The sequence below is a fragment of the Uloborus diversus genome, chromosome 9 (assembly GCF_026930045.1).
Source record: "Uloborus diversus isolate 005 chromosome 9, Udiv.v.3.1, whole genome shotgun sequence".
NCBI classification, from domain to species: domain Eukaryota; kingdom Metazoa; phylum Arthropoda; class Arachnida; order Araneae; family Uloboridae; genus Uloborus; species Uloborus diversus.
The window spans coordinates 145,557,538-145,845,895 of NC_072739.1; the positions used below are offsets into that span (position 1 = coordinate 145,557,538).

Consider the following 288,358-nt stretch of genomic DNA (forward strand, 5'->3'; position numbering starts at 1 on the left):
TACATTCACATACAAAAGTTTTTACTTCATCCAAAATGTGTGATGTCACACATTTCTTCTTGGTAGCCCTTTCCTCTTCCCTGTCGGTCACAATTTCCAGAACACCTCCTATCTTAAAGCGTGACATCCATTTATGAACGACCCTTAAGTTTTGTCACTTCAGGCGTGATAAAATTTAAAGGAATCATGCTACAGTTGCTAAGATCCTATGCAGTTCAATTGTTTTCATTCATTATTTTGTCTTTTCAGGTATTCCCTACCAACTTAGCCGTTCACCATGTTTGTATTCAGTTCTCAGTTCCGTCAAAAGATGATGGTGGTAGTCAGCAAATTAATCAGGACGAAAGATCCCGACCTGGCTGACCCCGTTGACCCTAAAGCAGCTAAAGCAACACAACTAAAGGTAAGAATTTTTCTTTCCTGTTTAGTTTTGATAACGAATACTACAGGGTATCCGAGAAAGATCCGTACAACTTCAAAAAATTATTGAAAAAGAAACAATAGGGTTACAGCGAAACTAATTAGTACATTAGATAGAATAACTCAAAAAGTGTTTTCTGCAGGATGTTTCTGACCATATATGGCGCTACATGTCACGCAAAGGAATATTAAAGCATTTTAGGTATTTCAATAGCGGATCGCGTGAAGAAAGCTCAATGTGTTGCGTGGTTTATCGAAACAAAATCCAATAAGCAAACACACTGGAACAAAATATCCAAAGAGCTGTAGCTACTGTTGATGTTAGGATGCTGAAACTGTAGTGGATGGTATTGGATTATCGTCTTGATATTGTTCGTGCTACGAAAGGGTCTGTCTCATAACTTCAGTTATAGGAAAAAAACTTTTTGAGTTATTCTATCTAATGTACTAATTAGTTTCGCTGTAACCCTGTTTCTTTTTCAATAAATTTTTTAAGTTGTACGAATCTTTCACGGCTACCCTGTATTTTCAATTCTCATCTATTGTCCCGGGTTTGGATTTAATGTAATTGTTTTTGCATGATTTCTCAATAGTCACTCTGCTTCATACACTTCTACCATTGCGTCTTAAATGTTATATTTTGCTTTAACTTTTTTGATCCCATCGTTATCTCAACCACCAAATTTTTCTTACGGCCTTTACCTTAACCTGATTTGCCCATACCTAATCCCTGCTAGATCCTATATCTCGTCAAAGGTTTGGGTTGTAAAGTAGGCAAGCGGACCGGGTCACAGCGGGGCGAACTTATAGTAATTTTGGACAATTGGGCGGAAAATTAAACCATTTAGTACTGCGTTTTTACTGTTGTATTGATAAACTTAGAACATATTTCCACTACATTTACTAGTTTTTAGCCTACTTTCTTAGTAAAAGTCAGAGAAAGAAGAAAAAAGCATGAAAGAAGGCTTAATGCGTCTTAAAAATATTACAAAAAACAAAAAAAAAAGATCAAAAAGAAAAAAAATAAATAAATAAATAACTATCGAAAAATTAAAATTGGAAAGTAGGGCATTGATATGGGGGAAATTGTCTGTCGGTCTGTCTGTCTGCCCCCCTCCCCCCCTCCTAATAACTTTTAAGTGAATAGTCCGATCCGAACATTTTTTTTTCCGAAAGATCTCGGTGAGGACACCTCATTCCTACATTTCACTTTTTGATTTGAACTATTTTATGTTCAATTTTGAACAGTACAAAAAAAAACTTAACATTAGCGCCTACGGGGAAATTCAAGGCAATTCTGAACTGTGAGCAGAATTTGCTTCAAACAAACTTTGTAGGAAAAAGCTTTTGATGAAAAACTTGTATATAAAATTTCTCTTTGATTTGAAAAATTTTCCGTTCGATTTTGAACAGTTCAAATCCTTTAACATTAGCGCCTACGGGGAAACTGAAAGTCAATGTAGATTCTGTACTTGAAGGCGGATTTTCCTAAACAAATTTTGTTGGAAATAGCTCTTGACGACAAACTCCAGACTCCGATTCCGAGAATTTAGGGGCACCTGACTCCAACTCCGACCCCTGTGCCCGACAATTAGTCGGCCCCAAAATTCAGCCATTATTATTAATCGGTGTACACATTCCATTTCACGGATTATCTGGCGAAACCCCCTAGGAATTTCTGAACATCAAAGTATCTCAATTAAAAATTTTTACGAAGATCTGACGTAAACTGGATCTGTATGAGGAACATACACTCACACATACACACACATACATCCATTTATATGCACAGATATAAATAACTGTTTGATTTGAGTCAAAGTCACTTTTGCTTATTGTTATCTTTTCTGAAATGAAATTATACATCGCTTTCAGTATATCTATTTCGCATCTACAAAAAAGAAGGAACTGTACTTTTTATACAAGCTATCTCTAAAAACATCATAACTAAAAGTAACATTTGAGATTTTTTAAATATTCAAAGAAAAATTATCATTAATGATCATACTAAGAATTTTGCTGCCACTTACGGCTTAAGCTATGTTTTTTCTTATAAAATGGGTTCGTAAATTTGTAAAATGCACTTTTTTCGATGAAAACTTAAAAACGCATGCCCTTTATCCAGTAGCTTTTCCGTAAAAATATTAGGAGATAAAAAACCATGAAAACGCATATCACTGATGGATACATTAATAATGCTCCACCGTAATTACGTTATCATCGAATAATAAATTGAGGTGGTAAAAGCGTTGATTAAAACGCGGATATTAAACACAGAAAAAATCGATGCGAACGATACTCCGTGTACATTATTGTTAATTTTTAACGTGAATGAACAGTTATGGCAAAGGTCATTAATGCTAAATATGTTCTAGAATGATACGAAGACAAGCATGTTCAGCTAAAATGCTATGACAGCTTCGTTCCAAAACTTCCCAAGATGTCAGCCATTTTTACTTCCTTTTACAAAAAAGGAAGTATTGTATTATTCGCGAAAAAATTTTCACTCAAAAATCTGCCTTAATTTCCATTTTGCTCGCCCCAGAATGAATGTTGAGTTTATTTTTCAACTCGACCAAACGTGGATACATGCCTAGGAACGTACAGGCACCCGAAATATCCATTTTGACGATCCCCGAGTTAATTACAACGAGTTTTCTCGTGACGTCTGTATGTACGTATGTATGTGCGTATGTGTGTATGTATGTCGCATAACTCAAGAAAGGAATGTCCTAGAAAGGTGAAATTTGGTACTTAGACTCCTAGTGGGGTCTAGTTGTGCACCTCCCTTTTTGGTTGCATTTGGATGCTCCAAAGGGGTTTTTTTGCCCCTTTTTGGGAAGAAATCATTGTTAATTTCGATGTAAACTCAAGTGGTGTTATAATTTGGCGGACACTCGGCAATATATCGCCAATCTTTTGGTCGCCAAGTTTTGCCGCCAACTTGGCGACAAATTTGGCGATTTTTATTTATTTATTTATTTATTTATTTATAATCTGGTTTCAATTTGGTCACTTTTGGTGATATTTAAAGAGAAAACTATTGAATTACATTAAAACTGACAATAATGAGAAAATGGCATTAAAGTGGAGTAAAAGGAAGTCATGTGATGCACACATCAGCTCGTTTCATACATTGTAAAGCAATATTAGCATCAGAATGAGTTAGAAAATACATATTATTCTATTTTTTGCAAGCTCATTTTTACTTCATTCTCTATCTGAAATATATAAAACAAAATATAGGGTTCACTCTATTTTCAATTTTATTGCATTTAACGTTTAAAAGAATGCTGAATTTAATATGACTTTTTTTTTTCAAAAATGTTGATACGTATGGGAATATTTTTTTTTTATTTTTTTTATTTTATTTTTTTGCAACTCGAGTACACTCAGGTCTTGTAAGAGGGATAAAAGAGCGCGCGTTACATCCTTTGCAGGCGCCAGAAAAAAAGTTTTTCCTCTCTCCTGTAAATTTGCGATTATGTGACTTACATCCTTCTGGCTCTGAGGTATAGATTTGTAATTCCATTAAACTCCTAGGTACATATGCCTAGGGCCCAAAATTCATACTTTGCCTAAAAAAAGGTCTGACATTATACACATTATACCTAGACATTCTGTAAAATGCCGACGCTTCATATTTTGCCGACAACATATTTAAGACAAAAGCTGTGTGATGCTTAAAAATACTGAATCTGTTAGGTTAATAACTAAAGGCAGAAGGTTCTTCTGCCTTTATATAGAAGTTTAGTTAGGACCCCATTTGGAGTATGGTGTTCAGTTTTGGTCGCCTTATTTGAGGTAAGATATTTGTGTATTGGAAAGGGTTCAAAGAAGGGTAACTAGACTAGCAAGGGGACTTTCAGACTTAGATTATGATGTTAGACTTAATAAGCTTAATATGTATAGCCTGGAGCAAAGGAGGATCCGAGGGGACATGATTCAGTTGTTTAAGGGGGTCCGGGACACATTTTTAAAATTTTTTTACTATATACTTTAGAGTTTCGGATTTTTTTACACTGATTCACCATCTAATTAATAAGCAAAATTACAACATAAATATGAAAAAAGAAATTTTCATTTAAGTTTAATTTGTTTTTTTGTTTTTTTAAAAATGGGGTTGCTTTAAATTGCTATAACTCAAAATATTGTTGGTCAATTTTCAATTTTTTTTTCAAAAAAGTATGCAGAAATATCTAAGCTTTAATTTTTATTCGGCGATTTTAAAAATATTGATTCAATAAAAATATTAGAAAAAAAATTTCGAAAAATTCGAAGATACTTTTTTTTTTAAATCATATTTTTTGCAGTAAACGTTTTTTAAAAAATCGCCGAATAAAAATTAAAGTAAACTGTTTGAAAAAGACATGCTCCAAATTTCATTACTTTATCTTCATTGGTTCCTGACTTATAAGAGTTTGAATGCAAGAAATCGAGAAAAATTGCATCATGGAGAAAAACGCGTTTAAAGTTTTAAAGTTAAATACACATTAGTTAGGTGCGGGCAACAAAACGAATTGTATCTTTTGTTATAATAAAGATAGAAACACGATTCAAACGTCCTTTTAAGTAGAAAAATCGGAGTAATTTTCTTTAATCACAGAAAAAAATTGCAAAATTTGACGATTTTTGTATCCCGGACCCCCTTAAATTTATTAAAATAAATGATGTTAATGGATTAAATTTTTGCACCGAAAGCACGACGAGGGGGCATTGTTTTAAACTATTCAAGTCTCAGGCTAACCTGGAAATAAGGAAAAACTACTATTTTAGTAGGGTTGTGGGCACTTGGAACAGCTTACCGGAAGAGGTGGTAATGAGCAAGGGGGTGGATAGCTTTAAGAGGGCCATTGATCTTCATAGGGGATTAATACATCGACTAGGACCAGCCTAGCTGGGCCAAGAGCCTGTTGCTGGTCGTCACATTTGTAATTGTAACTGATTGTCAAAAACCTGTGAAAAAATATCTTAAAACATTTTCAAAAATATAGAAATATTTATTTTCAAACTATCTTGGCTCTGTTGAAATTATGAAGATGGAAAAATTTCGTTTTCCCTTCACAAAACTTAAACATACAAAATGACTTGAATACGGACAGAAATTCTGAGTGATTTTTTCTCTTAATATTGAATTGATCTCTTGCATACATATATACTGAAATAAAATGACACTGAAATATAATTTTTAATGTATAAAGTATACTACTAAATATAATAAAGTATTCAAATTTTACTAAGAGCAATATTTGAGCGAATTTGTACAAGATCTTTTTGAGATCTAAATCGATACAATATTATTACTTTGATCTTCAATTAAATTTGCTTCACAAAACTATATCACACAAATGTGTTTCGGCCATCTCCTATACAATTTAACAATTAAGCAGCATAATAAAAAATAGAAATAAAAAGTACGTCGATGAAAATTAAAACAGCAACTTGTCCAAACTTTTGCCCAGAACAATGCTAACAATCTTAGGTCAATTCCTGAAGATGCCTTAATTCAATCAGATCACTCATCTTTTCAATACAGAAAGTTTTATTTAAAACTTCCCCGCACAGCTTTGCCCGTAATAGAAAAATTAAAAGCTCTTTTGGTTCGCCTGTACATTTACAAATAATGTACGGTGAATTTTCTCGCCAATTGGCTTGTACCCATGTTACGGTTCCACGTTATGATAATTTAATAATTTACTGGTCCATCTTACGATAATTTTGTTCTTAAAATTCGAATAGAAAAAGAACCACATCAAATTTTTGAAAAGTCGCTTCGAGGTGCACACCCCCATGCTACAAACTAACTTTGTGCCAAATTTCATGAAAATCGGCCGAACGGTCTAGGCGCTATGCGCGTCACAGAGATCCTGACAGACAGAGAGAGATCCGGACAGAGACTTTCAACTTTATTATTAGTAAAGAAAAAAATTCATATATTCTCTCTATCTTTATATTATTCAAAAATTTGACTATCTTTGAGGTCCTATGAATATTTATGGATTTCTATTTCGGGCCAAGATTTCAAATTGCATAAAATCCCAGCTCTTCAGGGAGGTTATTTGCGTTTGGAAACTTTCCAAGCCATGCTTTTACGACTTGGAAAATTTAGCGAAATTGATGGATGGCTTCCTCAAACATGAGCAGTCGGCGAATATTGGAACTGAAAGGGCGCTTAAATGACAGCGTTTATAGATTGGTTTAATGTATCAGAATAACATTTATTCGAATGGTCTAAAAAATGTAGTTATTTCAGGACTACTGTTAACATACCCTGCAGTGACGTAGCTTGAAAATATTTTACTCGCCTTTCTACGATAAAGATACTCTGCCGTGGGCGGGTAAACGGCAGTATCTGCAGAAATGAATTTTCGAGATTATTTGAAAAAACGCGTTTTCGCTTCAATAATAACAATAGAGGAATGTTGGAATTAGACGGGTTTTGTTTTAAAGCTGTTTTTCAGCAGAAACCAAATAAGCAAGATTGTACAATAAAGCTAACGTACAATTAATGACAAAAATGCAAAAAATAAATAAATGAGAAAAGAAAAATGTGCAGTTACTGCCCTTTTTACTTCCTTTTACAAAAAAAGAAGTATTGTATTCGCGAAAAAAATTTCACTCAAAAATCAGCCTTAATTTCCATTTTTCTCTCTTCCGAATAAATGTTGAGTTTTTTTTTTTTTTTTTTTTTGACCCGACCACACGAGGATATATGACTAGGAACCTACACCCACCCGAAATATCCATTTTGACGACCCCCGAGTTATTTACAACGAATTTCCTCGTGACGTCCGTATGTACGTACGTATGTGCGTATGTGTGTATGTATCTCGCATAACTCAAAAAAGGTATGTCCTAGAAAGTTGAAATTTGGTACCTAGATTCCTAGTGGGGCCTAGTTGTGCACCTTCCCTTTTGGTTGCATTCGGATGTTCCTAAGGGGGTCTTTTGCCCTTTTTTTGGGGGAAATCATCGTTAATTTTGTTGTAAACTCACGTGGTGTTATAATTTGTCGGACACTTGGCGATGTATCGCCAGTCTTTTGGTAGCCGAATTTTGTCGCCAACTTGATGACAAATTTAGCTTTTTTTTCTTAAATTTAGTTTAATTTGGCGACTGTTGGTGATATTTAGAGAGCAAACTATTGAATCACATTAAAATTGCCAATAATGGGGAAATGACATTAAATTGGAGTAAAAGGAAGTCATGCGATGCATACATCAGCTCGTTTGCCTACTAATGTCAGCATTTTGGTAAGGGTGCGTTGTAATGCTTCCAGATGAAAAGGAGATTGTACTGCCGTAGAAAGGTAATGTGCAGTACATGCTTTTTTTTTTTTTTTTGCAGTTTTGCCATATATTGTACTCGAGATTTATTGTACAAGCTTGCTCATTTGGTTTCCGATGAAAATAAAACCACGCAAAAAAACGTCAAATTAACATTTCCCTATTGCTAGTATGGAAATAAAAACGCGTTTCTTCAAATATCTCAAAAACTCATTTCTGCAGATACTGCGCTTTATCTTCCCAAGGCAGCCATACCATTAAGATTTCTTTAAACTCTAAAAATTATCCAACTGGAGCATTGTATCAATACTTTGTCGAATTATTCTGGACATTTTAACTCTGACTCTTCTATACTATCTACGTATAACTGAATGGTATGTCATTGATAAGAATCTACAAGTCATGATACATAGGGGAGGGTGGCCCAAAGCGGGCAGGTTTTCGAAGAATGCTCGAAAGTTGTAGTTTTTGCAACAATTTTTGTCGCAACAATTTCAGTTTTATTTCCTACCAGGGTTCTTGAACTTCTAAACAAAAAGGGATTTTTGTATTATTTCAAACCTAATATTTATTTATTATAAAACTTTAGAAACATCTGAAAAATCCGCTTTGCCCTACCAGGGAGCCCAAAGCGGGTAAGTTTAACTAGTTGTGATTTGGTACATTTGCCAATCAAATATGAAGTTATAAATGATTCAAATAATTTGCTAGCTACCTGCCGTTATTAAAAATATGTATAAAACAGTTGTATTTATCCAATTTAAAGTCAGCACATTTGTTTATAAAACATAAATAAATAACTGATTAAAGTAATAGACAAATTAATTGCCATCCTAAAAAATAACTTTTTAAAGCTATACTTATCTTATTGAAATAGAAGGTCTAAGTCAGCACACAAGTCAAGAAATTATATATAAATATATGATTACATCCTATACCCGCTTTGCCAGAAGGCGCGTTTTTTGTTTCAATACTCATAACCTTAAATTTAAAACAGAAGCAAACGAAATGACTCTCCTAGTTTGTATTTAGATAGTGTCAGAGTAACGTAATATTATTGACAGTAAAAAAAATAAGCTGGTCTTCGCCTAATTACAAGTTACAAAATTTCATTTATTTTTAGAAATGAATCTTTTTTTTTTTTTTTTACTTTAAGCTTGGTTGCGCCATGCCGCTTCACTGCTGCTTCGCTGGGACTGATTAAAACTCGGGGGTGTTTATGTAAACACGACCTACATATGCATCACCGCTTACACATCATGGAGGGGCCATGATGTGTAAGCGGACCTACCCGCTTGGGAAAACCTACCCGCTTTGGGCTATCCTACCCTATGTATGTATTTTAAATCTACATATAATATTCTCTAGTTTGGAAGAAAATACGGGTGTCCGAAAAGTCACACACAAGTTGACACATTGACACATTTAAAAAAATCATGGAAAAGCAACTAAGTGTCTTACGAATATGCGGTTTTCAACGCAAGACTTAACAGGTTCAACAATTTATGAAATCGAAAAAAAAAAAAAAAAAAAGAAAGAAAGAAAATTAATTTGAATTCTGAAATTTTGAATTCAAATTATGTTTTTCGCAATCACGAACTGAGACAGGACCCTACTCATTGGAGTTATTGTTTCTAGAAACGGCTCCTGCCCCCCCCCCCCCCAAGCCTGCCGCTCCTCCTGGGCGGTTACGTGTGCATAGTTGTGTGTGTGCGTAGACCTGTGTGTATGCACGTAGGCGTGTGTGAGTGTATGTGTGTGAAGTCGTGTGTGTGTATGTGTGTGAACGTGCGTGTGTGTAGGACATGGGCGCATTCCAACATGGAGAAGCGGGTAGCTCAAAACCGGAGCAGCTTCGCCGCGCCGCGCCGCCAGCAGAGGACGGTGGGCGGTGGTGCTGCAGAGGTTTGTGCTTCAAGTTGAAAAAGGCACGGACACCAAAAACGGTCAAATGAGAACAATAAGCAATCGTGATTGCTCAAAAAAATAAATAAATAAATAAATAAATAAAATGAAAAAGTGCAATTATAAGTATTCGTTGTATCGTAAAAAAAAAAAAAAAAAAAAAAAAAAAAAAACGCAGTGTGGAGTGTTTAATAATTGTATTACACAAAAAGTATTACTTTTTCAGTACCAGGGTTCAATGTGCGCACCATATGATTCTCGAATCACATTTAAACTTAATCAAGTTTCTCTTAAATCCAAACAGTTCACACATTGAACTTAAGTAATGAAAGGTATTGCTTTCTGTTTAATAAAATTATTATACATCGCACATAACATTTGTTTTTCTTACTATGACGATACAGCGATTACCGAAAATTGAACTTTTTTCTTCTTTTATTATTATTGTTATTATTATTATTATTATTCACGATGTTATAAAAAGTTCTTGAACCTATGAAGTGTTATGGCGCAAACCGCATATTCTACGACAATTTGAATGAATTTTATATGAATTTCGAAAATGTGTCGAGAACGCCATGTATAAAAATAGCAAAAGCGTGGATCTGTTAGTAAACGAAATGGTGCAAAAACATTCTGAACGAGTTTAATTCATAACTTTAACTTTTGATAACGCTTCCTATTTTATTCTTCGGGCGGAAGGAAGCCAAGAGTGTCAAATGAGTGCTAATTAGCACGAAACTGCAGTCCTCGGTTGGAATTGACCGAGCTGGCGGTGTATTTCATGTGTTTCTGCCTTAGCCCTGGCTGTAGGGCGGCAACTTACTGAATATAATAAAATCATTCTTCTATAAAAGCAATATTCAGCTTCAATCTCTCAGGCCACCTTTGCTATGGATATCTTCTTTTATTCAGAGATTTGTTTTTGCAGGCTACAGAGCATGAAGTAGCAACAAGGCCGTCCAAAGGGGGGGGGGGCGAGCGTTGAGTGTCCCAAGTTAAAGGAGGATCTCTAAGTTTTTGTTTGTTTGTTTCATTTTTTAAAGACAATACACTTTTCTTTTAATGTTTTATTTTTCAATGGATATATCTACACATCTATACCTTCTCCTTAAGTGATGTACTAAGTCTCTTTCTAAAAATAGAATACTTACAGGAAATACACCGCCAGCTCAGTCAGTTCCAGCCGAGGACTGCAGTTTCGTGCTTATTAGCACTCATCAGCCCGGCATACGATTGACTGAGCTGGAGGTAGAAAACCTCTTAAGGAACCTTCTACCTTCCACCTTTTCCACCTCAGTCACTCCTATGCCGGCTGATGAGTGCTAATAAGCAAGGAACTGCAGTCCTCGGCAGGAATTGACTGAGCTGGCGGTGTATTTCATGTATTTCTGCCTTAGCCCTGGCTATAGGGCGGCAACTTACTGAATAGAACACTTAGTTAGAACGGAAAACATATAATTCTCTATGTAACGACTCTCATCGACGTAGGTTGTGGCTTGTTACTTATTATGGCAAGAAGACCTCTCAAGAAACTGATACTCAATTCATGATATCTTAAAGAAAGAATGCTTTCTAGTATCAGAAAATACTCCCCCCCCCCTAAATACGCAAGAAAGCATATGATCAAAATACCACTAAAGCAATGACAGCTCTATCTAAAAGAGACATTTTAAATGCAAGAAACTGGCCGCGTTCACAGCACACTTTTCGACCCGGTAAATCCCCGCTCTGACTACGCAAAAAAAAAATTTTTTGAAAAAAAATAGTACCGACTTCAAAATTGCTCTAAAAAGTGAAAAATAATTTTATTCTTTAAACACCATCGATAATACTTTTAAACATAATTTTTGAAGTTGGCGCAAAAACAAAAAGTAAAATAAAGGGAAACCATGTTTCGTTCAGATTTTTTTCAGAAAATCATCCAAAGTTAGGAACGAAAAATTTATATCGTTACTCAAATATGCTGTTACCAATGCATAATGTATGTGGTAGTGAAGAAACTAGGCCTGGTTAAATTTATAGTTGTAGTTGAGTTATGTCTGAATGATCTTATCTATCGTTTTTGCGCCAACTTCAAAAATTATGTTTAAAGGTATTATCGATGGTGTTTAAAGAATAAAATTATTTTTCACTTTTTAGAGCAATTTTGAAGTCGGTTCTATTTTTTCTTTTTTTCAAAATTTTTTTATTTTATTCTTTTTAGTGTAAATGTAGATATTTCAGTAAAAATAAGAAGTTACCTAGTAAGAAGTTCGGCTCTATATCACTGTATTGCTTCAGAGAAGCCTTTATTCAAAATTATCATTACAATTACTCTTAATGTTACTGTTATATGGCCCCAAACTTTTATGACCATGGGTTTCATATCATTTTAATCATTTAATAGGAAAATTGCATAAAATTTACTGTTTTTTGCCCATAACTTTTTTTTCTAAAGAACAAATATGGTCAAACAAAGTAACGGGACCTAAGTTGAGCCATCCCCTATCCGTTAAAAAAGGAATCATCAAAATCGGTTCACTAGGTGAGACACGCTGTGAGTGGACAAAAAAAAAAAAAAAAAAAAAAAAAAAAACATACATACGGTATGAACTGATAACCGCCTCCTTTTTGAAGTCGGTGAAAAAACCGATTGAAAAATTCCCCGTTTCCACGTAAAAAGAGGTTCTCTCATTATACCAGAGAAAGCGGTTCTTACCCAGCATCCTTAGTGCCTAGTAGGCGAACTTGTTTCGCGTAAATCGTTATAGGTAAAAACACCACTTTCACTCCAGAAGCAAGCAGGTATAGAAAGATTCCACATATACCCCGCAAATAACCGGAATGCGGTGAAAAGCAGGTTTTTTCCGGGGTCGAAAGTGTCCATGGAAACGGCCCAGTACCAGATGATCAAGGAACATTAAACTGGAAAAGAAATAGATTAATGCCGTTGAAATTTGCTAACACTTTCAATAATGTTAATTAAATTTCAAATCCGAAGATTACTATTTTTAATGTTCTTGCGGTTTCCCCCAGTTTCACCGACATTTTAAGTTTCTCCTTCTTTAAACGTATCTAAAGATACGATTGAAACTGAAAAACATGGGGACGAGGAATTTCGTGCAGGCCAAACCGGGGGTGGGGTGGGGGGGGGGGGGGCAGTGACTGTTCTTGCACCGTTTTCGTACGGTGGTAGATTTTTTATGATTCTAATATGTTCACAAATGTCAATGAAATATCAATTTCGAGGTTCACGGTTTTGAATGAGCTTACCAAAATTCTGTACGGTAAAAGCTTTTTTCTTGTTCTAACAATTTCACAAATGTCAATAATCACAATTTGAAGGTTAGATTTTAATGATCTTGCAACAATTTTGTACGGTAAAAGTTTTTTTTTTTAGTTACGACACTCTTCAAACGTCAATTAAACCACAATTTTGAATCTTGCGTTTTTTAATGAGCGTGCATCAATTTTGTAAGGCGAAAGTTTTTGTCTCGTTCTAACATATCACAAAGGTCAACTAAATCAGTTTTGAGGTTTACAACAATTTCGTTCGATGAAAGCTATTTTTTTTTATAGTTCTAACACTTTTGCAAATGTCAATTAAATCACAATTCGGAAAGTAAGGTTTTAATGATCTTGTACCATTTTACTGAAATGAAAGCCTTAACAATTATATCACTTTCACAAATGTTAATCACATTTAAACTTCAAGATTTAGTTTTAAATGATGTAGCACCCTTCCAGCACAATTAAAGCTGTTTTACAGTTGTGTGTAAGTTGAGCATGGAATACAGTCAAAACACAGATTTCGAATACCTTCAGAGATAACTTGAAATGTGATCATAGAGTGTGACTTACCTTTACCAAAGTAACATTTTCTTCCTCTTGTTCTTTTCAGAAAGTACTGACTACAGTAGACTTGACATCCCTCGGCGTAGGTAGCTGTGTAGGTACCGGAATGTACTTAGTCGCCGGCATGGTTGCGCACAACAAAGCAGGACCCGCAGTTGTCATTTCTTTCATAGTGGCAGCAGTGGCTTCCCTCTTCTCAGGTAAGTTAACCGCTCAGATTCTCAGTAATGTTATCGATTCTCGAATGCACACATATTACAAAGGCTGATAAATCTTTTGAATTATTTCCTATATGCGCTCGAGGATGTACACTTATCAGTCAGAGGAGTTCAGAACTTAAATTTTTAAGAGGGCAAAAATTCTGAATTTGACGAATAGAACTCTAAATTTTGCCCAATAATGATAATTGTTCCTAATAAAACTCTAAATTTTGACGAATAATGATAATTTTACCTAATAGAATTCCAAATATCGCCGAAGGAAGATAATTTTGCCGAATAGAACTCCAAATTTTGCTGTATGATGATAATTTCGCGGAATCGCCAGACATAATTTGCCGAATAAGGAATTTTTTGGAAGGTTAGTTACCCCCGATCCCCATGACCTTCCTTGTGTGTGTGTGTGTATGTGTGCAACTATTGAATATATTTTCAAGACTCCCCCCTCCCCTCTTTTTTTTTTTTTTTTTTTTTTTTTGCTCGGTTTCTTGAGCAGTTGACAGAAAATTAAGAAAAATACTTTACTGTTACGGTACGACGGGGAAATAACACGGGTCAGATGAAGCCTATCTTTCAGTTTCTATTTTCAATTTGAAATCTAATATGCTTCAAAAATAAATTACGTACATGTGTGGTAGTTTTAAAAGAGAATCATCCCCCCCCCCCGCCCACCTCTCTGCGTATGATAAGTTCGTTTATTTTTGTAAAAATAAAAATTCAAAAGTTTTTTTTTTTTTTTTTGATACCTTTTTTTGAAGTACCTTCCATCTACGCAATTTCAAAAAAAAAAAAGAAAAAGAAACGAAGGAACGACGAGAATATTTTGACTTTTTTCCACTGGTTAGACGTGTTCATTAAGTGGGTCGCTGCTATTCTTTTCAGTTAGACTCATTCCCTCTATCTCACTTTTCCTTTCGATTTCGCATGTCACTAAAATGTTTTTCATCTAATATTCAAAATGCAAATTTTTTTTAACGATGCTATGAATTTTAGGAAACGAACTTGTGCTTGTGTTCATTTACTAAATTTTAAAAAATTGAAATGATAGGTGATAGTGAATGTAATATCTGAAAAATGGTTCAAAATTTATGTTAAACTATAATGTTTAGAAAAATGGAGTAATAAACTTATACTGCAGTGAAATCTTGGTGTGCCTACCGTCCCAAGGACGATGGCGTACCCCTCAATTTTCTAAGGAGTAAAATAACGAGATCCCCAATATTGAGATCAAAAACTATCTCAAAACCAATCCTTTTAAAACTCTAGTGCAGCAGTCGGCGCCATAAACCTCCCTCCCTCCCCCCTCCGCTATCGTGGACACCCATGGATATTCTTAAAGCGAAAAAAGAACGTTTCAACAAATTAAACGTCTATTTTTCATGACCTGTTTGCATTCTTTGGTTGAAGAAACTTTGTCTTGTCCAGAGCAAGTCTATCTCAATTATTAGTTTGTATTATTTGTAGAATGTAAAGCTGTGATAAGGGTCTTACCTATCGTAAATTTTTGGGAGAACGGAAATTCTCAAATTTTTAAATAATAAAATAGGGGTATGCTGCACATTTAAGCTTTCTAATAAAAAGATACATTTAGGCATTTAAAAAATATTGCAAATGTCTGAAAATTTTCCGAACTGTCAGGCAAAATATGCCGAATAAGGAATTTTTGGGAGGACACAGAGACCTCCATCGGTTCGCCCCTGGCTGTGATTATCATGGTGCTTGATATATATAAATTTTCAATAATTTCTTGAAACCGATTCATTCTTCAGTTTGATTCATCGCGCTACACAAACAATCCAATCCGGCAGTGGAAGCAAACGGTTCAGCAGCTACATCATGACCCGCTCTCTCTCTACAACAGCCGGATCGATATACGCTCGTTAATGTAGCAGAGGCAAAGCCGTACTGCGTGCTACTACAGGCCGGACAGTTCCTGGCGTGATGCCAGAAAGATTCAGCGTGGTCGGTCGCCACTTTGTTGCTTATTGATAAGAATTAGTGGTTCGCAATTTTATTTCAATTTCTTTTAGTGCTTGTCAGTTGGTTGGAAATATTTTTATGATTAAGATATCTAAAGACTGAGTTTGTATGCAAAGTTAAATAAACGAATTAATTGAGTAAGAATATCAGTTGCTCATTTTATTCCGAATAAACTTCATTGATTGAATTTTTTAAGAATGAAATCTTTAAATATAGACTAGAGAGCGATGAGAAGCTTGTAAGAGGATAGTAAATGCAGAGATGCTCACCAGAGGGAGTTCATGGCGCAAACTGCGGCATTGAAATTTTTAGGGAATTTAGAAATTTAGAGAATCTCTTTCTTCTTTCTCGTGGTGAGAGGTGGTCTCGTTATGTAGGGGTGCATCAACGTTCTAGGGGGGGGGGACCCTTAGTGAATGAGATGTTTCATATACGTGTGTGATTAAACTTCTAATAGCCTATGATAATTGTATCAACAAAATACACAAACTACCTAGAGCCTGGTTTACATAAATGGGGTACTTGAATTATTTTTAAACAGTGTACAATACTTAAAATACACCACCAGCTCAGTTATTCCAAATTTTAAGTATAGTAGGTGTATTTTAAGTATTTCTGCCTTAACTTATTACTAAAAGTGTGCAATAGTTTCGCTTCCTTTTTTGCGTAACAATGGTATAAGTGAAAATACAAACACTGGCTTCGAGTCTTGAAACTTTGTGAGAATACTGTAACTTAAAATCCAAAATAAAAAGGCTTTAACAGAAAAGTTTCAAAAATTAAACTTTGTGATAACGCTTTTTCAACAGTTTAGAATGATAAATAACTAGTTAAACAACAGTATAAAGCATTGTTGAGTAACTGAAAATTTAAAAATAATGAGACGGACAACAAATAATAAATTCTGTGTACAACAGTAAAGAATGTTTAAGTAATTTAAAAAAAAAGTGAAATTCTATCTTTTACTTACGCGTGAACTGCAAGAAAGAAATCTCACGAAAATAAGAGTATATTATGGTATAAAGTTTAACTTTTTAATGTATGTAGTAGTAGTGGTAGGAGTAGTTGAAAAACATCTTTTTAAATTAATTTAACCATCTCTGAAACTTGATTCATCTACTTGCTAAAGTGAGTAAAATAAGATAACTAAGACGAAAGGGCTGAAGAAGCCTTTTCTGTTCCCTACCCACGGAACATTATTCAGTATTCATTCCAGGGTTCGCCTTATCGTGCACTACAGGGTGATTATAGTTAAAGTTCCACTTTCAAAACGCTGTAAAAATAAAACCACTGATCAGAATGACGTCAAACTTCAACGGAATATTATCGAAGAAGGGGGGAACTTGATGGCAGAAGAAAAAAAAAATAGTTGGAATTTTTAGCAATAGATGGCATTGTAAGCATAATTTAATAGTGATCGACTACAAATGACAAATAAACCATAAAATATTACCTAAGGTGTAATCTATACGTTAAAACACCGTACTACTCAGCGTGCACGAGGTTACAGGTGTGATACTGTTAGTTAAGTAAGCCCATCCAACACGGCAAGGTCATATCACATCGGATGCGAAAAATCGTTTTTAATTGTCCTGAGGCCGAAAATCGCAAAAAAAGCATGAGTAAAAATCAAATCGGTCTTTAATTTTCGTGAGACTGGCACAAAAGATGTTCGATATGATGTACCCCGTTTTCTGTAACAAGTTGAAATCGAGAAACAGAATGTTCCACGACTGATTGAAGTGTTTCCGGGGTCACGTTTAGAGTGTTGCGCAATGCATGCCTTCAGCTCAGCAAAGTTTGCAATCGGAGCACTGAACACAGTAGCTCTCAGATAGCCCCATATCCAGAAGTCACACGGGTTAAGATCAGGTGATCGGGACGGCCAGGTCTTTCATTGAGACAGTCATAGTGAACTTTTCAGATGAGAAATAAGGAAAAAAACGTGTATTTGGCGTTTTTATATCAACTTCAAAGAGTCGTGCGCAGCACAGGTGTTTTGATTTTCATATTCTGATACTTGCAGCGCCAACTATTGCTAAAAATTCTAACAATTTATTTTTTTTCTGCCGTACGTTTTCCCCCTTCTTCGATAACATTCCGTTGAAATTTGAGGTCATTCTGACCAGTGGTTTTATTTTTACAGCGTTTTGAAAGTGGAACTTTAATTATAATCACCCAGTATTTGTGGTTAAACCAGTTGAAGGGGACCCTGAAAACAGCTATGATTTTTTGATCCATACCAGAAACCGAGCAGCACCCAAGGGACGTGTGTGGTTCTATTCATCCACGAACCTAATTTTTGGGAGGGCAGAAGTTCTGAATTTGCCGAATGGAACTCCAAATTTGGCCGAATGAGGATAATTTTACCGAATCGTCAGACAAAATTTGCCGAATAAGAAAGTTTTTGGAAGGTCACACTGACGCCTTAGGATTATCATACGGCTTTCACCGTATGGCACTGAGGCAAAAGTGCCGAGGAAAGTCCAATGCTGGTCGTTAACTCAGTTAAGAATTCATCTTTTCCCCTCGGTCTTCATGATCCAGATTAGATCCCCGAGCAACCCCTATTTCAGCAGCCCCTGAGGTATTGATTTGGAATGGGAATTTCGAGGACTTTGTGACCACGGCGGGATTTCATGTGAGCAAGTTAGTATTAGCGAACATGAGGCTGGTGAAGCATGAGAAATGTCACGTGAAACAGATGCAATCCTGAATTGACCACGGTTTACTAGATTCGAAAGTAGTTATATTCTATTGAAGCTGGTCATGAAAAAACCTCAGTTCTTGTATTTCTTCGGTGCACTCTAGTCTGGAGACTTTTGTTGCTTGAGCCTTAGACCAAGGACAGAGTTTAGGGTCTCATGTTAGATGCAGAACATATCACGACGAAGTTACAGAAACACTTCTGCGTGTCACAATGGTCACGGTCACAAAGTGACGATACTCAGAGGAGTTACGCTGTGATCAGGGCATGATGATCTCTGCGTTCAGCTGATTTGAGGCCGGGGACATTTTTCGGTAGGGATGCACCAAATAGCTAGTGTATGCAATCCATACACCAACATTGTAGGAAGATTGATAATATATTACTCATGCTTATACAGACGTGTCGTCTGCCCTGTTGTGCAATGTGCAATGAGAAGTGCTATCACGTGTACCTGGCGCGTATTTATGCTGACATACCATTTTGAGCGTTATAGCTAAATAAGCCTCATTTAACGCTAGTGCAGTTTTGTTCAAGGCGATGGTGGAAGTTTTTTGCTTTTTATTTATATTTATATCATTTTTATACACAAGATTTTTTTTATGAATCGATGATACTGAATAACTTTGCAACAGATTTTTCCCTCGTATTTCGTACTGTTTTTGAGGTAAGCATGCTAACTCAAAATTTCGCCGTCAGATGGCACTGTAATCGTCTTCATTGTTTAGCGCATGGTAATTTTACATACCCAGACTAAACTTTTATGACTCTAGTTATTACTGTTTAGAAAATTTTGGGGTAACAACGAACATCAGCGGGCACACTGGATGTTGCGCATATATTTTATGTCCATTATGTAAATAAACGCAGATTTGTAAGGGATAGTTTTTTTTCTTTTTACTTTAATGTCATTCTTCGTTCATATTGTTTTAAATTAAGCTGTAAAAATAAATTAAAACTATGCCGTATTCCATTTTATCAATCATTATTCCAATTTCAAAAAGATAATTGTTTGACAAAAAAAAAAAAAAAACCCTTTAAGTAATTTAGTGGAGATACCTATTACTTTGTTTTTTCCGAATTAAATGTAGTTCCCGATTAATTTATAGAACTTGAAGAACAAAATAAATTGTATTTTTCTTTGGAGATCTCATTTCGAGGATTAGAATTTGAGCAACGAGGTTTAATTAAAACTTGTGTGCAGAATATATTTCTCTTTGAAGACAGTTTTCCATTTTATTTTCTAAAATAGAACTTTGGTTACTTTCTGAGAAGAATAGATGTAATTTATAAACTAAGAAATATATATGTTTTAAAAATAAAACGCAAAAGCTTAGGTTTATTTTGTTACTCAAAGCTCAAACGGTATGAACATTGTAATCTGTTTTTTATGTTTCGTTATAGAAATAAGCTGACTTATTACAACTGAACATCTTGATTTTACCCAGGTACATAAGAATAATTTGGTTATCAGAATGGAAAGAATTAAGATTTTGCTCCGACTACAAATAGCGTTTTATCGTCATTATTTAATTTTAAAATTTAACATTGTAGATCATATATCGCCCACCGCTTCAACTCTTTTTTAAAAACGTGATACGTATTATTTTATTAAAATATGAATTTAATGTGTGTGTGTGTTCCCCCCCCCCTTTTTTGCTTCAATACTACAGGTGGACGCCGGTTAATTGAATCAACCGTTTTAATGAATCAAATCGACAAAAAAAAAAAAAAAAAAAATCCAGCTTTATTGAATTAGCTGCTTTATTGAATCAGCGGCTTTATGGAATCACTAGTGGTACTCGCACGGCTTTGCCCGTAATGGAAAAATTAAAAGGTCTTTTGGTTCGCCTGTATATTTACAAATAATGTATGGTGAATTTTCTCGCTAATTGGCTTGTGCCCATGTTACGGTTCCACTTTATGATAATTTCGTATCTCGCCAATAGGCTTGTGCCGAAGTTACGGTTCCACGTTATGATAATTTCGTAATTTACTCGTCCATCTTATGCAAAGAATCTTATCCAAAGAAAACTGCATAGAACAACGTGATTCATATGAGCCGCGGCTGCTGTAGCATGAAGTTAGCTTACTGGTGTGTAGTGGCGCATAAACAATGGTAGATATGGATATATCGTTAAAATTTCCTAATTTAGAAGAAAAGTTGCAACGTTTAATTGTACATTGTTAATTTAGACTAAAAAAAAACTTACCAGAAATTACAACATATCATAAACTTAAAAAATAAATTGTAAAGGCAAAACTGAGGAAACTCTTTAGCAGACCGTGGCTGGAAGCGGTAATTTCATTAGTAGACACTTTTTTGAAATAATGGCCACTTTTTTTTTTTTTTTTGACAAAATGCTGAACGATGTATATTTTTTAATTTAATGAAGTGTAGAAAATCCGATAAATATTAACTCTGAAGTAGGCAGGTAAACGAGAGCATCTGCAGAAATAAATTGTGCAGATATTTGAAGAAACGAGCGTTGGATTCAATATACATAATAGAGCAATAATGGGATTAGACGTTTTTCCCTCTTTTGTTTTGAACGGAAACCAAATTAGCAAGCTTGTACAGTATAGTTAACGTATAACAGATAACAAAAATACAAAAAAAAAAGCTCTTTGATTTTAAACATTTTTTTCTTCGATTTTGAACAGTACAAAAACAACTTAGCATCAGTGCCAACGGGAAAATTTAAGCAAATAAAAACCCTGAACATAAAGGTAGATTTGCTATTAGAAACATCTGATGAAGAACATGTATAGGAAACATATTTTTGACTTTAACAATCTTTCGTTCAGTTTTGAACAGTTCAAAATAACTTAACATAAGCACCTACGGGGAAATTTAAGCTAAATACAAATCCCAAACTTAAAGGTGGATTTGCTTCAAACAAACTGAATTGGAAAAGGCTCCTGATGAAGAACATATAAAGAAGATATCTTTTTGGTTGGAACAATTTTTATCAGGGCTGTGGAGTCGGAGCCGAAGAGCCGGAGTCGGACTGCTTTTTTGGGTAAAGGTGTTGGAGTTGTTCGAAAACATGCTGACTCCGACTCCGACTCCGAGTTTTTTTATTTCTTTAATTTTCACTGACTCTCCATGCATTTTTTTTAAAAAAACTGACTAACTATTAATTTGATTACATGCTACTGATAAGAGAATGCTTGTCATTGTGGCCACCCGCTAGTTTGATTGTTTACCGAGCTTTCTGTAACAGAACCTACGCCGTCACCTAGTTTTCTTATTTTTTAACTTTATTTAAATGATAGCAACTGTCAACAAACAGTTTTGTTGCCTAACATTTCCTAAGTAATCACTTTCAAATAAAAATAATAATATATTTTTTACCTCGATCTTAGTTATAAAATAATAGAAGGAATGTATGAATCGCTTGAGCAAGTCGGGAAACTTCTGAGGGTGCTTGGTAAATTCATATAAGTGTTGGCTTGGCCCGAAAGCGCAAATCCAAAAGATCCGGTAAAATATAAAGGTTTCTATTTTAATCTAAAGACTTTATTTAAGAAAGCTTGGTTATCACTAAACAGTTCAAAATAAAATCAGTACATGATTTCTTAGTTACAACACTCAATAATTGTAGTTAATCCTAAAATCTTCTTATTAAGGTTAATTCTAAAGCTGCCAATAAAACTAAAATTAAAAATTGAGACAAGAAATGTAGCTATTGTAAAAGCTATTCGTACAAAGCTGTACACCACCGCATTATTTTGGGTAAAATTTGCTCCAGACGTACATGTACCCGACCTTTCCCCGCAATATAATGCAATATTTTCGTTGAAATTTTTAAGATGAAATTTAAGATTTAGGGAGATATTATTGCGAAAATTTTTCAGAATTAAAGCATTTCAATTTTTATAAACTCTGAGATTAAGTTCAGGTGGTACCTACCAGATGGGTGTCACCCGCCTCCTGTCAAGAAAAGTTTTTTGACTAAGCAAAAAAAAAAATCCCTAAGTTACAACTTTCAAAAATTGAAAGCACAGGATTTGATCAACATCTGTTAGTTAAACATTAAAAGGGAGCAAATTAATCCTATTCATTTTTTAATGAGATTTTTAAGTAATCTTACTTTAGAAATCGCAACTATTGGATAATTTGATTTTCCAATTGAATTTCTACTGTTGTATACATCTTAAGGTTACAATAAAATACAACGCGAAAACTTCATAAAAAGGAATTAATAGTTCAATCTCTGTTTAGGGGTTCCCCCCCCCCTTCACGTGAGGAAGGGGGATTTGAAAAAATAAATAAATAAATAAATAAATAATAAAAAAGCCGGAGTCGGAGTTGGAGTCGGACGTTTCAAAATCCAGGAGTCGGAGTCAGCAATTTTTGTTCCGACTCCGCAGCCCTGATTTTTATGATTCAATAGAAAGAGCTGCGCAGATGGTTTTTTTTAAATCAAGTGGACATTTTATTATTATTTACTTGTTTTCTAAAGTATATTTAATTACGTTTTTTTATATTTTGGCAACGGGAGAAAAATGAAATCCGATTTATACACTTTAATTTTAGCCGGAAGAAAGAGATAAACAGACGATTTTTTATTTACTTATTTATTTTGATGAAATGTATTATTTATTTTGATGAGCTTTTTATTATTAATTCGTTTTTCTATTTAAAAACTATTAATATATCTTTTAAGAAAATAAATATAACTGATGTATTATTGAAAAGGTGCTATTATATTATTTGTTCTTTTATTTAATTTTTATTCATCTATCTCGTCAGATGAGCTAGGCATATTTTGTTTATAGATATCGACGTAAAATGTTAAGAGGGCATGTTTGACAAAATTTGCTGTCTTAGCTAATTAAGAGAATATTGATTAAATACTAGAAAGTTGATGTTGGTATACGGGAAAGAAGCCTCGCTTAGTTCTGCACGGAACTTCTTGCTTCATTTATCACTCCTTCTCAACCTAATTTGGCCTTTTATAAAATTATATTGTTTTAGTACAGAAATTAATTGAAACTAATACTGCTTAAAATCTTTACATCTTCCAGTATAGATTTTTTGGGATTTGCCACCACTGTGGACTGTTCCAAACGATTAGTAGATCTGATCTCATTCACAGTTTTATCATTCTTATTGAACGATTGATTCTTTCAATAGGAACGCAAGGAAGCGTTCATGACTCAACAATTCTCGCAAGTCGATTCACGTTTGCTGAAGCATATACCGAAGTAATCCGATTTTGTTTTCTTTCGGCTTACCATTGGTTATCTATGTGTAAGAGGATTACACTGATGTTAGAAAGAGAACATAAGGATAAAAAGTAAACGATGTTATCCTTAATGCGAAGCAAATAGTCATATTCCTGAAATATACTTTATTGTTTCGATGATTTTTTTAAAAATTTATTGAATAGAGCAGATTTTTGTAATATTTTTCGTTGATTTCTTTAGGGATTATGTTAAATTCTAAGAATTATTTTTTATGAAAATTCTCTGCCGTCCAGTACTGCAACATGTTTAGTTACTTTTTGTCTTATAGATGATATTCTCGCACTTATTAAAAGATTTTTTGAGCAATCACGAGTGCTTATTGCTTTTATTTGACTGTTTTGGCATCCTATCATTTTATTTTCCCACCGCCACCCTCCGCGCCATCACCGTCGACCGGCTCCTCACGATGCTGCTCCTATAGCGAAAGCTGTCTCCAGGTTGCATCCATGTCCTACACACACGTGCATACATACACACGCCTACACACACACGCATACATACACACACACACACAAACACGTACACACACATACACACACACGCATACGTACAGACACCTACACATACACACACAAAAAACATATACACACACATAAACACAACTACCCACTCATTCATGCCTGTTCACACATACACATATCCCCCCCCCGCACACACATTCATACACACAACTACCCACTCACTTATGCCAGCACATAGGCACAAACACACATGCCTACACACACATACCCCTACACACAAACACACATATCCCTCACACACAAACACATACGCCTACATACACACACTCGTGATTGCGAAAAACATAATTTGAATTGAAGATGTCAAAATTCAAATTAATTTTCCTTTTTTTAACTTCCAAGATTTCGTTCAAGGTTTTAGTCAGTGATCAAGAGAGAATCTGGATCGATCACTGGGATGTCAGATTGCATCACTTCTTTTTTGCCATCAAGGCAAGAACTAGACCTTTCCATTGTGTGAAATGGCAACAAGTCTAACTTAAAATAGTTTTGGAGCTTTTAATTTTTTACCATAAAATTCATGGATATGTTTTACAGCTGTTTGGATTTCTTCTGCTACGCTTGCGCAGTTGTGTCAGTTGTTACTTGTATTTGGCCAAATTATCATTTGGCGAAGTTTGGAGTTTTATTCGGCAAAATTTAGCGTTCCATTCGGCAAAATTTAGAGTTCCATTCGGCAAAATTTGGAGTTCCATTCTGCAAAATCACCATTATTCGGTGAAATTTGGAGTTCCGTTCGGCAAAACTTGGAGTTAAATTCGGCAAAATTATCCCCATTCGGCGAAATTTGGATTTTCATTCAGCAAAATTATCATCATTCGGCACAATTTTGATTTCCATTTGGCAAAATTATCAACATTCGGCAAATTTGGAGTTTTATTTGGCACTAGTGGTACCAGCACGGCTTTGCCCGTAATAGAAAAATTAAAAGGTCTTTCGGTTCGCCTGTAGATTTACAAATAATGTATGGTGAATTTTCTCACCAATTGGCTTGTACCCATGTTACGGTTCTACACGTTATGATAATTTCTTATCTCGCCAGTTGACTTGTGCCCATTTTACGGTTCCACGTTATGATAATTTCGTAATTTACTCGTCCATCTTATGATAATTTTGTTCTTAAAATTGAAATAGAAAAAGAACCACATCGAATTTTCGAAAAAATCGCTTCGAGGTCACATTCCCATGCTACAAACTAACTTTGTGCCAAATTTCATGAAAATTGGCCGAACGGTCTAGGCGCTATGCGCGTCACAGAGATTCAGACATGCTACAGACATCCAGACAGAGAGACTTTCAGCTTTATTATTAGTAAAGATAAAGAAAATCACCATTATTCCACAAAATTTAGAGTTCAGTTCGGCAAAACCGTTTTCATTCGGCGAAATTTGGAGTTCTGTTCCGCAAAATTTTACATCATTTGGCGAAATTTGGATTTTTTCATTGGGCAAAATCACCATTATGCGGCCAAATTTGGAGTACAATTCGGCAAAATCATCCTCATTCGGCGGAATTTGGAGTCCCGTTCGGAAAAACTTGGAGTTCCATTCGGCAAAAATTATCATTATTTGGCGAAATTTGGAGTTCCATTCGGCAAAATTTAGAGTTCCATTTGGCGAAATTGAGAATTTCCGTCCTCCCAAAAATTTGACTTCAGGGCACCCCAGATATTGTCACTTGACAACTCACTTGTCCTGTAAATTCGTACTTCATTTCCATTAAATCTATTCCAAATACCAAATCAGCAACAAAACGCTCAGAAGATGTTATTGATAAATTCTAACACTCTGTTGCAGTGCTGAGAAGCAAAGAAAACGCCAATTTCATATGCCAAGAAATAAATGGCTGGAAAGGCAATGACAATTCGAATCTGTTTATACTTTTATGCGGAGGAAAAGTTCAAACGTGCGCCATTTATGAGTTAGAAAATCCGGAAAGAATTTTCCAGCACGCAAAAAACTCGTTAGCAAAGCTTTTAATATCCGAATGGAATAGGGCGAACGCTTAGGAGATTCGAGTTGGATTCAATTATGTCCCAGTTTTCGCTCCTAGAACTTGCTTTCCTGAGGGGAGGTAACGAAAGGCTGACTTTATTAGATATCAAACCAAACACATGCCAGAGGATATTTGCGAGCACAAAAATGATGCGAAGTTGATGGGTGTTTACGGTGATAGTTAAGCCTAACTTTTCTTTAAAAATGTTGAATTTATGTGGTTTTATTTAGGGTTGGTTGGGGTAAGTGGGACCCCTTTTGAGAATAGTTCGTTTTTCAAACCTTATATAAAAGTATTGAAACAAAAAAAAAACTTATTGGATTATTTGGATTATTTTTTCTTGGACATTATTAATGAACAGAAGTTCCTCCTTTTTTACTAAAATAATGCTTTAAATATTCTTAACGATTATATTTTTTAAAAAAATCAGATGGGTGTGCCACTTACCCCATAGTAAGGGGTAAGTGCGTCAACCCCCATTTATTTAAATTATTTAAATTTAAATGAAGCATACCTAAAAAAAGGTTAAGGGGTCTTACATGATAAAGTATGTAAAGTCTTTTAAATTTGTGTCACGGAAAGTTGTAAAACGGAAAACAAAAACTTCATCTGTGAAATATATTGAACGCTTATAGGGATATATTTTACTCTTACATCATAAAGATGTGTTTAATGAACGTAATACAGTTGATCACGTTCAGTTTGAGTACATTTGCGAAACTTGTAATTTGGAAAAGAAATTGGAAACGCTATATGATTGCGTCAATATCATTTTTGTAGTTGTAACAAAATTCGTTGAGGAAAACTTCTGGATTAATCTCATTTTTCCTAATTTAACCGCTGTGAGATTATTAAGCAAAATCAACTTTTTCATGGGACATGATTAAAAATTGAAAACTGGCTTGACATTCTCATGAAACGTAGAAAACAATGTAAGATCAGGTGGGGTAAATGGAAGCATGGGGTAGATAGAAGGAAACTCGATTACTACACTTGTGGTAATTTTTGAAACAAAACTGTTCGTTAGCGAAGACTAAGGAACATATAGAAGACATTCTGGGATTTTCGCGTATTTCCAACAAACCAAAAAATTGTGTAGGCGTCATCGTTATTAGAAGATGACAATGTATTAAAAAAGTTGTTTTTTAAAGTTTAGTGATTTTACATTTTTATCTCCAGCTAGTCTACAGATGCGAAGTAACTAGTTTCGACTAGATTTTCATGTAATGTGGATGGTTATTGAAACATTTTGTCATGAATTTCACTTTCGTAGCTGTTTTTGATATGAGTAGTTTCGATGTTTCAGTCTACCCCACCTTTTGAAACAATTAATGTTGATGTAAATTTCCCTTTTGAGTGTATTTTACATGAATTCAGCTCATAATTTAATTTTTTCCGAATTTTCTTTTCAAGTGATTTCAAATTACATTTGGAGAATTCAACTGGTTGCGTGTGACCTACGGGCCAAAGATTGAGTATTGTTGGTGTAAACTTCTTAAGGTTCTAAACTGATTGTGCATTTTGCGTTTGCGATTCAAATTTACCAAAATCTTTCAACTTCCATTTCAAAAAAGTTATCCGGAAAATGAGTAACGAAATGTAACATAGAAACCAGTAAGGTGCGTTAATTTCAAACATTTATACCTACTTCTGATTCAAATTTATCGATAGCTTCCAAACTTCATTACCGGTTAATGTCTGAAAATTATCTATAAAAAAAATAATCAATACGTCAAACTATATTCATGCAGTTTCTACAACACAGCGTAAAAAACCTTCTCTAGGTTAAAGTTTAGCTATTATGAAGTACAAAGCAAACGCAGCTTTGAAAATGTTCTGAAGGTAAATTGTTTTAAGACAACTGAATTCAAACGGGGAAAAGCTTGAAAGAGCTGATTTAGCTTTTTGAATGTCAAAGGAGGTAGGTAGTTTCAGTTTACCGCTCGCGTTTGATTTTAACTCGTTAATTTTATTTCAACACTAAAGAGACTCTTAAGATACTAACTTATTACTTAGCACACTTTTTCTTTGTGAATTACCCTTTTTGCGTTTGCTTTGAAATTGATTCTTATACAAACTTTTTCCTTATCTTTCTTATTCATGTGTGAATAGATAAGAGCAGAATCATAAAGAGCGTTACTTAATGTTTTGAGAAATTTTTCCAAAAGGAGAAATTTAAATTTCTTAAATAAATTGAAATTAATATTCTTTGTTTGCTAAAGAAGCTCTTAATGAGCAATTGAAATTTCATGATAGTTTCTGGCATAAACGAAGAAAAACTTTGAAAATTTCTTTCATTGTATCAACTAAGAAATAGCAATACGGTTAACTATTAAGTATTTTCTTCTAGAAATTTTTTAAAATCTTCAGAACAAATACAGGCTGTAGGGTTCGTCACGCAAAAGCTGTCAAGTTAGTTTTTACGCATGATTTTTGTTAGTTGAAGGGAAAACTTTCATTTATTTTTAAATGTTAAATGCGGTTCTAAAACTAGAATCATCTGGTAAAAAAATATTTCCAACGGTGCAAAATGTTCAGTATCAGTGGATCTATCAGCTACCAAGTGGGTTTTGGGTTTAAGATTCCAAAACTAGACACTGTGGTGAAATGTAATAAGGAATTTGTTTTAGAGTGTTGCAACTGTCATTTGATCTCGAGTTATAATGAAAAAAATATTATTCTGATTTACCTACCTTTTTATTGAAAGCGTTTTGCACTTATGATAACGACTGCACTTGCAAATGCAATTTACGTCACCGAAACTAAGGTAAGTTTGTTGAGGACCTAACAAAAAAAGAATACTTTAGGAGGAATGAAATATAGTGCATCTAAAAGCTTTTGATTTGTCAGTTTATAGAACGTTTATGCTAAATGTACTCGACTTTATCTTCAGTTCTCAAAACTAGATATTATGATTAGTATGGCGTTGATTGTCTGAAGGAGTCGTCCATAAATGATGACATATTTTGAAGATGGAAGGTGGAATTATGAAATTGTGACAGTTTAAGACTATAAAGGAGGAATGTAAGAGGATAAAAAGAACTGTGATAACACACATTTTTATAACAATATGCTTGTGTAATATGACGTGATCTGTGACAAGGAGACGGGGAGGGGGTGGGGGTAAGATGAAATCTATCACTTTCTGAAAAAGGGGAGGGGGAGAGAGGCCAAATATGACGAAAAAAATTGACATTTTTTATGGAAAGCTTCTAATGAAGGTTTTTTTTTTTTTTTTTTTTTTTTTTTTTTGTAGTTGAAATTTTTAGTTTTTCTCCAAGATTCCTTCCTTCTGTTGTAGCGAAAATATTTTTTTCTTATTATAAAATATACGGCAGTACTCATAAATTCAATTAAACATATCTTCAAAACTAAGATAAATACGTTGAGAAACCACGCGTCGTAGGCGTATTATATAAAGAAAATATCGTTGAAAATATTGTAGAAACTTTATGGTACATGTTGTCGAAATGTTGCCTTCTTAAAAGCAGAAGAGGAAATGTTTGTTTTTCACAACTATCAAAGTTTAACCTCTGTCGCTCTTAAATTTCACTCTTGCGTGCACAATATTAATTTTCTCTCTTTTTCTTTAGGAGTATGTTACGCCGAGTTTGGCGTGAGGGTGCCTCACACGACGGGTTCTGCGTACATGTACAGTTATGTGACCGTTGGCGAGTTTATTGCTTTTGTGATCGGCTGGAATATGGTGCTCGAATATCTAATAGGCACCGCAGCGGGAGCCTGCGCCATCAGCGCATGCGTCGACGCCATGGCAGGAGGTGCTATTGGCTCTGCTATCAGGAGTGGCCTAGGGACATTTATTGGTAAGTATCAATGAGAAGAATGTTGGAAAATGCACTGTTAGATCTACAAAAGAGATGATTTTCTTTCAGTTAAAGACAGAAAACCTGTCTGTTAAAACCTGTTCAGTTAAAGCTGTTAAAACCTGTGCGTGTGCGTCTGCAGTTCTATCTCCTGCGGATCTACGGGGTGTCAAAGTCAACCAGGTTAATATTGGCACCGTAGCATGGTAGGACCGTCAGGAAAAGTTTCGCCCTGTTTCATCCCTCTGAAGATTTCGTGACCGAAGATATGAATTGATTAAAATAATCAATTGTCACCCACCGCAGATGGCAAACGGAAATTGGGCTACGAAGCGGGGACTGCCCCCCTCCCCTCGTCTTAAAATTAGATGAAAAAGCTGGAGATGCAAGAATTAACAGAAAGGGAATAAGCAAAATCATGAATTCTACCTTACCACTGATTAAGGTCAAGAAAAAAAGCTCTTAAGTTCTCAAAGCAGCATTCAGTATCACTTTGGAGTTTCTTATGGTACAGAATGTAAGATTAGAAACTTACTTAACTGAATGTTATGACTTCTCGGGCAAAAGAATAAAGCATAAGTAGTACTCCATTATAAGCAAATTGAATAAAATCGATCATATGAACTTCCATCGCCCCTCTTGGCGGCAGGACTTTTCACTCCCCTCTACCCCCGTCAGCATTTGACTTAACCAGATGAAAAACCTCGTGGCAGAGCAACTGCCTCTTTTCGAGACCAAATAGCGACACGGTGAACATTCCTTGTTGACAATCAATGTTAAACTCGATAGACCAGCCCGAGTATATTCGGGGTTGCCGCCAACCGGGTTAAAACACAGCATCATATACATTTTAGCAGAGAGCAGTCAAGCAAAAAACAATTGTCCCAAATACACTAATTAAATATAACAGGCCATTAAATAGGTTCCATTAATATAAAAAATATTAAAATGGCAAACGGAGTTGCGAGATAAATAAATTTTGTTTTTAAAAATTCCGTTAAAATGGTAAATGATGTGCAAACAAATGAAACAAACTAACGTAAGTGGTATTTTTCGGTTTTCGCCTAGAAAGAAAGTAATCAAGTCACAATTTAAACAAAATTGCAGTTTTTAATTTCTGAAAATAAGGTGTTAAATTTGAGGAAAGAGAATTATATAATAAGGTCTTTACGTGAACTGCATTTTCGTCAATTCAGAGAATTTTTTGCAAATTGTAGAATGATATTGAGAAAGCTTCTAGGACAGAGACCTTGCTTCAAAGTGAAACCTGTCTGTTACGAAAATGATGGGTCCTAAAAAAATTGCAATTAGACACATTTCGATTTTGATAGTTTGAACATGCAGACATGTACTCTTAGGTAGTTCAAAAAAACTTTTTTTCAGCTTAGAGTCCAGGACACCCCCTATTTTTTTGGACTTAGTAATAATTTTATGCTGTAAAAGTTTTAGCTTCTTACTCAAATTTTAAGACGGCGCCCAATGACCCCTTAATTCAACATTAGTCTTAATATAGAATGTGCCACAAATTTAGTAGCATTTAATTTTCCAAGCTGTTTTTTTTTTTTTTTTTTGTAAATAATTATTTTATTGCAATGTATATGCATATTCCTAGTGTATATTATGATTTGTAGCAGTTTTTTCAGTTCAATGTATTTTTTAACCCCCCTCCCCATACTAATAAAGTTTGGGAGAGGGGGTTGAGTACATTACTATCCACAAATTCTTCCAGTACATTACTATCCACAAATCTAAAAATATTGAGGGATGTCCTGTTATCTAAGAGGAACATTTTTTACATGTATTTTTAAACCATCCTAATGTACACTTGGGTGGATCGAAGAAATTTATTTTTTTATTTCGAAGTCGTGATAGCGCGGAAAAGTTGCGAATTATAAAGACAAACAAAGGGGAAAAAAATATGGAAATCGATTGACATCTTCCGATTGTGCATGGGGCCTAAATTTGACAAAGCATGAAAAAAACATCATTTTTGAAATTAAAAAAAAAATGTTAGCTAGACGTTTTCTTAATGTAATAGTTTGTAACGTCTTTAAACAGAGCCTCAAAACATTGTGTTTAAATTTGCTTTCGATCAGCTAATATCTTCCGGTCGCGCTTAAGCCGCAAAATTTTCCAAAATAATGAAAAAGTTATTTTTATGGGTTTTCGGTGTTTGATGAATAATCAGAATTTAAGTAAAATAGACGAAGTATTTTTTCAGTCGAACTGAAAATAAGATAGAAAAAAAAAGCTGTCAGGTTCAATCAATGTTCAGTCGCGCAAAGCCTTAGAAACTCTCGTGCGCAGAAGTCACACAGCAATCCAGACAAAGTCACACGCCTGAATGGGGCGCTCCCCTCCATGCCATCCCACCCTTCCTTAAACTATGTCAACTGTCTCCCTACATTGTTTTTTTCAGTCTGCATCTCTCAGTAGTGATCGCAGTGCACTATTATTTAGTGCACTACTGTTTACTTTCTGCAACTCTTGTAGGTTTCTGTCATGATATATGCCCGTGTGATGGGGAGTTTGTCTCCTCCATTTCAATGAGTTGGCATTCCGCCACAAGTTAATGCTTTTGGATGGCAAGACAACGGTGCCCAGTACCTCTAAAGGGCCAATTGGTCTTGGTGAAAAGGTGTAAAGAAAATGTTAAGGCAACTATCTAAAAACTAAATTAACTTTATTTGGATTCTACATACGAAAGGGCTTCCAAATTGCCCTTGCTATTCGAACTGCCACGAGACGGCCAACATCAACAAAAATCAAGCTATCGAATGCCACGAATCCACGATCCATGAACAGAAAGACATCTAACTAAATTGAGCCAACAGGTGGGAAATTTGCATATCGAAAAGCGCCCTCTTGCGCACAGGTATACTCGAGGATTTTTATGGAGATTTTCCACAGCTCCCCACCATGAACTCTAAGAGTTCATCAAAAGAACCTATAAAAAGAACTATAACAAAGGCAAATACATAAGGAAATTCTTCTCCTCAGTAAACAATAACGGATGCAATAACTATAGGTTGCTAAATATAAAGGATTAATATACCATAAACCATATGGTTACAAAATTATATGAAATATAATTTCTATTTTTGAATTTTATGTTCAAACATATTTACAATTTTAAACTTAAGTTAACAAAATTAATTTTGCTATGAACAAGAGATTTTTTTTCCAAAATTAATGAAATATTTAAGCAAATTATTTTAAGAAGTTAATTAAAGTCCAACAACACAAATACTTCAAAATTTTGAAGGAAAAAAGAGTTTAAAACAAATTATTTTCAATAAACTTTTCGACTGATTAATCATAAAAAGGATACGTGAAACCAGTTCATTCACAAAGTTCAAGGGGATATATCAGCTGCACAGGTTTTCTGAAAAGTCCCTTTTTGGTTTTGACGACACAAGCTCTGATATATCCATCTCTACCTTTAAAAGTTTCTTGAACGATTCCCAAGTCCCATAGTAGTTTAGATTTTGAAGTTCCTTCGACGAGCACTACATCATTCATCTTTACTTCTTTGTGAATGTTAGGCGATTTGAAATGGTGAACTGTTTTCAAATTAAGTAGATATAGTTCTTTCCATTTAACCCAAAAATGTTTCAAAAGTGTCGTTTGATACTGCTTTCTTTTTAACAAGGACTCTCTTGTTGACACTCGATTAACTAACTCAGCAAAATTAAATGGATAGTCGTGATTTTTCCTTCCATATTGCAAAAAGTCAAGAGGAGTTAATGGCTTGGGCTCAGAAAAATTATCAGTAACGTATGTTAAAGGTCTCGAATTAACGACGTATTCGATTTCAGTCAAAACAGTTGAAAGTTCTTCAAACGTGAGAAGAGCTTTTCCGAGAACTTTTCTGAGTGGATCTTTCACTGATTTTACGAGACGTTCGTAAAATCCGCCCCACCAGGGCGCCCTTTCTACGATAAACTTCCAATTAATGCCACGTGAAGATATAAAATCTTTAAATTCCGAATCTTGTAGAATGTTATAGAAGTACATTAGATCTTTATTTGCGGCTTTGAATGATTTTGCGTTATCCGAATAAACAACGCTGCAATTACCTCGCCTGGAAATGAATCTTCTAAAGGCTAGTAAGAAATGCTTTGTAGACATGGAGGACACTAATTCTAAGTGAATTCCTCTAGTTACAGCACAGGTGAAAATTGCAAAATAAGCCTTTTTAACTTCCTTATCACATTTGTAAAGTATAGCTCCTGCAAAATCAAGGCCACAAATTTCGAAAGGTGGATTTTCTACAATTCTGTCTTTCGGAAGTTGCGCTGTTATTTCGTTTGCTGGTTTGGATTTGTATTTTCTACAAATGAAGCATCTTCTAAGTACTTTCTTCACGAGTTGTCTCCCCTTCGCTATCCAAAATTTTCTTCTAAGCATTACTAGAGTAGCTGTTACTCCGATATGAAAGTTCTTAGTATGCTCATGTAAGATTAATAATTCCGAAAATTTAGAGTTTTTCGGTAGAATGATGGGTTGTTTCTCGTCTAGAGAAAATTCTGATTCATCTAATCTCCCTTTTATTCGCAAAATATTCCTGGGATCTAAGAAAGGTACTAGAGAACGAATTTTTGAACTATCGCTAACTTTTTGAGATCTTTCTAAATCGACTATTTCTAACCAATAAGCTTCCTTCTGGGTTTCTTTAATCCAGTATTCTTCAGACAATTTAAGCTCATCTGTTTCGAGAGCACCTTTATTTTTCGACGTATTTCTTGCGTTGTGTATAAATCGAAATACGAAGGCAGTTACTCGCAATAGTTTGAGATAACTGCTAAATTTATCAATGTTTATGAGCTTTTCGCGATTTTCGAGGATTACTTCATTTTGCGAAACTTCTCTAAATTTACTCTTTAGTTCTAGGTCATGATTGCTGACGTTTTGGGCCTCTATTTTTGGCCAAAACTGCTCGGTTTGGCTATGCCAGGGTGGTCCGTGCCACCAAAGTTGACTATCTTTCAATTCCCGAACAGATATTCCTCTGCTTACAATATCGCTTGGATTGTCCCTCCCAGGACAAAAATTCCATTTCGGTGGTTCAGTCAGTCTTTGAATCTCCTCTATCCTATTTTTGACGAAAGGTTTGTAACAGGACGGTTCCCCTCTAATCCAATGGTAAACTATAGAGGAATCCGTATGAAAAAAGCAGGATTTCTCAAATTTTAAAGCTTTAGAGACTTTAGCACACAACCTGGCAGAAAGCAGTGCTCCCATCAAATCCAACCTCGGCAAAGAAAGAGTCTTTAACGGGGCAACCCTGCTCCTGGAAGTGATAAAACTAGTCGTTATAGTCCCGTCAGTCTTAATGACTCGAAAATATATTACAGTTCCGTAGGCCCTTTTAGATGCATCCGAAAAGGAGTGCAGTTGCACATCAACTGCGTAGGAGTTCGTGAAATGATAAAAGCGAGGGATTTCTACTAAACTTAAGTCCTTCAGTCAATGGTGTCCATTGACTGAAAGGTTTTTTGATAACTTGGGGCATTTCCTGGTCCCAAAGAAGACCCATTTCCCAGACGCGTTGAATGAGAACCTTCAAACGAATTACGTAAGGAGCTACAAATCCTATAGGATCAAAAATTCGACCAGCAACTTGCAACAGGAATCTTTTTGTATCAATTCCTTTCGATACAAGGGATATCAGATTTTCTACGTTAAAATAAAATAAATCCCTGTCAGCGTCCCAGGAAATGCCTAATACTTTATAGTTTATCATGTTTTGACCAATTGGGTTTGATGACGTTTCAGTAGAAAACCCGTTCTTCTCCCAAAGTTTTTGCAATTCAGCAGAATTAGTAGCCCACTTGTGCAAGGGCATATTTGCTTCTATAAAGATCTGGACGCATTCTAAACTAGTTGCGTATGCCGATGCAACAGTATTTTGACCTCCTATGATGTCATCGACGTAACAAAATTTGTTTAACAGTTCGTGAGTTTGCGGAAAAATAGGAGAATACTTCTTCAAATGGTGTTTAATAGTAGCACATAAGAGAAAGGGGGAACTATTTATTCCGAAGAGAACACGATTGAACTTTAGAACTTCTAAAGAGTCTGAAAAGGAATATGGATTTCCAGTCCAAAAGAACTTTGTTACATTTTTATCCGACTCGTCAATTGCTACATTCAAAAATGCCTGTTTAATATCAACTGTGAACGCAATTGGATGCTTTCGAAATGATAACAAAAGTTCAAACAAATTAGGTCCAATATGCAAACTATCATTTAATGAAAACTTGCCCTTTTTATGCGATGATGCATCGAAAACAACTCGGAGCTTACTCGACAACCTATCATCTCGAATTACTGCCCTGTGGGGCAAATAAAATTCTGGGCTATCTGCTACACTTGATTCAGAACCACGCTCACAATGTTTTGCTTTATGTAATTATTTACAACCCTCCTATACTCGGAATACAAAGAATGATCATTTTGAAACCTGTAGCACAATTTTGAAAATCTTTCATATGCCACTTCGTAATTTTTTTCAAGCGATTCTTTAAAATTATCCTTCCAAGGGTCTTTAACCACATATCTACCATCTTGGAAGCGAATACTATCTTCGAATTCTCGTAAAATTTTGTTATCATTACAACTTACATCATCGTTAGCTGGTTCAATTCCAAGATTTTCTAGTTGCCAAAATGTCTCTAATTGTTTTGAAATGTTTTCCTCAACCATTACTTTCATGGCGAAAGAATCACCTGAATTTCTATTTGAAGAGCCTGATATTCCAATTAAACACCACCCATAGAGCGACTCAGCAGCTACAAGTTTTCGATTAATACGTTTAATTCTACCTGTCATGACGTCATAATAGTTATCAGCACCGATTAAAACTGAAACACTAGCGTCCTTATTCGAAGTATCAGCTAATTTCAAACCTTTCAAATGCTTGCTATAAATGGAAATATCTATTGTAGGCGGCGGAATATGTGCCGCGGATATTTTTTCTATTTCTAACGTCTCGATTTCCAAATACAAATTCGGATCTTCTTTATTTTCCAATCTTATTTTAACTACATTAAACGTTTTTTCAATAGGAGACTTATCTCCGAAGGAATAAACTGTAAGATTTTCTTTTCGAATGATGGGAAGTTTCAACAATCTTGAAAATTTCCTATCTACAAAACTTCTTTGAGCCGCTGTGTCGGCTAACAAACGACAATTTCTATATTGATTATTATAAAGAGCAACGACCGATGCGGTTTGCAATAAAACCCTTTGCGATTTGTTTTCAGTTTGACAAGAAGAAACGTTAGTAACATTATCATCAGATTCTTCTTGGGGCGGGGTGAAAGTTGTTTTATCCGAATTCTGATAAAACCGATAACAAAGTGTTTTGGGGTGCGATTTTAAACCACAAAACGAACAACCTTTTTCTTTCTTAAGCTTTGGACAAGAAGAAATTGAGTGTCTATTCGAAAAGCAAAAAAAGCAAAGTCTATTTCTTTTCAAATAATCCCGTTTCATTTCTATGCTTACAGAGTCACACGAAACTGAACCATGCAAGTTCGAACCACAAAACACACATTTTGAACTAGCAACTGTATGATTGACTAAGAGTTCAGCCGCTGAAGAATTGAAACTTTTCTGTTTTCGAAAAGTATCTCTGGTAAAAGATTTTGACCCTGAAGCGCCTCGATTGCGTTCTTGGAGCGGATGGGTCGAATTTTGTTTTTCTTTTATGGGAGAATGAAAAGATTGAGCTCTTTCGCGACTTTGTATTTCTTCACCTAAGAACTCGAGAAGAGCTTTCAAATCCCAATTATCACTTTTATTCTTTCTACTAAATTCAAGAGTTAATTCAGAGGGCAATACTTTCAAAATTATCGGTGTTAAGAGATTACCGTACGATTCTGAATTTATTCCCAAGCTTTCTAAATTCCTGATTTCAGTTTCAGCTTTATCGTATAATTTTCTCAAACTGTTCGTATTACTTGTATTTTTTATGGGAGTCATGTTCAAAAGCGATCCTAAATGCGCATTAATGAGCAAATTCTTTTGTCCGAATCTAGATTTTAAAAGTTCCAAGGCTGCATCATAATTACTTTCTGTTAATGCGAATCCGGAAATTGCTTTAGCTGCAGCACCACCTACTAAATTCTTAAGGTAAATAAGCTTCTCAATTTTAGATAAGCCGCTATTTTTATCTATTGCATTTTCAAACTGACTAATGAATTCAAGCCAATACCTATGGTCACCGTAGAATTTATTAACAGTTAGCTTTGGCAATTTAATCGACGATCTAGTTTCTTGATGTACTAGACCACTAAGTTCCAATGTTGAATTTGATAAATTAGCGGGATTAATAGTAGGAGGTACAGCCGGAGGTGTTAGAGCTGCTATTCTTTGAGTAATTTGACATTTATAGAAAATTAAATTTTCCATGAAATCTTCACATTGTTCAACTTCTTTTTCGATATCTTTTGCTTCGATAACATTAAGAAGCTCATTATCAGCCACTTTAAGACAGTCAATTTTATCAATTAATTGATTATATAATACTTCTAAATTACGCACATTAGTTTCATTTACTAAAGTGACGTCTAAACTTTTAACGAACTTAGTGGCACTGCATTTAAGCGCTTTACGCTTATTTTTTATCTTTTCAGCATCCATACTAATTGTCATACAAATTGAAAACAAATAACTCACCCAAATTTCTTCAGTTACTATGTCCAATGGTACGAAACAACAACGATGTCAATATAACATATCACTACTCGACGAATTCTAACTATCAAATGGTTATGCGTACCTTCCCGGCCGATGCACCATAAAGAAAATGTTAAGGCAACTATCTAAAAACTAAATTAACTTTATTTGGATTCTACATACGAAAGGGCTTCCAAATTGCCCTTGCTATTCGAACTGCCACGAGACGGCCAACATCAACAAAAATCAAGCTATCGAATGCCACGAATCCACGATCCATGAACAGAAAGACATCTAACTAAATTGAGCCAACAGGTGGGAAATTTGCATATCGAAAAGCGCCCTCTTGCGCACAGGTATACTCGAGGATTTTTATGGAGATTTTCCACAAGGTGAAAAGGCTGTCTGGAACATTACTTTCGAGCAATTCCCAGTGCACAGGAAGAGTATTAACACTGGATAAAACTCGTCACGGTAGTCTCAGGAAAAGTTTGTGGAGCTGAATCTCGAGACGAATTTATAAGAACCACCCTAATGTCCAGATCATCCACGCCTAACTTCACCAGCAAATAGGTCTTCAAAGTCGGGGATTGTGTCACCGTCAATGTGTGATTCGATGTCGTTGTCGTCACTGATTTATGCCAACAATGGGAAGGAAGATAATTCACAGTGCATCCAGTTGACCATTTCTGAGTATTATTGCACATTAAAGTTGACTTTTGGTAGCGAGAATGTTCTAACTGTTTTTCTTCTTGCCTTCAGAATTTTTCGAACTCCGAACATTAATGTATTTATTGTCATATTGTTGCTAAACAGTAAGTTTTCTGGGTGAGGGAAAAAAAACCATTAAGTTCGATCGCAGGGTTGACGACATAAAGCAAAGGCTTTGGCAAGCACCTGATATATTGTATTGCTTGGTTAACAAGTTTTGGGCCGTCTTAAGATGGTTTGATAGAAAACCACATTGGCATGTATGATTTCAACATAAACTATACTAATTCTCGGAAGTTCTGATAAGAGGCTTTCTTCACTTACATGCACAATCTGAGAGTTCTATTTGCTTTTGTCAACTACCTCGAATGTGATAAAAGCCCAGTATTTTGTACATTCAAATCTTCTTTACAGGTTCCTGATACGATTGCCTTTGAAACATCAAATGAATGTTGCTGATCTTTTCTGAACGCGTTTTGGTCAACCTCTGGGACGAGGCAATCAATACTCTGAAAGTCGACTACCGGAAGATTCTGGGCAGTCATCTAACTTTTCCTTAGTTGACCCTTTAGAGGTACTAGACCCCGTTGTCTTGCCATCCAAGAGCTGAAACATGTGGTGGAATGGCAACCCATTGAAATGGAAAAGACAAACTGCTCATTGCATAGTCATATTTCATGACAGAAAACAAGAGCTGCAGAACTAAAACAGCTAGATCAAACTAAATAATAATGCACTGAGATCACTACTGAGAGATGCAGACTGAACAAACAATGTAGGGAGACAAGCTGGCGTGGTTCTAGGAAGGCGGGGATGGCTGGAGGGGAGCGTCCCGACGTTTGTGCTTAACTAATTAGTTAATTATTATATCAGCATGTAATGAGTTCTGGATCAACGAATATGTGAACTTATTCAATATTCGTCATAACGAATTCGTAATATACAGTAAAACAAATATGATGATAAAGATTGAGAAGCTACAATAAGTATCAAAAAGATTACAAAGTTTAAAAAAAAAAAACCCTAACAACTTAAATCAACTGTTTTTAACGGTTTAGTAATGAAATGCTTTATTTTTTTTTAATCTAATGTCATAAACACCACGCACTTTTACTATATCATTTGCAAGTTAGTTGTACCTTTATTCTTTCGTTCAACGCGTTAACTATTTCTAATGGTTTACATTTTTGTACAATATCAAAATAAAGTGCTTTACAAATGTTTAGTTAAAGAATAATTAAAAGGTTTCCCAAGAAAAGCTTTCGTTTGGTAATTGAATTTTATTCCTAAATTACGTTCTTCGAGTAATTCCCGTTTTCTAGTTGTTGCAATTAATTTCATTGTTCAATAACAATGTTTTTCTTTTAAATTTGTAAGAACTAACAACCTCTTTCTTTTGCTGGTGCTTTTAAAGGGATGGCTTACAAATGTTAAAAGAATGCAAATGTTTTATCCAATTTTCATCAATTGTTTTTTCTTTTAAATAATAGTTTGGATGCGCTTTTCATATTGCATGAAGCATTTCTACACATTTCTTTCAAATTTAATTAATAATTCTGCTAAGAGAAAAGAAATCGTACGAATGTTTTCAAGTTTTGCTTTTCTTAGAATATTTCATTAATCATTCCGGTAAAACTTCTGAAGCTTAAAAATCAAAACAAGATGTTTTTTTTTTGTCGAAATTATATTACTTTATTTGTAAAACATCAGTGTAGTATTTGTTAGTTATCGTCATTTAGGCTTTTTTTTTTTTTGATGACTATGTTAGTTTTAATTTTATTGCTATTTTCCCAATTCATTTGACATTTTATGAAATTCTATTTATATCACCTAAATTTTAATGTATGAAATTAATATAAAAAGACAAAACAGAAAACATATACAGTGGTTCCCAAACGTGTTCGTACACCTACGACTTTCAATGAAATATGTACTTATCCATTGGTTAGAATTAATATTTCGGCATAGGTATTTAATCATAAGATCTAAGATCAATTTTTAACAAAACTACATGAAATTTTTTTTAAAATATTAAAACTTAACTTTTTTAAAATCAAAAACCAAAAAGTGCCGGAAATTTTATCTTACAAAAGTCTTCGTACACTTTAAAAAATGTCTATATATTATTGAATAATCTAACTTTTTATTAAGTTATTATTTAGTAGAATATTGCAGTATCAACAACACCTTTTAAACGTCTGGAAATAGATTTCATTGTTTTTTCTTTCTTTTTTTGCGTAATTTCTGAGCAAATGTTCAACCACACTTCGAGTCTTACTGTTTCTAGCTCCATTTTCGTTTCAAAGCCGTATTTTCGTAATCTAGCCTCCAGATATCTCTAAGTAAGTTACATTAAGTTCAAATTTGAAGATTGGGGGGCTATTTTCTAAACTTTAGAACAATTTTCAAGGCACTAGACGCAAACGTTGAAAACCTTGTGCTTCTTATCGTTATCTTGATAAAAAACAAAGTTGTTTCCGATAACCAAATTTTTGGGTAAGAGTGTAAAATTGGTTTTTAAAATATTTAAATAAACAGCATGATTCATTATTTCATCAAAAAATTCCAAACTACCAAGTCCTGATGCTGATATGCACCCTTACACAAGAACAGCTTCACCGTTCTGATTAACTGATCCAACTAAGTTCTTAAGATTAAGTTCCTAATTTTTTTAATATTTACAATTATACAACAATTTAACCAAAAATGTTGAATCCATTTTTATCTGTAAGTAAGACGTCATTCCAAAACGTTTTGAGCTTATTTATCATTGATTTTGCGACGAAAAGCGTAACCTTTCTGTTTTTCGGACGAACAAGAAAATTTCTTCAGGACAACGTTCCATTTAATCCAGCTAATCAGAGAACTTGGCGACCACTTTTAAGTGAAAATTAAATGTAAAATGTTTCATTTAACTCTGTAGAAACTTTTACAGCGGCCCTCAAATGTGTATTTTTCATAAATTTTTTAACTTTAAATCTTTAATCACGCAATGTCAACTTTGCCGGTTTATCTTTTCTTACCTTGCTTTCGGTCCGATTCTTTTCTTTAAAGCATTTTCTCAAGTCCTTTACTACAGAATAGAATAAATTAACTATTTTAGAGACATTTCAAACTAATTTACCGGTACTGTGAGGAAAAAATTTAAATCTCGAATGCTGTTTGTTGTTTTTTACCAATACCAGTTATTTTAAAGTAATCAGCACAATATTTCGGAATAAATAAACAAAAAATTAAAGCCAAATGACTTTTAAGGGTCAGCACAATGCAAAAATAATAAAAGAACTACATATGATAATTTTAATCATGAATTCATTCGAAAATATTTGAGTGTACGATGACTTCTGTGGCGTGTTATTTCTCTGTCTCTTCGTTTTTTGACCCATTTCAAAAAGAAGATCCGTCAATATTTTGAAAAAGAACTACTGGGTTGTATTTAGAATGACATAGGAATGATGTGGAAAAATATTGGACTTCATATTCGAATTCAGTTTCGCGTTATTTTTGGTTTGCCAAAAAATTTCAAAGTGTACGAACACTTTTAGGAGCCGCTGTAGGTGCATATTTTTATAAACTATGAACATTGGACATTTGAGAATAAAAGGATTTCCAATTGAATCGGAGTTCAAAATCTAGTGTTAGATACATTAAAGCAGGATGTGTAAATTAGCGAAAATAACGTTATTTTAATTACTGCTCCAAATTACACTTTTTTTGAGCAATCACGATTGCTTATTGCTTTTATTTGACTGTTTTGATGTGCTATCATTTTATTTTTCCGCCAGCACCCTCTTCAGCATCACCGTCGACCGACTCCTCACGATGCTGCTCCTCTAGCGAAAGCCGTCTCCAGGTTGCGTCAATATCCTACACACGCACGCATACATACACAACTACACACACATATATACACACAAACACATACACACACATATATCTTCACACACATGCACAAACACATACACACACGCATAAATACAGACACCTACACATACACACATGCCTACACACATACACATCCCCTACACACAGACACAAACACACATGCCTACACACACATACACATCCCCTACACACAAACACACATACCCCCCCACACAAACACACACGCCTACATACACACACACACTCGTGATTGCGAAAAACATAATTTAAATTCAAGATGTCAAAATTCAAATTAATTTTCCTTTTTTTTATTTTTTTTTTTTAATTTTTTTTTACGGACGTGAGTTGTATCATCTAATCTAGAAGATCACCAGCAATAATAACATGACGGTTTAAATTTCTTCTCTAGGTCCACTACATTCCATTTGTAGAAACAAGAAACGTAACGAGTTGTGTCCTATCGCAAGTCGTGATTGCGAAAAACGTAATTTGAAATTCCAGACGACAAAATTCCAATGATGATTTTTTTTTATTTTTTTTTTTTGCATTTCAGGCCACACGCCCGACTTCTTAGCAGCGTTAATCACCTTCTTCATGACGCTACTGATGGTTGCAGGGGTCAAGAAATCGCTACTGTTTACTAACATTCTGAATGCTATTAACCTGTCCGTCTGGGTGTTCATCATGGCGGCAGGTTTGTTTTACGTCGACACAGACAACTGGAGCCAGCATAAAGGGTTTCTCCCCATGGGATGGTCCGGGGTGAGTACAACTTATTCAATTTATATTTTTAGATATTATTTCTTCACCTCACATTCAGACTGAAGTCCAAAAATTGCGATTTTTCCGTTTACAGTAAACTCCCGATTACCGATGGTCGGATTAACCGCGGTTCGGATTAGCCGCGTGTCTTTTCACAATTTTTTTTAACGGTTATTAAATGTTTTTTAAACTTATGATTGTGTTATTGTTCATTTTTAGCTTTTACATATGTACAGGTAGTTATCAAAATAATGGAAACACTCTGTGACAAGTGTGTTGGGAATCACTACTCTGCCGTATATGTTCTGTTACTAAAGGTGCTTTCCGACTGCAATCACTCACACTGGTGAATCCAGATAGTGATTGAGTTGTGTGGTCACTTTTGCTACTGTTGTTCGCTTTTTAGACACTACAATCCGCTTCAATACCCGTCGGTTTCTTTCACTAAGCTTCTCTTTCCGTCCATTATTTTGCTTTGCCAAGCTTGTCTTACCGCGTTTTGTGTATGCTGTCATGACTTTAGATACTGTACCTCTAAAAACGCCAAAAATTTGAGATGTTTCAGTTACACTTGCTCCAGTTAGACGCGCTCCAACCATTTGGCCTCTTTTAAATTGTGAGTGGTCCGACATTTTACGTACGTGCTTGAAAAAAATCAAAAGCTTCCAGAATTTCAGTTAAGTTACCATATACAACCAGAATATGTACATTGCTATTTATAAAAATAAAAAAAAAAGTTTTGTTTTTCATTACTTACGAAGCACATTCAAAAATGTCCCTTTTATTCACAGGTGTTTCCATTATTTTGATAACTACCTGCATATTTTTTATGTTCAATGTTTTTAGATATAATTTAAATGTATGTATGAGTGTTATTAATCATATTTTTTATCCATTGTATAACAGCAGTATCATTTTTTACCATTTATTCGGATTATCCGCAGTTTTCGATTATCCGTGGTTACCGTGCCTCCTTATTCGGCGGATAATGATGGTCTTACTGTATTAATGCGTTCTATGTAGAAGCCCATTCCGCATCGAGCCATGCGAACGTAATTCTTTTAAAAACAACCTTTTCAATTTTTTACCAGGGTTAAAAGAACGAGCGTCTCATCCTTTGCATGCGCCAGAAAAAAGTTTTTCCTCTCTCCGTAAAATTACCATATTTTGACTTACGTCCTTCCTGCTCTGAAGTACAGATTTAAGAGCGCTGATTATTCAAACTCCAACTACCAAAGTGTTCAATTATCAACAAATAAAGAGAAAAAAATCTGAGGTAGACACCACGCTACCTCTTTTTGCGTCTGTTAAAAGTTAGATGTGGGCCGCGGCGGCCTGATCGTCGACTTTTGATCGGAGAGTCCCCGGTTCGATCCCAGCCGGTCGAAGATCCACCGTCTTCATTAGGGTGACTGGGGGGAAGTTAAATATGCTCGTGATCACAAAGTCCTCCAAGTGAAACGATACCTCTGGGGATGCTAAGCCAGGTGTTATACGACTGCTGTTTTGGTTCTAAACTATCGAACTGTCCATAGATGGTGCTGCCATCTTCCATATTGTATGAGCCAAATCGGACTTAACTTAAAGAGGTACTCGATTAAGCGGAAGCCGTATCTCTCTGCCTTAAATCGAGGAGCCTCGCTGCTCGGGCTCGGGTTCCCGAGTGGCATAAGTATTAGAAGCAATAACAAAAATTAGATGTTTTAATTAGCCCAAAAGTATGTGTGATTGTACTCACGTACGCGCTTTAGGATCAGTACTTCTTAAATGAATAGTATTGTTACGGATCCGGTTCGACTTCCAACTTTCTTGAAATGACGACACAGTTCTTGAGAAAAACACAGGAGATTTATTTACACTATGTACAGGAAAGATCGTTAACAACTGCTAAATTAATCATCAGCAATTAAGCAAATATCAATCGACACCATAAATTCAACGGTTACACACGCATTTATATCCAAATACGAAAAACAACACAGCAAAATGCCTCGCAATAAACAGAGCTAATATACTCTCAGTACAACTTCTCAATCGAGACTCACTTTTTATGCCGCAGAGGCTATTTATAATTCCTTGAAAAGTTTCCACAATGTTCCATTGAGAAGTTTCGATAACATTATACAAATATCTCGTACTTTCTTTTTATTCATTAACAAATTTTATCAATGAAAAAATAGGGGGACCGTATACTTCAGTCGAATGTCAGGGGGTTGTATATTCATTACAAAAAACTGTTTACAGGTTATGTTACTACAATAATTTTAGATGAAAGATAATGGAATAAACGCCCAAATTTAGCTAGATTACGACAAATTAATCACAAAAATAATTACTATTTGCAGAATTTGTAACAGTATTTTTCTACACACATGAACGTATGATGAAAATAGAGAATTGTGTACTCTTTCGTTTTATTTCACTTGGCTCATTTTAAATTTTGGCGATCATTTTTCATATTGTTCACTGCCGTCGTGTTTGACAACGTTGCATAGAAACTACTACTTCAGCGATATTACATTTTATTTCGCCTTTTTAATCAACTTTCAAACAAAACAGGCCTTTAAAGATGTTACAAGACTAAAAGTTCCATTCAAATCAGAAATGAGCCCTCCAAATCAATAAAGAAACGCATTAAAGTGTGAAATAATCCTCCAAGTAACGAAAAAAGAGTTAAATAACGTAAAAAGTTCGAATCAAATACTCCGCCAACTAAATAAAAAATAATAAAATTAAAATGCTAAACCAACCACTGAAGGCATACATGGAATGTTGAAGAGGAAAAATTAAGTATTAACAGAATCTGACAAAATCCCGGGCGACTAAATTAACACCTTGGCAACTAGTTTTTTTTATTTTTTATTTTTTTACTTTTTGAAAACAGGAAACTTAGAAACCACGTCGAACTGAACTTGCGAAAAACTCTCAATAATTTGTCTGGTGCCTAAACTTTTTCCTAGTTCCTAGAAAGGTTTTGTCGGTTCTGAGTATTAACTAAGTAAGTTAAGTCTTGACTAACTAACCTTAAACGACAAGAACAGGGTGGCGACAGATCAGGGAAATCAGGGAGATCAGGGAAAAGTCAGGGAACTTTATTAATCAGGGAAAAGTCAGGGAAATATCAGGGAATTTTGAAAAAATAACAAAAAATCAGGGAAAATTGATTTTATGAAGAAAAAAATTTTTTTTTTGCTTTACAAAATTAAGTACTCTAATTCCCTACGCATTTTCCGCCAATTAACTGTTCAAAAAAAAGTAAAATTAATGAGGTGAGATTATACACTGCTGCATATTTGTGCATCTGTTTTCCTCAACGTCAAAGTATTGAATCTTACTTATTAACCACAGGATGAACGTCCTAAGATTGCTTTTATGTCTGTTAGGTTGTTTATTTTATACCTAGGGACTTGAAATTTCCTTTTACGCTTTCAATGCTACGTAAAATAAACAACCATACAGGCAAAGAGAAAGCCTTCATTAATGCCTTAGCTCCTTTGCCTTTATTCCATTGTCTCGAAGTAATTAGCGTACTGTAATCACGATTTCAAGAAGAAATCTTTGGTTTTTGAATTAATACTATGAAAGCTTAAAAGTTATTACTTCTTCGCGTTTTTAATTTAATTGCTAAAATTGAACTTTCAATAAAAAAAACTTTATTTTTTGCCGTTATACTATTTGATGTCACCGCATATTATAAAGGTTTTCTTTTCTTCAGACTGAAGTGATTCTTTAATTTTACAACCAAGTTGTATTCTTCTTTTATATATATTTGAAATTAACTAATTGTTTTTTTTTTCTTTTTTTCCTGCATTTCAAAGTTGTTGTTACAAAAGCAATCCAAGATTTTTTTTTTTGTTACACACTGAAATCATTTGAAATAGAGTTAACATGTGTACTTAAATAAATATCTTAATTTTTTTACTGTTAAAATGCTGTATTCATTCATTAAAACCTTGATTAGAGAAAAACTCCCTATGAATAGATGTCGAATGGTTTCATCTGTTTTGCATAAATATGTCAATTAGTTATATAAGAATAACTACATTACTTCTATTCTTTCACTATTACTTGTTATTTTTGCAACAATTATTATACTCTTTGAAAACTTAGAACTAAAAAGTAATTGAAATTATTTTGAACTATCATAAATACACATGTTTCTAAGAGTAATTTTAATAGTTTCTTAAAATTCTTATGCTAAGTGATTTTTGAAAGTAAAGTAGTTTTTTTTCTATAATCTTTCCATTGTAGAAAAATTTAATATACTGCTTTGTAGATCCCCCCCCCCAAAAAAAAATTGACTTGATATGTTTTTTTAACCATTTTATTAAAAAAGTAGCATCTTTTTAAAATATATTTTTAGTTCAACAACTTTACACAACTTAAAACGTTTAAAATACTGCATTTTATGCAAACATACAATGGATTTCAAGTAGAGCAAAGAAAGAAAACCATTATCATTGGTAACGTAAATCAGGGAAATTTGGTGAACTTAATCAGGGAAATCAGGGAAAAGTCAGGGAACTTTTTTCACAGTTCCTGTCGCCACCCTGAAGAAATAATTAAATATACCCACAAATTCAAATGACAGTTGCCATAATTAATTAGGCGCCAAAAGGGTGTGGCATAAAAGGATGCATTGAAACAGCAGAACATCTCGTTGGTTTAGCTTGGCGGCAAAGCAGCTTGAAAAATAAAGAAGTGGAATCTTGGACAAAGTGAAATAGTTAGAACAACTTACCCTTTCCAAAATGAACACACTGCAAATTTGTTTTAAAAGTTATTGTACGCAAAGAAAGAACAATGTAAAAATTTCCATTGAAACACTATTTTTCATTTTCAACAGTAAATTTGTATCTTAAAAATAATTTTTTTTAAAGAAAATAGAACATTTTCACTTTGCTCCTTGTGAGGGGACTTTTTTTTTCTTTTGACTAGAATCAATTGCATGTTTAAGGGGACTTGGTACCTTGAAGCCTTAAAAGAAAATAGATTTTCATTTTTATCTAATCAAAATCTTCAAATTAAGAGCTTTTAAGCGACACTGATTTTGTGTTTTTATGCAAATTAAAAGTAACTCTATTTAAATATTAATTAGGCAGAAATGTACTAAAATGTACGTAGAATTTTACTTTCAAACGCAATTTTCTCAAAACATCAATTTTAAAAACTCACTTTCCTTTATCCAGAAAACTAATTTACATTACTTTGAAATTTTCACCACATTTTATTTATATGTTCAAAATTATACGGAAGGGTAGCTTTAGGTTTCACTTTTTCCTAAGCAGCTGCTTTTAGGGTCAAAAACAATTCTTTTTTTTTTTTTTTTTTTTGTTCACTTAAAAAGTTAATTTTGGTTAAAATCCAATCAATTATGAAATTCTTAGAATTGCAAAAAAAAATTCACTTTAGTATACTCTTGGCTATTCTTGAAGACATTGCGAAAGTTATAAGTTCCCATAAAAGAACTTCTTGAGAAAAGGGTACATGAAGTTTTGCCATTTAACATAACGCGTATACAGGGTACCGAATCCATTGAACTGTTACATATTATTTATAATAACAGAGTAATTATTACAACAATGGCGTTGTTTCCTTCAGTCAAATGTACTCTTTCAGTCACTGAAATTGATAGAATAAGCAAAAAAAAAAAAAATTCATGCGTTGCCAGGTTATGATTATGTAAATATTTGAAAATATGTTTCAGTTGAATATGTTTTACCTCTATGCCAATTTTCAAGACACTATATAATTTTTAAATATTACTTTGCAAATATAAAGTCAAATAGCGGGACAGAACAATGAACCAATACTGGTGACAACAAATTACCATTTTTTATGCTAACAAGAAATAGTTTTTGTCAAAATTTGATGCACGACTCTACGACTCTGTGATAGGATCTATGACTCTGTGATAATGAGACAAATATCTATTTAAAAAAAAATCATTGGAATAAATTGCTCGTAGGACAAATAATACATTCAAAACTACACTCGAAATTAACTTTCACAAAAGGAAAAGTGAGTGATTACGGGAACGGAAAAAATAAAACATGGTGCGCAAAAGCGCACGAAAATGCGGTTCATCTCATTATCTAGTAATGACAATGTCATTTTGCAATGTTTCCGCTAATTTTATTTAATGATATTATATTAGATCGTGCTTTTGTGAAGCTAATTTTTTACACCAATATTTTGGTTCTGTATCATGGAAAAAAATTTACGTTTAAAATATAAGTAGATATTTATTAATAAGTTAAATTGAACATTCTTTAATTGAAACTATTTATTATTTTCAATTAATATTAAAAATACCGGTATTTTACCTTAGTAAATACCGGTATTACGAAATTGCAAAATTGCTCGAAATACCGGTATTTGGTGTACCAGTATACCAGTATTGCAATTACTATTATCAATATAATACTCGTTACTGTAATTTTTAAATAAATTTCATAAATATATGCTTAGTAAAACCATGGTGTTGAAGAAATATTCTTTGAGTTTTTTTAAGAAGATTATATGTTAAGCATTTAACGTTTCATTTAAATAGAAGAGCTGTTTATGTAGTTTTAGTAAAAGCGGATATTTTGATGATTACAACTTTAGTTTTAAGTTGAACGGCTGATTTATAACAATAACCTTGTATGGAAGCCTGTTCCTTGCAAGGCCGTTTGGAAGTGCTTAACAAAATTCAAATTTAATAAGTTGTGATTATGTTTAGAATAAAACGAGCTGATGTGTGCATCACATGACTTCCTTTTACTCCAATTTAATATCATTTCCCCGTTATTGCCAGTTTTAATGTAATTCAATTGTTTACTCTCTAAATATCACCAACAGTGGCCAAATTAAAACAGAATTTAAAATTAAAAAAAATCGCCAAATTTTTCGCCAAGTTGGCGACAAAACTTGGCGACCAAAAGACTGGCGATATATTGCCAAGTGTCCGACAAATTATAACACCACTTGAGTTTACATCGAAATTAATAATGATTTCCCCCCAAAAAGTGGCAAAAGGCCCCTTTAGAAACACTCGAATGCAACATCAGAAACACTCAAATGCCAAAAGAGGAGGTGCACAACTAGGTCCCACTAGGAGTCTACGTACCAAATTTCAACTATCTAGGACATACCGTTTTTGAGTTATACGAGATACATACACACATACGCACATACGCATATGCATACGTACTACGGACGTCACGAGAAAAATCGTTGTAATTAACTCGGGGGTCGTCCAAATGGATATTTTGGGTGTCTGTAGGTTCCTAGGCATATATCCACGTGTGGTCGGGTCGATAAAAAACTCAATATTCATTCGGGGGTGAGAAAAATGGAAATTAAGGCCGATTTTTGAGTGAAATTTTTTTTTGCGAATACAATACTTGCTATTTTGTAAAAGGAAGTAAAAAAGTAATTTATTTGATGCCCAATAAAGCAAAGTGTTTATTAATGATTTTTTTCTTTCATTTATGTAGTAATTGAACACTTAAAAACTGTTTATTCGTTACTGTGGCCTTCCATGGTTCACCTACTATACTTTTAAGATTTCGGAAACAACTCCGTTTTCCAAATTTACCTTTTGAAAGAAAATTATCGCATAAAAATCAATTTTATTGCAGGTAAAACTGTTGCCATTATTGGCTTAGTCTATTACAATAAATTTATTCGCCAAACAGTCATGGGTGAAATAATTTCCAACAACGCGACTATAATCAATTCGTCGACGATTGGCGAAGATGAAAATAAACGGCACACTAATTTCAGAAGAGTAATTGATGGGAAAGTAATTACGAAATCATCAGAATATTTGGAACAAAATGAATGACTTTAGCGCAGTTGAGGCAATATTCAGAACACGCAAATATTTCCTGTTGTTTCGAAATAATTGATATTAAGTGCTAAGTAATTTGCAAACATATATAAGTGTCTGTGGACAGTAATTTATTTTTAAGCGTTCATGTTTTGTTTGTCGAAGGCGGAAGAAAACATAGGAATAGGATTTTGTCAAACATTATTAAAAGTACAGAAACTAGCTTAGCAAGTGAATTAATTTTAAAAATTCACAGTTTAAAGATTTGTAGTTACCGATCCAATGTCCAGAGAGAAAAATAATTAAATACATATTTTGCTCTGAAAATTAAAAGGTAATAATTTTTTAGGAAACTGCAGATACGTGTTTTTGGGGTTATAAGGAACCCATTTTTCAATCAAAAAGATGTGAGCTTTAGGAGGAAAAGAGATCCGGCAAAAGCAATGGAGGTAGAACTGCAAACCGTTTAAATAGCAAATATAGCCAATTGACCGAACAACCAATGAGAAAACAATAAACCACTGAGAAAACGATAGTCTATAAGGACATACAATGAGCGACAAATTTAAGCAATAAAGCAATTCAACCCTAACTACTACCTAGCAGAAACTTGCTTCTCAGATATGACTGATATCGAAAATAAGTATGGAAATTGATTTCAAAACACTGACTTAATGCTGAGCACTGCATCAACTAAACCAAATAAATTAATAATAGGCAATTTAGTGAACGAAAATTAAAGGCATAAAAACATAAGTATGCAACAATATTAAATTATTATCTGCTTGAAAGGTAAAATTTCTCGACAAAGAGATTATTTTCCTTCGCTTGCATCACTTTATTTTCAACACACTTGGGTAGCCTTATAATTTTTTTATTATTTTTGGCTCGATACACACCAAAGATTGCGAAGCACTGGTCTAATGAACATTGATTATCATGAAACCTAGTGTTTCCTCATAAATCTGTTTAAACCTTTAGGCAAACATTGGAAGCAGTAATAAGTGGTTCAATTTAGTGTGGAAAACGTAAATTACGAGACAGCTTCTTTTCTATGTGCAGGAAAAAGGGAAAGGATTTTATTAATTTTGTAAGGTAGCAAAATGATGTAAAATTTTTATCTGTTGCTCATGTGATGCTTTCGAAAGATTATGAACACCATAATTCTAATACGATCAATAGTTATAAAACATATTGTACTCGGTTAAAGGGTTACAGTACCTCAAAAATGATGATACGATCAAAAAAAATTTTTTTTATCGCTTATTTCAAAACTAAAATCTATTCTGAACTCAGGGGAAAAGTTTCATTGCTTTAGTTCAAATATTTAAAAAGTTATATGCGTGGTTTTAGGTCATGCTCGCTGTGTGTTCTCATGCAAAAGAAAAACTTTAAACTGCTTTTCTCGATGATGGTTTTTTTGTGTTTTTATGTCATTAGAATCCCTAAGGATTTTTTTCTATTAAAGATACAGCTTTAAAGTAATATTTTTTGCAATTGGGATAACATATTTGACAAAACTGTGCATTGGATAAGCATTTTATAAACTACTCAAATGTTTAGAGCATGTTAAACCTTTACGAAATAAATTTAAAAAAAAAAAAAAACTTTGATTTTTTACATAATTAATCACAGAAAATTTTCTAACAAACTCATAAGCAAATTAATGCACAGATTTTTAGGGATGATTATACTGATCGTTTAGCAAAAAACCTTTTTTTTAATTAGTGCAATAATTAAAAAAACCTTAAAAATTTTAAAAAATTGAATTTTTTTTCAATTTTTAAAAAAAGTAGGCAATATTTTTAAATTTTGAAAATAAATTATTGATTAAGAAATAAGTATGCATGTTATGGTTTCAAAGAAATATAAAATTTACTTAAATTTAAAAAAAAATGTTTGAAAAGTTCTGTGACCCCTTAACTTTCTTATAACTTAGTTAAAAAAAACCTCATTAATGGTTATTGCATCATACTAAACATCTTTTAGAAGAATAGAAAAATAAGGAACATGGAAGGTTGGCCTGTTTTTTACATTTTTAAAGTCGAAATTTGAAGCTTAAGGCGATAAGGGGCTTTCAGATGAGTAAAAATTGGTCAAACAAACGTTTTTTCATTCATTATATTTCTAAAAATTAGACCTTTAGCTGAACCGTTTAAAAAGAAAAAGAACTGAATCGGTGGAAAACTGGCGAAGTTATGACACTTTTTGTAGGAGTCACGCCCCCTTTTTTTTACTAAAAAATGCATATAAAATGCATGAGTAAAAAAAAAAGCATATAATATTTAAATTTTTAATACTAATACCATTTTAAATGAATCATAAGACCTTATTTGTGGTGAATTTGTATTTAAAACTAATTTGTTTATTCAATAATGAAATTGGCAATAAAACAGAAAATGTTGATTTCCTCAAAACCTAATTTTCGACATAATTACAAAATTCAAACTGCTCCTTGCAAACAAATTATTATTTCAATTTGCTGAAAATTTTATGTCAAGTATTTAAGTGGTTTGTTAACATTTTGTTGTGAAAGATTTTTCTGTTTGATTAGTTTTGTGGAGTATATTTGCTATATTTTATTGAAATATGAGCATATTTTATCGAAAACGTCTAGTTTTCGGCTTTTCTCCTCATTATTTATCTTTAAGACAAAATTTTGAAAAAGTAATTCCAACGTCCTAATTTCGGTTGTTTTACGTATCATATTTTGCTAGTATTTTATAAATTTGATGAATTTTCGTTTGCAAGGAGTAATATAACAAAAGCGTTATAAATTCCTTGTCAACTTAAAACTCCCAATTCTCTGAACTAATATCTGGAAACTGGTCGGTGTAGTTTCATTTTTCAATACCACCAAACACCCCGATAGAAGCTTCCACAACTAATTTATCTAATATGGGAGATTTTTTCGCATGATCAAGGAGGCCATTCAGTACTAGAATTGATGAAAAGTTGGCTCTGAACTTTGAAAAAAAAATAATAATAGTTTAAAAAACTAAAAAAACACGCTTTTGTAGCAAAATGAACTAAAAAGTGAAAAATAATCTTTGGATGATAGTAGTTGACCAATCACTTAATTTTAATGTAATACAAAAAAGCGTGGGGTGCTGTCTATTCACATTTTTTCTTGGGCAACAAATGGAAGAAATTCAAGACAACTGATAAGAAGCCCCCCACGCTTTTTTGTATTACATTAAAATTAAGTGATTGGTCAACTACTATCATCCAAAAATTATTTTTCACTTTTTAGTTCATTTTGCTACAAAAGCGTGTTTTTTTAGTTTTTTAAACTATTATTTTATTTTTCTGTTTTTTAGTCTTAAATAATAGTTTTTTAAACTATTATTTTATTTTTCTGTTTTTTAGTCTTAAATAATAGTTTTTTAAACTATTATTTTATTTTTCTGTTTTTTAGTCTTATGTTGGACAATTATAAGGCGGCGAAATTATTTATAAAACGAGTGCGAGGTAATATCTTAAAGTTAAGACAAGGACACCCCGATGGGAAGCTACTGTGAGTCATCGATGTATGTTTGCGGAAATCATATTTATATTACTTTGAAAATTTGAGATGCATTTGAATAAAAGTTTGTTCAACAATGGTCTGATCAGCAATGAATTTCCAATTGAAGGTTCACCTAAATTTTGTACTGAAATTAGTTAAAAATAATTATATTTCATGTTCTAATTACCTTGGAACATTGGAACAAATTTTGTCTGATGCAGAAAAATTAAAGGTTTTTGTAGATATTTTTAAATATTTTTTGCGAGCATTTTTTAGTGTATTTTTTAAAATTATTCCTTTTTTACATTGTTGGATTTATGCCAAAATATTGATTAAAATTGGAGGAAACTAACAATTAAAAGAGTTAATTAATTAATTTGATTATAGAATATTGCATTGTCATCGGGTCTAAGTTCGCGTGCCAAATTTCAAAAGAATCCGATCGCAGGAAGTGGGCGAAATTTGAGCAGTAAAATTCCGTTACAAGATACATACATACATACATACATACATACATACATACATACATACATACAGGTGAAGCTAATAAAAGCGTGTTAAAAAAAAGCGCACAAAAAGAGTAGTAACGTCTATATTATTTACATGTGACCCCAAAAAGAGTAAATGATGGTTACAACTTCCTTTTACAAAAAAGGAAGTATTGTGTTTGCAAAAACAATTTCACTCAAAAATCGACCTTAATTTCCATTTTGCTCACCCCCGAATGAATGTTGAGTTTTTTTTTTCGACACGACCACACGTGGATAAGTGCCTAAGAACGTATAGACAAGCGAAGTATCCATTTTGACGATTCCCGAGTTAGTTACAACGAGTTTTCTCGTGACGTCTGTATGTACGTATGTATGATGTGCGTATTTGCGGATGTGTGTATGTGCGTATGTATGTCGCATAACTCAAGAACGGTATGTCCTATAAAGTTGAAATTTGGTACTTAGACTCCTAGTGGTGTCTAGTTGTGCACCTCCCTTTTTGGTTGCATTCTGATGCTTCAAAGGGGGGTCTTTTGCCCCTTTTTGGGGGGAAATCATTGTTAATTTCGATGTAAACTTAAGTGGTGTTACATATTGGCGGACACTACGATATATCGCCAGATTTTTGGTCGCCAAGTTTTGTCGCCAACTTGGCGACAAATTTGGCGATTTTTTTTCCTTTTTTTTAATCTGGTTTTAATTTGGCCACTGTTGGTAATATTTAGAGAGTAAACATTTGAATGACAATAAAATTACCAATAATGGGAAAATGACATTAAATTGGAGTAAAAGGAAGTCATGTGATGCACACATCAGCTCGTTATTTGAAAATATGAATGCCTAATTTTATTTTGAAGTAAAATGTACAGTCAATTCAAGATAACTCGAAGTCCGATAGCTCGAATATTACTATAACTCGAAGTTTTTAACAACAATCAACCCCTTTGTCTTTAATTCCGTGCTAATTATTCTCAATATCTCGAAGTTAACTTTCTTTAACTCGATGTTTTTTTTAAGACGACTTAAAAATTTTTTTTCCAAAGACCAAAAAAAAAAAAAAGAAAGAAAGAAAGAAATGACTATGAGAGAAAACTAATTCACCTTCACTTGCAATTCCTGCACAACAGACCTTTAAAGCAAGAAGAGCATCTGTTGAGCCAACGTGCGATAAAGGAGTTACACGTACAGAAATGAGTTAGCTTGTTTTCAATTGTTGTACTGTAATGTTTATACGTTGACATGTTGCTGGACAATGAACTTGCTTTTAAACTGTCAAGTTGTCGAGTCAACTGATTATGCTTTTATTCAAAGGCTGATCTGAGTTAAGATGCATTCGCCTTCATTCTTTAGTTCAATTATTTGCTGATAAGTTCCTGAGAGACAGAATGACTTTTCTTTACTATTAAAGATGTCTAACCAAGTACTCTGTCAATGATATTAAAAGAAAAAGAAACTTCTAAAGCGGTGGAATCCATGAAACCGAATTTGAAACGAATGAAGATGTGCACCTTTCCTGAAGTAGAATCAGCTCTATTCAAGCGGTTCCAGCAGTATCGAAATCAAAACCATGCTTTTGATATTTTTTCTCTCAATCTTTTGAAACGAATGAAGATGTGCACCTTTCCTGAAGTAGAATCAGCTCTATTCAAGTGGTTCCAGCAGTACCGAAATCAAAACCATGCTTTTGGTTTTTTTTCTCTCAATGTTTTTGATTAAACTGTGCATATTGTGCTTAAAAAGTTTCTTAAGTTCTGTAATTTTGTCTGTTATATGTACATATTAACTAAAATATTCGATGGTTTTTAACATTAAAAGTCAAAAACCGAAGCTAGCGGTAAGTAGAACTTCCTATAAGTCGAAGTTTTTCGTCGGTCCCTTTAGACACGAGTTATCGCGAATTGACTGTATATAATAAACTGACTTTATCCAGTCACTCTTGAACTTAAAAAAGAAATAAAGTAATCCTTTTTTTTTAACTTTTTTTTCCATTATTTTTTCTAAACGAACTGTTAGGTATTTGGAGGAAGATACTTAGATCATTGACGATCATCGACGCAATTTTCAAAAACAAAAGTATTTTATTTTGAATTTTAATCTGGCACTCAGAATTAAAAAACACTGTCACTTAAAAAAAATCATCGCCCTTCCCCCCTATAGCCCTTCAAGAATTAATAATCCCTTTGAGGAGCCAAATCGCCCTTTTTTGGGGCAATAGCATCTCATGTTGGGAGCCACTATCCTACATATATTTCATTCTGTGTTCGTTACTGTGAGAGTCATTTCAAAAGATATTTTTCTATAAACTGCATTTCCGCGTTAATCAAATAAACATGAGTATAAAAACTATAAAATTGACTATGTTTTGGAACAATTGCATTGATTGAAACTGTCATTAATAAAATGCTTATAACATAAAATATGTTTCCGCAGGTTCTATCTGGAGCTGCTACATGCTTCTATGCTTTTATCGGCTTTGACATCATTGCGACGACGGGAGAAGAGGCGAAAAACCCTAAATGGTCCATTCCTATGGCGGTCATAGTTAGTCTTATTATTGTGCTCACTGCATATATCACATCCAGTATGATGGTGAGTATCAAAAGATTTCATACAAAATCACTATTTTATCCTTACTAGGAAACTATATGATAATGTGGCAATGAAACAAATTCTAAATCCGCAGCAATAGAAAAAGCAAAGTACAACATGCTGTTTGGATGAGTAAATTATTTGTCCTCGGCTCCCCGTTATCAAAATATAACGTCTCAAAGTCTGTCGAAATTTTAAGAAAAGTCGCCAAGTTTAATGAGTTTCGGTGAGAAAAGGAAGATATCTTTCACACGCATTGCAAATCGATGTCCTGCCATCACGTACAGACTGTGAAGTCGCGTGATACCATCCGTTTCTCGCCAATTCTTTGAATCGAGTAACTTTTCTTGAAATTTTGGCAGACTTAAACACCTCGTGTCTCGATTACGGGGCAAATAATTTAATGCGACGGAGGCATATAATTTATGCGACAAAAATGGTTATTATGCTCTTTCGATTTTTTCATTTATACAATTCTAGAGTGTCTCTGGTTAGAGCAGGAATCCAATAGTGATAGCATACGGCTGCTTTCCAGGCGACCACGTGACATTCCGTTGCGATAGGGAATATAATGGAGTTAGAATGCGATTTATCTACTTTTTTGTAAGAACAGTTTTGTACAATTTGAATCGACATAGTTAAATTAGTAGTAATCTAGAAACGCCAAAGATCCATCGCGGATATAAATAGTTTATCCTTGGAGCAGGCATCCAATAGAGATAGCACAGCATGGTTGCTTTCCCAGGTGTCAACCTGAATCAAGTTTTTCTTTGATGGTCTTGTGATATTCCATCGCGCCACAGACTTTAATGGAGTTAGAATGCTATTTTATCTATTTTTTGGCGATAAAAGTTTTGCATATTTTGAGTTGACACATTGACGTAGGCAATAATCAAAGATCGGCTAAGAATTATCACCCGTACCACTATTTTATACTAAGGGTAGGAATCCAATAGAGATAGCACAGGGTTGCTTTCCAGGCGCCAACATCAAACAGGTTTTTCTTTGACGGTCACGTGACTTTCCATCGCGCCACGGACTTTAATGGAGTTAGAATGCCACTTATCTATTAAATTTTTGGCAAGAAATGTTTTGCATAACTGGAATTTACATAGTTGAACCGAGAGAGAGTAAAGATTATCAACAATAATTATCATGTCAAGGATAATGCGAAGTCTCGTCACGTGACACTGAAAAAGTGACGCATCTTCGTAGAATTGTGCCTTGGTTAGGTAAACAGTAGTATCTGCAGAAATGAGTTTCCGAGATATTTTAAGAAACGCGTTTTGGATTCAATATTAACAGTCAGGAAATGTTAGAATTTTACGTTTTTTCTTTTAAGCTTAAACCAAATAAGCAAGCTTGTACAATAACGCTAACGTACAATAGATAACAAAAATGCAAAAAAAAAAAAAAAAGTGAAAAATGAAAAAAATTGCAGTTATTGCCCTTCAACTTTCCACAGCAGAGCTCTTCTTGACACTTCTGATTTAACTCTTCCTACTAAAAACTTGCTTTGAAATTTTATCACAAGTGGGTGTTTTCTGACCTGTCTCTTCGTTGCTCATTTTATCGTTGTCACAGATATTGTTTTCAACGACTACATCTTTATTTTACGGAAATTTTAGAGTTAATAAAATACAATATGCAACAAATCAACTGTTGAAGTTTGTTCTCGTTTTCAAACTTCCTAATGATTTTTCTTTTCTACATAAAATTACTTTTGTTTTTCAACTTTTAACCTATCAAAATAACGAAGTAATAAAGAGGGAAGACTAGTGGTAATTAACAGAGACCGAATGATATGAAAATGGAAAAATGCATATTATCCATATTTTGTTTTCTTGGACGTCAGTGCATATGAATGCGATAAAGAAGCTAATTTTCAATATAAATGCATATTAAATTATTTTTCTTCTCTTGTTTTTGATTTTGTTCATCACAAAGAATGAAAAATTCGGGAGATCCACGGAAAACTATTTCGTGGAAAAGGAATTTGAGTAAGGGGGTGTTTTCAAATAAACCTGAATTATAGTATTTGTTTACGTCACGTTTATTGAGTTTCAGCAGCTTAGATTTTTGTGTTAGAAAAACAAAAAAGAAGTTTTTTCGAACAGTTACCTGAAATTTTCCGTATAAATATGTATAAAGCAGTGAAAGAGTTCGGGTTCTGATCAGAAAAAATAATCGACTACAAATAGGAATGTAATTTAATAGTGAAGAAAGAAAATTTTTCATCTTTGGAAATGAAGTATATGAAAAAAAAATATATCTTATTAGAGAAACATTTTAAGGAGGAATTGTGATTGATTGCAATAAAAGTAATTAGTGTGCGTCCATTTTCTATATAAAATTGAATTGATATATATTTATCCCGCTTAACAAAGTGAAAAAATAAAAAGACTTCAATTTTTATTCAGATGTATCTCAGAGCCTGACTAACGAAAGTCACCTCCTCGCTACTTTACAGAAGAGAGGGGAAATGTTTGCATGGTGCATACAAAGTATGAGATTTGCACTTTTAACACTGGTAAAATATTTTCACTCAAAAATTGGCCTTAATTTCCATTTTTCTCACCCCCGAATGAATGTTGAGTTTTTTTTTTTCGACCCGATCACACGTGGATATATGCCTAGGAACGCAGAGACATCCAAAATATCCGTTTTGACGACCCCCGAGCTAATTGCAACGAATTCTTTCGTGACATCCATATGTACGTATGTATGTGCGTATGTGTGTATGTATCTAGCATAACTCGAAAACGGTACGTCCTAGAAAGTTGAAATTTAATACGTAGACTCCTAGTGGGGTCTAGTTGTGCACCTTCCTTTTTGGTTGCATTCGGGTGTTTCCAAAGGGGTCTTTTGCCCCTTTTTGGGGGGAAGTCGTTGTTAATTTCGATGTAAACTCAAGTTGTGTTATAATTTGTCGGACACTTGGCGATATATCGCCAGTCTTTTGGTCGCCAAGTTTTGTCACCAACTGTTTTGTCGCCAAAACTTGGCGACAAATTTGGCCTTTTTCTTAAATTTGGTTTCAATTCGGCTACTGTTGGTGACATTTAGAGAGTAAACAACTGAATCACATTAAAATTTCCAATAATGGGGAAATGACATTAAATTAGAGTAAAATTACGTTCATATGGCTCAATGCGGAATAGGATTGTGCACCCAATGCACTAATAAACGGAAAATCGCAATTTTTGGACTTACGCTAGTCTGGCTCTGAGACACAGAATTTAAATCTACATAAATAAAAATTAAAAAAAAAAAACTTCATTTATTTTTCTTTTTTTGGTGCATATTTTCATGCATATTTTATTAATTGTTTGGTGCATATGATCAGGACACTACTAACTAAAGACACCAAACTTCTTTTTTTTTACATTAAAATAGGCGGCTCTTCTTGTTCTATACATAGCTCTTATTGCATTCGCAAATCTCAATTTAGCAACATTAATTCTTTCCCTTGCATGGCAAAAGTAATAAAACGATTAAAAAAACATCATGTATCATAAAAATTATCGATCACTTTAGTCTTCTTAAACGTGTCAGTAAAAATGAGACCTGCTGGCTTTGTACTTAGCCGTTAGAAGGAATATTTTTCCCAATAGAAAAACGCTTGAAGACGTATCGCGTGCGACGATTTTGGTTAACTGCAGCAACAATATTGATTATGACAATTCTCTACTAGCGCTCGGTTGAAAATTTTCATTAGTGCTGGTTAATTATCGATTTGGAAAGGTTTTATCTTTTTATCGACGATTGGATCTTTGTAAGAAGATTATTAATGACATTGTCGTCAGTATTTTATTTCATGCAATGAAAGAGCTCAGGATGGCAATGTATTTAAATAAATACTGCGGGATTAATTAAAAGATTTTTTTAAACATAACTGTAATTTGAACTGCAACGGAAATCATTATTCAAGTTGTTTGGTTTGGACAATATTATTTTTTCCTTGGGTATATTTTTCTCAGCTTTTGTACTTGACGAAACATTTACCTTTACATTATATTGTAGAAAAATTGATGAAATTCAAGCTGAGAATGAAGTTGAAGATAAAATATATTCAAAGTGCTATTTCTCATTAAATTTTCATTTATACACTCTTCTGCGTCAAAATAAAGCCATGTGCCCAACCGGGGAACTATAACACATAGCACACCAGAGGATAAGTGGCAGGGCCCCAGGTATTTCAAGCAACGATTTTATATTTCCGTGGCATTTATACAGGGTCTGTATAATAAGTGATGAGAATCATTTTTTCCTGATACGACTATACAGGGGTTGGACGAAAATATGGAAACACCTTGTGAAATGCTTGCGTAAACGTAATCGATGGTTCTAGGTGAGCCTGTAGGTTGCGCTACTGTATTTCCTCACTAACACCATCATTACTCTGTCCTCAATACGTTATACGAAGGTGAACCCAAAAATAACCAGATTTTTGTTCTAAAATATTTATATATTAGTTTATTCACAAAATTTCTTTAGTCTCTTCAAAGTGTTCACCCTTAGATGCAATACACTTGTTAACTCTTTTTTCCACTGTTAGATGCTCCTTTGGAACTCTTTAACTTTGACCATGTCCAGTGCCCGTTGCGAAGCTGTTTTTACAGTCTACATCATCAAAACGCTTAACTTTCAGAGTTTTTTTCATCCTCGGGAACAGAAACAGATCACAGGGGGCTAGGTCTGGCGAATACGGGAGTCAAGCAACGACTGGCCACCCCTGAGAGGCCAAGTAGCGATTAGTAGTAAAAGCTGTGTGTACGGGAGCGTTATCATGATGAAGGAACCATTCTTCTGATCGCTCGCGCAAGTTCCTACTCATTCTTGTTTCTTCTAAAGTTTCGTCAATCGGAAGACGACGACTCCCATTGATTTTTTGGCGGATTTTTTCAAAGTTTTCATCATTTCTAGACGTTGAATGGCGCTCAGAGCAAGCATGATCTTCAACATTCATGCTACCACGTTTAAAGCGCCCAAACCACTCGAAAACTTCTGAACGGCTCATAGCATCGTTCTTGAAAGCTTGTTTGGGCATTTGGTAAGCTATTCCGTTGCCGACTTTTCAAGCAAGAAGCAAAATTTCAAGCTTACAGTTTGTTCTTTTAAAACTGCCGTAATGAGTTCTCAGGCGGAAAGCAACAACACCTGAGAAAACCAACACTACGATCAGACGTTATCAATTAAACTGACGCCAATTGCACAGCTGGTTTGTGAAGGTCTCTACTTGAACCGTCTAGCTGGAAAACACTCTACTACATCTGGGATTGGCATCGCACCATTAGTCCGGTTTCTTTTGGGTCCCACCTAGTAAGTGTCAGTCGTTGTCAGAATAGTGCTTTGTGTTGTTTCGAGTGCAATATGTCAGAACTAAGTGAATACGAACGCGGACGAATTGTTGCAGCTCTAATAGGTGCTTCCGTAACCAAGGTAGTCGAAGTGTTTGGTGTCTCAAGAGACACGGTATCGAAGATTTGTACTGCATGCAGGAAAAGCGGAAAAATATCATCTGCTAAATCACAACGTGGACGAAAATGTGTGTTGAGCGAGCGTGACAGACGGTCATTGAAGATGATTGTGACGAAAAATAAGAGGACGACATCTGCAAAAACCACTTCTGAAGTTAATGTCGGTTTCACAAACCCTGCTAGCGTTAAAACAATAAGAAGAGAGCTCCATAAGTAGGGAATTGCAGGGCGAGCAGCAATCCCAAAAATCAACTCATCAGTCATGCAAATGCCTGTAAAAAGAAAATATGTTGCTGAAGCCATAAAATCTGGAAGATGGCGCAATGGAAGACTCATTTGGTCGAATGAGTCTTGTTTCACGCTATTCTCAACTTCTGGCCAAGTTTACGTCTGGCGAACGTCGTCACAAGCCTACGATTCAAACTGCTTGCTGAAACACGGTGGAGGTTCGGTCATGGTTTGGGCACCCATATCGTGGTATTCTACGGGCCCCATGATTGCCTTGCAAGGTCGCATTACTGGTAAAGATTATGTAACCATTTTGACCGATCAAGTCCATATCATGCTACAATGTTTGTTCCCCAATAGTAATGCTGTGTGCCAAGACGATAGAGCCCCTTCTCACACCGCTGGCATCGTCCAAGACTGGTTTTGTGAGCATGAGGAGGGTTTGTTGTATCTCCCCTGACCACCACAGTCAGCAGCTCTCAATATTATTGAGCCCTTGTAGTTTACTTTGGTGAGAAAACTGCGATCGCTACCCCCCTCCATCATCTCTAACTGAAATTGCCGCTATTTTGCAGGAAGAATGGTATTGGATTCTCTGAACCATACAGGACCTATATTTATCGATATCTAACAGAATTCAAGCTGTTTTAAATGCCAACTGTTGTCCTACACGGTATTAGGCGTGATATTATGGTTTTTTATAGGGGTTTCCATGTTTTTGTCCAACCCCTGTACTTTCCAGGCGTGCACAATTTTTTTAGGTCGGTGGTGAGGGTTACTGGGGATACTCACTCCCCAGTCGCCTGCGAATCTCTGTTCAGGCAGCATCGTCGTTATAGTTTACCCCTGTTACTACCGTCGGTTTCAGTTCCTAAATGAAGAGAACAATTGAGCAACGTTACGCGATTAAATTTTTTGTGGGACGTGATAAGTCGGCCTTAGAGACTTTAGAGAAGTGTAAGAAAATGTTTGGAGATAATTGTCTGTTAAAGGTGCAGGTTTTTCGGTGGCACAAGTGTTTTAAAGATGGCCCGCAGAGCGTGGAGGATGAATCTCGAGTAAGGCGTCCGTGATCCAGCAGAACGGAGGCAAATATGGAATGTGCGTGTTTTGCTAAATTCGGACCTCCAGTTAAGTGTGAGAATGATTGAAGACGAAGTTGGACTTGATAAAATAACAGTTCACTGCATCATCACTGAAAATTTGGCAATGCTGGTAACACCTGCTTCATCATTCAAGATTTCCTGGTCAAGAATGGTATTCCTACGCTTCCACAGCACACCTACAGCTCCCATTTAATCCCAGCAGGCTTCTTTTTATTCCCGAAGATGAAAACATCACTAAAAAGACATTACCATGGTACTCTGGATGCCGTGAAAGTGCATAGTACAAGATTTTTAAAGGACATTTTGGAAGCACACTGCAAAGCAGCCTTCGAAGCTTGGAAAACTCGCTGGGATAAGGGTGCGCAGGCCAATGATCCTATTTTGCAGAAGTTTAGGTCTAAGTATTAATATCTGCAGTACATTTTTAGAACACAGCTGAAGTCTCATTACTTTTTATACAGACCCTGTATGCTAGATGTTTTAAATGAGTCAAGTAAAAAAGAACTGGTCTCAATGATTTGGAAGTAAAATTCTGGAAGTTTTTTAGTGTTCAACATTGAACCTTCTCAACAATTACCGAGTGGGTGAAATTATTATAAAACTTGCTCCTCGTACTCATCGTTTTCCCTGGGTTACATGTCTCAACAGACTTGGAGGACTGCTGATATTTAAAAAAAATAATTAAAAAAAAATTAATTTGAATTTTGACATCTTGAATTCAAATTATTTCTTTCGCAATCACGAGTGTGTGTGTGTGCATGTAGGCGTGTGTATATATGTGTGTGGGTACGCGTGTGTATATGTGTGTGTGGGTACGCGTGCGTATGTGTGCGTGTGTGTAGGCGTGTGTTTATGTCTGTGTGCAGGCATGAGTGTGTGTATGTGTGTGTATGTATGTATGTGCATGTGTGTGTGTATGTGTGTGTATGTTTGTGTGTGTAGGCGTGTGTGTTTGTGTCTGTGTGCAGGCATAAGTGTGTGTATCTGTGTGTTTATGTGTTTATGTATGTGTATGTGTGTGTGCGTGTGTGTAGGTGTGTGTATGTATGCGTGTGTGTATGTATGTGTGTATAGTTATGTATGTGTATGTGTCTGTAGGTGTGTGTGTATGTGTTCGTGTGTGTGTAGGATATGGACGCAACCTGGAGTCGGATTTCGCTAGAGGAGCAGCATCGTGAGGCCGGTCGACGCAGGTATTGCAGTGGCAGGCGGGGGGAAAATAAAATCAAAGGACATCAAAACAATCAAATGAAAACAATAAGCAATTTATAATTGCTCAAAAAAAAGACGCTTTTGACTGTAAGTTCCACTATTGATAAAGATCTTTAGGGATCAAATTTAAGAAAGACAGTGTAGTCGGAATTCGAGATATAGAGGTTTTCGGGAAAATTTATTCGTGATAGATGTGAGAAAAAACACGGAGTTTATGCTGCAAATGCGCGGAAACTGAAAAATTACGACATAGAGAGGTTTTGGGTTCGAAATAAATAGGTTCGACATTTTCATTTTTGTCACTTATAACCATTTTTTTTTTCAAGGGTTTTTCTTAAAATCATAATGTTGCTCAGATATAACTTTTATTCAAATGGAAAAAAAAAGAAAAAATAGGACGTAAACTACTTCAAAATCACTGAGTTAGTTGTGAAAGCTCGTCGGCAAACTGATGGACGCTTTCAATATAGAAAGCAAAATGTTATGTCAAAATCAAGAAGAACGTTATAAGTCCAAGTTTTTCAATACTAATTTATAAAATTCTTTAGCTCATAAAAACTAATATTCGAAACGTGTGTAATTTTAAAATTGTTTTATATGATTTTAGTACTTGAATAGTTCATGAATATGTGTTGAGGATTTTTGATTAGTTAATATTAATCACAAGTTTTATTTTCCTTGAACAGTTAACATTGATCATTCCTTATGATGAAATCGACAAAGATTCTGCTCTGATAGAGATGTTCGCCCAGAGAGGAGCTTACAAGTGTAAATATATTGTAGCTATTGGTGCTCTTGCTGGTCTGACCGTCAGTATGTTTGGATCCATGTTCCCTATGCCTCGCATTGTTTATGCCATGGCCAAAGACGGTCTTATTTTCAAGTAAGTGTTTCGTTTCTGGTCTCAATGCAACGTTTGCTAAAAGTGTTCAGTGCCAACTTAATATTCTCAAAAAAAAAAAAAAAAAGTACAAGAGACAAGATGTATTGAAAACAATTATTTTCTTAATCACTGGATGTTATGCGATTTTGTTTTTACTTTGAATTGGATAAATTAATTTTATGAAAAAGATTTTTCTTAATCTTACATGATAGCAAAGCACAAGAGATGTAATTACGGGAAGTAAAATACCTAAATTTGAAAATGTCAAACAGAATCTCCGATAAATATCGTTGATGTACCCAATGGTATTAATATTACGTTACAGTACACTTCAGGATACCCCATACCTACCATTACACGTGCTGTAGCACTTTGGGTGGGGTCCTGAAGACCATTCTGACTTTTAATGACCAGGAGTTAAGTCACCCCTGACTCAACATCTCCAGAGGTGTAGATTCGGAATGGAAACTTCTAGGACTTCGTCAACTCGACATATTTAACAAGCCTCAGTCAGCAGTCACCATCAGCGACCACGGAAGATTCTACGGTCGACTGGCATCGAATTTGGAGCCTTCAGTCTCTTGTCTAACGCCTTAGCGATTAGGCTGCCTTCCAATGGTGTTGTGATTTACGGGGAAAGATGGTTGTCCAATGTTCAATGAGCTGTTGTGCGACGTTTTTGAGCCGTGCGGGTCAGGCAACTGAATCGCATCGCTGCGACCTTGTAAACCTTATAGGGCGAACTAGGTTTGACCTACCCTTATGAAGTTTCCTAAAATTGTTGCCATTAATGAAGATTAAAAGTTGTAAATAAAACGAGAAAGTAAGAATTTCTACCTCTTTCACGCGAACTAATTAGAGTTGCCAGGGATTGAAAGGTTCTTAAAAATGAGTAATTTACGCTCATCGAGTTTCCGAAAATCGTTATCTTTATTTTTACTAATAATAAAGCTGAAAATCTCTCTGTCTGTCAGGATCTCTGTCCGGATCTCTGTGACGCGCATAGCGCCTAGACCGTTCTGCCGATTTTCATGAAATTTGGCACAAAATTAGTTTGTAGCATGGGAGTGTACACCTCAAAGCTATTTTTCGAAAATTCGATGTGGTTCTTTTTCTATTCCAATTTTAAGAACAAAATTATCATAAGATGGACGAGTAAATTACGAAATTATCATAACGTGGAACCGTAACATGGGCACAAGCCAATTGGCGAGATACGAAATTATCATAACGTGGAACCGTAACATGTGTACAAGCCAATTGGCAAGAAAATTTACCATACATTATTTGTAAATATACAGGCGAACCAAAAGACCTTTTAATTTTTCTATTACGGGCGAAGCCGTGCGGGTACCACTAGTCATAAATAAAGAGTAAAATGTGGAAATAAAACGCTTAAGTAAGGTTGCCTACCTTTTACGGCTCGCTAACCAGGGTTGTCTGGGGATAAAAGGTTTTAATGAGGGAGATAATTTACCCCTCTTCAAGTTTCCGGAAATTGTTGTCATAAATGAAGAGTAAAAGTTGTAAATAAAACGCTAAAGTAATGTTGCTTTCCTTTTTCCGGTCCCTAAGCAAGGTTGCCAGGGGCTAAAAGGTGCCCAAAAATTAGTATTTTATCCACATCGGGTTTCCAAAAATTGTTGTCATAAATGAAGAGTAAAAGCTGTAAAGAAACGTTAAAGTAAGGTTGCCAACCTTTTTCTGGTCAATAACCAGGGTAATCAGGGGCTAAAAGGTGCCCTTTACCGTCTTCGAGTTTTCACATAAGTTATATGAAAAATGTAGGTAAAAATATTACAAAACTGATGGCCTAGGGTTGCCTAAGCAAAAGTGCTCCAGTCATAAGGTTGCCGCTATTCTAAGTTTCAATATTGAACTTCGACTATTATGCATTACGAGACGTGTACAAATGTTACAGCGTGATAATTACCTATTAGACCATCTGCTTTATCGATATTTATACTTGGATATTCAAATGAAGAAATAAACAGACAATTTTATAGACTTGTACTAGACAAGCAAACTGATCACATATTTTGTTTAGGGAAGTCTGACATGATGTAACAGTAACAGTTCAAATTATGTGTGTAAATCAATTTGATATTTTAAAAATGCGTTGTGCGTCTTTGCCGATGCATTTACTGTTTTTGAACATGCATCTGTATCAGAAAAGCGTTTCGGATACAAAATCTATATCAATTATTTATTGCAGATCTCTGGATCAAGTCTGGGATTTCACTGGAACCCCTGCCAAAGCAACATGTATTTTAGGAGCTGCCACAGCTTTAGTTTCATTACTTATGAGTTTGGATGTTCTTGTAGAAATGATGTCCATAGGTAATGTAACATGCAATTTTGTTAAGCAGGTGCTAAGTTATTAAAACAATCGATTATGGTTTGGACAAATTGCACATTTTGACCTGCCGATTTCAGATGAGTTTTACTGTTCTTTATTTATTGACTGGAAAATCGCCCGTCGGGGGTGAATTGACGGGTGAAAATTGCTGCTAAATTTGAACGAAGCAATTGCCTGTTTGGTGATGTTTTGGTAGTTGAAATTCTAACCCTGACTCTAGTGGATTAACCCTAAATTCCAGTAGATAGCGTTCATTATTGACCACATTTTCATTTCTTCTTTCCCCTGAAATGACAGTCTTACCAATAAAACAGTTAAGTTTCCGGATCCGGTTCAGCCTTGTCACTATAAAATCTTTCCCTGCATTTTAAACATTACCAAAATATATTATCAAATCATCATGCCGTGGCGCGAGTCTCATTATTGATGACGTCAAGAGCGTTACTCGATCCGTGCTGGGCCCACTAGACGGTGTTGATGCTTTCGGAACTTGACAATTTAGTACTTTTCTGTGTTAAAACCGATGCAACTGTGATCTGCTCTTGAAATTGAACAGAATCCTGTGCATCCACCAATCAACGGCAAGTTTCAAAGTTGGTTTATTTTTTATTTGACGTTGCCCATTTTGATCGCAAGAGAAGATGAACGGAACCCTGGCATCAACCAATCAATGGCAACGTAATGGAAAACAGGGATTTCATGTAGCGCCCTCTTTGTTGCCATGAGTTTCAGCAATTGTCACGGCCTATATGCGTAAGCGAAATTTAGTGGGGCAATGCCAGATCATTGGCTATTATATGTATGAAGATTTTTTTCAGATATGAATGATGTCTATGAGTGTCAAAGAGTATTATGAGTCATTAATGCGTTCTTTTTGAATGCCAATGAATATTTTGAATGTTGGAAGATGTTTTAGAAACGCTTATTATATTTTCAAACGTTGGAACACATGTTTTAGTGTCAAATTGTTCTTTCTGGCATCAAACCCAATTTTTTGGTCTAAAACCTTCTTCACACCTAATTACTTTTGGTTAACCTAATAAACACAGTATTGTGGCTATTAAATGCGAAATGCATTATTTTGCACGAAATTTAGTTTTATTTAAATTTTCTATGAATACGTTTAAAACTAATAATTAATATGACCTCCACCAAGTTTGATTACATCACTGACACGTTTGGGCCTGGAATATACAAAGCTGGCACAAATAGTATTAGCTTCAACGTCTCTGATCTGAACCATATCTCAATAATAGCCAAAGCTTGTCCAGTGTCAAATAGTCAAAATTTTGGACTATAGCCCACAAATCTTCCTTCAGATTCAAGTCCGGTGAATCACCGAGCCAATCCACAACAGTGAATTTGTTTTTCGAGTAGAAATTGTTGATTCCCTTCGAAATGGAATCACGAGCTGTCTTGTTAAAAAACGAATTTTCCATTCAGCAGCAGTTTAGACATGGTTGGAAGCTCTTTTTGGGTCATTATGACTTCGTTACTGGCATTGTTCATCATTCCTTCTACGGGAACAAGAAATTCCGCTTCCAAAGCACTGAAACAACCCCAAAACATCTTTTTGGGCGGATACGTCAGTGCCTGATTGATTTGGTGCAGATTGAAAGGTTGTCCTTTGCTCTTTCTCTCGAGCCTGGACTTAAATTCTTGAACCACAAAATCTGTTTCTTCAGAAAAGAGAACTTTCTCAATCCATATTTTTGTTTCTGTGTCCATTTCAACCTTTTTTACTCCATGCAGGATATGAGAAGCTACTCCTTGTACGGTCGACCCTCGCTCTAACAGCCTGTATTGCACTTTTGAAGGTAGAATATCGACACCAGCTCCCGCCATGGACCTGGATAAGTCAATGCTGGTTAATCGAGGATTTATAGCATTTATTCAATGTAAAGTTTTGACGTTATGAGCCGAAGTTGTTTCTTTTTTTTTTTTTTTTTTTGGCTGCTTTTCTAGTATGATTAGTTCTAGCATTCATGGCTGTCTTAAAGCGCAATCACTATAGAATATGTTTCTGAGTTGATATCCGTGACACTAATGATGACCCGCCCAACAAGCGAGAAACTACTTCTTGGTGGAGTAATTTGAAGACTTGCTTCACACCGGGTGCATAGGAACACCTACTAATTTGATTGTAATTGCCATTTGAACTCTGAGCTAATTTGGAGTGCTTCAACGTAAGCTTATGCGTGATAAAATGGGGAAAAAAATGACATTTCTCAATTAATGGCCAGTGTTGTATTTAGAATAATCCTAATTACTTCTATATCACGAGTAAAAGATTTGGTTAATGCTAAAAGGGTACTAACTGTATGGACCCTTAAAAAATGTTTTTCGTGCTTTATAGAGTTCTATAGAACTTCTATAAGAAATAGTCTTTAGAAAAGTTTTCTATAGAAATCTATAGACAAATCAATAGAAAAGATTGTATAGAAAGGTTTTCTTTAGAAAGTCTGTAGACAATTTTATAGCAACAATTCTTTAGAAGTGTTCTATAGAAATCAATTAAGTTCAAGAGTTGCAAAGAATATTTTTGTACAAAATTTCCAGGTATAAAGAAACATTTTGCATGCTAAATACTGCTAAAGTTTCATATTTTAAAAAATCTAAAATCAAGGAAAAGATGCATGACAAATATGTTTTTCTAGATAATTATGGAAAATTTAAGTAGTCTACTGTGCTAGAAAAATTTGATTCCTTTTTACATAAACATATTTATTCATTTTTCACGTTTTCGTTTAGTGAATACTTTACTTTAAAATATTATTAATTTTAAGAGGAAAAAAGAAAATTAAAAAAAAAAACTTTTTTTCTTTTGCATCTCCATGCTTTTTGAAACAGGTAATTTAATTCTTTACTCCTTGCCCAGTTATTGTGCATTTGTTTTAAACTGATAGGATTCTTTAGTTATTATATTCATTTACATTCTTGATTACATAATATACACTTTGCCACGTGCATAGGATTTTCACTGACGTAAAAATCTGTCTAACACTTTATTTGCAAGACAAAATTTAATATAAATGCGTTATCCATTTCAACAACACATGCTGATTTTTATGCCATATCTTAATTCTCAATCTGCAGTTATTGGATATTAAGAACGTTATTTAAGATTGTTTTTATCTACACCTTTTTAAAGTAGTTTTATGTTTTTCTAATTAGTAAATAATTTTTAAATTATTCATTGATTGGGAAGTATACATTTCACAAAACTACATTTAAAAACATACTTTTTTTTTATTTAATTAGGGATTATTGAATTTATCAAAGACTTTATTTAATCTCTATAGAATGCTCAAAAGTGTTATCTATAGAAGCGAGTTGAGGTTTCTATACAATACTCTATAGAGTTTCTATAGAAAATTAATTTTGTTTGTATAAAACAAAGGCTTTCTATAGAATTCCATAGAACTATCGTCTGTTTTTCTATTCATTCCGAAATTTTAGTCCAAAAATGTTTAAAAAAAATTGTTTCCCTCAACATGCATATCACCTTTATTTGGGCATAGAAGACTTCGATCATTGTAGAAGTAGAGCTTACTCTCCACAGACTAATGGTATATGTGAAAGGTTTCATAGAACTATGCAAGATGAGTGTTACAATATTTTCAGAAAGAAAATCTAGTCTTTTAGAAGATCTACAGATTGATGTTGCGTTCTTGCAACTTCATTAATGAGGAGAACGAACAAAGAAACTCAAACGAAAATGCAGGGCCTGTATAACATTTACCTAGGCTAAACATTTTTTGGGGGTCATCTGAAGTTATACCTCGTAAACAAAAGCATTCACATGCAGAAGTGCCGACTTCAAATACGTTTGACAACTAGTTTAAAACGATTTGTGTGCGATGGGGGTAGATCAATAGTTTTGCTCAGTGATTTTACAGAATAAATTGTCAATATTTTTCTTTGTAGAATCATGCTTCAAATAATAATAAGTACCCAATTTTGTCTTCAGGTACTCTTATGGCATATACTCTTGTATCAACCTGCGTGCTCTTACTTCGATACCAACCTCCCAAGACCACCTTAGTCCAACTCCTACCTGAGTCCATCCGATCTGCATGTCCCACCCCCTCGAAAGAGAATCCAGGAGCCATGTTTCCCGCCACAGCCACCACCACAATCCACACCAAGCGTACAAACCGATACGACTCTTCTGACAGCGACGAGAGTCCTAGGGGTGGAGTCCTGGGGTTCGACGGGGAGCAACAGAGGCCGGATCTCATCCGAGACGCCGCCCAAAGAGACGACGATCTACTCATGAGGGGAGGGGACACGAGTTACGGGGCGGTGCCCCCACCGCAGTCATCGCAACCACCTCCTCTTGCCGCTGCCTTCAGTATCCCACAGAGGTATATTCTTCCTTTTAGAAACTAAAGTAGAATAGCATTAACCCTCTTACCGTCATGCCTGACTGTCAATGAAGTTTCATTTTAAGTGGTTCTGCAGACAAGAAAGTTAAAGATGAATTCACACCAACTGCAAGGATGGCAAAGGGCCCTATTCCAGAAAAAAATCAGTAGCTTCCCGCTTCAGATTGACGCCATAACAACGCCTTTAAAATTTCTCCGTATAGAAATTCAGCAACAAGAGACATTTTAAGGGAGGAGTTACGACGTCAATCCGAAGCGGAAAGCTTCCGATCTTTTCTTTAATACAACCCGAAGCCTCTGTAACTGCACTTTGCGCTCTGTCTTCATCACCTTTCCCACCACCCAAGGGATCGAAAGTTTTTAATCACAATCGAGCTCATTTATAGTGAAGTCATACGTAGCGAATTTACCGTTATAACGTAACAATAACTATCTCATATGTTTTTAAAGAAACATATGGGACATATAACTTACTAGGAAATAAAACGTATTAAGACATATTGGTACATATGGGATAGGTATAGTGTATCATAAAAATTACATGAAACAATGAAAAACGTTTACGAGTTAACGAAACCACGTCGCATTCAGCGAATGAATAAATGGATTACGAATCTTGGAGAAATGGAACGAAAGCATTATGATTCCTAAAACTTGCACATTCCTTAGGGATCAAACAAAAATAATGTCATGCTTTGAAGGGGAGAAGTGTCCGTGGAGCAGTGAGTTTGCAAGAAGAGAAGATAGAATAGCAAGAAGTGTGATCTGTATAACATTTTGGTTGAAATAGAAACCCTCTTTTGCTGTGAAAAGTTTATATATTACTGTAAAATAATTTGAATTTTGACATCTTGAATTCAAATTATGTTTTTCGCAATCACGAGTGTGTGTGTGCTTGTCTGTGGGGGGTATGTGTGTTTGTGTGTAGGGAGTATGCGTATGAATGTGTAGGCATGTGTGTTTGTGTCTGTGTGCATGCATGAATATGTGGGTAGTTGTGTGTATGTGTGTGTAGGCATATGTGTTTGTGTCTGTGTGCATGCATGAATATGTGGGTAGTTGTGTGTATGTGTTTGTGTTGTATGTGTAGGTGTCTGTATGTATGCGTGTGTGTATGTGTTTGTGTGTGTGTATGTGTCTGTATGTATGCGTGTGTGTATGTGTTTGTGTATGTGTGTAGGTGTATGTGTTTGTGTATGTGTGTAGGTGTATGTGTGTGTGTGTGTATGTATGCGCGTGTGTGTAGGATATTGACGCAACCTGGAGATGGCTTTCGCTAGAGGAGCAGCATCGTGAGGAGCCGGTCGACGGTGATGCTGCAGAGGGTGCTGGCGGGAAAATAAAATGATAGCACATAAAAACAGTCAAGTGAGAACAATAAGCAATCGTGATTGCTCAAAAATATGCAGCGTGACATATGACAATGGGAGGAGAGTGAGTAAAATGAAGTGTGACAAGGGGGGGGATACATTTGTGGACAGTCTCTCTTTAGTATCTATGCTTGGCTCCTATTGTGACTTTGAAACCTGTGTGCTGATTTTCGCCCTCAAAATGGGGTCGTTTCCGAAATTTTAAAAGTTTTTTTGTTTTTTCAAAGAGCATTAAATGAAAGCATAGAACAGAGCCGTACAGGTTAGCTGCAGAGTTGAAAATGAGCACAGTTGTTTCCGACGCATGCCGGTACACGACGCACGTGTTCATAGCGGTATGCGCGCGAACAACTGGTGTCTAAAACAAAACGGACCTTACTTAAAAAATACGCCTCGTAGTTAAAGCTTGACCACGAAAAGAAGGCGGATGACCTTGAAGTGAAAAATTGTTTGTAATAGATAGAATCTGCTAGAAAGCACCGACTAGTAGGTCTCGCTAATCCTATCTATTCCAAAATAATAACAAACAGCCTTTTACAAATGATGTTTTAGCTTCAAGGTCATCCGCCTCCTCACCGTGGTCAAGCTATAACAGTTCATAGTAGGGGGGGCATCCTACATTCCGTGAGAAATTTCGTGAGGAAATTGTGAGACCAATTCTATTATGTTCCTTATGGCCTGTGTAACTATGCCTCATCGGGTGTTTTGCTTGAATTTGTGTCAGACGGCCTGTGTGACGTCATCAATCCAAGATGGCGGCTGTAATGAGTTTTTGCAAGTATGACTCAATTTTTGGGTATTTTGTGATAATTTTCTGATGAATTTGCTTGATTAATATTCTATTACTTTTCTTATTATAAGTTGAAAGTAAAATACTTAATTTATTTGTTTATTAACTCATTTTTAAAAATAATTCTGAAGTCTTCATTTTTGACTTTGGCATTCAGAATAAGCTAGTTTAAAAGTACCTTGGGTGAGTTTTTGCATTTAAAAATACTGTTAATTTTCAGACTAAAAGCATTAAACATTAGTACAGTCGAACCTCGTTAATTCGGACACTCTTATAACGAATCACTGCTGAAGCGAACTACATTTGCAATCCCCGTCCTACTGTACTTACACTTAAACTATTTTTTTGTTCAAATAAAACGAGCAACTGTTGAGACAAATTCACTTTTAAAGTCCATTTGAGTTCGTTTTAACAAGGTTCGACTGTATAATCGTTTAACAGAATTCCTTATAACCTGTATAATTACGTCTTAGGAGCTTTTCTTGCATCTTTTAGAACGCACGTTTCATTTCATCAGCGTAGCTTACATTCATGCAGAAACTGGTAGATGTAACTAAATATATTTTAGGGGAAAGTTTACTACCATGGATATTGGATTATACAAACCAGCTTTAAAACTTGCCCTGTCAAACAAAAACTTGTACAGGTCTTGACAACAATTTGACTGAGTTATACAGTGAATCTGTAGTGTCAAAAATTCTTGCAGGAAAGTGTGTTAGACGGGCTACAGAAGCACATTCTACATTACGGGTTGCACTATTTAAATGTTACCTCGATGCTTTTTATACACACAATGAAGAAATGAAATTTCAATGAGATGATAGAGTGCAAAAAGTAATTACTTCCAGGAAAAAAAGTATGGTGAAACAAAATAATTTTCCTCAAATATAATGCAGATATTACTAGATTCTAAAATACATGAAACTAGTATGTTGTTTCCATCACGAAACTTTCTTCCATATATATATATATATATATATATATATATATATATATATATATTTTTTTTTTTTTTTCTGATCCCTCCCCATGCTTGATGAGGAAGCAATATTCCCAACAAAAACAAAATTACACATGCAAAAACTTGACGACCATCCCAATGTCTGAATTATTGCAAAAGCAAAGCAAAGAGTGAAAATTGAAAGTTATTTTAAAAGCCTTGCTTGAATTAATTACAAATATTTTATTTGTTAACAAACATAAGATGGCAAGAGTTAAAAATTTTAAATCATTGAGATAATATTTCCGATCATTTCCATACAATTAAAATCACGAGAAATACGCAGACGACAATCTATTACGATTTATCTTTCTTATTGTTGCATTAATAAAGCTATTTTTATTCGCAAAAAAAAAAAAAAAAAATCAACACCTCTTGGAGCGATTGTCGTCAAAATTGAACCGAAGCCTGTTTACATATGGATTCACATATATTCCAAATTTCAACCAGAACTTAGCATTTTTCTTGAGATAGGGCACTCACAATGGAAAAAAAGAACGGGTGATTGCGCTACCCCCTTTTTAGCTGTTGACACCAACATAAAATCAGCTCTTATACCCACTAAGGGCTACTTGCCGATAAATTTTTCTTTCATTCCGTTCATTATTTCTTGAGATACAGCAGTCACAATTGACGACAAAAAACGTTCTATAGTTCAACCCCCGTTTGAGTTATTGACACCAAAATTGAATCAGCACCTGTTCCTGTTAATGGCAACACATGGACAAAATTTTGTTTGATTTCGCCAGTTACTTCCTGAGGAATAGCAAGCACGCGCAACTCAAAAAACGTCCCATTGCTCCACCCCCCTTGGAGGAATTCGCGCCAAAAACCAATGGGCACAAGTTCACATAGCGGCACATATGTGTACCAAATTTCGTTTGATTTCATGCAGTAGTTTTTGCTGTAGAGCGGCCACAAAAAACTGGTCACACACAGACGTGACACACATACACACACATACACACAGACAGACAGACATTTTCCAAAAATAGTCGAAATAGACTCAGTACACCTCAAAACGTTCGAATCCGTCAAAATTCGAAATTCGAAAATTTTCACGAATCCAATACTTTCTTCTATATATTAGGTATAGAAGAAAGTAAAAATAAAGACTCCTCCCTCACTGACTTTACTGTCTTTGTTGAGTTCGAAAAAGAAATTGAGAATTTGCTCTCGTCACTTTCATGTTTGGGAGCACATATTTATACGAAAGCTCTTTTTCGGCGATGAACTTGATCAAGAATCGTCACAGGAGCTCTTTCTCCGACTGTTCATTGATAGACCTTATTCTACTAGCAACGACACACATTGATGTTGACATTCCTGCTCTTGCAAAGAAGGCGGATCGGCTTCAGTTTTCCCATTAAAATTTAAGCAAATTGTTTTATAGTCCTTCTGTTCCATTGTTTTATTACTAACTAGTGGCATCCGCACGACTTCGCCCGTAATAGAAAAATTTTAAATCATTGAGATAATATTTCCGATCATTTCCATACAATTAAAATCACTAGTATGTTGTGGCCATCACGAAACTTTCTTCTATATTTTTCTTTTTTTTTTTTTTTTTCTGATCCCTCCCCATGCTTGACGAGGAAGCAATGTTCTCAACAAAAACAAAATGACACATGCAAAAACTTGACGACTATCCCAATGTCTGAATTATTGCAAAAGCAAAGCAAAGAGCGAAAATTGAAAGTTACTTTAAAAGCCTTGCTTGAATGAATTACAAATATTTTATTTGTTAACAAACATAAGATGGCAACAGTTAAAAATTTTAAATCATTGGGATAATATTTCCTATCATTTCCATACAATTAAAATCACGAGAAATACGCAGACGACAATCTATTACAATTTATCTTTCTTATTGTTGCATTAATAAAAATATTTTTATTCGCAAAAAAAAAAATCAACACCTCTTGGAGCGATCGGCGTCAAAATAGAACCAAAGCCTGTTTACATATGGATTCCCATATATTCCAAATTTCAACCAGAACGTAGCATTACTTCTTGAGATAGGGCACTCAAAATGGAAAAAAAGAACGGGTGATTGCGCTACCCCCTTTTTAGCTGTTGACACAAAAATAAAATCAGTTCTTATACCCACTAAGGGCTACTTGCGGATAAATTTTTCTTTCATTCCGTTCATTATTTCTTGAGATACAGCAGTCACAATTGACGACAAAAAACGTTCTATAGCTCAACCCCCGTTTGAGTTATTGACACCAAAATTGAATCAGCACCTGTTCCTGTTAATACCAACATATGGACCAAATTTTGTTTGATTCTGCCATTTACTTCCTGAGGAATAGCAAGCACGCGTAACTCGAAAAACGTCCCATTGCTCCACCCCCCTTGGAGGAATTCGCGCCAAAAACTAATGGGCACAAGTTCACATACGGGCACATATGTGTACCAAATTTCGTTCGATTTCATGCGGTAGTTTTTGCTGTAGAGTGGCCACAAAAAACTGGTCACACACAGACGTGACACACATACATACACACACACATACATACATACACACACATACACACACACACACAGACAGACAGACATTTTCCAAAAATGGTCGAAATGGACTCAGCACACCTCAAAACGTTCGAATCCGTCAAAATTCGAAATTCGAAAATTTGCACGAATCCAATACTTTCTTCTATATATTAGATATAGAAGAAAGTAAAAATGAAAGATTTGAGGACACAGAATTGATTGGAAGACCAACATTTAAACTTGTTTTGTTATACATGCATATGATGGATACCATGTTACTTTTATACGGTCTGTTAGATCAGGAAATTGGAAATTACACATTTCTTCATTTGAAGGTTTCGTTCCTATTCCTTTGCTTTCAATTTAACAAATTATGCAAGTATGATATCATGGTACTTGACTAATCTGAAGTGTCTTAAAATAAAGCAACAAAATCTTCGGAATGAATTCATGGAAGACAATTGGGCTGTTAAAAAGTCTTTTGTACCGTTTTGTGCTTTAGGGTCAGACGAAGCTTTGGAGCAAGAGAAAAGGAGTATGAAAGTAATTGGTAGAATAGTAAATACATAACTCAATAGAAAAATAGTTTAGCGTTAAAGAGTAAACATTATCATTTGACAGGGCAAGTATGATGCAAGTATATATAGGGTCAGAAGAAAGCGACTACATGAAGATGTGCAATGTATATATAGTTCCATCAGAGTACCAACAAGCCTTATACTACGTGAAGGAAGTGAACTTATTAACACAACAAAGTATGAACATAATGAAGCCATACAAACAGATGTGCGTGACATGTACGCCACTTTTAAACGAGAGAGAATTAAAACTGAAAACACAGATTTCTGGGCCCCAATGAAAAAAGAAAAGCTAAATCTATGTAAAAATAGCACGAAGAAAGTTGCAACAAATATAGCTGGCACTGTTCTACAGTTAAAAGCCGATCATTATTTAAACTTCTGCTAGTTGTATCAAGGAGTTGACCAGATATTGATTTAAAAACAAAATATGAATTTTAGGCTGTTCCACAGTCTACGTTTAATCTGGATGGGTAGATAAAATTGTCCCAAAACAAATCAAAGTTAATGAAGGTTTTAGAAGAATGTGGCTTAGAAAAAGTAGACAGCAGCATCGAAGATTCTTTGTCGAACCCCAAGAAAGACTCAAGCATATTGAAGCAAATGAACAGAGAATCTTACAGTGTTGCTGTTCTTTATGGAATGGAACAACTACAATCATAGAAGAAACCAAAGCAAGTGAAAACATATAATGATTTAGCTGCAGAACTTAATAATAAGATCAAGGAAATTCTTTTAAATTATGATGAAGCACACTTAGTGTTTGACGCATACATTGAAAACTCGCTAAACTCTGCCAATCTGCCATGAGGAAAAAAGAAATACATTAACACCCATTGAGTTCAAAATAACCGATTGTACTAATATTAAAAACGTACACATGAAGACCCTACTTTCAAATGTAAAAACAAAGGTTAACTTAACAGCTTATCTGGCGAATAAAGCGTTAATATACACATGCAGCATTGAAAAAAAACCTAATAGTTAGCTGGAGAAATGAAGCTAAATCATCATTAAAAGGTGATGTGACTGCACTGCAAAGCAGTCATGGAGAGGCGGGTATTAAAATAGTACTGGACTATCTTCATGCTTCTAGAGAAAGAGCAACCAGTACTCATATATATTCGCCTGACATCGATGTATTTTTGTTACCATTGTTCTGGTTAAAATCATTTCACTGTCCATGCATATTTGTGACTAGGGTAGGTCGCAACCGAAGAATGACCAGCATTATGACCGCATTAGGCCTAGATGAAACAAAAGGAATATTATGACTCTATGCTCTGCCAGGAAGTAATATAACAAGCTCACTTGCTTAGAAGGGAAAACCTTCTTTTTGGAAAATTTATAAGACGGCTGACAAAGATACTCTCGACGCTCTGACTCATCTGGGGGTCAACTGAAGAATTCGGTACAAATGATAAAATTGTTATTAATTAAAAGAAGGCTTTATTTGTTCTGTATATGTGCCGCTGACAAAGACTTCTGATATTGGAGAATTTCTTTGGTTCATGTTTTCCAAGCAGGAGACTAAAAATGAAAATTTGCCTACTGCAAGAGCGTCTTTATCCCCTTACATTTTAAGAGCTCATTATCAGGTATTGGAACGGCATCTTGCTGACCAGCAGCACCCAAATTTAACATCACCGTCAGACTTCGGATGGGAAGAGAAAGACAACTTCTATGTTCCAGTTATGTGTACACTTTTTTGTGCTTCTGAGTTCATTTTGAAACTAGTTCGATGCAGCTGCGTAAAGGAAAAATGCATTGTTTCATGTAAATGCAAATCTCAAAATATTTCATGCACTGAACTTTGTGTGTGAAGATGATGAGGACTTATGTGAAAATCATAGCCAACAAAGCGATATTGATAACGCTTCAGATGAAGATCTTTAAGTAAGAACTGTTTGTTTACCTTTAAATCTATATTTTGAATTAAAATCAAAGTTTAGATAATGAAATCAGTCATTCATTACTTGAGTACACTAAAAGTATCATTATATCTAATATTAAGTAACGGAAGTTGTAATTTTTTTCTGCATTGAAAAAAAATGCTTCTTATAACCCCGAAACGCGTGTATGCAAATTATTTTACAGGTTTTTGGAATAATAAAATTGATTTTATTGTACAAGCTTTCCAAAATATTTTTTAACTGTTACTGGTTACTAAAATTCTGCATCTAAAAATTAAAAAAAAAACTAAATGAATAACTTATTTTAAATTGGCAATTAGTTTTCAAATTTCAAATACAATAATATTAAAATATTAAATATATAAGATAAGTTGAAAAAATGTTATAATATGCCTCAAAACTCAGTTAAAACCGAACATTTTAATCAATATCTAATGCAGCTTCCATCTTGGATTAATGACGTCATACAGGCCGTCTGACACAAGTTCAAGCAAAACACCCGGTGAGACATATTATATAGGCTATAAGGAATGTATTAGAATTGGTCTCACAATTTCCTCACGAAATTTCCCACGGAGGGTCTTTTTCCTTAAGTATGTAACTGGACTATCAGAGAGTATGAGCGTTTTTAAAAGGATGTAACTATGATAGAATTCCAAAAAGTCAAAAAAGTTTCTTTTATTGTTTCTTCAGAAAAAAAAATGTCAAGATTGATCCAATCTTAGTCTTTCTAGTGTCCAGTTTCTTTTCCCTTTTCCTCATTTGAAGGTTAAGAACTGCAATAATTATTCATAAATAAAAAAATTGTTTTTATTGGTTTGCAAGCAAAAACATCCAGTTGTTCATAGATACCAATTTGGAAGTTCTTGAGATAATGTTTCAGTAGAATCTTAGCAAAACTAATAAGATGTGAGTGGTATGGTATTTGAGTTACATCATTGTGTTTCATTTAATCAACGTAAAGAGAAAAAAAATGCCCTGTTTTCTCTTATCTTCCCATTTCTTCAGTAATCGGATTCTTTTCCTCTTACTGATATCGAGTTAAGATATGTCTTGTGCATTTAGAATGTGTCGTTGATCTTTGAGATTCTTTGAGTGTCTCGTGGTGGAACACTATTGGCGAAAAACATCTTTTGCACCAAGCAACTAACGACAAACTAATCGAAATGCCAATGATAGTTTTCAAGTTTAATGGGTGCGTTTCTTTCAATCAAAAGTACTACTTTTTGTCACTGAACTTGATAAACAAATAAAATAATAAAAATAATAATAACATGGAGCCAGAACAAACTTTTATTTTCCCACAGGTAATTTTCAATTTTTTTTTTTTTTTTAAATATCACATTTCTAAAACAAAATATATTATCGTGTGACGTCACAAGAAAGTCATCTTGAATCGGAGCACGTGACTTTTTTCTGGCAAGATGTAAGGCTCCTATATATACGAGCCGAGGCGTCAGCTTAAGATTAGCCATTTTGGATCGGAGTGCGTGTTTGAGTGGTTGTCTTTTCTGGCGAGTTATCACGTTTGGTGATTGTTCACTCGGAGCAATTATTAGCGGCACACGTGAATTGTTTATTGAATAAAATATTATTTCGGCAAATTTTGCGAAATCCGAAACTTTGCTTTGGTTACCGTAGCAATGCAACAATGAAAAATCCGATCCAAAATGGCTAAACTTAAGCTGATGCGTCGGCCTATCTATATAAGTGGCTCTTGCAAGATGTATCGCCTTTTGGTGATTTTTAACTGCGAGCATATCAGCGGAAAAATAACTGTAAGTTAAATAAAAAAAAACCATTTGGCGAAGTTTGGCAGTGTCCTAAATCTTTATTCTGGTAACCCTAATGACTCGTTCACTCAGCGAAAATGAAAACAATGACTGAACGTCTTTTAAGATTATTTTTAAAGAGAGTAAAAAAGGTAAAAATTTAGAGGAAAAAAATTTAAAAATTAATTTGAACTTTGACATCTTGAATTCAAATTATGTTTTTCGTAATCACGAGTGTGTGTGTATGTAGGCGTGTGTGTGTGGGGGGGGGGTAAGTTTGTTTGTGTGTGGGCGGTTTGTGTATGTGTGTAGGCATGTGTGTGTGTCTGGGTAGTTGTGTGTTTATGTGTTTGTGTGTGGGGGGGGGTATGTGCTGTGTGTCTATGTATGCGTGTGTGTATGTCTTTCTGTGTGTAGGTGTATGTGTGTGTGTGTTGGTGTAAGTGTAGGCAAGTAAGTGAGGCAAACTGGAGAGGGTTTTCGCTAGAGGAGCAGCATCGTGAGGACCGCCAGTCAGTCGACGGTGGTGCTGCAGAGGGTGCTGGAGGGAAAATAAAATCATAGTACATCAAAACAGTCAAGTGAGAACAATAAGCAATCGTGATTGCTCAAAAAAAAAAAAAAAAACTCATCCCATGTTTTCGATCACGCTCTTTCAGAAAAAATATTTTTGAAAAAAAAAAAAAAAAACGACTTAATTATGATTTTGAATAAAAAGCTATATTATTCTTTGGTTTAGTTTTCTTAAGTTGAAATGAACATATGTTTTTTGAAAGTGATTTTTCATTAGAATTTTCTCCAGAATTCGAAGTATTAAAAAAAAGTTAATTTTTCCTCCTTTTTTACTTTTTTCTATATCCAATCTATTAATAAAATAACTGGTTTCGTGAAAATTTCCGAATTTTGACGTATTTGCACTTTTTCGGTGCGTTGAGTCTATAGTGACCATTTTTGGAAAATGTCTATGTGTGTCTGTATGTGTGTGACCGGTTTTGTGGTCGCTCAACAACAAAAACTACTGCATGAAATGGAACGATATTTGGTATTGTACCCCCATGTGAATTGACGCTTATTAGTTTTTAGAGCCAATTCCACAATGGGGGTGGAGCAATCGAACGTTTTTTTCTGTTAAGCGAGGCTGCTATAACTCAGGCAGTAACGGGCTGAATCAAACTCAATTTGGTTCATATGTTGGTGCTCTGATTCAATTTTTGTGCCAATAACTCAAGAAGGGGTTGAGCAATCGCAAACATTGGGTGCCAAAAAGAAAACACCAATGAATTAAGATCGCCAATGGAGTGGTTTCCTTCAGTCAAAAGTACTACTTTTAGTCACTGAAGTTGATAGAATGAGCAAAAAAAAGTAACATGTATCCAGAAAATACTTTCATTTCACCAACAGTTATTTTTTAATTAATTTTTTTAAATGTCCGATTTTTCAAACAAGGCATGGTCATTATTACGTCACAAATGATGAATTTAGGCGCGTATTCCATTGGCGCACTGAACGCTTACTCTTGCTCTCTACCGCGATTCCACGTTATGATAATCAAGAAGCAAATTTAATATTGCGCTCTACGCTTGTTATCAAACATATCGTTGCCATACATGTGAGCAAAGAAGCGAATTAAATACTACCCTCTGCGCGAATGACAACAGCGAATGGCAGTTCATCATTTGTGATGTCATGTGCAGAAGCGTGGAAAATGAAACTGAGTCTGCGCATTGGCTTAAATATTTTTTTTTTTTAAATAGTAAACTTTGTCAAATTATTTTTTAAATGGTCAAATCCTGTTTTCAAGCATGCTCTTTCAGAAAAACATACTTTCAAAAGTTAGGAAACGACCCCATTCGCCAATTTTCCAATTGCCGAAATCTCCCCGCTTTGGCAAATAGCCTAATTTTGTGGCAGCATTACATGAGCGGTTGTTTGTTAAATCAAAAAAATCGTAAGATAGATGTAGAAGAAAATTTCGTAATGGCCCCAACATGGTTCTTTTTTTTTTACTTTGAGCAATCACGATTGCTTATTGTCCTCATTTGACTGTTTTTGGCGTCTTTTGATTTTTCCCACCGCCACCCTCCGCACCATCACCGTGGACCGGCTGGCTCCTCACGATGCTGCTCCTATAGCGAAAGCCGTTCCAGGTTGCATCCATGTCCAACACACACGCGCACACATACACAACTTTACACACACGCACGCACACATACACACAAACAGACACACACATACACAAACACATACACACACGCATACACAAACACATACACACATACACACACGCATACATACAGACACCCAAACATACACACACAAAAACATACACACACATACACACAACTACCCACACATTCATGCCTGCACACAGACACAAACACATATGCCTACACACACATACACATACCCCCCCACTCACACATTCATACACACAACTACTCACACACTTGTGCCAGCACACAGACACAAACACACATGCCCTACACACACATACACATAACCCCTACACACAAACACATACCCCCACACACAAACACACACGCCTACATACACACACTCGTGATTGCGAAAAACATAATTTGAATTCAAGATGTCATAATTCAAATTATTATTATTATTTTTTTAAGGTGAAAATTAACTGCCAGAAATAAAATAAATAATGTTTCATTGTATGTTTGTATTGTTCTTTCTTCATTAATTTTCAAAACGAATTTCCAATTTGTGCGTTTTGTAAAAGGTAAGTTACTTTGCTCCACATTCCCCTACAATATTTTTCATTCTTTCTGTGTAATTAGAATCATCCATCGCCTTATGCGTGTCCTTCCCTACCACTGGTTCAACCCAGGCGAGGCGTCAAGTGCGACGGGCATCTTCGTGATGAAGATGGTGGGGGTGCTTTATTTGCTTATCATCATCATGGACTTAATTGTTGTTTGCGCCATGCCTGCGCTCGAGAATCGAAGCGGGGCAGCCATCTTCTTCCTGCTCGTCTTCCTGCTCGGAATCATTTTCTGCCTACTCGTTATTTCTAGACAGCCGCAGACCAAGTGAGTAACTCAAATTTACAGTAACTGTAAAACGTTCCCAGACTAGTTTTTCGATCCTTACTTTCTTTTTTAGATTTCTAAAATCTTAGATTTTTCGAAAGCAAAATTACTTGAGGAAGTATATTACTGTTTGACCACGGATTGTATGTAATTCGACAATGTGCCAAGTAAAGACGATTCCATCTGAATGAATCTAGCAGGGGAGAAGGGAAAATAACGATGGGATTTTTATGCACACGTTTTATAATACTACCACTAGTGCCTTATTCATTTATTGCATTCTCAAAAGTAAAAAAAAGGGAAACAAAAATAGCTACCATGGAAACAACAAAAAGAAAATAAAATATTTTCATTTCGTTCAGGAACTTAAAAGCAAAATGGTAAGCTCAAAACTTTTTTGTGAATAAATAAATCAATTAATTTTTGCCGTGAGAATATGGATTGAATATACTTTAGATTTAAGATATGCTACTGTGAGGAAATTTTCATTTTTACAAAACTAAGGCTAAATAATAGAGAGGCGAAAGTGCACATCTAAAACAAACCAACTAATACCCCTATAAACTAATAGATACGTCCATTTCCGCCTATAAACCGGATACTAGCCTTTCCATGTAATCGATGGTCAAGCAGTACTAGTTTTTCAAAAGCTCAGAAAAATGCAATATCAGAACTATTGATTAAACATAAATAAATTAAAAATGATTCAAAAACTTGCAAAACTATTTAAGCAAACGTTTTGAGACGATGCAGGTTTTCAGAACTGTTATTGAAATTAATCGACTGAAGGTGACAAAATAAATAGTAACACTAACAATACCCGCACAGCGATGCCCATGCTAAAAATTTAATTTAAGTCCGTTGAGTAAAAAAAATTGACGCCCCCTCCTACTCTAATGTGAAATGATCATTTTTCTTTGTATAAAATGCGTACACACTTTTTCAAAAACAAAAACCTATTAAAATTTCTTTGGAATTTAAAACTTTCGTCATATCAGTAAAATAGATTTATAGTTGCTTTAAAACTCTATTTAGCGGGTGAAGTGGTTTTTACTGCAATTTAAAATATTTCGCAAAATAAACAAAAAATATATCAAATAATATCTTCCAAATGTAAAAATAATTCCGCAACTTTATTGTTTATCGCCAAACTCGCCCAGCAACCACGCTATCATAATCCATCCGTCTAACGAAAAAAAAAAAAAAACATCCCGTGGAACATTCAAAAATCATCGTCAGAAAAAAAGAAGAAAAGCTCGTACATTTGGCTCGGATAAAAACAAATCAAAAGTTTATTTTCTTTCAACACAAATCGCCAAAACAATGAATTACATTTACGGTTGCTTTAAAACAATAATCCTAGACTGAACTGCTCAGCGCCTAACACGCCAAGCGACCAAGCTACTGGAACAGCCCTTTACGAATGAAGCGGATGTTTTTTCTTTGGCAATAATAAATGTTCTGCCAAACCAACAAAAAGGATAAAATCACATTAACAGTAGCTTTCAAATCTTTATACGTATATTAAGAGTTGCGTTGCCCAGTCTACCTTGAGAATAAAAATTGTGTCAAGTGACACATATTCAACAATCAGACTTAAATAAAAGAAAATAAAACACCGTGCAAAATTACCCTTCCAAACAATGACTACAGATATTAAAATACTTTTAAAAAATTAAAATGTGAAAGATGAATTTTAAAAGCGTAACTATGGAAACACGAAATAAAATACGTTTAAGAAATTAAATGCAAAATAAGGAAAGAAACAATGATTCAAATAGCGCAACCGTGGAAATGCGAAAATAAAATTGTTGACACCTGAATGAAAATGACATTTTTCGAACTTGATTTAAAAACGCTTGTAACGAAGATAGAAGCTAAGTTTTTCGACCATAGATCGAAAGAGATCTGGAGTAAAAAATGTTGCTTTTTCCAAAGGTATCAAAAATAAAACTGTGAGACAATAAAACTGTGGGATGGGAATTTTGGGCCTAAATTGGAATAAAAAAAGAAATATTAATCGGATTTTTTCGAATTATAGCCTATGTTACTCAATAAAAAAAGCACATTTCATATAGTAAAGGAATTTTTCAAATAGGTGCAGTGGTTCCGAAAGATTACAAACACACAAAAATCCGCCCTATCTCTTTATAATACGTATTATCCCTAGAGAAGTCGCGTTTCCTTTTGTTACGCTAGTGCTCGCGCTTCGGTCTTTTCCCCGCCCTAGCGATCCGTGAGACGAAAGCAGAAGAAAGGAAGTGCCGGGAAGAAAATGACACCTGACTAGGATGGCGCGCTATTGGTCTAAATGACCAACAAACATTTCCAAAAGCTATGCAACCTTGAAATACCGAAGAAAATTCTCAGAACTAAGTGTGTGGGCTGGGGAGAGTCTGACCTACAGCTACACAGATGGGTCCCATTATTAGACTAATTGGTGGTGGGATAGAGCGAAATATCTGACAACGGGCGGGGAATCGACCGAAGCGCGACTTCTCTAGGGTTAGTATAGATTTAATGCTTATAGTAACATATATTTTGCTTCGAGGACTGTAGTATATCGTATGAACATGGCATTAACAATGCTTTCTAAAATGAACCTAGACCTAGAGATTTCGGCATATTCCGATTGAAAATTCTAAAATTCTGCTCTTTGAAGAATGGTTCCTTTTCCTATATTTTCACTCGGTGTGCTCCAAAAATGTTCGACTGGTCTGAGTTTAGGTGACGTGGCATATGAAAATCTTCTTAACTGTAAGAAAATTTGTCGTCATTTTGGACGTGTGCTTCGCGCAGATATGCTACTGAAACTGCCATCGACGAAACGTTTTTTTACGAGCACAAGGTAGCATTTTGTACAAAATGTTTTTATCAACATTGTGATCCATAATCTCATGTGTACTTGTGGCATGATACCATCTTGATGGAAAGCTCCATACACGCTTGCTGATCAGTTTCTATGTTTTAGTGATGGACGTAGGTAAACATTTTTATAACATTTTGATCCATAATACCATCGATGTATGGAGTATCTAGGGGCATGATACCATCTTGATGGAAAGCTCCACGGACGCTTACTGATCAATTACCGGGTTTTCATGATGGATGATGGTACCGAAGACCAATCTGGCGCCTTTCGCATGGCGAAACGAGCGTTGGTCATTGAATTTGGATTCATTAATCGAAATTCCCCCTCCTCCTATCTTTGGCTATCCATGTTAGGTTATCCTGTTCCTTGTGGATTTTCATCGGGTCCTTCATTTCTTTGCTGAATGAGAGGTTTTTAGTTGGTACCCGTGCATGCGATCCAGCCGAGTCCAAACGACATGTTATATTGCGTTCGTGCGCAGTGAGTTCAGATACGATTTTGTATATTTGAATCGCACTTTTGCCTGGTTCAGCAACTGACTTCTTTCGAATTTACGTGTCTTGACCAAGAACCATTTTTCATGGTGCGTTTCACCTTGGAAGATACGCCCACCGTTATCACCCTTCCAGTTCTTTACTATGTGGTTAGCAGTTGATTTTAAAGTTCCAAACTTGTGCGTATTGCAAATATGAAGCTTCTTTACCCGTTTTCTAAAAGACGAGTGCGCTAAGGCGTCTCCTAGCAGATAAAAATAATAATAGTATTGTAACGGATTCGGTGCGACTTCCGCTTTCTTGAAATGAAAACACAGTTCTTGATAAAAACACAGGAAATTTATTTACACTATGTACAGGAAAGATCTTCAACAACTGCTAAATTATTCATCAGCAATTAAGCAATTATCACACAACACCGTAAACTCAACGTTTACACACGTATTTACTTCCAAATACGAAAACAACACAGCGAAATGCCTCGCTATAAACAGAGCAAAATGCTCTCCAGTTCGAAATATCAATCGAAACTCCCCTGTTTATCCATCGCTAACGGCTTTTATAAACATCGAAGCATTTCCCACAACATTCTTTCTGCTTCGAGAAATGCGTTGACCGTTATCAAATTTTATCAATGAAAAGAAAAGGAAATAGGTGTCGTATACTTTAGCCATATGAAAAGGGGTTGTATATTCATTACGGGAAACTATTTACAGGTTACGTTCCTACAATAATTACTATTTACAGGATTTGCAACATTGCCCCCTTCCTAAGGACTGCACGTCCCGGGCAGTACAATCCCCAGAAAGGGTGCCAAACTTCTATCACAAGTTTACAAATATACACATTAATTAATAACTAACAGATACAGAAAACACAATAATAACAAGAAATATTACTAAACATTAAAAGCAAAAATTATCTACAACTTTTATGTTATCAACCATGGTTGTTTACGTAATACTCATGAACTATGGCCATAGTATGGGGCTAACCGATCATAATGTATAACCCTAGGTTTTGCATTAGGTGATTTTTGGATCCTCACTACGACGTCATTTAGTCGGTTAAGGACTTTGTAGGTTCCATCCCAATGCGACTGCAATTTGGGTGAAAGACCTTTCCGTCGGATGGGATTCCATAACCAAACCTTGTCGCCTTCGTTGAATTCATGTCCAGTAGACCTTGTGTCGTATCTGGTCTTCATCTTCTCCGCCGCGATGTTGATTCGCTCTCGTGCGAAGTTATGAACGTCTTCCAACCGGGCCTGGAGATCCTGGATGTACTCCCCAGGCGATGAAGGCGCATCCGGAGGACGACCGAAGACGAGATCACAAGGTAGCCGAAGCTCTCGTCCAAAGAGCATCTGAGATGGGGCATATCCGGCGGTCTCGTGGACAGCACTGCGGTAAGCCAGCAGGAACAAAGGTAGCTTCTTGTCCCAATCCTGTTGATTTCTGGATACCATAAGCGAGAGATTATTCAGGATTGTGCGGTTAAATCTCTCCACCATGCCGTCCGATTGTGGGTGTAGTGGTGTTGTCCTAGTTTTCTCAATTCCGAGAATTTGACATAGGCCCTTAAACACAGCAGAGATTAAATTCCTCCCTTGATCGGAATGAATCTGCAAAGGTGTTCCGTATCTCGAGATCCAATGTTGGACTAGAGTCTCTGCTACGGTGGTAGCTTCTTGATCTGGAATGGGATATGCTTCCGGCCATTTGGTGAAGTAGTCGATGGAAACAAGAATGTATTTGTTCCCATCAGCAGTTCTTGGTAGAGGACCCAGGATGTCGATCCCAATTCGTTCGAAAGGAGCTCCAACGTTGTACAGATGTAGCTTCCCTCTGCTTCTCTTCTTCGGTCCTTTACGAGCAGCACAGGCGTCACAAGAATGGCACCACTTCTCCACGTCATCCTTCGCCTTGCTCCAGAAGAAGCGCTCCCGAACTTTATTGAGGGTTTTCAACACACCAAAATGTCCTCCAGTCGCACTACTATGTATTTCTTTCAGAACATCTGAAATCCTTGATCGGGGAAGTAGTAACTGCCACCTAGATGTTTTGCCGTCGTCAGATTCCCATTTCCGGTGTAGCACGCCGTTCCGTAAATGGAGTGAGTTCCATAAAGCCCAGTATCTTTTTGTTGCAGGACTGAAGATGGTAACGTCCTGCCAGCTAGGGCGTCGACTGTCACTTTCCATGAACTCTAAAATTGGTTTTATGTCGGGGTCTTCAAGTTGATCTTTTCGAACTTGGTCATCACTCCATGGATCAGGTTCTGATGATGTTGGAGTCACTGTCACCTGATAGGCGGTAGAGCTAGTCGTTCCATACTGTTTCTCGATTCGGGAACAATAGTGGCAGTTCTCAGGACAGGGTCTCCTTGATAAAGCGTCAGCATTACCGTGAGATAACCCTTTTCGATGCTTGATCTCCATGTCATATTCCTGGAGCCGCTGTATCCATCTGGCTATCTGGCCTTCCGGATTTTTTAAGTTCAAAAGCCAAGTTAATGAATCATGATCCGTCCGAAGCAGAAATTTTCGGCCGTAGAGGTAATGATGGAAGTGTTCTACAGCTTTCACTATGGCCAGTAACTCCTTTCTGGTGACGCAGTAATTTCGCTCCGACTTTGATAAGCATTTGCTCCAGTAAGCGATGACATGTTCATTTCCGTCAATTTCTTGGGATAAAACAGCTCCGATGCCCTCGTTGCTCGCATCAGTGTCCAGGATGAAGGATTTTTCAGGCTGAGGATAGGCGAGGATAGTCGTTGATGTTAAAGCCTCCTTCAGTCGTAAAAATGCATCTTCGCATTCTTTGGACCATTCGAACTTTTGCTTGCTCTCCGTCAGCTTATGCAAAGGTCGTGCAATGTTGGAAAAACCCTTCACAAACTTCCTGTAGTACGTGCAGAGCCCCAGGAAACTTCGCAGCTGATGGATGTTTTCGGGACGACTCCAACTCTTGACCGCAGATACCTTCTCTGGATCGGTTTGTACACCCTCAGAAGAGATGATGTGACCAAGGTAGTTCACTTCCCGGCGGAACAAATTACATTTGGACGGGCTTAACTTCAGATTGGCTTCCTTAAGCTTTTGCAGCACCTTCCTAAGATTTGCCAGATGTTCTTCGAAGCTGCGTCCCACGATGATGATATCGTCTAAGTAGACCAGACAGGATTCGTTAGAAAGTCCTCTTAACACTGTCTCCATAAGACGCTCGAACGTAGCTGGTGCATTGCAGAGGCCGAAGGGCATCACTTTAAACTGCCATAAGCCTTGTCCAGTTGTAAACGCTGTCTTCTCTCGGTCATCAGGGTGTATCTCAACCTGCTAGTAGCCGCTCTTCAAGTCCAGGGTCGAAAACCACTTGTGTCCGGAAAGAGTGTCTAAGGTGTCGTCTATCCGTGGAAGAGGGTAACTGTCTTTCTTGGTGATTTCATTCAGCCGCCGGTAATCGACACAAAATCTGGTGGAGCCATCTTTCTTTCGGACCAAGACGATGGGAGAGGCCCAAGGACTGGATGAAGGTTCGATTACATCATTCTCCTTCATCTCTTTCAGGAGGGTCTCAACCTCTTCCTTCTTGGCAAACGGTAGTCGTCTTGGATGCTGTTTAATAGGGGGGTGTTCTCCAGTGTAGATCCTATGCTGCGTTAAATTCGTCCGGCCCACATCCTCCGATGTAGATGAAAACAGATGCTTGAAGTCGTCCACCAATTGTTCCGCAGCAGTTCTTTGATCTTTCGATAATGGCGCTACCCCAATTAACTTCGACGTCAAGGACACAGAAGACACAGTCTCAGGGGAATTGATTCTTCTAATGATGCAGTTTACTGGAGTACAAGTTGCCAACACTTCACCTTTTCGGATATTCCTTGGCCTTTCACTCACGTTGGCGACTCTCACAGGAATTACATCCTTAGAAAGGTCCACAAGCGTAGATGCTACCAGTACTCCTTTTAGGCTATTGCTTAGGTTAGGGTATTCAATGAGTCCAAATCGAAAACTATTGCTTTCTTCAAGGGAGCCAGGTATTAATGATTCTGACCTTGAGGGAATCGATAAATCTGTTTGAGCTATTATTTGATGAGCGGATTTTACATCACTCTCTGCAGGGAAAACGGCTATGTCTTCTCTCATCGAGTGCAGCTCATTAGTCTTGAAGTCGAGAGTGAAGTCATATTTCTTCAAAAAGTCCAATCCGAGAATGAAGGGGTCCGTGATATTAGCGACGACTGCCGTATGATGGTAGGTGGCATTCCCAAACACTATTTCCAAGTCCACTTTACCGTCAATCTCAATTTTGTCACCTGTCACAGTCTGGAGACTTACGCGTGGCGATGTCCACAGCAGTTTCAATCCAAATTCACGAGCCACATCTGTCCTAATGATTGTCACATTGGCTCCAGTGTCAACAATCAGTCTGCAGGGGTTCCCATTTACATGTGCGTAAATGAAAAGTCCATCACTGCCACTACTAGAAGAGGAAATCTGCAGAGCTTTAGTGGTGGTGATTTCCTTCCCTCGCGTAGCTTGGCGAGCCGGACAACTCCTTCGCAGGTGTCCTTCACTACCGCATTTCCAGCACTTCTGCTCTTGTTTCTTTTGGGCTGCTATGCTGCTCAAATGTCTTGTCAAGTCACCGAGTTGTCTCTCAAGTTCAGCGAGGTGGGACGACCTGGAATCAGACTCATCAGCTTCCTGAGTCCGGATTAGATGGCGATCCACACGGGTTGCTTCTTGGGCGGCCTCGTATCTCATCGCATACACAACGGCAGAATTCAGGTCTTTGACATCCGCCATCCGTAGAGCTTTCTGGATTTCCGGATCTCGAACCCCGTCGATGTAGTAGTTGAGTGCCAGGTTGTCTCGAACATCCGCAGGGCAGTCGTAAAAATCAAGATGAGACAGTCTCTCGATGTCCGCCGCAAGCTCTTGCAGGGTTTCCCCAGTTTTCTGGAAACGGGACTTCAACTGGAGTCGGCTGAAATCTTTCTGGCACTTCTCACCGAAGCGAAGCTCCAACGCAGCTGTGAGGGCGGCGAAATCCAGGTGCTGGCTGTCCGGAAGGGTCTGGAGAATGTCCGCTGCGTCACCTCTCAGGGATGCTGCAAGATGACAGGCCTTGTTGGTAGCAGAGTCCCATCCGTTCGCTTCCGCCACTATCATGAATTGAGTTTTGTAAACCTGCCACGAACTTTTCCCATCAAATGTGGCCAGTTTAATGGACGGTCGAGCAACAGATGTGGGAGCGCAAAACTGTACAGAGCTGCTCTCCGCGGTCGCCAATCTCCTTTCCGTGTCTTTAATTTTCTCATCCACATGATTCTCAACTGTTGCGATACGGTTTTCTACTGTTTCAAATTTTTCATCAAAAGCATCAACTCGATGCTCTATCTCATTAAATTTATTTTCCATCACAGTCTTTACCGAAGTAAGGTCGTTTTTAATTTCCTCTTGGTTAGAAGCTAAATCCTTTTTCAGCACCATTAAATCACTTTTCCATTGTTCTTGATTAGCCGCCATATCATTTTTTAATTGTTCTTGATTAGCCGCCATATCATTTTTTAATTGTTCTTGATTAGCCGCCATATCATTTTTTAATTGTTCTTGATTAGCCGCCATATCACTCTTCACAGAGTTGATTGCATCAAGCAGTTGTTTTAATTGTTCATCCATTGCGCGAGTAATCACCATAAAAATAAAGTCCAAATTTAAAAAGTCTTTATGAAAAAATGTCCAAAGTCACACTTACTGCAAGAAAGTCCTGAAGTAGCCCCACGTTGGGCGCCAAATTGTAACGGATTCGGTGCGACTTCCGCTTTCTTGAAATGAAAACACAGTTCTTGATAAAAACACAGAAAATTTATTTACACTATGTACAGGAAAGATCTTCAACATAGCTAAATTATTCATCAGCAATTAAGCAATTATCACACAACACCGTAAACTCAACGTTTACACACGTATTTACTTCCAAATACGAAAACAACACAGCGAAATGCCTCGCTATAAACAGAGCAAAATGCTCTCCCCCCCAGTTCGAAATATCAATCGAAACTCCCCTGTTTATCCATCGCTAACGGCTTTTATAAACATCGAAGCATTTTCAACAACATTCTTTCTGCTTCGAGAAATGCGTTGACCGTTATCAAATTTTATCAATGAAAAGAAAAGGAAATAGGTGTCGTATGCTTTAGCCATATGAAAAGGGGTTGTATATTCATTACGGGAAACTATTTACAGGTTACGTTCCTACAATAATTACTATTTACAGGATTTGTAACAGTATCTTCACATGTAAAATTGAATTCTAATCCGTTAAAGTTTAAGGATTATGCAAGTGAGTTTTGCATATACAATAGACCGAAGGAATCAGCTTCGTTCTTCACATACGAAGCACAACATATTCAAATTTCTGGAACATTCTCAGAGCATGACTATTTAGAGCAAACTTGCATGTTTGTGCAAAGTTACTGAAAGTATAAAGTCATTTCAATACACCTATTAAAGAAAAGGAAATAACAATATTGTAATTTAAAAGCCAAGGACAGTATAGGAACTCAAATTTTCTGCACGTAATTCTTCTAATAGCCACTGAGTTATCGGAGCATTTTTGTGTGGTACAATCAGGGGTGATTGTGAGTTCATCAAACAATACCTGAAAGTTTCAAAGCGAGAACGGGGGGAGGGGGGGAGTAATCTTTGGCCCCTACTACTTAAGTGCACCTTTGCCATAGTATTAAATAGTTCTGAGTCAAAATATTGTGTGTACATTTGATTAAATTTTTAATGGGTTACAAAGTTACTTTTGAGCTGGTGTTATACAAATTATCTTGACATATGTCCATCTTAAGCGATATAGGTGTCCATCTTAAGGCTCTTGCAGGTATGTTTGATGAGTATTACATAGTAAAAAATATTGCGGAGGTAGGGAGATAAAAGCATAACAAAAAAACAACAACATAATTCCGGTATTTTCGGACATAAAAATACCGGAAATACTTCCGAAAATACCGGAAATTCGGTAAAATACCGAAACACAATCACCCCTGGGTACAATATCATATACATCTAAATCAAAAGTTAAAAACTTGAATTTTAGACAGCTTATATCAAAAATTCTGCTTTCAGTTTCACTTTGGAATTTTTTTAATTTACGATTTTCACATATATTATCAGTTACACACCATGAAGGATGACTAAAGCTGCAAATTACTGAATCAAATCATTAAGAAATTTGGCTTACCTATAAAAACACTGGGGACAGAAAAACATATCTTTTGTCCCATACCTTTTGTTGTATATCACAGCTACTGTATGTCACAGTCATTTGCAAGCTGAAACTATACTTCGTTTTTTAAGCGAGTTTGATTTTTGAACTAAATTTCTCTTCAGATGCTTCTGTTATAATTCAAATCTGAAATGTAATACATATCCTACGCAACAACACTGATCCCGTTTAACAAATTGTTAAAAATGCAAAAGCAGAAAACTTACTAATAAGAAAATCAACATTTTTTTAAGCCAAGTTGGAAAAAATATTGTTTACAGGCAAATTTAATCAATACATAAAGTTGAACTCAAAACTTTGAATAGATCCTTCGTAGCATATGTAAGCAACATTTATTTGCGATTTTGTTTCTTTCATTGGTTACTACTTATAAGACAATTTAATTTCCTTTTGTTACATCTGTTAATGTCCAATCATGTTGTTCAAAACTGACTTTCCATGACCTTAAATTTTGTTACAAATTCTGTAAATAGTAATTATTGTAGTAACGTAACCTGTAAATAGTTTCCCGTAATGAATATACAACCCCTTAACATATGGCTAAAGTATACAACCCCTTATTCTTTTTTTTCTTATTTCATTCACTGATTTTATCAATGGAAGTGTAGTTGTAAAACGGTCTACGCATTTCTGGAAGCAGAAAGAATGTTGTGGAAAATTCTTCGATGTTTATAAAAGCCGTTAGCGATGGATAAAGGGAGGAGTTTCGATTGATATTTCGAACTGATAGCATTTTGCTCTGTTTATAGCGAGGCATTTCGCTGTGTTGTTTTCGTATTTGGAAGTAAATGCGTGTGTAAACGTTGAGTTTACGGTGTTGTGTGATAATTGCTGATGAATAATTTAGCAGTTGTTAACGGTTTCTCCTGTACATAGTGTAAATAAATTTCCTGTGTTTTTATCAAGAACTGTGTCTTCATTTCAAGAAAGTGGAAGTCGCACCGAATCCGTTACAATTGGCGCCCAACGTGGGGCTTCTTCTGGATTTTCTTGGAGTAAGTGTGACTTTGGACATTTTTTCATAAAGACTGTTTGAATTTATAGACTTTGTTTTTATGGTGATTACTCGCGCAATGGATGAACAATTAAAACAACTTCTTGACGCAATCACCTCTGTGAAGAGTGATATGGCGGCTAATCAAGAACAATTAAAAAGTGACTTGACTGCAAGTTTTACAGCCAATCAAGAACAATTAAAAAGTGACTTGACTGCAAGTTTTACAGCTAATCAAGAACAATTAAAAAATGATATGGCAGCTAATCAAGAACAATTAAAAAATGATATGGCAGCTAATCAAGAACAATTAAAAAATGATATGGCAGCTAATCAAGAACAATTAAAAAATGATATGGCGGCTAATCAAAACCAATTGAAAAGTGATTTAACGGTGCTGAAAAATGACCTAGTTTCTAACCAAGAGGAAATTAAAAACGATCTTACTTCGGTAAAGACTGTGATGGAAAATAAATTTAATGAGATAGAGCATCGAGTTGATGCTATCGAAGAGAAATTTGAAGAAAAATTAAGTTCCGTGGAAGGCCGATGCAATGCTGTAGAAAATAAACTGGAAGAAGAAGATAGAAAATTTCATCAACTTAAAGAAGACATCTTTAAAGACCTGGAAAGGAGATTGGCGGCGGAAAGCAGCTCTGTACAGTTTGGCGCTCCCACATCGGTTGCTCGACCGTCCATTAAACTTGCCACATTTGATGGGAAAACTTCGTGGCAGGTTTACAAAACTCAGTTCATGATAGTGGCGGAAGCGAACGGATGGGACTCTGCTACCAAGGCCTGCCATCTTGCAGCATCCCTGAGAGGTGACGCAGCGGACATTCTTCAGAACCTTCCGGACGGCCAGCGCCTGGATTTCGCCGCCCTCACATCTGCGTTGGAGCTTCGCTTCGGTGAGAAGTGCCAGAAAGATTTCAGCCGACTCCAGTTGAAGTCCCGTTTCCAGAGAACCGGAGAAACCCTGCAAGAGCTCGCGGCGGACATCGAAAGACTGTCTCATCTTGCTTTTTGCGACTGTCCTGCGGATGTTCGAGACAACCTGGCACTCAACTACTACATCGACGGGGTTCGAGATCCGGAAATCCAGAAAGCTCTACGGATGGCGGATGTCAAAGACCTGAGTTCTGCCGTTGTGTATGCGATGAGATACGAGGCCGCCCAAGAAGCAACCCGTGTGGATCGCCATCTAATCCGGACTCAGGAAGCTGATGAGTCTGATTCCAGGTCGTCCCACCTCGCTGAACTTGAGAGACAACTCGGTGACTTGACAAGACATTTGAGCAGCATAACAGCCCAAAAGAAACAAGAGCAGAAGTGCTGGAAATGCGGTAGTGAAGGACACCTGCGAAGGAGTTGTCCGGCTCGCCAAGCTACGCGAGGGAAGGAAATCACCACCACTAAAGCTCTGCAGATTTCCTCTTCTAGTAGTGGCAGTGATGGACTTTTCATTTACGCACATGTAAATGGGAACCCCTGCAGACTGATTGTTGACACTGGAGCCAATGTGACAATCATTAGGACAGATGTGGCTCGTGAATTTGGATTGAAACTGCTGTGGACCTCGCCACGCGTAAGTCTCCAGACTGTGACAGGTGACAAAATTGAGATTGACGGTAAAGTGGACTTGGAAATAGTGTTTGGGAATGCCACCTACCATCATACGGCATTCGTCGCTAATATCACGGACCCCTTCATTCTCGGATTGGACTTTTTAAAGAAATATGACTTCACTCTCGACTTCAAGACTAATGAGCTGCACTCGATGAGAGAAGACATAGCTGTTTTCCCCGCAGAAAGTGATGTAAAATCCGCTCATCAAATAATAGCCCGAACAGATTTATCGATTCCCTCAAGGTCAGAATCATTAATACCTGGCTCCATTGAAGAAACCAATAGTTTTCGATTTGGACTCATTGAATACCCTAACCTAAGCAATAGCCTAAAAGGAGTGCTGGTAGCATCTACGCTTGTGGACCTTTCTAAGGATGTAATTCCCGTGAGAGTCGCCAACGTGAGTGAAAGGCCAAGGAATATCCGGAAAGGTGAAGTGTTAGCAACTTGTACTCCAGTAAACTGCATCATTAGAAGAATCAATTCCCCCGAGACTGTGTCTTCTGAGTCCTTGACATCGAAGTTAATTGGGAGTGCACCTTTAACGAAAGACCAAAGAACTGCTGCGGAACAATTGGTGGATGACTTCAAGCATCTGTTTTCATCTACATCGGAGGATGTTGGCCGTACGAATTTAACGCAGCATAGGATCTACACTGGAGAACACCCCCCTATTAAACAGCATCCAAGACGACTACCGTTCGCCAAGAAGGAAGAGGTTGTGACCCTCCTGAAAGAGATGAAGGAGAATGATGTAATCGAACCTTCATCCAGTCCTTGGGCCTCTCCCATCGTCTTGGTCCGAAAGAAAGATGGCTCCACCAGATTTTGTGTAGATTACCGACGGCTGAATGAAATCACCAAGAAAGACAGTTACCCTCTTCCACGGATAGACGACACCTTGGACACTCTTTCCGGACACAAGTGGTTTTCGACCCTGGACTTGAAGAGCGGCTACTGGCAGGTTGAAATACACCCTGATGACCGAGAGAAGACAGCGTTTACAACTGGACAAGGCTTATGGCAGTTTAAAGTGATGCCCTTCGGCCTCTGCAATGCACCAGCTACGTTCGAGCGTCTTATGGAGACAGTGTTAAGAGGACTTTCCTACGAATCCTGTCTGGTTTATTTAGACGATATCATCATCGTGGGACGCAGTTTCGAAGAACATTTGGCAAATCTTAGGAAGGTGCTGCAAAAGCTTAAGGAAGCCAATCTGAAGTTAAGCCCGTCCAAATGTAATTTGTTCCGCCGGGAAGTGAACTACCTTGGTCACATCATCTCTTCTGAAGGTGTACAAACCGATCCAGAAAAGGTGTCTGCTGTCAAGAGTTGGAGTCGTCCCGAAAACATCCATCAGCTGCGAAGTTTCCTGGGGCTCTGCACCTACTACAGGAAGTTTGTAAAGGAATTTTCCAACATTGCACGACCTTTGCATAAGCTGACGGAGAGCAAGCAGAAGTTCGAATGGTCCAAAGAATGCGAAGATGCATTTCTACGACTGAAGGAGGCTTTAACATCAACGCCTATCCTCGCCTATCCTCAGCCTGAAAAATCCTTCATCCTGGACACTGATGCGAGCAACGAGGGCATCGGAGCTGTTTTATCCCAAGAAATTGACGGAAATGAACATGTCATCGCTTACTGGAGCAAATGCTTATCAAAGTCGGAGCGAAATTACTGCGTCACCAGAAAGGAGTTACTGGCCATAGTGAAAGCTGTAGAACACTTCCATCATTACCTCTACGGCCGAAAATTTCTGCTTCGGACAGATCATGCCTCATTAACTTGGCTTTTGAACTTCAAAAATCCGGAAGGCCAGATAGCCAGATGGATACAGCGGCTCCAGGAATATGACATGGAGATCAAGCATCGAAAAGGGTTATCTCACGGTAATGCTGACGCTTTATCAAGGAGACCCTGTCCTGAGAACTGCCACTATTGTTCCCGAATCGAGAAACAGTATGGAACGACTAGCCCTACCGCCTATCAGGTGACAGTGACTCCAATATCATCAGAACCTGATCCATGGAGTGACGACCAAGTTCGAAAAGATCAACTTAAAGACCCCGACATAAAACCAATTTTGGAGTTCATGGAGAGTGACAGTCGGCGACCTAGCTGGCAGGACGTTTCCATCTTTAGTCCTGCAACAAAAAGATACTGGACTTTATGGAACTCACTCCATTTACGGAACGGCGTGCTACACCGGAAATGGGAATCTGACGACGGTAAAACATCTAGGTGGCAGTTACTACTTCCCCGATCAAGGATTTCAGATGTTTTGAAAGAAATACATAGTAGTGCGACTGGAGGACATTTTGGTGTCTTGAAAACCCTCAATAAAGTTCGGGAGCGCTTCTTCTGGAGCAAGGCGAAGGATGACGTGGAGAAGTGGTGCCATTCTTGTGACGCCTGTGCTGCTCGTAAAGGACCGAAGAAGAGAAGCAGAGGGAAGCTACATCTGTACAACGTTGGAGCTCCTTTCGAACGAATTGGGATCGACATCCTGGGTCCTCTACCAAGAACTGCTGATGGGAACAAATACATTCTTGTTTCCATCGACTACTTCACCAAATGGCCGGAAGCATATCCCATTCCAGATCAAGAGGCTACCACCGTAGCAGAGACTCTAGTCCAACATTGGATCTCGAGATATGGAACACCTTTGCAGATTCATTCCGATCAAGGGAGGAATTTCATCTCTGCTGTGTTTAAGGGCCTATGTCAAATTCTCGGAATTGAGAAAACTAGGACAACACCACTACACCCACAATCGGACGGCATGGTGGAGAGATTTAACCGCACAATCCTGAACAGTCTCTCACTTATGGTATCCAGAAATCAACAGGATTGGGACAAGAAGCTACCTTTGTTCCTGCTGGCCTACCGCAGTGCTGTCCACGAGACTACCGGATTTGCCCCATCTCAGATGCTCTTCGGACGAGAGCTTCGGCTACCTTGTGATCTCGTCTTCGGTCGTCCTCCGGATGCGCCTTCATCACCTGAGGAGTACATCCAGGATCTCCAGGCCCGGTTGGAAGACGTTCATAACTTCGCACGAGAGCGAATCAACATCGCGGCGGAGAAGATGAAGACCCGATACGACACAAGGTCTACTGGACATGAATTCAACGAAGGCGACAAGGTTTGGTTATGGAATCCCATCCGACGGAAAGGTCTTTCACCCAAATTGCAGTCGCATTGGGATGGACCCTACAAAGTCCAGAACCGACTAAATGACGTCGTAGTGAGGATCCAAAAATCACCTAATGCAAAACCTAGGGTTGTACATTATGATCGGTTAGCCCCATACTATGGCCATAGTTCATGAGTATTACGTAAACAACCATGGTTGATAACATAAAAGTTGTAGATAATTTTTTTTTGCTTTTAATGTTTAGTAATATTTCTTGTTATTATTGTGTTTTCTGTATCTGTTAGTTATTAATTAATGTGTATATTTGTAAACTTGTGATAGAAGTTTGGCACCCTTTCTGGGGATTGTACTGCCCGGGACGTGCAGTCCTTAGGAAGGGGGCAATGTTACAAATTCTGTAAATAGTAATTATTGTAGTAACGTAACCTGTAAATAGTTTCCCGTAATGAATATACAACCCCTTAACATATGGCTAAAGTATACAACCCCTTATTCTTTTTTTTCTTATTTCATTCACTGATTTTATCAATGGAAGTGTAGTTGTAAAACGGTCTACGCATTTCTGGAAGCAGAAAGAATGTTGTGGAAAATTCTTCGATGTTTATAAAAGCCGTTAGCGATGGATAAAGGGAGGAGTTTCGATTGATATTTCGAACTGATAGCATTTTGCTCTGTTTATAGCGAGGCATTTCGCTGTGTTGTTTTCGTATTTGGAAGTAAATACGTGTGTAAACGTTGAGTTTACGGTGTTGTGTGATAATTGCTGATGAATAATTTAGCAGTTGTTAACGGTTTCTCCTGTACATAGTGTAAATAAATTTCCTGTGTTTTTATCAAGAACTGTGTCTTCATTTCAAGAAAGTGGAAGTCGCACCGAATCCGTTACAATTTGATACTACTGCATGCGATGCCTGTGATTAAACATCCTTGAAAATTAAATTGCTTTTGTGCATTGAGCCACTTGAAATATTTTCTGTTGAATGTGATGCCTCAATAAATGATCTTCAGAAAATAAAATAGTATGAAAAGTATACGGATGCGGGAAGTAATAAATAAAAGCTACTTGACATAGTTATTCAGAGGGGTATAATGGGAGGTAGGCCACTGCGACCTCCCAAAAATTTCCTTATTCAGCAAATTTTGTCAGACTCTTCGGCCAAATTTGGAGTTCCATTCGGCAAATTGAGAATTTTCGCCCTAACAAAAATTTAAGTTCGGGGCGTCCCTGAAGTTAGTAGCTATCTCTGATACGGGAATGTAAAATTTCTTGGTTTAATAATTTTTTTTATTTATTTATTTATTTATTTTTTGAACTTTTTTTTTTATTTTCTCCTGGCTTTCTTTTTCTTACACACCTGCATTAACGGTACTTTTTTTCTCTCATGATGCAAAGGAGTGCGTCTTTTTCGCAGAACTTTTTGAGGGAACTTTTTTTGGCACTGTCATGTGAACTAGAAGTTCTCAAAATAAGGCACATTGCCAAATTTTTTTCAGTTTAAGGCTTAGATTGTGTTCATAAAATTTTAGGAAATGTTTTCGGAAAGTTAAAAGCATTAACTTGAATGGCATAGATCAATGCATACATTGATGTAGCTCTAATCACAAAAAGAGATAAACACGAGGAAAAAAAACTTTTGGATTAAGTACTAATTTTCACATTGATTTATGAAATAAACTGTATATATATATATTTAAAACTAAATATTAGTGGAAATACATATTCTCAGCTTTATTTCAGTATCTTTCTTTTGCGTCAAATGTATTTCGGTCTATCTTCAAGTGTTACATGAGTTTTTACATAATAATTTCATAAATTTTAAATTCATTTATTTTCTTTCAGATGTGACTTGAAATTCAAAGCTCCTTGTGTTCCTTTCATCCCAGGAATAGCAATTACAGTTAATATTTATCTTATCTTCAAACTATCAGTTTTAACACTCCTTCGTTTTCTATTCTGGATGGCAGTGGGTAAGTTTTGTTGTGACTATTAATCATTTATTTAAAATTTCTCGTCCAGTTGTTATTGTTCATTCATCTGTATGTACAGTCTAAGGCTCCTGTATATACGAGCCGGCACATTAGCTTAAGATCAGCCATTTTGGATCGGAGCGCATGTTTGAGTGGTTGTCTTTTCTAGCGAATTATCGCGATTGGTGATTGCTCACTGCGGGCGATTGTTAGCTGCACACGTGAATTGTTTATTAAATAATATAATATTTACGGCAAATTTGGCGAAACACGAAACTTTGCTGTGGTAACCCTAGCTCCGCAACAATGAAAAATCCGATCCAAAATGGCTAAACTTAAGCTGATGCGTCGGCCTATAGCGGCTCTAGTACAAATACAAAAGTGACGACCAGCAACAGGCTCTGGGTCCAGCTAGAATGGTCCTAGTCAATTTACAATCCACAGTGAAGATCAATGGCCCTCTTAAAACTATCTACTCCCTTGCGCATTACCACCTCTTCCGGTAAGCTGTTCCAATGTTCCACTACCCTGCTGAAATAAATACAGTTGATTTCGCTTGTAACGAGCGTGAAGGGACCGCGATATTTGCTCGTTATAACCGAATGCTCGTAAAAACAGGGTTCGTGAAAAAAATAATAAAAATTCGAACACATTTTCTTTGTGTGATTTTTATTTCTGTATCAAAGAAGTTTGATAATATGCTTTGAACTGGTCTTATTGTCTCTTTTGTGCTTGACTGTTTTTCGGGAAATGCTTATGTCTCGAAAGCCATTGTCATTTGCACATCAAAAGCCATTGACTATGTTGAGCGTGGTTCAGCTTGAAATTCTTCACATTTGTCATTATCGTTATCGCCTTCATAATTGTTTTCATCAGCTTTAGTTTGAATTAAAGTGTCTCAGAAGTGATTATGTTGGCAGCAACTTCTCTAGAAATATTTTTAAAATGCTTCTCAACTCCACAAATGAAAGAAAATTGCAGTAATCACCAGGGCCTGATTACTGAATAGGCCAGCTAGGCCGTGGCCTAGGCCCCCTGCTCTTTCGGGCCCCCAAATGGCTAAAATTGCTTTACCTAACGAAAAAAACGGTAATGTTTGATTACAGGGGCCCTTGAAAAAGGGTTTGGCCTAGGACCCCTCGACGTCTTAATCGGGCCCTGGTATAATCACTTTTCTCAAGATTTTTGGCTCATCACTAACTTTCGGTTGACTTTGGAAAATTAAAAGAATTTTTCCAAGAAAGGATAAACTCAGATGGAAGTGAATAGGAATTTTATGAATCACAAAATATTGCCCACTTTAAGCGGGGTTTGCTCATTAAAAGCGAGTTATGCTCTCATAGACTTAATATTGTACCAACCAAAAAATTCTAATTTTTCTCGTTAAATCAGGGCTCGTTATAAGCGAGTTCGACTATAAACAAGTAGTATTCCTTTCGTCCTGAATCAGTCACTACATTTGAATACTTTTGAAAGGATAATCGATACTGAGTTCTTTTTAAGATTTTGTTTGAACATTTTTTTAGAAATTTTAGGGTGTTATGCCATCAACTAACGACATTTACTAACCAAGCATTCCAAGCAAAGCAGTTTCAATAATACAGAGTTCGCACATTCTTAAGCCATGCCCCATTTTGTAAAGACTTTTCCCACCAGTAATCTCACGAAACTACTAACCATTAAGGAGCTGTGAATTCATCAGAAAGCAACCTCTGGCATTTCTTGCATTCTGGCACTAGAGTTTAAGATTCATTTCATTTACAGCAGTGATAACTTCCACCAGCTAAAGAATCGTGAATTCGTCAGAATGCGACTTAGTCTTTCTGGAATACTGGTGCTAGTCTTTACAAAATGAGGCGCGGCTTAAGAGTAGATAAAACTCAGAATACTTGACACAAAATGGTGCTAGTTTAAAGTTAATTTCCTTTAAAGCGGCATTGACTTCCACAAAGTTTACGTTCGACGACCTCGACCGGTATCGACCGGTCGGTTGATCACGTGACAGCAATGACGTCAGCTAATGCTAAAGCATTGGAGGTGACGTCATTATTTTAACCGGTGAGCTACCTGTCGCTCATCGAACACAACCAAAGTAATCTCATGAAACTAGCTAAGTGAGCCATGAGTTCATCAAAGAGTAATTTCTGGCATACTGGTTAGTCCTTTCAAAATGGGGCGTGGTGTAAGGGTGGGTAAACCTGGACGCTTGAAACTAATTTGGTGCTGGTTTAAGGTTCATTTCATTAACAGCGCTGATGACTTCCACCAGCTAATGAATTGTGAATTCATCAGAACGCAACTTGGTCTTTCTGGCATACTGCTGCTTACAAAATGAGGCGAGGCTTAAGGGTAGGCAAACTCTGGATACTTCACACAAAATGATGCTAGTTTAAGGTTTATTTCCTGCAAAGCGTCAATGACTTCCACAAAGTGACCTTATGAAACTACCAACTAACTAATGAACCTGGAATTCATCAGAAAGAAACCTGGTCTTTCTGCCATACTGGTGCTTGAGTTCTAAGAAAATGGGGCGTGGCTCAAGAGCGGGTTAACTCTGAATGCTTGAAACTAATTTGATGCTAGTTTAAGGTTCATTCATTTTAAAGCGGTGAAGTTAATGCTCGATCAGCTGTCAAGATACCTAAACATGTGTCAACTTCACAACGCTCACTTACTCAGTACTTACTTGACAAGTCCTCGTATACGGCCTCCAAGTTGCTACTCAACTAATTTTTTAAAAAATTTAGAGAAAACAATCAAATGCAGCTTGTATTACTGATCATGGACAAGTGTCAACGAAATTGCGCTTTTTAAGGCAGACCTTCCGCCTTTGTCTCTGAGAAAGAAGCAAATTTGGCAACTTACATTGCCAAGCTTAAGAGTTTTAAGCCCTATAACAGAGCATCAAACTTTAGACGAATAACCAGAGGCTGAAAAAGGATAGATTTCTTGGTACAATGAACGCAAGGTTGGGAGGACATAAGTTAAGCCCTGCCCTCCTTCCAATTTATTAACTCACATGTCTTGGTAATGTAACTTTTATTAAACCCTAATAAAGAGTTTTACAAGCACAATGAACAATCAGAGTTGCCAGCGCCAGTTGGCTCTCGAAGACTATACGAATACTCCTTCAGCAGCCCTAATCATCTACCCTAGAAATAAATCAGAATCATCTAACCTAGAAGCAAATCAGAATCCTCTACCCTAGAAGCAAATCAGACCTAAGGAAGGCAACGGCAATTCCAGATAAGAAACCCGGACCACAGACCAGCCTTTCGTTCTGATTTAATTGCTATAAGAGAGACTTTGAGTCTTTGGTTGACTCTGGCACAAGTGATGCATGAATATCGACGGATAGCAACCGCTCAATTCCTTACCTGAAGAATTGATCGTGTACCATTGATAAAAATTAGGGTAAGATATCACTTCTAAACTGACTTCTTTGGCCTAGGTCAGCCCAGTGTGCTTGTAGTATGGAATATACCTTGTGCGCTTATGGAAACGAGATTTCTGATCTGCTTGTAAGCGAACATTTTACCAACTTTTCCTTCAAATTATAAGCTTCTGAGTTTCACTCTCTGCATGGTACGCCGCTATTTGCCATGGATTGTCTCTATACAGTTCTGCCCCCCATTTTCTCAAACGACTTTTCCTAGACTTAGAACTGGCCAATTAAAAACTTTGAATGGAAATGAAAAGTCGATTATTGTCATTGCCCAGTCACCACGTCTCCCTCTCATGTTATTCACTGTATTTGTGCCTATGTAAGGCAACTGCCGAATGAGAAAGACTGTTTCGTACTGTAAGAATATTCCGAAATGTAACAGATTATTTCCAGGAAACGTTGCAGAAATTCAAGTTTTTCCACCAGTTTTCTGTGGAAAACAAGTGTATTTTATTAAACGTTTCCTGAATCATTACAAGTTTTAGGAATGCATGCTTCTCACAGGTGTGAAAAATATTTTTAGCTACCAGTGTGGGGATATATTCATATTCTTTATTAGGTGCTTCGCCTTCAGTTCAGTTACGGCCTTTCTAGATTGACTGGGCCCCACGCCCCGAAGGAGGGTGAAATCTATTCCTTGGATAGTTGGTAATGCGTGTAGCCAAATTAGCTGTTCAGAACCTGGGTATAAGCTTTGGCCATATTTGCTGTAGAAGCTGTTCTGGTAAATAGGGAAGATGCCAAGAGTACTCTATAATCATGTCTAAATGTTCTTGGAAGGTTCTTGATTAATTCCAGAACAATGACTGGCTTTTACTGGAGAGGTTTCTGAATTCTGCAGAATGGGTTCCAGGCTAATTTTAGGAAGGCTTCTGACTTTTAGTGGGAAACTTTCATGTTTCTGCAAGAAATTTAATTGGCAGAAATTAGACATAATAGCTGCCCATTATTTCCCAGAAACGTCGATCCCTCATATTTGTTTTTACATTGTGGGACTTGTTGATACGGCATGATGTTTTAACTTAATTTAGGGTCCTAAACCAAGGGAATAAGGCACAACAACTTCACAAGTTTAAGAGATTGCATGCTAATGAATCGTTAAAATATGACAGTTTTATGGAAAAAAATATCTTAACTGTAAAAATTACTACATATTTCTTCATTTTTTCAGGTCTTTTCATGTACTTCCGCTATGGAATCAAAAATAGCTCCTTGGAGTTGCATGAAGATCGACCTGTAGAGTTGAAGATTCCAGAAGATAGAATGAACAACTTATACCCACAAGAGAATCAGTATGTGGCAGCACCAGGAAACCAGTATGCAGCCGTTGACGACAACCAGTACATGGAAAGTGATCCTTACGGTGCCCCGGTTGATCCGTTTTACAGTACAGCCCCGCCCACTCGATCAGCATTTGTAGAGCAACCAGATCCATTGGCGGAAGACCCGTGGGCCAAATATAATTAGCTCTCTGAAAAATGTGCTAATTAATCTAGTGTTTCTTTCTTGGTTTCCGTTTGAGGGCATGTCTATGTATTTCACAAGGCCTTGATGATCAGTGAAATGCCTCGACATAAAACCCTGGTTCCGGAAAAGAAAAATTATTATCATACATCGACAAGACTGTTAATGAGCAAAATACATGTGGCATGATGCCACATTTTGCAGTTGTGTAACTCGTTAATATACATAAATCTATATTTGTAAACTACGTGAAGAGAAATTTCCGGCCCCGTAGGGTGTTGCAAGGATTTAAGTTCATCTGTTTGCAGCATTTTGCTGATTAGCTTAAGTTTCTCTCACAGTGTGTAGGACTGAGTAAAGCTCCTGTGTAAGAAACAAGCTCATTAGACATTTTGTTGTCCTATATTAGCTTGTTAAGACTGGTATATAAGTTTGGCTAATTATGGTTTCAGCTCATAAAAATTTTTTTAACAAAATACATATATGTATGTATTTAACATACGGTAATATATGTACAAAAACAGGTGCCATAGGGCTTCTTATTCAGTGGTTTGTCATTTTTTTGCCAAAACTCATATTGTTTTTCTTCTATACGTAGCTCTTTTTTTATTTGGTTGTGAGCATATAATAATAGATTATAATTTTATTTCTACAGTATGAAAAATTTACTAATACTACCATCAAATTTCAACCAGCGTAGCTGTTTGCAGGCAACAAAATGGGGAAATCAATCAGCCTGGTTTCTATAGGAACTCTAGGGCTGGATATGATTGAAAAAATTACTTCTGTTACTAATTCAATATTATTCATTAAATGGCTATAAAACATTGTCCTTTGGACGAACTTGACACATTACTTTCGTAATGTGAAGATACAATACGAAAAAGTCAGATCTAAATTCAAAAGTCGGATCTTTTTATTTTTTGATAAGATCTTTTATTCAAAACTTAGATCTTTCTGCTAATAAGGTCTTTTATCAAAACTTATGCTACTGTCTTAATATAAGTTTTTCAAGTCATCAGATATTTCCCTCAAATATGCTAGATCTTTATATTTAAAGATAAAACTTTACATTAAAATTTAGGTCTTTATGTACCAAAACTCGATATTTCTGCTCAGAGAAACTTTTTATTATGTAACTTAAGTACATTATAAGGAAATTAAGGAGTGTTTTAATGTTGGTTTGATCAAAAGCAATATTTTCATTAATATAACTTTTAAAGGAAGTAAACATGTAAATTACAATTGGCATCCAAATGTAACTATTATTTGAGAACTAAGCAAGATTTCAACTGTAACAAACTCTTTTCATCCCTCTGAATACAGAACATGTTTTATCAATAGTTCCATTGTTTCTGATTTATTAATGTCAGCCTCATTTATTGGAAGAAATATTCTTTCATACCTTCTTGTCTCTATCAACAAAAGAAGAATTGTGAGTGAACTTAAAGTTTTCTAACTGCAAACATATTTCACTCTATAATAGATTTTTCAAATAATGTAATGAGGAATAAAGTGGAATGAAAGGAAAACTAGTAAAAGAATGGCTCAGATGTTTCTCAATATTTTTGAACGGTATAGGAATTTAAGAAACTGAATCAGTTTTGGATGTTTGAAAGTAAAATATTGCATCTGAACAAAAAATTTGGAATTATTGCATTCAGTGTTACATGTAAAAATTTACAATGCTCAACAAAATTAGGCGAGCAAGCGAAAAAGTGACCATTATTGTCTCTCCTAGTTTTTTGGACAGTGTATCACTATTTAATCAAAAGAGATAACTAGTAAAGTAAGTGAATACTACAAAGTTATATGGCTATCAGATTTTAAAAAATCAGGTTATGAATTATGGTTAACACTGATAATTATGTACATACCGGTAATGTATACATTAGTTATTCTCTAATTATTTAAGAGTTTGTTGATGAAAGATAATAATTACACAATTTACAAAAGTATGTTTGGATACCAAATGTCTCTAAATGGCAAGGCCTGATAAACACACAGGCCGACTAGGCCTGGGCCTCCGAATTTTTCGAAAACATATGCATAGCATTAAAAACTAATGCATTTTTTAAAAATAACAAAAAATCCTCTTTTAAATAAATGTCAAGCATTATTTTAACATTATTTTACGTTGACTGGATGTGATAGAATAGAGAGGGGACCTCCAAAGCATTGTGGGCTTTGGGCCTCATTTTCAGTTAGTCGGGCCCTGCTAGATGGCAGATTTTTGCGTATACAATTGTCATTTTTTTCGCACAAGTACCCAACAAAAATCTTTGACTGCCTACTATTTATGTGATATCTTGTCTTTACTGCTGGAAAATTTTTGTAGTTTGTGATTGAGTGATTTTGTGATGCGTGGTTGGACAGCATACAAATGTGTAACTATTGGCTTACAGGTAGCAAAATGATTTTTAAAGGGATAAAAAACAGCGTACGAATGTACTAATTTCCAGTGAAGCTGTCATTTTTCAAGTAAATTTGTGCCATTAGCTGTTTTTCATCGCTTCAAAATAGGAACAAAATAACCATTTACAAAATGATTAATGCATAAAATAGCTCTGTTATAAGCTATTATTTATAATATGTTAGAGCTATTATCTGATTGTACTGTGTGTAATTTTCACTGATCAAAATGATTGTAGCAATTTCTAATGAAAAACCATAATATCTCACATCTTCGACAGTTTTAGTTTGATTTTTTATCATGTATGAAACAATGAAATTGACAACGTTTTAATTTTTCGTCCGTACAAACACAACTAAGAAAAAATATTCAACGAAGTAGAAAAAACTACGGAGTATGAAATTAATGAAAAAGGAACTAAAAAAAAGTAAATGATTGTGGATTAATGCTTAGTCTGGTTAATTGAAACAAGTAACTAAATAAAATTATGAAAAATTTCTTTGCTTTGTACTATGAACAAATAAAATGAATAAACACCAAATAAAAAATAAAATGATAAAGCCCAAATTGTTTACATTCATTTGTGCTGTTTATTCAATTTGATTCTTTATAAACAAAAACTAATTTGTAAGAGGAATTTACCACTACGTTTATGATTCAAAAACTAATATTATAATTATAATCAAAGGAGTTTTCGTTAGTCTTATACTTTTGTCTTTTTCATCGACCCACAAGCATTCGAGAGAAAAAATGATTTACAGAGCATTTATTTGCAAAATTCGATTATTTATCAGTTCATCTCTTCATGTTTGGACTGAATGCAAACTGATCAGTTCAGAACGTTTCGTCAAGTTGATGTTTTAAAAATCAACGTTGAATCAGAAGCAGAACGTGCACAGAAATTTTGGGGTCTGTCACAAATGACTTTTTCGGCCCCTCTCCATATTGTTTACTCTTATATTTCACGCCTAGTTATAAAAATATTGGTCCCCTTCAGGCTTGGGCCAGCAGGTGTCCCTTCTCTCCCCCCCCCCTTCCCTCCCTGTGCACACCCCTGATCAGAAGTACCATATGCTCCTCTTAAACTTAAAAAGAAAATGAATATCCAATAGTAAATTTCCTTTTAAAAAACATGCAAGGTCATTTTCTCCATGTATAACTAACTTTTAACCAGTTTGGAAAAAATTTCAGTTCATTATACAGCTCTTTTAACAAAATCCACTAGACCTGTTTCTAATTACAAAATGTTATGGATGTTATTGCATGATTCAATGTTAGTAATAAATTAAGGGATTACTGAAGAGAATCACTTAGAAAATCAAACGTAGAATTAAATAAAAAGGTTTAATTATGAATAACATTTTATGTGGCTGTAGTATTAGAAAAACGTGATTATTTAATATTATATAATAATTTTGCCAGATATTGTATTCTTATCAAAAACAAAATATAATTTATGATTCAGTTGTTACAAAATATATTAAATTGTTAAAACATGTCCTTAAATTGTTTTATTACTTATAATGACATTTTTCATTACAGTTAATAGATATATCTAAATGTAAATTATTTTTATAAACTTAGATCTCCTGAGGGGATGTCACGTTTATTGTTATAACTTTGAAACTACTTTGAAAATGGAACAAAAATGATTGTAAATGGAAAATTAAATGTAACATACGACGTCTATATGTTTTAAGCTTCAAATACAATGTGTAATCATGTGTCTTATAAAGCATTGTTGTTCCACAAAGATTTTCTCATCAGAAAATTTTCAACCTTTCTAAAACCACCTATAGGCGTAAATATGACATGAAACTAATAGTTTATTTTTGTAAGCTATTAAATTTCATGTAAATCCATTTTTATCTTTTTTTCAGAGCAATTTTGAAAAAATTATTACTAATTTTCCATACCCCTAAAAATATGAATTCTTTTTTATGCTTTTAGGAATAAATGGCATTATTACTATATGCAAGAAAAAAGGAATCGGCGATCTAAAGTGAGTGGGTTAAAGACTCGCCAGTAGAACTCAAGCTAAACTGCAAAATATTAACAAAAACAATATTAATTTAATTTCATTAATTTATTTGTAAAACTAAAATATTTCAAAATTGCTCATTTTTTTTTCAATAATAACTAACACATGATGTTTGATATAAAAATAATTGAAGTTAAATACTTGCTAAAAATATTACTTTCATTGAAGATTTAAAACTTTCGGTTAAAATAATTATCTTAATTCTTATGTAATTGTAATTACTTCCAGATAACTAGCAAAATCTATTTTCACAAGTTTTGAACAATTTGTAACTGTACTAAATACACAATTCATTAGCAAACTTATGCAACATGTTGCACATGTTATCTAACGTGTAGATCTGTGTGATATTTTTGCAATATATTTCAGACACTTCATTATGGATATTTTACAAATGTATCAAGTGTTGTGTGTGTGGTCGTTTTCAGCAACAATGCTGCGAGTGTCAGTGTGTTAAGCTTAAATCATATCTTATTTGTAGAAGAATTATTTATGTGGTCATGTGATCTTTTACTGCTCAGCATGCTTTATTAAACATGTTATTTATAAGTGATATTCTCTACCGATTCATCTTTTTAGAATCGATGTTTTTATTGTACGGTTCTGACCTTTATATGTCCACTACCCACGTGACACTAAATGCCTATTTGACTCAAAAAGTGGCAGTAATAAAAAGTCAAGTCTCTGTAACAATGACCTCCAGCGCCCATTTAACAACGGCGTTGCTATGGTCGTATTACGGGGTAAGCACTTGTACACGCACTAAAAATTGTTGCAGCTTAAAAATCAAATTTTCCTTGATAACAGTTCAAATCTTATAGATGGTAGAATAAAAAAGATAATTTTGACTGTGTTTGTGCGGTATGTTTAAAACGGCAATGCGATAGGCATTCAGTATTACGGAGGTAGCGATACGTCTTTGTGTATGTAGATATGTACATGTATTATTTTCTGCCATGAACTTTCAAGGAATAGGAATGCAATTTAATTGACATCATGCATCACTTGCCAAAATTAAGGGAAAAAGAATTCATCATTTGAGAACAGGCATGTATGGACATGTGCATTTGCCAACCGGCCCATGTTTCATGTCAGTGACTCCCTTGAAGCACAAGGCATGTATATAACCATCCCTCTCCCTCATTGCAACTAAATGTTTAAATGGTTTCTGTTTGGGATGCCATTTTGTCCTTGTAATAGTTCTTTGGGGTCATTCTGCCTTGTACCTATATTAAAAATATGAACCCCACCCGTTACGTACCACCGGCGGATTCACCATGTCCTAAGTTTTATCATATATCAATTATCCACTCTTTTGATTTTTAAAACTCTGAAATCAACAAAGTACAATGAACAGATTCAAAATCAAAACAGAGAGCAAAACAACTAATATCAAATGATAGCAATAGCCAAAAGTTGGTGTTTTGGGACATGCCTTTTTTGCTTAAAAAAATTTGCATTTATCTTTGTATCACGAATGTGCAAAAATATTCTTGATGTGTCTCCTTGTAGTTGTTCTTTGGGGTCATTCTGCCTTGTACCTACATTAAAAATACGAACCCCACCCATTACCTACCACCGGCGGATTCACCATGTCCTAAGTTCTGTCATGTATAAATTATCCACTCTTTCGATTTTTAAAACTTTGAAATCAACAAAGTACAATGAACAGATTCAAAAGCAAAACAGAGAGCAAAACAACTAATATCAAATGATAGCAATAGCCAAAAGTTGGGTTTTTGGGACATGCCTTTTTTGCTTAAAAAAAATCTGCATTTATCTTCGTATCACGAATGTGCAAAAATATTCTTATCATTTGCAAAGAAAATATTTAAAACAAAATGTAACCCTAACTTATTCGTTATTTCTTTTCTTCATTTGCATACACCATAAGATTTAGAGCTCTGTTAATTCTAACTTTTCGCTGTTTCTTTTTCTAATAAGAAAAATTATCCTAATTGACAGAGGATTTCTCAACACAGTCAGGGCCAAATTAAGGCACGGGCACAGGCCCAGAGCACCATAACTGTAGATTAAGTTTCAAGAAATTAGTTTCATACTGTACTAAAGCAAGGTGTGAATAATAAATGAAGAAAAAAGTCACTTTCAAATTTTAAGAGGATAATTTTAAGGAGGCACGAAAGCATTTTGTGCCCAGTGTCCTTAAAAATCATAATGTAGCCTTGTACACAGTGTTAGCATGTTTTGGGAAAGGGACATTAACAGAGACACTTCCAAATTTTGAAATCACTAATAACATTTAATATAAAATATATATCGCATAATCAACCATGGATTATATATTTAAGAATAAACATTGTAAATAAACATTTTCCCGTTTCATTGAAACATTGTTCTTTTATAAGTATTAGTTAAGTTCTATTACTTTACCTAAATTAAATGATTATTAAATGAAATTCGTTTTAATCTATAACAACCAATCAGTAATATTGATCCTTATTGTACAATACAAGTATAGCTATTAAGTTATGTGTAATTAGTCTGGCATATATTTATTTATTGAAGTAAGGGAGAGATAAAATATTTTACAGAAAAACTGAAGTATAACTATGAATTTGTTAATTTTATGCATGTATTAGAACATTAAAATATGTATTAAGAGAAAAAAACGCACATAAAAAAGTTAGTAATAACTTTGATGCGTGAAATTTCTATAAAAGCACATTTTTTGGATTTTCAGCACTAAATACTAAAACGAACTTAATACATGTGCTTTCATTAAATTTTAATGTTTCCTTTGCTTTTTAAAGCAAAACACATTACTTGACAATGTTGCATATCTTTTTATTTAGTTTTTGCACTAAAGGAACATTTCTTATGTTTAAGAAAATATACTATTGCACATTTGCATACACCATGGGGGCTTCATTCTGAAGACTGTATCATTGTAATTTGGGAGATTGAGGTTCTGTAGTATTTGGGAAAGAGGAAGCACTATTACATATACACTAACTTGCACAAGAAATAAGAACACTAACTAGCACAAGAAATAAGAAGAAAAAAAAATGGTGTAAAAAAAACTGATGAATGTCCGACTACTTTAGCATTTAGTATACAGTTGCATTTAATATGAGAGTAATATTGTCAGGGATCAGTCAGATGCTATTTATTTGAAGAGTTTTAGATCTGCTGTAGATGCTACTATATCCAGGGCCAATTAAAGGTATGGGGAGGCGCTAGGTTAAACAGTTTTTCGGCACCACTTGTAGTCAATCCTTTTTATTTTACCTTTGGCTAAAACAATTTTAACCGTTAGGCAGGGGTAGAAGTGACCGACTTTTAACATATAGGACATTTTCCACAAAAAATATAGGACAAATATAGGACACATTATATGAATAATTTTGCTATGAAAAAAGAAATAATACATATCATATATTATTTATTCTTATCAATGATTTTGTTTCAAAAAAAAACCCCTCAAAAACGAAATTATACCTTACATCTAAAACAACTTCCCTGTAGTTGAAAGAATAATTTTTGAAAAAAACAGTGCACTTTATAGACTAAATAACTAAACAAAATTTGAACAAAGATAATTTTTATTTTTTCTTCCTCATTTATGACCCAAGCACTAATTCCACTGTTCTTTCTTTTTATATCTTTAGACTGAACCCTTTACCACTTGTATTAAGAACAAACAGAGCTTGAGAAGGATCCTTCAGAGGTTTTTCAGAGTTTTCTTTATGCTTGAATGTTTTAGCATGCTGCCTCAATTGCGAAAATCCACTATTGCTTATGGGTACTGAACAGTTGCAAAAATTGCAAAAAGTGGTAAAATCATCTTTTCCTTTAGTGCACCATGCACCAAAATTTGCAGAATTAATGTCCTCGTGGTTCAACAACTCCACACGAAATTTTATTAAGCAATGCGATTTCGCCATTATAATTTCACATATTACAACAAACTACATTTTAGCATCATAAGGAACTAACATTCCACGATCCCAAAATTCCACAAAAAGAAAAGATAGCAATAAGAAAATCAGAACATTCCGATCAGAAAATGCACTGAATGCAAAAATATACCAATGAAAACAAAAACCCATGATGGAAAACAAAACAAACGGCTGTTGCCAAACGCAAAATTCTAGTCACACTGCTGTAGCCTATGACAGAAGGTGCCTGTTGCAGAATTTAGTTAGTTGAGTTTTTTAATTTGAAATTCGTTTGGGCACGTACTTTCAGCGAAAAATCCGATGTCAAAAAATTTATTTACTGTTCTTTTTAAAATATATATAGGGTAAAAACGGGAATATAGGAAATATAGGACATTTTTGAAAAATATAGGAAATATAGGACGATTTTGAAGCTTTTTTTTTAAATATAGGAAATATAGGATATATAGGACTACTTCGACCCCTGCGTTAGGAGGCCCCTAAAATGTGGGGGCTCTAAACCAAGTCCTAGTTGACTAATTCAGTAATCAGGCCCTGGAAGTTAACTACATATTCAAAATTTCAAAATAACTTAATTGATTTTTTTGGGTGTAAACATTTGGGAACATATTTCAATGAAAAGTCCGAGTCATTTCAAAATGTTATAATAAAAAAATGCATATTATATTGAATGCTTGTTTTAGCCAACATTTAAATTTTGAAAGAATGGTTAAATTCTCATCGAAAAGATAAAAGTGCAGTTCAATAATAGAGATGAAACAACTCTAAAAGGACTTTTGTGTTTTCATCCCAAAATTTTTGTTGTATCAAAAAATCATTCATTCAATTTTCTTTTCAATAGATCATTTAAAACATTAATTTTTAAGTAATAATTCATCAAGATAATGTACGGCTGAAAGTTTGTATGTTGCCTGTTTTTTTAAAAGATGAGTGAAAATTTGTACACCTTTTTAGGTAACAAAATAAAATTACTGATAATAAGCAAAAAAATAACAAAATTTTCGACTAAACAAGAAAATAAATTAGAAAAATGTGGAGGTCTTTTTTTTATCACTATTTTCAATTAGTATGTATTTGATGCCCTGTAGAATACAGAAAAATAATTGATTAATAGTAGAGATTATTTGAATAAGAATAAATAGTAGAGATTGTTTGAAAATTTTACATGACGGTACGGGAAAACAAATTTCAAAACGTTCTGTTGAGAGCAAATCTGGAAAAACAAGTTGTTCGAAATACCCTTGCAAAAACATCCTTTTGAACTGTACGAGTTTCCAAGTATTTAATTAACTTATTCAATTTGGTTTAAAGGGGATCTACTTAGTAAGTACATGCTGATACAAAATAAACACTTGATTGTTCCCAGAGTGCTTAACCTAATAAATTTTACTACATCTCCATCTCGATTGCATGTATTATTATGCCAGTCATCAAATAAAAGAAAATAAGTTGTGATTCCTTCAAGTACCCCTTCTTTTTTACAGTAGCATGAAGAAATGTTTACAGCTGGTAATTTTTTTAATGTAAATTGGTAGAATGGAGGCAACTGTTAACGCGGGTAGTATGAAGGTAAAAGTTAACTTTAAAAATTGCAAGGCGAAAACTAAATATGTTTAGTAATCCTCCTATATGTTTAGTAGCTCCAGGGCCAGATTTGGAAGTGTGGAGACCCCGGGACAATGAAGGAGTGGAGGCCCCATCCCAGGGTTCGAAAAGATCATCATATTTTCGAAAATATCCGATACTTTGATATGTATCCGAATATGTTGATATATATGTATATATCCGATATTTTTGATCTGTGAAAGTTAGGATCAGGGCCAGATTTAAGGGAGGGCAGACAGGACTACTGCCCCGGGGTCTCCACAATAAAATTTTTACAAAATATCTTAACTTTCACGGGTCGAAAATATCGGATATATATATATATATATATATATATATATGTATATATATCAAAATATTCGGATATATACATATCAAGTATCGGATATTTTCGAAAATATGATGATCTTTTCGAACCCTGATTAGGGCCTCCACTCCTTCGTTGCCCTGGGGACTCCACACTTCCAAATCCGGCTCGGTTAGGATATTTCGTTAAAATTTTATTGTGGGGGCCCCTTTGTTGTGGAGGCCCAGGGGCAGTAGCCCCGCCTGCCCTCCCCTCCGACCCTGAGTAGCTCCAACAGCATTAATTACCATTTGGGTGAAACTGGGTTTTCAAACTGTCTCCTTATGAAGATATTAACAGGTTTACCATTATACTTCTTTGAGGTGAAGCACATTTTATTGATCTCTCTAGTGCCTTTGGTTATAAACCTTCTCCTATATGCTACATATCAAATTTTTCAATGTGTGATTGTCGTAATTTTTACGGTGCCAAGATATGCACAACATAGGAATGAATTTGTGAGAAAGTGCAATCAACTTCATTATTTTTCAGCTTCCATAATTATGGTATGTCTTTTACAGCACTTTTCTGTTAACTGTGCACCAATCATATTGGTCTAAATAACTGTACCTTGAATAACAACAACCAATGTCAGATTTTAACCAAACTAAATTATCAAATTTAGGCAAAATATGACATTTGTTATCCTTGTTCCACGGTGCAGAATCAAATTTGGTTCAAAAGTGACATTTGTTGCAGTTGTTACAAGGTACAGAATTAAGTTTGGTTCATAAGTGACATTGGTTGTACATATTACAAGTTATGAAGCAGAATTTGGCTAAAAAGTGAAACTGGGTGTAGCTGTTCAAATGCGCAGAATTAAATTTGATCAAAAAGTGACATTGGTTTTAGTTGTTACTCCGTACAGAATTGAACTTGGTCAAAATCTGTTGGTTGTTGTTATCCCAAGAGACATATCGTTGCCTCAGAGCAACAGTAGGATATCTCACTATTATTCCTGGAATTAGATGTCATACTGTTGCTCTGAGGCGACAATATGTAAAGAGTAAAATGAAGGCTAAATTAACAATTAATTCCTCACTATATCAGCCCATGTTTCTACATGTCAAAAAATAATTGCTAAGTCAACAACTGACAATAATGACATTTGTGATAATTTGTCATGATTTTCATTCTGGCTTTTTTTTGCTTTGATAGGGGATTAAAATTACTCATTGTGACTTGTGCTCCAATTTCTTTCTATGGTAAATGTTAACAGTAAGGAGTTAATGGGCAATGTATTTTTTATTTTTTATTTATTATTTTTTTTTTTTAGCTAAATTCAGAATTAAAAAATTCAGCGCAACAGAACAGCCAGATGAGACATCATAACAGCTCTGAAAATAATTTGCTAGTATGGGCTAAAAAATGTATTACTTATGCTTTTAAGCTATCAACTTTTTTTCCAGATAAGATTTTATATTGTACTTTTTTAGCAGAAATTAAATGGTTTCTAATAACTGACTGTTTGTTGCACTACAACGAATAGTACCCAATTAACAGAAAAATGGTTGTACTTTTCAGATTATATTTCATTCTATTCCTGATTCAAAAATTAATTCATCTGACATTTTGACACATTACAAAACATTCATAAATATATATAAATATATATCACAATAGTTTCATGTTTAAAACAGTGCTATTTTTTATCGAAAATATTCTTGTCTGTTTTAGTTGGACAAAATATATTTTTGAAAGTCACTAAATCTAACAAGTGCATATGTATAACTAAAAGACTACTTTGCTTTTTCATGATAAAGCCTTCAAGCGCCCTAATACTACAGATTTCAAAACGAAGTACAACTGTTTTCGTTAAAGGTACCAATTGTTTAATTTAATTGGTGGAAAATAGTCTAGCATACAAGATATGAAAAGATATTTTTAAATAAATACAGGAATCTACCAAAATTTACCTAAAAGTTTTTTTTTTTTTCATCTCACTAAAATAAACAATCGGAATTATTTTTTTTTTTTTTTTACACTTTAAAGTAGTTTTGAAGCATTAACCTGTTTTAAATATAATATTTTAAATGCTGAAAAACGGTATCAACAATGTATTAAAACTGTACTTACATGTTTCATTTAATTGGAAAGGCCTATCATTATATAATTATGACTTAATTATTTTACTTAGAACTAACTGCTTTATTAAAATAATACTCAATTGCTTTAACACAATAAATCAAAGGTAGAACTTTTTGCACGATTTCATAACTTCCAAACAGAAATTAAAAAAAAAAAAGTAAAATAGTTTTCATTCTGTTTTATACAAACTCCTTGAGTCATTGTGCTGTTGATTGAACATTTATTGCACAAAATGAACAAAATTATAGAAAAATAATAAAAGTGTTGAACCTTCTCGCTGCTGAAATATTTGGTATTGAACATTGTCGTTATTCTTTCTTGCGCTTGGCTTTTGCTGTCCCAGAGCAGCTGTAGCAAGACACACTGCAACCGCTTACTGTCTGTGAGCTGCTGTAGCAGCAAAAAGATTAACTGCGCCATTTTAATACCTACCAAAAGTGTATATTCAAACAATAATTCTTAGTTCTAGGGGTAGCATTAATGTTGTACCACTTTAAATGCTTTAAAGTTTTCAAATTTAAAGTACCTGCATGTCAGAGTTTTGAAATATTTCATTATTTTTATATCAATCGAAAGTAAACTTGAAAAATGTTTCAACAAAGCACAACAAAGGGCTGTCCACAAATGAAGTCACGCATTGAGGAACAGATGGGTTCGTGAAATTGACAAGGGAGTGTTAGAGGGTGTGACATCACGCATTTTTTTACAAGAATATGTTTATGAAAAATAGCGTGACATGTGACAAAGGGGGTAGAGGGTCAAAAATGTTGATAAAAAATGACATCATTTATAGAATTCAGCCCTTAAAGTCAAAAAATTATTTTTACAATTCTATCAGGGGAAAAAAACATGGATCTTTTCACTTGTTCTGACTTTTTTTTTTTTTTTTTGTGCCTTTGGTTTCTTTCCTCTATGCAACTTTAAAGCAATAAATCTATGTGCTTAAAATATTTTAAGCTCAGTTTGTGATGTATTCATGGAAAAAATATGAGGTAACTTGATATTTTTTGAATGTTATTTAACATTAAATGGCAATGTAGAAAAGTTTAAGATGTAAATTAGAAATGGATTTTTAAATAAACTGCAAGTACGTATCAGTCAGTGTCTTGGTGTAAAAATGTAATGTGTTTAGTGCTATTATACTTCTAATATCTTCTAAAACTTTCACACATTGGGAATAGAACTTTGATCCTAGTTGAAAGTCGGTTGAAAATTATAATGTTTGAAATATAAATAAAAGCATAATATTCAAAATGCTGCATTTATTGAAAAGGTTATTGTTGAAAGAGTCAAGCTTTGTAACATTTTAGTAAAATACATAGCAGAACACTTTGTTAATCACTTAAGTATCACAAACATAATTTCAAAATAAAGTTGAAATTTTAGAATCATATTGAAAACATGAGTAGCATTGATCAAACAAATTGGACCTTTCTTTGCAAAATTGTACAGTATTAAATCTTTCAAATGTCTACATTGGTTATTGCTAAATTCTTATATCAATGCTGAAAAAAAAAGTCTTTATAATTGCATGTCCTGCCTTATAATCTGCATTTTTGCAGGCAATTATTTGTACGTAGTCATTCCCGTTGTTTAATGTACAGTAAATGTTCTTTTATGGATGAATGTATTACAACCAGTGGCGTACCTAGCATGGGTGACACCCGGGGCAGCAATTTGTGGTGTCAACTGCCCTCCCCCAAATTTCTTTCAAATTTATAGTTTTAGAAACACGTTTCAGCTTCACATTTATCAAAAACTTGCAATTCCACTTTGAGTGTCACCCCCCAGACGTGTGACACCCAGGGCTGGCTGCCCCCTATAGTGACGCCACTGATTATAACATTTATACGTTTCTGTTTCATTCCAGGATTTTAATGTATTTATGTGATTTTAATCACAAGTTCTTCAGTGATGGGCCTATAACAGATGCAACACAGAATCAAATGTGACATTTTTTGCAATGATTATTCACACTGCCCTAACATAATTTACTTAGATGGTACTTCCACTGTAGTTAATTAGTGGTTACATTAGGTCGAAAATTTTGTCCTCGTTAATGCTTGCTACATTTAAATACATTTGTACTAAATATTAAAACTGGTAATTTTATTACTTTATTTAAACATTTTTCAGATTTAATATGCTGAGCTATTGCTGCAATAAAAAATTCAATGGCTGAATAATGGCTGAGTAAGAATTAAATACAAGGATGTTATTAAATGCATTAAAAATACTTTTACAAGCAAATAATAATTATAAAAAAAAACGAATGGAGACAAATTAAATACTATCAATGATTTAATGATAGCAAAAACAAATTAAAAAAATTGAATAAATGCATTCTGGAAATAAAAATAAAATGAGCAGTTTAAAGATAGCAATTGGGAAAAAATAGCTTTTAACTTTCAGAAGAATAGAAATATTTTCAGGATGCACAAAAATTGGAATCTCAAAGTCAGAGAACCATTTTTGGCCTTGCACGTGTTTGATATAGGGATGGTTCCAAAACAATTCATTTTTCTTTTATACAAGTATGAAATGATAAAACTTCTTTTTCACTACAATATATCTATTTAAAAGTTATTCCCCCCTCCCCCCTCTAAACTTTTGATCTAAAAAACCAGAAAGCCTTTATAAAAGTGGATACCCGCAACAACGCAGAAAGCAACTTTCATGCCTGTTTAAGGATGGAAGAAATGGTCAGTAAATGTTGTTGATTGATAGCATAGCACTCATGAAATTTCTGGAAAATATTTAACTGAAATCATAAAATGATCAGTAGCAATAATTAGTACAAAAGTATTCAAACATAGCAGCAATTTTGGGCCTGAAGGACTATTCAAACAGTTCAGTGTTGATGCATAAGTACATACGTGTTAGATACCATAAGTTTTATACAAGTTTAATTAATTGGAAGGAGAAACTGAGAAAAATCTTGAACCTCACCTAGTGTTGAAAATAATTCCTCGACTTGCACAAAAATTTTCTGGACAAACAACTTTCAACTTTATTTTTAAATGTGCTGAATTTTCTTTTCAGTCTTATAAATTTCACTGCAAAAAATTATGGAATATTAGATATTCTGAAACCTCATTGTGAAAAAGCAAAACGAAGTTATAACAGAATAACTTGATTTTGTCAATACAAACTTTCAGAAAATACATTGTTACTATAACATGTAGTTCATACACATGATAGGGTAGTTATTTTTATATTAAAAATACCAAATATTAGTTTTTGATCTCCTTTTTTCAAAGATATAAGTACAAGTAAATGAAAAGAGGGCAGTTTTTGCATTTTACTACTTCAATTCCCTTTAGAGTATAAAAATAATTTGAAATAAATTATTTCTTGAGTAACCATTAAATAATGAAATATTTCCCACTTAAATTTTATCGCCCAAATTAATTTATTAAAAAAACAACAGCTAAGACATGCTTTTAAACGTTCATTAACATCTAGCAAAGTTTATAAAACATTTTGAGTGCATATGTTTGTTCAATTTTAAATATATCGAAATTTCTATAGGGATTCAATTGTAAAGTAATAAAGTTGTCTACATAGAGAACAATCCGAGAAAATACATATTTGTCTATTTAAGCTAATATAAGTTATCACCCATATATTTAATTATCATTGACCGGTCTGAATATAAGAATTTTGGAAATTCGACTGGCTTACAAGACTAATACCTTGTAATGAAATGCCTGAAATTTTACTTTGTATGCCCATCACTGATTGTGACACATGAACCAATGGTAAATGGTAAAAAGCAAAAGCAGAGCTTGAAATAACTCTTTGTGAAGCAAATACTAAAGGTTTTATTTTTTTGAAAACACGTGCTCTTAAATTTCACTGCCTGTCTTTGTTGATTCAACTGAAGGGTCTAGGGGAAATCACTTTATGCAAAATATGATTTTAAAAAGTTTTTTCGAAAATATGAAAAAAAAAAACAATAATCAAGGAAAATAATTCAAATTGTAAAGAACATACTACAGCAGAGATCATCATCAGTGCAAGAGCACTCAACAGACAACCGCAAAGTCGTGAGTAAACATCTCACTCACATTAGATCCCTTACAACTTTGCTGTTAGAGTGTTCTTGCACTAATGAAGAGGCTCAACTGTAGCTTTGAAATAGCCTTCATTCGTGCAAGAGCACTCTATACACAATAGCACAGTTGTGAGTGAACGTCTCTTCTTCACTCAAAACTTTGCTGTTGGAGTACTCTTGCACTGATGAAAGGGCGCAACTGTAGTTTTGAAAATAGCCTTCATCAGTGCGAGAGTATTCAGCACACAGCAGTGAAACTGTAAGTGAACATATCACTCACTACTTAGTTGTAGAAGCTCTCTTCCACTGATGAAAATGTTCAAATGTAGCTTTGAAATGGCTGTCTGCAAAGTTTTTCTTCTCAATTTGAGTTTTAATTACCTTGTTTATTGGTTTTAGAGGAAATAAAAGTTTCTTCAGGAAAGTGACCAACTCATACCAATTAGTGACACACTTCAGGAATTTTGACAATATGCTCTTATATGAATACTGCGAAAACTGGTGTCAATAAATTAGCCAACAAAAGGCACTGTTGTTGAGTAAGCACAAAATTATTTATGAATTTATTTCCATACACTGCCAAGCTTTCACCTAGGCTCTTCAATTGTTCTTAATTAAGGAGTTTATGAAACATGGCCTTGGGATGACCAGATCATAAACAACAAGACAGAGAATCTGCCTTTATTTCTCTTCTTCCTTCTTTAAAATCTAACTTAGCAATGATTAAATTTTTTCCTTTGAAATCTGTTTGAATATCAAAAGTTGCACTAAGCCTATGTGATTGTTACACACCAATGCTGACCAAGTAGTTTTCATTGAGAAATTTTTAATGCACTTTAAAAAACTTCAGTTAATAGTTTCAAGATCGTACGTTATTATTTAACCATTTGTTCTGTATGATCACAAAACAGTTGTATCAGCTCATCCCCAAGATATCAATTTTGAGCAATTACAAAGTTTTGGAAAATATAGCTTGTACATGTTAATAGATTTTTTTGCATGTCATTCGTTTACTCATTCTGTAATAATATATTTACATTTATACAATTGTGATTGTACCTGCTGCATGTTTGAAAACAGTTTTTAGGAAATCACTTAACTTTGGCTTTGTGAAATTTATTTAATATATTTCACAAACCATTTCCATGGTTGTGATATTTTTATGCACATATTTGCACTTAATCCTGGAATTTCAAACTTTGGCTTCTAATTGTGATGTATTTGAATATAAGGAATCATTATGTATCATAACATGATGCATCAACTTTCTTAAATAACTTTTTACTTGAAAAATTAATGAGTTGTATGTGAGCGTAAATATGTGACTGTGTAAATGAGTTGGGTGTGACTGTACGGTCATGTTCGCAACATGAAGAAATCACTATTTTTAAATGCAAAAAAAACTTTCCAGAAAGCTGATACTTCATATAATGATGCATTTTGGCTATTAATATCAAATAAAAAAAATTAATAACTTGTATGTATTGTGCGTGGGACCATGCGGTCATGTTCACAACTTAAACAAATTACTATTTTTAATTGCAAAAAAGATTTTCCTGTAAGTTGATACTTTGTATAATCAAATATAAAAATTAATGATTTGTATGTGTTGCGGGTGTGACTGCACGGTCACATTCGCAACATGAACAAATTACTATTTTTAAATGCAAAAACTTTGTACGAAGTTGATAATTCACACAATGATGCAATGTTCAGGGCTCGAAAATTATACTGGCCGACATGCCCGGGGCATGTAAAAGTTCCGATTGGGCATGAATTTTTTACCTTTACATGCCCAGCTGGGCATGTAATTATTTTAATTTAATTAAGTAGGTAATTTTAATGACGACCTTTAATGTACTATTTATTTAAACTTTTTAAAAATGTTTTATATTGAAATAATTCTTGATTCAAGTATAAAGTTTTTAAATTAATTTTTTGTCTGATTAATGCTACACGACAAATTTAAATATTTTTATTATCATACAATAAAAGAAACAGGGCATGTAAAAACTTTATTTGGGCGTGTATTTTTTAGACAAAAATGCCCTGCAGGGAATGTAAAAATTTAAAGATTTTTTTTAGCCCTGTTACGGTTATTAATATTTAAATACTTAAAATTATTGTTTTGAATGTGTTGCGGGTGTGACTGTACAGTCATGTTCATAATGTGAACAAATTACTATTTTTAAATGCGAAAAAATTTTGCACAAAGTTGATACTTCACACAATGATGCATTACGGTTATTAATATTTAAATACAAAAATTATTAATGATTTGTATGTGTTGCAGTGTGACTGTACAGTCATGTCCCAACGTAAACAAATTATTATTTTTAAATGCAAAAAAACTTTCCACAAAGTTATTACTTCATGTAATGATGCATTATTAATATTCAAGTATAAAAATTAATAACTTGTATGTGTCGCGGGTGTGACCGTACAGTTACGTTCGCAACGTGAACAAATCACAATTTATAAATTCAAAAAGAAAAATTCTAGAAAGTTGATTCTTCATATAATGATGCATTATGGTTATTAATGTTCAAGTATTGCACAACTGAAAGCCAAAGTTTAAAATAACAGAATTCAAGTGCAAATATATGCATAAAAATGTCTCATTTGTGCAGATGGATTGAGCAATATCCATTTGTATAAACCACATCACATACAGAGAATTTAAACTTATTTACTGCAATGTTCTTAATTTCAAGTACCTTGTTTCCAGATTGTATTAGAAGATTGTATTCTGCAGAAAAATGTATTATAGAGTTTGATCTTGTGTAGCACCAATGTGTCACATTATTAAGCAACAGGTACGTAATGATTAAGCAGCCATTCAAACGGACAGTCTCATTGAAGTGTACATAGCCATATTTTTTCTTTCATCGTTGTCAATGTTGAGAGATGAGAGCTTCTCTCGTTTACAAATGTGATTTTGTTGTCAGATAACTATTCATATTTTCTATTTTGATCCTTGATGTTGATGATGTGCTATGAAGGTTGGATCTTCAAAAATTTCGATCTAGCTCAGAAATTGTTTCTTCTCCCATGTGTAGCAATAAAGATTGAAAATGTATTATGTGTTTCATTTTAAAACAAAGCACACATATAAAAATTTAACTCAAATGATTTGCAAATCACATCTTATAGACATATTGTTATGAGTATACCTTTATTTCAGTTATCGAAAATAGATGAATAATTCATGGGCACATAGAGAGAGGGATAAGGAAGGGTAACTTCCTGTCCCATTTCAGAAAATAAAATATGTAAGAGAAATTGACAAGTGCACAATAACATATGACCCCTTCCCATTCAAAATGGACATTTATAAAAAATCCACCTGTTAGACTGTCATTTTAGATTTTACCATGTGGAGGAAAGAGTTTTCAGTGGACTCTCTCTATTCTAAACACTCAAGAGACCGAACAAAAGTGTTCAGATTATGGTAGTGTTCATTATAAAGGGGGGACTGGATAATGCATATGTATTCGCCGGGACCATCAAAATGTGTTCAGAATATTGGGGTGTTCACATTAAAGAGTGTTCAGATAGAGGAAGTCCACTGTACAGGGTTATTACAAATGATGAACGCAATTTCAAAAATTTGTATTCATTTAAGTATCAATTCTAAATGAATAATACTTACGGCAAGGGATAGAGCAGACCCGGAGTGACTTTTTGGGGAGAAAAAGTAGGAAATAAGGAATCAAAAATGAAAAAAGTAAGAAAAAAATAACTTTAAAAAGTAGGAAAAGATATGATTACACACGTCAAGAAGAACCAGATTTAAAGGTAAATTTCATTTCCAGAAGAAAAGATAAACTTAATAACATAATATACAAATAATATATAAGATAATATACCAAAACAACAGATATGATTACACAAACACGTCAAGGAGAAGCAATAAAATTTAAGATAAGTTTTAATGGCAGGAGAAAAGATATTTATCTTTTATAACTTTAATAACATGCAGAAACAAGGTTAAGAAAAATGGAAATGTATTTGTGTATTCAACTTTAAATTTAAATATGCAAATACACTTAAATATTTCTTAGCCTGGTTTTTGCACATTATTTTATTTTTCATGAACAGCAAGCAGGTCTTTAGCATGCCCAAAAAGGTTTGAAGTTGGCTCATGCAAGTATGTTTGATTCATGTAGGTCAGGTTTTTTTACGAAATAAAAAATAAGATCAGAGCCTTTTTTTTAGTCCTTGTAATATTAATATATAAATAGAGAAAGTAATTTGGTTGGTTTGGTTTGATTTTTTTTTTTTTTTTTGGCATAAGAGCCTTAATAGGCTATATTGTACCAAACAAATGTTTAAATTCGAAAAATGTGCCAAAGAAGAGAAATTGTTAAAGGAGTAGAAGACATAAAACTTCTAAAATTTAGAAAAATTTTGCCCAAATAAGCACATAAACAAAGTTTTAAATTTTGAATAACAAGCCAAACAAGAAAACAGAAAAACAATTTAGAGTAACACAAAACATTTCTAATAGAACTGAGAAGAGACGGAAACAAGGACAAAAGGAAAAACAAGACAATTGGGGGAAAGAAACATCTTCTGAAGGAAGGGGAACAATTTAGGACGAGGGTCAAGGTAAAGTAATTTGGTATTCACCTACTAATGAAAAGACAAATAACTATAAAACATAATTTGGAATGAAAAAGAGACTTTTAAAATTAAAATAAATTTTGATAAAAATTTAAACTGGGGGGGGGGGAGGAGGGCACTTTTAACAATCTAAAACTATCAAAAAGGGGGGGGGGGAAATATTTTTAAAAAGAGAAGAAATTGATTAAGCTGAAATAATAAAGAAAATTGGCATTTCTCTCCTTAAAAAAGTAAATAACCAGAAACATATTACATGTCTGTGTGAAAACAGAAAAGTTTAGAATTTACTAGAAGACACTAGTAAATATAAATACCTTTTAACAGCACAAAATTATCCAAAAAACGAAAAAACTATTCAATCAAGTATAAATCGAAGTCAAGGAGGGTTAAAGACATTAGAGTGCAAAAAGCATCTTCTAGCAGTTTAAAACTGTCTCAAAAATAAACTAACAGTATTTTTAAAGTGTTAAAGTGACAGAATTTAGCATTTAAATTGATTTTCAAATTTTCTCTAAAAATCGGGAACGTTTTGCCACACTCTTTCATATTTATATATTTTTTGAAAATACACTCTTTGCAAAGAAAGAAAATTAATTTTTATAATCATGTTTACGATGTAGAAGGAACAATAATCATATTTATGTATGAAAAAAGTTAGTTCCCGCATTTTTTTTAAAAAGTGATTAGTATTTGCAAATTTTTGTTATCTGTCGCTTTTATTCTGTAATAACATCAATAAAATATGTACAGGTTTTACATTTTTTGCTTCTTTAAGTTCCTTTTAAAATTTTACAATGTCTTTTTGTTGAAAGCAAGTTCTATTTCACTGTAATGGCTTTTCTCGCACTTTTCGAACAGTTGGCCGTTTACTGCAGTTAAAACTTCATTCTAATTAACAAGTAGATAATATATAATTGTATCAGAACGTATCAGTATCTATTTTTTAATTGTTTTGTTAAAATAGTAGGAGAAAATTCGAGGCAATAAAGAGAAAAGTCGACCGTAAATGCCACATCAGCAAAAAAAGTTCCACTTACGAAAATTTAACTTTTAGACACGCAAACAGCACTGCGTTTCTTCCAGAAATTACTATAGTGAGCAGGGTTTGAAAATATGATATTTTCGAAAATATCCAATATTTTGATATATATCTGATATTTTCAATTAGCACAAACTAAAGTCTTCAAAATCATAAATGCATCTTCACATCATTCATCATTTTCTTACATTATACTTACAATATGTAGATTTAAAATTGTTACCTTCATTTTTTATATCTAAGATTTCATTTTACATTTCTATCAATTTTAATGGAGTTAATTTAGCATTAGCTGTTTTACTCATTTTTCTTCTGTTATCTACTTTCATAGTTATATGAGTCAGCAATAAATAATATGCATTAGTTGGTGCACAGTCATAAAACATTTTCTTTTTTCTGAGTAACCTTTAATATTTAATTAGCCACTTTTAATATGAATTAAAACTGTTATATTACTAATAATTTTATGAATATAAAATACAAGTAAAACATGAATATATTTCTTTGTTATATTAATGATGTATAATGATGTTTTTTAATGATATATAAAAATATATTAGGTTCATTCAAATGAAACCAGGTCAAAGCGTCTAACTTCACATTAGACGATGCCACGTAACTGCATGTATGGAGACACCCGTATATTGGTAGAGAGACTGACGCATGGCAATATTGCATGTTGCACAGTGATATATTTGATCTTTTTCGCTTAATAACATGGGAAAGCACGGAAAAGGATGGATATTCTAAATATAATAAACCACCAAATTTAGCTTTTATTTATGTAGTTTGCTTCTTAAAAAAAATCAACAACTTAAGTCAGGTTTGCTTTTTAATTTTTCTCGTTTGTGTTATCATAGTTAAGGGCACCAATTTACATAGGGGTACATATGTGTATCAAATTTTGTTCAATTTCATGCAGTTTTTGTGCTAGAGTGGTCACAAAAAAACAATTTTCCGCATACTGACAATGGATTTAGCATACCTCAAAGACATGCAAGTGGGTTGAAATTCGAAAGTTTTATGAATACAATACTTAACCACACAACATACTAATCCACTTTTTGCTACCGTGTCCACTGCCAAGTGCCGAACTCAGACTACATGACAGGAACTAGGTAACGACATCATATGTTCAATTAAAGAGTAACTGCTTTGCATTGGAAGATCTTATCAGTGAGTTATGCTCATAAGTTTTGGGTCATGTGATTCAACTTCCAAAAGTTTCTATAAACGATTGGCTCTTTTGATTACAGAAATATTCATCTGGCAAGTTTGTTGTCTATATGCAGCAGCTGCAGCAACAGATGTTAGGATATCTTCAGTATATAACCGATGAATGGGAAAGTATATTCTGATGACATATTTTCGAAATACTTAAATGAACTGAGGTTATAGTTTGGTTTTGTGGTTAATTTGTTAGTTTTGTTTTTACTTTTAAGTACTTATTTAATCATTTTTGGCTGAATTAAATGTTTTCGATTTTACGAAAGCAAGCATGCCATCGCTCGGTACCATTTCATTCCAAGTCGTCAGTTTCAAACTCTTAAATGTATCTTCAAACTCTATTGCATCTTTTTAAAATTGTTAGATAAAATGATTGTTCATCATTAAAAAATTTAATAAGAATCAGCATAAGAAAAAAACATACAAAAAGTTAAAATATATAAGTATCAACTCTTTAAATGTTTATTAAAATTTACTTTAACATTTAAGACATTTTTGTACACAAAACATATGAAATGATATTTTTATGACCTTAAATCTTTATACAGCTCATTACGATAGACATAGCCATATCCTTCTACGGTGACTTCTTCATACATAAATTTTCGATGCACTCGGCAATGCAGACCACATTTGTTCGATCCACATTTTGGGCAAGGATACCAACATCCACAACAATTTGCAGTGCCACAATCACATAAGTCCAAACCACTGGCAATGTGAACACCTTTTTCATCATATAAAATGCCTGCAGGTTCAACTTTTTCTACAACTGGAGTGCTGAAGGAAAGGAGAGAAAAGACAATTACAAAACTTTTATTTTTCTCACACATAAACACAAATATGATATTGAATCGAAACATGAGTCTTTAGAGATAAAATAAATTTTGCAGCTGGGAAAAAAAAAGCTTCAAAGGGGGAGGGGGGGGGGGGGGGACTGATTTTTTAAAAATTAAAATGAATTGAATAGGTACATTTTCTTTCAAAACTGGAAAAATACTACCTATTTAAAAATATATGTCATCTATAGTATGTTCTTTTCCTAGAAATATGCACAAAACTTTTACTATTAAAAGAGCTTTTCAGTGTTCTAACTGCCAGTAGATTTCTAAATTCAAAGTTCATAACACCAAAAATTATACAAACTAGTCAAATCATCATTTGGCAGTTAATTTGAAGTAGGGTGTGATTTTTACAAATTGTTAAATCAGGCTGCCACTGAGTTATGGTCCTAAAAATAGTCGTTTTAGTAGCCTCTCAAATGAGAAATAGTCTGCAAAATAGTTGCCAAATAAGAAAAATATTATCTAAAATAGTCTCCCTTTATTTTTTAATAAGTATTAATACTAAATCATGCTACACACATTTAGATGAATAGACGTACCTCAGCTGCTATAAATAGGATCACATAGACAAGCGGAGCTCTCTAAAGTCATACACAAGTAGTGTTCCAGACATGGTTTCATACCAATCTTAATTCAATTACAAGAATGAAAGTCGAGCATATATAAGAGATTTGAGACAGTCTCAAAAATTCAAATTTTTACGTATTTCCCGACCAATTGTTCAGGAACTTTCAGTGGTGCCCACAGAAAGGGATTATGGCGCAAGTTGGGCCATCGAAATTTTTGGGGGGGATTTTTTTATTATTTTTATTTCTCTATTTAAATTTATTTATTGATTTATTTTTGATTTGAGTATTTATTTTATTTTATTTTATTCTGTTTATATTTCATTTCATTTATTTATTTAGTTTGTATGCGTGTGTGTATGTTTGTCATTGGCGTAGCACAGAACTTTTCTAATAAAATAATGATAATAATCATTAAAAATAAATAAATAAGCAAATAAATAAAAAATTGTTAAAATAATAAATTAATTAACATATTTTTAAAAAATGAAAAATATAAAAGAGCGCTAGAAAATAAAAAAGGGGGGGAGAGGGTTGGGAAAATTTGGGAGGGGGGATTTGCGCCATTGAACTTGAGGGGGATGAGCACCCCTGCGAACTTTTGTCACATAAAAAGCATGCCCTAGCTGTCATTTTCCAATACAAATTAACTCCCCACGCACAGGGCCGTATTTAGGGGAGGGCAGGCGGGGCTATTGCCCCTGAGCCTCACAACAAAGGGGCCCTACAGAAATTTTTTTACAAAATAACCTAAATTTCACAGGTCGAAAATATTGGATATATACACATATATCAAAATATTCGGATATATATCAACGTATCGGATATTTTCGAAAATATAATGATCTTTTCGAACCCTGATTAGGGGCTTCCACTCCTTCGTTGCCCCGGGGCCTCCACACTTCCAAATCTGGCCCTGCTCATGTATTTAGGGAACCAGAAACAAATTGAAGAAAACAAAATTGTTTTTTTTATATCCTTCCTCATAAATAGCTGTGGATAACCTGTAATTTTCAGAATTTAATTTACTCAATGTGAACAATAATTCTATGCTTGAAAGTATCACTATATTCACAAAAATATAAGCATTTCTTTCAAAAATATCAATTTTGTTTACATGGTTCCAGGATGCACAGTTGTCCATCCTGGCTTAACAAACTTTCAGAAAACTTAACAGTATAGGGGAGAATCATTAAACTAAAATTTGAAACCAAAATTTTGAAAATTTGATGAAATATGAACGGTTAAAGCAATTAAATTTTCACCACACATGCACGAAAGATAGCAATATAACCTTCGTAATTTAAAGTAGATCCCAAACTCTTTATAAAATCCCAGCTCAATATCTTAAAAATTTAGAAAGACATCAATGATCTTAATGAGCTAAATTTCAATAATTCATGGATAGACAGAAAATGTAAAAAATTTTATTAATGTTCAGAATGATAAGTTTAATGTTAAGTTTTAATTAATGTTAAGTATGATAAAATAAATGACCAAACAATAAACTTCAATGTAAAAAAAGCGTAGAGTATTATTTACATTTTTGCAAGGACAACAAATAAATTTAAGACAACTGATATGAAGTCGCCCACATCAATTATTTTATCATACTTAACATACAAAGATTTTTTTTTTACTTTTTACTTCACATTTTTACAAAAGTGTCTATTTTTTTTTTTTTAACTATCATTTTATTTAATTCTTTACAGTTTCTTTTTTTTATACATCCGCTATATTTTTTACTTAAGTCGCTGTTAGACTGAAATGGTAGCACTTTTTTACAAAATAGTCGTTTTTGTGTTAATTTAGGCTAAAAAAGTCGTCATAGACTGCAACTCTTCAACATAGTTGCAATGGTCGCTTTTTTAGTCGACAGTGGCAGGCCTGTTAAATTAACTTTTTAATAGATCTTATAATTTTATTTATTTTTCTTTTTTTGCAAATTGCGAGATTTTAAGCAAGAAGTTGTTTTTATTTTTCTATACCAAATTCGTTACATGCATTTACATACATGTGTATAAATATATACACACACATTAAATGTGAAAATATCTTAAATGTTTAACTTAAACTTTTCCAACAATTGGTACTATTATTAATATTGTCCTGAGTATGCATTTACAGTTTTGTTGAGAAACGTAATACATAATACTTGGGTGCACAGAAAAAATAAATTATTTTTTTCAGTTTGCAATATTAAAGTTAGTGTTTTCCTATGGGATACTGAGGAAAAAAAAAGAAAAAAAAAGTTAAAAGAAAAAAAGAGTTTGTTCCGCACTCTTGGCTTCCTTAAGAGGTTTTCCATCTCCAGCTCAGTCACTTTCCTATGCCGGGCTGATGAGTGCTAATAAGCACGAAACTGCAGTCCTCGGCTGGAATTGACTGAGCTGGTGGTGTATTTCATGTATTTCTGCCTTAGCCCTGGCTATAGGGCCGTAATTTACTGAATATAATGTGGTGGGAAAGAGAGTAGTGTTATTATTATTTTTAGTCATGTAGTAGTATCCTTAAAAAAATCAAGCCCTTCTATTGACATGGGAGTCGTAAATGTATAGAAGAAAATCATAGGTTTTTCTTTGAACATCTAGTGTTTTTAGAAAAATGCTTTAAGAAATCTGGAAACATTTCAGCCGTCATCCACCTGCCAGGGGATGCACCATACATGCAGCAATATATCTAGTGGGGTTTTTCCTTTGTTGGTTTTTCTCTTGCATTTTCTCATTTCCGGAATGAAGAGCACGTACATTTACAATTGTATAAGCATGTCTATAATAAAATATAAGCTCAAGAATAGTGTAACTAATGTAATTTTTTCAGAAAATTGACAATTTACAGAATTAATGTTGTTGTTTAATGTTTTGACTTTAAAAACTTAACTTGGGGCAAGTATGTGAATTCGCACACTTACCCGGAAAAAAGTTCGTCTACTAGCCCCAACTCGCTTCATTGAAATCAAGTTACCCTGGTTTAAAAATGGTTTCATAAAATACTTTGAATAAGATGTCATTTGTTGCATAGAAGCATGGGCTATTCAATATTAATAAGTTTTGGTAAATTACTCTACTAATATATGTTTTATAAGAAAATGACTAAGAATGAAATAAATTATGAAACACTGTGAAAATAAAACTTTCTCTTGTGCAACACATTCAGTTTGGCAGATTTTACTGAAAATACACTGACAGTAGCGAGACTGCTTTGTAGTTACGTGACAGCTCACTCAGAGCTGTCATACCAAAAATGAGAAAATTATTTAACATTTGCATACTTACCCCTACGCATACTAGCCCCGGTCTCCCCTACTTGGTAATACTTAATTTAGTATTCATATATTTTGTAAAACAAATCTGTTGATTCCTTTCAATAACTCTTAACTATCAGGTCGGCATTTCTGATTAAAAAATTCAGTATTGTTAATTTATTCATAAATTACGTACACACAAACAGATATAGATACACTATTTATAAATAAATCTTTCCTAAAAGGTCCTGTTTTTAATATAAATACAAAATTTAAAAATTACAGCACTAAAACTTGAAATTATGCAATGTTTTGATTTAAAGTTAGCCAGACCTGAAGATGTTTGGTAAAAATTACACTTGGACTTTTCAGATCAAGCTTCCCACTATTAATCGCATTTGGAGTGAAAATAAATATATTACTCTTCCATTCATTTTCAGCTTTTTTTAAAAAAAAATTTAAGTAATTTTTTCATTTAATTAAAGCAAAAGTAAACAAAACTTACTAATCATTTTCACTGTAAGCTTCGGTGACAGGCACAGAAACAAGTTTCTTCTTCTGAAAATGCTGTTGGGAATCAAACACTGAATTTAATAATCTAAAGTATTGTACAAAAATAAGTCAATAACTTATATTTACACTAAAAAAAATGCATAGGCAAAGTCAAAGATGCGATTAAAATTAATGCACAATAAAATTCAGAACAAAGAAATCCTTTATCTTTTTCAAAAACCTTTTTTTCTTACACATTTTTTTTTTTAAATTTATTTATTAACTAGCTGCCTGCGGCGACCAGCTGGTCCGCCTTTTTACGCCATTCGCCTTTTTACGCCAGGGGTGCCGCCTTCGGCGGCTGCTTAAACAATTTAGCGACGACATTAATCAATGTTTTTCTCTATAAATCAGTATTATCATTCGTTTTTTTACGCCAATGTTTCCGCCTTCGGCGGCTGCTTAAATAAATTTCGTGGCGGTGTCAATCAATCTATATCTATCTATATCATTAATAATTTGAATGAAATATTTTCTAGATCTGTCTCCAGTTTCGTCGTTTGGAATATTTTTAAAGGAGGGGGAGGGGAGACACAAACGACGTACTCTTCATGCAAATTTTGTCGAAAAAAAACCAAAAAGCACTTCCTCTTTTATGTGAAAGCACCGTTTTTTCTAAGTCATGGTGTATGTGGGGGAGGGAGGGGGGCATTGACATCCAATGTGCAAGCAGCCACCTATGGCGGCTGTTTGGCTAACTTGTCATTTACCTTTTTACTTCAAGTTTGCCGCCTTCGGCGGTTGTTTAAATAAATTTGGCAGCAGTATTAATCAATCCATCTCTATCTTTTTTTTTTGTGCCATTCACATTTTTACGCCAAGATTGCCTCCTTCGGCGGCTATCTACCTTTACAATCTATCCCTACATTTTCTTATCCATCTCTATTTATTTTGACCTCCTCACCCATTTCCTAATAAAAACAAAGAACACTCAAAAAACCGCTTTTTTTTATTTAAGTAAAGCAAAAAAAAAAAAAAAAAGCTCAAATTCCCCGTAGTGTGCAAAAAGTAGCGTTTGACAAAGATAAAAAAAATCTCGCTGTTTTTATTGAATTAATGCGCACAACTATGAAATGTAACGTAATATAGATACAGCGAAAGGTCCAACTTGGGGGGGGGGGGGAATGAAAAAGAAATAAATGCAATCCCTAAATAAAACAAAAAAAAAAGGAAAGAAAAAAAGCAAGCGCTGCCGAAAAAACACGTGGTCATCACGTCAGACAATGTATATAGAAGTAAGCTATATAGTAAAAAAAAAAGATTAACATTGCTTGCGATTAAGATTCCATCGTAAATATCGAATCGAAACTCAAGTAGTGACGTCACAGGCATAAAAGATTGAAGAACGCTTTTTTCAACTGATGCGTGAAAGGACATGATGTGTTCAGCATTAAAAAAATTGTAAAAAAAAAAAAAACTATTGCGTATTTTTAAGAACTTTTTTCTTCTGAAGAGGGCGAAATGCTTTTACTATTACCAACTTAAATTTCAGAAAAGAGGCTTTGATACTTCTCGCAGGATGATATTAGAAAAAAATAAAACCAAGAAAAACATGCAAATTAAAGGTTTTTTCAAAAATTCATAAAAAATACAAAAATTGCTCTATCTTCAAAATTTTTTTGTTCATCATATTTAAAATTAAATTTCCGACACTATAGTACCAAAAATATTTGTCTGGCGCGATTGGTTCTGAGGTTAAAAGTACTAAAAAGTGCTAAAAATCACATAAAACATTAAATAACTTTTTTTCTAATTAAAATATCAAAAATCGAAGCCCGAGGTGCAGAACTTCAGCAAAAACTACACCTGTATACCAAATTTCATCTTTCTAGGCCTTACCGTTTTTCTGGGATGCGCGCCACACACACACACACAAACATCTTATTTTATTATATGTATAGATTTTTTATTTTAACCATAGCATTGCTGTCAACATTGAAAGATGAAAATTAGGGAGACTGTTGCATTGATGAATTTTATGACAAAAGTTTGATAGCAAGGGAACTTTCTGAATTTCGTGGGGAAGCGGGTGGGGGGGGGGGAGCATTGTCAAAGTTTTTTTCTAATTCTGACTGAACCCCCTTAAGAATGCTTTACTGATCACAAGAATGTTTTTTTTTATTCCTCTGTATGATCAAAATTCAGCAAACTCTAGCATTTTTCTTGTTTTGTATTACAGTATCGGGCCCCGAATCTGAAATGCGACTTTTCTAGATTTCGGAATTTTAGATTCCGACTCAAAAAATAGTAACAACCTTTCTATTATGCGTTATTTGTCACATTTTTCTTGGTTTTACTTTGTTTGTGCTAAATTTCTTTTATACTTTTTGATAAATCTGAAAAAAAAAAAACATTATGCTAAAACAAACGACGGAGATAATTTGGAGCTGCGTACAGTTCACTGATGTTGCTCTTTATTATTATCCAATGTGCCGATCACTGCAATAAATAAATCATATTTTTACTGAAGCTAATTTTGTACTTTTGTTCAATAGGTTTTGCATTGCATATTTATGAGAAGAAAAAATAATCATTGTTAACACAAAATGGATGTTAAAAGATTGCTGTACAATTACTGCCAAATGCTTATTTATGCGCAACATGTGGCAATGAAAAAATGTTAAAAAAGAAAAAAAAAAAAAAACAACTGAAAGTACTGTGATTTCAAAAAGTAATTGCTGAAAATTAACAATTTAGAGCTTTCAAAACTGGAATAAAAAAATAATAATTAAAAAAAAAATATTTTAGTTAAAAACATCTAGATTTCAGGTCTTCTGGACTTTAGGATTCCGAAATTCAGGTCACATACTGTATATGTCCATTACATTGGGTGAACATAAAGTTCAGCATCTCATTTTTATTCCCCAACTTCAGTGATTCATTGCCAAGTTGGCAAAGGGAGGAGCACAACAAGATGCTACACAGACCTTGTATATGAAATTTTAATCTTTTACAGTATACCATTTTTGAGCTAAGTGATGTATGCACATACGAAAGTACACACAGACATTACAAGAAAACTCAAGCTATTTAACTCTGTGGTGGTCAAAATGGATATTTCGGCTGCCAATAGGTTTATTGGTATATATGTACTTGCATATGGGCCAAAAACTGCTCAACATTCATTCATAGGTGAGTATAATGGAAATTTGGGTTGAAATTTAAGTGAAAAAATGTCACAAATACATTACTAAAAGGTTTAAGTAGAAAACAATTATGAGTAATTTAAAGGTCCTATATGGTTATGAAATCAAAAGCTTTATAGCAACTGTTGATGCTATTACAGCTGTATTTCTCATCACACCACTCTTCGTTATATTATGCATTCAGATACGTAGCACTTTTCGACGATGGAACTATTTAAAACCCTCACTGTTACTGTACAAAAATTATAATACAGTAGACCCTCGTTTTACGTGGGGGTTGCGTTTGATGAAAATGCAGCTTAAATCGAAACTGCGTAAATGGAGACCTAATACTAGTGTTAAAATAGGGTTAGGTTCCGCAGAAAAAAAAAATTCATTCTAGTGATGACTAATTGTATAATTAGTTTAACATCGATTACTTATATCGATTTCTATGCACAACATGCATAAAGAGAACATAAATTAATTTCGTGTTGCAGAATTTAGCAATGTTGTCGTTATTCGTCAGAAATGAAATCAAGGACAAAGTAAAAATTGCAGTTCTTCATGCATTAATATAGTTATGAAAAATAAAATCATTCAATATACAAATCCTCGGCTAAAAGCACATATTTAAGAAAAAACTCAACCTGTAGTTTTATTCAAGATAAAATCGTTTCTTTTTACACATCACAGAATGTAACACTAACTAGCTGCGTCGCCAGGCTTTGCTCGGTCCACCTCGAAAATAAAAGTTGTGTCACGTGACGCGTGTTCAACAATCAAGCTTGAACAAAAAAAAAATATTAAATCAGTAAAATTTTGAGGCAGATTGCAGAAAAATAACCAGAAAGGAAGCATTTTATATCTCCCGATTACAGGAAAAGACTCAAAACAAAAGCCAAATTTTATTTCTTCAAATTCAAAAAAAAAATGGCAACAGATCTTTCTTATGAATGATTTTCTTCACGCTACAAATTTTAATAAAAGCCTTGTTACGGAAAGTTGAGTTCAAGCACTGAATAATAATTTGAATGGAGGAAAGCCTTCAAAAAATTCAGGATTTTATGTTGAAACCTAAGTATCATAATTAATAGTTTTAAATTGATATCTCCGCTAATTATTGACGGAGGATTATGTTAAAAAGCCGAACATAAAGACATGAAAATTGCTAATCTATTGCTATTGATACCTGGTTCGATGGTCAGTTCACTAGCTTTCGGGAGAAGTAACTCGGACATATATACATAGATACATACGCTCAGTTTTTAATTATATAAGATATGAAACTTAACGTTTACCAAATACGAGGGTTGGGGCAAAAGTCATGGCAACTATTTTTATTCTTGAACATACCAGTCCAGTTGGAAATTGTGACATACAGATGAAAGGGTAATGTGTTAGCAACATATGTGGACAATGAATAGTACTGAAATATCCTAAGACGCTAATTTATTACGGTAGCAGTGGAGCAGCCATGGGAGGGGTTTGGGTTTAAAACCCCTCCTAGAACTTCACCATGTACCAATACAGGGCAATATGACCTTCATGATGCAAAAGAATGACAACACAGTACATATAAAATTGACACGACAAACCTGGACCTAAAGACCCTGAATGTAGTCCCCTGCTACTGTCACCACACTCTGCCAACAATGTGAGAGGCGCTGAATACCATGAGCCTCAGCATTTGCCGTACCATGTAAGAATTCAGTTGGTGCACAGCATTAGCAATGTCCTCTCGTGTTGTTCACGTCTCATCACATATTGGTTTCTTAATCTTGGGAATGAGATCAAAGTCACACGGGGAAAGGTCCGGAGAGTGCAGTGGGTGCTCAAATTCTTTCCATTCCCAACGTCGGAGTAGCTGAGGTACATAATCTGCTTTATGTGGTCTTACCCATGACTCACTGATTTCTCGCCCTAGCTGGGCTACTACCAGATATCTCTGAGCCATCTGCTGTTCTGCATACACACTATCCCGGCAGAACTTACACACCACACATGTACGTTTGTGATCCATTCACATATATCTACAAGACAAAAAATAGTTGCCATGACTTATGCCCTAACCCTCGTATTTCGAGAAATTAACCAAATTTCAAATGCAAACTGCCTAGATACATTAATTCAGCTTGCTTCTCATAGCTTTTAGTAATAAAGTGAGTTTGAATATATGATGTTGATACACTAAATGGGTTGCTAATCAACATTTTAAGGTAATAAAATGTGAAAATATTTAAGTGTATTCTAAAAAAGTGCTCATATAAAACATCATGAAATTGCTTGGCATATTTTAGCTTTCAAAAGTAAAAGAGAGTTCTAATTAAAAATGAAAACAGTCAGAGAAAAACCGGAAATTTTTGGGGAAAAAAACATTTTTCTCCGAATAAATTAATTTCTGCTCTGGAAAAAATTGAAAAAAAGATTTTTTTTAAACTTTTCAGGAAGTTTTATTTGAAACTTTCAGCAAAAAGTGATTAGAAATTTTTCATACTTAAACTCTGATGCAATTTCCTCCCCCTACTCCCTCCTTGTATGTTAAAACACTGTCTTAACTTTGATAATGCAAGTTATTGTATGATAATATAATTTGTATATAGATCAAAAAAACATTAATACTTTTTGCAAAAAAAAAATTAAATCAATATTCTTAGTGAAGAATTTATTTTCTTTCTTCGTAAAACAAACAAGCATAACTTTAATCACAGAACTTTGTTTCTGCGGACTGTGCGAACCGAATGTACAGTGCGGCAAAAAAACTTGGGCAAGCAATTTTCCATGTAACTTTATGAAAAACAAATAAATGAACAAAATACAAAAAATAATAATATGATAAGACCTTTAGCAATCAATAAATTAATTGGTTTCAAACTGGCCAACTTTTGAAGTAATACAGAGGTTCAACTGCTAACTGAAATTTTCATTCAAGGGCTGCAAGTCCTTTAATCAATCCCATTGTCTATAAAGCAATCGCTTTAGAGAGTCCAAACTTATGTGTAGTTTACGGTAGAACCTTGACTCTAAAACAGACCATACAGTATAATAAATGGAATTGAGATCGAGTAGAACATCCATTCTAAAGATGATATCATGTCAAAAACAATACGCCTTGCACCATTCTTGTCTTTTTTTCCGTATGAACTGGTGTGGAGTCGAATGGAAATGTCCAGCCTACATTGCTGTGCTGAAGTGCTCTTAGCTCCACAGAAGTACAAGAGCTTCTAAAATGTCCTTTTGGTACACTTTTTAATTAATTTCATGGCCCTCATCCACACACACACACAAAAAAAAAAAAAAAAAAAAACAGACTTTTTTTGTTGCTTGTGCTCATTCCATTACAGACAAAGTCTGACTTCGGATTTTGGCGATGTTTAACATTTTCTAAGGTGCTTGGAGTGTCTACAGACCAAATATTATTGTTCTGGGGGTTATGAGCTGGTTGAACAGTAAATCAGTGAAAGGTATCTCTTCCTGAGTGGTCTTGCGGCCCGTCTCAATTGTTCTGGCATCTTTGGAGTCATCGGAATGCCTAAACTTTTTGGAACTGAAAAAAAAAAGGTTGAAGCTGTTTTTGCCCTTTATCGCACTTATCGGTCACAAATTCCCCCATCCTACGAACAATGTCTCTTGCGGAAACCCACAAATTTGATTGAACTCACTTTTGGATAACCTGACGATTAACTGAAATGTTCACTGTTTGTTTTTGTACACGCTCCAGATATCGACTATCAATTCCAAGCCACTTGAAGCAGCATACCACATCAAATTCTGTTTGCCGAGGCTCAACAAGCAAACGAACTCTCATTCTACTTGGTTAAACAAATAAATAGTAAAGTTAATAAAATAAATAATAATAAATTTAAAATAACAGGTCTTTTGCTTAAAATTGTAAAAAAAACGAAAAACAATGCATAAACTAGGTTATGTAAATTATTTTCTAATACAGTGAGAGACAAAAAAATACACTTATTAAAATGAAATTACTTTACTTCCATTCAATGATGCAATCTTTGTCTAAGTCTTTTTTTTTTCTTTTGCCGCACACTGTGTACTACCATGCAAAGTACAAAAGTGGAATCTGCATTTGAGCTCAAGCTGAGACATTGTGTTTGAAAGTTTGGCTCTTCCTTGGACATTTGATTCAGATTTTTTTTTTTTTTTCCAGAATAGGGAAAAAAAATAGTTCCTGATCAAATGACCTCAAATGACCATTTGTTAAGTAAACTATGAGACAGAGAAGAACTTGGTTACAATAACTCAATTTTGCTCAAAAGTGCAAGTATGACTGCTTTTACTACTGTGTTTAGCACGGCCATATAATTAACTGAAACTCCAGTTCAAGTTTTGGTTCAGCCTTAGAAACCATTACGAAGTTTTGATTTGGGGTTTCTGTTAAAAAGAAAAAGAAAAACCAATTTAGTTTTGATTTGGACTTAGACTGGATTGGGAAAAGTTAAAACTCAAAAGCTTTCATTTTCTTACAGTAAAGTTACATTGTAAGGAACGGAAATCATAATTATCTTTCTTTCAAACAATAATAACTATGTTTGAAAGTCAAAAATTACAATTACTAATTCAATTTTTAAAGGCACTCTAAAACAGAAAAATGTAATTGTTATGATTAGACACACCTTACCCAATATTATAGGTTGAACGACGACTTGACTTATTTCTAGTGTTTGACTAAGAAAGCTCTCAGTTACAAAACAGAAAGTTTCTTTTTTTTCTTATTAAACTTACCTTTATGTGTATTTCTGTCAAGCAGAAAAAGAAGATGTGTGGATTGCATATATTTTTTAATACTTAACCCTTTAGGGGAGAGTGGTAATGAATGGGCCATGGGGATGAATGGGCCACTAACAAAATATGAGAAAGTATTCACATAAAATTATTTTAGATGCCACTAATCGAGCGAGCTATTTGTTCTACTAAATTCATGCAATTTTCAATTGTTTGAGAAAAGCCATTTTTCCACTAGAGCACGATGGTCAAGAATCTGATTGAAAAGTTTTTTTTCCCCTTTTCAGTAAAATAAATACTTGATAAAAAATATGTTATTTCATTGCAGGTATATGTATTAGCAAATCTTTCCATATCTGTAAACTAATTTTAAGATGTATTTTGATGCTATTTGAATTTCATGTATTAAAAACACCTGAATCTAATTACAGAAGTATAGGTGGGGCTGAATGAGCCACTATATCATGGTTATAGATGGGCCATAAAAAAGTTTTTCTTTCTTTTTTTCTGATTTTCTCTTTAATATGAAACATAACTAGCTGTCATAGATTTAAATTACTGTCTTGTTAGAATAGGTTTATAGTAATTTCTAAAATTTCCACATTTTAACCCTAAGAAAGATTAGCTATTAAATTCTATAAATGATTTTGATGAACTGTCCAGTTATTGACCCCAGCTGCTAGTATTTCATAATTTGAATTTGATACGAATGATTCCATCCAGTATTTAATAAGCAGGTTAGAGTAGAATAGTGTGCTTTTGCTTTGTTGATTTTATAGGTTTTTTTTTTTTTTAAATGTCCTATTGTTTGCTTTTGTAGACTGATGTATATTTAAAACAAACATTAAAAAAATATTTCTCTATTTGAAAATCTAGGCAATAATTCTTATTTATTATTAACGCATTGTCAATGATAATATTGAATTTTACCATTGAATTTTAAAGCAATAATATTGAATTTCAGAAGCAATTAACTATTTAATTATTTAAAAAAAAATAAAAATTAAAAGTAAGTGTAGTGAAATTGATAAACATTTTTTGCTTGTGTTTTTATATGTTCATGAGAATTTTTGAAAAGATTAAAAAATTCTGCATGTTTTCACTGAATTCATTTAGTGGCCTATTCATTACCTTCAATGGTCCATACAGCCAAACGGGTAGGGATGAATGGGCCAAATTTCTACGTTTTTATTTTCTATTATCATTCATTATACGCATATTCTAATCCAAGTTTTATTACTTTTTTATGTAACCAAATAAGTAAAGTAACTAAGGAGCAATTTTGAGCTAAGAAAGGTATTAGAAAAAATTACAAAAATTAAAAATCAAAAATTTTCCCATTCATTACCACTCCCCCCAACACAGAGCTGTTAAGAAACCCTATTTTTATTCATTAAAAAAAAATCAATTTTTCCCGGAAAAAAACAGTAAAAAACGGTTTTCTTCCACCGCTTCCGGAAATTTTATATTTCTAGTTCTAATTGAAGTATTTTCTAATTAAAACTATAGTGCATGTTTTTAAGTTATTTTTTAAACATACCAAATGAGAAATATTCTTAGTCTTTATTTTTACCCCTGATGAAACGGGAACGCATCTGTGTGTGTGGCATTGCAGTTGCTAAACGAATAACCGAATTGATAATTCTTTTTGTTTAAAAAGTGACCTGACCAAGAGTATTCTTAGCTAGGTCTCATCCTTTTGGACTGTATTTAATTAGTGAGATAAGGATTAAAAAATAAATTAGCATTCTTTCACTTAGTTGCAAATGCACATTTAAAATACTGATGTCAATCGAAAGAACCATTTTTTACCGCTTAAGATGAAATTTGTTTGTAACCTCTAAGTTATACAGAGCAGAAATTATAACCTTTTCCAGTAAATTTTAAGCTTTTCACCACATTGATAGCAATTTGATTGCCTATGTCGCCATTTTCTAATCCTCAACAAACAAAGTGCCTATAATGGATTTCTGTACAGAAAAAATATATTGGCTTTTAAAATGATTATTAATTTTTCCTGGTTCATTATAGTTTTGCAACTATAAAAACTTAGTAATTGTGATTATCTTTTCTTTTCTGCAGTTTTTCATGTAATCGAGAAAAAAATTAAATATAAAAAAAACTTTGTATACATTCTAGTCAATGAGATTCATTTTAATATAAGGTGATTCTTGGGGTCAGAGTTTTTAAAATTTTAATTTAATATTAGTTTTTGTTGGTTCTTAAAAAAAAAAAACTCCTACTGACTTAAAGCAGCACTGTCTTCACTTTACTGTTACTATATTTCACTGCAATTATTTTATGCTTCAAATTTTTCAAGGGAAATGATTCTGTACTAAAAAATGTGGTCAAAAGATTGTATACATTAGTTGAGTTTAAATTAATTACTTGGAAATTTAATTTTATAACTAATTCTCTGAACCATAACAATATACAGTAAAAACCCTCTAATGCAGACACGAACGGGACAATTTTTTTGTCCGCAATCGAGGGGTGTCAGCAGGAGAGGCAGGGTTGCCTTATTTTGTCCACTCCGGAAAAAACCTGGAAAAAACTGTCCCGGACAAAATGTCATTTTGTCCACTTTATCAGTAAACTGAAAGTTTTAAGTTAAAAATTTGAAGTTTAAATATATGATAATATGAAAATATGAGTATAAAGTATAAAGCATATATAATAATATGAAAGTATGAGTATAATAAAAGTAATAATATGAAAATAATAAGTAATTATATAGATTTTTCCTATTTAAGTAAGATTTTAATATAAAAATAGCATACATAAATATGTATATAAACAACTGATCGTAAAATATTTTCAAGTGAAAATAAAAAAAAGTAAGATCAGTTGAAGTTTATGTAAGTGTGTTAATAAATCAAATGAGAGTTAAAATAAATTATAATGCAAGTAATAGCATTTATAAAACAAGCACATCAGCGGTTAGTTTTAATATGTTTGAAGCCGCCTGGCTTCAGGGGGAAAAACTAATTTTCCAGCAGTGGACTGTATAATGAAATTGGTGACTGCATTGATGAGTCGTGGTTAAAACAACTAATCAATTTAATTTATTTACACATTTTATATAATTATTATAAGTAAGAATAGGATACGCTTGTATCCTTGCGAGAGCCCTATGGCTGCATCCGCTAACAATGTTGGAAGAGCATCTCCGAGGGGTGGTTTCCCACGCTCCTCTCACAATGGGGGCTTTAGGGTTGCTTGGCGAAGTCAAGTGCCAAGACTCCAAGCGTTGCTCCTTATCGCTCGGGGACCCGCGCAGAGGCGTTAACATGCCGCCCGGCGTTGAAATGTATTACATTCAACAATTGAAAAACATAGATTTTAAATAAACTTACATAAAAATTGAACAAATCTTTTACCAAAGTTGAATAATTATGAAAACAGTAACACATGTTAAATACGATAGCATAATGAGTAACATAATGAGCTATAGTATTGAAATTATTACTATTCGGATGAAATATTTGTAAGTGAAATCTATTCTTGCAATACAGATACAAATGTGATAATCAGAAACAGGCTCTGACTAGACTGTTCCTAGTCAATTTATTAGACCCCAATGAAAATTAATGGCCCTTTTAAAGCTATTTACCCTCTTGCTTATTGTAGCCTCTTCCGGTACACTGTTCTGAGTATCCACAACCCTACTCAAGTAGTAATTTTTCTTAATTTGTATGACATTAACATATCCATAAAATATGCTGAGTACATAAATATTTTTCTATGGGGTGACATCAATAAAAACTCAAAAAATATAACAGTTATAAATTATTTTTAGTCTATCTATCTTTGTTTTGTATGCATATCTCCAAGCATTTCATTTGACTTTCCCAACGAGTTTATTTTCTACTATTGTATATAATAATCTAATCATGCCCAATAGCTTATTCACATTGTTAAATTTTATTACTTTTAAGTAAATTAAGATCTAAAATTAGCTGCATCAATGTGTAATTATTATTATAATTTTTTTTAAGATTTATGAAATTCTAAAGCTAATGATTCTACTTTAATTAAATGATTAATTCATAGTAGAAACTGTATTCGAATAATGTACTATTATTACACCATAACAATAACTTTATGTGTGTAAAATTTTTACACATAATTTATTATTTTTCATTTCGTCCATTTTTGTTCAGTTTCTTCCGGCGTCCTGGACTTTTCACAAAAAAGTGGACAAAACAGCAACCCTGAGGAGAGGGGTTTTATAATCTTATTTGCCTTGGAACTGGGGAATAAAAAATTAGCCGCATAAGAGGAGTGTCCACCTTTGTGAGGGGTGTCCGTTAGGAGGGGTTTTACTGTATTTCAATTAATGCCAAAAAACTTGCATTCCAAACAAAATTTTAAATGTAGTTATAATACTACCGGAATGGAACCAGGTTTAGATGGCTCTGTTTTCAGATCTTTGGTAGAAACTTTAGATGTTTTTATCTGAGCATTAACACCACCTACTGCTCCTTTTTCTTCACCTTTCACTCCTACCTTTTCTTCAGTTTTCACAACTACCTTTTTTTCACTTTTCACATCAATTTTTTCTTCAGCCTTTAAGGCTAAATTTTCTTCAGTTTTCACAACTACCTTTTTCTCAGCCTTCACTGCTACTTTTTCTTCAGCTTTCACTGATCCGGTACTTTTCTCTGTTTTCGCACATTGATTTCTACCCGATCTTGCAGCAGCTGTTGCACGCTTTTCTAGAGAATTGGTTTCTTCAAGCTGAAATACAAAGTTTTACATATTAGAGTTGGAATCACAAGAAAAAAAAATTCTTTAAAAACTTCATTGAATTCCAATACAAATGAGGCACTTAAGATTATAATATGATATTCAATAAATATAACTACAAAATTAAAGTTAGGGTAGTTCCGCATTCCACGACAAGAATATAAAAGAAGCAGTCGTAAACCAGGGTTGGATTTTGGACGGACTAAAACTGATTTATTACAGGACAGGTGGTTTTTACCATCCAAAACTGTCCAAATGTGTATGAAACTGTCTTAAACTGTCCAAAACTATGCTAAAGCTAAAGGGGTATAATCTAATCAATTCATATTTACTGAAATATTTGTAATGTATAAATATAGATATTAATGAGGTTTAATTAATGAGTATTTGATAATATTTTTCTCAAAAATGTTCCTTTAAAAAATATTTTACTTAAAAAAATTGCTTATAACTATTACATAAAAACTTCCTTATGTAACAGTTGGTAGAGTTATGAAAGGAAATTCACAACACTACTGAGACAGTTAATTTCAGTTCCATTTATAACTCAAAGAAATGTTATTAAATGTGCAATATTTAGCTGAAAAAAAAAAGAGTTTATGTTTTTTAATGGTTTTTGCAAATAAGTTTTACATTATGGTTTAACAAAAATCATTTTTAAAATCAGATTTAAAACAAAGTACAAGAAATTGATGATTAAACACTTACATTAAAAAACTTGTGCTATTCTTTTCTTAATTCATATTTTTAATATAATACATTCTGTAACTACAAAAAATTGTAATTTATTGCATTTAAGTCAATTATTGCACTACATTTTGAACGCTTTCTTTTGCACAAAGACTTAAATGTCAAAAAATTTGGTTTATGGATTGGTTTTCGGTTATGGGTTTTCAATGACGAATTTAATTTCTAAATAACTAGATTAAAATCAACTGCATAAATAAGTTACATATATATATTTATATATACTTGAATGTTCACATTGGATAAATATGTTAAGTAGTCAAAAAAATAATTTTGGCAGACTTTGTTCTGTTTTTTGGTATTTTTTCTAACTATAGTTTCTCAAAAATAGTTTTGGACACTTTCGGGCAGAAGGGTTTTGAACAGGGTGGTTTGATAAAACCTTGCCAACGCTTATTTCAAATGAACACAGGGTTGGCAGATATGCACATAGGGAAATTTCGTTACTATTATCAAAATAAATAAACTCATGCATACAAATTGAAATTTCAATCAAGAATTCAACTTCTATGTAACTAGATTAAAATCAGCTACATAAATAAGTTGAATGTTTTCGTTGAATAAATGTTCAGTATAAAAGATTACTTTGATACATTTTATTGTTTTTGATGTTTTCTCAAAGAATACAATTTTTCTAAACATATAGTTTTGGACACTTTTGGACAAGACGGTAAAAACCAGGGTTTTTACTGTAGTGTCCAAAACCTTGCCAACCCTATCGAAAACTTTGTAAAATGAAGTAAGTAAAAATATGATGACGTATATACATGTATAAATAAAAGCAATTAAACAGAGTTGTAAAACCCTGAAAACAGCTGTTTTGAGGTTAGAAAAACAAACCACTTCTGCAGTGCCTAAAGGAATGATGGTACACAAAGTACGAGAATGGACAATTGAATGAGAAAAAGTAAGATACGGATGAGCAAACAGACTGGAAGTGACCGGAACCATAAACAATTACGTCAGCGAAAACAGTAAGGACATCTGTGCCTAGGGAAAACATCATGGACCAAAAAAATTTTATTAAAGGAAAGGTTTCCAACAGTAGGGAAAGGGGGCATGTTCGACAAATCATTAACTATAAAAGTAGAATTTTTCCAGCTGCAGTAAAATTCCTAAAAAACTAAATCGTAAGTGCAAGAACAACCATGGATAATTTTGGCAAATGAAAAATCGAATATATGATTGCAGGTGACCAACAATTTGTTTTAAGTGGGGTTCCTCAGGGATCAGTTTTAGGGCCTCTTTTGTTTATTATATTTATGAATGACATCAATGAAAATATTTCTGGAAGCATGAATTGTTTTGCTGACGATGTAAAAGTTATGGGGATTGTCGAAAATGAAGAACAAGTAAAACAGCTGCAAGAGGATTTAGATCATATTACTAAGTGGGCAGATGAATGGGGTATGGCATTTAATGTAGGGAAATGTCAAGTGCTACACTTAGGTCATGGAAATAAGCGTATGAGATATCGTTTACAGGGTTCAGTCATAAATCAGTCAGAAAATGTTATGGATCTGGGTATCTTTATAAATCAGGACTTCAAGTTTAGTCAACAGTGCAGTATTGCTAGTAACAAAGCCAACAAAATGCTTGGGTTTATCAATAGATCTATTTCAAACAAATCTAAGAAAGTTCTTCTGCCTTTATATAGGAGTTTAGTAAGACCTCATTTGGAGTATGCTATTCAGTTTTGGTCGCCTTATCTGAAGAAAGATATTTTTGTATTGGAAAGGGTTCAAAGAAGGACAACTAAATTAGTAAGGAGACTCTCAGAGTTAGATTATGATACCAGACTTAATAGGCTTAACATGTATAGCCTGGAGCAAAGGAGAGTCAGAGGGGACATGATTCAGTTATTTAAATTTATCAAAAGGGAAGATGTAAATGGGTTAAATATTTGCGGGGAAAGCAGGACAAGGGGTCATTGTTTTAAGCTATTTAAATCTCAGGCTAACTTGGAAATCAGGAAAAACTACTACTTTAGCAGGGTCGTGGGCACTTGGAATAGCTTACCGGAAGAGGCGGTAATGAGCAAGGGAGTGGATAGCTTTAAGAGAGCCAGTGATCTTCATTGGGGACTAATTCATTGACTAGGACCAGCCTAGCTGGGCCCAGAGCCTGTTGCTGGTCGTCACATTTGTATTTGTATTTGTAATACTGTGTAAAATCCTGTTTTTAGACAATTTTCATGTTCTTTTATTCCAGAATTTAAAAGCATTTTGAGCTCAGGATCTTAAAATAAAAACCTAAATTGACTCCAGTCTTTACACATTTTATAGAATTCCAAGTTATACCATTTCTGTCATAAATTATTTTCCCTAATGTCACCAAAAATGGTTCTTAGAATCTTCCTCTCAAAATCACCAAGAAGCTTTTCCCCTCATTGTCAGAGTCCATATCTCTGAAAATAGGTTAAGACTGGGGATGCTATTAAATCTGTCAAACTAGGTATGAATAAGATGGGCAAGTCACTATCTGAGACTGAATGAAGATAGAAGGCCCTGGAGGTCTTTAATGCAACTCCTGTTTATGGAAGATGAAGGGGATAATCAAAGATAGAGGAACTGCCTGGACGAGGATTTTGCCATTTCTTTATCTTCTTTACTAATAATAAAGCAGAAAGTCTCTCTGTCCGGAGGATGTCTGTAGGATGTCCGTAGGATGTCTTTGACGCGCATAGCGCTTAAACCGTTCGGCCGATTTTCATGAAATTTGGCACAAAGTTAGTATGTAGCATGGGGGTGTGCACCTCGAAGCGATTTTTCGAAAATTCGATGTGGTTCTTTTTTTATTCCAATTTTAAGAAAAAAAGTATCATAAATTACGAAATTATCGTAACGTGGAACTGTAACATGGGCACAAGCCAATTGGCGAGATACGAAATTATCATAACGTGGAACCGTAATGTCGGTACAAGCCAACTGGCGAGAAAATTCACTATACATTATTTGTAAATATACAGGCGAACCAAAAGACCTTTTGATTTTTCTATTGCGGGCGAAGCCGTGAGGGTATCACTAGTTACTAATAATAAAGCTGAAAATCTCTCTGTCTGGATGTCTGTGACGTGCATAGCGCCTAGACCGTTCGGCCAATTTTCATGAAATTTGGCACAAAGTTAGTTTGTAGCATGGGGGTGTGCACCTCGAAGCAATTTTTCGAAAATTCGATGTGGTTCTTTTTTTATTCCAATTTTAAGAAAAAAAAATATCATAAATTACGAAATTATCATAACGTGGAACCGTAACATGGGCAGAAGCCAATTGGCGAGATACGAAATTATCATAACGTGGAACTGTAACGCCGGTACAAGCCAATTGGCGAGAAAATTCACCATTCATTATTTGTAAATATACAGGCAAACCAAAAGACCTTTAATTTTTCTATTATGGGCGAAGCCGTGCGGGTGCCACTAGTTAGAAATAAAAAACTCGAGGTCAATTTTTTGCAGGTGGAAGGAATGGGGAAGGCTTTTAAGGGAAGCTCAGGTCCCTCAACGACTAAGAAAGTTCTTCTGCCTTTATATAGGAGTTTAGTAAGACCTCATTTGGAGTATGCTGTTCAGTTTTGGTCACCTTATCTGAAGAAAAATATTTTTGTATTGGAAAGGGTTCAAAGAAGGGTAACTAAATTAGTAAGGGGACTCTCAGATTTAGATTATGATACCAGACTTAATAGGCTTAACATGTATAGCCTGGAGCAAAGGCGAGTCAGAGGGGACATGATTCAGTTATTTAAATTTATCAAAATGAAAGATGTAAATGGATTAAATTTTTGCGGGAAAAGCAGGACAAGGGGTCATTGTTTTAAGCTATTTAAATCTCAGGCTAACTTGGAAATCAGGAAAAACTACTACTTTAGCAGGGTCGTGGGCACTTGGAATAGCTTACCGGAAGAGGCGGTAATGAGCAAGGGAGTGGATAGCTTTAAGAGGGCCATTGATCTTCATTGGGGACTAATTAATTGACTAGGACCAGCCTAGCTGGGCCCAGAGCCTGTTGCTGGTCGTCACATTTGTATTTGTATTTTGTATTTGTATTTGTCACAGAATTCCACTGCCAACCCGTAGAGCAAGCGTTTCACCCTTCTTTAGACTTCCTTGTCGCTCCAGAAATGTTGGCCATCAAAGTGTTCCTTAAACTTAGGAAATACAAATACAAAAGTGACGACCAGCAACAGGCTCTGGGCCCAGCTAGACTGGTCCTAGTCAATTTACAATCCCCAGTGAAGATCAATGGCCCTTTTAAAACTATCTACTCCCTTGCTCATTGCCACCTCTTCCGGTAAACTGTTCCAAGGTTCCACTACCCTGCTATAATAATAATTTTTCCTAGTATCCATGTTAGCCTGAGATTTAAATAGCTTAAAACAATGACCCCTTGTCCTGTTTTCAGTGCTTAACTTCAGCCCGGTAACATCTTTCATTTTAATAAATTTAAACAACTGAATCATGTCCCCTCGGTCTCTTCTTTGCTCAAGACTGTACATTTTTAACCTTCTAAGCCTGGAATCATAGTCTAAGTGAGAAAGTCCATTTATTAGCCTTGTAGCTCGCCTTTGAACCCTTTCCAATACATTAATGTCTTTCTTAAGATAAGGAGACCAAAACTGAACAGCATACTCCAAATGAGGTCTTACCAAACTTCTATATAAGGACAGAAGAACTTCTTTAGATTTGTTTGAAATAGATCTATTGATAAACCCAAGCATCTTATTGGCTTTGTTACTAGCAATGCTGCACTGTTGGCTAAACTTTAAATCCTGACTTATTAAGACCCCCAGATCAGTAACTTTGTCTGCCTGACTAATGACTGGACCTTGCAAATAATAACTTGTACACTTATTTCCATGCCCTAAATGTAGCACTTGACATTTCCCAGCATTAACAGCAATACCCCATTTATCAGCCCACTCCGTAATATGATCTAGATCCTCTTGCAGCTGTTTTGCTTGTTCTTCATTATCTACAGTCCCCATAACTTTGACATCATCAGCAAAACAATTCATGTTCCCAGAAATATTTTTGTGAATATCGTTCATAAAAACAATTAAAGACGTACCGAGTAGCACTTTGGCCGAGTAGCCGAGTACCGAGTACTCGGCCTTTCACTACTCGGCCGAGTACCGAGTACTCGGCTTTTCACTACTCGGCCGAGTTACCAAGTACCAATTATGTTTTAAGAAGAACCACCGACACACATGTGATGAATTTTGAACTTATTGGAATAGTAGTATAGACCTCCTTGTCCATATAATAGTTTTTAAAACTAAATTCCTGCTGAAATTTAATTACACATTATATAAACAATTTTGTTTGTGTCAAAAATTTTACAAAAAAAAAAATATTTTTAAAACTAAAAATAAATAAAAAGTATCATTTATCAAGTTGGAATTAAAACAAATTACAGTGAAATCCATCTAATGCAGACACTAACAGGACATTTTTTTTTTTGCCCGCAATAGAGAGATGTCCGCAGGACAGGGGTTAATAATGTTATTCGCATTGGAACTGGGGAATTAAAAATTGTCCGCATAAGAGGGATGTCCGTTAGGAGGGGTTTCACTGTATACCAATCAATTACAGTTCTAGTCCGCTAAACATAAATAATTTTAAAAAACAGATAAAACAAATGTGCAGGAACACTGCAGACACGTGTTTCTGACCCCCCATTACAAGGAACGTCTTTTTCAGTGCATAACATGTGAGCTGAAGAATAAAGACATACGACAAAAAAATCCGAGTTTTGTCTTTAAATCCACGAGCTTCCATTTTGTGCATTGAAAAAGAAATTCCTTGTAACACCAAAACACGTGTCTGCAGTGTTCCTGCACTGTGATTTTAACGTTGTTTTATTTCCTTTTATTTTTTAAGCAAAGGTATTTTTATATTTTTATAACTAATTTTTGTTTGTAGCAAAAATTCATTCTTAATATAAAAATTCCATATTTTCTATACTTACCTTTTTTGAATAATTTTTAATAAATAAGTTTTATTAACTTTGGGGACATTAAAATAAAGATTTATTCCATTGAAGCATTACAAACTTCATTTATCTCAAAATTTAAATTTGACTTATAAATTTTAATTGTAAATGATTGCAGAATATAATGCTTGCTCTTTTTTTTTAATAAATTTTAGTATCTGTCTTGGACATCAATCAACTTTTTGCAACTACTCGGTATTGGCCGAGTATCTGATCAGAATTTGGCCGAGTACCGAGTACTCGGCAAATTGGCCGAGTAGGCTGAGTACCGAGTAGTTACCGAGTACTCGGTACGTCTCTAAAAACAATGAACAAAACAGGCCCTAACACTGATCCTTGAGGAACCCCGCTTAAAACCTCATTCCAATTAGAGTAATTTCCCCTTACAACTACCCTTTGTTTCCTTCCGGTCAGCCAGTTTTTTACCCAAATGAAAGTTTTCCCTCCTACTCCTATATCAGCTAATTTGCTTTGGTACCTTATCGAAAGCTTTTTGAAAATCAATGTAAACAACATCTACAGGCTTCTTATTGTCCAAAGCCATGGTAACTTTGTCATAGAAATGTAATAAATTAGTTGCACAAGATTTGCCTTTCCTGAAACCGTACTGAAAACTAGTCAATAGATTATTAGTCTCTAGAAAATTTACTATCTTAATTTTTATCAATGTTTCAAAAATTTTGCAAACCAACGAAGTTAGACTCACAGGTCTATAATTTCCCACACTCCCTTTAGACCCTTTCTTGAAGAGCGGTGTAATGTTAGCCAGCTTCCAGTCCTCTGGCACTGTCCCCGAGTTATAAGAAGCATTGAAAATATTTACGATTACATCTGCTAATTCCTGAGCACATTCAACTAAAATTTTTGGATAAATATTATCAGGTCCCGGAGCCTTAGTCTCTTTAATTTTTTTCAAATGAAGTAAAACGTCATCCCTGGAAAATACAAAGTCCTCAAGCTGTACTATAACTTGTATCTTGTAGCTAACCACTAAACTCGAGCTCCGAACTGCAAATCAAGAACGGAGTGGTTTGTTGACTGTTATGTCCCACTCTGGCAGTAGAATTCTGTGACACTTGATACAGAAGTTAAGGCACTGTTGAGAATAATGCACAGAAAAAGATGGCGATTATGTATAAAAAAAGAGAATTTTTTTTCTTTCCAATGATGTAAGTTTCAATAAGAATAGACTGCTGTATGTTTGTAAAATTGATGAGAACCTTACTTTTGGATCAACCCTCGTAATTAACATTCATATTCATACATGGTCATGAGAAACACGACATAAAAAAAAAAGAAACAATGTTATAAAACAGTAACCAGCAAAAAATTTTATAAAACAAAAATTTCCAAAAGTGTTAATGCATGTATGGCTAAAATTGCTAGAGCAGTGTTTCTCAAATTGTTTCGCAGGACCCCTGGGAAGCTCAATTAAGGGTTCCAAGTCATTTTTTTTTTAAATTCCAAATAGTCACTTAGAAAATCTGAAAATATATGTTGTATGCAACATTCAATAAATATTTTCTGGATGAAGAGCGGAGAAAACATTAGAACGCATTTTGAGTTATAAACTTAATTCTTCTAAATCAGGGGGCTGGCCAGAGGATATTCGGGTCTGTTAACGGACCCTTCACAAAAACCCTATCATCCAAAACGCACCATTCACAAAAACCCTATCATCCAAAACGCACCATTCACAAAATCCGGATCTAACAAAACGGACCTTTCACAAAATCCCGATCAAACAAAACGGACCCTTCACAAAATTCTGATAAACAAGATCGGATCTTTCACAAATTGTTGATTGAAAGAGCAAATCTGAAAGCAAAATAAAGCATATTTCTGTGTATAAACCGATATTTTTTAGGGATCAGCTTATACAAAATCGGCTAATTTTGAAAAAAAAAAAAAAAAATCAGCACTCTTGCAAGCAATGCTCTTGCAAGCCATAAATAATTGCTACTACCAAATAAATATAACGGTTGTTTGTTTTATCACAGCTAATTAGCAGTAGTGTTCATGTAAACTTTTCTGAAAAGGCATTCTGTAAGCATTTTCTCCTGCTCATAATTTAATAAACAATAATAATATATATCTGCGAAATACAAATACAAATACAAATGTGACGACCAGCAACAGGCTCTGGGCCCAGCTAGGCTGGTCCTAGTCAATTAATTAGTCCCCAATGAAGATCAATGGCCCTCTTAAAGCTATCCACTCCCTTGCTCATTACCGCCTCTTCCGGTAAGCTATTCCAAGTGCCCACAACCCTGCTAAAGAAGTAGTTTTTTCTGATTTCCAAGTTAGCCTGAGATTTAAATAGCTTAAAACAATGACCCCTTGTTCTGCTTTTCCCGCAAAAATTTAATCCATTTACATCTTTCATTTTGATAAATTTAAATAACTGAATCATGTCCCCTCTGACTCTCCTTTGCTCCAGGCTGTACATGTTAAGCCTATTAAGTCTGGTATCATAATCTAAATCTGAGAGTCCCCTTACTAATTTAGTTACCCTTCTTTGAACCCTTTCCAATACAAAAATATCTTTCTTCAGATAAGGCGACCAAAACTGAACAGCATACTCCAAATGAGGTCTTACTAAACTCCTATATAAAGGCAGAAGAACTTTCTTAGATTTGTTTGAAATAGATCTATTGATGAACCCAAGCATTTTGTTGGCTTTGTTACTAGCAATACTGCACTGTTGACTAAACTTGAAGTCCTGATTTATAAAGACACCCAGATCCATAACATTTTCTGCCTGATTTATGACTGAGCCCTGTAAACGATATCTCATACGCTTATTTCCATGACCTAAGTGTAGCACTTGACATTTCCCTACATTAACTGCCATACCCCATTTATCTGCCCACTTAGTAATATGATCTAAATCCTCTTGCAGCTGTTTTACTTGTTCTTCATTTTCGACAATCCCCATAACTTTTACATCGTCAGCAAAACAATTCATGCTTCCAGAAATATTTTCATTGATGTCATTCATAAATATAATAAACAAAAGAGGCCCTAAAACTGATCCCTGAGGAACCCCACTTAAAACATCACTCCAATTAGAATGATTTCCTCTCACAACTACTCTTTGCTTCCTACCAGTAAGCCAATTTCTAACCCAAAGTAAAGTTTTTCCTCCTATTCCAATGTCAGCTAACTTGCTGAGAAGAGCAATATGCGGTACCTTGTCAAAAGCTTTTTGAAAATCAATATAAACAACATCCACACATTTTTTGTTATCTAAAGCTGAGGTAACCTTGTCGTAGAAATGCAATAAATTAGTAGTACAGGATTTACCTTTCCTGAAACCATACTGCAAACTAGTCAACAGACTATTAGTCTCTAAGAACATCATGATCTTAATTTTGATCAAAGTTTCGAAAATCTTACAAATCACCGAAGTCAAACTTACAGGTCTATAATTCCCAGCAATACCTTTAGACCCCTTCTTGAAGAGTGGCGTTATGTTAGCCAGCTTCCAGTCCTCTGGCACCATCCCCGAGTTATAAGAAGCATTGAAAATATTCAAAATAACATCCACTAATTCCTCTGCACATTCAACTAAAATTTTTGGATAAATATTATCTGGTCCCGGAGCTTTAGTTGCTTTAATCTTTTTCAAATGAAATAAAACCTCCTCCCTGGAAAATACCAAATCCTCAAGCTGTATAATAGCTTGTGTCTTGTTAGTGTCAACTGTTGAGATACAGTTATAGTTAAACACACTGGAAAAAAAGTTATTTAGAACATTTGCAATATCCCTATCGTTTTGGATTAAATTTCCATACTCATCAACCAAAGGCCCAATTTGACTGTTTCGAGCTTTCCCAGAATTAGCGTAAGCAAAAAACCTCTTAGGGTTCCCATCAATGTCATCTGCCAGCCTTTGCTCCAATTCCCTTTTCTGAATCCGTACCAAATACTTAAAATTTCGCCTTGCCTTACCATACTGGAGCCTCTCCGCACTCTGACCAGTTTCTTTAAACTTACGAAAAGTGGCTTGCTTATAATTAAGAGCTTCTTTAGTCTCCCTGGAGAACCACATGGGCCAATTTTTGGTACTAACACCTTTTCTCCTAAATGGAACATAGTCCCCAACGGTTTTAGCAAGTTTATCCTTAAATTCCGTCCACTGCTGATCTACGTCGCTATTTTCCAACCCTGACGAAAAAACCTCTTTCAAGCTCTGCCTAAGAGCAACAAAATCAGTGTTTCTGAAATTGGGCACAAACCTAAAATTATCATCTTTGCACACTTCAAATTTAACCCGGAACCTAATGCTGTTATGATCACTATCTCCAATATGCTCCCCTACACTCAACCCCTGAACAAAACTACCTATGTCACAAAAAACTAGATCCAAAATCGCCTCCTCGCGAGTTCCCTGAGTTACAACTTGATCTAAGAAACAGTCACCAATTACTTTTAAAAATTCCTCTTCTTTGCCATTACTAGGGTAAAAATTACTCCAATCAATACCCGGAAAATTGAAATCCCCCATTATGATAACGGATCCCTTACTGGACATGTCACTAATAATACGGTACATCTGTTCATCTTGTCCCTGGTTTGAATTAGGTGGCCTATAAATGTTTCCAAAGCATAGCTTTTTGCCCTTACTGCTCATCAACTCCAGCCAAACCATATCAATATCAGTAGGCTTATCATTTATGACCAATTCATTGCAAATAAAATTGTCTCTAACATAAAATAAAACCCCACCACCTCTTTTACCTACTCTATCCTGTCTGAACAAATTATACCCAGCAATATGTAATAACTCTGCATCAGATTCGGTAGCCCATGTCTCTGTAATTCCAATAACATCCAACTTCTCATCCATAACTATGCTTTTCAATTCATCCATCTTGTTCCTAATACTGCGAGCATTGGTATAGAAAACTTTAAGCATGCCTAAGTTGCTTTTATTTAACACCCTGAAATTTCCTAAATTACAATTGTTAACATTACTACTCTTGTTCGTCACTTTATTTCCATTTCTAGCAATACCCAAAAAAATTTCATTCTCTCGATACCTGATGCTTGAACCATGCCCCCCATTCCAACTTAGTTTTTTGACTCCGAAGCCCTTAAAATTAATCCACTAACCATTTTGACTCCTGTAGAGCTCAGATGCAGGCCATCCCTAGCAATCCAATCCCGTTTACAATGACTCCATACATCAATGAACCTGATACTGCGCTTTTCGCAAATTGACTTCAGTAGCAAGTTCATACACCTCGCACGTTGATTTAGCCAGCTCCTATGCACTCCATACCTGGGAAGCAAACCAACCACTTGGACATTCGTCGAAAAGCTGGTTGCTTTATCCAACAGGGATTCCCATTCCCTAGAAAACTCCTCATTTTTACTGTGACCTACATCATTTGTTCCCACCCATAAAGTAACCATGTCCTCCTTATGCAATACTCCCTTCTTTTCAGCAACCATATTAACGTCTTTTACCCGAGCCCCTGGTAAACAACACCTAGCCACCTTACGCTTTACTCTCCCAACTGTGTTACCCACCTCCCTTACCATAGAGTCCCCCAAAATTACACCCTTAGTTTCCCAATCTAACTCCTCATTTAAAACTTCCCCCTGAATCTCTGGAACATTTATACCCTCTGCAACTGGCCTACACCCTAATGCTAACTGGGCTTCCAAAACTAGCATCTTAAGTCTTAAGTCTGAGAGTTCAGCACATTTAGTGCAAATATAATCCTCCTCAAAAACAGACTCATTTTCCCCCTTATACAGGCAGAACATATGACATAAATCACAAGAGATCCACCTGTCCCCCTTCCCACTCTTTACCTCTTTCATAATGCATATAACACCCATTTCTACTCAGTGAATATGTTCCAAAAGGCAAAACAGAAAGATAAAAATGCAAAAAAACACAGAATAAATACTAAAAACAGCAGTAAATAAACAGAGTTGCTACACCCAATAAAGCACACAAGATCAAAAACCAGGAGATCACCACATGTTAGGCTTAGCTCCAAAAAATGCAAAAACACTTCAAGAATACAATAACAGCAAAAATGAGCCCCCAAAACACAATAAAACTAAATTACATGATAAAGTGAAGTAAAAAAACCTAAAACTAGACAGTAATAATGAAAAATTATAGTAAGAAAACACTTATCAAATTAGCAGCAATAACACTCCCTGCATCACAAGGCGCCCTCTAGTGGCCAAAAAGAGACTTAGAACTGCAAAGGGATAGTAAGGGTGTTGAAAAAATTTGATCGCTTCAGATAGTGTTACCAACTTCAAAATTATCACCACTTATCGTCTGACGTTGAACCTTTACAATGACTTAATTAGAAAATATTCTCATCATTTTACCAGCTTGTCAGTATTTGCTTTTTTATGGTGAGGTGTGGTGCTGAAGTGCTGCAGTGCGATGTTTAATTGTTATTTTGGGAGAAAATTATACAGTTGGCTTTCTGTTTAACGACTTTCAAGGGACCACAAAAAATCGTCCTTAAGTAGAGTGCGTCCTTAAATAGAATGCATTTAACACTATAGTGGCCCATCTGGGACCGTGAAACACTGTCGTTAAATAGAGAAAGTCGTTAAATAGAGCATCGTTAAACAGAGAGCCAACTGTATGTGTTTTGATTTTTCGATGCTAACAAGGATGATTTAATTTTAAATAAACTCTTTTAATTACCGTTTTTTTTTCTTTAGATGTCTATATTTAGAAAAATGCAATCTTTTAACATCCGATATGAGAATCATATTTTGTTCTTTTTTCAAGCTAACTTCGCCTTATTAGGATGCAAATAAATGAAAAGTTTTTTTATTTCTGTTAAAACTCTCATTGCAAGTTTTTAAAGCAAAATTCCATTTTCTGTTATGAGATGTTATGAAATGTTTATCATAGGACTCTAAAATGCAATTTTAAAATAATTTTATCAAAAATATTTCTTTTACAAGCTGTTTTTATACTGTTGATGCCTTCACTTTGAGAATTGCGATCTCTTTGCATCCGCTATGGGAATCCGATTTTTCGAATTTTTGATGATTATTACGCTTTGTTAAGAGGTAAACAATTAAAATATCTATTTGTTTTTGTTAAAATCACAGAATTTATAGGTTTTAAATGAAATTCTGGGAACTAATGTCATATACCCCACTCTTGGGACTTTTTCCTGTTGGCACCAAGCGTCGCCAAGAAAACGATGTATGACCACTTTTGTCATACATCCTTCTTAGCAATGCTTTTTTAGCGCCAAAAGGAAAAATTCAGATAAAAAACATGATCAAAAAACATCAGAAGACAATATATATAAAAATAACATAATACCACAGCAAAAAACATCGCGAGTATGTGCTTCAAAAATACAAGAAATTAGGAAGTTTTTGTACACAAAGGAAAAATCATTAGTAGGTATTTGAAATGCTTAAATTAACAAATTACTATATAAAAGCTATTTTCCAACATGCATTTCATCAAACAAAATAATGCTCATACTCTACTAAAAAAGAACAAAGCGTTTCAAATTGTGATGTTTAAAGCAGAAAACATCCCAAAAATATAACTATTTCATCCAAAAAACGCTTCGTTATTCAAATTTTGATGTATGAAAAGCAAAAATGCCTCGACAGAACATCCAAACATAAACAATACAAAAATACCATACATTAATTTGCTATCCAAAAATGCTTTCAAAATACCTACTAAAAATATCTATTATATTTTACATAAAATAACACCTTCATATTTTTATAAAATCGTAGATTCAACTTATTTTCAGAAATTCAGTACCTAAAGGAGGCACGTTTACAGAATATGCTTGTTTAGTTCTTGGCACCGATAAGAATTAACTTTTAGAATAAAATAACTGTACTTTTTTTTTGTAAAATAAATTTACATGCTGTAAATGGGCAGTTCTCAAAAGGTGGGAGCAAACACAGACTTCAACTTTGAAGCTTCAACACCAAATAACTTTCATTTTAATTAACTCAAAAATTTTTGAGTTAAATTATAATACTGTATAGAGACAAGAATTGACATAAATTATGGAAAAATTGCTCTTCAAATGCCCTTAAAAATATATTTTCTTTGCTAAAAGTCACAATTTTGGACATACCAAAACGTTAACTGAGCAAATGTACCATTAAAAAAAAAATTTTTTTTAATTATTTCCGTACATTTCAAAAAAAAAAAAAAAAAAATTAAAGGTATGAATCTTACACTGAATAATTTTTTGTTAATATTTTACACAAATAACAAAAGTAAAAACAAATTATTTACTTTGTAAACGATTTTAGAAAAAAGTAAGTTTGAAATTTGATGCATGTCCAAAAGTTACGATCTTTACAATGCTATTATTTGAGACCTAAATATATGTTTTCGTTTTAAAGGCATTTATCGATCCTGAGAATCAATTTTTAATTGTTTAAAAGTGTTTTCATAAGCTTTTATGCAGTATCTTAGAAGAAAAATAATTTTTCTTAAACATACATGTGAGATGTCCAAATGGCGTTACGATCTTGACGCCGATAATTCTGTCCGTTTATTCATAATTTTTGATCATCCACTGTCTTCTAACCTCAATAAAAAAGGTTATTATAATGTTATCTTCTTTAATCTATTGGTATTTTGCATAATTAATACGTTACACATGGAACAATACATAAATTACAGTAGAAACATGGCTGGTTATGATCGAACGAAAGCCATTTTGCGCTAAAATCGCCAAGCAAACTCCGTTGGCGACAACACAGTGTACGATAAGCTAAAGGTTACCAAAGGGGAAATCCAGTTTGACAAATGTAGTTTTTCGTCAGCTGCACCAGTTTTGGCGACTTTATCACCTGCGCTAGCAATTTTTTTTCTCCCGCTTTTATTATTTTAGAATTTTTTTTTTCTCTTTCTTTTTGAAACACATAATTTAATGATCTCCAAACAGGAATACGAATTTCTTTTTTCAGTAATTATTTTTAGACATCGTTTTAATTTTCATGACACTAACAAAAATATTCATTTATAAAACTGATGTCACTTTTTACATTTGTATTATTTTTAATTTGAAGCTTTTTTTTTAAATTTCATCAACTTTTTCAAAATCATTCCAAAACTTTATTATATGTAAAAAGCAGTATGTATAGCCATTCAAGTACTTGATTAATACCCTCTTTATTATTAAATTGGAAAATTTAAAAAGTAGTAAATAAAATTTTCATTGGAAAAGTTAAAAATCAGATTAACAAGTGTCAAAAATAGTAAAACTTACATTCAGATGATGTCCAAAATCCGTTACCTACAGGACAACAATGTCCAAAATCTGTGACCTACAGACTGCTGATTTAATTTGATAATTAACAATTTTTACAAATACCTGCTGTCTTTTCATGTTCATATATTGTGTTCTAGGTATGCATACTATAGAATAAAAGCAAAATTGATGTCAATTTTGAAAATTTTTGAAATTGCTCAAAGTTAACTTTTTTGTTCCCACTTTTTGAGAACTGCCCAAATATGAAGTTAAAAACTACAAGAAATCTTCAAGATTTTGTAAAAACATAAGAATTTCGGAAGTGAGAGTTTTAATTCTTTTTAATTCTAAAAGAAAAACTTACGTTTTTATTGTATAATTCCTCACACTCAGTCTGAAACACAACATATAAAACAATGCTCCTTACCGAGACACACCCAAAGTTGGATTTTACTTTTAATTAACCGTCAAGTTTAAAGAAACTGGCATTTTCTAATATTTATTCATCAAAACACAACTACTGAATCTAAACCAACACAAAATAAGCTTTCCAATAAAGTATATTGCACGAAAAACCAATCTATCCAACGTAGATCGTGGACCGCTAACATGTAAACAAGATTGAACAGATCTAAGATTGTCTTCGTGTTGCCAAACACAGGTTAGTTTAGCCAGGGATGCCATGCTTAAAAAGTTATTGCTTCATTGGCGAGAAAAATATTTCAATTTTGAGTAAAAAAAACGAATGTCGCCAAATGGGGGGGAGGGGGAGGGTATGTCACATCTGTACCAAATTCTGTGCTTTTTTAGAGTGTCTTGGGTCAAAAAGTTAAATGCTGAACCCTCTTCTGAATTTTATTTTATTTATTTATTTTTTGTTACAATTATTTTAAATACTGTACAGAAATATTTCTAGTATGATTTAACATAGTGTAGAATGGCAGATAAATATTGAGACATGAGAGAGTGATGCCCCCCCCCCCCCCTCCAAAATCACACTCCAGAATGATTTTCTCGACACAGAAGAGGAAAACACTCAACTTTAAGTTTAATTGATGCAGTTTGTGCCATCTCTAAATTCTAAAATTTTGTTTAAAAAAAATTTTTTTTCTTTGCCAAAATTATTTGATTTTTCACAAAAAAAATTCATTTTGCACAAAATTATTTGATTTTTCACAAAAAATGGACCCTGTGAGAAATCCTGGACAGACCCCCGTAAATAATACACTATTGTAGATAAAACAAGGGTTCAGTAAAAAAAAGTGGATATTAACCTATAGGAACACAGACAGCATATTCAGCACGCCACTCAGCGAAAAAGCTGTGCTGTGACTTTCAGAATAGTCACTTGACTAACACCCGACGATTAGTTATCCTTTTTGCAAGGTCCGTTCAGTGATATACTTGTGTTTAAAGTCAAAAGTTGCATCTTTCTCTTGTTCTTTTTGATTATTTTTCATAGAAACCACATAAATGTTCCAATGTTGTATGCAAAAAGCATTTAAAAATAACAAAAATACAATCATGAAGAGAGCTGGAATAATTGTTCAACAAATACCAACGAGTTGTCTCAATGACTAAAATATCATACAGTAAAACCTGTAAAGTTGACCACCTTTGTAAGTTGACCACCTGTCTAAGTTGACCGCTTTTGTCAGGAACGGAATTAGACCTATCTTATATAATGAAGGAAAACCTCTGTAACTTGACCACCTCTCTATCTTGACCACCTGTCTATCTTGACCACTAATGAACACCAAATTTGGTTTGGAGTATTGTAAAAAACCCTTTGTAAGTTGACCACTAGGCAAAAGCATTAGATTGTACTAAAAGTTTCATCAGTTATGCCTGAAATAAGTAACCAGACATTTTAGAAAACCTATGAATATTTATGTTTCCATCGAAAAACATTGGGCTAATGAAAGTCCCAGAAAATTCGCCAAACTTCAATAAGGAGTCATTTTGTTGAAAAGTAGATTGCCATGGACACAAATGTACAAGAAAAAATCAAATGAAGAATTTGAGTCACTTTTGACTTGTTATGAATCTTTAGGAATTGTTAATATCAAGTAAGTAGTTTTTCATAAGCAATGGGGCAATTCTTTTTTTTTTGATCAATTTGCAGAAATTTTAAATTTGTATGATACTTAACGCGTCATTCTGGTAAATAATCTCTAAAAATATTGAAACAACTTTTTTTTTCTTATTGTTTTAAAGTAATGTTAAACAATGAAAGTGAGTTTAATGTTTATTATAATTAGTTAAAAAATGAATGCATGGACAAGAAATGACAAAAAAAAATGTTTTCATTACTACCCTCTATAAGTTGACCACCTGTCTAAGTTGACCACGAAAGTTCTGCACCGCAAGTGGTCAACTTACACAGGTTTCACTGTACTATGCATTTTTTTTTTTGTGAAATTCTTAAAACCAAAAAAAAAAGTTATCATTAATTTTTACAAAAGTGTGATTGTATTTGTTTTAACTGTGTTTGTATGTTCAACTAGATCTTTGTTACTTCACTATAACATTAGTGTAGACATTGTATCAAATGGGAAAATCTTTAAAAATTCATAGTTATGGTTTAAAAATTGTTGGCGTGCAGAGTACTCCACCTGTGCTCTTATGGTACTTCAAACCGTCCATGTTCTTAAAGGTTAAAAAGGGTTCTCCTTATCAAAAAGAAATTAAGAAATGCTGTGCTCAAGTTTACCCTTATGAAAATGATCTATAGAATTCTATTAAAAAAATCTTTAGAAATACCTATATAGAGTCTTATAGAATTATGGCCCAATTTTCTATAGGTTGTTTTCTATAAAATTCTATAGTGAAAAATTCTATAGGTTTCTATAAAATTAGTTCTATAGAATTCTATATACTTCTTATAGAATTCTATAGAGTTATTTTAATAGAATCCTATAGAAATGTCCCATAGAAAATTGGGCCATAATTCTATAAAACTCTATACAGGTATTTCTTATAGAGCATCTATAGACCTTCTTATAGAACTTCTATAGAGCCTCTACAGATCTTCCTATACAGCCTCTAGATCCTATTAAGAGCTTCATAAAACACAATGACATGCTTTACATAATTAATATACATTTGAAAAACCAAATTATACCTAAAAATATTAGGTGCAGCAATTTATTACAACGACGACACATTATTGTTAGATAAAGACACTTCATAAAACTGGACAGCGGTACCATTTGGAAGTGCTGATTAAATATTAAAACCCCTATCAGTATAAAAAAACAATGTTAACATGTCTAAACTTTCGGTTATTGTTACTTACATAAAAATTAATAATGCAAAAATCACTAGTATGAGCTCTATTTATTTAGTAAAATCAAATGCTATTTCCGATGTACAATGAAATTCATTCTGGATTAAAAATTCAAGTTTTGTTTTATAACTACTATTCATAAATTTTTTCATTCCCAAATGGCTTAAAATAACAATTAAAAATATAAATCTAACAAAACAACACAAACATAATACATACTTTCTAACGAATTCGGCAAGTTTTGGCCATTTTCAGCGCAATGTTGGATCGCACGTGCAATGCAAAATGAACGATTCGCCTTTCGGGGCAGAAAGGGGGAAAACAGACTGGCGCATGTACAAAGAGATTGAGAGAAATATTGCTGGAAGCTCTCGCAACAAAATACGCATCTTGGAATTTTGATTATTTTATTTACTAAACAATGACAAGAAGTTATACGATTTCTCACACACTTAGAATTAATTTCAATGTTTAGAAGTTTTATTATTACTATAAAATAACTTAAACATTGTAAATAATAAATAATTTTTATCTTTTATGATTTTTTTTTATTTAATTAATTTTGATTTTTTTTTTCTTCGAACTATTACAAAATGCAACATATTATTATTAAAGACCATACTAAATCCGAGGTTGTAATAAAAAAATGACCTTAACAAATAATTAATTATTAAAATTATTTATTCTTAAAATTAAATAGATTAATTAGGAATTAAACTATTTCATTTTAGGGATTAAACTTTCTAATTAATTAGGGCTTTTTAGCCTTTCCAAACTAGATGTATTGTATCAACACTAATGAAAACTGTAATAGTAAACAAAATGAACGAATTCTCAACTTTTTACAAAATTCTACAGTAAGGGAAGTTTTTTTGATCAAATTCTATAGAATTTCATAGAATTTATTATCTACAGAAACCTTATGCTCAAATTCTATAGCAGTTTCTATAGAACTTTATAGAAGAAATTCTTTATAGAATCTTCATTCTCAAGTTCTATATGGATATCTATAGAATTATATAGAAATAATTTCAAACTTTGACAACCTTTTTAATTTCTTAAAAAGTAGGAGAAATTTCTCTAGCGGCAGGAGACCAGAAATTGAAAAGTAAAGCAGGAGGATTAGCATGGCTGTTTCTTAGAAATTTGACTGAAGAACTCATTTTTACACACAGCTTAAATTTAAAAAATCTTAAAACCTGTAACTTACAAGATTTAATTTTGAAACTTCCTCCTCTAATGGTTTATTAGATTGCACCGATTTCCGAGCAGTTCTCTTCATTATGATACAGCAGAAAACAATTACTTTAATATTCGGTCAAAGAACTGTGTTTTGGCGTTCCGATTTAAAAAAGGAAAACAAATGCGAATTTCGAACTGCTTTACTTCACTTCATCTTGTAGTTATAGTAAAAAAAACATCGAATGGTGCCTCCGCTTCTCTTGTGAGCGTCAGAACGTCAAGTGACGTCACTGCAGGTATTTGCGCTGTCTCCAAACACAGTGCAGAAAGATGGAGTTCATAGTGCAATTAGGGATTGCAAAACTGGACCAAAAATGCAATACCGGTGTTCCGAAATATCGGAATACCGGTCAGTGGCGGATCACCGAATAGGCGCATGAGGCGCTAGCTGGGGCCTCCAGGAAAGCAAGGGGCCTCGGAGCCGCGTCACTTCCTAAAAGATGGAAAGTCAAAATTTTGAGTGGAAAATGCTCAAAACTGCTGGAAATTGACAGTTAGTCATGGATTTTAGGCGCGGGCTGATTGCTCCCTATAGGGGCCCCTGCGTCTAAAGGGGCCCCAGGCTTCAGCTGTCTTCGTTTGAATTTTTCCGGGAAAAAAACTTTCTTTTGAGAATTTGCCATGGAAAGTCATAATTTTGAGTGGAAAATGCTCAAAACTCATGGAAATTGATAGTTAGTCATGGATTTCAGGCGCGGGTTGATTGCTCTCAATAGGGCCCCCCTGCGTCTGAAGGAGCCCCAGGATTCAGCTGCCTTCGTTTGAATTTTTTTTTGGGGAGAAAAAACTCTCTTTTGAGAATTTGCCATGGAAAGTCATAATTTTGAGTGAAAAATGCTCAAAACCCATGGAATTGACAGTTAGCATGGATTTTAGGCGCGGGCTGATTGCTCCCAATATAGGGCCCCCTGCGTCTAAAGGGGCCCCAGACTTCAGCTGCCTTCGTTAGAATTTTTCTGGGACAAAAACTTTCTTTTGAGAATTTGCCATGGAAAGTCAAAATTTTGAGTGGAAAATGCTCAAAAGTCCTGTAAATTGACAGTTTGTCATGGATTTTAGGCGTGGGCTGGTTGCTCCCAATAGGGCCCCCTGAGTCTAAAGGGCCCCCAGACTTCAGTTGTCTTCGTTTGGATTTTTCTGGAAGAAAAAACTGTTATTTTTTTTTGTGTGTGTGGATATGCCTTGGAAAATCATAATTTTGAGTGGAAAATGCTCAAAACTACTGGAAATTGACAATTAGTCATGGATTTTAGATGCTAGCTGATTGCTCCCAATAATTCCCCCTGCATCTAAAGGGGCCCCAGGCTTCTGGTGGCTTTGTTTAAATTTTTCCAGAAGAGAAATTTTGGACAATTTTTTTTTTTTTTTTTGTATGTGTATAAGGTTTAAAGTTTCAAAATATATATTTGTTTCTTTCCTCCGGAAAACTTCATCTAGCATATTTCGCACTGTACCGTAACTCAGCACTTTTTCTGAGATAGGAGAATTCCCGCTTTTTTCCTTCAAGGTCGTATTTTGTCCCTGAGAAAGTGGGGTGTTAGATAAGAAGTAACAAAAGGAAAGGCATTTTTATGGCACTAAGACAGGGGAGTTGGGTTGACCTTGGAAAATCGCCGCGAGAACTTTTCTGTCCGGTACATTTCAATCCAATTCAGTAGTTCAGTCAGTGAGTGTTGTCTTGTAAGTGTTCCGAATCTTGCTAGTTTAATGAAAGAAAAAAGCATTTACAAAAATAAAACAGCCCTGGGATTTAGGTGAGCAATCACACTTTTTTTTCTCCAATGCGTTTTCCTTTTTGGTCATAAGTTCAAAAACAAAATTGTTTCAAAAGAGTCGGGAAAAGTTCTTTTTGAGGCAATGCTCCTACGCAACATTTTTTTTACGATGCTGAATTTTTCCTGCTGCCGAGCAGGGCTGCGGAGTCGGAAGGAAAATGGTTGACTCCGACTCCAAGATTTTGAAACATCCGACTCCGACTGCGGCTTTTTTATTTTTTTAAATTTATTTTTTCAAATCCCCCTTATGGGAAGGGGGGAAAACTCCTAAATAGAGATTCAAATATTAATTCCTTTTTAATTAAATTTTCGCGTTGTATTTTATTGTAAACCTAAGATGCATACAACGTTAGAAATTCAATATGAAAATCAAATTATCCGATAGGTGCGATTTCTAAAGTAAGATTACTAAAAAGTCCCATTTTTTAAAAAAATGAAAAAGATTAATTTGCTCCCCTTTAATGTTTAACAGATGCTGATCAAATCATGTGCTTTCAGTTTTTGAAAGCACTGAGAAGAGTGAGAGAAAGAGTTTTGAAAGAAAAAAAAACTTTTTTGCTAAGTCAAAAACTTTTCTCTTGAGAGGTGGCGCCCCTCCCCCTCCCTCCCGGGTGGCACTCATCTGGTGGGTGACACCTCAACTTAATCTCAGAGTTTTTACAAATTGAGATTCTTTAATTCTGAAAAAATTCCCCAATAATAAATCTTAAATTTCATCTTAAAAATTTCAACAAAAATATTGCACTATATTGCGGAGAGAGGTCGTGTACATGTACGTCTGGAGCAAATTTTACACAAAATGCGGCGGTATACAGCTTTGTACGAATAGCTTTAACTAGATACCTACATTTCTTGGCTCAATTTTTAATTTTAATTTTTTAATTGACGGCTTCAGAATGAACCTTAATATGAAGATTTTAGGATTAATTATAATTATTGAGTGTTGTAAGCAATAAATCATATACTAATTTTATTTTGTACTTTTCAGTGTTAACCAAGCTTTCTTAGATAAAATTTTTAGAATTAAAAAAACATTTAGGGGGGGGGGGGGAGTGTTGTACCTTGGGGCACTGCTAATTTCTAAGAATCTATTTTTAGCAGCCGTGTTTTTATAATCTCTAATAGTAACCTTTCACCCTAAATGGTGCCATAGTAAAAATCAGCATCAAATGAGTAAAATTGACGATTTTGTGAGAGAAAGCGAATTTCATGACTCAAAAGTAAATATTTTCTTCTTTTTCATTTCATTTTCCGTCTTTGTATGTATTTGTAAATTTAGTCAACTGAATTTTATTCTGTTATAAAAGAGAAGTACTTTCATTATTTTCTCATAAGCAAATAATTTATAGTGCTTCTAGATTGACCATCATTTTGTTTTTCATTAAATTGGTGATTGTACCTTAGGAAAGCCAGACATTTTGTACCTTAGGACACGTTCCAAGGTACAACATATGCATGATTCTTAATAATTAAGATATGTTTAGGAACATGGAACAATGTTCTAATCTTATATGTAGTCTTTTAAACAACTTTTTCTTTTCTGGTGCAAAATTGGTTCAAGTATAAAAAGGCTGTTTCCTGAATCATGAAGACTTTCCCATAGAACAACAGGATGTGTCCCAAGGTACAATAGGATGTTGAACCTTGGGGTAGCTTGGAAGTTATACTTTAAATGGCTGGCAACATTTTATTTTCAAATTGTCTGAATTAAAAAATATATATTCTATAGAAGTATGTTGGGCTATTTTAATGTGACTTTTAGATTTTAAATTTGATTCAAATAATTGACGTTAAAAATTAAAATATGAAAAGTGTTCCAAGGTACAACATTATCCCCTATATTTTATCGGAACTTTTGTATTTGTGCTTTCGTACCAACACTCTTTTGAATTTACCAAGCACCCTGAAAAGTTTCTCGACTTGCTCAAGCGATACATGCATTCCTTTTACTATTTTATAACAGAGATCGAGGTAAAAAATATATTATTTTTATTTCAAAGTAATTATTTAGAAAATGTTAGGCAACAAAATTGTTTGCTATCAGTTAAATTAAGTTAGAAAATAAGCAAACTAGGAGACGGCGTAGGTAGCTGTTACAGAAAATTCGATAAACAATCAAGCCAGCTGGTTGCCACAATGAGTTATTTTCTTATTAGTAGGTATTTATACATGTAATCAAATTAATTGGTAGTTAATTTTTCAAAAAATGCAAGGAGAGTCGGGAAAAATTAAAGAAAAAAAAATGAAACACGGAGTCGGAGTCGACATGTTTTCAAACGACTCCGACTCCTTTACCCTAAAATGAGCCCGACTCCGACTCCACAGCTCTGCCGCCGAGTTATGATTATTCCACAGCTGTCTTTTTTGTTTGCAAGTTTTCCGTAAAAAAAAATGCTTTCTTGCGCACAAAAGTAAATTTTTATAGTTTGTTTTCAACTGTCGCGTAGGGTGTTTAAGTAGTTATATCATATTAAACCAAGATTTGTGTTCCTTGAATAGAAGACATGATTTTTCCTAACAGAAGTTTCTGATATTCGCTGATGTTTTTTTCCCACGTTTCTGAGTTAACGTAATGGTGTTGTTTCGGTCAAGTTGATACATTGCGTTTAGATCTAGTTGAAACCGAATTATACTTAGGCTCACAAATTTTAATAGTTATTTTCTTTTTCCAGAAAGGCTTAGAAATGACCTCCCCCCCCTATACACACACACACACACACATACACAAAAAAAAAAAAAAGAACATCCAGGATTCGCATTTGAATTTCGACTTCCTGAATTCAAATTACGCTTTTTACAATCATGAATTGCGATAAGTACCTACATGTTGGGTTTCTTGTTTCTACAAATGGAAGATAATGGAAATGGTCAAGAACGTTACACCCGTCATATTATGACTTTGGATTTTCTAGAATTGGTAATACGCATTAGCGGAGTACACGGGGGGGGGGAGAAGGGACACTTGTTGACCCGGGCCCGAGCCTGATGGGGGCCCAAATAGTAGGAGTAAATAATATGGAGGGGGCCCGTAAAAGTTTTATTTGTGATGGGTCCCAAAATTTCTGTACACCCTCCTGGTAATAAAAGACATATCCACAAAAAAGAAATGGTGATTCGGATGCGGTAATACAGATGAAGAATTAATAGCCCATATCGACCAGTAGGTACACTTATAATAAAGATTATTTGCAGCATATAACGTTATGTATTTTTATTTCTTATCAATCTCAAAAGATGGGAATTAGTAATCTTTAAATTTTGTATTTAGATGAATTTTTGCTGTTTAATTTCATCTAGATAAGTTTTTTGTTCTGAAAAACTTAATTTTACGCAAAAAAAGCCTTTTTTAAATGCCAAGTCTGCTTGAGCTAAGCCTCAGACAGGGGCGGTATTTTCAGCATTTCGTTTGGGGGTTCGATTTTCTTGAACATGATTTTCCTCAGTATGGTATAAAATACATATTGGTTAACAGGAAGTGATAATAAAATGGTTTTAATGTGAAGAATAATAAGGCAATTTTGATGTTGAGAGCGAGACACAAAAGTCATCTTTCAAATGACTGACCTGATTGAAACAGTCAAAAAACAATAGAAGCAAGAAAGTTATGTTAAAAAACACATTTCCTTCAGATTCCTCTCTGTAAAATAACCAAGAAAACTTTTTAAATTGGGCTAGTATTTATTTTGCGTCATTAAAAAGTATAGTCGCACAATTCACAAAACAGTTCTTCTTCCCTCATGCTATAAATTTAACTTATAAGTGTAATATTTTCTTTTTTGTTTTCTGTAACCGATCTACGTAATATTGAACTTAAGACCAATGATAAATGTATCTAATCAAATCCTGTCTCAATTTCTTGAGAAACTGAATTGATCATTTTGTTCGAAAATTACTAAGTTTCAATTGTCAATCCATGAATTATGATTAACGGATTGAAAGTTTTGTGATAGAGTGTAGCATTGTTCAAGAAAAACGCTCCACAATATAAGTACAGTAAACGAAAATTCAAACAAAGTCATACCTATCAAAATGACATCAGATTTCCTATCATTGAAAAAGTCGCTTTCCAATAATTCGTCCATGGGACTTTTATAGATTTAACTCTTGAATACCATCGTGTGTCACTCAGAGATTGTCAAGTAAAGAGCATCAAGATATATTTGTAGACGTGAAAGTATTTTTTGATACAGGATGTTTTTCAAAAAGAGCATAGCTTTACAAAGAGTTTCTAAGAAAGCATATAATACATCGAGTTACTAAAATGTGTTTCTAGTACAAGGAGTCAATGAATACTTACTAGCTAAACATTAAAATATAACATGAGCATTAATATTTATGTAAAATGACATGGAGTTTACGCGTAAAAATTGCGCAGTCTCAACACTGTACCGGCATCTCATACAAGATGCCCGATCATAACATAGACTACGCATTTTTGACATATTTAACCCATATGAAGAGACTACTTCTTTAGTTAAGGAAAATAATTATTCTAAATCAGTTTTTTCTGTTCTGAAAATGCAGGCAAATGATTTTATAAGTTTTTTTAAATGAATTGACCATTTTTTATTATTCTCAGTGAAAAATTTGGGAGTGCAACCGCCCATCTCACCCCCCTCCCTATTTGAAGCCCCTGGCCTCAGACAATTTGTAACTATGACTACGAAAATTTTGCTCTCTAAATAAATAATAAAAACAGCCATCGCCATGGTAATCTGAAAAATCAGAGCAACACCAACTTTGGTCAAGTAAATAATCAATAAGCAATTCGTGATTGCTCAAAAAAAAAAAAAAAAAAAAAAAAAAAAATTGAATTTTTGGCATCTTGAATTCAAATTATGTTTTTCGCAATCACAGGCGTGTATGTTTGTGTATGCGCATGTGTGTGGGTGCGTGTGTGTGTATGTATGCATGTGTGTGCGTGTTGTGTCTGCAGTGCTGTGTGTGTAGGTGTTCGTGTGTGTGTATGTAGACATATGTGTTTGTGTCTGTGTGCAGGCATGAGTGTGCGTATGTGTGTATGTAGACATATGTGTTTGTGTGCAGGCATGAGTGTGTGTATGTGTGTAGGAGTGTGTGTTTGTGTCTGTGCGCAGGCATGAGTGTGTAGGCGTGTGTGTGTAGGACATGGACGCAACCTGGAGACGGTTTTCGCAAGAGGAGCAGCATCGTGAGGCCGGTCGACGCGACGGTGGTGCTGGCAGAGAGTGCTGGTAGGAAAATAAAATCAGCGTAACGCCAAAAACAGTCAAATGAGAACAATAAGCAATCGTGATTGCTCAAAAAAAAAAAAACCCTCAAATGAATGAAATTACTCTAGAAATATTTAAAAGAGCGTAATTTGGAGAAGATAGCCATACTTTATTTACATTAACTAAATCAAATTTACTTTTAGCATATCTCACTCGAACAAAATATTTTGTAAAAATCTTTTTTCAAAACAACCCTTAAAAACTTCATTTCGCTTATTACTTCAGTGCAACAGTTTATTCTTTTGTGTATCTACTTGACTCACGTTGAGTATAGTTAATAAATTTCGAGAAGAAATTTAAGATATTATTGTTGCGAATACATTATCTCTACAAAGGTTTGAAATCATTATTTAATAAGAAAATTTTGCTTGAATCCGATGAAATTTTGATTTGGTACGTAACCCTCGTAAAGAAAAATATAAAATAACAAATATAACAAAAATCAAAATGTAAAATGTGTCTAAACTATAACCGGTCTAGCCTATTAAGTTATCCTTTAAGTATGGATTGCATTATACTGTACAATTTTCAAGAACGAAACAAAAGCAAATCTCTCACGAAGGTTTTCATCACATTTTAAATATCCCGTAAAGTTTGTCTACTGTTGTATTTTTGAAACTATACAGTTTCGAAAATTGGGAAGGGGGGGGAGGAATTGATCTCTGTCTATTGTTTTGAAAAAAAAATCGATTAAAGGCAGTCCCTGAGCTCCATCCCTTACCCTAACGTCAATAAATATAACCTATAATCGTGTTTTTAGTACTTCAATTTCAACAACTTTCCGCTGAGACCCCTGCACCCAGGACCGGATCTATAAATTTCGGACCCCCTACAACAAAATTTGTAGGGCCTCAGAGGCCAGCAGTGTATATTTGTAACGTTAATAAGTCTTAGAGTGCTAGATTTTTTCAGTTTTTTCTTCAATTTCTTGGGCCGTAAAAAAACCAGGTGCACCCCCGCACTACGGGGTCTGCGGGTGCGCAGATCCAGACCTGCCTGCAGCTGCACCTTTGTGCCCCCTAACATCATCAAAGAAAGTCTAAAACTGCGTTTTTAAAACTACGAGTTTAAAATTTTTCCCGGGGGAGAACTTCCCCCGGACCCCCCTCTCTCCTTATTTTTCCTATCCAATTAAAGGTTCTCTTTCTCCTCTCTCTTTTTTTCTGGGCCAAATGAAAAAAACCTCCCGCCCCTAAGATTTTTTCTCTCTCTGGTTGCGCCACTGAATGATGCGCATTGAAAAACAGGGGAAAGCTGCGATTTTGCTAGATGGTCTGAAATTGGGGTTCGGATCTCACACCCTGCACTACCTAAATTACCAAAAAACAAAGACAAAATTTTTCGCAGTAAACTTTTTTTGCAAGAAATATCGTTGTTTTTTCTTTTTAAATAAGAATAATCCCCCCCCCCCCCCAAAAAAAGCTTGTTGATTAAAAAAAATATGATTTTTTACATTGTAAATATAGGAAACCATATCACTTTCGTTGTGTCAATTAAAGGGGGCCTCCGGATAGGTTGCGCCTGGGGCCCCAAAATCGCATGATCCGCCACTGATACCGGTAATAGAAATTTCCCAAGTAACAATCAAAAACATAATGTTTTGTTGCCATATTTTATTATTTCGTTTAAAAAGTGCATTATTTACTTATTGTGAACAAATGGCGGATTTTGTATGTTTATATGTTCGAGATAATCTCTAGAACCATTGCAGCTATTTGAAAAAATCTTTTACTAAATGAAAGGTGTATTCTTACTGAGTGACATAGGCTATAAATTATGCATATACTAATTTTTAAGCCAATAGTTTGTCTTCGCTACCAGTTTGTTTCGTACGGATCTATTCTTATATGCGCAAACTAAAGCCGTGATTGTCCTGCAATTGCAATGGTAAAATAGTTAAAGGTTCTCTATGAACTGAATCTGAAAGGTAGAGAAGCAAGTGATAAATACAGTCGAACCTCCATATATCGAGCTTCCACATATCGAAATTTTCTATATATCGAAATCCCAACAAATTTCTATGTTCATTACATAGAAAAATTGTTTCTGTATATCGAAAAAATCTGTACACATCGAAATCTTTTTCGATACATTCGTAGATTTGTTTTCCACTTTAGATTGTTTGTCTCATGAAAAATAAAGGTTAGGGGAGTAAATTATGCTCACTAAAGGTTGCTACGAAACTCATAAGGAATCTAGGGTTGAGGGGTGTGTAGATAGGTCGTTGTTTGTTCTGGAGTTTCCTCAAGTTTAACCACTAACATTGTATAATCAGTTTCAAGTTAGTCCTTTTGTCTGTTGATTATCATTCCTAGTCTTTTTAGCTGCAGTAAAAATAAGCATTCAAGTTAAGCAGATTGATTTTTTACTTTTCTCGCGATTACATCGTCGAAACGAAAATTCCCCTACTGTTGCATATCAAGTTGAATTGCTGAGGAATGAAGATGTATGAAGGCTCAAAAAATGGAATTTCTGTTAGTTTTTTAAGTATTAACTTTCATTTAATCCGATGCTCGTATAAATTAGAAATTAGGTTTCATACAAGAAAATAGTGATAGGGTTGAACTTTAATCTTAATGTTTTAGGAGATTTTTATGATAAAATAAGATCGTTTCTACATATCGAAGTTTCTATATGTCGAATTTTTTCCGGCAATTTGCTACTTCGATATATGGAGGTCCGACTGTAATCACATTGGCGGCGTAAGAACCGCCAAAACCTTTAGATGTATTTGAGGCTGCAGAGTAGAAGGTATATATCATTCGATTAACCTTGGACATTGCGAACCATTTAGAGTCGCAGAATATTAACACATCAAAATTTATTCAAATGAATTATAACTGGTGTACGTACGTGGTGTTGCCAAACTAGAAGTTTAAATTCTAAAAGCACAAATCATATGATACGATACAGTATAATGACACGACATATTACAGTTTTCGCTTCGCGGAAATTAGTTTTCGGATTCAAGTAGTGCAGATAGACGATATCAATACGTGTTTCTAAAATTTGTAATTTTGCATGCATTTTGGATTAACTAAAGGGAGAGGGTTTGTTTTGTATGTTTATATGTTCCTGATAAAGTTCGAAACCGCTGCACCTAATTAAAAAAAAAATCTTGGTATGAAGGGGACAAACTTGCACAGTAAAATCTATACCTTTATTATAAAGAGAGAGAGAGAGAGAGAGAGCGGTTTATGTATGTTAATATATTCCGGACAAGGTTGATTCACGATTTTTTAACCTACTAAATGCAAGGCCGGATTATCACATCTATTTACGCCCTACGCCAAACTTAGAGATTACGACTCAAACTCACAAAGTGCGAACTCTATTGAAATCGTATCCCCTCCCCCCTAGCCATTCCCAGAGGCGTAGCAAGGGACAAGTGAAGATTTTGCACCTCCCCCCCCCCCCCCCCCCCGTTTTACAAAACAAAGTATGGGTTTTTCGTTCTCTATTTTCCATCGATGACGTTCAAAAGGGCAAAGGGGGGGGGGAACCCCCGGGAATGTTTTGAAATTGAAGTTTTAGAAAAGCAATTTTTCACCATCTAAAGCGATTTAGCGGGAAGTACTGGCCTTCGGAACTAGCCTCGGAAAGTTTTTGAAACTGAAGTCCTTATGTTATCTTTGATGATGTTACAGAAAGGGATGAGTTAAGGGATTCTTCCCTTCCCCCCCGTAGACATCACCGTCTCGGAAACGAAATTTTTGACGATCTTTACTAATAATGCTGGTGAATGGGGGGAGTCGGAAGAGCTTCCTTACAAATTATTTGAAATTGAGGTCCTAAAGCGCACAACTTTAAACAATCTTTTATTTTTATTTTTTTTTGATTCGGGTACGATTTGGCGACTCTAGCGAGAAAACTTTCGAAATTGAAGACAAAAAAATTGTAGGACACCTTTTATGACGTCTGGGAAATGGATGGGGTGTCACCCTTCTTCCCAAGTAGGGTTTCGAAATTGAAGACTTACGCAAGTGGAAACTATCTCTGTACGCGAAGGTATAGGATTCGGTAACTCTCTTCCGTAGGTGTTTCGAAAATGAAGTCGTAACAACAAAATTTTGGACGATTTTATTAATGTTGGAGAAATTTTCGAACTTAGGGTCCTTAAAACGAAATTTTAGGCTATCTGTTATGATGTGAAGGTGGGGGTTAGAGATCTTTCCCCTGAAAAAAAGAATCGAAATGGAAATTCCATATATGTATTTTCAGGACCTTTAAATGCATCTGATAGTGCTGGGTGACGGGATAGGGTTTCTCGACCCTCCTCCAGAAATTTTTTGAAATTTTAGACCATCTACAAAATGTTGGAAACGGGGTGAGGGAGGCAGGGTATGCATCTGCACAAATGTTTAGAAGTTTGAGGTCCCATAGACGAAATCGTTAGCCACCTTCGATGATGTCAGGGTGTTGACACTCTCCTCATAAATTTTTCGATATTTATGTTCTAAATTCGCAATTAAAGATGAGCTTTGATGACGTTATGACAAGGGATGGGTAGATGGGTTTCGCTGAATCTTACTCGGAAACTTTTTGAAATTGGGGTTCTAAAGACATTTAACTGTTTTAGTTTTTCCATAATGGAATTTCAAAATTTATGTTTGTTTGAAAAACCAACATTTTTGGTTCAAGAAAAAAAAAACTTTTGACTTTCATGGCTCTTGAATTTCTCGATGCACTTTTGTTTTCCACTCATTTTTTTACCTTAGAAAGATTTAGAACTGCTAGTATCTCTTTCTTTTAACGTTCTAAATCTTTCTTTCGGTCCCTATTTTAATTCTTCTATTTAAAACATGTTTCAGGGCACTCCATATATTTTTATCAACTTCGTTGTGATCTTCGTGATGAATAAAAATATTCAAAAAAGGTAATACGTTGGAAGCAAACAAAGATAACCGATATAAAAAAAATACATAAAATTGTGTATAGGTAAAAATTTTTATTAGGAACTTGCATGCAATGCATGAGTGTGTAGAGAATTAAAGCAGTTTATGTTGAATATTTTGCAAAATTGATATGATTGGCAGAGGCGTCCCGATGGGTGGCGGGAGACGGGGTCATAAGAGGTCACTATGATATCCCCAATCTTTTTTTTTTTTTTTTTTTTTTTCAAGAAATGTCTGACAGTTCGGAAAATTTGGAGACAACATTTGTATTTATTTTGTAAGGTCGTTAGATTTTGGTACTTGTGCATGCTCGTATTTTGTCATTCGGTAAGATTTGAAGTTTCAGTCGGTGAATTGATACTTCTCCCCTCCCCCCAAATTTTAACTTTGGGCACCCCTGTGGCAGTCATAAATAAATATGAATTAATAAATTATTAATGCAAAACACATACTTACTGACGTAATTTAGAAACATCAAGAGAGAAAAATAGTGTCAGTAACAAGTTTTATAACTGAACATTTTCTAAATCACGATTTTCACTTACTTTCCTGTGTGTGACTTATTTCTAAGTTTTTTACTTATGCAAGGCCAGTGGCGAACCGTCCTGACTGGTGCGCCTTCGAACCTGTGCGTCTTAGTTATTTTTTTTTTTCGCCTTTGAACCCATGCAACATCGCCCCCCCCCCCTTACCCCGCCCTCGAACCTGTGCGACTTCGTGTTTTTTATTTTTTTTTATTTTTTAATTTTGCGCACCTTCGAACTTGTGCAACTTTAAGGGTTTTTTCTCTTTTATTTCGCATTCGAGCACGGGCGATTTCGTGTTTTTTTTTCTTTGCGCCCTCGAACCGTGCACCTTTCGGGAGTAAAGGTTATCACCCTCTTGGAAAACCCAATCCGCTCCTGGGTAAAGCTATATTTTGAAGAAAGGATTGTTCAAATCAAAGATATTCAAAATTGTCTGCTTTGTATCGGAGAAGGACCTGGACTTAAGCATTACGCACCCTCTCCTCTAATCCAATTGTTTATTTTTTCTGCCTAGCGGGCTAGTTGAAATATCTGTTTTAAATTATTCTATTTTATTTTTATTATCTTATTCTATTTTTTTTCAACAAACTGTTAATTTTTTCCTCCGTAACGTGTGCCCTTTTCGGCTTGCGCCCCTAGGCCAGGGCCTAGGTTGGCCGGGTGGCCTATTGGGTAATCCGGGCATGACTGAATGAGTACGTTTCCAATCACGCAACCAAAAGTTAGTAACCGATCAGCGACTCACCTATGATACCAGAACTCAGATTAATGTTTATCGGCATACCTGGTGGAACTGAGAAAAAACTGAATGTGCGTGTAGGTTTTTTTTTTTTTTTTACCTAATTGCAGCAATTTTACTTAGTGGTCGAAAAACTGACCACTCCAGATTTAAACTACTTTGAATGTCTCCATTCAAAAAGGCTCCATACTTCTAAGACAAAAAAATAGGCCAATAGAAAAGCATCTTCAAAAAATCTGCCCATAATGTGTTACGAATGTTCGAAGAGCCACCGTTTGAATATAGAAGCCGTGAATTCTAAAAGAACTAAAAGATTAAGACAACATTGAGAGAGATGTCATTTTCACCAAGCTATATTTATGAACGCGTGCAGATATACTTTAAAAGCCTGTTTAAAGTCGTCTCCTTTTAAGAATCTGTATCTTAAGAACACTTTTGGGAGCCCATATTCATTGTGTTAAAATTTAAGGTGGTATTCCAATAATTTCGTTGCGAAACTTTAATTTGTATAATCTATGCAATGGAACTGGATCCCAAGTAAAATCAATGTGTTTACCATATTATTCTTACTGGACCAGCAGCAGGTCAGTCAGGAATATTTCTCGAATCAAAATAATGGAAACACCTGTGAATAAAAGTGACACTTTTTAATGCGCTTCGTAAGCAATAAAGAATAAAACTAGGTGACTGATTTTTTTTTATAAAGAGCAATGTATATATTCTGGTAGTATGTGGTGGTTTGATTGAAGTTCTAGAAGTCTTGGATTTTTTTCAAGCACTTGAAATGTCGGACCTTTCAAATTTTAAAAGAGACCAAATTGTTAGAGCGTGACTAGCTGGAGCAAGTGTAACTGAAACATCTCAACTTTTTGGCGTTTCTAGAGGCACAGTATCTAAAGTCATGGCAGCATTCACATAGCGCGGTTAGACAAGCTCGACTAAGCAAAATAGTAGGCGGAAAGAGAAGCTCAGTGAAAGAGGTCGGCGGGTATTGAAGCGGATTGTAAGGTTCAAAAAGAGCACAACAGCATCAAAAGTGACCACAGAACTTAATCACCATCTGGATTCATCAGTGTGAGTGATTGCAGGTAGAAGGCACCTTTATAAACAGAACATTTACGGAAGAATAGCGATTCCCAAAACCTTTGTCACAGATGTTAATGCTAACCATCGTCTATAGTGGTGCCACACTCAAAAATCCTGGTTGATTAATGAGTGGAAGAGAGTAATATGGTCTGACGAATCGTTTTTGACACTTTTCCTGACTACAGGACGCAGTGGCGTAGCGAGAAAAAATCCTAGGGGGGGGTGGGTTAATTTTTTCTGAAGTTTCAAGTAAAGCCATGCCCTCAAGTTTATACACTTATACTATATATATATATATATATATATATATATATATATATATATATATATATATATATATATATATATATATATATATATATATATATATATAGAATTAGCAGACCAGACGAGTGACCGAAGCAATGGTTCGGTTCAGCTCGAAGATTGAACGCGAGGCAAGGTATATTTAGTAAATTACCGGCCATTAGCCAGGGCTAAAGCAGAAGTACGTGAAATACACTACACACAACACACTACACGTGAAATACACAAGGTAGCTAATTCTATATTAGCTACCAGTTTGCTTCGCACTCTTGGCTTCCATAAGAGGGTTTCCATCTCCAGCTCAGTCACTTTCCTATGCCGGGCTGATGAGTGCTAATAAGCACGAAACTGCAGTCCTCGGCTGGAAATGACTGAGCTAGCGGTGTATTTCACGTACTTCTGCTTTAGCCCTGGCTAATGGGCGGTAATTTACTAAATATACCTTGCCTCGCGTTCAATCTTCGAGCTGAACCGAACCATTGCTTCGGTCACTCGTCTGGTCTGCTAATTCTACATTAGCTACCAGTTTTGGGCCGTGGTAGCCCGATCGGTAGAGATTCGGGGTCGGAGGGTCCTGGGTTCGAACCTCGATGGTTGAAGACCCACCGTCGTCATTAAAGGGGACTGGGCGACGTTAAATATGCTCGTGGTCTCAATGTCCTCCAAGTGAAACGATACCTCTGGGGGTGCTAGTACTAGGTAGCTATTAGCTCCTGGACTAGTTCTAAATTCTCATTAACTGTTCGATCCGGTGATGGTGCTGCCATCTATCGGTATATAAAATAATGGAGGCAAGGCACTTAGTATGCAGTCCTCGACATAAATACAGTTGTAGTCAGTTGTGACTCTGAATAGGAATAGGAATAGGAGCTACCAGTTTGTTTGGCACTCTTGGCTTCCATAAGAGGGTTTCCATCTCCAGCTCAGTCACTTTCCTATGCCGGGCTGATGAGTGCTAATAAGCACGAAACTGCAGTCCTCGGCTGGAAATGACTGAGCTGGCGGTGTATTTCACGTACTTCTGCTTTAGCCCTGGCTAATGGGCGGTAATTTACTAAATATACCTTGCCTCGCGTTCAATCTTCGAGCTGAACCGAACCATTGCTTCGGTCACTCGTCTGGTCTGCTAATTCTATATTAGCTACCAGTTTGTTTGGCACTCTTGGCTTCCATAAGAGGGTTTCCATCTCCAGCTCAGTCACTTTCCTATGCCGGGCTGATGAGTGCTAATAAGCACGAAACTGCAGTCCTCGGCTGGAAATGACTGAGCTGGCGGTGTATTTCACGTACGATAATGGGTGGTTCTGTGCTCCGCTCGGGGTCTTCTATCACCCCCCTTTCGTATGGCAGATTCGATCGAACTCACCCTGTATAGGATTTATATTCGTTAAACAATGAAATAGAAAATTTCGTACATGCACGAAAACAAAACACTAAAAGCCTTTTTCTAAGATTCACGTTACTTCTATTATTTGATAAGATTACCGTAGCTGCTACCAAAAGATTCATGACGCGTATGACAAATACACTTAAATAAATCTTCTTAACTTGATATTTCTGGTTCAATAAAGCAGACAAATCACTGCATCCATCACAGAAGGGTATCATGGGTTTTCGTTGACAGCAGTGAGGAGAGATGAAATTACCGCGTACGAAAGCTGATCTCTTTTGCATTAGATATTGTATTATATTATAACATTCAATAAAATGGATATTTACAGGGTGAATTGTTTACTATTCACAGGATGGGTCTCTTGTAGTCTAAAATGTTTCTATAGGAATCAAATGATAAGTTTTCATTTCGCTTTTGCAGAAATCATGCTGCATATCTTTCAAAACGTCGCTTTTTGGCCATTTAAAATATCACTGAAGGGACTTCAAATAATTCGTCATGTATTCCAAAAATGTCAAATATTTCAAGCATCCAGTGACTTTTTGACCATACAGTGTATGAGAGTCAAGACTAACAAGAAAATATATCCGATTGTGCTGTCCACTTTTAAGTGATTGGCGTGGAAAACTATTCAATATCAGTTCCTCTTCGGGTTAATCTGAAAATGGATTTGTGTGTGCTTTCTTGCATTACTTATTACTAGGCTTAGGCTTGCCAGACGTCCCGGTTTGACTGGGACACCCGGTATCCCGGGAGGTTTACTTAAGGTCCCGGAAAAAGATAAATTTGCTTAGATCACCAAAAAAATCCAGAAAAAAATTAACTGTTGATGATTACTTTGTCATTTGAAAAACAAGACTTGTAAAATCAACATCGAACCAGCTTGTGAGGATTCTTACAACAACATTAAAACCAAAAAAAAGGTCTTCTGAAAAAAGTCCTAGCGAGTAAAAAATAAGTGTAACTATTGCTCAAGTTTTTATTCCTCATTCAAAGTATGAACTTTGAATTTTTCTCTTACAAAAGTAACTAATAAATATTAACGCGTAAGAAATAAATTTATCTCCTTGTGTCATTTATTATTACCCTTGGTTTAGGCTAATAATTATTATTTATTTATAACATTGGCAATGAACTACCCTTTAAATTATGCTAAAAACCAGCCAGTGGTTTATTCCCTTAAGGGGAGAATGAGATTCGAAAATTCCAAACATTTAAAGCTGACAACACATTCTAAAGCTGAAAATTTATTTAAAACATTTTCACAAAAAGTTTTTCGCCCAAATAAAACTTTATAATAAACCATATAAAAATATCGCCCTAAATGCTTATTTTCAATAATTTTTGTTTGCATTGTTCCACTATCACCCCTGGATCCCTTTTGAAACTCATGAGGGGGGGGGGGAGGATTCCGATGTCCCGGCTGAACATTTCAGAAATCTGGCAAGCCTACTTATTACGAAATAACTGTCCCGTTCAAAATAAATCTTTTTGATTGGTAGTACGACTTGTTACTTGAGTTTTCACATTTTGCAAATATTCACAATATTTGCGTATTTTAAACAGAAAAGCATTTGAAAAAGCGATAACCGCCAAAGTTCGTGTTTTCTGGCATCAAAACGGAAGCGAAGAGTACACTTGTGCTTTGTACTGGCTTCACGGGTACAATAACAGTGTAGTTTCATTTAAATTGGGTATATTATTGAATGTATATCCTGCAATATAGTTCAAAATAGGCCTATTATGTACCGTATTTGACGCCTCCATGGCCAATTGATGAAAAGTTCCTGCTTTGAGAACTGCCCGCGTGTAGTAAAGGAGGTATGGGTTCGATTCCCATCGGCACCCGGGAACTTTCTAATTGTGATGATAATATTCCCTGCGCATTTGTCTGAAGGCAATGTGCAGTTCTTTCATTTATGTAAAACTGTTCATTTCTTCGCACACTATAACAAATTTTCCTGAAATTTTATGATAAGGAGTACTGGCCTCAATGTTGCCAGTACTTTTTACCGTAAAATCCTTTTTACTGTAAAATTTAATAGTAGAAGAACAAAAACACTGTGGTTTGTTCGCCGAATAAAAAGACGACTTTAAAGCGGGGGGGGGGGGGGTTGAACATGGATCTCGTTTTCATGGTACGGAATGCTAGCCCCTACATCGAATGGGGCTCGTCTGTGGAACGGTACCAGAGGATTATACGCTTCACAGCATCAGTCAACAGACGCTACACTCTCTTACTTTCTCCGGGAAAATTACTGTTCAAGTTTTCTGTGCAGTAAACATTTCATTCTACTGTAATATTAACCGTAAAATTTTCCTGAGCTTTTAACAGAGTGTATAGCAATAGTATGTACAGCAATTACTACATGAACATCGTTTGGATATTTTCAGAAATTATTTATCTCCGCATGTAGCTGTGTTCTGGAGCTGTAGTGGATTCAATGTTAACCAGGGAATACCACGAGGAGGCACTGCAATGCACCCATAATTTACTTTTCTTCATGCACTCATTGTGCAATGAATTTTGTCTATGTTCAAGAGCTACTGCAAAAAATAAAATATCACCAGAAAAGTGTTACAATTTCGAGTAAAAACTTTTAGACCATTTAATCTCTTTCGCAAGCAAAAGCTTTTTGTATACCTTTCCCTTGTTTCTATAAAACTCACCCTTTAAATTTAAAACGAATCGTACAAATTACACTAAAATGAACTCGAAATTTAGAATCTGCAGTTCTTTCTTTTTTGTGAAATTCTCCTTTCGAAATTGAAGTATAATGCATTCGAAACACGGCATAAATAGTTCTGAAATCGGCTTTTGTATTCAGATCAAACAAGGTTGCTGCACATTTACCCATAAAAGTCTTAATAATATGTGTGTTCCTGGTGAAGCAATAGAAGCATAGGAAGCCGGCGCGAAAGCTTGATAAAATTCCGGGCACGTTAATTCTCCACATTTATGGAGGAATAAATTCTTGCATCTGAGGAAATAGGATAGAAAACAACGATCGTAATAGATTTATCATGGCGCATAAAATCTTTCTCTTCTTAATTTCTCCTAATGTATATTTTTGTTTAGTGTAAGGCTAACATGGGTGTGTTATATGCAAAATAAATAAATAAATATAAAGAATAAATTAAAAAATAAATACATAAATGAGTTTAAAAAAAACAAGTCAAAGCATGTTGAACTGAGACAGATATCCTCATATAAATAATAGCCAATGATCGAGTAACCCGCGAGTTTCAACAATGAAACTCGCGCCACGGCATGATAATTTGATAATATGTTTTGGTAATGTTTAACATGCAGGGAAAGCCTTTATTGTGACAAGGCTGTTAGGGTTGATCCACTGGCGCTAGGTTTAAACTTTCAACTATCAAAATATCACCAAACAGGCAGTTTTTTCGTTCAAATGTAGAAGAGCAGTTGTATATAAAAATTAAAAAAAAAAAAAATAAATAAATAAAATAAAATAAAATAAAAAATAAATAAATAAATAAATCATAAAATGGAACGAAAATATAATAAATAATTTTTAACTCTAAAGACAATAATATGATGCGAAATAAGATAAAGTAGGTCCTTGATTTCTTGGTTACAAAACTCAAACATTGCAGTTAACTTTAATATCTTAATATTTAGGTTAATTCTAAAGCAGCCAACAAAACTTAAATTAAAAATTCAGAGAAGAAGAAATGTAAGCGGTATACTCTACATACTATGCTATTCTCACAAAGCTGTTTTCCTCCATTTTTTCTCTTAAATGTTTTATTTAAATGTTATCAGCTGCTTCAGAATTAACCTAAATATAAAGACATTAACTGTAATTTTTAAGTGTTTTATTTTTTTAAAAATCATGCTCTTATCTTTCAAAATCTTTTTAGTGAGAAACAAGCATATAGAAATAGTCTTGAGAATTGAAAAGTAATTTTTACGTACCATTTTAAAGATTTTTTTTACTTGGGAATTTATTTGAGGTGAAACTTTTTTTAAAATTTAAAACATATTTACCAGTTGTCTATCCTCATTAAAACATTAAAATTAGTTAAACGGTATTGACTTTTGTTTTATATGTATGCATTGCCCATGAAGAGAGAATAGAAATAGAGAGCTTTTATTAACTGTTAATCTACTCTACAAAATATTGTAGTTTGTATGCACGAATTGAAAAGCAATTTTGAACAAACAGATGAAAAAAAAAACAGATTCATTCGCATCTACTGGCACTTATGGAGCCCCAGGAGTCATTTTCAAACAGGACAATGCTCAGTCACATACAGCAATCGAGTCAGAGAACTTATTCTTCCACATTATCACCTTCCCTGACCTTCTCAATCTCCGGATTTATCACAGATGACGCATATCGGGATCCCTTGGGACGGCAAAGTGGACAGCCTACGTGTTCGATCGAATTGGTGGCCCGTTTATAATAACCGTGGTACGAGATGCCGTATGGCCGTCGTAGTCGATCGAGACTGATGTGTCTCAATGCTAACATGTATCGCATCGTACATTCTCGCTAGAGGTGGCTCAGCAGGGTACTTAACCTTCATCATTTGGGCTTTTTGCAGTAGTAAATTATGCTTTTTTAATGTCTTTCTAAAATCAGTGGCTTCCCATATATAAAATTTCGCTTCATTCTAGCAGCTGCTTATAATTGTAAAGTTTTTTTTTTTTTTTGAGCAATCACGACTGCTTATTGCTTTCATTTGACTGATTTTGATGTGCTATCATTTTATTTTCCCGCCAGCACCCTCTGCAACATCACCGTCGACCGGCTCCTCACGATGCTGCTCCTCTAGCGAAAACCGTCTCCAGGTTGCGTCCATATCCTACACTTACACGCATACATACACGCACGTACACAAACACATACACACATACATATACCTATACACACATACACAAACACACACACACACACTCAAACACATACACACACACGCATACATACAGACGCCTACACATGCACACACACCTACACACAACTACCCACACACTCATGCTTGCACACAGACACAAACACATATGCCTACACACACAAACACTCATACACACAACTACCCACACACTCATACCTTCACGCAGACACAAACACACATGCCTACGCACATACACATACCCCTCCACACACACATAAACACACACGTTTACATACACACACACACACACACACACACGTGATTGCGAAAAACATAATTTGAATTCAAGAAGTCAAAATTCAAATTATTATTTTTTTTTTCGTTTTTTGTAAAGGTGCATGATTAGTCGGTGAAAATAATTCAGATTGAGATAAGTAAAATTCATCAGTGTCGGACATGATTTGTACTTTTCTATACGGCCCATGTCTAATGTAAAACTACTTACATACAAGTAGATTTCAACTAAACAAAATTAGCGACAATATACTGCCGTGGGCAAGTAAAGAGCAGTAACTGCAAAATTTTCATTATTATTATTTTTTTTTAAATACGTTTTCGTCATCTATTGTACGTTAACTTTATTGTACGAGTTTGCTTATTTGATTTCCGCGGAAAAAAACGCGAAAGAAACGTGCAACTATTGTTAGTGTTGAATCTAAAACGCGTTTCTTCGAATGTCTCAAAAATTCATTTCTTCAGATACAGCCGTTTACCCGCCCACGGCCGTGTATTCATCTCAAAAAATTCATCTCAACACTTTCTAAAATAATAGAAGTTTAAAAACAGTAAAAATATTGCAGTTACGAGAAATTTGATATCGGTGCAAGAGACATATGTTCTTTCAAATACTTAAAAAATGAATGCTTGCAACAAAAACGAATAAAGAACTATATTTTGAAAAAAATATTGCGAATCATCTAGAGAAAACATTAGGGAGAATCTAAGCAAACATTTGCCAGTTTTATTATCTTGAAAGTCATAGATTTTTTCCCCTAGGAAAATATAACGATTCACAACTGCTACTGAAAAAATGTGTTTTTCAATTTCAACATTGTTTGTTCAAATTCTTTTCGATAAAAAATGTTTTCTAATTTTTTGTCTCCATTCATCATGCCTAAAAATTTGTTTTTCAACAGCATATAAATGTTAAATTTTTGTGCACAGAGAAAACAGTCATTTTTTTTTTTAAAGATTAATGTATTTTTTTTTCTTTCAAAACTATAACAAATGTTATCAAGTTACGCTTTTTGTAACAAACGAAGTTAAAAAATAGTTTTAGCCTTTATTTTTTGTGTCAAAAAACAGAATTGCTCGTGATTTAAAGCAGCATCTTTTCACCTTTACTGCCATTATTCTTTTTACCTCCATTGTTTTAGATTTCAGGTTTTTCAAAGAAAATGGTTTTTAAAGAATGCTATCAAAAAAGAAAAGGAAAACGAGGGAAGAAGAGGAAAAATTCAGAAAATAATTGTCTTTTTAAAAAATGTTCATTAAAATTTTGCTTATACAACACCATAGCTAAGGAAGTTTTTATTAAAAAATATCCACTGTGATCATTGGGCCTTTATATTCAAATTCATTACGTGTTTCATACAAAAAACTGATTTTGTATTTGTGAATTGTGGCAGTGAGAAGCAAAGGGAAGTAAGTGATTTTTTTAAGTTTCGAGAAAAAGGAATTTGAAGTTCAGATCCTATTTAGGCTTTCATTGAGACTTTTGTCTAGATAATGCTATGTAGCAAAACCTAATAGGGCTACTATTACTATCCCTAGCAACAAAGTAGAGTTGAGTCTCTCCTACCATTTGTACAGGTTATCTTGAAAATTTTAATTTTGATACTTACTTCCCTCCTCACTGCATCAGTTAGCCATTAAGAGGAAAAAGGCAAGGGAAGGTAAAGTTTAGCGATTCAGGTATTTTATTTCGGTAATGGCAAAGAAAAATTCATAAGCGCTGAAACTAAGATTTGGTGATCACTAGGACAAATTGTAGGAGAACTTCTTTTATCTGTTTTAGGCTAAGAGATGGTAATAACAGGTGCTGCCGTGCAAAATGATTTGGGAAAAAATCAATTAATTATTACTCAGGGTTTGATCTTTGAGCGGATTTTACACAAAACTAAAAAAAATCCACTTACACCCATTTGCTTCTATAACTGCCTCTCTATTCCTTTTTTTTTAAATTATTATTTCTTCTTTGAGAGGAAATAATTTTGCATGTTCAAAAAAAAAAAAAAAATTACTACAGAAAATTGTTAACTAATGATTATACCTTGAACTACTTACACAAACACAGTTGGTGAGAGAAAAAGGCAATGGCAAAACCCCTAGCAACGTGAAGGGTTGGTATCCCTTTGTTTCAGTTAGTACCCTTTAAAGTTGGAATTTCTACAAACAATTTATAGGCAGTCTATTTAAGCCACAAGAAGTGTACAAATAAAATATGGTAAAGATTGCACTTACCGTTTTGATTTTATAGGTGTTACACCTACGGTAACGATGCGCCATTGGAGCTGTAACATGCATAAAAGCGAGTATTGCAGCAAAGCGCGAAAACGAGCAGTCGACTTGAGAATGAAGGAGAACATCACAAATTATACGCTTGTGTAGAACATTCAGCATAGCCCAGGGTGCACCGCGTGGAGGATTGGGTCAATTGAATGGGAAAAAATCTTCCGGAACACTGCAATATAGTGGTTTTCTCAGGCAAATCTCAAAACTTCAATCGGCCCACAATAAGAAGAGAAATCAGGCAGTCTTCTGAATTCTCTGTTTTGAAATCCAAGTAGGAGCTTGGTGCTGCGTAGAGGAGCCTCGTTGATGAAGATCAATGAAATCATCATCATCATTGTCCACTGCCGTAGCATCATCACTCAGGTCAGCACCATTACGTGGGGAATTTAATTCTGGCAAATATTTCTCGGTATCACTACCACTACTAATGTCTCAAGGCAGGGGCGGATCCAGAAATTTTTGTAAAGGGGATGAAGTTTCAATGGCCAACATTATCCCTCATACGTAAAAAAAAAAGTATCAGTTAAGCAGGGATGCCGACAAAGGGGATGACACACACCCTCATGCTACGGAGACCCCCCCACCCCCCATGAGATCAAAATCCTTTCACATTATCCCCCCCCCCCCCCCCCTCCGCTAAATTTTTCAATGCCGCAACCTGCGCCATGGATCAAATTTTCATCAAAATTCATATTTCTGCAAGCAAACATGCTGGTCATGTTACCGTAAGTTTGAATATATGACATTACAGCTATAAAATGGTTAGAAAAAGCACACACAACACAAACACACGACATGTGGTTTGGTGGAAGAGTACTCTAAAAAACGTTAAGCTCATTAAAGATGATTGTTCTTTTGAAAATGAACAAAGAACTCAAAACAGCGACTGCCCCAGTCAAACTCTTAAATTTTGACGCGCTGAGAAAAAATACCTTACAGAACCAAACAAAACAAGGTTTACATTGATTCTATGTGCATACAGTCGAGTCCCGACTTACGCGAGGGATGCGTTCCAAGACCCTTCGCTTAAGTTGAAATTTCGCGTTGTGGAAAAGCGTATGTTTAAAAACGTTTATAAACATACCTATACGATTAAAGACACTTGTAAACACCACCTCAAACTGTTAAAACCCATTTCATAACTATACATTACTGTTTCTTAAATAAAAAATTGAATTTTTATTTATAGTATTTTTTTAAAAAAAGTTTTATTTAACATAAAAAACTGCTACGATGAGCAAAATCAATGATCAATGGGAATGGAAGACGTAAAATAAACCACTACGGTATGTACATTACGTAATAAGAAAAATAAATGCATTATAGTTGTTGAAACTTTCTCTTTTTTCCTTCTATCTTCACAAACTTTAAACGAAACAGCGCTCTTAGGTGTCATTATATTTCTTTAACTTTCCCATATAGAATGAAAAAAATAAATGGAAAATGTGGCGTATAGAGTTATTTGTATAAGCGATGTTCAGACTAGTACGGTGTGGGAACTTCCGTTCTCAGTGATGGCAAAAGGATGAAGGTCCAATCAAGAAAAAACCGCGATTCCCCTTAGAAATTTTTCGTGTTGCGGGTGAAGAATTCGCGTTAGGAATAAAATTCTTTACCGAAGAAAAAACCGCGTTATAGCCATTTCGCGTAAGTCGGATCGCGTTGTAGCGGGAGTCGACTGTATACTATTTTTAGTTAAATAATAATTTTAAAATTCTTGTCACAGGGGGGTCAGCTGACCCTTTGACCCTCCCCTGAATCCGCCCTTGTCTCAAGGGCGTATCCAGCTCAACATGGAAGGAGGGGCAGGCCCAGGGGAGTCCTGATGGGAGGTGATGGGAGGTCACTGTGACCACCCAAAATTTTACTTATTCGGCAAAAGATTGTGATTTTACCGGCAAAATTATCATTGTTCGGTGACGATTTGGTGTTCAATTCGGCAAACTGAGAGTTTAAACCTTATTAACAATTTAAGTTCGGGGCTCCCCTGGGCTGGCTCATCATTTGGGCAATTAGAGAACTGGTCTATTGTCCCTCTTCCCTCCAAGATTTTGGAAGCAATATGATTCTAAAATCATAGCGGTATTTACCCAACTAAACGCCAATGAAGCAATGACTTTCCCTTTTCAATGGGCTCCCACAGAAGATGTTCAAACTCTTTCACAAAGTTACTACAACCGAACCTATTGATAAATTTAGAAATTGAAACAATTGTCCATTTAGAGTTTATATATATATATATATATATATATATATATATATATATATACTCTTCTTTTAAATATTTTTTATTTTAGAAAGAGCGGGTCTAAGCAGCTCCTGCAGAATTTTCCGTGCATCGAAAATGTTTAGCGCACCTCTCCGCGCCATTGCAAAATAATAATAATAATAATAATAATAATAATAATAATTACTTAAAAAAACGCTAGAATAAAATTTATGGATAAAAGAATGAGCTATAAGCATTATCATACAGAAAATATCAAAAGAGAGAGGAGCAAAAGAATCACGGTTATTATGTAGTCATCATCATTATTATATTTTTTCTTTTATTTTTGTCAGTTATCTTTTATCTGTTTTTAGCCTACTTTCCCAGTAAAAGTCAGAGAAAGACGAAAAAAGCATGAAAGAAGGCTTAATGCAGCTTGAAAATATTACAAAAAACAAAAAAAAGTCCAAAAAAAAAAAAAAAAAAAAATTTAATAAATATCGAAAAATTAAAAATGGGCAAGTAGGGTATTGAGATGGGGAAAAATGTCTGTCGGTCTGTCTGTATGTCCTTCCCATAATAACTTTTGAGTGAAAAGTCCGATTCGAACAATTTTTTTTTGTTCGAAAGATCTCGGCAAGGACACCTCATTCCTATATTTCATTGTTTGATTTGAACTATTTTTGTTCAACTTTGAACAGTTCAAAAAACTTAACATTAGCGCCTACGGCGAAATTCAAGGCAATTCCGAAGTGTGTGGTGAATTTGCTTCAATTTTTGTAGGAAGAAGCTTTTGATGAAAAACTTGTATATAAAATATCTTTTTGACTTGAACAATTTTCCCTTCAATTTTGAACAGTTCAAATCCCTTAACATTAGCACCTACGGGGAAACTGAAAGTCAATGCAGATTCCGTACTTGAAGGCAGATTTACTTCAAACAAATTTTGTTGGAAATAGCTCTTGACGACAAACTCCAGACTCCGACTCCGAGAATTAAGGGGCACCTGACTCCGACTCCGACTCCGACTTCTGTGCCCGACAATTAGTTGGATCCGACTCACTGACTTCGTAGCTTTGGCAAAAATTTATACATGGAGAACAAATGACTGACTCCGATTCTTGGATATTCGACTCCGACTCCTTTATCCCAAAATGAGATTGACTCCGACTCCGAAGCGATTGAAGTCAAATGACCTGTGAAATAATTATTGTTAATATGACTTGTTTTTATTTTCACGCTAAAGTTTTAATTTAGGTATTCAGTTTTCGGCGGATAAACTCGAAGTCATTTATGTTTCTACATAAAGATATGCGCAGACGATTTTTTTTTTTGAGAGTAAAAATTATTTCTTTTATTTGACACTAGTGGTACCCGCACGGCTTCGCCCGTAATAGCAAATTAAAAGGTCTTTTGGTTCGCCTGTATATTTACAAATGATGTGTAGTGAATTTTCTCGCCAATTGGCTTGTGCCCACGTTACGGTTACACGTTATGATAATTTCGTAATTTATTCGTCCATCTTATGATATTTTTTTCTTAAAATTGGAATAGAAAAAGAACAAAATCGAATTTTCGAAAAATCGCTTCGAGGTGCACACCCCCATGCTACATACTAACTTTGTGCCAAATTTCATGAAAATCGGCCGAACGGTCTACGCGCTATGCGCGTCACAGACATCCTACAGACATCCTACAGATATCCTACAGACATCCAGACATCCTCCGGACAGAGAGACTTTCAGCTTTATTATTAGTAAAGATTTCATTGTTTTTATTTAATTTGGTAAGTGCATTAAAAATTTCATTTAAAAAATTATTTTTGCCAATAGGGGAAAAAGAAACGCTTTTTTTTATATAATGTATTTATTTTAATGAGCTTATTAAATTTAATTATTATTTTTTCGTTTTGAAAGCTGTTAAAGAATTTTTTTAATGCAAAAAAGTGTATTGGCTGCTTTGTTTGAAAGGTACTGCTATTTTATTTGTTCGTTTATTTATGTATTTTTTTTACGCATCTAATTTTTTAGATGAGTAAGGATTATTTTATTTCTAGAAATCAGCTTAAAATATTAAAAAAAAAATATGTTTGAAACAATTTGCGATTTTAGCTATTTTTGAGAATATTGATCAGGTAATCGAAAGTAGTATGGGTATACGAGAAAGTAGGCTCGTTTAGTTCTAGACGGAACTTCTTGTTAACATGACCTATTGTTCTGGTTTAAATAAAGAACGTGATCCAGAACAAGACACATAATTGTTACTTAACAGAATTATTATTATTTTTAGAAGAATTAGTTGTTGTGGTAGAAGTTAGAAGCATTATTGTAATGATTATTTTTGTTATTATCAATATTGTTATTGCAATATTAAAAATAATAATAATTTTATTGTTTATTGGTAGTAATTTAAGAAGTTTGTGTTATTATTATTATTATTATTATTATTATTATTATTATTCAAATAATTATTTTTACTATCACTATCATTATTGTTATTTTTTGCAGTTACCTTTTATCTATTGTTCACATAACGAAATGATTGAAAAGAAAAATGCACATTAAAACATCCAGAATATGAATAAAACATATAATTCAACAGTTTCGTACACTGTAAATTTTAATTACTTTTTGAAATCGCTGCATACTGTCTCTTTGTGTCCCATTGTCTCTGATACGATCCGCAATTCGATTAATTTAGAGCCGACGTCCGTTGGAGCATGCATGCAATTCCAATAGCTTCTCCGTAACTGACTTAGAAATCGAAGCATACGAACATTAAACCCCTTCAGATATTGCCCAAATTGGTGCCGGAATCGAATTCGAGATAAGATTGGCCTTTGAGTTAGTTGCCAACGCTTCGAATATATAATTTTAATCGCGTGGAACTATAATGGTAGAGAAATCTTAATTTACGACTCGAAATATTTCTAGAAGGCGGAGTTCATCGCGAGGAAATAAGCAATTTGAGTTGTCTGAATTCTTCTAAATCGAGGCTATATAATTACGATACGTTTAAAAATCTTTTCCAAATTTGATCCATATTAAAAGATTGCGCCCAAACTTTTTTTTTACCCGAAGACCACACCTCATACTAAAATGATCTACTATGCGTAAGTACGGGGAAAAGGGGGCACACAAATGTGAACAATTTTTTTCATTTCTTTATTTCTCAAAAAATATTATCAATTTCTCAACGCAAAAGTGTCCCTATGATTGAACACACTTTTCGTTGTCATGGATTTTTTGGGGGATTTAAAAAAAATAATATTTTTTTACTTTATGGTATTTTTGAAAAACGTCTGCAGTTGTTCCATGTGCCCCTAAATGTAAACAGGCCTGTGGCACATATGAACACGGGTAAGAAATGCAGGAGAAGCATCATATTTTAAAGGAAATTTCTTTAATATGAAACATATATATAAATAACAAATACGTTGAAGGGTTTCTAACCTATACTGCGCCAGTTTCAATTGTACAGTTATTGTTTCACTAAGAAAATATTTTTCCCGAATATATAACTGCGCACTGTCAAATTCTGAAGTCTCGTAGCCTGTTCTGATCACTGAATAGACTAGACAAAAACTTATATGACTACATAATACTAAGAATTTTTTTTATGTAAGCGTTACTCATATATTTTGCTTTTTAAACTTCATACATTATTTGATAATGTATTTTTAAATAGTTTTGATCTTCAGTTTTGAATTAAATGAAAATATTTTGTATATTTTTATTTCCTGTAAGTATTATATAACACTAAATTATGGACCAAATATTTAGTAACAAAAAAAAAAAAAAAATGTAAAAAATAGAAATATTAAATAATTATTTATTTATGTTTATTTATATTAATAACAATTGACAATAAATTTACAAGCTGATTATAGGAAAATAATAATTATAAATATACACACATTTTTTTAACACTTACAATATCCTACACCAATAATAATATTAAGGAAAACGGCTATGGGAACTGTTCACTTGTGCCCCTAGATGTTGTGTAGTGTCCCATTGTTTACTTTAGAGCTAATTCGCAAAAATAAAGAATTTTTAATTTAATAAAAGAATTTAAACATTGTCATAAGTTTACTTGAATGTTCATACAATGGTGCGTAATAGTTAGACTTAGATTAGCAGTTAGTTTTAAAAATGTTATTAAGTGCAGAAGACAGAGTGATAAAAATTTTCTCACACCTCCTAAAACAAAGAAGTTGCCACCACAGACACATAAAATGGCTCATTGCTCTAAATGTTTGTCCAAGAGGTGAAACTGGTACTGTCCTCGATTGAGAATTTTTCCAGATTTTTTGCTTGAAGCGATCTTTGTGAAACATACCACGTTCACATGAGCCCCCTTTTCCCCTATACTTTATTTTTCAGGATCTCTTCATATTTTTGCCAGATTTGAAAACTTAGAAATACGAGTACCAGTTTATTAATTGCTATTAGGATAATAACTTTTTTTTTAAAAAACTTGGGAACTCAGCCCCTGCTCGTTAACGCTCACCAACCCCCGAAGATTGCTTCGCAATCGTATTTGGTTCACAAAGATTTGAATCGTCAATCAGAACGAAACATATTAAAAACGCATTATGAGCTCCCTTTGGATCAAAAAGCACCCCTTCCCCGGGTTTCAAAATAACGTACCAATTTGCATAGCCGTAAGGGCTAAGGGGCCTCTGAGCATTGCAAAACTGCAGTTTTTTAAGTTTGAAAATTCGCTTTCATATTTGTGATCTTTAGTAACATATTTTGCTCTTTAGCTCGGTGAATAGTTCTTTTTTATTCTATTTTAGGCCCAAATTTCACGTAAATTCCCGAATATGGGAGTAAAAAATTACTTGCACATATTAATATTACATATCGTTGGAAAGAGTAGAATTTCTCGCGTTCTACGCAATTTGTTTCAATGCTCTAACTTACTTACTGCGGGAGTTATTTGCATTTTTAGCTCGAATTTCTTTAGACTTAGCTGAAATTTAGGCACTACTTTCTTCATTAAACCTATCAATAAAAAGCGAAGGAATTGTCCCACAGTTTTCGTTTTGATACCACTGGAAAGAGCGGCTTCTTTTACTCCAGATCTAACTCGACCTAAGGAAAAAAAAGTTACAAGCGAATTAAATGATGTTCAAAAATCTGTTCTCTATTCAAGTTTTTAACCATTTTATTTTGCGTTTCCACGGTAACGCTTCTTAAATCCATTGTTTATATTTCCATCTTTCTCATTTTCAATTCTTGAACTTATTTTATTTTGTGTTTCCATGGTTTCGCTTTCTAAATTCATTGATCCCATTTTGTTTTAATTTCTTAAAAGTATTTTAATATCTGTCGTCATTGTTTGGAGGGGAAATTTTGCATGATGGTTTTTTTCCTTTATTTATGCCTGATTGTTGAATATACGTCACTTGACAAAATTTTTGTTTTCAAAGTAGACAGGGCAAAGCCGGGCAATGCAGCTAGTATATATATAAATCGCTTTTAAGCTCAAATTTTGAGAATTGTCATTTTCTTTCCTCCCTTTTCTTTCCATTTCTTTTTTCTCCTCTAAAGAGATCACTCCACAGCGAGAGAAATGCATGCATTGACTAAAGTTTTTCAAATTCTAAACTTTCCATCCATCAAACACGACACAATTTCACTGATTTCTAAATTACAGCTTTCTCTAACGATTTCCAGAGGGCCATAAAATGCAAAAAATATCCTTCGTAATGATACGATTTTTCGAAAAAGCGTTTTATGAACTTGAAATCCATCAATTTTTTTGTCAATATGATTAGGGTGCTCCCATGACATTTATTCAAAGGAGCTGTTGTGAACCCCATAATTTTAGTTCCGAAATATATTCGATATTTTAGCAAATGTTGTAACTAAATTTGAAGTATACGAGTACCAAATATCAATGGGAGGAAGATACAAAAAATAAAACTGTACGGCACGTCAAGTATGTAGTAATAATAACTGCAACCCTATAATAGTACGGTACTGTAGATACAGTAATTAAATTTATAACTTAAAATATGAAGATGATGAGGATTTATGCTGCGCAGATTGTTATCCGTCTCCCCTGATACTGCATGGACTGTAGGAAACTTGTCAGAAGAAGAGAAAGAACAAGAAAAAGTGATAAATGAATCTTCTGCTTTCTGCGAAATTATTTAGCCACAAACTTTAGCGTTGTGGGTGAGGTATTCACGTCAGCTCTAAAATTCGTGACTCCTGAATAACTTGCGTTATAGAGATTTCGCGTAAGTCGAACCGCGTTGTAGCGGGAGTCGACTGTATACCATAATACAAACACCACTGCAGCTGCACTATAATGATAACACGTTGGATTGACTGCTTCATTCAAGCATGGCCCCACTCAATGCGCTGGCGCTTACCAGGCCTTCACAATTTTTGACTTTCCTGTGTTAAACCGGGGCAACTATTTCTGCACTTGAACATGGCCACACTAGATGGAAAAACTTCAAAACTTCATATTTGCCCATTCTGACCGCAAGGAGGCGCCACAAGGCACGGTTGCATCCACCAATCAACGACAAGTTTCAAAGCTTGTTTATCATCTTTATATACTAATAGGCAAGCCGTTTTCTTTAGGTACCGATTTCTCCTCTGTTCGTGAACCGATTTCCTTCATTCTTTTTTTGTTCGGTTGCTATTGCCGAGTTTTAGTGTCATCAGTAAAATTTTTTGAAATCGAACGCTAATTAACGGAGATATCAATAAAAAAACGCATTTTCGTCCTAAATGGCTCTTTCTACGCGAGCGGATGGTCCAATTTTTTCGAATTTGATATGGTTGGAAAGGTTTTTAAAAAACACTCCTAACGAAAAATTGTCAGCGCGCCCAAGGTCCAATAACCTAAATCCACTAGAAAAAAGTTATAAGCGTTTTTTAGTCAGCGAAACTCAAAAATTTTAATTTTATCTCTTTTCCATTGTTGAAATTCATTGTTGGAAGCATGAAACATTAAGTTTTAATTCATTTTTTAATTAAACCGCTTTTTCTACACGAAAAATGCATTTAAGAGCCATTGTCTGTAATGATCAGGCAGGTTATGATTGTTGGGATTTTTAATTTTTTTTATCTTTACATATGTTTTTCCTTATCATGAATGTAATGTAAATCCGAAATTTGAGCTTTGTCTGACTCACCGTTTTTGAGAAAACAATTTTTTTTTTGTTTAGGGGGCGTGGCACATTTTTGCTGGTTTTTCAAATTTGCAGATTTTAATGTGCTTGTTGCTTGAAGCGCCCTTATAATGACATGGATTTTTTAATTCTATATTACTATATGGTCTTGTTAGATACTGTTACAGCTGTCAAATCGGTGACACTACGAGGGCGACGCCCACAAACTCCGTTTAAAAATGACCGAAAATGAATTTTTTTCTATGTTCAAGGCCAATTTTCTCAAAGCGCCTTCATGATGACACCAACATTTTCAGATCATTTTCTAGCCACACTTACATACATCAAAAATATGTATCAAAATCGGTGTCACTATAAGGGCGCCAGAAGATATTGGAACTTTTATTCGATAAATTTCACAAAAACACAAATATTTAAAATCTAACTACAACTGTCGCCCTCATAGCAGAGATCTGATACTAAATTTGGTTGATAACCGACATGTTTGTCTAACATTTGCACAAAAAAAATCGGTGTCACTCCTATTAATTTTGAAAATATAATCGTTCGAAGTTAGTACGTTATGGCGTTTTTTAATATTTATTTAATCTTTTCACCCCCAGATAGTTTTTTTGAACATATTTATTTTTAATTTAATACAAAAATGTGTATCTTTTAACATAAATAGCTTTGGGCAGTAAGAGCGTCTTTTTCTGGAATAGAAAATGCCCGTTTTTATATAGGTACAGACGGATGTATTGTGCATAATATGTCTAGATTATCATACCAATACTCATCTTGTTTTTTCGGCCAAACAAATCTATTTATTCCAATTGTTCTTGACATACATTTGACCTCAACTTGCAAATAGATTTTATACGAAAGATGTATAGAGAGAAGCTCTTACAAACATCTTATATAAATGCTTCGAATTTTCAACTAATAAATACCCCTGCATTGACAAAAGTTCAATTTAATGAAATTGGATGTGCCCTATCTTTACGAGCTCAGTTCAAGTTCACTTCAAAGCAGAAGGAGTATTTATAAGTACAATTTACGATTGGTGAAAATATTGAGAAAAAACAACATCCCTGTCAAGTTGCACACTAGATGAGAAATGCAGTTTGTAAAGGGGAAAAAACTGTTCGTTGCTTCAGCGTATTGTACTATGAAACAAATCCTATCCCTTTTTTTTCGATGGAAGAAACAAAAAAACGAATGCATTCTCAATACATCAAATGAGAATATTGTAGAAAGCGAACATTCAGAATCTGAAACTGAATTTGAGGATAACGTAGACCAAAACGAAGAAAACATTAAGAATCAAATCAAACCAATTTCAGAAAGACGGTCATCTCTTATTGAAAACTGCTAATTTTGTAGCACTAAAGCATGGGAAAACATGGTATCCCAGAAAAATAGTACAAGTTGACCTTTGCAAGTTTAGGTCAAATGCATGTCAAGAACAATTGGAATAAATAAATTTGTTTGGCCGGAAAAACAAGACGAGTATTGGTATAATAGTCTAGACATGTTATGCACAATAGATCCACATGGTACCTATATCAAAACGGGCATTTTCTATTTAAGAAAAAGACTCTCTTGCTGCCCAAAGCTGTTTATGTTATAAGGTACACTTCTTTGTATTAAATTAAAAATAAATATGTTCAAAAAAATCTGGGTGTGAAAATATTAAATAAATAAATATAAAAAAAACGCCATTAAGTACTAACTTGGAACGATTATATTTCCAAAAATGATAGGAGTGACACCGATTTTTTTTGTGCAAATGTTAGACAAACACGTTGGCTATCAACCTAATGTAGTATCAGATATCTGCTATGAGGGCGACAGTTGTAATTAGATTCTAAATATTTGTGTTTTTGTGAAATTTATTGAATAAAAGTTCCAATATCTTCTGGCGCCCTTATAGTGACACCGATTTTGATACATATTTTTGATGTATGTAAGTGTGGCTAGAAAATGATCTAAAAATGTTGGTGTCATCATGAAGGCGCTTTGAGAAAATTGGCCTTGAATATAGAAAAAAATTCATTTTCGGTAATTTTTAAACGAAGTTTGTGGGCGTCGCCCTCGTAGTGTCACCGATTTGACAGCTGTAACAGTATCTAACAAGACTATATAGTAATATGGAATTGAAAAATCCATGTCATTATAAGGGCGCTTCAAGCAACAAGCACATTAAAATCTGCAAATTTGAAAAACCGGCAAAAATGTGCCACGCCCCCTAAACAAAAAAATTGTTTTCTCAAAAACGGTGAGTCAGGCAAAGCTCAAATTTCGGATTTACATTACATTTGTGATAAGGAACAACATATGTGAAAATAAAAAAAAATTAAAAATGTCAACAATCACAAATGCTTTAAACTGCCTGATTCTTACAGACAATGGCTCTTAATGCTTCGAGCTTGGTATGGTTGGAAAGCTCGCGAAATTCTTTAAAAAACGTTTTACCCGGTTTTACCGCGCGAAAATCGAAACCGCTATGTTGGCTAAAAACAGCGCTAGGAGCAATTAAAAGTTAATGGAAATTCAATTTTATTTGCTTTTTTACGCGACGTAGTTAGCGTGAAGAAGTTGCTGGATATTATTGTGGTGTTGCCAATTCTCACTTCAGCATAAAGAAATGAAATACTTGCATTTGTTTTTATTATTGAAGTTTTTTGGGTAACTACGGGCATTTAAAATATTTTCATTTTGATTGTTTTCGAGATTTAAATAAATTATTTTACGGAGTGAGGGACGACTTTCAGTTCCAGCTCTCATTAATACCTGCATTTGCTATCATCACAAACAGATCTCAAGGTGAAACTTTTGATAAAATTTGCTTATTACGATGTTCAGTGCTTTCGCTTGGACAATTATATGTTGCCTTGAGTAGAGTTCGTTCATTTGACTGTTGGAAATGTCATATTTAACGGCAAGATCATGCCTACTTTTACAAAAAATATTGTTTGTACAGAAGTTTTACTTATTAAGGGAGTTTTGCGGCATCATTTCATTTAGAACGACTTCCATAATTGTGAAATTGGCGAACTTTAACCATTTTGGCACCAATGCCAGGAGGAGAAATATTTTTCTTTTGCATTCGTAAAAAACGAGTACAGAAATGTCTGTTTGCAAGGAACTGACTACGAATGAAGTCCCTCTTTAAGGTGGGGTTCATTAAATTGTAACCATTTGTGATAAGTGGAGGAAATAAGTGACTAGAGGAACATACAATGGGGAGAATGGGACATCAAGCCTTTTTTTGATAAGAACGTTTATGGAAAAACAGTAAGAAAAGTGGCAATGGGAAGAGGGGTTATGGTGAAGTGTGAAACTTTGCGACAAAGGGGAGAGAGATCAAAAATTTTGAAAAGTGCATTTGTCAGTTTTCCCCTAAACCGTAAACAAATCACAAACACGATTTTTAAAAAAATATACTAATATTGCGACGTCCAGTGTTTTTGAATGGACAATTTTGTAATGTAGAAAGTAGGATTCGTTCGTTTGACTGTTTGGAATTTAATAATTCTAACGGCAGAGGTCAAGGAAACTTACTCAATAATATTAAACTTATTAAAAGAAGCATTGTTCATGCAGAAGTACGTATAGTATGAGTTTCGCAGGATCATTTCATTCGGGAAGATTTCGATAATTGTTAAGTTGGCAGGCGCTCTTCATCTATTGGCGTCAAATTTTGGCACCAATTGCAGCTCGAGAAATGTTTTTACTTTGCATACGAAAACAAAGAGTAGGGAAATGTATATTTGCATACGGTTGCCACAAAATAGGGGCTCTCCACGAATGAAGTCCCACTTTAAGGTGGGGTTCACGAAATAGTAACAGTTTGTGACAAGGAAAGACGTGACATGAGGAGCATACAACGGGGAGAACGTGACAACAAGCCTTTTTTTAATAGGAACGTTTATGAAAAACAGCATGACATGTGACAAAGGGAAGAGGGGGTATAGTGAAGTGCAAAACATTGTGACAAAGGGGGGGGGGGAAGGTTGTTTTTGAATGGACAGTTATATGTTGACACGAGTAGAGTTCGTTCATTTGATACTTGAAAATTTAAATAAAAATTTGAATGACGAAGAAGTAACTTAAATAATAATCATAGACGTTTTGTAAGTAACATTGTTCGCACAGAAGTTTTACGTATAAATTGAGTTTTGATGCTTTATTTCATACGGGAAGATTTCGAAAATTGGATAATTGGTGATTTTTATCCGTTGGCGTCAATTTTTGTTTCCAATGCCAGCGCGAAAAATGTTTTTCCTTTGCATAAGTAAACAAAGAGTAGGGAAACATTTATATTTGCATAGGGTTAATGGTTAGCACAAAGCAACATGATATCCAAAATAAAATTATTCAAGCCAGCAATTTGTTGACCACACCAATTTCTCAATGGGGTTATTTCCTTCAATCAAAAGTACTACTTTTAGTCACTGAAGTAGATAGAATAGAAAAAAAATGTTGAGTCAGAAAAACTTTTATTTTCTTAACAGTTGTTTTTTTAAAACTTTTTTGAATGTCTGAATTTTGGAAATAAGGCGTGGTCTTTATGACGTTATAAATGATGTACTTTGGCGCGCGACTCCATTGTCGCGCTAAATATTTACGGTTTGCTCTCAACCGCGTTTTCGGGTTATGATAATTTGCGCCGTGCGCTAATGGCATCTATTCCGATAAGTAGCAGAGTTTGTGCACGCAGTGCCATTGCCTGGTGTAGTTAGAAACCGAGAGATAACTAGCATATTAATTTAAAATATATTTATTCTTATACTCAAGAATTAACGTATAATAAAAGTATTTACAGAACATGTTAAACAGACAAAATCAATACATAGAATCACCCACACATGGATACAGTCGACTGCTTAAATACCTTCTTAAGCTACAGAAATTTGCATACGGTTAAGCAAATGAAACAGTTAATACATTACGACAGAATAAAATTAAAATTCCAACAAACGGCCCCATCTGTCGTAAATGTAGACTTTTTTTTCAATAGAAAAACAATCATTCAAAAATCTTACTAATAGCAAGTTGAAACTTTGCAAACAAAAGAGGTTTTGTCAAAAAGTCCGCTCTATTACTTTTAGAGTTCACAAATTTCAAATCAAAAACATTTTCATTTATCATTTGTCTAATAAATTGACACCTTATATCAATATGTTTAGTTTTAAAATTTTCCTGGCTATTTTTCGAAAAATAAATTGCAGATTCATTATCACAATATTGAATAGGTTTAATTACACCACATAAATTTAGTTCATTTAAAACTCTGGAATACCAAGTTAACTCTTTTACACTTTCAGTCAAGGAAATGAATTCAGACTCCATTGAACTGAGTGCTACGCATTTTTGCTTTGATGATTTCCATGCAAACGGAACGTTACAAAAATAAATTATAAAGCCACTACTTGAATGTCTTTTAGTCAGATGACACCCCCAATTGGCATCTGAATATGCACATAAGTTTAATGATTCTACATTCGAAAAATTTATCTTGTAACTTTTGGTAGCAAAAACATAATTTAAAATGTCTACTGCTAGTAACCAATGTTGATACGTATATCCATTACAAAATTGTGACATTACATTTACAGAAAAACTTATGTCTGGCCTTGATCTGGAAGCCAAAAATGACAAACAACCGATTAAAGTTCGGTACGGAAATTTCCTCATAATTTCAGTTTCTACTATCTCACTTTCGTTGACTTTACCTGGTAAAACATAGCCAGTTTTGAATGGAAGTTTAACGTAACTTTTAGGCAAATCTTTAAATTTTAACTCTAGTTTTTCAATATAGGTTTTTTGATGAATGAATAACATACCATTAATGCTTTCAAAATTAACACCAAGCAAATATTTAGTTAATCCTATTTCAGTTATTTCTAAATTATTTTTCAACATTCCAGTTACTAATTTTAGTACTTTTTCATCTTTAGCGAATAGAACAAAATCATCTACATAGACAACTAAAACAGCATTATCATTCATTTTATACAAACAGTTACACCATTTTAACTTGTGAAAACCAATATTTTGCAATATACTGTCCAGTTCAGAATTCCATTCTCTTCCACTTTGTTTCAAACCATAAATAGATTTTTCTAATAAACAAACCTTATTTTCAGCACCACTTGCAACAAACATAGGTGGCTGCTTCATGAAAATAGTTTCTTTTAACGTACCATATAAATAGGCAGATTTCACATCTAATTGCACATGATACCATTTTAACATTGATACCAATAAAATGAACATTAGTTTTATAATAGAGAAATTGATAACTGGCGAAAAATAATCAGTAAAATGAATTCCATATTTCATTTCATACCCTTTCGCACAGAGTCTTGCCTTATATTTCTTGCCATTTTTCTCAGTATTTTTTATATTATAAACCCACCTACAACCTAATATTGCAGCATCTTTTGGAGGATCAACCAACCGCCAAACTTTCCTCTTTTGCATCATGTCATATTCTTGCTGCATCGCGGCATTCCATTTCTCCCTGTCTGGATTAATTTGTACATCCTCAAACGATTTAGGAATTTCAACGTTATAAATTTCATTTTGAAAAATTTCATTTAAATCAAGGTCAGAATCACTAGAAGATTCTTTCAAATTTTCCGCTTTAGGGTGTTTAGTTTTTGGAACAAAATTAAATTTCTCAGGTTCATAAGCTATTTTATTTTTCCTACAATACTTTCTTACGTCATTTAAAGACCTTAATCTTACGTTTGTGACTGGGGTATAATAATAAACATCAATTCTTGTACTTTTTGTTCTAGGTTTTTCAACTCTATTCCATTCTGAAATATCTATAGAACTTAAAGTTTTACGTTCATTAGGTTTTTCGTCTTCATCGTCACTTAAGTTTTTACCCGCAATTTCATGATTGAGATCAAGTGTCGCGTTTTTAAAATTGTTAGTTTCAATTGGGCATTCATTAAAGTTTGAATTCGTGTATTTATAACCATTATTTTTCCCAAATAATGCATTTACACCATTTCTACTTTCATCTATACGCACATGTATAGTTTCTACAACTCTCCTTTCTTTTGGAATATAAATCCTATACCCTTTAGTTTTATTCGCATATCCAACTAAAATTCCTATCAAAGCTTTAGGTTGAAGTTTATGTCGTTTAACTTTAGGAACGTGAACATATGCTAAAGATCCGAAAATTCTTAAATGTCTTACCGAAGGTTTGAATCCCGTCCATATTTCCTGTGGCGTTAGACCTTCCGTTAAACTGTGTTCGGTTCTATTTTTCGTGTGAACATACATCAAAAGAGCTTCCCCCCAAAATTCAGGTTTCAATCCACTGTCCTGTAGCATTGCTCGAACTGCATTCATAGCTACTTTAATGAAATTTTCCGCGACTCCTACTTGTTCCGGGGTATAAATTGAAGATCTTTCAATTTTTATTCCTAACTCGGTCAATTCAAGACCGTTATCTGTTCGCACGCACTTTAGTTTTTTACCTGTCTGCCTTTCAGCTTTTACTAAATAGTTTTTAAAGCATTCAAAAACTTCAGTTTTGTCTTTTATTATATGAACTTCAGTTTTCCTAGAAAAATCATCAACGATTGACATAAAAATATCTCCCCCCTGCTAAAGAGGGCAACTGGAGAAGCACCCCATAAATCCATGTACACTCTTTCGAGAACTTGATTAGATTTACGTTTGTACTGGTAACCTCTCTTGAACGACATTCTTTCAGATTTTGCTACAACACAAGTTTCACAAACCTTATTTACGTTTTTACTATTAATATTTTCAATTCCTTTTACACAATTATTTTTACTCATATTTACTAATAAAGGTAAATTAGTATGACAGAATCTACGGTGAACAATTTCAGAACTTAAGCTAGTAGAAAAAGCAAAATTTTTACAATTTGTAGCGTAACCTTTAACTACATACAATTTATTTACGCGGGGTACAGTAAACAGATATTTGTCAAATTTATCATACACAACCATTCTATTAATTCCCCATAGAATTTTACATCCTGCAATGTCTACATTAGCCCCACCAATTAAATTTCTCATGTTCGGTGCATAAAGTACATTTTTCAAAATAATGTCTATATTACCTTTCGTGTCTTGGATAGTAAAGTCTATATCGCCAATTCCGTGGACTTCGGAGGAACTGTCTTTGTCACCAATCAGTACTTTTTGATGAGGAATATCTCGGTAAGTACTAAAGAGTTCTTTGTCATTTACAAAATGTGAAGTCGACGCAGTGTCTATCAGAAATTCTACTATCTTTTTATCAATGGATGAAGTGTTGAAAGCTAATTCAGTCTGTTTTGTAGACTCGCAATATAAAGCTTGTTTCCTCTCGAGATCTCTGGCTTTTTTGAAGCATTTTTCTTCCAAATGATTTAGTTTCCCGCAGTAATTGCAGCTAAATTTCGGCCCCATACGATTAAGTCGTGAAGAATTCCAATTTTTTCGAGGATCCAGGTCGCTTCCACTGCTTGAAGACGATGGCTTTCTATTTCCGAAATTCTTTTGCATTGGAGGTTTCTCGTCAGGAGACTTAAATTTTGTCGTGTATGCATCAGCTAAAATTTTCCCTTCATCTTTGCGTTTCAAACAAATTCTTCCAAACTCGGTGATAAGTTGCTTCGATACATTTTCCAGCGTAAAATCTTTATCTTCTAATCTGTACAGTATTTGAACTAAGTTATCATATTCTTCGGGTAACCGGCGTATAAGTTGGAAACACAGTAACAACTCTGGCATGTCAAAACCAGCATCTCTTATTTGTAGCGTTTTTTCTTCCACTTTCTTGCAAAATAAACCAACAGTTTCTTCTCTCGGGTTAAATTTCAGTTCAAAGAATTCATCCAATAATCCAGCTAAACGTGCTCGGGATGTCGGTTCGAAATTTAACTTCAGAATTTCCCAGGCTTCCTTTCCACTTTCTGTTTGTGCGATGAGAATTTGAAATTTCCTTTCTACAGATTGATAAATGGTGGTATAAGCCCTTCGTTTACGCCATTCAAAGTCTTTCTTATCTCGTTCAGACGCAGCGTCATCACATTTGACTTCTTCAGCGTTTGTAACAAACTCGTAACAATTTCTATCAATCAAAACACACTTTATGTCAAGTTTCCAGGACGCATAATTATAGTCGGACAGCTTTGGAAATGTATACGAAAGTTCTTGCACTTGAGCCATTTCAATTTTTCAAACAGTTCAATAGTTTTCAAATACTACACCAGTTTGCAACTATTGGACCTTTTAACGCATGAAGAAGGCCCATAACCAATATTCCGATAAGTAGCAGAGTTTGTGCACGCAGTGCCATTGCCTGGTGTAGTTAGAAACCGAGAGATAACTAGCATATTAATTTAAAATATATTTATTCTTATACTCAAGAATTAACGTAAAATAAAAGTATTTACAGAACATGTTAAACAGACAAAATCAATACATAGAATCACCCACACATGGATACAGTCGACTGCTTAAATACCTTCTTAAGCTACAGAAATTTGCATACGGTTAAGCAAATGAAACAGTTAATACATTACGACAGAATAAAATTAAAATTCCAACAGCATCAATGAGTGGCATTTTATCGCTTTTGATGCCACAAAATCAATTTTAATCTGCGCATCGATTAAAACAGTTGTTTATATATATATTCAAATTTAAAAAATGGTTAAAACCTTTGTTTTTAAGCATCCTCTTTCAGTAAAAAATACTTTAAAAATTTCGGAAACGACCCCATTACCGAAATATTCCCTTTCATTCATTTATTTTGAGATTAGCAGATAAAAAGCAAAATTGGAATAACTTATTACTGTGGCATTGTGTCTCAGTATAAAAATTGTACGTTATCAGATATGCAGTAAACATGAGTAAGAGTAGAAATAAAAATGTTGGAAATAGTTAAATTCATACAAGTTTTCTCAAATATTCATTTAGGAATATGGTCGAATTTCGACCACTGGGCGAACACTAGTCATTATAGTAAATCTCAAAGTTGACAGTTGTGCAGCTAATTGGTAACCGGGGCGGTCATTCCAAGCTCGTCAGCTTGCGAGATCGAGATTTTCGCTCACGTGATCGGTTGTGACGTGGAAATGTCGCAAAGTAGTATTCTAATCTACTCGAATTTAGCTTGCGGCTAGGTCCGAAAAGATTAGAATAATACTTTGCAACATTTCTACGTCACAACCGATCACGTGAGCGAAAATCTTGATCTCGCAAGCTGACCAGCTTGGAATGACCGCCCGGTTACGGTAACCTGATCCTGGCGATAAATGTTTTATTCTGGAAACCAGCTGCCTTTCTTGACGACGGACACTCATCCCTGAATTTGGAAACCCTGCAACAAAGTTGATCCTTATTCCTCAAGGCGTTTTTTTTTTGGTTATTTGCAACATTTAGTTTATCGTTTCAATTATCAAAAATTAGAAACGTTTTGCAAAATTTTGCATCGCAGAACGCTTTTAATTCTTTTGTAGTTCACTTTTATTAAATTCTTTGACATTATATTATTCGAGTTATCATTATAGTTTATTTAGCTTCAAAATTATTTTAAGATTTACTATTTTAAGGGTTACATTTAAAAATAAGTTATTACATTTTTTTCTATTATTATTCTGGATTTTCATCGCAGCAAGTAAACGAGTTTTTTATGTTTTATGGTTCCTTCTTAAATTTAAAATTTAATAACTAACTATCCTAATAAATGATTCAGTTAAGTTTGAACTAAAATTTGCAGTTACGATAACTTTGAATGAATCTTTAGATGTGGTTTCATTTATTTCGCAAATCTTTTTCAGTTTTACTTGAACTTTTAATGTACTTACTGGCTTTTGCCATTTACTTGACCCACTACTTCAAACTTGAATGTAATTTTAAATCCCACCTTTAATGTTAGATAACGTAAATTAGCGAAGAAGAACGCTGTTAACGTGCAGTGCAAATTAACGTGTACGTGGTTTCGTCTGAATTTATATTGGATTAAATTTAAAAAAAAAACGAGCACTCGATTCATTAATCTCACACCTCAGGACGGAGAAATCACATGGGGACGCCACCCAAGACAGTGATAACTGTCCTGCGGAGAAGTTCCGTCTTTGACCGTATCATGCCCACTTGGAGATCACCACACTAACCGATAACGGAAATCAGTGAAGAAGGACGCGGCTAATCCCCAGCGAGATCCCCTGCTGATCAGGGCGGGTCCAAGTCTGTCCGCCGCATTCTCCTTTGCGTCGAGGCCCTTTACTAGCGCACACTACCCGATCAGTCCGTCATTGGGATGAGATTTCCTCGAACCACTCGGTATCCCCCCGGGATTCGAACCCGGGACCAGCTGTGCGAGAGCCATCGACTTAAACCACCACACACTGGCTGGATACAACTATATTGGGTTTTAACTCGTATATGAACTTAACAATTGGAAAAAAAAGTGCAGGTAACTGAGTGACAACAATAGCAAAATATATTCATCGTTGCATTTCAGATAATACGTTGTCTTTAAAATTATTCTTTCTTTGATAGGCAACAAGATAGATGGCGCCACTGGCTATGGTAGTTCCCATTATTTGATACGTGTTTACCGTGTTAGATTATCGAGTTATAATAAATGGAGGACGAAATGGCTAGTTTTAATTAACAAATGAAACAGAAAACAAACATCAATATTTCGCAAGATGCTCAGAAATATACGGAAGCAACCGAATTCGAATCGAATCAGTAATGTTATTCAGCTGTTTATTTAATGCGTAAATGGAGCATCTAAAGTTGGTTTGGCAATTTCTTTTAATTTAATTTTACATGCTCATTTATAGTTTGTGTTTCATTTGTTACATTATTTTACGCTTAATGGAGAAACTTAATTATTCAGAGGATTATTTTTTATTTTAATGGACTTTTTGATCTTGTTTCTAGGCTTGCTTCACTTATAAGTCTTTAAAAAGACAAAATAGTTTATGGTATCGCCAAATAAGTACTTTATATGTAACTTGAAATAGTTCCTGACAATAAATAAAATTGATACTAATCGCCAGCTTAAAAAATGCACCGATACGTCACCGCATAAAAAGAGGATTGGGTGTATATATATATATATATATATATATATATATATATATATATATATATATATATATATATATATATATATATATATATATATTTTTTTTTTTTTTTTAATGCTCAAAGCGTGTGAAACAACAGGGTCGTTTCCGAAATTTTAAAAGTTTTTTTTTTTTGAAAGAACATGCTTAAAAACATAGGATCTGACCTTTTTTTAAAAAAATAACTTGACTAAGTTTAATATTAAAAAAAAAGCATTAATCGATGCGCTTTCATTGTTTACGCTTCTGCCGATGACATCACAAATGATGAAATGCCATTCACTGATGCCACTCACAGAGCACAATATTCAATTAGTTTCTTTACTCACATGTGTTGGCAACTCTAATATGTAATTCACTTCTTGATCATCATAACGTAGAAACGCGGTAGACAGATGCGCCAAAGTACATCATTTGTGACGTCATAAAGACCACGCCTTATTTTCAAAATCGGACATTTAAAAAAATTAATTAAAAACCAATCGTCGGGAAAATGAAAGTTTTTTCTAGCTCCATGTTATTTTTATTTATTTTTTGATTATTCTATGAATTTCAGTGACTAAAAGTAGTACTTTGAATGAAGGTAACAACCCCATTGATAAAAGTTTGCTGAACGAAGTTACAATCAATAGTGTTTTATAATTAACTTTGAATTCATATCATCCCAGAAGATGTATTTAAGCAAGGGGGGGGGGGGGTGATCTTAAGCCAGAGTTAACGCCCTCCTCCTTCTGCCTGTAAATCCTCAAAATTGTGCGCCTTCTTTTTTTTTTTGTGCCTTCTATTTTTTTTCCTTTGCGTTCACAAACCTGTGAGATTATCGCTCATTTTTTTCCTTTTATTTCGCAAACCTGAAAAACCATCATCCCCCCCCCTTATACCTTTTTTTTTTTCATTTTTTCCCCATCCTTTTTTTTTTCAAGGTTGGCGTTTTCTCGAGGGACCCAGTCCACCCCTCAACTTCTCCCCTTTCGTAAAGAAAAAAAATCTGCACTTTTTCGAAATAGCTCTTGTGCACTAAACGTTTGTGCATTTCTATGCGTATTGTGCACTAATATACTACTAAAATCTACACTAAAGTTATTATAATATGAGACGTGCTAAAAATGGAAGGGGGGAAAGATAAATGACATTATTTTGGTGTCCGTAAAATATTGGTGCGAGAACCACGGACCCGTCGTAGAACCATGTATTAGTCACACTCGGATTTTAAATGTTTTTAAAATTATGTTAATGGTTCATTTTCTTAAATTGTTATTATATTTTTAACTTTTCTATTGTTCTTCTTCATTTGAAAAAGAATATTCCTAACCAGGCCTGTCAAGTGGGGATATCACGGGGAGGAGGGGGCAATTATGACACCCCTAAGTTTTCAAAACATACTAAAATTAGGCATTTTTGCTCGTATTTTTTGTTTTTTCCCGATCACAAAACCTTTGCCCCCCCCCCCCCCGGAAATTTTTAAATCTCAGGCCTGTTCCCAAGTGTACATTTTAAATTACATTCTGGTATTCGTTGTAAAATGTACACTACATTAATAGCGAAAAGAATGTCAATTGTTAACGTAAATTCCTATACTCTCTCCCCTCTAATCCACATCAGGATCAAAAGGGGCAATGAATGAGCCTCTCAAGTTTTGAGAAATAAATGTATTTACAGATTGCGGAGCGTGTTTTTTTTTTTTTTATGTAATTTATTGAGCAGAGTAAATTCGCATGTAAATGAGCATGTAAAATTAGAATTGAAAGCTGCCTGCCATGTATCATCAGTCTTAGAACTGTTGTATTCAAAAAGGAAACCCCAGGGGATTTTCAATAAAAAGTTTGAAAATTATTTGCAAAGCTTTCAAAAAAAAAAAAAAGCTTTTGAAAAAATATATTAAGAATTACGCATTGATATTTTTAAAAAATCATATGTTTTCTGTGTTTAGTTTAAATTTTTTAATATGCTTAATTTTTGATATGATATTAAAATAACAATAAGAAATGCTCTTCATCTTTGTAATACAATGTTTATTCAGCACTTTTTCTCTTCATTCCTTCTTCTTTTGAAATTAAAATTTTCGTCAAATGACGTACGCCCGATAATATTTCGAGAAATCACGTATTCACAGATGCCAAAGCGCCAACGCTCATAATCACGCCAAGTGGAAACAAAAAGAGGGGTAGCCAGTGGCGTCCTCTTTGTTGCCATGAGTTTCAGCGATTGCCACGGCCTTTAAGTATTGAGAGGGGCCATGATTCAAGCAAAGATATATTTGACACTTGTTAAGAAATTACATGAACAACTGATTGAATATTAAAAAAAAAAAAAAATCCTTTAAACAATTCTATGTATTTTTTCTACAGAATATGGTTTTTCTTTTAATGTCATTATGAAAAGTAAATCTGCTTTTCAAGGATTTGCTTTGCCTATAACTACCCATACTACCCGGATTTTCGATTATCTGGAATACTTTTGGTCCCAGTTAGCCCGGATAAACGAGATTCCACTGGATTTCAGAATGGTTGAAAGATGAATACGAACGTGAGTCAAACTAAATGGTTCTCGAACGAAGTAATAAACACTGTAAAAAATGTGTGTAATCTTACTCCATATAAAATCAGTGGCAGTTTAGCTGCCTTCACTGCTCTGGAGCAACTTAACTGATGTAATTGGTGTAAAGTCAGGGCCTAGGGATTGGGGCTCCATCTTCCTAAGAAGCTCCAAATTACTTAAAGAACTATGCATAGCATTGCAAATACAGGGTCGGACTGGGTCCTCAAAAAGGCGCATACCCCAATTTTTCTAAAGGCACATGCCGGTGGGGGGGGGGGGAGTCGCCTAAAGGATATAGCCGATCATTTTGGGGGAGCGATCAGTGGCGGATCCAAACGATCCTGTTGAGAGGGAGGATTGAGTAATTCATTAAGGGGGGGGGGGGAGGGGGGACTAATGAAAATAAAATTTTTAAAAAAATTTAAAAACTGAAGCATGTTTTTTTTTTTTCGAATAATGTGCTTCGTTCAAAGAGTTTGAATGAGAGTTATAAGTGTTTCGAGTATCCCACACACAAGAATCAAAAATTGAAAAAAAGAGTTTCTACTAATATTCTGAATCTATTATCTAAATTGAACCCTTTAACTTTTGATTCGTTTGAAAACTCGTGAAGTATTTTCAGTTGTTATTCAGGTCCTCAATTGTACTTTTTTCCTTATAAAAGAAAGGTAGCAGCACAAAAATGGCATCTCTTTTTACTAGTTTAAGTACTGAACATAATGAAATACTAAAATTGCGTTTGTAAATAAAATTTGAAGATAGTTTTGGATTTGTTTGATTGAGTTTTGTTTAATATTCGCGCAAAGGAAGGAGTGTTTTCAGTCTTTCTCCCGAAAAGTTTTGTCCGGAACGCATTTTTAGACTTTTTGGAGATTAACAAGGGAGGTTTCGGGGTTCCGTTCCGGGATTTTTTTGAAATTTAAGTGTATATTTTCGAAAACACAATTTTTTGCAATCTTTGTGTTCTTGAAGGGAAAGATGAGAGACATGAGTTCTCCCCAGTCGTTTTATGATAGCTTCAAAAACGCAATTTTAGTATTGCTAAAAACCAGGGGGTTCGGGGCCTTTCCCCCGGAAAAAAATTTGGAGTTGAAGTCATAAAAAACGCAATTGTAGGCCATCTTTGATGACGTAGCAGAAGACATGGGGTTCAAAACTTTTCAACAGAAACTTTTCGATGTAGGAGTTCCAAAAATGCTGTTTTAGACGATCTTTGAATGATGTTGAAAGATGAGGAAAGAAAGATATTGGGGCTCCTCACCGAAATTTTTTTTGAAATTGAAGTTTCAAAAACGCAGTTGCAAGCCATCTTTTATGACGTAGGGGGGAAGGAACGGGGTTTGGAACTTTCCATCGGGAATTGTTGGAAATTGGAGCTTTGAAATACGATGGTTAGCCATCTTTGGTGGCGTAAAGGGAAGGGATGGAGTCAGAAGTAAACTCTCAAATTTTCAATATTGAAACTTCAAAAACATAATGCTAGTGGGTCTTCATTGACGTTAGAAGCAAGACCCGAAATCGAGGGCTCTCCCCCGGAATTTTTTCGGAATTGAGGTTCTAAAAACGTAATTGAAAGCCCTCATTAACGACATTTTCGAAAAAGTTTTTGATTCTGGCGATTTTTTCGAAATTGAAGCTCCAAAAATTCAAAAGTTTTGACAATCTTCGATGGCATTGAAAAGAGGGGGTTGCGGAATTCTCCCCTGCAAAATTTTTGGAATTAAAATCATAAAAATACAGTTCTAGACGATTTTTTGTGATGTGTTGGGGGGGGGGGGGGAGAGTTTGTCGACTTTTTCCTGGAATTTTTTTAACACAATTTTAGACGATTTTTGTGAGAGATTTTGTGGACTTCCCACTGAAATTGTAAAAAAAATTTTGAAAAAAAAAAAAAAAATAGAACCGACTTCAAAATTGCTCTAAAAAGTAAAAAATAATTTTATTCTTTAAACACCATCGATAATACTTTTAAACATAATTTTTGAAGTTGGCGCAAAAACGATCGATAAAATCATTCACAGCCATAACTCAACTACAAGTATAAATTTAACCACGTCCAGTTTCTTCACTACCACATGCATTACGCATTGATGACAGCATATTTGAGTAACGATATAAATGTTCCGTTCCTAAGTTTGGATGATTTTTTGATAAAAATATGAACGAAGCATGGTTACAATGGATTAAATATTTGTTTTTGCGCCAACTTCAAAAATTATGTTTAAAAGTATTATCGATGGTGTTTAAAGAATAAAATTATTTTTCACTTTTTAGAGCAATTTTGAAGTCGGTTCTATTTTTTTTTCAAAATTTTTTTATTTCATTCTTTTTAGTGTAAATGTAGATATTTCAGTAAAAGTAAGAAGTTACCTAGTAAGAAGTGCGGCTCTATATCACTGTATTGCTTTAGAAAAGCCTTTATTCAAAATTATCATTACAATTACTATTAATGTTACAGTTATATGGCACCAAACTTTTATAACAATGAGTTTCATATTGTCGCGTAGATGAAGATAGCGAAGACAATGTGAAAGCCAAATGAAGCGAATACTCGTTAGTCTCAACTCGAGATCTTTATTCAGAACCACGAATGAACGTTACATCTCCTTATATACAACTTGAAAAAGTGCTGGAACTTTCCAGACTTGAAAAGATACAGAAATTAATAGAACATTCGAGAAAATACGGGAAACAGTAGAAACGAAATTTTTGTAAAATTCACTTTGTCCTAGTCGGGATTTGAACCCGGGTCGCTCGTGTGGGAGACGAGAATTCTACCACTGAGCCACCGTTATCCACGGAGGAAAAGTGCGAACTTCGCTACAATATCATTTTAATTATTTAATAGGGAAATTTACTGTTTTTTGCCCATAACTTTTTTTCTAAAGAACAAATATGGTCAAACGAAGTAATGGGACCTAAGTTGAGCCATCCTCTATCCATTAAAAAAAGAATCATCAAAATCGGTTCACTAGGTGGGACGCTATGAGTGGACAAAAAAAAAAAAAAAAAACATACATACGGTATGAACTGATAACCGCCTCCTTTTTGAAGTCGGTTAAAAACTTGACTGTATACCATCTTTGTTAACTTTTAGGGGAAGGCACGTTTCACTAGTTTTTTCAATCAAGTGCCAAAAACGGCAATTTACAAAAAATAGTGAATAAATAAATTCGAAATTTCTGAAGTCGCCCAGTGGTTTGATTTCGCATCTTCTGAGTGATATTTTTTTCTCTAGGCAACATTGATGTAAGTGGTCATCTTACTACTACTATATATGCGAAAGTTTGTCTGTATGGATGTATGGATGTATGGATGGATGTTTGTTACTCTTTCACGCAAACACTACTGAACGGATTTTGATGAAACTTCACAATAATATAGCTTATGCATCAGAATAACACATAGGGTAGTTTTTGTCCCGTTATGGGGGGCAAAACCCCCTTAGGGGGGGGGCAATAAAACACAATTTTTGTATAAATTCTCTAATATTGGGATGAAAAAATACTTGCACATATTTACATTATATGTCCATCGAAAGCTCTGATTTTTCTGCTGAAGATGGCACCTGTTCGAGATTTGTAAGTAGAATAAAAAACGAGTTATGAGCTTTTTAGTTCCATGTTCGAAGGCTTTCCTCAACTCAATACAGTATTTAGTGTATCATCTCAACTCCCTGACTATAGCGACAATTGTTGTATTGTTGACTATCTTTGCTTTTCGTGACTGTTCAAGGCTTTTCTCAAGTCAAATCTTGAAGTAAGATTTTTGCACAAGATTGGCAAATAATACATGATTTGGCTGATCATTTTTCACTTAAACGGAACTTCAATGTTAATGGTTTTTATTATTATTTATGCTGATTGAACATTTACTCATTATGAAATCAACCAGCAGAAATATCGCCAAAATTTTTGCAGAAAGATTTCCGTAGCTGATGCATTTGGCAGTTTTTTCAACGTCGCTGTTTTTGAAGCCGAAGACTATGTCATAATGTTTCTCAGCTTTCACCATGTAAACAAAATATCGCCAATCAAAGAATTTTCACAAGACTTTTTTTACTATGTTAAATAATCCAGCAACTAAATTAGGCAAATCCATAAATAGCACAAAAACTTCCATTATTTTTCCTTTTTTGCACAATTTCAAACAATCACCAAATTTTACTACTTATTTTGGAAACATTTCGGATGAAACTGTTTAGCGCCATTTTATGGTGATCAAAAGTATCTCAGCATCTGGCGACGATATCTCTGTAACGAAAATTAATATCATATCGTTTTACAAAGTAAGGAAAGAATGGGGGAGCATCATCGAAGGTACCCCAAAACGACTTTCGCAAATTCGGTAAAATCGCACCAAGAGCCCACAATGATTGAAATTTCCCAAAATAACTAAAGCAAGTATAAGGGGATTACGAGCGCAGCTACTTTTTTTAAATCACTTCGCACTTCATTAGCCATACAGAGAAGGTTTTAGACTCCATGTTAAAAAAAGTATCAACAGATTAATCTTTTTAAACATGAGAAGATTAATTTCATGTTTTGGAAATTTGTATATGCTTAAATATACTGCTTTCGTTTCTAAATCAATACTATTTTATTCTTTATACTTATTGTTATTTTGGTTATATGGGTAAGGAAGAAACTCGATTTTTAATCATGTCAAAAAGATGTGTTTTAAATTCTTTCACTTAAAACAGAAAACAAAAGCAAGTAACGATTTTTTCTCATAATTATTACTGACCCAGGCAACGCCAGGTATTTTTGCTAGTTATGTTATAAAATACACTGCTACATATCTATACGAAATTCAACTTTTCCACTATGAAATCCATTAAAATAAGTGTAGAAAAACTCATTGACAAACGCCTAGACAAGTGTGTTCAAACGGCAACCACTACCGACTCTACCATCAATAATAAACTTGTTCGTGTAATTCAAAAATGCAGTTTTAGACTAACTTCGATGATGTTTGAAGATAAAGAGAGAAGGTCTAGTGGCCTCATCTGCATAATTTTTTTTATTAATTTTAATCCTAAAACGCTATTGCCGTCCATCTTTAATGACGTTAGGGAAAAAAATGCGAATCGAAACTTTCTCTCAGAAGGTTTTCAAAATCGAAGTTCCAGAAGAGGCAGTCTTTTTGATTGAAGATTCGAAGGTCTCTCTCTCTTTTTTTTTTTTTTTTTTTTTTTTTTTGAAGAGTCTTAAAAACGCTCTTCTTGGTCATCTTTGAAAACATTACGGGAAACGAATGGATGGGATAGAAGGAACTTTTCCCTGCAATTTTTCGAAATTGAAACTCAAAAGACGGAAAATCTTAGACGATAACGTTAGGGAAAGCGGGCTCGAAGGAAAATTTTTGAAACTTCAAAATGAGGGGAAGGTATGAGAGCTTTCGAATCAATTAGAAAACTTTCGCTCTGAATTTGCAAGACAAGTTTTTTTTTTCTTCAGCGAAGGCGTTTTCATTGCATTTCATCTTAAAAAGTGGGTAGGGTGCACCTGCCCTCGGGCAGGTTGGCAGGCGGGCCAGTCCGAGCCTATGCAAATATACAAAAAAATACAAGTATTTTAAAAATAATGAGTTGTTAATTGGAGAAAAAACTTCGTTAAAGGTTAACTTTTATTAATTCTGCTAGTAGTGAATTAACCTAGTCACATATATGAGGGCCCTAAAAGGGATTTATAAATGCACATGAAAAATGATTTACGTAGTTCTGTGAAGAAAGAGGTCCCCTTAAAATGCAAACTGACGGATGCCAAGCCTGTAAATCAACCACCGCATTGCGCTATAGAGTCTTCAGGGGGCCTCTAAATTATTGTGGGCCTAGGACCTCACTTTTAGTTAGGCTCTGTGTAAAGTTGTACATCGCTTGTGGGAGGTTACACCATGATAATGTAACGTCTCGCTAATTTCTACGTAAGGTTACACCAGTATTTTCTGTATGTTTACAGAGAAATTGCTTGAAAGGTTACACATTAGTAAAACAATTAAGCTTTCATCTGACTTTCTTGAACGATTTATCAAGTTTATGCATTTTAACACCCAATACACACCAATCATTTATTCATTTTAATATACAAACAAGACATTTTTATTGCACTAAGAGAGGAAATATAGCAGTTTACCTGCTCTGCGCCGATTCTGATCTTAACGCATGCGCTTTGAGTTCTACTGAAACTACAGTGCAAGGTTCCTGCAACAATTCCAGTTTTCAAAACAATGATGCTACACACTTCAAAACTCGTGTGGCATTACACCCATTAATACTGGTAACCTAACACTTTTTTTTTTTTTATAGTGAAGGATTTGATTGAGCAGGGAAAAATTGAAGTGTGGTTGGAATGCATTTTTCGAATCTCCTCTTTAGCGCACAGACATTCAGGATAACTTTGATTGATTGACATTTTTTATATTTTTAACTGCCCCATTCATATTTTAGTATTAACTGCATTGCCTGGCGAAAGCACAGCATTACGAGACGCTGCCAGATTAAATTTTCTACAAATGTAGATGTAAATAATGAAAGAAAATACTTGATTTCTTTTCCGACAAATTAAGTTTTCACAATCAAAAACTACAGCCAAGCAAAAACTCCTTTTTTCATCTAGCTGGTATTGTTGTAATGGGAATGTATTTTTCAGTAAAAGTTTCAGGCCCTGTAATCTTTACTTAATAATAAAGCTGAAAGTCTCTCTGTCTGGATCTCTCTCTGTCCGGATCTCTGTCTGTCAGGATCTCTGTGACGTGCATAGCGCCTATACTGTTTGGCCGACGTTCATGAAATTTGGCACATAATTAGTTTGTAGCATAGGGGTTTTTCCCTTTGAAGCGTATTTTCGAAAATTCGATGTGGTTCTTTTTTTTATTCCAATTTTAAGAACAAAATTATCATAAGCTGGACGAGTAAATTACCAAGTTATCATAACGTGAAACCGTAACACGGGAAAGCCGATTGGCGAGAAATTCATCATACATTATTTGTTAATATACAGGCGAAAAAAAGACCTTTTAATTTTCTACTACGAGCAAAGCCGTGCGGGTGCCACTAGTTAATCAAATAAAGCAAAAAGAAAAAAAAGAGAAAGAAACAACATTAATTTGAAACTGGACGTCTTGACTTCAACTTATTTTTTTCGCAATCACGAATTGCGATAGGACCCTACGAGTTGCGTTTCTCGTTTCTACCAATGGAATGGAATGGAAATGGCCAAGAAATTCGCACCCATCATATTACGACTGGAGATTTTCTGGAATAGGTAGCACAATACATATTCATAAAAAAATAAATGACGATTAGGATGCGGAAATAAAGATAAAGATTTTATGACCGAGATATCCACCAGTACACTTATCACAAAGATTATTTACAGCGTTTAACGTTCTGTATTTCTATTTGTTATCAATCTTAAGGATGGGAGTTAGTAATCTGAAAATGTTGTATTTAGATGAAGAATTGCTGCTAAGTTCTCATAGATGTACATAGGTATTTCTTCTTGAAAAAACATAATTTTACACACACAAAAAAAAAAAAAATCAAATGTAAAGTTTGCTTGAGTCACGCCCTGGAAATAAAAAAAAATTTGGTGAAAAAGTAGAACCTACTTCAAAATTGCTCTAAAAAGTGAAAAATAATTTTATCCTTTAAACACCAACGATACTTTTAAACGTAAATTTTGAAGTTGGCGCAAAAACAAAACAAAATCCAGTGTAACCATGCTTCGTTTATATTTTCTTCAGAAAATCATCCAAAGTTAGGAACGAAACATTTATATCGTTACGCAAATATGCTGTTATCAATGCATAATGTATGTGGTAGTGAAGAAACTGAGCCTGGTTAAATTTATAATTGTAGTTAAATTATGGCTGTGAATGATTTTATCAATTGTTTTTGAGCCAACTTCAAAAATTACGTTTAAAAGTATTATCGTTGGTGTTTAAAGGATAAAATTATTTTTCACTTTTTAGAGCAATTTTAAAGTCGGTCTTATTTTTTTACCAAAATTGTTTTATTTCATTCTTTTTAGTGTAAATGTATTTCAGAAATATTAAGAAGTTACTATCCATAACGAAACTTCACCTTATTTTTTCATAAAAATGCTCCATACTATTTAAAAAAAAAACAATTAAAAACACGCCTAAAACTTTAAGCGATTGACACTAAAAATTTATCTTTGTCCCTGGAATTCATTTGTGTGTTAATTTAATTATAACCCCTTTAATATTACGTTTTCCCTAACTAATTTAAATTTCACAGCATGCAAATTGCTTTTTATGCAATCCTGTATCTCCTTACTTAGCTCAGATCATCTGTTACTGGCATAGATTATAACTATAAAAATACTACTATATAGTTGAGGCAAAACTAACCTAGTAACATTGTGAAGGCTAAGCAGATCCTAATCACTGCGTTACCTCGCTTCCAGGTTAGGTTTACCCCCACGATAGAGCAAATGACACTGAAAATACTTAATGCTTGCTTCAGAGAAGCCTTCATTCAAAATTATCACTACAATTACTATTAATGTTACTGTTGTATGGCACCAAACTTTTCTAACAATGGGTTTTATATTTAATCATTCAATAGGGAAATTGCAGGAAATTTACTGCTTTTTGACCATAACTTTTTTTCTAAAGAACAAATATTGCCAAACAAAGTAATGGGACCTAAGTTGAGCCATCCTTTATCCATTAAAAAAAGAATCATCAAAATCGGTCCACTAGGTGAGACGCTGTGAGTGGACAAAAAAAAAAAAAAAAAAAAAAAAAAACCATACATACGGTATGAACTGATAACCGCCTCCTTTTTGAAGTCGGTTAAAAATTATGAATAAAATCAAACCCAGACGATTTGTAACTATGGCGACGAAAATTTCGGTCTAATAATAAATATTAAAAACAGCCGTTGCCATGGTAATCTGAAAAAATCAGAGCAATATCAACTTTGGTCAAATGATGATAATAAGCAGTTCGTAATTGTTAAAAAAAAAAAAAAAATCAGAGCCAGAAACTATTTTAATTTATCCAGTATTTTCCTACATTTTTTTTCAAATTTCAATTTTTAAAATGAAAATTTCGGCTGAAATTTGAGGAAAAATGCTCTTGTGAATACAAAACTTGCTTTACGGCAAGCAAAGAAAGTTTAAAGGAAAGAGTATTACTAAAATCGAGGTGCACAATTCTTGTCTAGATACGAAATTTGACCTCAAATTTTGTCACTAGAACGGCCTAAGGAAACTATAGCAAATCAATACATCGACGTTCAACTGTCAGATTTCACATATTAGTTTTTCATTTTGACATGTTCGAGACAGAGTTTTCAATATCAGACGGGGCCATACATGGTGTTATGTGTCGTACATTTGTTATGAAAACTTGGAATTTTGATAGAAAAATGTGCTCACACTGAAGATTTGCTCTGCAATATCCTATGAAGTACTTTACTAGAGGGATTTCAGTGTTAGATATAACTTTGAACTGCACGCAATAGTAATGCACGTTTTATTGTTTTTCAAATTTTTGAGTTATGAGTTGGTTTTAAGTAAATGTTTTGTGTTGTTGTGTCCATGTTTGGCTCCGACTTTTAATATCGCTCTCTAAATATATAAACCAACTGACATTCAGGATGTTCTAATGGTTTTAAAACTTCAGTAAAGTTTCACTTCTTTTTACTTTTGTTACATTCAAAGGTATTTCATCTTTTTCAAACTGTTACACGTTCGGTGCCAACTTCAAACTTTCTTTAAATGACGACACAGTTCTTGAGACAGGAGATTTATTTACACTATGTACAGGAAATGTAGTTGCAACTGTTAAATCAATCATCAGCAATTAAGCAAATATCAATTAACACCGTAAACTCAACGATGGCACACGTATTTGCATCCAAATACACAAAAACACAGCGCAAATGCCTCAGCATAAACAAAGCATCTGCTCAGACGAATATCAGACAGTTTAAAAAGGAAAACTAATTTTATCAGGCGCGGAGACTTTTTTTCAATCCTAGAGAAGTTTCGACAAAATTCGAAATGCTTCTCGATGTTTTCTTTTTATTCCATTCACAAATGTTATCCGGGGACCATATGTTTCAGTCAAATGTTAGGGGGTTGTATGTACAATTCAAGAAATTATTTACAGATTACGTTACTAAGATAATTTAAGATGAAAGATAATTGAATAAACGCTAAATTTAGCTAGATTACCACAAATTAATCATAAAAATAATTACTATTTACAGAATTTGTAACAATGCTGTACTAAGAAGGGGAAATTAAAAAAAAAATGCTTCAAATTTTGACAGCAAACTTCCGTACAAACTCGTGAGATCATTTGCTGAAAAAATGAAAAAAAAAAATTAAAATAGCTTGGCATGCTAAATCTTGATCACGAAGAGATGGCGGAAAGAACTGGAAGCGGAAACAGAAAACTTTATTTTGAAATTGGTAAAACCAGCCATAACGTGCCAAGCATTTAAGTTCTTACAGCTAGGCGCGTTCTAGCTGATCCAACCTATCGCAAATGAAGTGCTGTGTTTCCGCTTCCAATTTATCCACCATCTCTCCGTGGTCAAGCTTTATCAAGAGCTTTGAGACATAAACAAATGGAAAAAAACCTTTAAAAAATTCTTGAAGATGTACCGGACAAAACAGTTATGTATTACTTTTATTTAACTCCAAGTAATTCATTACATTAACGCCTAATTACTAAGCTAACTTGGAAGATATTTTGGATTTCTAATAACTTCAATTTTGAGTCACTGCCTAGCTGTATCGTTACAAATTTCATAACGAGCTCTTATTTTAATGTTGTTATGTACTTAATTTATAGTAATTTTGCTCAATTTTGAGTTTATTTCCTTAATTTTTTTAACCGACTTCAAAAAGGAGGCGGTTATCAGTTCATACCGTATGTATGTTTTTTTTTTTGTTTGTCCACTCATAGCGTCTCACCTAGTGAACCATTTTGATGATTCTTTTTTTAATGGATAGGGGATGGCTCAACTTAGGTCCCATTACTTTGTTTGACCATATTTGTTCTTTGGAAAAAAAAGTTATGGGCAAAAAACAGTACATTTTATGCAACTTCCCTATTAAATGATTAAAATGATATTGTAGCGAAGTTCGCACTTTTCATCCGTGGATAACGGTGGCTCAGTGGTAGAATTCTCGCCTCCCGCACGAGCTACCCGGGTTCAAATCCCGACTAGGACAAAGTGAATTTTACTGAAATTTCGTTTCGACTGTTTCTCGAATGTTCTATTAATTTCTGTATCTTTCAAAGTCTGGAAAGTTCCTGCACTTTCTCAAGTTGTATATAAGGAGATGTAACGTTCATTCGTGGTTCTGAATAAAGATCTCGAGTTGAGACTAACGAGTATTCGCTTCATTTGGCTTTCACATTGTCTTCGCTATCTTCATCTACGCGACAATATGAAACTCATTGTTATAAAAGTTTGGTGCCATATAACATTAATAGTACAGTCGACGCTCGATATAACGACCATCTCCGTCCCAGAGAAAAAGGTCTTTATAACGAGTGGTCGTTATAATAGGTATAATTAAAAAAAAATATACACAGTCATCTTGCATGCCCCGTTGTTCCGTAAAAAAATGGTACTTTTTCAAACATTCCAGTTAAATGGCCAAATTGTTTTTATCGTAGGAATTTTTAGAAAAATCGTGTGCAAAATACTATGACAGAACATTATAGAAATTTTAAAGTAGAAAATATAGGGAGGAAAATGTTACACACTTACAAATATGCTACTACTACTGCTACCACTACATTTTCTGAAGATAAAACCAGAAACAGATGGTTGCCTTTTTAGCAGACGTGATTTTTGCAAAACATTATTTTCCGTTTCAGACATAGGTGATAAATTGTTTTTTTTTTTTTGCTTTTCAATGAAACATTTGAAAGTCTCTCGAGAACCGCAAATCTTAAAAACCGCTAGATTCAAACACCAAACTACCAACACATCTGTCAACTCCCTTTTCTTAGGAACCTGGAAATTTCTCGATTTTTCCTCCCCCTTTTTTTTTTTTTTTTTTGTGCTAGCTGCGATGAATGGTAATCCACGCGCACCCCCTCTCAAAGTTGGATTTGACATTGAAAACTTCAGGCAGATGTCCGTAAACAATAATCAAGGCCATTTCAAGCTACAAATTTGTTTTATTGGGAAGAACACCCGAAATAGCACCCGCTGAATTCGGTCGTTGTATTGGATTAGACGACACAGAATGGTCGTTATAACGAAGGCAAACTAACGTAGTGTTCATAGGAACAAAGTTGGGACTTTTGCCACTGGTCGTTATAGTGGGACGGTCTTTATAATCTGTGGTCGTTATAATGAGCGTCGACTGTAATTGTAATGATAATTTTGAATAAAGGCTTTTCTAAAGCAATACAGTGATATAGAGCCGAACTTCTTACTAGGTAACTTCTTACTTTTACTGAAATATCTACATTTACACTAAAAAGAATGAAATAAAAAAATTTTGAAAAAAAAAAAAAAAAAATAGAACCGACTTCAAAATTGCTCTAATAAGTGAAAAATAATTTTATTCTTTAAACACCATCGATAATGCTTTTAAACATAATTTTTGAAGTTGGCGCAAAAACGATAGATAAAATCATTCACAGTCATAACTCAACTACAACTATAAATTTAACCAGGCCTAGTTTCTTCACTATCACATAAATTATGCATTGATGACAACATATTTGAATAACGATATAAATGTTTCGTTCGTAACTTTGGATGCTTTTCTGAAAAAAATATGAACGAAGCATGGTTACACTGGATTTTACGTTTCGTTTTTGCGCCAGCTTCAAAAATTATGTTTAAAAGCATTATCGATGGTGTTTAAAGAATAAAATTATTTTTCACTTTTTAGAGCAATTTCGAAGTCGGTTCTATTTTTTTTTTTCAAAATTTTTTTTAAACTCTTATCTAAGTTGTCTTACTTTTTGGTGTTTTACCTGTATATATTTTGTTTTCTCCAACTCTGTATCAGTTTCAAAATGAAGCTTTATAGGTTTGGCGAAAAATTGGCGAGATATCGTCAAGTTGGCATCAATTTTAGTAACTAATTTTTGGCTCCAAATGAGAGAGAAGTAAAATTTCGCCAAGTTTGGCCACAGTTTGAATGCAACAGCAGATAACTCTGGAATTACTAGCATATTACTGTGCTTTCTTCCGAGACTAGAAATAGAAGCAACTTGCCGGTTCAATTAGCAAGTACGTCTGCTATTATCCAGTTGTGAGTTCAGTTATTTAGCTCTGTGCTCTTTGAATTGTGATTTTTGTCATATAGCGCATCATCGTGTTTGGTATTTGGATGAAAATATCCGTGATTAACTTTTATGTTTATGGAATTTTTGTGACTATTTATTAATTGTTGGATATATTAGCAATTGTAGCGATTTTACTGCTGTGTTTTCTAAAAGAATAAATCATATTTTTGAGAATGATTGAAGGGTTTACCTCCCTCTTTAAATATATCAAAATGTATGATTGAAACTGAAAAAACAAGGAGCTCCTATTTGGGTTTATGACCTGCAGAATATTGAAAAAAAATTTAAAATATTCTCAAAAATTTCAAATAAAACCATTATTGGAAAAATAAAAAATAATAAACTACAATAGTAATTAAAAACTGAGCGTATGTATCTGTGCATGCACCTATGTATGTTCCTATGTATCTATGTAGTCTCATGTCCCAGTTTCTTCTTCCGAACGACAGTGAACTGACCATCGAACCAGGTATCGATGGATTCGTAATCTTCCCGTCTTTATGTTTGGCTATTTAACATAATCCTCCGTTAATAATTAGCGGATATATGAATTAAAAAGTATTGATTATGACACTTAGATTTCGACATAAAACTCCTATTTTTCGAAGGCTCCATTCAAATTATTATTCAGTGCTTCATCTCAACTTTCCGCAACAATGCTTTTATTCGCAACTCCAATAAACTATAGAGGACGCTGCAGCCACTGTCTAATGGCGGATGAAAAAGGTAAAACAAACAAATGCCGTAACTTATAACTTGCTTTGACACTTTATGAATGATAGTAATTATTCATTGTGTTTGTGGAAAGTTTTCTTTTCTATTCTTCAGAAGTTACTTACACTACAAACTGTCTGAAGCTTGTAATTTACCCCAAAGAAAACACGTGGAACGGAATGTTTTACCTTTTTCGGTAGTATAGTTAATCACCGCAAGGTAGCGTATTCGAGCTCTGGAGTTGCGAATTAAAATTTATAGCGGTGAGGAAAATCATTGAGACAAAAAATCTGTTGCCATTTTTGTATCTAATATGAGCAGATAAAATTCTGGGTTTTGTTTTAAAGGCTTCTCCAGTAATTGGGGGGATTTAAAATGTTTACTTTTTGTTATTTTTTCGGAATCTGCCACAAAATTTTACTGATTTTTTTTTTTTTGTTCATGCATGATTGTTGAACACGCGTCAATTGACATGACTTTTATTTTCAAGGTGGACCGTGCAAAGCCAGGAGACGTAGCTAGTAAAAAAATAAATGCTGTATTCCTGCTATGGCATAAAATAATAAATGCTATGCTCCTACAATTGAGGCATATCATAAGCAAGAAAACATTTTCTCAAAGAAAACAAAATGTCACACCACACTATCAGACTTAAATCTGAAAAAAATATGAAAGTTATCCTACGAGTCCTCCCAATTAGCGCAGACCTAGATAGGATAAAAGAAAAATACGAAGAAAATAACTTTCCAATTATTCACATGTCCCAGCTTCATAAGGGACCTGAAGAGAAACAAGCTACCATTATTCCTAATTCATCTAACTGATAATAACTCAAATAAAGGTATTTGGGAATTAAAAAATTTAAGTGAAGTACCAATTACTACAGAAAAATTGAAAACATTAAATAATGTCAAACGATGCTGGAATTGCCAGCAATACAATCACTCCTCATTCGGATGTAATCGCCCTCCAGTTGACCTTGTTTGCGCTGGAGAACACAAAACATCAACTTGCAGTAACAACAACTCAAAAATAACCAAAAATGTGTTCACTGTCGTGCTCAATACACTGCTGTATAAATGCCCAGCTATACTAGCAATTACAGAAAAAGCTAAATTCAAGAAAAACCAAAATAACAATGATGAAAACACTATTCCCAGGACCTTTTAAAATGTCCTGATTGATAGCTTTAATAATGTCCCAAATATTCCTGAAAATCCTCTATTACAAACCAAGGGTACCCATAAAGGGGGGGGGGGGCAAGGGAGCTCGCTTGAGCCCCCCTTTAAAATTAGAACTTCCTTGCTTTTGGCACTTTTTTCTTTGCAAAAATGTAAAAACAGTTATTCTCCAGTCATTAATGAATAAGTTATCAAAAATGAAATATTTTAATGACTCTAATCTGTCCTGAAATCGGTTTCCATGGAGAAGAACACTCCTAACCCGTGTGGAAAATATCTGAGCCCCTCTTACAATTTTGCATATGGCCGCCCTTGTTGCAAACTCTTACAATCACTATCAAAACAATAATACAATAAGTTGGAAAAATGAGTGTTCAATAATTCCAAGTTCTACCATCAATCCTACGCTACCATACTAGGTTTATTCTATCCTATGGTTACTTGTCCATAATTCTTTAATTACCATTTGTAATAAAAAATACATTTAATTATCGATTTTTACCAAAAAAAAAAAAAAAATCAAAAACTAAAATGAATAAAAAATTCCCTGAAAAGTGGTCAACACCGGCTTAGTGGACAGTCAATGAGAGCGCTTCCCTTCTTCTATACATCCTGCCTATCAGAGAAGTTGAATTTCGAACTAAAATGAGTTGCATCTCTCTCTCTCTCTCATATCTCGAAACTAGTATTTAAATTCATTTTAAATACTAAACTATTCCAAATCCATATAAAAATTAATCACAAAAGTAACATTTCTTGATAAAATTCACTTAGATGGCTTAAGCTTAACTTGTGACCGTGAGGATCTAACTTATAAGTTTTTCAACTTTTAAATTAACTTTAACTTAAATTTTTAAATGAGACAAGATAAAGTGACCTGAAATCCCACGATCTACAATCCATTCGACGAATATCTTCGGCGAAACTTCGGCGGATACGTAACAATATGTTTAAAACCGTATCACTCCCCCCCCCTTTTTTTAATTATTTTTTGAAGCAAGTATCATTTCTACTTGTTATGAAGTCATGAATTAGTTTTTGTTTTCTGTTGCTGAAGTTTTATTATTCATTGTGTAAAACGCAACACAAAAATTTTAAATCACGTTTAAAGAAAAATAAAGAAAAAAGACAGAAAATACTACTTTTATCAAACATTACAAACACTTTTTTTACTGAATAAAAAGGCTTTTGTTAAATCCCAATCGGTCGCAGATTAATAGCAGTCTTTTGAGCAGGCAAGAAAAAAATCCCATTTTTTGGAGACATACTGACACAAATGCCATCGAAAACAGAAGAGAAGGAGGGAGAAAAAAAAATTATAGACTTGCGATTATTTCTTTTCTCCTGTCTTAAACGAGGGATAAGAAACAACAAACCATAAGCTTCTTTCACTGGAAAAATAACAAAGAAATGGGTTTAGTACACGGTTATTTAGTATTTATGCTGTTAACAAAAAGCGATTGTAGAATATGCATCAGACCGTGACGAATTTTTCGTAACACAAGTGTAACAAATGTAAGGGAACCTAACAAACAAATTCAAATGATGCATGTTTAATATTGTTCTGTGACAGACGAAAGAACCCACAAAAATGGATCCATTCTTCAGAAATAGCACGAAAAAGGACCATTTATTTGAAATTTTTAGTTTCTGTTATCGTAAAATAAATCAATATAACTATAAAAAACCAGTTTTCAACCAAACGTTGATTGCCCTAGTGAAAATGACCGACTTTTACCGCCTTAAAGGCGGTTTTTGGACAGGCGGTAAAAGCCGGTCACTGCCGGCTTTGACCATTTATGTCTTAGTTGGTGAAGACCGGCTTTAACCGTCTAGACCAAGACGGTGAAGACCGGCTTTAACCGTCTAGACCAAGACGGTGAAGACCAGCTTTAACCGCCTAAGACCAAGACGGTGAAGACTTAACCGTCTAAGACCAAGACGGTGAAGACCAGCTTCAGCCGGCTAAGCCAAAGAAAGCTGGCATTGACCAACTGTTATCGCCTGTCCAAAAACCGCCATCTTACTGCACTAATGACAAGGATTATGTAAATAACACAAGGTTAGTTTTAATGCATCTCATAAAACAATTCCCACCTTATTTCACCTGACCATATGATTTTTTGCATCATATTTTCAAATTCAAAGAAGATGGATTCAAATTCAGAGTAATTATATAATCCCAAATATCATATCCAAAAACAAGGTGGTGCTTAGGGTGAGCTCATAAAATTCTGAGGTTACAATAACAATAGATTAAAAAGCATTAGCTAAATGCAAACAGGACACATAATTGCAAAAATTGGGGAAAAACATACTTTAATCTCAAAAAGAATAAAAATACTTATATAAGTTTCAAAATGCAATATATAGAATATCAAAACAATCAAATTAAGATTATTATTTCCATTATTGGTATAAAAGTAAAGAATTTAGTTTGCTGTTGTAAGCCAACAGGAATGTGCAACTTGTATTTCATGATACTTGCCTTCTAACCCATGTGTCAGAAAAATATTAAATGAGACATATTTAGACATTGCTGAGCACAGTATATACATACAGGCTATTATAGTAAAACATCTGCAATCAATGGCTTAGCTATAGATTCCCAAGACCCCAGTATAGAAGGGGGACATGAGAAAAACATTGTATCTGAAACTTCCTAAAAGGAAATAATTGCAAAAGATCAAGATTAACAGATTGTTGTAAATGTTAAATATGATTTATAAACATAAATAAATAAGTTAATGCTTTTTATGCACTTTTAGAAATTTCTTCTTGGCTTTTACAATTACTTTAAAATTAACTGAATTTAGGCATTTATTTTGTATTACTTCTTTACACACACACACACACACATATATATATACACATTAGAGCTTGAACACAAAAAAGTGCAATTATGAAAACTTGAAGGACATTTTAAGCTAACGTTTTGGCATTTTTACCATCATATCCAATATTTTTAAAAAAATTATTCATAGACATAGAACATGGGGGTAGCAAAATCCCGGCAAAAATGTTCCCTGATAATTCCCTGACTTAGCACCAAAAATTTCCTGATTTTACAACCTGGCAAACAGTAGATTTTACTTTGAAAAATATGAGGAAAAACTAGATTTTTATATTGGATAACAAGAAAGAAAACAGTAAAATTCATGAAATAGTAAAATTCATATTCAAAATGCTTGAAGACTAAGCTTTTTTAAACTAAATTTTGTCTGGTTCAACATTTAACTTTGACATTTGAAAACTGGCACACAAAATGATAAGAGAATGTCTATTAAAAATTTCCAAATAAAGGTTTTAATGAAAAGAAACAAATTTTATTTACAAGCTTTCTAACAAAGCTTAATAAATAATCGAAATTTTTTAAAATATGTATATAATTCCAAAAACAGATACAAAAATATTGAGTTCATTAGTTGTATGAAAAAAAAGTATTAAAATAGTATTAATAATTTCCGACACAATCATCAGAAAAATTAATGAAAAGAAGTAAATCTGATTTGAGGTAGTTTTACAAATTTTTATCATTTTTTGTAGGATTCGATCTGGAGGCCTTGCTGGTTAGTAACAATTAAAAATAATTTTAGAATGTGTATAAAAATTTGTTTGGCAAAAAACAATCTTAAAAATGAAAAAAAATGTCAGGGAGGAAAATTTCAGAGGGTTAGCTTTTCAAAAGTATATTTTTACTTGATATTATGAGAAATTTTTAAAATACCCCGATAATTCCTTGATTTTTTCCAGAAATTTCCCTGAGAATCCTCTGATTTCCAGGTTGTGTTACCACCTTGTAGAATAAGAAAATAAAAGAGCAGAGATTACCTATTAAAAAAAGAAACATTTAAAAATATTCTAAACCGTTTATGAGAGGAAAAATTTTATTTTAGCTTCTGCAGCTTTTTTTGAGAAACAATTGGTTACAAGCCAAAAGAAGCACATGAGCCCATGGTTTGAAAAAACATGAGCTGTTTTTGTTTTTTTATTTCAGCATTTTAATTCCTTCTTTTTGGAAAAAAACAATAAACTTACTTAGTTTAATTTTTTATAAGCTTACCCCAGACTTCGATGAGCTAAAAAAGTTATGAAATATGTCTTTAAAAATGTGAAAAAATGCCTTCATAAGTTGTTAAAAATTTCTCTATCTAAGATCTTGTTTTGACGAAACTTCAAAATAGATTAGGAAGTGAGACTAAAAAGTTGGTCCAGATTCAAGATTTTTGGGCAGTATGAAAAGAATGTGGAAGAGAATGCAGACGATGAAATAAGTTATATTAATATCTTACGAAATCATGTCAATTTGGGGTTTGTATCAATATTAGTTAAGACATTATTTCAGTATTAAAATTGTGGAAAAACATTTCTATATAGAATCTTGATTTGTTACTATATGACCAATTAAGTCTTGATTTGAATTTTTAAGTTATTGTTAACTTTCAATAAAATAAGATCAAATAAAAAATTAATTTTGATTAGCTTTAAACTTACATATTTTTAATTACTAAACTAATTTTTTTTCCAATAGCTTATAATTTATTTTAATAAATCTATATAGAAAAAGTTATTAATGTATTGAACACATTTCAAATTACTAGCTCTTTTATTTCCTTATTCGTCTAAGAGTAGCGATTTTATCACCAATAGCTTGGACAACTACAACAAATGATGCTCGCTGAGCTACAACTGACTTTTTCTCATCCTCCGATAAATCACTTCTTTGGATCATTTCACTGACAACTCTTTGTTCTAAAAGATTTCGTATATACAGAATCCCTGCCTTAGGTAAAGCAGGCCTTGCAGGTTTACCTCCAGTTGGGGGCTTACGACCCGTGGCACTGGAGTTCACAAGCACATCTTCACCAAATAAGTTGAAGGCTAAATTTTTGACAAAAACTTTATCTCCATCTTTACCATGACGACACCCCATTGAGCTGCTATGGATCATTACTTCACTTAAGAGGGGTGCTTCGGCTATTGTGGATAAATCTGCTTCATTACTGCTGAAAAGTAGATCGGGTGTTTCATCTTGAGCTGTTTGGTCTTGACTAATTTTTGACATTTTGGAAGAAGTGCAATTTTCAACATTATCATTAAGTGGGCGTTTAAAAGTGGGCGTTGGGGCGGGGTTATAGGTCGGCGTTGAATTAGCCATAGTACGTGATGATACGGCAGAAAGTAACGATGGGCTTGATGGTTGTTCAATTGCTGAACTATATTGATGAATTGAATGATTTATTGATGAATTGGCATCATTCATGATTGGGGTGACAACAAAATTGAAAGAGCCAATAAGCTTTTTCTGCAACTCGTAATTCAATTCCCTTGCAGTTTTAAATTCTCTTTTTAAATTTTTATATTTTTCTTTTGTTGCTGTCAACTTCTGGGAAACATTCTTAGTTTCATCCTCTTGTTTTTTCAACAGCTCCCTAACTGCGTCCACCTCTAATTTCAAGGCTTCATTTTCCTTCGCAAGCTTTGTATTTTCTGATTCCAAACCTTTTAATTTTTCCTTATATATTTTTACCGGTTCAACAGTTTCGTCTGCATCTGTATCATCTTCATCACTGAACACCAAACTGTTATCATACAGAGCAGTACGAAGTACAGATGATGCAGCAGAGCTGATCAAATTCTTCGCTGAGGATTTAGAGAGTACCTCAACGCTCCGTCTTTGTAATGGCAGACCCAGGGCATCTAACGAATCATTAACCTCTGTTAATGAATCTGAAATAAAATTATATAAAAATTATTACGTAGAATTGTGATCACTCACAAAATTGATCTCAAACTCTTTATATGTCCTTGAACAAAAAAAAAAAAAAAAACTAAATCGATAATTTTTAGGTTTATATAGTAGTTTATATACAATAAACTAAATTGACACCAAGATTCATAAACAAAATATAACTAGCTAATTTATAGTTTCATTAAAACAACAAAACTACCTTATCTCAACCTACCATATACATATATCAGTACAATTTTAATCAAAATGCTCATACCTTCTTGCTGCAAAACTTGTTTTGAATACATATTGGCATAAATTTTCAGAAGCATTATAATTATTTAAATTATCATGAGAAACTTGGTTAATTAATAGAACTTCGTGCAATAATACATAAATTAACTTTTTGAAGATAAACTTTACAAAAAAAAAGATAAATATCAGCATTTAACTCTCACAAACCCTAGGTTCAGTGCCATTGATCTGTATCAATAATTGAGAAATCTGTGAATAGTCAAATTTCAGGCATCTCCATTTTCTGTGTATTCATTATTAAATGCAACAATGCCAATCTCCAACTAATACCCTACAAGCAAAATTTCTTACATCAACCTTGACAGATCTTGATATTATACTGATTGCGTCAATATTGACATGTTTCATACTGCATAAATATTAAAAAGCAATATTGCAATAACAACACGTATGCAACATTGCATTCATCTTAGAATACTAATATTCATACTACCTTACAATATCAGCATTGCATACATGTTGACGCCGTCAAGATGGTATTAATTTCATACCACTTTCGACCTTCGATACAGTTGGTCCAAGAGCTCCACGCGTGGCATTGCAATCTTTAAGCTTTGCTAAGTTGGTTTCTTAGTTGTGCAGAATGTTATTGTTTTAGGTAGAGACGTACCGAGTAGCACTTTGAGAACCGAGTACTCGGGCTTTCACTACTGGGCCGAGTACCAAGTCCCAATTATGTTTTAAGAAGAACCATTGTCACACACGTGACGAATTTTGGACTCATTGGAATAGTAGTATAGACCTCCATGTTCAAATAATAGATTTTAAAACAAAATTCCAGCTGAAATTTAATTACATTGTTTAAAAGATTTTGTTTGTGTCAATAATTTTACAAATATGTTATTTTTTAAATTAAAAATAAACAAACACATAAAAGATAGGATTAATCAAGTTGGAATTAAAACAAATTATATCAATCTATACTTCTAGTCCGCTAAACATGAATAGTTTTTAAAAAGCAAATGAAACAACATTAAAAGCCCAAATGTGCAGGAGCGCAGCAGACACGTGTTTCTGCAATACAAGGAACATTATTTTCAGTGCATAAAATGTGAGCTAATGAAAGTTAAAAATCCGACTTTTGTCGGATGCCTTTAAATCTATAAGTTCACATTTTGTGCATTGAAAAAGGCATTCCTTGTAATATCAAAACACGTGTCTGCAGTGTTCATGCCCATTTGAGCTTTTAACGCTGCTTTATTTTTTAAGAAAAGGTATTTTTATGCTTATAAATAATTTTGTTTGTTACAAAATCTATTTAATAATATAAAAATTTCATATTTTTTGTACTTACCGTTTTTGCCTCATTTTTAATAAATAAGTTTCATTAACTTTGGAATTAAGAAGTGTCTAAAGAATTGCAGTGTTAACTTGAGCCTAACCATGCCTGTAGGTATCTTAGCACTCCAGTACAAGATGCATGGCTTTGAAAGCACCGACATAACATTTATAGCGATGTAAAGTTCGTGCTGGGTAACGCCCACATGCGAGTACTTTGAGATGTTTACGGCAAAGGGTGAAAAGACTTTCATTGTTCATTGTTTTAAAAAATGTTTCTAATAAACTTTTTGAGCTATCATGAATTGCCTATTATTTTCACTTGACCGTTGAATGACGACCTTCCTTTTTTGGACTGGTCCTCTGCGAGCACCGCTATCGATGGCCCCTGCAGGTGTTGGTGCTGGTTTTCACCGCCAGCAGCGCTGTCCATCGGAATCCGCTGCTCCTGGGTGGTTGTGCCTATGTCCTACGCACCCATACACGCTCATATGCCTATAGACACATACAGACACACACACGCGCCTGCGCATACACACACACACACACACGCCTGCATACACACACACATACGCCTGCACACACAAGCCTACACATGCACACGTCTACACACATACACACACACACGCATACACAGACATTACACACACATCTACACATGCTTGCATTTGCATTTACACACAAGCCTACGCATACACACACACAAATCCATACACACACACACGCCTGCACACACAGCCACACGCGTGCCTGCACACACAAGCCGACAGATGCACACTCTTGCATTTACACACACGCCTACGCATACACACACACGCCAACTCACACAGCCACACGGGTGCCTGCACACACAAGCCTACACACGCGCACGCCTACACACACACGCATACACAGACATTACATACACACACACACCTACACACGCTTGCATTTACACATACGCCTACACACATACACATGCCTAAATTTACACGCATGCCTACACACACGCGCGCGCGCGCCTGCATAGACACCCACATACGTGATTGTGAAAAACAGAATTTGAATTCAAGATGTTAAACATTCAAATTTTTTATTTTATGATCCTTTCATAGTTTCATATTTTGATCAAAAGTTATTTAATATTAGCCCAGTGACATTAAAATGTTTATTCACTTTTCATTTCGAAAAGAACAATAAAGATGATGTAGCTCAAACAAGTAAAAACGCACCAGATTCCTTTGAAAATTACTTTAAAGCAAGCGACCATGACAAAAATCACCACAGTTTAATGAATCCACAAACAAAATATCCTTAATAAAAATTTAAAAATAGTAGTCTAGGGATTTTTAATCATTCACCACGGGAAAAGGAAGTCTTGTGGCTTTTGCAAAAACTTCGAGTGTTGATGTGGCATTCAATTGTTAAAAATCTTCGAACTTCTTTAGAAAACTTTCTGCTTTCTTTTCGTTCTTACTTTTTTTTCTATTCTTTTCTTTAAAAGAGATTTTCAGAATACAAAATAGCATGTATTTGAGATGCAAGACTTCTTTTAATAAAAATTTCCGAAATCATTTTTCTAAATTTCTCTCTTTGAAAATCTTTTAGTTGAGTAGCATGAAGATAACTCAGCCATATGATTTTTAATCAGACAGAGCGTTAACTATTTTCCATCTTCCTATCTTATGGAAGAAGTAAAACCATATACAGTATAACCTCGTTACAACGAACACCAATACAACAAAATGTCCGTTTCAACGAAATAAATTTTTGCTCCCGATTTAATTTTCATTGCACTATTTCAAATACAACGAAATTCCCATTACAACGAACAAAGTTTACGGTCCTTTGAAGTTTGTTGTAATGAGAATTCACTGTATTGATATACGGTCAGTTGAGATAAAAGGATACATGGGGGAAATAGAAATGAACTATGGTAATTTTTGAAACTAAATGGTTGGTTATTGACAAATAGAAGATATTCTGAAAGTTTCGCGTGCTTTCTCATTATTGTATAGGCATCATAATGGGGTCGTTTCCAAAATTTTAAAAGTATTATTTTGAAAGAACATGCTTATTAAAAATATAAGATCTGACCATTTTTTAAGCAATTTGTTTAAGTTTGATATTTTAAAAAAATTACATAAATCGGTGCGCTTTCATTGTTTACATTTCTTGCCGATGACATCACAAACAATGAAATGCCATTTTGTGTTGCCATTCACAGAGAAAACTATTTAATTCGCATCTTTACTCATGTGTATTGGCAACGATACGGTTGAGAGCAAACGTAGAGCGCAATTTTAATTCGCTTCTTGATTATCATAACGTGCAAACGCGGTACAAAATGTGCATCATTTGTGACGTCATCAAGAGAACGCCTTATTTGAAAAATCGGACATTTTAAAAAATTAATTAAAAAATAACTGTGGAGAGGATGGAAGTATTTTCTGGGTCCATGTTTTTTTTTGTTTATTCTATCAATTTCTGTGACTAGAAGTACTATTTTTGACTGAAGGAAACAACCTCATTTTTCGAAGATGACGTTGTGAAAGAAAGCTGTTGCGTACACAGTTTAACAAATCTTTTATTTTTATCTCCAGAGGTCAACAAATGCGAAGTAACTGGTTTCCACTAGTTTTACTTATCATGTGGAAGGTTACTAAAAGCATTTTTTTTAATGAATTTCACCTTCTCAGCAATTCTTGATGCGTTGTTTACTCCCAGTCATTTCATAAATACCGTACTCAGGTGTGGATGGTAACAACCCAAGACTACCATTGAAACAATGAAAGAATAAAAAAAATGAGTATAGTCCTCCGCGTTGCTGTTTGGGAGCATTTGCTCTGATTTTTGAAAAGGTGAGTTGTTGTAAGGGGCCATTCATTAATTATGTAAGGGTCCTAGGGGAGGGGGATTCGAAAAACCCCAGATACCCTTACTTGGGGGGGGGGGGGGGGGGGGGTTCTAACCCATTATTGCGTAATATTTTCCAGGTCGATATTTTACTTTAGAAATAGCACGGTCAAGCGGTTTGGCACGGATGACATTTCATTTGCGCCTGGAAAGTTATTTGTTTTACAAAGAATGAATAGTGTAAAGAGTAACAAAGGAACTGCACTATGTATGGCATGTTTTATTTTTAACTAGTGGTACCCGCACGGCTTTGCCCGTAACAGAAAACTAAAAGGTCTTTTGGTCGCCTGTATATTTACAAATAATGTATGGTGAATTTTCTCGCCAATTGGCTTGTGCCCATGTTACGGTTCCACGTTATGATAATTTCGTAATTTACTCGTCAATCTTATAATATTTTTGTTCTTAAAATTGGAATAGAAAAAGAACCACATCGAATTTTTGAGAAATCGCTTCGAGATGCACACCCCCACGCTACAAACTAACTTGGTGCCGGATTTCATGAAAATCGGCCGAACGGTCTAGGCGCTACGCGCGTCACAGAGATCCTGACAGAGAGAGATCCGGACAGAGAGACTTTCATCTTTATTAGTAGTAAAGATTAGTATCGCATCATATGCGAAAAAAAAAAAAGTCTAAAAAACATTCAGTCTAAAGTCCAATTTTTTAGTAAATCTTTCTTTACATAAAAAGATTCAATTTAATTATAGTGAATTTACTAATGATTCCCGTGATGTAAAATCCGTTATTTTATTATTTCGAAAAACGAAATGGAATCTTATGTAAGAATAGAGGGGAGAGGTTTGAAAATCTTACGTACCCTTACATGGGGTAGGGTGGGGGGGGGGGGTCAAAAATTGCCAAAAATCATCCTTGAGTTATTAATGAATGATCCCAAATATGCTATTTGTAAATGCTCTTTTTGATTTATTAGAATGTGTTTCTTTTGTTGTGTTTGACATTTTTGCTTAGGAAAACTATAAACCAAGTGATCCGAGCGTTTTACCATGTTTGATGCAGTTCACGTAGAGCAGGAAGCCGCTGTATAGGCAGATAGGATGTTCCTACCTTCGTCCCGTACCCATATTCAAGAAAAAAAAGACGATGATTCGGAGTATCCTATGTGCAGAAAACGTGTTTATGGAAACAAACATGAAGCAGTATGGGTGCGTTGATCTCAATGTGCCTCGTGGAAACACAAAACGTGCTCCGTGGCGAAGAAAAAAATAATATATATTAATTTGAATTTTTGGCATATTGAATTCAAATTATGTTTTTCGCAATCACGAGCGTGTGTGTGTATGAATGTGCGTGTGTGTTTGTGTAGGCGCATGTGTGTGGGTGCGTGTGTGTGTGCGTGTTGTGTATGCAGTGCTGTGTGTGTACGCGACGCTCGCGTGTGTAGGCATATGTGTTTGTGTCTGTGCGCAGGCATGAGTGTGTGTATGTGTGTGTTGGCGTGTGTATGTGTGTGTTGGCGTGTGTATGTGTGTTTAGGCGTGTGTGTGTGTATGCGTGTGTGCGTAGGATATGAACGCAACCTGGAGACGGTTTTCGCAAGAGAGGAGCAGCATCGTGAGGCCGGTCGACGCGACGGTGGTGCTGGAAGAGGGTGCCGGTGGGAAAATAAAATGATAGGAATTCAAAACAGTCAAATGAGAACAATAAGCAATTGTGATTGCTCAAAAAAAAATTGTGACGTTGCTTGGATTTGTGACGTTGTTTTAAGATTGAAAAATCAATATAACAATTATCAAATAAATATTTTGTACTATAGGTGCATAATTAGTGATATTTTGTATCAATTCTTCTACACATTCGCATCAATTCTTATTACGTATCTATTATTATTTTATCTGGTTTATAAAACATTATTTCCTGTTTTACAAAGTGTATTGGAAGGGGGACGAAAATAGTACCACTGATTTCAATTCTGGTGAAAAAAGGTGTTTTTTTAAAAAAATATTTATTTATTTTTTTTAACAGAAAACAATTTGTTTTGCATGTTTTAGATCTATAAACTATGAAAAAGATTAGTGGTTATACGTTTTTTGGATTAATTGATCGTAGCATATTGGAGATTTTAAAAAAAATCTAAGGAAGACGAAATAAGGCGACTTTAACCTATGTACTTTTATAAATTTAGAGTGAAATCAAAAATTTTCTACGATTTTTCTTTTAAAATGATTTTAAATTACAAATCGAGGATTCAGACGTCGTATGCGCCCAATCGGCTGCATATTGACTATTGTTGATGAAAAAAATTCTTAAGCATCAAAACTGATTGTGTGTAGAGCGATCGTTTACCTGTTTCAACCAGGGCCTAATGGTGAGAGCCTCCACGTGGTGTGGCCTGGGTTCGCAAAATCCCCCCCCCTTTCCCTCCGTCACGGATTTTTGAGCAGTATCTGTTCAGCGGCTTTGTGGTGGTAGATTAGACAGGCATAGGCGCCATCGAACCAGATTGTATACCATCGTTCACATACCCTGAAAAAAGAAACCTGTTTTACCCGAAAAAGGATTGATACGGTGTAATCGCCCCATTTCGTTACCCCCGATATATTATATATGTGAGGCTATGCAGGGCTTAATTTTCAATGAGAGTACTCAGTCATAAAGCTAAATTTTACATACCCAATTACTTTCCGAGAAAGAAATTGTCGTCTTGGTTAGAATATGCAAAATTTTATGTCTCAATTTATTCAGAAGGAAGAGAAGGATATAAAAATGAAACATGAAAACTCTGTTTGAATTTGCCGCAACTGACCCTAATCCTTTGAAAACCAAAAAAAAAAAAAAAAAAAACAATTTTATCGTACTATTTCAGGGAAGCAGGCAAACACAATAGAAAATATTGCTAAGTAACGTTACAGTAGTAACAGTAACGTAGTAAGGAGAGAGAGAGAGAGAAACTTGAATTCTGATTTTCTTCTTTACCAAAGATTCAACTTTTTATAAAAGTGAGTTTAATTATACCTCCCAATGAAAATGCAATGTCAAATTAAATTATTGCCTATTGAGAAGCGAAACTTGTCTGCAGAACACGTGCGCTACAAAAAAACAGCGTTGAAGATATTTTTCTTATTTCCTCTCGAAAAAATATTTTTCAGAATTTCTGATCCAATAGCACATAACAAAGGCTGTCTCAAAACTAAAATCAGCATAAATTAAAAAAAAAGGACTGGTTTCTAGTTTCGTTAAATGTTTGAATCAACCAGTATGTGTGTGATGTTTTATTATTTTTTGTTGTATTTTCCACTCTTTTCTACAACGTTAATTAAAATTCGCCATTTTAACTCAGAATTTTTCTGCTCTGTTTCTTCCGAATAAAAGATCGGAAAAATTAATGCTATGTATTCAGCATCTTTTTTCGTATATTTGCTGTGAAATGTTTTTCAATTTGGTATTTTGAATGCAGTACTTTTTATCGTGAAAACATTCTTTTGCAGCCCCCAATCTAATTTATTTTTACTTTTAGACTGTTTGACCACATTGGTCAAACAGTCTTTCAAAAGGACAAAGAAAATAGTAGAAAAGCATAATTGCATCATATTTGTCATTTTCCGGATTTCGTTTTTTAATTACAAAGATTTTTAATGATGTGAACAGAAAAATAAAATTTAGTCTTTTATTAAAAAAAGCAAGAAACAAAAAGATTTTCGAAAAAACATAGTCCGCAAATGATGTCATGGTTCTAGGGGGAAGGGAGGGAGGCAACTTTGTGAGCCATGGGAAGGAGGGGAGTCAATTTTGTTGGGAAAAGTCTGACATCATTCATCTTAGCGTCCTATACCTTGTTTTATAGCTGTTGGTTTCGACTCTTAGACAACAGGCTCCTTTTATAAGTATCAGTGGTTAGTTTGCATTTGTGTTTTGTTGCCATTTCTCTACATTCTAAGTAGAGGTGGATGGAGCAGAGCTTCTGCCAGCGGAGGAAGTGAAGACCTTCATTCGTGAAGCAAAGATGCCAAGTCACGTCATAGATTTTAAAGCAAAGCATAGGAAGAAACCAGGTTTCTTTTGCTACAACACCTTGAAGAGGACAGGCAGACCTATCCGACATTTTGGTTCCAAGACATTGTTGGATCAAACCTTGTTTCTAGTATTAATAAATACGTTATAATATTCGCTGACTAAAATATTTGATGATAAGTTGAGTAAAATGTCACTTAAGGTAAATCTAGAAAGTTAATTTAGTTTGCAAATTCAAAAAAAAAAAAAAAAATGCAATTCGGGAAATAAAATGTAATTCGGAAAATGTTTACAGTAATGAACCTCATTTTCACACCTTATTTGTTTTTAATTTGTTTAAATTAATTTTTTTTTCAGATACAGAATAATCAAACATCAATCAGGCATCACATCTAAAGCTTGGACACCAGCTTTCTGCAACGTGGCTTTTGTACAATACTAATTTTGTCCCCCTACAATTTTGGAACCAAAATGTCGGATAAGTCAGCTCCCCTCATATAGTGGCCTTATCTTTTGCTAGTTTCGCGCAAAACGTGCCAACCATTCGTCGTTGTTGAGTCACATGACTTGGGATCCTTGGGTCAGCTTTTGCTAAGCCAATGATTGGACTTGCTTCCTTCATTTACTAATACTAGCTCCAAGGCCATGCCTAATCATGAGCTGTGATTCGGCCGCTTCGGCCTGAACCAATTTATGCTGCGAATCCTTCTATTATTATTATTATTATATACGATATTAGAAAGTCGCCCGTCAAGGTATGACGGTTGAAAATTGCTTCTACTCTTCTACATTTGAACGAAGATATTGCCTGTTTGATGATATTTTGATAGTTGAAATTTTAACCCTAACTCCAGTGGATTAACCATAACATCCAGTGAATAGGGTTAATTTTTAACCACTTTGTTGATTCTTCATTCCCCTAAAATGACTGTTTTACCAGTAAAACACTTAAGTTACCGGATCAAGTTCAGCCTTGTCACAATTAATCCTTTCCCTGCATATTAAACATTACCAGCACATATTATCAAATTATCATGCCGTGACGCTAGTTTCATTGTTGAAATTCGAAGGTTACTCGATCATTGCCTATTATCTATATGAAGATTGTCTTAAAAATTGTACTTAACTACAAAACTTTTCGTATTTGCTGGGGTAAAATACTGGTATTTTTGGTATTAGCTGAAAATAATAAATAGTTTTAATCAAAGAACTTTCAATTTAACTTATTAAATAGTTTCTCATATTTTAAATGTATGTACATTTCTTTTTCTATGATACAGAACCAAAATCAATCTACTGATGTAAAAATTTGGCTTCAAAATGACGAACTATTAGAATATCATTAAACAAAAGTAGCGGAAAGATTGAAAAATGATGCTATTATTACCAGATGGTGAGATGAATCGCAATTTTGTGAGTTTTTGTGCACCACGTTTTTATTTTTTTCTATTTCCCTGAACTCTCACTTTCCCTTTTGTGACAGTTAACCCCTTCAGACCTGGTGTCCGGTATACCGGGCATACAAAACAGCTGCTAATCATTTAATAAGTTATTTAATTAGTTGATTTTTTTGTAGTTGACTCTACATTCTACTTATTATTAACCTGTGAAATAATTTTTCGTTTTGGGATTGACAGCACTGACATATAAGGATTGAGAGATAGAGAGTGGCTCATTTTTCCAACCATGGATTTTCATCTGAAAAGCGAGTTTTTTCTTCCTGATTTTTTTTAAAAATTATAATATTTAATTAATCGTTTCAAACGCTAATATTATGTTTTATAATCGTTCGTAGAACATTTTATAATGAAGTTTGTTCGGTATTTTATCGTTTTTGTATATGAAATATTGATTTCAAAAATATAAGTCCGGAATATTTGACGTGCCATAACTCTTTTAATTTTTCTCCTACAAACTCAAAATTTTATCTATAAGATACCCTTTACCATAGTACACTGTGTACCAAATATCAAAATTTTTGGTCCAATATTTCATAATTCCGACTGAAGGGGTTAATTTCGATTGTCTTTGTTCTACGAATAATTTGTTCCTACCGTCATTTGCAGTAATACTTTATGATAGTTTCTTTAAATTTCTGTCTCAACTGTATTGAATTTTGTCAAAAAACCTTTCCTTGTTAGTGAAACAAACGGTAGTTAGTTGCCACCGGTATTGGTTTGTTGCCATGTCTCGCTTTATTCTTGGCAAGATAATATTTAGAAATTATATAGTGCCTTGAAAATTTGCATATAGGTTGAGCGTAATCATTTAAAACATATTTTTAGATGTTTACATAATTGTAATTGTAAAGAATTTTGAAAAGAAAGTGAAAACAAATTAGCGAAACTAACAATGTTAAACTTAGTCAAGTTTATCGTAAACTTCAAAACAAGGGCTGATAATAAAAATCAAACACAAACCTCTCCTGCTCAAGAGATAACGATGTTAATATTGTAAAAGTATCGTTTCTCAAAAAAAAAAAAAAAAAAAAAAAATAATAATAATAACTAGCTATAAATCTTTAAAAAAATTATAATAATACACACGATACAAAAAAAAAAAAAAAAAAACTTACACACACACACACACACACACCACTGTGTGCAAATGGTGCAAAGCGAGGACCCTACTTTTTCACCGACACACCGAGGACCTACTGAAGGCGTTGTGTCAGAAGAACACTTATTAGATTTTTGTGCTTAAAATCATTTGATTAGTGCGTAACAACCTAGATTTTTTAATTTTTCAAAAAATTTCAAACATGTTTTTTTTCAATGTAACCGAGGACCTCATACACAAATGTGTGAGGATGGTGCAAAGCGAGGACCCTACGTTTTCGCACGTCATACCGACTGAAGGCGTTGTGTTAGAAGAACAATTTTTACATTTTTGTACTTAAAATCATTTAATTAGTGCGTAAGAACCTAAATTTTTTAATTTAAAAAAAAATTTCAAGCATGTTTTTTTTTTAATGTAAACGAGGACCTCATACACAAATGTGCGTTTGTACCTGAAGAGCGAGGACTTTGCTCTCCTTTTATTATTCTCTTGGGATTTCTTGTGTTACTCAACTAATAAAATCTAACAAATAGTAGAATTCCAGTTATCCGAACTCCGATTATCCGAATCACTTTCGGAAATTTTGGAAAAAATTAAAAAACAAGACGGAAACGTATAGCGATTCGCAAAATAATGAATCTGTCTGCGCACTTTATTGCTGTATTTTAAGCGCACCACGAATATTTTTGAGATGATAAGCCACTGCCTCAGAGTGCAGTTCTTTATTGACTTCTAAAGTACAGCACTTATTAAGAACGTTTAATATATAAAAGTGATGGCTTTTTATTTAATTGAACGCTCATGTTTTTTTAATTTGGAGGACCTACTGAAGGCGTTGTGTCAGAAGAACATCGTTTTGATTTTTATGCTTAAAATCATTTGATTAGTGCGTAAGAACCTCAATTTTTTAATTTTTTTAGAAATTCCAAGCATGTTTTTTTTTCAATGTAAACGAAGACCTCATACACAAATGTGCGCTTGTACCTGAGAACGAGGACCTCATACACAAATGTGCATTTGAACCTGAGAACGAGGACCTCATACACAAATGTGCGTTTGTACCTGAGAACGAGGACCTCATACACAAATGTGCGTTTGTACCTGAGAACGAGGACCTCATACACAAATGTGCGTTTGTACCTGAGAACGAGGACCTCATACACAAATGTGCGTTTGTACCTGAGAACGAGGACCTCATACACAAATGTGCGTTTGTACCTGAGAACGAGGACCTCATACACAAATTTGCGTTTGTACCTGAGAACGAGGACCTCATACACAAATGTGCGTTTGTTCCTAAGAACGAGGACCTCATACACAAATGTGCGTTTGTACCTGAGAACGAGGACTTTGCTCTCCTTTCATTATTCTCTCGGGTTTTCTTGTGTTATTCAGCTAATAAACTCTAACAAGTAGTAGAATTCCAATTATCCGAACTCCGATTATCCGAATCACTTTCGGAAATTCGAAAAAAAATTTTAAAAATAAAACGGAACCGTACAGCGATTCGCAAAATAATGAATCTGTCTGCGCGCTTTATTGCTGTATTTTAAGCGCACTACGAATATTTTTGAGATAAGCCACTGCCTCAGAGTGCAGTTCTTTATTGACTTTTAATATGCAGCACTTATAAAGAACGTTTAATATATAAAAGTGATGGCTTTTTATTTATTTAACTAAACGCTCATGTTTTTTTAATTACGAGGACCTACTGAAGACGTTATGTCAGAAGAACATCGTTTTGATTTTTATGCTTAAAATTATTTGATTAGTGCGTAAGAACTTCAATTTTTCAAAAAATTTCAAACTTTTTTTTTTTTCAATGTAAACGAGGACCTCATACACAAATGTGCGTTTTTACCGCAGAACGAGGACTTAACTTAATCCATCCGTTATTCTCTCCAAATTTCTTGTAAAACTCAGCAAATGAACTCTAACAAATAAATGTTTAGCCATTTTAATTCTTGTCCCATAAAAGTTGACCAAAAAAAAAAAAAAAAGAAAAAAAAATGAATACAAGTATCGTTCTTATTGGTATGTAAAAGTTTAATTTTTAAAGCAATAAAAAAATATAAGTAAAATTTTATTGAATTTTTCTTAGTGCGTTAGTAGAAGTTTAAGTTTAGTGGAAGAATCGACACATGGTGTAACTTTAGTATTCTTAGCATTGAGTACTAAACATTGGGTGTCCTGCGGCTTCCAAATCAAGGCGTATTTTTGGTTATATGGAACGTATTTCCAAAACGACATAGCTGGGAACAGTCGTTTTATTAGAGCAAATAAAGTGGGAATTCAAGAACAAATTTTGGGAAAAAATACATAAAATATTAGATAATAAAGGATTAAAATTTTGCAAATTAAAATTTTAACTCGCTTATTATTCCTGGCAGCAATATATGATGGTTATTTTTAGAGATGCACCGAATGCCATATTTTCCCGAATTCCGGATCCCAAATATTCGGTTAAAATTCAAACCGAATATTCAGCAGAATACTTGCTTAAAATTTTTTACTGCAAGATTTTAATTTTACACTAATTTAAAATAGATTTTTTTTTTTCGGAAAAGTAAATACATTTGCATTTAACAACATAAACTTATCTATATTAAGTATAATTCTTAATTTAAAATAAATCATTCCAAAAGAAAAAACAAATATAGCGAAAGGCTAATGTGGTATATGTTTATCTGAAACTCTGCAAAAATGTATAGTTAATTTCTTTCCTATATATGATTCGATAACTGATAAGTACGATAACATTTTGTGTAATAAATAAAGAATCTGGTGTTTCTTCCATAAAAAAAGAAACCCGAGTTGCTTAGCATATCATTACAAATTACGACTTATTCATGTGAGTTTCTAAAATGTTAATCTGATTGTTGAATGGAATTTAAAACTGCCACGCATTTTACATTTTTTCTCTTTATTGCAAAGGATTATCAAACTTTGATTACAACGATTAAGTTTAATTAGGTTGTTTTTAAACAATATTTACTCTATCATTTGATGTAAAACTTCAGAAATTAAATTACTGCTAAATTTAATATCAGGTGATTTTCCATTTTTTAACTACGTATTTTACATGAAAAATTAGCAGTTAATGTTAGGTAACAATAAATGGACTTTATATATTTAATATTACTTAAGATAATGATTTTTTTTTCTGGTTACTGTGTCATATTTAAATGAGTTTGTAATATGACGGCTAACGTGCTCTCATAAGATTTAAGAAAAATTGAAAAGCAAAACTATTTAGATCAACAACCGAGTATTTTCTTTTACATTAAAATTACTTCGAATCTGATAAAATTAGAAAGTAACAATTTGAACAAATTTTATACTCTGGTACAATGTTTTAAGTTTTATTCAATGCATAAAAAATGTGTTTGCTCTCTAATTATGGATCATTTAAACTTGTTTACTATTCCACTGCAGAATATTGAAATATTTGGCCACGCCGAACATTCGATTTTTTTCAGTGGCGGATCTAGCACTCAAGCAAGGGGGGTGGGGGGCTAACCTCGGTCCAAGTAAGGAGTCACCGTTTTAAAGGGTCGTTTTCGTCGACTATGCAAACAAATACCTAAAACAAAATAAACCAAAGATAAGGAGATTGTAATGAATTTCTGGAACTTATAAACATCTTTTTTTGTTGGTCTAGCTTAGTATAATTACATTTATAAGCTATTGTCACAGGGAGCAATTCTACCATATATGGTCTTTAGTCGTATATTTCCTCAAGCTCCGAACATCCAAAACTCAATTTATATTAAATTCAAAAGGAGAAGGACAATGTCCAATGCACCTTTTCATAGTTTGTATATATTTGAAAGCTCAGATGTCTGCACTGCAAGCTTCCAGAGTTTCTTACAATTATCTGTTTCTGAAATCGCTACTTGAATTTTCATCAATAATTCAACATTTCTGAATCAAATTCAAATAAATTTTCAAATCACTTGCAATATTTATTAGGACTTGTGTGTTTAACTTCATCGGATAGTTGTCAGTATATCAACAAAAAGACTGATGTTGGTGGTGAATGATATGTAAAATTAAGTTTCTGCTAAAGTAGAAATTACACCAAAAAATCAGTGTTGAGTTGAATTTAATTAAAAACAAAATCTTAGAAGACTTTGTTACAAATGAGTCAATGATATTATTTCCATTGTTGGAATTTTCTTCTGTTGAATATCTTGGAAGTAATCTGGAAGATTTAACAGAGTAAGGAGGATAACTTTCAGATAAAGGACATAATTAAAGTCCTAGAAACAGTAAATGGCCATATAAACAAAATGTGAAAATTGCTCTTATGGGAGACAATGGGTTAACCCCCCAGTGGTGTAAACCAACATCAATTCCTATTACAAGCTATTGAAAGTCAAAGTATATTGCTAGTAGAGACAAAAGTCTTAGTTTTTGCATTAATGATACATTTTTTATTTCAAATAAAAAGTTAAGTCGATGTGTACAATAATGTTTAAAAATTTTGGAATTTATACGGTAATTGTAAACACATTTTGTTAAGTTTCGAGAAATCGTTGTTTTCGGTTATCTTCCAAGCTTTGATTCCGTTAATTTACCTCTAAATAATTTAATGCATTATTCAAACTGGCCTGCAAAAAACAGAAAAAAAAAAAATCGCGGTTTTTAAGATCTAACCTAATGCACTGCTGAAAAATCGTTTCCAACAACGTAATTTTATTTTTAAAAAAATTATAATGTTTAGTACTTTTGAGAAGCGTGAACGGAATGTTTGTTATAATATTACTAGAAAATCGCCCGTCAAGGTATGATGGGTGGAAATTTGCTCCTACATTTTAGCTCAGCAATTGCCTGTTTGGTGATATTTTGACAGTTAAAGTTTTAAACCCAACTCCAGTGGATTAAATCAAAACTCCAGTAGATAGAGTTCATTGTTAACCATTTAGTCTTTCTCTGCATCACCAAAACGTATTATCAAATTATCATGCCGTGGCGCGAGTTTCGCTGTTAAAACACGCGAGTTACTCGATCATCCGCTATTATTTATATTAGGATAAAACTACATGGAGATGTGTCTCTACGTGGCTGAAGAAATCTTAATAATTTTGTAAAACAAAAAATGCGAATAGATGCAAATTTATAAAACCAAATGTGTACATAATTTTTATTTTCGACACATTCACTGCTTTGATCTTTTCATGTGACTGTATTATCAATTATTGAATGATTGATTTCCCAAATTTTGGCTATAGTGCAAATTTTGTTCTTGTGGTAGTTTTATTATTTCTAAATAATTCATATTTGTTTTTTTTATAATTTAATTTTTAAAAATCCTTAGTCAGTTTTAAACAGAAAAAAATTATAATACGGTAGTAAAAAATTATATTCAGCGAGTGGTAGTTCTAAAAATGCCATATTTTGTTACAAGAACAATATATGCACTTCACAAAATTAATTTCTTAGTACGCCACTGCAGGACAATGAATTTTAGGCCATTTTATCCGGTCTGAAGTATAATTTAAAAAACATTCCACCAATTTTCAATTTCGATAACAAATCTTGAGGGTACATGTTTCTCTCAACACCCCCTCTGGGTTGAGACCGGTTTATTGTGATTTGTTTAGAAGAAAGGGGGGAGGGGGGAATATGGGGCTTTTTGGCGGTCGCCGCAAGCCTGTCAAAACAGGTGGCAAGCACTTCCATATGGCTAATCGCTATGTTCTTTCCCCTATCCTTCTTTATCGGAATGCAGACAAACCTTTCAAATAAAACTGATACTGAACATAAAGAAAGATAGATGAAAATTTATTCAAACAGTTTGTTTAATTCATAAATCTTCACTTTATATAATCGAAAATAAAAAAAATTTTCCGCTAACGGAATACGAAACCAATGTAAAAATAATTCCTTTAATCATTCGCAGTTTTTTTCTTCTTAATATTTTCCAATCTATCCTCCTTATAATTTCTATTTCCATCTCCTTTCCTTTTTTCCCCGCTCGAGTTGTAATTTTGAATTATTTAAAATGCTTAAAAAGCTATTGTTATATAAAACTTCAAATCTCCTCTTTGTAGGTGCAGCGAGAAGGATGTGTGTGGGGGGGGGGGGGGTCATCTCTCCGTTAGATGCCTTGGTTACAAGGTGGGCGACCACCCTTATTTTCAAAAATTATCGATTTTGAGATTTTGAAAAATTTAGAGAGCCCCCAGTGTTTTAGAGAGTTCTTTCTAAATCCGCAATTGTTTTTTAAATTGGTAAACGTTGAATTATTAAGAAAACTAGAAGAAATTTACTAAACTCAAATGCACTGCTTATAACTGAAATTTACTTTTTCTTTCTTGATTTTCTCATAACCGCCTTTTTTAAGTTGCGTTAAGGTTTAGAAAAGTTACAATGAATATTAAAGAAAAAAATATTTAGGTTGTTCGCCTACCTTAACAATATTGTAAAACTTAATTCAGTATTTTATACATATATTCTCTCTCTCAGACAGTTTTTATCAAAAAAAAAAAAAAAAAAACCCTTCAGGAGGTAGTTCAGGCTGCGCTATACTTGTAATGAATCTGATTAGTGATTGCATTACCGGTATACCGAATACCGGTATAAAGAGCAACTTTACAATTTTACAATACGAGTATTTGCGGAGGTAAAATACTGGTATTTTCGGTATTAGTTGAAAATAATCAATAGCTTCAATTAAAGAATTTCCAACTTATTAAATATATCTACTTTATATTTTAAACGTATATTTCTTTGTCCGTGATACAACAACCAAAACCAATCAATTGATGTAAACATTTGGTTTCAAAAGCATGAACTAATAGAATATCATTTAACACAAATAGCGGAAAAATTACAAAATGATACTGTCATTACTATATGTTGAGCAGAATCGTATTTTCGTGCGCTTTTGTGCACCATGTTTGTATTTTTTCTATTTCCCTGATCAATCACTTTCCCTTCTGTGAAAGTTAAATTTCGAGTGTAATTTTGAATGCATATGTTCTGTGAAAAATTTATTTCAACTATCAATTGCAGTAATACTTTATGATTTTTTTACAAAAAAATTGTTTCAACTGTACTAAATTTTGAGAAAACCTTTTTCTTGTTAGCATAACAAATAGGTAATTTGTTGTCACCATCATCAGTATTGTTGTCCTGTCTCGCTATTTGACTTTATACTTGATAGATAATATTTAGAAATTATAGAATAGTGCTTGAAAATTTGCATACAGGTAAAACCTAACCAACTGAAACATACTTTCATATATTTGCACAATTATAGTTGTAAAGAATTTTGAAAAGAAAGCGAAAACGAATAAGAGAAAATAACAAGATCTAATTTAGTTACGTATCGTAAATTTCAAAAGCAAACACAAACCTCTCCTTCTCAAGAGAAAATGATGTTAATATTGGAAACGTATTGTCTCTCGCAAAGAAATTACAACTAGCCATAAAGATAAATGTAATTAACAATAATAATAATGCACACAATACAAAACACACACACACACACAAACGGATAAGCAAGATACCAAATTATTTGAAGATGAAGGACAATTAGAGTAGATGAATTGCACATTGTTAATAGTACCACCGACCTGCGTGAATCAGAAAGAGTACTTTTAACTATATGAAAGTTGAGCACTAAAATGAGTTCCATGCTTAGACAGTTCAATAAATGCATCATGATTTTCACTATTATCGATTTTTTATTATGACATTTGTTCCTTCATTTTATGTTTTCCACAATACGTTTTCGTAAATAATATAACTTTTGCACACAATTATGAAGTGTGGCAAATGGAACAATATGCTTTCAAGAATTGTTTGAGAAATTTCAAATAACGGTATTACGTTTTAAAATACCGAATACCGGTATTGAATTTTCTGTCCGGTATTGCAATCCCTAAATCTGATAGAGTACAATAAGATCAGTTGTTGCAATAACAAACATTTTAAATTCACAAGACGGGCCAATGGGACGGTTTTACAGGTTAAATTTTTCCCATTGAAGGAAGGGGGGGGGGATATCTGACAATATAAAGGATTCACGAGGAAGTTGTTTCATAAAAGTTATGATGAGTCTGGTATTTCTCAAAAAAAAAAAAAAAAGTCGTTACGACGAAAATGCATAGTGTATAATTTGCCTCTTTTAACTTCAATAATCCTTTCTGCTTAGTTTATTATGTATTATTTCGTCACATAAAACCTGATGGACGTTATATGATAGAAAAAGATATTTAAGAACAACTTTTTATAGTTTTTGAAGTATGCCGTTTAATGATTTGTTAAAAAGGTTTGATTCGAAAGTAGCTGTTAAATGATTGAATATTGCCACTAGCGCAGCCAGAATTTAACTTACTGAGTAAAGGAGAGGGGGTGGTAAAGCAGTCCCTCCACCAAATATAACTCTATGATGAGATTAATAATATGGTTCAAAACCAAGCGTTTTCAGGGGTTAACCCCCGAACAATCCCACCCATACATTCTGAATGAATTATTTGGTACACGGGAAGTTTTCATTACAATGCGAGGGCGAGAAAAGATAAAAGAAAAAAAAAATGACACTTTCTCGCTTTGAAATTCTTTACACGGCCTAAAGTTCTCATTAGAATTTTAGGGTGAAAAAGAACTATTTCAATAAATTTGAACTGGACAAAAAAAAAAAAAAAAAAAATAAATAAATAAATAAAATAAAATAAACTCGATGTTTCTAAAAAAAAGCTTTTTTTTAAAATTTTTTAAACCTTTTTCACACAATATATATGTACCCTACCTCTCTGCCAGTCTAGAGAGACATCAGGGACTGGTAGCAAGAAAGTTTTACACTGCCATCATAAGCACCCCCCCCCCCTCCCCGCCCTTTCCCTACCTTATCAGATGAAGGCATAGGCACATGGTGTACCAAATCTGCAGCTAAATTTTTAAAAAATCAAGTAATTTTATATCGCACTACAGGAAGGCGTAAATATCAAGAAGAGTAAAAGACTTTTAAAATTGTAAACTCTTTAACAACTTGTATATTACTCCAAGCTGAACAGTATGTTTACGTTACTATTACATTTGAAATGATAGATACTTTTGATGTTTACTTTTTATTGCAACTAGGCAAAATTTGACGACACCTTATTTTATGATACATATTTATCACAAGTATATGAGGCAGTGAGAAGCAAAGGGATGCAAATGACTCTTTTAAAGGTTTGAGTACAACGCCTGCAAAATTTAAACAGTGAGTAGCGTAAGATGTTAACTTCAAACAAATTTCTTGTGAGATCACCAGAGCCCGAACGTCAGCTGAGATGGCTTGAAATTGCAATTAAAGGGCTTGATGCAAAAAGGAGGAAGCTCCAAATTTCAATTTTCAAAATTTTTGCATCAAATATTTTTATTAAGTATTTAAGAGGAGGGGCCCCACTTACCCCGTAATTTTTTTTTATAAAAGGTAAGTTGGTCCCCTCACTGTAGGTGAGTGCGTTCTCCCTAATAGTGACAATTTTGATATCGAAAACAATTCTGATTAAATTAAGACTATTTATTAAATAATAAGTAACTATGAAGACCTAGTAGAAAGTGATAGTTTAGCTACAAAAACTGCTACAGATAATGAACATTTATTTAATGAAACTTCCATCAAAGAAAATCATGAAGTATTATATAGCTCTAATGTTATTCAAAGAAAAAAAAATAGTGCTGAATTTACAAGAACGGATAAAAATAGTGAAACTTTTTATTGGCCTGATGCAAATGACGTTGGAATTATTACTGAGGATGAAGTGATAATGGTTCACGCTTATCCAACTTTAAATTGTCGTCGCCATTTAGTCTCTCCAATTTCTTTTTTTACTTGCGATTTTTTTTTTTTTTTTTTTTTTTTTTTTGGCCAATTTCCAAAAATTAATCTCATTCAACTTTTTTATGTTCATTTAACACACTTTTCATATAAAAGTTAATTATATACCTATATGCTTTCAATAAATTTCATAGATATAATTGTTTTGTTTTTCGTTTTATAATCCTCCATCATACAGGTTTAAATGGTAGTAAATATCTCATAAATGGTTAAATTTATAAAAGAAAAACCCCCTTATCACATTTTTAGATGTGCTTGATTTAAATTTAAATAAAAGTGGGGTGACCCACTTATCCCTTTATTATGGGGTAAGTGTGCATGTATGTAAGTATGTGGTGTAAGTAACCTATGTGATTTTAAAAAAAATGTAATCGTTAAGAAAATTTAAAGCCCTTTTAATAAAATAGTAATGAACTTTTGGTTATTACCAATATCTAAGATGAAAAATATGTCAGGAAGTTATTATTATTATTGCTTCAAAATATTTGTATAAGGTTTCAAAAACGAACTGTTCTAAAAAGAGGTCCCACTTACTTCAACCAACCCTTACAAATTTTATTGTTTACCTAGGCTTGATTTTATGAATAACGTTTGATTTTTGTTTTTAAAGAAGTAAAAACACTTTAAAATGTTAAAAACCATTTTTGCTATATCATTAAAATAAAATGTCACTGAAAAATATCAAGTACGGGAAAAGAAAATTGGCTGCAGTGCATCTACCTTTATTAATCGACGCCATTATCTCTCTTTTAAATACTTCCTCCCTCTCCACCCTATACAAAGACCAATTTACAAGAAAAAGGTTTGAGCAAGGTAATGAGAGGCGAGAGGGGGAGGGAAACGGAGATTTGCTACTTCCTTTGATTTTGGCGGTCGCCCCAAGACATGTCTATTGACATTCACACCAATTCCATATGTGAAGTGTCATTTTATTGTCCTTGTTTTTCAGAGCTCGGAAGCTTGAGTACATTAGCGTGCGCGTAGTGGAGTATTGAGTACATTCGCGTTTTTCTCACGTTGATCCTTGATCATCTGTTGCAACGTGTCCCAAACTTATGATTTTCAAAATCTCAATTTTCAGTTAATAAACGAGACCAAAAACACAATCAAATTACTTGTTTAATTCTTGGAATTCAACTTTATATCAATGCATATATTATTTTCTATAGATTGAAAACATGAAATTGGGCTCTTTCATATCTTGCTGTTATGAATTGACAACTATCTTGAATTTCCAACTCATCTTTTTTTTTCTCTGGGATTATAAATAAGTATGTCATAAATTACGGGAAATTTTGCAAGTGAATTTAATAACAGTCAGAAGAATGATTTTAGATTTATTTATTTTGTGTGATACGAAGTCTCCTCTCCGAAACAGTAACAAAAAGTACGATTTTTGTGATTAATTTAAATTTTTGTAAAAAGTGAAAAATATTTCATAACAACTGGGGAATTTGGGGCATATGAGAGAAATGCATGATGTGATACAGATCAGAATAAAAATTTTCAATTATTTTTGATACTTCTTCTTATAGGTTGTTTCTTAAAATTCTTACTGTGCAACTGCTATGCTATATGGCGTTTATTAGTGTTATGCACTTATTTTCCTTCATAATTCACAGGAATTAACTGTGCTTCTATCTCTTACTTGTAAGGTTTACGTTAATTTTTCTCTTCTTTACTTTTCTAATTGTTACTGTTATTATTATTATACTGCCTACATCTCTTAAAGTACTTATTGATTCACTGTTTGGAGAAGGTATGTACTGTAGGGGAGACTAGGGATACTTGATCCCGGGGGATACATGATCCCTCAGCCAAAAACGTACCAAACTCATTAAGTAGAGCTTTGAAACCTGACCACAATATAATAATTCTCTCGTACATACAAACGGCAACACTTTGTCTTTTTCAGTCTTTTTTTTTTTTTGGCTCAAGAAATGTTTGTCTGAATGTGTCAAAAGAAACTTTTTTTTTGTTAAGAAAAGCATTCTAAAGCTTACATTATCTATTATATACAACTTAGAGAAAATAGCAAAGTGTAATTTTAAAGTACATACAGTCGTTAATAATTAAGACATATTAGGGATCTTGATACCTTTGGTTTCAGGGATACATGATCCCAGGGAGTATCGGTATAACAATATAAACACAATGAAAACAATATAACTGTAGTTTCCTTAGTTGAATTTAATTTTAAAGATTCAAAACCATGTTAACACAATAATATTTATCACAGAGTGTATAAACAGTATATCTGCTGCAGTATATCTGCTGAATAATTGAAATCTCAGTTCGCACTTTGTTACCAATTTCAGGGTTTTCATTTACACATAACACCTCAAACATATGAAAATAAACTAACTCTACTGATGAGTTATGCCACTCATCAGCCGAATGAGCATGAACAAGTTGAAATTGATTACCCTTGTTTGAATTAAAAAAATAAAATGATTTTCCTACAGTTAGATTTACAACGAAAAAAAGTTGCCCATTGTGTAATTTAAATAGAATGCAAAATTGGATTTCCAGAATCTGAAATAAGTTTTTTAAAACGAAAATGTAATGTGCTGAATCAACCCATTTTTCTTGAAAAATTGACAAAAGTGAAGTACATGAAAATGAATGTGTTAAGTGCCACATTCAGTTAGGTTTAGCAGAACTTTAAGAACTACATTAACTACAATGTTTGCATTTGATTTTTCAGGGTTTGAAAACATATGCTAAGCTTTCTTTTCTTTTTCATAAGTATACAGATAGTTACTTTTTTTTTCTTTTTTTTGAAAATTAATTCAATTGAAAAACTCTTAATTTTATTATTATAAGCAAATAAGTTGATTTTCGTAGTTTTCATCGCAATTTTTTTATTACTTGTTGTAATTTTAGTATCTTTACGCTACTTTTAAAAGCATTATCAGTTTTATTTATGAAATATATTGTTCATAATTGTATTGGAGAATAAGTAACTGATCAAAAGCATCTGAGTTCATTAAAGTTGTTCACATTTTTCTACAAATATCCTAGTTGAATTTAAAACAATGTTATTTTATTTTTTTTTCTTGTTCATATTATTATTATTATCTTAGAAAGAAAATTAGAAACGTTGTTTTTTTTTTAGAAACATTATGCAAAAACTAAAATTTATAGGTAAATTGCTGATCTAATGAAACGTCTACGTATTTTCTTAGTGGGATCAAGTATCCCCCTTGAAAGAATCAAGTATCCCTTGATGTGGGGACACATGATCCTTTTATAAAAATATTGAAAAAAAGAAAATTCTATCAAAACCATGTTTAATTTCAACTGGAATAAATACTGTCAGATAGAGGGAACAACTACGATTGTTCACGCAATGTTTTTTTTTAATTGATAATTTGCGTTAGAGAAAAAAATTGAGAACTAAAGTGGGTATCAAGTATGCCCAGTTTCCCCTACACACTATCTAAATGCTACGAGATGCTTGTTTTCATTTTCAAGAGATCTAATGAGATTTCTAAAAATAATGTAAAAGATCCCCCCCCCCCACCCCACACTGGAAAAATATATATTAACTTCATTTGATTTTTTCCTCCTGACATGTTTCTTTTTCTGGCTTTAATGATAAGTATTAAAATGAACCAAAACTTCTTGATCTCTAACTTTAAAGTTTGAATAACTTTTATTAATTCATTATGCTTAAAAGAGAAAAATATAATTAGATTTCTATAGCGCATGGCACATGTAAAAAAAATCTGCTAAATGAGAAGGCTCGCTAAATAAATTTAAATCTATATATATAAAAATGGATGTATGTTTGTGGGTGTGTGGGTATATGTGTATGTTTCTTATACAAATCCAGTTTTCGTCGGATTTCTTCCAAATTTGACACAGAGGTAAATTGTTACTCAGGAATTTATATAGGCGGGTTTTTGGAATTTAAAAAAGATCCTAGGAAGTTCAAGTTCATATTTTTAATCATAAATTGCTCTTTTCGACACGAACAAATTTTTGTATAGTTATGAATTAAGTCTAAATGAAAAACCCGTAAAAAACTGCCCTAGATGAAGTTTCTTCAAAGATTAACTACTGTCGTTAAATTTAGGAACTTTGATTCCAAGCTAATAAAAATGATTTGCAACTTATAACCACCAGGAAATATTTTTAACACAATAAACACAAAAAGTATCATAAACAACGGCCGGCAATATCTTTTAGCGACAAGCGAAACGCATGTGTGGTAAGAGAGCCGTAGATATACGGGATAATGCTGTACATCGTTTCGTATTCCCAGGGATCCATTGATGCAACCGTTGAATTGAAATTTTTAATACTGTTTAATTAAAAAATCCCCGACTGTTAGGGTTGCGTGTAATTTTTTATCATTGTTTTCCGCGTTAATAGCGAAGAAAATGCAAACCTTAGTAAGGTATTAATATTACATTCAAGATTGACGTATTATCTTCGACTGTTTCAGCATTAGAATACTTTTATTAAAACCACATCTATTTCATTCATATGATCCTTACCAAATCAATTTGCAATGTGTAAATTTTTTGTATACTATTCCTCGATTTACGTCGAATCTTTAAGTAATTCAGTTCAACTATAACCAATAACCTAATTCGGTTAAATAGAAGTCGCTCCAGGCTATCAAAGAACATGTATGTTTGTGGGTGTGTGGGAGTGTATGTTCCTTCTACAAATCCAGTTTTCGTCGGATTTCTTCCAAATTTAGCACAAAGGTAAATTGTTGCTCAGGAGTGTATATAGGCAGGTTTTTAAATTTTTAAAAAGACCCAAAATGGTCTAAATTCATATTTTGAGTCATAAATTATTTTTAGCTCTTTTCTACACGAACGAATTTGTGTATAGTCATTAATTTGGTCTTAATGAAAAGCCCGTAATAAACTGCCCTAGATGAAGTTTCTTCAAAGATTAACTACTATCGTTAAATTTAGGAACTTTGATTCCAGGCTAATAAAAATGATTTGAAACTTATAACCACCATGAAATATTTTAAATGCTATCAAAACTAAAGGTTATTCTCAACATTGGCCGTTTATGCCGATTCGCGATTACAGTAAAGCATATTTAGCAAGAAAAACGAACGAAATCGAAATGCTGATGTTTAGCGTTTTTTGAATAGCATCCTTCAAAACAGGAATGCTTTGCGGTCTTCGACGGTTCTACTTACTTTGTATGCTTTCTTTTGGTATTTCTGCTGCAGTAATGGTAGAACGAAATTTTAGATCAGTATTTCCACATGAACAGCCCAGAAAATATGAAAACCAGCTCGGTATCAATAATTCATTCATTATTCATGTACAAGCTTCAACAATTTAATGTTGGATGGTCTTTAAACCAATCTGCATATGTTATTTATACTATGCCATGATTTACGTCAGATCTTTACCTAATTCGGTTCAACTAAGTTTAATCGCTGAAGGCTAACAAAGAACAAGAGTAAAAAATACTAATTTCGCAAATAAATTGAAAAATAATCATATTTGTGCTTAGTAGCGTATCTGGAATTTGTTTGTCAAGGGGGAGGGGATGGTCATGACGTTTCTTTTATGCACATAAGCTACCATACTAGAATTGCCAATATGTGCTAAAATTAAAGGTTGTGCACTTTTTTACTCGTAAAACCACACGGAAATATAATTCGGTGGAATTCATACACTTTGGGAGGGTTGGAGTTTTAAGTTTGTAAAAAAAATGCAAATAAATATTAATTTATGTTTGAACTGTTTTAAACTGCAAAAAATTGCTACGTTTTCTATATAAACAAATTTCTTCATTTGAAATTTTATATTGCCTTAACGCTCGAGTAATAGTACATCTGATGAAGCATCTTCGCCGACTAGCAATAATTTCATATCTGTTTGCAGGTATGATGCAACTTTTGACACACAGAGATTACTATTTAAAGGCATGATGAAATATTACTCCACAATATGAAGTTTTTTCGTCATCGTAAAATAAGTTGAAAAAAGCTGCATTCCCAATTAAAAAGCTAAGTTCGATAACTGCTATTGTAAACAATCGAAAAATATTGGAAGTTTGTAGCTACCGTTAAGCATTTCAACCGTCATTGAAGAAGTGCTGTGAGATATGAATAGAAAATTATTACTATAATAGCTTAAACCCACTTAAACAGTATAGGGATAAGGTGAAACACTTTCTATCTCACGTGAAACCACATTGGACGATTAAGTGCTTTAAATGTATTTGAGATGTAACTATTTTCGATATATATAGCTTTATGTTACTTGCTCAAGGTTGGTTTCACTCACAAATGTAATTCTTCAAGCTGCTGGGAGGGGGACTAAGAACAATATCTAGGAGAAAGTTTTGAATTAAATTTATGGATTAGGAAAATTTGAATCATTTAAGTTTTAAATTTTTAAACTACTTTTCGAAACGTGAAATATATTTCGTTTGCTTTTAAGCTGTGGATAAGGGGAACAAAATATGCAACAAGATTCTGTAAAATGTAAACAAAAGATTTGTCTATTATACAATTGTAAGTACAAACAAGACATTTATTTTTCAAAAAAATTTCACGGCCTGCAAATAATTAAAAAACAAAACCTAACACGAATAGTGACCAAAATGCACACGCCTACTTTTTTCTCTATAACGCAGTTTAATTGACGGTTTTTAAATAGTTCGTTCAATAACTTCACGTCCACTTACTTCCATTTTTAATGTTTTACATACCTTAAAATAATGACTAATGTAGTCGGTGGACCCATTCCCACCCCTCACGACGATTGTATCCCTTTTAATTAAAATTTTGCTGCTCTCTAAGGATTACTCTGTCTAAAGCAACAAACTTAAATACGTGCTCTCTGTACCTGCATCAGTGTGAAATATCATGTATAACATTCACGGCAAGTATTAGGTCTTAAAAATTTGAACTAGAACTTAAATCTTGACAAATTTTAAATCTTTACAAGACATTAATATTACTGTCTAACTGTCATTTTTGCTTACGAAAATAGAAATTTGACATCAATATAAGAAAATAAAATGTAGCTGACGTGCGTCTTTTTAGGCAAGTTACACTTATGCAATTTTACTCTATGGCATGACACTAAATCACCATGGCAAGAGCGAGCAGACACATTTGATAACGTTTTTTTATACTAAGCAACTTTTTCTGCAAAATGTGCTTGCCTGAAAAACATACAAAATAACCTATCACTTTATACCTTCATTCTCAAAAACACCGCTAAAAAATCCGCAAAACGGAGTGTTATCGTCTGTTAAAAACACTGACTGAATTCTTTATTTTCTGTACGGTGGACTATTTGTTTAGCTTTTGGACATTGAGGATGATTTCAAATTAATCTGAAAATATTGTAACCGTGTCCGAGAAGACTATTTTGTATATATTTTGTGCCTGATAATAGGGATTGACTTTCATTTTTTGGTAAGCTCACAACTATTTCTAAGGAAACATTCAATGATTTATTTCCGAATAAAATGTATGTGAAAAGTACTGTTGCATTTTTTGATGTATTAGGGAAAACAAAACCTACAAAGGCCGCCTAACGCTTTTCTTTCAACGCATCGCGTAAAAGGTTGTCCCACAAGATTTGCAAAAGACAATCATTTGTCTTTGCATTAAGACAATTTACGTACCGCCCGTCTGATTTAACCTCAGACAACGTACCAGTGGAGACTACGGAGCCCAAATAATATTCCTCGTACTTTTTTGCTTTAAGTTGATGCTACCTTTTCGGCAAATGCTTGATTTTCTGTGTTATTTAAAGTATTTTGAAGATTTGAGCCTAGAAAGCATTGTGAATGTATTTTTTTACGCTCATTTAGATAGAATTCATTCAATTGATTATCCAAAAGATATGTTGCATTAAAAAGCCCCCGCGCAACGCCGGGTAGTAAGCTAGTTTACAATAAATATCGCGCAAAACGTTTTTTAATGTAAAGCAAAAGCTATCACGCCTATCGTAATTGTACAAGTAGTATGATTTTATTGCTTATGTTTGGTGAAGCATGGTTACCAAGTGAAATCTTACCGCTTGTTGCAAACAGTTATCAGCCGCTTTTGTCGGATATCTCTTCATCCATAAGCTCGGTTTTTTTGCATTGAAAAAGGCGTTCCTTGTAACACGGAAACACGTATATGCCGCACTGCAGTAATCTGCCAGTTTTGTGCAACAGAACGTTATTTTTAATTTTACTAACCATACTGTTAAACATTCTTCAAACACGCACACGCACAAACATTCATAAGCGTTTTATAACTATTTTTCACTCTTAATGCTAGTATTTAGTTGATTGAATCAATTGAATTTCAAAATTTTGATAACATTTTCTACAGCAGCAGTTTGACACAAAATTTCTCTAAATAGAATAGCTATAAAATCTCGCGATTAGTACCTCCATATAGCTATTATCATTGTTAATTTTCCAGTAATGTTATAAAATTCTGCACCATCTAATTTGCAGGTAAGTGTATTTGAAACGTTAATTTATTTATTACAGCCAGGGGCGTGAACAGAAATTTTGGGGCTCGTCACAAATGACTTTTCCATGTCCCCCTCCGTATTGTTTACTTCTACATTTCACCCCTAGTTTCAAAAATATTCTGCCCCTTCTGGCTGGGGCCCAGTCCAACAGGTGTCTCTTCTCCCCCACCCTGTGCACGTCTCTGATTACAGCTATTAAATATAGAATTAGGCCCAACGAGAGACCATGTCAGCCTAGTCGAAAACTAGGGCCCGGTCCGAAATTGAAGCAGTATAAATTTTATATATGCATTGTATGAGAGGAGAGGAAAAAGCGACCAAACCTCTCGGCTGCCCTGAAGTCCCTACTTCTATTTATTTTGGTAGGGCTTTTTACACCAATTATAATGTATACTTCAAACCGCCGATGAAGGGCAATGATATGGCGATGAAGGGTAATAATTGCGCTCACATGAAGCTGGTAAGTATTATATAACACCAGTTTTTAAGGGCACAAAAATATAGTAGGTTTCTTTTCTTGTGTTTCAGTTTTTTTTCTTTCGGTATATCTCACATCATAACGATTTTAGTTTAATTTTTAGTTTGGGTTAGTGTACGAATTAGTATTTATGTTTGATAGTACATAACAACTGAAAATATACGGATTTTCGTGTGAAGGGGCACCAACTATTACCATAACATATGGCATCAATTTGGCATCATCGGCCCCTGATTGAAACCAATTCACATTGATGAATCTAACTACCAAACGGCAAGAACTTGAGGGTCACAGATTTGGACGAAATTCTGGATTTAGGTTAATCCCCACTAGATATGTTCACAGGTGAAGCGGTTTGACTGCATAGGCCCTAGTTTGGCTGCAACGGGAGTCCAAAGTTGTTATCTGAGTACGGAAAAACAATGGTTTTTCCTTTGAAATTAAACTTTTTTTTAGTCTTTTCTGGCATTTGTATTGCAGTATGAGCCAATTAAATGCTTTCACAACACAGAATAAGTCTCCCCTCCCCCTCTTTTGTTGTACTGAAAAGAGACGCCGAATGTCTTGGAAGGTAGATATTGTCCCAAAGTTTCCTATTTCAATAAAACTCCATTGCAATTCTCTGGATTCCTGCCAATTAGTGTGGTTCAGACGGCAAAAACTTGAAGGTCACAAATCCGGATAAACTTCTGGTTTTAGGTCAATTCGTACTAGATGTGAGCCCAGGTAAAATAGTTTGAGTGCATAGGCTCTAGTTTGGTACCAAGGTGAGTCTAAATGTGCTTGTTTGGCTCCGAAACTGCGATAGCGTTTTCTTCGGAATTTTAAACTTGGCACAATATTTGTTTTCCTAACATCTGTTGCGTCTCTTGTTAGTACAACGTAGGGGCAGTGAAATTTACTCTGTACTGTGAATGCATTCAGTTATGCAATGCTGCAATGCAATATCAAGAAACGATTTATTTCAAAGAAAAACCATTGCTTTTCTGGAGCCAGAGCCAAACCAGAAACTTTGGACCCCCATTACGACCGAACTAGAGCCTATGCAGTCAAACCGCTTCACCTGGGTTCATATCTAGTAGGAATTAACCTAAATCCAAAATTTCGTCCAGATCTGTGACCCTCAAGTTCGTGCCGTTTGGTAGTAAGCTGCCTGATGATGTATAGTGATGATTCAGGTGATTTGCTTCAAATCAAATAAGATATGTAGACAGAAATCTGCCGTTTTTCCGGAAGATGCAAAGTCTCTCATTTGCGCTAAGTCTATTTTTTTACATACATGTTGCAATAGTGCTAAAGGCACAGCCTTAAAAAGAGTAAAATTGCTTGAAAACATTTGTTTTCGGCAATTGCGTTGGTTTTTGAAAACGGTCAGACGGTCTCAAGAAGTTATCGTTGACCCCTTCCCCCCTCCCCCTTTTTTTCCAAAGCTCAGACACTTTTTTCTACGACAAACAAATCGCTCCGATATAACGTAATCAAATTTTGAATGAATGAAAATTATTTTGTACGTTCCGTAGTACAGGGGTTCTCAACCTCAACCATTCAGGCTCTGTGCCCCCTTTGAACCCTGTTGTTAGGTCACCCCCCCCCCCCTCTCTACCCACGCACACACCACTACAGTGTATGGTAGACTTCAAAACTGAAGCTAGATACTAAATGAAAACATAGATAAGTTCGTGCACAAAATCTGATTCGCATTTTTAAACTTTTAATAATAATATTATTATTAGAGCAACTGAAATCAAATAGCCAAAGAACTATAAGTGCAAGTAAATTAGCATCTAGGTGAAATTGGCTTGTAATACCAGTATTTTTCACAACATGTACGTGGAGTAATATTACCAATTTGTCCTTCACAAGTTTATGAACATTAAATTGTAACTGTTACAAAGCACTCCTCAAATCAATTTCAATGTCCTTTTTTGACTGGTATTTATTCTGAAAATCTAAATTTAAAGACTATTGGGATAAACACTGTAAAACCTCAAAAAAAAAAAAAAAAAAAGAAAAAGAAAAAAAAAAAAAAAAAAAAACGAGGTAATGTCGAAATAATTTACATGTCACCACAGCATCTTTTTTTAATATCTCTACCTTGTTTTTGCGTCGGTCCGTGCAGTGGCGCACCCAGAGGAGTTTTTTGGGAGGGGTTTTTAAATCGAAAAATATTGCTTTTTTCTCATTAATTTCTAATGTGAAAATATCATTCAATATATTTCAACAAACAATTGCTATACCTCAATAATTATTCATTATATCACTTGCTTTAAAAGATCAATAATTAATACATTCGTATTGATATCAAAATGACTTCAAAGGGAGCAAAGGGGATAAACTAGTCAAGAAATTGTAGTTAGTGTTACTTTTTCATTGTATTTTTTTAATCGTTCACGCAGCCCAGGTTGAGAATCGCTGCTGTAAATAAATGTTCCTGAACAATTTTAAGAAAGACTTTCGTTAAATTCTTTCAAGTTTGTTCGACTGTCTCCCCCTCCCCCCCCCCCCCCCCCCTCCCACCGTTTTTTCAATTTCAATGCTTGACTCTTGTAAAGTGTTGTGAAACGAAACGCTTAGAACTTCTTTTATTCCACTACGCTTTGTAGATTCAAAAATAACTGTTATCAATTTTTATTTATGTTATAGTATATCGGTCGGCAACTGGCGAACCGCGGTTCAGATCCGAAACGCGATCGGTCAAAAATTGTACCGCCAAAACTATTTTGGAAGTATAACTTCTACAAATAAATTGTCTTCAGATTACAATACCTTCGGGTACTTAAATTACTTTTTTTAAATATTCTACTGTGGATAACAATGACTTCGAGAACCACCCTTACCATTTTTTAAATATACTAGTGTTGGAGCAAACTTAACCAGGCAGCATTATGAAGGCAAGGCATTTTTTATCACAACATTATGTTGCCAGGTTAGGTTAGAAAACTGTAAGTTTTCTAAATTCTAATTCATCATGTTTTTTAACTTATTAATTGACTGATTTGAGCCATTTACTTGACCGTCATGTAAGGCTTACATGCGTTTGGGTAACTTTTGAATAACAAATATTGCTCAAAACTTACGGCGTCCACCTTAAAAGCTCTTTGCATAAACAAACTGCTTTTGCTGAACCTCACTTGCAAAATCTGAGAAACATAAATTCTCCCACTGATTTTTGAATACAAATGAACCTATCGATTGTACTTAATATTAATTTGGGAGCGAAAATTAAAATAAAAGAATTGTAAGGCATTTGTTTTTCCTGGACCTCAATAAATTATTTTTCAAAAGTATCCGAATCTCACTTAAAATTACTTGCCGACTCCTGTTATAAAGGAATTCAAAAATCTTTTGTGAGATAGTACAGTTAATTTATCCCTTTGGGCCCCCAAAAACCAGTTACGGAACTTCCCTTGCGTTTAAATCAAATCATCAGTAATTTTACTCAGAAAGATTTTGTTATCTATTTTTTCAAGTTTCAATTTTCCAAGAAATTTTAACAGCGTATGATAGGAAAGATTGACATTACATTGTTAGTAAGTAAGAAAGAGTTCATAATGTTTTTTTTTTCTTTTTGTTTTACTAAAATTTACAAATAGACCTATCTATATTTGTTAAGTGAACTGATATTATTTTTATGAATTTCTCAGGAGCTCTGAATCAAATAAGTTTAGTTGCATTCGATGCGAAAGTAACCTGGCGGCAGTAACGAAAAGAGACGTTTATTCGTATAAGCTTTCCCGTTAAATGATTGTTAAAGCTTGACCACGGAGAGATGGCGGATGACCTTGAAGCGAAAACATCAATTTTTAAATCATTTGTAATAAGTAGAATCAGTTAGAAGGTGCCGAGCAGTGAGGTGCGTGTTCTCGCTGATATTGCGAAATAATAACAAACAACCTATTACAAATGATGTTTTTGCTTCAAAGGCATCCGCCATCTCTACGTGGTCAAGCTTTGGAGGCATACGAAGAGTTTCTTTCAAAATACAGTATAACATGGCTAACTCTATCAATATTTTCATAAGATCCAACTAAATTCCTTTGTGTTTCGGATTATGTTTTTACTTTGCGTCTTTGAGTAAATGATTGGTAGCTCTTTAAATATTTAAATTTCTGATTGTATCTTGAAATAGCATTATTTAGTCATTTAATTACACTGGTAAGAAAAGATTTTGCCCACATGAAACATTTATTTATAAAGTTAGTGTTCCTAAGGAAATTATTGACTGTGATTTCAAATATCAAATCAGAATTTTTCTATCACCCAGTTCCTGTGCATGTTTTAAGTTTGCCTGTCATGAAGCGAATAAATGGGATGACAGATATTCAGGTCTGTTACTGCAGTGGAAACATGCTGGTGAGTCTCATTGACACCAACTTTCATGATGTATACATATACTATAAGAATTAAATAATTTCCTGTTTTTTTTACATATTAATGCAAACATTAGGGTTTTATAGGTTTTTGCTCTAAGGGGAACGATTAAGGATATGTTTATATCTGAGCATCCAACAGTTTAGACAACATTTTATATCAACTCATCCAAATTAGTTTAAAAGCTACACTATTACATAACAGTAACTATTGCCCTAAGTATTAGTGGCATATTCAGTTAAAATGAAGGAAACATGTAGATTTTAAAGTTTTATCAGATAAAATTTGTTCAACACTAACTGTGGGACCGTGGCGTACCTAGAGGGGGTGCAAAGAGAGCCCCTACCCCTTCCCCCAAAGTTTTCACTTAAGTGAACATTTTTTGTATAATTTTTTAGTGTACTTACATTCCGGATTATATAACTTGAAAATTATTAAGATATGCATGCAAATATGCACTACAAATACTTAAAATATGCACTAAAACTAAAAAGATTTGAAGCGCTATTTTTTTTTTTTTTTTTTTTTTATTTAAATGAAAAGTTGTTACACCTGAATATAAAATTTTTGGTCTCTTTTTTTTTTTTCGCACTGTGTTATTAGAGGGATAAATTGTTACCATTGCAATTAATTTGAATTTGAATGAAAAAATTGAAAATAGAAAAAGGAGAGTGGAAACGGGGGGGGGGGGCATTTCCAAAAAGTGGTGGGAAGTGGGGGGAAATGGTTGTCATATTTGGTTCTGGATCAGGAGGTCATTTTACATAAGAATCAGCAGAAATTGTGTCAGAACCATTTTTCATGCCTCTCAATCTAATTAATTTACTCACAATGAAAAATTTAACTTTAACTTTAAACAATTCTTTAGTTTTGAGAAATATGCGAAAACCTAAATATCGCAAAAGAACATAAGTTTTTCTTTTAATAGTTATGTTTTACTTCATTGTTTACGTCAGTCAATTTAAATTTAAAAAAAAATCTTTTATATAAAAAGAAAATACATACAGAAAAAGAAAGTTCTATATAGAAAATTACAATCTTTAGACCTCCTGATAAATAAATCCATGACAAAAAGTAATAAAAAAGTACGGAATATTAAATGGGGTATTGGAAAACTTAAAACAATAATGGCAATAAATAAATGAATAAAAAAATGAATAAAATCTTTACAGAAAAACAATGGAGAACCAGCAGAAATTGTGTAAGAAGCATTTTTCATGCCTCTCGGCCTAATTAATTTGCTCATATTGAAAAATTTACCCTTAACATTAAAAAAATCTTTATTTTTGAGTAATATATGGAAAACTAAGATATCGCACAAGAACAAAAGTTTTATTTATTTATTTTTTTTATAGTTATATTACTTCATTGTTCACGCCAATCAATTTAATTTTTAAAGAAAATATTCTTTAATAATAATAAAAAAAATCTGTATAGAAAACTACAATAATTAGACCTAGTGATAAATAAAAAGAAAGGAAAATTCTTCGTAGAAAATTACTATCTTTAGAAATCGTGACAAATAAATTTCATGACAAAAATTAATAAAAAAAATACGGAATACTAAAAAGCGAATTAAAAAATTAAATCAATAATGGTAATAAATTGCCTAGAAAATAAATGAATAAAACCTTTTTTAGAAAAAACAATAAAAGAAAAATAACAATAATAAATACAAGAAGACAGAAAAAAGAAGATAAGCAACGCGCATAAGCAGCAAATACTGAAAGGGGTTTGTTCCCCCGTTCCACTGGTTCCACCTCTGCGCTGGAAAAGGCATAGCAAACGCGAACCCCCTTTCATCAGCAAAAATTTCTCCCCCACTCCGATCAATGACCTTCAACTGCCCTGTCTTCCTGAAAGAAAGGATGAAAAAACCTTCATGATGTATCCGTAACTATTCCCGCAGTAACTATCCCCGCCCAGGGCAAATTCCGAATTCTCACCCACATCTGCGAAGTAGGAAAATCACGTGAAAATACGGGGGCCATCTCTACGCTACATTTGCAGTAAAACACATTTTATTTTTAAAAAGGGGGGGTCCTATTACTTAATTTATATTTCCATTTTGTCAGTGTGTGTGGGGAGAAACGGGGGGGGGGGTCTATACAGACTCAATCTTAATTAAAAAGACGTATTACACAAATAATTTAACAAAATTAGATGAGACAAAGGAAAAACTTTAAAATCCAGACGTTTTGCCCAGCCTGCTCAGAAAACTGGACGTTATGTCCTAGCTGTCCAAAAATGTGGACGTTCTGTCCTTGGACCTTTTGTCCGTCGGACATTGTGTCCGTTGGACGTTATGTCCGCTGGACGTTATGTCCGTCGGACGTTTTGTCCCTCGGATATTTTGTCCGTTGGACGTTTTGGTCATGGATGTTATGTCCGTGGACGTTTTGGATTTGGACGTTTTGTCCGGATCCCGTTTTTGTGTCAGTCTGCGCAGTTGCGAGACCAGAAGAATTTTTTGGGAGGGATTTTCCAAATAGAAAAATACTGTTTTTTCCTTATTAGTTTCTAGTGGGAAAATATAGTTCAATATATTTGAGCAAACAATTTCTATGCCCCAATGATTATTCATTATATCACTTGCTTTAAAAGATCAGTAATTGATGTATTCGTATTGATATCAAAATGACTTTAAAAAGAAAAGGGTCAGGGCTAGTCGAGCTAATTGTAACTAGAGTTACTTTTTCATTGTATTTTTTTAATCTCTCACGCACCCCTGATTTAGAATCCTTGTTCAGATAAATGTTCCTGAACAATTTTTAAAAAAGATTTTTGTTAAATTCATTCATGTTTGTTCGATTGCGCATCATAGTTTTCTGTTTCTCTTTTTCTCTCTCCACCCCCATTCTATTCTAAACTCTGATTGGGAATTGATAAAGTGTTGGTGAACCGCGGTCAATATCCAGAACGCGATCGGTCAGAAATTGGACCACCAAAACTTTGGACGTATAACTTGCACAGTTAATTATGTCTTCAGGTGACAATACCTTTGGGCACTTAAAGTACTTTTTAAAATATTCTAATGTGGCTAACAATACCTTTGAGAACCACTCTCACCATTTTTTTTAATATACTATTGCTGGAGCAAACCTAACCTGGCAGCATTGTGAAGGCAACGCATTTCCTAATCACAACATTACGTTGCCAGGTTAAGTTTGCACCAACTGTAAGTTTTCTAAGTTCTAGTTCATCATGTTTTTTAACTTATTAATTCACTGATTTGAGTCATTTACTGGACCATCATCATGTAAGGTTTACATACGTTTGAAAAACGTTTGGATATCTAATATTGCTCAAAACTTTAGGCGCCCACCTTAAACACTCTCTGCATAAACAAAGTGCTTTTGCGTGAATCTCGCTTGCAAATCTCAGAACCATAAATTCTTCCATTAATTTTTGAATACAAATGATTTGTAAATGATTGTATTTAATATTAATTTAGGACTGAAAATTCAAATAAAAGAATTGTAAGGCATTTGTTTTTCTTGGACCTCAATGAAAATTGTCAAAAGTATCCGAATCTGAATTAAAATTACTTGCCGACCCCTGTTATAAAGGAATTCAGAAATCTTTTGTGAGATAGTTCAATTAAGATATCCCTTTGCGTTTTAATCAAATCACCAGTAATTTTACACTGATCAAAAGATTGTGTTGTCTATTTCAATTTTCAATTTTCCAACTTCGTGTGATAGGAAGGGTTGACATTACATTGTTTAAATAAGAAATAGTTCATGATGTTGATTTTGTTTTACTAAAATTTACAGCCAGACCATTATTTGTTAAGTAACCTAACATTACTTTTATTAATTTCTCAGGAGCCCGAATTCAAATAAGTTCAGTTGCATTCGATCCGAAAATAACGTGGCGGCAGTAACCAAGAGAGACGTTTACTGGTACATATAAGATTCTCCGTTAAATGATCGTTAAAGCTTGACCACGGAGAGATGGCGGAAGACCTTGAAGCGAAAACATCATCATTTGTAATAAGTAGAATCGGTTGAAATGAGGAGTGACATGTATGTAGGGACGTATAGGAGTAAACGATATGAAAGGGGCCCGTAAAAATCTACATTTATGGGCCTCAAACTTCCTGTGCAAGCCCTTGGGAATAGGGACTTTGTTTAGTTTAACAAAATGTCGTCAAGATGTGCTGATTTTACAGCCGACACTCTTCATGCAAAACATTGAAAACTAATGTCTTTTGTTCCAGTTCGAAAATCTTTAGTTCATTTTAAAGTATGTACGATAAAGTAGTCCCAAAAAATCAATTTTCGAATTTCTTTCGCTGCACCCCCCCCCCCCTAAAATGTGCCACACAATTTGCAATGTTTCAGTTTAATCCGATAATATTAACACGCGCGCGTGCCGCAAAGAGGTTAAGTTACGAAAAACAGCGATTTTTAGCGAAAAATCGTAGTTTGACCTCTTTAAAACTAAAACTTTTCATTCTAGAAACTTTGTTCTGGTCTTATTTTATAGGAAATTTTGTTCTCGTAAAGAGACATCTGCCTATTTTCAAAACAAAATTTGCAGAATGGTACTTGGCATTTTTCAGATTTCCTTAGGAAAATATCATCAATAAGAAATTTTCATGCAAAGATCTAAAAGCATTACAATATTCAATTACATTTACTTGCTCTTTGTTAATTTTCATTTATCCATTAAAAAGGCTTCATTTGGAGGTATTTTAAAAATTAAATGCAACAAATTGCTGGTTAAACGAGGAAAACATTGGCATTAAAAGTGAACTATTAGTAAAATTATGAATTCAGTCTATTTTACAATAGGGTGTTTATGGACACATTATTAGCATATACATTTCAACTCCGTACTCTCATCTATAGATATCTTTGATTATGAAATGCAGTAGCGTACATAGACTTAGGTGTTAGGATTGCTGAAATTAATATCCAACAAAGGGCTAAGTGTCATAAAAGAAATATTTTACATTTGAAGTTGTATTTAAACTTACTTGTCTTCAAAATCAGTTTTCAACTTGGAGACATTTTGTAAAAAGTATGATTTTTTACTTCATATAGGTACAAAATTTTAAATGAAAGGAACTTTAGACAGCTGCCAAATGTTGTAAGAATATAGGGCATTATGGCTACAGTTTTCGTAAATAAACTCAAAATTGATAAAATACATGAATTTCGTTACCAAAGGAATCTTTTTGTGTTTTAATGAACCTCACAGCAGAACGGCCGAATGAGCGTATTTTATCAAATATACTTATTCATGGTTAAAGCAAATTTCTTTAAATTTTCTGTCAGACTTCAAATGCAATTGAGAATAAGGCGGGAAAGATGGTCCTTTCAATTTTAAGCTCAGTTTGTTCTTTTAGTCTTACTGACACAGGGCCGTTTCCAAGGGGAGGGCTTTATGAGTTAAACCCCTCCCACTGGGAAAAAAAATATATGTCAAATGAAGAAAATAATTGACTTAAATTTACTTTAATATGAAAGTCGGCGTTCAGCGTTTTTTTTTTTTTTTTTCTCTCTCTCTGAAGTTTTTTTGTAATTTAACTCAGTAATTCTGTAATTTATTTCTCTAATTCAATTCAGTTGGATCTAAACACTTGCATTTCTTTCTACTTTTTTAGCTTAAAAAGTTTTACATAACATTCAAATGTTATGTAATTTACAATTGTTAAAGCTTGATCGACTGAAATAGTATTTTGGAAAAACTGTGGTGGTAGAACCGCTGAATGACCTACCAATAGAAAGCATTAATATTGCTTATTGTAAGGAGATAATGATGAATTTGGCATGTGTTGCAGCTATGAAGATGTGTTAGTGATTGTGCTACATGATGATTATTAAATGAAATAAAGGCACAATTAATAGAACTTGAATATCATAGAAAGTCATCCAACAGAGAAACTCAGTGAAACTAGTATAAAATCTACATACAAGTAGAAAAAACTGGCTATCCGTGTGCAAATTGACGTTTCGGCAGTACGTGACTTTTTGTTGTTCATATAAATGTAAAATTAGCAACTAAAGATGAAATTAACGATAACTTACGATTTTTTTTAAATTTTAAAACTAATAATAAAATTGAAAAGTAGAGACATTTTTCAGTCTCAAAATAAGATTCCTTTTAATTTTATGTGAAAAAAATATTTCATTGTGCCAGGACCGTTTTTCGTGGAATCACACAGCTACTCCATGTTATCTGTCTTGGAGAGTTTCTGTGAATTTTGGCCAGTTGAGGGGGCAGCGGTTTGACCTTCATAAAGGTCAAAGCAACAAGTTGTGGAGTGACGCATTCGTCTTTCAGAGAGTAAAAAACATGTGTTTTTTATTCTCTGAAAGTCGCTGTACGACTTTTTCCTTGTTTACGGATTTGGAAACCTTGCCGTCGAGATTCTAAGCTAAATTCCATATTTTATGATAAAAATCTACATTTTTCATTACAATATTGAGTCATGTTTTTGTGAAATGAATATTTTTTGAAACTTCAAAAATGTCTGCTGTTGTAAGCACATGCATACAATTTAAAAGTTCATGCTATAAAAGGGGTCATATAAAATAGTTTACATAATTGAATGATTCCACACACCTCCGAATTGTTATTTTAGTAACGCAACAAACATTCGAGAAGGTTAAACAATTCCAAACATCGTGCTAATTGGTAATGCATAGTGCTAATTGGTAATTGGGTAATGCAACAATTTTTAATCCTTGCTGTTTTGATATCAAACATTACTATTTTTTTAAACGAAAAATACTTACTTTTGTTCTTGTTCTACATTTAAAACTAATTTATGTTATAATAAACAGTAAATATATATCTGCCTTATTCCATAATATTACTGTAACTCTTAAGTTGCTATCCTCCCAGTGAGAGTTTGAAAGGTTCAAGATGTTAGTGAGCAGAGCAAAAATGGTAAATAGCGATCAAAATACAATTTTTTTTCTTTGCTCTTTCTTCATATTTATCAATTTATATTATTCAATATTTTGTTATTCGCTCCTTGAATAGTACTCCTCTTAGAGTGGTAGTTTGAGGAGTTCATATTCTTAGTTTTACCTCAGGAGGTACAATAACAAGGCAAAAACCAGTGACACAGTAAAGGAGGGTATTAAACACCCCCTGAGGCCGGTAACGTAGCCAAGGGGGTACCACCGGGTCCTTTCCAAAATGTTCGTTACTGTTGCAGTAAAACTTATAAATAAAAAAAAATTAGTTTTTTTTTTCTTTCTTCCACTTTATTTCAAAAGTTGTATTAAAAAAAATCTCGAGAAATAATAGTTTTTGAAAGTAACTATTTTCACCAAGAACAGCTAAGTACATTTTTACGCGTTGAATTTAGAAAAATGTTCGAGGAAGAGCAACCACTCCCTGCATTATCATCTCAAGATGTAGCCTAAAGCTGCTTTTTAAACAATATCAAAAAATGTAAATATTCCCTGAATCCTGACCATTTTCCAAATGTCATCAAAGATTGCCTGAAAGTCATTTCCAGGTCATCGATTTCAATAAATTTCCGGAGAAATAACTCTTTAACTCCTTTCTTTCAGGGCCGTTCAAAGAAATTTTAGAGCCCATCACGAATGACTTTTTCAAGGCCCTACTCCATAGCTTGCCCCTACATATATTTCTCCGTTCCCATATTCCCATAACTCAATTAGCATGCTCCCTTCTGTCTTCAAATAGTTTTACGAAGAAGTTTTTAAAAATCTAAACCAACATTTTTAAAAATTCGTCGGTCGTCGCTTTTGGGAAATAAGTGCTGTATCTGGGCGCATTGGGGGTCTTGGATCCTCTCATACCTTTAAAAATGCAATTTCCGGTCATTTTTAACCGACTTCAAAAAGGAGGCGGTTATTAGTTAATACCACATGTATGTTTTTCTTCTTTCTTTCTTTCTTTTTTTTTTTTGTTTGTCTACTTACAGCCTCTCACCTAGTGAACCGATTTTGATGATTCTTTTTTTAATGGATAGGCGATGGGTTAACTTAGGTCCCATTACTTTGTTTGACCATATTTCTTCTTCAGAAAACAGTTATGGGCAAAAAAACAGTAAATTTAATGCAATTTCCCTATTATATGATTAAAATTATATGAACCCATTGTTATAAAAGTTTGGTGCCATATAACAATAACATTAATAGTAATTGTAATGATAATTTTGAATTAAGGCTTCTCTGAAGCAAGCATTAAATTTCATCAGTGTCATTGCTCCATAGTGGTGGTAAAGCTAACCTGGAAACGAGGTGATGCAGTGCTCAGGATCTGCTTAGCCTTCACAATACTAACAGGTTATGTTTGCCTCAACTATACAGAAATGCAAATAGTTAGGGATATTTAAATGTTTATAATTAAATTAACCCACAAATGAATTCCAGAAAGAAACAAAGATAAATTTTTAGTGCCAATCGCTTACAGTTTAAAGCGTGCTTATATGTTTTTTTTTAGTATGGAACATTTTTATGAAAAAAATAATGTAAAGTTTCGGGATGGTAACTTCTTACTTTTACTGAAATATCTACATTTACACTAAAAAGATTGAAATGAAAAAAATTTAAAAAAAAATAGAACCGACTTTAAAATTGCTCTAAAAAGTGAAAAATAATTTTATTCTTTAAACACATCAATAATACTTTTAAACATAATTTTTGAAGTTGGCGCAAAAACGATAGATAAGATCATTCAGAACCATAACTCAACTACAATTATAAATTTAACGGGTCCTAGTTTCTTCACTACCACATACATTTTGCATTGATAACAGCATATTTGAATAACGATATAAATGTTTCGTTCCTACCTTTGGATGATTTTCTGGAAAAAAATATGAACGAAGCATGGTTACACTGGGTTTTACTTTTTGTTTTTGCGCCAACTTCAAAAATTATGTTTAAAAGTAATATCGATGGTGTTTAAAGAATAAAATTTTTTTTTCATTTTTTAGAGCAATTTTGAAATCGGTTCTATTTTTTTTTTTTTTTTCAATTTTTTTTTTTTTTTTATTGATGACTAAAAATAGAGAAGGTTCGGGAATTTCTTAGGAAAAATTTCAACACTAAAGCTTAAAAACTGAGTTTTTGGCCATATATTTAATGACGTGTTTAAATAGGAAAGGTTCCGCTGATTTCTAAAAAAAATTTTTACAGTACATTTTCAAAAAAAAAAAGAAAAAAAAAAAAACGCAACTTTAGGTTGCTTATAAACTTAGTTATAAAAGAGCAAGTTTTACATAGCAGCAGTGTAGACATAGCATAAGAAATGCTTATTGCTATCGTTTGCCTCTTTTAAATCAAAAGTCGGGGTTAGTTAGGTAGATTGTCTTTATATCTTTATTGTAGAGAGCTTTAATGTGAGACAAAGAATATAAAATGGGCAAAATAATATAGATTTAAGAAAATGGGAAGAAATTTTAATCGTTTATTTCAGAAACCCGTCAACTGTACTTTTTAAAATTTTCAGAAAACTAAAAAAAAACTTCCGAATTCTTAAAATTTCTGATTTTCGAATGAATCTCCGGAACTCCTAAGCTGACCAAACATAGGTCTAAAATCGACTTTAATTCAGAAATAAAAAGAAAGTTATTCCATCCCCCCTTCCTTTGCTATAACGTTACAAATAAATTGCGAAAATTACGATTTTTGTGGTTGTTGTTGTCTTGTGCCAGCTAGGTTGGTAATTGGGGTGCGCTGCTTCACTTTTCCAATTGTACAGTAATTTGGTGTGAAATCCGACTTCCACAGTACACACATGTCATAAGGACCCGTTTACAGGGTAGGCAAAACAACACATTCACACAAAGAAGGACAAGGACATGGGAGAGAAAGTACATCCATGGATTTTGTCCGAGCCGTTATTTGAACCCAGGACCACCTCATCGCAATCGGACTCCTCTGACCTTTAGACAAGGCGGGTAGTAATTTTGTAGTTAATTTCTAAAATTTTTCCGGAGAGGATCCTGCCCCCCCCCCACCCCACTTTTCGTTTTTGCCTTACACCATTACAGATGCACTAAAACTGCTTTTCGACCGGTCGATCTCGAACCTATTTTGAGTCGCTCGCGCAATATTTTGAAAATTGCTTTACGTCCGAGTAGAATTAATAAACATTAATTTCTGAAAAAACAAAACTTCAACAACAAAATTAGGTTTGACCCCTAAATCAAAAGTTATTAGATAATTTTCTAAACTTTTTGTTGTCACTATTTTATAATCTCAGAATTTAATATCATATTTTTTATTATATTCAACAAGTATAAAATTAATACTGCTTTTTAAAAGTTAATTAAGTTTTAATTTAAAAAGCTTGGTTGTGAAAATGCACCCCCTTACAGCCCCTTGCTGCCGCTCATGTACATAAATGTGAGAGTAATATGTATATATTTTGTTTATTTAAAGGTTATTTCTTAACTTACATTGTCTGTCAAATCCTGCATTTTGCTTTCGGTTTTGAATGGGTTTTTAATATTTTTAATATTTAAAAAAAAATACGTAAATCGCTGCGCTTTCATTGTTTACGTTTCTGTCGTGTGACGTCACAAATGATGAAATGCCATTTCGTGTTGCCATTCTCAGAGCAAAATATTTAATTCGCATCTTTACTCACGTTATCGGCAACGATATGGTTGATAGTAAGCGTAGAGCGCAATTTTAATTCGCTTCTTGATTATCATAACGTGGAAACTTGGTGAAAGATGCGGCAAGTGCGTCATTTGTGACGTCATCAAGACCACGCCTTGTTTGAAAAACCGGACATTTAAAAAAAATAATTAAAAAGTAACGGATGGGAAAATGAAAGTATTTTCTGGGTCCAAGTTATTTTTTTGGCTAATGGACAGTATTCACCTGACGTCACTGCAGGTAAAAACCCCTCACTGCAGTGCATTGTGGGAACTGTAGCAGACGAAAATCCGGCACTACAGCGTATAATAACACTTGCTTTTGTGTGGCTTATAAAGTCTTCTTTATATTTAAAAATGGGAGGTTTTTTACGTTTTTAACTAAGAAACGTTGTAAAAGAATGATGAACGATTCATTTGATACGAAATACTCTGTTTATTATCGTATTTTCATGGGTTTAAGCTTTTTGGTTTCTTATCAGAAACATGGTGAAAACTCGAATTCTCTTTTTATTTTCCCTGTTTCTCGGCATTTTCCATGCATTCGTAAGTCTTTTTAAGCCCTTAACATGTTCATTATGCGCATGAAATCCAGTAATCCTTAAATAAAACGAGTTTTTTTAGCACTACTGACACTACGTAATTGGTCAAAATACCCGCAGACGGACAGCTGATGGGACCGTTGCCAAACCGTGAATAAGGTCCATTCTATCAATTTCAGTGCTACTTTCCAAAAGTGCTACTCTTGACTGGAGGAGGTTGGTATAAACAATGAAAAAAAGAATTGACATTAAATTTAACAGATCAGTTTCAAGCCTGAACTTAAACAATGTACGAGTATGTACAACAAGCAATGTACTACATGTACGAGTATGTTTAGGCGCTTTTAAAAGCTTTCTTTTTTTTTTTCACTATACTCGAACAAAATTAATTTCAAATTCGAGCATACAAACCGCAATACTGAAAATAGATTAATGAAAAAAAAAAAAGTTATTCTTTTTTATACGTAATACATTTATATTAAACTGAAAGTCCATAGAGTTTTTTTTTTTTTTTTTTTCTGTTTTCTTAATAAGGATAGGTTACAAGAAAATATATTTTTACTTTCAAAAACTTTCACCTCAAATAAATTTTAAAACCAAAAAACTTAAAAATAAAATATAAGGGGGCCGTAGAAAATAGAAGGGATGTGTCACGGAGCGACGAAAAGAGGGAATCGAAGAGGGAGACTCGTGACGTCATCGTTATGAGAAATCTCTCTGCTTTCATTCACCTGCGTTGAGTACAAGGCGTTTCAATCTGTACATGTAAAACGTTTATTTAAATTTGTGAACTGATGTTTCGAATTACTAAATAAAATCTTTGACATGAAACTGTAACGCAACATTTTACGAGTTTCTGCTCAAAAGAAAAATAAATACAGTAGACTCCCGATTATCCGGACTAATGTGGCGGATTGGCAATCCGGATAACAAAAAATCCGGATAGGACGGAGTTCAATTTTCTAACTCCATCTCCTACTTAATTTAAAACACATGTAATTACATGTTTTAGATAAAAAACAAAAGCAGAAGTAGTACTTACTGTTTTATTTAATAGATAAGTGTCGTGTGCAAAAGTGACCGCGAGACAGCTTCTAACTAATGTGCCACCTGTGTTATTGGGGGATCAGAATGCACGGAAGTTGCAGACGAGGTAAAAAATGAAAAACATTTTAGCATTCTTTATTTTCCCCATGCACTTCCAGTTTTACAAATGACCGATTTCAAACATTCTTAACCAGGCCGGATAGTACGGAGTCAGGATAGTCGCGAGCCGGATAATCGAGAGTCTACTGTAAATAAATAATCAGCAACATTCATTGCTTGAACATATCGATGGATATTATTATTGTCACTGTTTCAAAAAAGAATGCGCCTAAATACGTATCAAAATAATTTTTTCCCAGTATTTACTGCTATTTTTCAATAAGAGAAATAGTCTTGTCTACTATTGCATTCGTTTATTCTAATTGACAATTGTGTGCATTAAATCTTTCAAGTTTCTTTAAGCAGAAAATTTGTTTCAATATATATTATTTAATTTTCTTTCTAAGCTCATGCATTCTGTTCTCTTCAAACGCTCGAGCATTAACACCTAAGATTGTATTTTTAATACCACTTTCTTTACTGAATTTTAGCATGATGTCGTTGCATATACAAGTTTGAGTGGCCGTGGCCTTAAATTTTGATGAATAAAACCACAACTTTCCTTCACACATTATCCAGGCTTAGGACTGGTAGTTTTAACGGCTGGCATGTTTAAAAATTGTAAAAGTTGATATTTTGAAAATTACTATTTTTTAATTGGAACTGAAGTTTCTTACTATTGATTTAAATATGTTAATAAAATGCATTTATTTAGCAGAAGTGTTTAAGCTAGACTGGAGCCATTTCTTTTGTTTTTTATCTTCAGTTCTTTTTTTTTTTTTTTTTTTTTTTTTTTTTGAAAGATGGGTTTAAATGTCGTATTTGAATCGTTCGAATTCGATTTTTTTTTTCAATGCATCTTTACATAAATTTGGATACTTGTTTTCTAGTATATGAAACAAATCCTTAGTGACACCTTTGCCTTTGTAAATATTTTTTCCGTGAATATTTTTGAAAACTTCTTCAAATTCTTCTACAACCCTTGGTTTTTCGATAGTAATTGTTGCATGTTGCAACAGCACAATTGACATTATTAGCTCCTCAACAGATAAATTTAAATATAACAAATTTGCATATGAAATAATAAAATTACTTGAAACAGAAACAAACAACCAACCTAAAAAATAACAATCAAACATAAAAAATAACAACTCGAGAAATAAACGTAACTCTGACGTCACGAACTAGTTTTTCCTCCCAGCTTTTTTCAAAGGAATGAAGTAGCCCTCATATAGAGGTTAAAAGAAAATAGCCCATCTGGAGTCAATTTTGTGGTTTGCCTCAAAGCTATGGACACAAAGACTAATCTCCTTTGTGGGACCAATGGTGTCTTCCCGGAAAATCGGGAATGGACACCCACGGAGTTTCCTACGGTTTTATTAAACTCCGACAACATGTTCGGAGGGGCAGATACAGAAATAATTTTTGGAGGGCCGACGGAAGTTGAACCTTCTCCCCCCCCCCCCTACCGATTCAATGTTTCT

At 34.2% G+C, this 288,358-nt stretch overlaps 2 protein-coding genes across 3 annotated transcripts; one reads left to right on the top strand and one right to left on the bottom strand.

The window, feature by feature from the left end:
- The first annotated feature begins 277 nt into the window (after nucleotides 1-277).
- On the top strand, nucleotides 278-110,348 carry LOC129230549 (probable cationic amino acid transporter). Its single transcript, XM_054864953.1, has 11 exons — nucleotides 278-403; nucleotides 13,495-13,648; nucleotides 29,719-29,949; nucleotides 43,784-43,992; nucleotides 58,238-58,396; nucleotides 67,109-67,305; nucleotides 69,521-69,645; nucleotides 73,635-74,031; nucleotides 86,767-87,018; nucleotides 105,309-105,436; nucleotides 110,053-110,348. Exons 1-11 carry the CDS (start codon nucleotides 278-280, stop codon nucleotides 110,346-110,348), a joined length of 2,274 nt encoding a protein of 757 aa, XP_054720928.1.
- Nucleotides 110,349-125,599: 15,251 nt separating this feature from the next.
- LOC129229365 (ARL14 effector protein-like) lies at nucleotides 125,600-172,144 on the bottom strand. 2 transcript variants are annotated; one of them, XM_054863656.1, is made up of 5 exons: nucleotides 172,010-172,144; nucleotides 151,388-151,522; nucleotides 138,868-138,929; nucleotides 134,239-134,487; nucleotides 125,600-125,814 (listed from the first exon to the last, which is right to left on the bottom strand). In XM_054863656.1, exons 1-5 carry the CDS (start codon nucleotides 172,079-172,081, stop codon nucleotides 125,775-125,777), a joined length of 558 nt encoding a protein of 185 aa, XP_054719631.1. In that variant the 5' UTR covers nucleotides 172,082-172,144; the 3' UTR covers nucleotides 125,600-125,774. The 2 variants fall into 2 exon arrangements, with proteins under 2 accessions (XP_054719631.1, XP_054719630.1); XM_054863655.1 differs by having other exon boundaries at nucleotides 151,175-151,522.
- Nucleotides 172,145-288,358: the final 116,214 nt, after the last annotated feature.

Bases quoted from the DNA above. Each gene is read 5' to 3' on its own strand.
- LOC129230549 (XM_054864953.1), top strand. From the start codon at position 278: ATGTTTGTATTCAGTTCTCAGTTCCGTCAAAAGATGATGGTGGTAGTC. The intron at 43,993-58,237 runs GTGAGTACAACT...ATGTTTCCGCAG, and splicing joins TCCCCATGGGATGGTCCGGG to GTTCTATCTGGAGCTGCTAC. The intron at 87,019-105,308 runs GTGAGTAACTCA...ATTTTCTTTCAG, and splicing joins TCTAGACAGCCGCAGACCAA to ATGTGACTTGAAATTCAAAG.
- LOC129229365 (XM_054863655.1), bottom strand. From the start codon at position 172,081: ATGAAGAGAACTGCTCGGAAATCGGTGCAATCTAATAAACCATTAGAG. The intron at 151,523-172,009 runs GTAAGTTACAGG...TTTGTATTTCAG, and splicing joins AAGTTTCAAAATTAAATCTT to CTTGAAGAAACCAATTCTCT. The intron at 125,815-134,238 runs GTCATAAAAATA...AATTTTTTGCAG, and splicing joins GAGCTGTATAAAGATTTAAG to TGAAATTTATAAGACTGAAA.